This window comes from Anolis sagrei, chromosome 1 (genome assembly GCF_037176765.1).
Source record: "Anolis sagrei isolate rAnoSag1 chromosome 1, rAnoSag1.mat, whole genome shotgun sequence".
In the NCBI taxonomy this organism is placed as follows: domain Eukaryota; kingdom Metazoa; phylum Chordata; class Lepidosauria; order Squamata; family Dactyloidae; genus Anolis; species Anolis sagrei.
In genome coordinates, this window is record NC_090021.1 from 298,607,765 (window position 1) to 298,837,634 (window position 229,870).

Consider the following 229,870-nt stretch of genomic DNA (forward strand, 5'->3'; position numbering starts at 1 on the left):
GTTGCTGACATCACCAAAATACACGGCGATTTGCAGTGATTTAGATCCTAAGTATTCTGTATCGCTCTATGCTGATATACAAAGACAAATTAGATTGTACCACTCCTGATTTATACCTCCATGTAGAAAGTATTGATATCTTGCTAATATTACATTAACATACCTTGTTATATTGTTTGGTATCTGCTTAGAATGAACAGTAAAATAATTATAGAACTATAGAACTTAGAACTCTTCTTGTTGACTTCCTGTCTATGACTATTATATAGTTTGAAAGCAGGCACACTCAGGAAAAACAAATATATACCTTAAGTACCTCTACTTAAATACTGATCAATGGGTGGATCTGGGAGAGATTTCAAATAGCAGCATTAATTGATCCATGTATACAAGATGCCAGGGAGCACTGATATGGAAAGGTAACCCTAAGAGATATTTGCAGGAAGAGCAACCTCATCAAATGGAAGTCTACCTATCTATTCACAACCGGATGTTATTAAACTAAGGGCCCTTCTACACTGACCACAAATGTGGGCCTGATCTGGTTCTGGTACTGTCTGAAAGGCAGCAGAGAGTCTCAACTGCCCTAACATGCTGAACTTGGTTTGGCACCAAATGACAGCTACCCTATGGGTTCCCCACCCCGTGTGTCATGGCTGTCCCCAGTCATGACACTTGCCTACTATGTTCCTGAGCACTCTGGCTGATGTCAACCAAAGTGCCATGTTGCTAAGGAAGCTGGGAGGGGAAAGAAGGGAAAAAAACTCTCTCCTCTGCTCAATCTTCTCACCCTCACTGGTGTCAACCAGAGCACCTAGGAATACTGAAGCTGAGTGTCACAGCCAGAGACAGCCATGTCACTAGGGGTGGGGAGAATGCTTTACCATGGTCCGGGATGCCTGAGAGAAAGATAACATATGAATAACTAAGAGAATACCCTGCTCTGAGGTGTACAATTTAATTAAGATATGACACAAGGGGAAACGGGGATGGCAATGTGGGTAGGGTATTAAAGATGGTGAGCAGTTGAGATGGTGGGAGGGTTTTCATCTCTTTCTAGGCCTAGGCATGATTGAGCTGTTTGTTATCATTCTTCCCTCCTTCCAAAGTGAGGGCAGTGGCAATTGGGAGGGAGGGATAGTCTTTCATCTAGTTATACTTCTGGTGACTCCTTGGTCACTCCACTCACTTCCATGGACATTTACTACCACTGATGCAGTTTTGTAAGCTGTTTGAAAGCATTTATAATGATTGAGTGATGATACAATGTCCTTCTAATTAAACCAATAGAACAGGTTTTAATTTTATTGCATTTTCCTTCAAAAACCAAAACTGCATCACTGAAGATCTTCTGCCATTAAGTTAATTCCTCTTCCTGTTCAAGTTCATAGATGCCAAAAAGAGGATTAATAATTTCGCTTAGCCAGTTGTGATGTTTGAATATAAGTTATAGGTGGGCCATTCATTGATCTCATCTCATGTTTCATTCTTACAAACTGAGGTCTAAAATCCAGATTATTCCTTTTTTTCCCCCACTTACTGCGGCTGCTTTCTGTATTTCCATTATAGGGATGTAACCATAACTTTTCTCTTCCTGCAAACTACATACAAGAGACATTTTGTTAATATGGTTGAAAATGTTCTGCCAACGGTGAACTCATATTTACCCAAGAATAGCACTTTTGTGCTGCTTACACATGCAATTTCAGGTGCCAATTTGTTTTTAAGGGTATTTAAAAAGTGACAACCTACTTCCTCTCAGTTTCTTCAGATTATAATCCCACAGAGGAAATTTTCTTAAAAGTATCAAATTAAGCATTTAATAATTCTTTAAAAGATGGAGATGAATGGATCATAAAGAAATAGTTTTCAAACAAAATCGGAATTGGTTTACTTTTGCAATTAATGTTTTACTAATGTGTCGTCGAAGGCTTTCATGGCCAGAATCACTGGGTTGCTGTGAGTTTTCCAGGCTGTCTGGCCATGTTCCAGAAGCATTCTCTCCTGACGTTTCATCCACATCTATGGCAGGCATCCTCAGAGGTCTGTTGGAAACTAGGCAAGTGCTTTATTACATTGCATGAGATTTTCTAAAGTTTGTATTTTTACCACACTAAAAAAAGTCTCTTGAATAATTAACAAAGCTGAAATTTGTTTCAGCATTATGGATGTACAATATATCTGTCTTTAAGCTACTATATCAACAAATACACTAATAACACATTTTTAAAATGGTGTTTTATAACTGTGGTTGCTGGCTCCCCGAAGACTCATTTTTGTGTGCTCCTTTCAATATATTATATTTGCAGACATTGTTTCATTCATCATAAAACCAATATCATAGAACAAGTAGGGTCAAACACATACACACTCACTGGACTTCCAATGTCATGATATGCTATTTTCATATATATTTTTTTAGCATGGGATTTCAAGGGTAGGATGGGGTATAGCTTACAACAGTCCAAAGGAAAGCAGAAATAGCACACAGTGTACTCAAGGTCTTTCAAAATAGATTCACTGTCTATGGAAAGTCTAATTCAGAGAAATATTCTCCTATTGACATTCTGTTCTACCATTGTTTTTGAGTGGCAGCAGCAAATCTCACAATTTATGTGGGCAAAAGTACAATGAATACATGCATAGAGTCCAGCCCACCACATTCACTGTTGGTTGGGGCACAAGAACCTCACAAAACTGAAAATATATTACTATAATGACCATATTGACTCTATATTGTCATAACAGCCTTCATTATAAATCCAGATTATACTATAGAACAACATTTCTCAACCTGGGGGTCAGGATCCTGGGGAGGGGGTTGCGGGGTGGTGTCAGAGGGATCGCCAGGGACTATAAAAAAACACAGTATTTTCTGTAGGTCATGGGGGTTCTGTGTGGGAAGTTTTGCCCAATTCTATTGTTGGTAAGGTTCAGAATGCTCTTTGACTGTAGGTGAACTACAACTCCCAAATGTCAAGTCTCTTTTCCCCAGGCTCCACCAGTGTTCACATTTGGGCATATTGAGTATTCATGTCAAGTTTGGCCCAGATCTATCATTGTTTGAGTCCAGGGTGATCTCTAATTGGAGGTGAATGACAATTCCAAAACTCAAGGTCAATGCTCTCCAAATCCTTCCAGTATTTTCTGTTGGTCATGGATTGGTTCAATTCCATTGGTGGAGATCAGCATGCTCTTTGATTGTAGGTTAACTATAAATGACAGCAACTGCAACTCCCAAATGACAAAATCAACCCCTCAGAACCCAATCAGTATTCAAATTTGGGCATATTGGGTATTTGTGGCAAATTTGGCCCAGTGCATGAAAACATATCCTGCATATCAGATATTTACATTATGATTAATAACAGTAGCAAAATTACAGTTATGAAGTAGCAATGGAAATAATTTTATGGTTGGAGGTCACCACAACATGAGGAACTATATTAAGGGGTCGTGGAATTAGGAAGGTTGAGAATCATTGCTTTAGAAGAATGATATTTTAAAACCTATAGTCCTTGACTTTACGGGACACTCTTCAATTTGAGTAGGCTAAAGAGAATTATGCAATCAAAATTGTACTTTTTGCAAGTATTCTGTAATTTGTACCTCTACTATTTTGTTATCCTTTACCTCATCTCTTTATTAATCAAGATATCAAGGGATCTCAGTATAGTTTTACAAGCCCTTAGATGGCTGTATTAAAGTTTCCTGTCCTTGCATACACCCACAAACATTCTGTCCCAGACAACTTGAATATATACATTGCAAGAGAAGTAACATGCTTGCCAGATTTCTACTTCAAATATTACAAAAATACTTTGGACCTGTTTAAGTCATATGTGGAGGGAGGAGGAAAAGCCACAAAACAGGATCAGGTTGATTCTTTTCAAAACATCCCCACAAAACCATGATGATGCAATTTGTAGCTAAGGAGCTAAACTGAAAAAATAAAATTCTTTTAAAATAAATCTGACTCCCAATTTAGCTGAGGCATTTAATACAGTTCTGTCCTATGTTTGTCCTTGCATTGTGTTCATCAAGCAATAGGCCATCATTTAGGGGCTTAAACTTAAGATAAAACCAGAATGGGGTGGAGGTGCGGGGTTTTCAATCTACAGGCAGTTCCCAAGTTATGAACAACAAAGGTTCTGTAGGTTTGTTCTTAAGTTGAATTTGTATGAAAGTCGGAAAAGATAAATTTTTAAGCGAAACTCCAGTCAAAAATCTGTATCTTTTGGCTTTGGATAGCACAGGGATGGGTTAACACCCTTGTAGTGCATGTTTTGCTGTCTGTGCCCCTGTTCAGAAGATTTCACTTCACTTTCTGTCCCTGTGATAATTGGACTTTGAAATAATTGGCTTGTTGTGTAAAAAAGGACTGATGGTAAATCTTCAGTTGAGACACCTCTTCCCCATTATTCCTTTAAGGAGTGAATTTCCCTTCCCAGAAGTAGGTTTCTCTCACTTCTTGACATACCCTTGTTTTTAACTACAAGTTGTTGGTAAGTTAGATGTTTGTAACTCGGGGATGCCAATTAAGGCATCACAATCTCAAATTGTCCCAATTTGACAAGGACAGTCCTGATTACTCCTGTCATCCCTCTTAGAATCATAGATTTGGAAGAGGGTCATCCAGTTCAACCCCTGCCAAGAAGCAGGAAAATTGCATTCAAAGCACCTCTGAGAGATGGCCATCCAGCCTCTGTTTAAAAGCCTTCAAAGTAGGAGCCTCCACCACACTCTGGGACAGAGAGTTCCACTACTGAACAGCTCTCACAGTCAGGAAGTTCTTCTTAATGTTCAGATGGAATCTCCTTTCTTGTAGTTTGAAGTCATTACTCTGCGTCCTAGTCTCCAGGGCAACAGAAAACATGCTTGCTCCCTCTTCCCTATAACTTCCTCTCACATATTTATACATGGCTATCATGTCTCCTCTCAGCCTTCTCTTTTTCAGGCTAAACATGCCCAGCTCTTTAAGCCACTCCTCACAGGGCTTGTTCTCCAGACCCTTGCTCATTTTAGTCGCCCTCTTCAGGACGCATTCCAGCTTGTCAACATCTCCCTTCAATTATGGTGTCCAGAATTGGATACAGCATTCCAGGTATGGTCTAACTAAGGCGGAAAAGAGGGGTAGCATGACTTCCCTGGATCTAGACACTATTGATGATACTCCTATTGATGCAGGCCAAAATCCTGTTGGCTTTTTTTGTCACAGCATCACATTGTTGGCTCATGTTTAACTTGTTGTCCACAAGGACTCCAAGATCTTTTTCACACATACTGCTCTCGAACCACGCATCCCCCATTCTGTATCTTTGCATTTCATTTTTCCAGTTGATTTTAAAATATCCCAATGTATAAAACCATCGAATCATAAAGTTGTATATTTTGTTGTGAGCCACCCCGAGTACCTTCAATTAGATTTTTTTGTCGTGTCAGGAGCGACTCTAGAAACTTCAAGTCGCTTCTGGTGTAAGAGAATTGGCCGTCTGCAAGGACGTTGCCCAGGGGATGCCCGGATGTTTTTTGATGTTTTTACCATCATTGTGAGAGGCTTCTCTCATGTTCCCCCATGAGCAGCTGGAGCTGATAGAGGGATCTCATTCGCACTCTCCCCGGATTCAAACCTGCGACCTGTCGGTCTTCAGTCCTGCCGGCACAGGGGTTTAACCCACTGCACCACCAGGAGCTCCTATCAGGGAGATAGGGTGGGCTATAAATGAAGTTTCATTCATTCAATTGGTAGTTCCAACTAGAATAAACCCATTGAATCAATTGGATTTACCTAAGTATTGACTCACCAGTCAACACTTATGTAAATTTCATTAAGTCACTTGCTCTACTTTGACCACTAATAAGATCCAATCCAAAATTTCCTTAACTCAGATACCCATATCTTATTCATTCTGGAATAACCTACTGAGATAGCAGTGATGTTCACTGGGGGAAAAACTCTTTCGCTTAAATGCCTGCTCAGTACTGATACCAAATATGCTTTGTAAGAACAAATGCAATGATTTTAACAGTGCACTCACACCTTAGGAAGGGGAGGGAGTAACACTGGGGGGCACAGATAAAAAAATGGAAATGTCAAAACCACTAAGAAAGTACAAGCTGCACCACACTAAATGAACACTGCGCTGCAAGAATGTGCACTTAAGAGGTGTTGAAAGGCAGGAAACCATCGCTTACATAATGTCGGTCTTAGCTTACTTTTACATGCATAATAATGAGAGAAAAGAATGTGAGCTACTTCATTGGCGCTTACCCTGTTTGAAGAGAACCTTGTGTCTTTTTGCGCTCTAATTCTGGACCTCAGCTGGCATTTCTTGTTAGAAAGTTGCTCTCTCATCTCAGGGAGCATTGATACCAATGTGATATTCTCTTTTTTGAAAATACAACTTCAACACGAACCTTGATCCATACTATAAACACTTCACACTCACTTAAAACAAATCACTTCTATGCAGCATTAACTTCTTCGTCACTGGGAATAGTTTTCTCTTCCCTCTTAAATGTTTGGTATAGTCATGTTTTCATATTAGGAAGCTAAAGATTCTACTGAATTGCTAAAATCTTTTTGGAAATATATATGGCTGGCAGCTAGGCATTTTTTACAACTTTTATGGCTAAATGCTTTATTAAAATGCATGCCCCTGGTATGACCATTATCCTTCTGCTTTGGTTCAGTTATTTCAGCAACAGTATGTTAAACTGGTATAATCTGGTTGGCTATCATCCACTGTAACTTTATTTGGACAGCATATTAATAAATAAGACACATTGCAGAGAGGGAATTGGGACTATGCTTATTGGCCATGCCATCATAACAGCCTAAGTGCATCAAATCGTATATGCAATGTCCACAGATCACACATATGTTCTGGCTACAGATTACCATATGTATTAATGAATAAGCCAACCTCATGTGTAAACTGAGTACAGATTTCAGGGCCAAATTATGTAATTTCTCTGCAGAGAAGCTTATCCTGGAAGCCCATGTTAAAAATGGCTGCCTCTGCTCCACTCCACCTCAAGCATCCAAAATGGCTCCCCCACATGGCTACTGAACTCTGCTCAAGCCAAAATAAGTAGGTAAGGAGTGATGAGTGCCTTTCTTTCTCCAGGTTGGGTAAAGGAGCAATGGGGTGAGAAACTCTCACCTCTGCTTCTTCTTACTGCCATTGAAAGGGTCTTTGAGTGAAATTTGCAAATGCTAAGCAAGGGCCTTGAATGAAATTAACAACAAAAGAGAAATATACCCTTTCTCTGTAGAAAAAGAGCAACACAGAAGAAAATGTTTTTAAGAAACAAGATTTGACATGTAGAAGTCATACAAAGTTCAAGCTTACATAGGAAGTTGAGTTGTGGTTAAGCCAAAGGTTGTGGTTAAGGGCAGAGACTGCAGGTACAAGAAGGTACTTTCCCTCAAAAGGTCAAGACAGTACATTCCATGACAGATTACTTCAGTATAAAAGTCAGCAGAAACAGAGGAGGGGGCTGTGGAAGCTCATACAGAAGTGATGACTGTCCATCTCATGCTGATCAGCTTGAATAAATGGTGTCTTACATGAACAAATTGGACTCTGTGGATTTCTTCGAAAAGGGACCCTGCACCCTAAACCCGTGATCCCTTACACCATCGCACTGGGTCCCTATTCCAGCATCGACCCATATATAAGTTAACCTAGCCTTTGTGAGGCAATTTGTTGTTGAACTTATACACAAGTAAATATAGTAGGTTTTTTCTAGATAGCTATGGTTAATGCATGTGCACACACGAATGCACACACACACACACACATATATATAATCACAGGTGGAAGCAGTGGAGGTAATAATAGTACCCGTGATTTCATGATGTTTGAATAGGAATATGCTGCACTCATCTTCACCAGACTCCTAAATGGGATAACATCTGAGCAGGCATATGAGTCTGTACTAATAACATAGACCACAGCTCTGTATCACCCACATCAGGCAAGTACTACAATGACCCAACTTACATCATGTGTTCACATTCAACACATAAGACTTCAGCAAGAATAAGAAAAAAACTGTACATAGTAACAATCGAAAACAAAACACTGAGTACACAAACTGTCTAAAGGATGTCCACACCTCACAATGAAGAATGTCTCTAAAGGCGAAATAAATATATGAGCCATCCTATTGTACACTTTGTACAGAGCAACTACATAACAGCTGAAGTGGCTTCTATGATTTGTCTAATATTGCTTAAATTGTTGACCTGATACAAAGCTAATGACTATTGCAGATGTTTTAGCAAAGTTATTTTTATATGTCTCGTCTGTTGTTTTTTCTCACAATACAGTGATCTGATCCTGTGCATGAAGTCCAAGTATAGCAAAATTAATATTGTTAATCTTATAAATGAATACTGAATAATAATATACTAGCTTAATTGCATTTAAGATTTTGGCCACTTCATTTCAACAGCTGTTTAAGAATGTAATCACAATTTTTGAGCCAGCTGCAAAACAGAAGATTAGAAGTGTTTTCAGTGCCTGAATTGATGACTCCGTCTTGCCAAGAGAAAGAAAGAAAATGGTTGGGTTTAACATTCCAAAATGATTAATATTAGCAATGACATAATGACATCAATACAGCATGAATATGTTCTAAAAAACTACAAAGGGACCAGTAACATTTTAAAGTACCATTATTGTGTCATAAGATTCTGGAAGTTAGAGACCTTTTGGGTGCTTCCAGACAACACTAAATCATGAGTTTTAAACAGGGGCAAAAAATCCCAGGACTTCAAAAGAAGTCCACATACAGACCGGTTGGACCCGGGATTTCTGCCTCCATTGTTCAGACTTGATGCTTTGCTGCGAGATTTAGAGGCTACCGAGATGGCTGCCATGGGACTTCAACCAGAAACTCTGGCATTTTTAAAAAGCTCTCAAGATGCAGATATGCATGGAATTACTGCAACGAATCACTGCAAAAGTTCCATTCTTTGTCCTGGCCAGATAAACTGTGCCCTCCAAAGTTTACGGGATAGGAGCATTTCTGCCCAAGTTAGCACTGCACAATCAAACAGAAACACACACTTTCAAGCCAGGAACAGAACGTTTTAGAGCCTGGCTGCCTGGCCATCTGTCCAGACAGATTTGGTTTTGTACTTGTGGCACCAAACAATAGGGTGCTGTTCCTGGGTTATACATGGCTGTTCCTGGTTGCTCTTGTGAAAATATGTACAACGTCAACTAGTGGGCCACAACTTCATCCTGACCAGAGAAAATGTGCCCTCCATACGTTTCTTGAAGTTTCTGCCACACAAAGCTTTTGCCTTCTACTCAAGTGTCACCTTCTTTTTAGGAACTGAGCAATCAAGAACAAAAATCTAAAACCTGGGAACGAACTCAGATAAAAAAAATTCCGTGATTTCCAATTGTAGGGACAGACAGACATGCGAAGATCTGCATATTCGGCTCAAAACTGCAATATTCCCACACCTGGAAATCTCTCACTTTTTGCCTTTTGTAGAGATTGTGTCTGCGTTTACAGTGGACGGCATCTGGCCATCCTGCTGTTTGCTTGGGTTAAAGGTACTACCTGGATGGGCCCTTTGTCTGGTGCATTTGGCCAATATGAATATATGGAGGAAGACAAGAGAGAGTGCTGTTACAAAGATATTGCATAAGAATTTGCAATGTAAAATGTATGGATGCCAGATTAGTGGCAACAGCACAAAAGCTGTGAATGTGACATGCTCTAATGAATGAATTGCTGGAGCAAAGTAAATAATGTTTGTAAACATCCAGAGAGGAGGCAATTATTGTTTTCTAACAGGTTAGGCACTTCCATACTCTATTGAGACTAAAATGATAAATGAATTTAAACTTTGAATATTCACGTTCTGACAGCCAAAAGTTCTACAATGGGCAGATATTTGCAGCATCAGGTTAACTGCCTTGAGTCACCGATAGGTTGAGAAAGGCGGTATACAAATACAGTAAATAAACCCCTCCAGTCATTGGAATTGTTCCCCTCCATGGAAAAGAAAAAGGAAAGGAGGGAAGGGTAGATGGATGGAAATTAATGTTTATCTCAGAGGAAACCCCCCACTCCAACTCAGTTCTGAAGAACAGATACTAGATCAGGCATGGGCCAACTTGGGCCCTCCGGGTGTTTTGAATTTCCACTCCCACAATTCCAAACAACCTCAAGTCCTTTCCCTTTTCCCACTTAAGCGGCTGAGGAGGGAAAGGAAAGGACCTTAGGCTGTTAGGAATTGTGGGAGTTGAAGTCCAAAACACCTGGAGGGCTCGTTTGCCCATGCCTGTACTAGATGGATCTCCTAGCAGGATAGGAGGGGAGAAACCCATTGTGTTAGTGGAAGCCTTCTCTTATGCCATATCGGTTTCCACAACTGAATTCAAAATGATATGTGAAATCGTTGGAGAAAAGATGTAAGTACAATTGACACAATGATCCTGGATTGTTTTTAAAAAACTGAAAATATCATGTCAAGGCATAAAAATGCTTGTGTGGGAGAACTCTTACCATTTTCTTCAGGCAACAGCAAATTAGTTTTCTCAGATTTGGAATATTTTCCCTACAAAAAAAAGCTTTTCCAAGATAGAACCATGCTGGATGACAGTAAGAGGTATCTTTTAAGAAACAGATGTACGTAAAACTTCAATTCCAATTTTCCATTCAAAACATCTTTATGGAAAATCCAAGAGAAAAAAAATCTCTTCCTTGATTCACTGTTTTTATTGAGTTTTGCAGCGGTGGTTACCAAAACAGACTGTCATGTCAGAAGAGTAAAAAATTAAACCAACTGAAAACAGAGAAACTGACATTAGTACCAAGAGAAAAATAAAACAGTTCAACTTTATAGTGGGCTCCGTCACACACACAGCCTGTTCCCCTGACACAAGGAAGAAACAGTGTTAAAGGAAGCACCAAGAACGAGAACGAAAAGTTCTGTCGCACCTTAAAGACTGGAGAATGTAAATGGATATATATTTGAGCTATCCATAGAAATGTTCCAGAAGCATTCTCTCCTGATGTTTTACCCACATCTATTACAGGCATCCTCAGAGGTTGAGAAGTCTATTGGAAACTAGGCAAATGAGGTTTATATATCTGTGGAATGTCCAGGGTGGGAGAAAGAACCCTTGTCTGCTTGAGGCAAGTGTGAATGCTGCAATTTATCACCTTGATTAGCATTTAATGGCCTTGCAGCTTCAGAGCCTGGCTGTTTGCTTCCTGGGGGAATCCTTTGTTGGGAGGTGTTAGCTGGCCCTGATGGTTTCTTGTCAGGAATTCCCCTGCTGTTTGAGTGTTGCTCTTTACTATCCTGATTTAAACTCTAAAATCAAGACAGTAAATAAAGAGCAGCACTCAAAAAACAGGGCAATTCCTGATAAGAATCCATCAGGGCCAGCTAAAACCACATAACAAAGGATTACCTCAGGCAGCAACCAGCCAGGCTTTGAAGCTGCAAGACCATTCAATGCTAATCAAGGTAGCTGACTGCAACATTCACACTTGCTTCAAGCAGACAAGAGTTTTTTCTCCCATCCTGGATATTCCACAGATATATAAACCCCACTTGCCTTGTTTCTAACAAACCTCACAACCTGTGAGGATGCCTGCCATAGATGTGGGAGAAACATCAGGAGAGAATGCTTCTGGAACATGGCCATGCAGGCCAGAAAACTCACAGCAACCCAGTGATTCCAGCCATGAAAGCCTTCAACAACACATATTCCACAGAAATGTTACAGACTGTATTTCTCACATTTACTGCCTTTCTGAACCGAATTTTTTCCTTTCTCGGCCAACTAAGGAGACACTTCAAGCATCTGACAAAGTTGGCTCTCTTACAAGAAAACTTTTGCCACAATAAATCTGCTAAGTAGCACACTTTAAACTGCCATAAATTGCATGAGTTCTTGCTTGAGCTCTCTCTGTGTCTCTGAATTTTCCCAGTGGTTAACTTCTGAGGCCATTTTTATAATCTGTTAAATCAGAGCAAGCAGGAGGGAAAGTGCGATGGGCCAACAGAAATAATAACAAAGAGGATGCATTACTGTCATTATAGATCATAAAGTCCTCTCAGGGCAGTGGACCTGACACAATTAAATTAAAATCATATAAACATACTATGAAATACAATATCAGTATAAAGACATAAACTCAAAGCAAGACAAAGAAGAACTTATAAATACAAATCTTTCAACAAATGCCTTTTATCATAAATATTTATAAACCATAGCTTCCTACTAAGGAGTATTTTTAGGATTGTGGAAAGAAAATTTAGCCACTGAATAAAATGAAATAGTAGATGTTGTAAAAATAAACTCAGATTTCATGAGGTATAAAGCTATTTCTCCCAGATAAAATATAAATTGAAACTGTCATATTTTAAAATTTGTGGGAGCTAAAAATATTTTAATGTGAGGCTGAAAGAAGTACAGCCTTGGTGCCTAAACTATCTCCCTTGGGAATGCATTCCAAAGTCAGGGTGCCAACACAAAGAAGGTCCTATATCTAAACTATGTCTGTTCCTCAGAATATTAAGATATCATTACCTTAGGAAGGAACAGCATGTCTAATCAGTTGCAGAATCAGATACAGCAAAAAGGGAAAAAATACACATTTCACGTCCAACACAAGCAAAGAAGTGGAAGCACACTCTGCCAGGATGATCTCTGCTCTGAAGAACAGGCTACTTAAGCAATTTGAAGAAAAAAGCATTCACGCAACTCATCTGGAATATACACCTAACCGAGACTCTGCCGAGTTCTTAAAAACATAGCTGTGGTTTTGTATTTCTAGTTTAGGACAGCTAGTAATCAGACAATGACCAATTAATTTAGGGACAGGGTTCTTTTGTACAAGGAATGCAATTACTTTAATTAAAAGTATTAGTGGACTTATGGATACATAAAATGTATAGGTTGAAATTAACTTACACATTAGGTTAAGGACCTCATCAGACACTGGTGTTTCCTCATTTCCACACACTTGTAATCCATTTCAAGGATGACTTGCCACGGAGCTCATCAAATGACATTTTGTGACTTCCAGGAGTCATCCATTGCCTTCCATCCTTGAAATGGTCTTGAAGTGTATTGGAGGAGGGGAGAAGAAGAGATGGGGATTGTCTTCTGAGTCCCCAAGGCACTAAAAATGGGAGAAAGTGCTCTAAAACATGTGAGATAGGATCTGTCAGATTTTCCAGATGTGTTTTGTTTCAGTAACATGGAGCAGTGGGAGTTCCCATGGGTGGTATTCTTGGGAGTACTGACATGCAGATTCTTTTTTTATGTCACTGAAAGAAATTGCACAATAGAAAGATGTCACTACTCTAATGTAGATATGTTCTGGGATTTTGAAGATTTTCACGTATTAAAAAAAAAGAATACAGGGGGGGGGGGTAGAACTTGCCCGTGTGATGATTCTGAACACAGAGAAGCTCAAGCAAAAGAGTGGGGAATGTACATGTGGAATGGGAGCTGTTGAAATGAAACAACCCACTTCAGGATGAAGTGCTATCATCTGCTGAGCTGCGGAAATGATTCCCCCCACCCACACCATGTGATAAGGTCCTTGTTATACCTAGTTACCTGATACTGTCTAGGTCAGTACCCTACCCAATACTCTCAAAAAGAGCTATCACACCTCCTGTCTTGAGGGTGTGGGGTTTTTTTTTAATTGTTTAGCTTCAGGAAATTTATTAGCAGTTTTCCTACTTTCCTACCTTTTGTAAAACTTTTTAAAAAATTAGCAGCTGTGCCTTTCCCTCTCTTCATCATCTGCATTTCATCTTCAGTATCAAGAATCTTAGCAGCCCTTTCCAGCATTCTAGAGTGCTTAAAATGATTTCTAAATGAGTTATGGCAGTCCTCCTTCCTTCAACAATGAATAATACAGCAATAGCTATGTGTATAAGTTATCAAATTTATTTACAATTTATTATTTATTTACAATATTTCTTTCTGGCCTTTCTCAGCCCAAAGGCAATTCCAGTGTGCCTTCCCAGAATAAGGAAACTCCTAGCAATATGTCCCTAAATGCACTTTCTTAATGATCTAGGATTATCTGAATGCCCCATCCCTCTCCGAAAAGTCTATCCTAGTCACATTTCACCTGCTCATGCTCAGCATTATCTTTAATTTTAATTACTACATTTGGCCCAGCCATAGGTTTTTAAACGTCATTGTGTTACTGTTATGTTTATTGCTTATTTTTGTGATGAGTTTTATTTTATTGTTTGTATTACTGTTGTTATTGTTTTTTATTACTGATGTATTGTGGGCTCGGCCTCATGTAATCCGCACAGAGTCCCTTGGGAGATAGTAGCGGGGTATAAATAAATAATAATAATAATTATTATTATTCAAGGCAGCTTATCACCTATATATAATCTGTCTATCCAGTCATACGCAATACAGTATCTCTTATCCAAAATGCTTAGGTACAGACATTACATATTTCAATTTTTTTAAAGGAATACCTAAATTTGTATATTTGTACATAATGAGATATCTTGCATATGGAACCCAAGTAGAAACATGACATTTATTGTGTTTCATACATACCTTCATATGCATATCCTGGAGGTATTATGGGATTATAACGTTGTACATGAAACACAGTTTGTACACATTCAACCATCAAAAAACAATGGTGCCATTCTCTCAGCCACCCATGAGGAAAATCTTAGATTTGGGAAAAATTTAGATAAGGAATGCTCACTTGTTATCTATTAATATTGCTCTATTTATATAATGCCAGTAGATATACATTTACTATTGCAAAGATCCAAATGATTAGAGATCCATTCAATTCTTAAAATATATATTCAAAGGGGGAAATCTTTCTAAGAAGCATAAACTTATTTGAATGTCACTCAAAGATCTGAGACCTGTGATAATAGCAGATATCATTTCAGCTGAAAACTTAGTAGAAATCTGATGTTAGAATTGTAAGCTTAATATTTGTTATAGATTTAATATGAAAAATTGAGTCCCCCAATTGATGTCCCCTTTATCCAAGAGGATGGAAAATCAAGGAAAGGAAGATTAGCTCATATAACACAATAATGTGAATGAGCATGCTTTTGCAAATATTTATGTCTTGTATGATGTTTTCTTCATCAATATTTTTATTTTACAAGTGGCTATATTTGTGTTTATATATTTAGTAATATATCAAAATATTTCAAGTGCAATCTACCAAAATACTTCAAGTGAAATCTTGTAAACAACTGACTAACTGGCAGCTCTGTATATCATTCAAAACAAGCCAACTGGTGTCAAAAATTGGATCATGGACATGCAAACATTTAGCCAACAAAATGTATGAAAGAGGACAGAAAAGGGAACATCTCTCTGATGTTGTGCTGAGAGTGTTATTGAATGTTCTGTGCTATGAGGAAGGAAATAATCTCATCCTTCATCAGTAAAACAGAGCATTTATTTGTCCATTCATCTCTTCAATTAGGACACTAGTGCAGACCAGCAAGTTCCTTCTATCAATGGCCAGAACTGCAGGCAAAATCTTCCTGTCATTTACATGCCATCTATATTATTCAGGGCTCCTCAGAAGCAGGGGAACAAATCTTTAGTACCATGACATAACATATTCTGGGCGACCCAAAATAGCATATCGCATGCTAACTTTAAATATGTGTTGGGATAAAATGTGGATTGAATGTTAAGAAGAAATGCAGTTCTTATAGGAATATTTGGCATCTCTAGCAAGCAGTATGCAGGACAGCCTGTGCAATATCACCTTCAGGTATAAAACAGGGGAAAATACATAGGATGCTCTTATAAGATTAAAAGAAGAAGAAAAGTTAAATTTGTTGTTTCAGGAAATCTATCCTAGGATATGAAAAGAGAAAGACAAAAGAAGAAAAGAGGTTTTCAGTAGAAGAGCCCCTAAGGCTGGCTCTCTGGTGTTGATTTAAACCAGTGGTTCTCAACCTGTGGTCTGTGGACCACCAGTGGTCCGTAAGAACTAAATTATATCCATGGCCTCACTGTTACTACACCGTTGCAATGAGAGTGACTGGTCTCACGGACCCCTTTTATAGTGCCTAGGCTTATTAAATATGCTTTTCTGTGGGCGAGCAGATGGCGACTACTGGATAACATATGTTCTGTATCAGAAACTAGAGCTGATATGGTCTATCCAATGCAATTTTCTGAATCAACACTCCAAACAACCAAACTGAATCTAAAGTTGACCAAAAACTGATTTGTAACCCTTTTGATACTAATGTTGGAGAGTGGTCCCTGGTCAAGTAGTCCATGGTCAAAAAATGTTGGGAACTACTGATTTAAACTATACTGAAGCAAGAGCTTCATGGATAATCCATCCCAGACAAAGGACTAACTAATCCTTTGGGGTGACATCTGCAGGCAGGAGAGAAGCCAAAAGACTTAAGTATATAGATCAGTGGTTCTCAACCTGGGGTCCCCAGATGTTTTTGGTCTTCAACTCCCAGAAATCCTAACAGCTGGTAAACTGGCTGGGATTTCTGGGAGTTGTAGGCCAAAAACATCTGGGGACCCCAGGTTGAGAACCACTGATATAGATCGAAGAAAGAAATGAATCTCCACAGAAATCCAGTTGGGTGACCTTGGGCACCTTACACTCAACCTCAAAGGTAGACAAAGACACCCCCACCCGAACAAATTTTGACAATAAATCCTCAGGATTGGTTTGCCTTAGGGTGGCAATATGTCAGAAATGACCCCCTCCCCTCAATCTTGGATCTTACTGGGACAAACTTCCCCCAAATCAAGCGTAGTTGATATAAGATGACACGACAAAAAACAAAACAAAACATATGTTTTTGACTATGCACACTTTGGTAATTTCTGGATTACAGAATTACAATGTGTTTTATGAAATCATACAGAAAATTTAAGTAAATTCAAAATTCCCAACCAAACAGGAATCATAGTTTAGCTATCCTGAAATAGCTGCTTTGGCTTCCAGCCCCTTTCTGGAAAATGTTTTGAAATTCATTATGGGATCTCAATGAGTATCTTATTAGTAAATATCACCTATTCATGACATTGATTACTTTGCTAAACTGTAGTTGCTAAATTAAAATGTAGTTTCCTACTCCATCAAATAAAATGGGCCAGTTTTATGTTTTTTCTATTAAGTTGTGCCCAATCCAACCGCACTGTTTCTTTTAGTGATAGCTATTATGATAGTTGGAATTCTGAGATTTTTAGTTTGAGGAGATTTATGCATCTCTGTCAGAGAGGTCTGGTGCCATAATAAACTACAAACTCCATAGGTACGTATCTCCTCCTATAAAACATCTCAGAGATAAAGATCATCTGGGGAGGCCCTGCTCACGGCCCCACCTCTTTCACAGATGCATCTAGTGGGAATGAGAGACAGGGCCTTCTTAGTGGTAGCCCCTTGGCTGTGGAATTCTCTCCCCAGTGATATTAGAGCAGCTCCCTCCCTCCTGGCCTTCAGAAGGAAAGTAAAAACTTGGCTGTGGGATCAAGCCTTTGGAGATTAACACTGCAATAATAGCTATGGAATTACATGCAAAGACATTTGGAACAAGCCCAAATTATGATTGTGGATAGCGTGATTTTAATAGTGATTGCAATGTTTTATATGTTTTAATCTGCATTTAATTTTAATTTTTAAATTTTTATTTTAATGTATTCTAACTGTTGCTGTTCAAAGGCACTGAATAATTGTGATATGTAAAGTTGCCTTGAGTCCCCTTTGGGGTAGAGAAAGGTGGGATACAAATAAGAGCATATAAATAAATAGCTCTCCTGATGCAGCGAGTTAAACTCCTTAACTTGCTGACTGGAAGGTTAGCAGTTTGAACCCGGGAAGCAGGGTGAGCTCTCGCTATTAGGCCCAGCTTCTGCCAACCTAGCAGTTCAAAACCATGCAAATGTGAGTAGGTCAATAGGTACTGTCCCAGCAGGAAGGTAATGGTGCTCCACGCAGTCATGCCGGTCACGTGGCCTTGGAGGCGTCTATGGACAATGCCAGCTCTTTGGCTTCTAAATGGAGATGAGCACCAACCCCAAGAGTCAGACACGACTGGACTTAATGCCAGGGGAAACCTTTACCTTTTAAATAAATAAATATGGACAACCTGGAACCTGTCCAACCAAAATGATCAATTGCATTCAAAGCACCCCTGACAGATGGCCATCCAGCTTCTGTTTAAAAGCTTCTAAAGAAGGAGCCTCCACCACACTATGGGGCAGAGAGTTCCACTGCTGAACAGCTCTCACAGTCAGGAAGTTCTTCCTAATGTTCAGATGGAATCTCCTTTCTTGTAGTTTGAAGCCATTCTTCTGCGCCCTAGTCTCCAGGGCAGAAAACAAGCTTGCTCCCTCCTCCCTATGACTTCTTCTCACATATTTATACATGGCCATCATATCTCCTCTCAGCCTTCTCTTCTTCAGGCTAAACATGCCCAGCTCTTTAAGCTGCTCCTCATAGGGCTTGTTCTCCAGACCCTTGATCATTTTAGTCGCCTTCCTCTGGACACATTCCAACTTGTCAATATCTCGCTTCAATTGTGGTGCCCAGAATTGGACACAGTCTTCCAGGTGTGGCTTTTTTTTTTTTTTTTTTGCCGCATCACATTGTTATCCACGAGGACTTGTTATCCATGAGGACTACAAGATCTTTTTCACACGTACTGCTCTCGAGTCATGTGTCCCCCATTCTGTATCTTTGCATTTCATTTTTTCTGCCTAAGTGGAGTATCTTGCACTTGTCCCTGTTGAACTTCATTTTGTTAGTTTTGGCGAATCATCTCCCTAATCTCTGAAGATCATTTTGAATTCTGCTCCTGTCTTCTGGAGTATTGGCTATCCCTTCCAATTTCATTTTTTCTGCCTAAGTGGAGTATCTTGAATTTGCCACTTCTCTGTTTGAGATAGTCTGTAGTGCCTTTCATGTTCCATGATTCGTGTTTGGAAGGCTGTTGGGAATTGTGGGAGTTGAACTGCAAACCACCTGGAGGGCCCAAATTTGCCCATTGCCTGTTCTGGATGATAGGAGCTGTTGGGCAGTGGATTATGCTGCTTCCTGGGCGTGTGGCGTAGAAGAGGCGGGGGTGGGGGCTTTGAACTGGGTGTCCCTCCATGGCAGAGGGTGGGACTGCCCCCCTCCCCCCCCCCCCCCCCCGCGGTGGCTTGGTCTTCTCCGAGGTGACACTTGCCAAGGGCTCTCCCTCCGCGCCCTCCCCTCCCTCCCTCCCTCCTCGCCGGGTCCAGCGCCTTCCCAGGCCTCCCAGCCCCCACCAGTGCCTCCCCACCGAGTGCTGCTCACGCGCCAGGGCAGGGTTTAAAGCCAGGGTCCCTTCGGCGCGCAGCTCCGGTCCAAGCAGAGAGGCACCTTGGAGAAAGAGGAGGAGGAGGAGGAAGAGGGCGGCGGCGAAGGCTCTCTCTCTCTCCCTCTCTCCCATTCCGCCTCTGCCTCCTCCAGCATCTCCTTTCCTCCCTTCTCACCTGTATCCTTCGCGGCGGCTGAGAGAAGGCGCGCGTCTTCGGGTGTCATTTTTGGTGCCGGCTCCTGTCGCCGCGCGCGCGCGCTTCTCAGCCCAGGATTTGCCTCAGGTGCCCTCCTTCGCCTCAGGTCGGACCCCTCCCCAGCCCTCCGCCAATCAGGAGCCAGAGGGTTCTCCTGATTGCCTTGGCCTCCCTTGTGGGGAGGGGGAGAGAGAGAGAGCAGCCCCCTCGGGTTAACCCTCTCCTCGCCCTGACTTCCCCGTTCTCCTCCCTCTCCCTCTAGGTGCAACCATGGAGCTGGCCCTGCTCTTCGGCGGTGAGTATAGTGTCCCATGGATGGATGGATGGATGGGGTTAGGGCAGGCAGCAGGGGCCAACTTCGGCCTTCCCTCCAGGTGTTTTGGACTTCCACTCCCACAATTCCTCACAGCCTCAGGCTTAAGCGGCTAAAGGGGAAAAGGAAAGGGCCTGAGGCTGTTAGGAATTGTGGGAGTTGAAGCCCAAAACACCCGGAGGACCCAAGTTTGCCCATGCCTGATCGATCTAGTATCTCTTTTTCAGAGCTGGGTTGGTAGGCTGTTAGGAATATTGGGGAGCTGAAGTCCAAAACACCTGGAGGGAAAGGAAAGGGCCTGAGGCTGTTAGGAATGGTGGGAGTTGAAGTCCAAAGCACCTGGAGGGAAAGGAAGTGGCCTGAGGCTGTTGGGAAAGGTGGTAGTTGAAGCCCAAAACACTTGGAGGGCCCAAGTTTGCCCATTCCTGATCGATCTATTATCTCTTCTTCAGAGCTGGGTTGGTAGGCTGTTAGGAATTGTAGGAGCTGAAGTCCAAAGCACCTGGAAGGCCCAAGTTTGCCCTTGCCTGATCTAGTATATCTTCTTTAGAGCTGAGTTGGTAGGCTGTTAGGAATTGTGTGAAGTCCAAAACACTTGGAGGGAAGGCCGAAGTTTGCCCATGCCTTGCTTAGGATCTCTCTTCCACCCCATCCTCCATCATTGATGTATTGAAGTTTCAAGGAGGGGGCCAGATTTAATAATAATAATAATAATAATAATAATACTTTAATTGTACCCCGCTACCATCTCCCGAGGGACTCGGTGTGGCTTACATGAGGCCGAGCCCACAACACAACAATAAACAATAACAGCAATAATACAAAAACAATTCATAACTCATAAGCAAAATAAGCAAATAACAATAACAGTAACACAACGCATTTAAAAACCTATGGCTGGCTTTAGATTTTAGCTTTGGTGCCTTTCAGTTCCTAGAGTTTGGTGACCAGCCTCTCCTTTTTCCCCTTTTGGATACAGGTGTCCTCTTTTTAGTCAGCCCTGCAATGGCCTCAGGTAAGTGCAAAGTAATCTCTTTTCAATGTTTTGTAGAAGGTTTTCATGGCCGGAATCACTGGGTTTGCTGTGAGTTTTCTGGGCTTTATATTCATGTTCCAGAAGCATTCTCTCCTGTTGTTTCACCCACATCTATGGCAGGCATCCTCAGAGATTGTGAGGTTTGTTGGAAACTAGGCAAGTGGGGTTTATATACAGTAGAGTCTCACTTATCCAATCTTTGCTCATACAACGTTCTGGATTATCCAACGCAGTCTACCTTCCACCTGGATCCACAGCTGTTTCATTACAGTGTGATGTTTTGGTTCTAAATTCACAAATACAGTAATTACTACATACAATTACTACATAATGTACATGTTTTTTCTGTTGATTTGTTGCATAACATGTTTTGGTGCTTAATTTGTAAAATCATAATGTAATTTGATGTTTAACAGGCTTTTCCTTAATCCCTCCTTATTATCCAACATTTAAGCTTATTCAATGTTCTGACAGCCCATTTATGTTGGATAAGCGAGACTCTACTGTATCCAGGGTGGAAGAAAGAACTCTTGTGAATGTTGCAATTGATCACCTTGATTAGCATTGAATAGCCTTGCAGCTTCAAAGCTTGGTGCCTGGGGGATCCTTTGTTGGGAGGTGATTAGCTGGCCCTGATTGTTTCTTGTCTGGAATTCCCCTGTTGCTTGGGCATTCCTCTTTATTTACTGTCCTGATTTGGAGTTTTTTTTAAAAACTAATAGACAGATTTTGTTCATTTTCAAGGTTTCTTCCTTTCTGTGGAAATTGTCCTCATTCTTGTGGATTTCAATAGCTTCTCTGTGTAGTCTGACATGGTGGTTGTTAGAGTGGTCCAGCATTTTGGTATTCTCAAGTAATATGCTCAAATAATAAAACCCACTTGCCTAGTTTCCAAGGGAAACCTCTGAGGGAAAGTGGGAAACCTCTGAGGATGCCTGCCATAGATGTGGGTGAAACATCAGGAGAAAATGCTTCTAGAACATAGCCAAACAACCCGGAAAACTCACACAACCCAGTATTCTCTCATGTTTAGCTGAAACTCTTGACTCCCTTTGCTTTGTGTTTATTAAGAACTGGTCAATGTATAATGAGAAAAGTTTGAAAGAATGCACTGCTGCCCTTGGATCTCTCTACCTTTTCCACTGTAAATAGGAGATTTATTCCTACACACACACACAAAGGTTTCTCCAAGAAAGGTTTTGCTTTGGAAGACAGAATAATCATGCTTATTTTTGCACTCGCTTCCAGTGTCTCTCTCTCTCAACACACATCTCTTTGCTATTTCATTCATCACTCCCCTATCAGATGTGGCTCTTCCTTCTGTAAGCTTCATTTTTCTTCTTCCTGAAAATACTTTTGTTTGAAAGCTGAGCCCCCTTCCACAAGCTGAATAAAATCCCATATTATCTGCTTTGAACTGGAATATGTGGCAGTGTGGACTCAGGGCCCTTCCACACAGCCATATAACCCAGAATATCAAGGCAGGAAATCCCACAATATCTGCTTTGAACTGGGTTATCCGAGTCCACACTGCCATATATTCCAGTTCAGAGCAGAAAATGTGGTATTTTACTCAGCTGTGTGGAAAGGGCATCAGCTAATCCAGTTCAAAGCAGATATTATGGGATTTTCTCCCTTGATATTCTGGGTTAGTTGACTTAAGCAGCTGAAAGGGGAAAGGGCTTGAGGCTGTTAGGAATTGTGGGAGTTGCAGTCCAAAACACCTGGAGGACTGAAGTTGGTCCATGCCTGTTCTATCTGCTACTGAGGGTGTGGACTCAGATAACCCAGTTCAAAGCAGATATTGTGGGATTTTCTGCCTTGATAATCTAGGATATAGGGCTGTATGGAAAGGCCCTGAGATTCAGCTACTTACTTCATTACTGTTACATCTGAATGTTTACATGCGTTGTTCATGTTTGTTAAAATAACTTTTTATTGCCATTTAGGAGGGATGACAGTTTAATTCTTTGATTTTTGTCACTTTGTAAACTTGGTAACACGGTTCTCTTATTGAGCTGCAGCTCAGGTGTTGCATTTAAGACTTAAGATATTTTGCTTATAGTGGTAAAGATGGCTACTTGTGGTACTTTAGGTCCACGATTGGGCCTGCTACTGTACAGTTAAGCTAAACTCCAGATTTGTTGGCATCGAGGCCGCAATATCCCTTTTGTCAGTTATTGTCTGGGATTGCCTTAGGCCTCTTCCACACAGCTGAATAAAATCCCACATTTTCTGCTTTGAACTGGAATATATGGCAGTATGGATTCAGATATTCCAGTTCAAAGCAGATATTGTGGGATTTTCTGCCTTGATATTCCAGGTTATATGACACATGACTATGTGGAAGGGCCCTTAGAGAGGCATGTATAAATCTGGTGGAATAGAATCTTCTTTGATGTTTTGACGGCAATAGTTAAATCAATTTATTAAATTATAAAAAACTGTAAAAACAACATTTTTGGAATACTGATCGAAGGTTTAGTGCCACTTAAATGTGCACTAGTATACAACTGTGTCACTGGGAAGAGTCTAGGAAATAGATTAGAGAAAAACATATTGTATGTAGAGCCTTGTAGTGAGCAAGATGGCCTATAAAATAGATTTAAATAATGTACTTGGAGAAAATCAAGTGAATCTTCACAAAAGCTCTATACCTTGAGATAATCAGAAGCAATCAAAGACTTAGAGACATGTAGAGGCCTGAGTGTTGGACTGCAATTCTGGAAACAAGGGTTTGACTCCTCCCTTGCAAAGTCACACTCTAGAAAACTCTGTTTTCTCTCCAGTTTATGGAGACCTTGGAGTCTCCATAAATTGGAAATAACTTGAAGGCATGCAACAACAATCAAGAGCTTGAGATTTTAATACACTCATTATTTGGAACTGAAGAAATGGAAGGAAAAAGGAAGAGAGGCCAACCAAGGGCAAGATGGTTGTTTGGTATCCTTGAAGTCACTGGCTTGACTTTGAAGGAGATGGGGGTGGCCAAGGCTGGCAGGGAGCTCTGGCGTGGGTTGTTCCATGAGGTCACAAAGAGTCGGAAGCGACTGAACTAATAAACAACAACAATTTGGAACTGATGAAAATATTATTGGAGTGAATGCCTAAAAGCACGTGTTACATAATTATGTCACAAAATCTGAAATTCTACAATTTAGAACAACAGATTTGTAAGCTATAGTTTGCTCCTCTGGAAGAACAGGGAAAAAAGCAGACCTTTTCTATTAAAAATAGAGGTGGAAAGAGGTGTTGCATTTCTAAATTCTGTTAGCACCAGAAGGAGCAAACGGAACTCTCTCTAAAATGGTGAGTGAAGACTTTGGTGTGTTTTAAACACAAAATATGTGAATTTGATCTTTGAGGACTGAAAATTCATCAGATATCGGAGGAGTTGGCAAACTCTTAAAGAACCTACGTAACTGTAACAAAGGTTCGTTGTACCAAAGGAATCTGTGGGGAAAATCAGTAATGTAAACTAGTTTTCTTTTTATTCTTGAACAAATACAGTGAAAGCCAACAAAGGAGTAATATCTCTAGGAGAGAAGGATGTTGAAAAAGAAGGACCAAAAGTGTCCTCTAAGTGTAGAGTCATTTTATATAAATCTGGTAGCATCTAAGGATAGCTGGAAATTATATATCAAAAAAATTAATGTATTATGTATGACATGATTTCATTGGATAGTAAAACCAAAAGTTACAAATTTCTGCTCTAATATCTCATGCTATTATGTAGTCATTTACACATTTGTATTCCTATATTGTCTCACTTGGAAGGAAGATATGTATAATATTACATTGCACAAGTAGAAATTATGTTGCACTGTAAACTTTCCAGGAAAAAAATGGCAGTTTGTTCCATATCAAACTTCAGATACCTTAAATTACCAGTTATGCCCATACTTTGGGAAGTCGGACTTGGCCACGATGGTCCACACTCTTGTTACATCCGAAATAGACTCCTGCAATCCACTCTATGTGGGGTTGCCTTTGAAGATTGTTTGGAAGCCAGATTCCTCACTGGAGCAGTGTATAAGGAGCATACAACCCCCTATAACATCAGCTCCACTGGCTGCCAGTCTGCTACCAAGCACAATTCAAAGTGTTGGCTTTAGCCTATAAAGCACTGAACAGTTCCGGCCCAGCTTACCTGTCTGAATATATTTCTCTCTATGAGCCAGCTAGGAGGTTAAGGCAGAAAATCTCACAATACCTGCTTTGAACTGGATTATCTGAATCCACACTCATATGTAGGATTTTCTGCTTTTATATTCTGGGATACAGGGCTGTGTGGAAGAGCCCTGAGTGGTGGCCCTTTACCTATGAAACTCACTCTCCAGCGAAATTAGAGCCTTCAGAAAGCAAGTAAAAATGTGGTTGTGGGACCAAGCCTTTGGTTCACAAGCTTAGCGCAATATGCAAACATGGAATACAGATATGACAATATGGAACGGTCTTGATTTACGATTTTGGACGGTGTGATTTTAATAATTGGTTTTAATATTCATATGTTTTAAGTGTTTTGTTTGTTTATTTGTTTATTTTATTGTTTGTTTGTTAAAGGCTTTGAATTGTTGCCTACCTGTAGGGCCGCCCGGAGTCTCCTTCGGAGTGAGAGGGCGGAATACAAATGTAGTAAATAAATAAATCAATAATAAATAAATTATTCCTTAATTCCATAACAGTTTTAAATACTCAAAGAGAGTTGTAAGTACAATTTTTCGTGGAAATATGTGAGGAACATCCATATAGATAACAGTTCTACAGATTAAGCTTCTGGCAGATTTCTTTTTTACATATCCGGCTCCACCCTTTTCTTCCTTGAAATCTGCTTAGCTGGGAGTTTTCACCAGGAAAGTCATTGTTAGGATGATTAAGGAAATTTGGAAATTGGGTTGCATGTTGACTTGAGTTGGAAAAGAGTAGGATTTTATTCTAACTGATCAAGCTACAGCTGTATGTATTGGGCTACAATAGGCAAGGTAATAAATAGCAGCTGCCAATACAATATTTAATAAAACAGAGAAAAGGAGATAGCAAATAAGTCTGCTTTACCATCTATTCCAGTATAGAAACCACAGATCTTTAAATTTGGCCCTCAAAATAGAAAGTGGAGATTGATGAAAGAGAAGATCATACAAGAAAGCATTTGGAAGAAGCCTTTACTTGCACTCAAGATGGTTGCAATCATTTTTGTTTACTTATTCAAAGTTTATCTGATCTGTCTGTTTCATTTTAGATATGCATGTTGTTAGTTTGAGATCAGACAATCTGCAGGAATGCATTAAACATCATCATCATCATTATTATTATTATTATTATTATTATTATCAAAACAAGATTAGTACAGCAAACAAGATCACTATGCTGGCTGTTGTATTGGATCACACGTTGGACACTTCCCAAGTGTCTAGGACTGTGTGATGTATCAGCGAATAATGTGTGTAGATCCAAGTAAGGTGGCCTTTTGCAGCTGGCAGATTATAATTTTGTATTATTATTATTATTATTATTATTATTATTATTATTTGAGGTGCAAGGACCTATCCATCTTCTTTCTATATTATTTTTGTTTCTGGTGCCAAATTTTCTGTTAAAAAAGTAGAATTGTGGAGCACATCTACTTCACAAACTGGAGCATTCCTGTATCTTTATATTGTTAGGAAGAATTTTGGAGCCTCAGGTGGCGCAATGGGTTAAATGGGGGGGAAAAGAAGAATTTGTACCCAGGTGTTCATTAGCACATTATAAAAAATATAAACAGATATAAAAGCACTATCAACCAATTAGGACTACCTAACCTACATGGAGCCCCCGGTGGCGCAGTGGGTTAAAGTGCTGAGCTGCTGAGCTTGTGGACTGAAAGGTCGCAGGTTCGATTCCGGGGAGTGACATGAGCTTCCATTGTCAGCTCCAGCTTCTGCCAACCTAGCAGTTTGAAAACATGCAAATATGTGTAGATCAATAGGTACCGCTCCGGCAGGAAGGTAACACCGTGCCATGCAGTCATGCTGGCCACATGATCTTGGAGGTGTCTATGGACAACGCCAGCTCTTCAGCTTAGAAATGGAGATGAGCACCACACCCCAGAGTCAGACACGACTGGACTAAATGTCAGGGGAAAACCTTTACCTTTACCCTAACCTACATAATGATTCTGAAAAATATTGATCCATGATAATTTCAAAAATAGTACACTTGCTGTCCTACCTTGAACATCTTATTTGAAAAGCTATGCAGTTAATATTTGGATGGGAGGCCAATAGAGATACTGTATCAGAAATTATTTCAGAATATTGAAAACTCAGTTAAATTTTTAATTGTTTCATTGGGAAAACCTGAAATATAACTAAAACCATCTCCAAACAACCCCCCTCACCGAAATCAAACTTAGCCCCCCCCCCGAATCAAACTCAGCCCCTCCCCCCAATAAAAATCCTGGCTACGGGCCTGCCTCATGCAGTTTGTTTCCCTAGTGCACAAGGCAGTAATACAATTAATAACCCCTAAAGCTAATATGAATTCCAGGGAGTCAGTGGAAATTAACTGATCTGCTGCATTTTGAATGGGCTGCAAACACATGACAGATTTTTGCTAGAGCAAAGACATCCAGCCAAAGGCCTGTCACAAACTTCCAGAATCCTGGCAGCAAATGGTGCCAAGGACCCATGGGTTTTTGAAGATTAAACAAATACAAGATTTCACTAATACGCTGCTATGAGGTTAAAATGACAAATTAGGATCAAAGAGAACACCCTTTTTCTCATTGTAAGGACCAGCCAGTTTCAAAGCCTCTGAAAATATTAAGGTGTATTGTATTTCACTGTGAATATTCTGGATCATAAATTAGCCCTCACAACAGTTTCTTGCAGTAGGCATATTTTTTTTTCTGAATAACTTGCAATTATAGTTTTTAGAAAGGCTTCTAATGGTTATCAAAATGACTTGTAAATATTACTATCAATAATAGATCCCACCTAAACACTAGAAATGACCTTTCTGACTTTAACAGCTATTTGATAGTGGAATATGCTGTGTTGAAGGGCTGCGGAGTCTCATTCTCTGGAGGATTTTTAACAGATGCTAGGTGGCCATCTGTTGGGGGTGCTTTGATTGTGTTTTTTCCTGCATGGCAAAATTGGGTTCTACCAGGTGGTCCTCATGGTCTCTTCCAACTCTATGATACTATAAGGCATTTATCTTTTGGGTTGCTGTGAGTTTTCTGGGCTGTATGGTCATGTTTCAGAAGTATTCTCTCCTGATGTTTCACCCACATCTGTGGTAGGCATCCTCAGAGGTTGTTATTAAAGAGGAGACAACACAGTGACTAGCCATGCAGGAGGGGAAAGGGTAGTTCAGTCTAAACAAAGAGAACCTTTGAAGATGCCAGCCACAGATGCAGGCAAAATGTTTGGAGAGAATGCTACTAGAACATGGCCATACAGCCCAAAAAACTCACAGCATCTCAAAGGGATTATGTTTTACTGTCAGTGTGTGATGGCATTAAGATCATATACCCTACAGCAGATGGTATGCTGATTTTTTTTTATGAGGCACCATATTATATGCCATTTCATTCTTTTCCTCTTCAGTGCCCACTGCCATTACGTGTTTCACAAGAGGGCTTGATCTCAGAAAGGATAGAGCAGATGTCCTTTGTCCAGGCGGCTGTCCTATGTATCAGTTCCAAGTCTATGGAAATATTGTGTATGCCTCCGTTTCCAGTATCTGTGGAGCAGCTTTGCACAGGTAAGTCTGATTATCAATAACGCAATGGAAATGAGGGGTAAATTGCTCATTTGGCTGTGCAGTCCACCTAGTTTTGTTCTGTGACCTAAAAGTACATAACACATTACTGACTCAGAAAAGGCCTTTGCTTTCCATTGATACAATTTTAATTTTTATTGCGGAAAATAGGTGGGATATTTTCAAAAGGACAAACATTTCTCATGCCTGGCTATATTCTGATGTTAGAAACAAACTTCAATAATATGAGTGTTGTATAGGAATGTTTTTAAAGTAATGGGAAATACATTAACTTATTATCCTACAATAAAAATGTGATTCATTGGAAAAGACTGAGGAATGCTGAGAAGCGTGGAAATGAGGAAGACCACACAATAGATTGTCTTAATAAAGACACCTGCATTTGAAAAACTTTTCCCATCAGATGCCATAGGTTGACTTCTCCTGCGGCTCCGTGGGTGAACTGAGGCAGCACCATAGTAGGGCACTGTGCCATGTATTAGGAATAACAGGGCTACTGTGGTCTTAAGCCATGTGGTGACATTTCCCCACATGTGATAGGAAAGCATCAGCTGCCGGTCAGGGCTCTGGGGTTGCCCTGCTACTGCCCCGATTTGCCACTGAGGTTGCCGAATCACAATGCTGCACCTCATCCACAGGAGCTGCGGTGGTACAATGGATTAAACCCTTGTGCTGGCTGAACTGCTTACATTAAGGTTGGCAGTTCAAATCCGTGAGACGGGGTAAGCTCCCATCTATCAGCTCCAGCTTCCCATGCAGGTACATGAGAGAAGCCTCCCACAAGATGGTAACACATCTGGGCGCTTCCTGGGCAACATCCTTGCAGACAGCCAATTCTTTCACACCAGAAGCGACTTGCAGTTTCTTAAGTCACTTCTGACATGATACAAAAAACCCTCATCCATGTGGTGAGGTCCTTGATGGCACATGGTGAAAGGATTTTCAAAGGTACCTCCTGAACCTCTTTCATTAGGACTCAGTAGAAAACTCCATCTTGAATGGTGCCATTTCTATAATATTGCTGCCTGAAAAATACACTTTGGATGAGGCAACAGACTTTTGAAAATGGCACTCTTCAAGATGGAGCTTTGATGAGAAATATAAGGACATGGTTGTGCCTTCCTTTAATCTGTCTCTATGATCCAACTAATATTGTTAGTAAAAGGGAAGTTTTTTGGCACATTCACTGACAATATTAGACATACTCCAGGATTCACTACTCCTGAGAAGCACAGTCTTGATCTCCTTTAATATTGGATTCCATTAATAAATTTGGAGGAAAATTCTCAAGGTCTAAAAAGAATTCGAGATGATTTTGCTTCTGCCCAATCTGTAGAATTCCCAATTTTAAAGAGACTTGAATTTTTGAGATCTAATAGTAGTGTCAGCCATAGTGACATTGACAATCTCAGTTATCATTTAGAATAATAATTCCAAACAATTATAGAGGTGGTTTTAAGCTGTAACATTGAGATTTGAGCACCTTATATTCATTAGGTTTTTTGTCAAGTGGTATCAATATCTTATAAGGGAAGGGTAGTTTGATTTATTGAGCAATGTGCACTCCAGAAACTGAACTCTTTGTTCAGATTTTGATTTCTGTAAGGAACTATGACTCAACTTTTATATTGCCATATGGAAAAGATGAAATAAGGTAGTTTGGTATGAAAAGAGGTCTAAGGGTACCAGTTAAATGTTAATTAGAAGCATCATTTTGGTATTGATACAGTTGGACGAAGTAGTTGCATCTGTCACATATTGTTCTGTTTTGTGTCTGGAAGTGTTTACTAACACTTCTGTGACAGGAGAGAAATTATTTAGATTGAAGCTTTACATAGAAGTTTTTTTTCCTAGCCAAGTTAAAATAGGACTACATTCTGTGGAATAGCTTGCAGTAGTGGATGGATGTCAATAATAAAATATTCCTGGTTTAAAATGTGTATATTAGCATTCTTACATGCGTTTCAAGGTATTTTGCAATCCTTCAATACAACAAACATGTTTGTCAAGGAAAATCTTCCATTAGATCAAGTCTGAGCCAGAACACAATACTGGGATTAGTTTCCATTGATTGAGTACTGCCTTGGCACATGCACAGATTAGCACATTGGTTATAAAAGAAAATACATTCCATGTATTGGCTCCTTTCCAGTTGAAAGTCAACTAAATAGTCAAATCTGCTTCACAAAGGCAAGGAGATAGGATCCGTAAACATTTTCACACTTTCTCTTTCTTAAACCACTTCAGTAGTATGACACAATCCTAGTAATTAATCTATATAAATAAAAATGTAATGTTCATTTGTGGGATTAACATAACTCAAAAACCACTGGGCGAATTGACACCAAACTTGGACATAATACATCTATCAGGCCAACGAGTGACCATCACTCATAAAAACACTGAAAAACACAGCAGAAGAGGTTTAAAAAGAAAAAAAACATTACAATGCATGCGCAAAACCACATTTATATACGCAAACACACACATATACACATATACACAAATATATACACACACAAAACACATATACACAGACTGGGCCACAGCAAGCCGTGGCAGGGGACAGCTAGTTAATTATAAATATATATTTTACTCAGATTATATTCAGAGGTCAGCTGTTATTCAAGCATGCACATAAACTGGATTTGTACAGCATCAGGAAGCAACTTACTAGAAGAATGCAAAAAAAATGAAGTTACTCTTTATATCATTCCATTCATTGTACACATCCCCTTTTTGCCTCCATAAATTGAAGCTGCTAAAATCAGTCCATTTGTTTTGCCACCTGCTATTTACATTTGGCTTTTAAAGTGGGACTATGCTCACTGCTGATTACCTCTTCTGTCTCCAGCCTCCCCAACAAGCCGTTTTCAAAGTGAAAACAATAATAAAGACTGGCCCTGAATTGAAGGAGATATCCAGCATTGAAAAAGCAATATTTTTGTTCCACAGAAGAACTTTCCTCAGATCCTTTCCCTGCAGCTCTACATCCATATCTATTACATTTCTCCTGAAAGATGCAGTTATCTGGAGCAGATTGTAGTGTATATCAGTCACTGTGAATGGAAGAGAAATTGTACGGTGATTTTGGCCTTCTTTGTTCCGGTGATTGAAGCCATTATATCTGCAAATGATCCTGCCTTGGGCATTGAGGAGCAGTTCATAAGTCTCCAGCCACTAGCACTTCTGCTTATTTAGGGCAAGAGATCCTCCAAAGAAGCTGATTGTGTTCCTTGACATTTTCCAGTGGTTCTCCAGCCATTAGTCACTTCCACCTCTTGCATTTGTAATTTGTCAATTCCTCCTTATGGTGGCACTAAACCAAAACTATTCTGGATTTTCTCTGCAAGGTTTCTTCAGAGGAGGTTGACCTTCCTCTGGGGGTGGATCTAGACACCCCCTTTATTGTGGAAACCTCCCCAATAAAAGGGGGGCTGTCCAGACAACGTTCTGGCCAAACCGGAATTAATTTGAAACAAACCAGGAAAACCCTCCCCAAAAGTCCTGAAAAAAAAAACCCTTTCAAAAAGAAAAGTACTTACCTGGCTTCCATTGGAGAGCTGCCACAGCTCTCCAATGGAAGCCAGGTAAGTACTTTTCTTTTTGAAAGGTCTTTTTGGGGCTTTGGGGGAGGGAGGAGGGTTTCCCTGTCTGGGAAGGCCCTGAGACTGAAAGTGTGATTTGCCCAAGGTCAGCAAGTAGCTTGCCATAAGCAAGCAGGAATATGAATACTAGTTTCTCAGAGTCCTGTTCCAACACTCAAACAGCTACATCCCATTGACTCTTCTCCTACGTATACAAATGCTCATGGTTGTAGCAAAGTATGGATTTCCCTTGATAGGTTTCTTGGTTAATCAAGCCTTTTCAAATACATTGCCCTTCACATACACCTGATTTTTCAGGAACTCTCACTTTATAGTGCCTAGAAAAGACAACAGAAATCCAGTTCCTTGAGGCAACTAAGAAGACTTATTAAATTAATGTGATTTGTGTAAACGCTTATTTGCCATTAAACATTTAATTCAATAAATCTACCTTAGCAGTGACTGGCAATTATATTTAGACCTTGGCCCACTCATTTATGGAAGAATATTTACATGCAAATATATACACAACTTTGATGTAGAAAAAACAATCAGTTTCATCGCTAATGCTGCCCTTATGTGGCCTCTAAAACCACACATGGGACAATGCTTAAAGAGCAAGGAATCTAATTCCCTCTTTGCTCAATAGGGGTAAATCATTTCTAACGATGCACACCAGAGCTATAAATTCCACATATTTTAAATGTTCCAAAAAGACTCAAAATGCTAACTACATCATCTTGCATTCTTTTCAAGGAATGCATGATGTTGGACATAAAACTAATAGAAGGTCTGTGGTTTTGTTGCTCTTTAGAGCAACAGTTCAATTTCTTTGTTTCTCTAGGGCAGTGATTCTCAACCTTCCTAATGCTGTGACAACTTAATACAAGTTCCTCATGTTGTGATGACCCCCAACCATAACATTATTTCTGTTGCTACTTCATAACTGTCATTTTGCTACTGTTATGAATCGTAATGTCAATATCTGATATGCAGGATGTATTTTCATTCACTGGACCAAATTTGGCAGAAATATCCGATATGCCTCAATTTGAATACTGGTGGGGTTGGGGGGATTGATTTTGTCATTTGGGAGTTGTAGATGCTGGGATTTATAGTTTGCCTACAATCAAAGAGCATTCTGAACCCCACCGATGATAGAATTGGGCCAAACTTCCCACATAGAACCTTCATGACCAACAGAAAATACTGTGATTTCTGATGGTCTTTGGCAACCGCTCTGACACCCCCCTCACAACCCCTCCAAGGGTCCCAAACCCCATGTGGAGAAACACTGCTCTAGAGGCACAGAAACAATTAATGTAATTTATCACAGTTAACTACTGCTATGCATTTATCTATGAAACATTTTTGTGTTTTCATCAGAGTGATATGGCAATAGATCAGTTACACAACCTCTACAGAAATTCTTAGGTTCTTAGTATCTCCAATTAAAAGGATCCTATCAGTGGGGCTGAGTAAAGATGACACAGGGCAGATCCAGACAGGCCATTATCCCAGGAGAATCTGCATTTAGAAAACATGGATTTTCCTGGGGGCCCGTTCACACACACCCCAGAAAGCACACACTTTCTGGGGTGGATGTCCAGACATTATCCAGGGACTAACCCAGGAGAACGTCTGGAGGCCCTACCCCGCAAGCCCCCACACCATTTAGAAAAGTAAAAAAAAACTTAGCTAGCCTCCAATTTACTCTCCGAGCAGCTCTCCCAGTGAGTAGAAATGACATGCCAGGAGAGTGGGGGGGGGAGCAATTTTCACACACACCCCACTCTCCTGGTATGTAATTTGTACGCACCGGTAGAGGTGCTCGGAGAGTATACTGGAGGCCAGGTAAGGTTTTTTTTTTTAACGTTTCTAAACGCTCTGGGGGTTTGGGAGGAGGAGGGTGGGTATTCCCACAGTTTACCAGGCTTATTTAGCCAGATAAACTGTGGGAATGGTGTCTGGACTGTAGGCCAGACACGAAAAGTAGTGGGTTTATCCCGCGCCTTCCAAGAAGGCACGGAATAAACCTACTATCTAATTAATTCACTACAAACCATGGTTTTCCTGGTTTGTAGTGAATTAATTTGGGATTGTCCAGAACGTTGTCTGGACAGCCCCTCCTTTTTTGTGGTAGATACCGCAATAAATGTACTGTCTGAATGGGCCCACAGTAACAGGAGTATTCTGCGTTGTATAGTTTAATGTTAATTCCTCAACTTCTGTCCCCAGGTAGGGTAGATAGCTTGAGTTTAGATGGATCAGTACTGTTCATATATTCAAACGAATATCCTTAAGGCATGCAGATAACAAAAATAAATTCATTGACTTAGCTCATTGACTTAGCCCACATTACTGTTTGAAGTTAAGAAATTAGACCCTAAATGCAAATATATATTTTAAATACTATCTTAATACTCATTTTGAAAATCCACCCTATCTATTTTATTTACCCTTTCCTTAATACTGAGACATTGTCAAACAAGGAATCACTTGTTGAGATCTTAAACTAAGACAACTAAATTCAGTGTCAGTTTTTCCCTTTCAATTTTACATTTGGTTTCTTTCCAAAAGTCCATAAATACCCTGAGGACAAAACATCTTTCCATTCAGACAATTTTTTTTCTTTTTGCCCTTGGTCTAATTTCCTACCAAGAAACTCTCCTGCATCCATTAGCCATCCAGTTTTTTCTCACCGGAAACTTCCCCATGTGTTCTCCTTTTCTCTAAATTTGGTATTCTTCACTTCCTCTTCAACCATAATCCTGGCACTCTTTCTGGATACTTGCTCCAAAATGAATTCTGAGTTCTCTATTATCTTCCATATTTACCTGGAATGTTTCTCCTGGGGTATATGCCCATTTTCCAAGTCTGGTTCTCTATCTTCATCTTTCTTCAGATGTGCAGTTGATTCCTGCTCCACCTCTAGCTAGCCAAGAGAGCTGACCTTGTGTATAAAGAACAATGTCTGCAATCCAGGCATGCTTTCGTGTCAGGTCCAGGTAGAGGCTAACATTTTTTTCTGGAATCTTTTATTTCAGTCGTTTCTCATGCCAAGTCCAAAAATCAGTTTAGAAATCTTAGGCCAGGAAATAGCAGTAAATATTTGGTTGCATGGGTGTTTTTTCTTGCAGTCACATTGTAATGTCTCTTTTAGCAAGTGTAAAAGTGTGAAAAAAGCCAAATGTAAGTAGCAAGTGGCAAAAACAAATGGGCAGGTTTTAGCAGCTTCAACTTATGGAGGCAAAAAGGGGATTTGTGCTATGAATGAAATGATCTAAAGAGTAACTCTGTTTTGTTTTTTTGTTTTTTTGCATTCTTCAAGGCATTTAAACAGAGAGTGGTCCATCATTTTTAAATGCATGAAAATACTTTGCATGCAATTGTCTTCTTTTTAAGTAGACTCTTTTGTCAGTGTTTTACTTTCCATTTAATGCACATGTGGTTTTTCCATCTGTATCAACAGAGCGCAAAGTAATAGCATCATGTTGTGCCATTTGGATCTTAGACATGACCATCCTTTGTATTTTTGTATTGAGTAATGTGTACTACTTGTAAGGACATTGCTTCAGCTCTTCTCTGTGTTATTTTTATATCTTGAATCACAGTGGAACATTGTCTCTGTAGTTAAAGACGATTAATAATTTTTCTTTACTTTGACATGTTATTTCCTGTCTTTGCATGGCAACATTATTTTTGTTCACTTTTGTGGATATTGTTTTGGCATACTTTTGTGCTCCCTGGATATTATGCTGAGCTGATCATTCTGGTTACTTTGGCAACACTAAATCCATTCAAGAAAACAGCAACTTAGCACCATCATATCCATACATATGGACAGGCTGCTTTGAGAGAGAAAGCAGGGTATAAATAATAATAATAATAATAATAATAATAATAATAATAATAGCAGTACTAATTCTGTATATCTTAAAGTTAACCTGACAGAAGTTACTCATATTGTTTAGCCATTAAATATTGTCTTCTCAAGATCCCTAGATTATGAGATGACAATAATTTGTTTTGTTTTGTTTTTCTTGTATGACTGTGCCAATGGCTATCTCCTAGGATTTGTAGTTGATGGTGTGGTGAAGCTCTCTGGCTGAGAATTTTGAATACTTCTCCCTAATTTTTTTACTTAACATTCCCAGTAGATGTGTGATTCTCGATAAATTGCCTTTGTATTGTCTAGTTTCAAGGGAGTAGTCTTGAGATTTTGCAAACTAAAGCATCGAACTGTTGTGATACAAGTCTACTTTACCATTTCCAACATGAAATTACTTCAGCCATGAACATTTATATCATAAGAAATTTCTTAGCTTTTAAGAGACCACAAGACTCTCTGATATTTTGAAGTTTTGAGAATGGTCAAAGGCTTTAGTCTATGTGTCTGTCATAGCTTTGGTAGAAGCTACGATTCCCTAATCCTGTAGGTTAGCTGTGGTCACTCATTGGCAAAATAAAAATGTACTATACACTGTTGCCTTACATTCTCATTTACATTTACAGGCTCAGGATTTGGGGGTTCTTAAGAACCACACAGTAAGCTTCCATAACTGGAATACACATGTCATAGAAAACTTGAGAATTCTGTCATATGTCTTCTTTTGTGTTTGTGAACCATGGGAATTGTGGTATTTTGAGATTATCAGACACTCAGTTTCAACAACCTGTGGAGCTGGTCCTAGAAAGTCTTAGCACCTTTAAAGTCCTGTCCATTCTCATTAATTGAAAATAATAACACTCTCAAATGATCTAATACAACATACCAATTTGCCTCAAAGCTGAAGCAATTCTGAATTTGGCATACCTGAAGTCAACCATACTCAAAGTTCTCTGGATTAATGAGAAAATTAATCAAAATATTACTTTTCTCCTCTCTAAGGCCCAGAGCCAAATGATATGCCATTAGAAAAGGGATTGAGGTGTACTCAGTTTGATCTAACTAGCAGTTTTGGCAAGAGGATTCCAATCCCTTCCTCTTTCAACAAGTCCTCAGTTTGAAATGTTTCCCATCCCAGATACTATTACAGTTACAACAAAACAATGCAGATTTGTTCAGAGAATTGTTTTGTTTTCTTTATCTCAGTATGTGTAACTCAAAATACTGCACAGTTTTTCACCAACAAGAGACTATTTGCAAAAAGATGACAAAGAGCCATTTAGCTGAAAGACAAGAGTAAGATTTTTAATATTCACACACTTCTCTTAACAGCTCAGAAGAGAATAATATGTGCCACAGTAATCCAGTAGTGCCCTCTTCCTTCCCTCCCCAAAATCTTTATGGCATTCCTCCACTCTATCAATTATCAATCTCAGTATTCTGTAGAATATGATACACTTAATTTTAAGTTTTCTTTACAATGAAAAGGAGCATTTTTAAATGGTCACAACATCCACATTGTTTTTGTCAAAAGAGCAGGGCAGTAATGGGAAATGTAGTACCTATTTGCGACCTGTGAAAGTGAAAGAAATGCTGGGAAATTACCAGGAAAATTCAAATACGTGTTGATGTGGCTGATGACAACAAGCCTAGAGCTCAAGTAGTGGAATGACAAGGTGAAAACAAGACCAATATGTTCATAATGGGAAAGATTTTATTTTATTTGAGGTTAGGGTTGTCAGTTTCTCTGCAGAGTAATAGGGCAGGCCTTTAAAAAGTTTCTTCAAGCATTACAAGGGGATGTTCTCTTATGAGATCTCAACACAAACTGACAATTTCCAAAATCATAGGCATCCCCAAACCCATGAAAATCTTTCTGTAACAGATTAGCCATCGGAAAACTAGAATTTTACTCTGTTACTTGGTATCAGCCTAGATGAATGGACAGGAAAAGCAATGTTCATTATATAAGACTTTAATGCTGGCAGGAATTAATATCAGATTTGGGGTGTCTTGTATCACTTCAGTATAGGACCATATCTTAAGCTTCCAGATATGAGATGTCCTGTACAAAACAGGATGCCTGAGAACCCAGTTTGAGGCAGTTCCAAAATGTGTTCCAATTGAGCCTCTAAGGAGCCGCTTTATAGGAATGCTACAGACATAATGAAAGTAGCAGGGACGAAGGTGGATAAATTGCCTTTTCCAGACCAGTTTGCTCAAGCCAGCTTGTTGGACTTTCAGAAGAGGATAGTTTGGCTTTCCTGATGAATGTATAAGAAGAGTCAAAGTGATAATCCACATTGTTTAGTTCAGAGTTGGGAAGCCATGGTCTCCAGATTTATTTATTTATTTTGGACTGCACCTCCCAGCAGCTCTAACTGACATAGCCAATGGTGAAAAATTACAAGAACTGTTACTAACAACTTCTGGAGGCTGTTGCTACTCATCCTTGATTGTGGCTTCATCTACACCAGCTGGTTAATCTGGGGACAGTTTGAAGCTCTATGCTACATAACTGGATCAACTGTAATGGCAGCCACCTGCATTGGGCTGAATCCTCTGCAGCACCTTAGTGTTGTCCTGCCATTCTGAGACTATACCAAGTCTGCTGGATTGTCCCCTTGTCATCCATGTCACTGCTACTCAACATCCAAGGAGCTTTCTGTGAGTGCCAGGCCGCCACAGGTCATTCTGGAGTACCTTCACTATTGGAAAGGAGGGAGTTCCCCAGTTCGCAAGGTGTAGTGGCATTGATACAGGCAATTCATCCCCATCCCTGCTCTGATCAACAGAGAGAAAGGGTGATGGTGGCAGTGTCTGTGCAGACAGTTGATCAGGACAAAACAGACCTATTCTAGCTATTGAGAGATGGCTGCAAAGCTAGCAGATACTCTGGAGTTTCCTGTAAGCACTGGCTGCAAAGCTTGCAGATACTCTGGAGTTTCTTGCAAGCCCCAGAGTATCTCCCTACTTTGCTTAGTTTGGAGCAAATTTGGATTAAGGGCTAAAAATTCCAGATGCTTATGAGATGTTTCCGTGCATCATGAAGACTGCTAGATTGGGGTGAGTATAATGTTGTTTTTTTTCATGTAGACATGGCCTTAAACAGAGTTGAAACTGCCGCTGGCATAAGCCTATTTACAGCACATCTCCTTGGAAATAAGCCTCATTTTATTGATGCTTTCTTCCAAGTGGGTACGCATAGGATTACAACCTTCATGAATTTATAGCAGACATACGATTTGAGGCAAGGACTTCCTGATTAACACCTTGTTCGCCTAACCTCTAAAATAGCCTTGCTGTTTTATTTTTTTATTATTTCAAAGTGTGTGCATATGCAGTAAAACAGAATTTGACCGGCCAGCTCCAGCGTTAAAGAAAAGTGAATGTAAATATAGCCTTTTTTCTGGAACAGGAAAAGATCAACTTTTCCTTTAAAAAAAAATACTCTTTATACATAATTCTTCTTTTCCTCTGAAATACTAGCATGGCATTATAGGCTGAATTTAGCATGTGCGGTTTTTCATCCCATAATCAAATGTGGCCATGGTTAAATTACTAGAGGTCATGGTTAATCAGCTGGAACAGGTTTTCAGATACTTTAAAGAGACATTTTCACTTCTACATTAGCAGAAATGTGTGGCCTTGAACTGAAACATTATCCTCTGAAATCACCTACAGACTAACAAGATTTGTTCCCAATCTAAAGTAATGGCTTATTTTAAGAATATTTATTTATTTAAAACATTTATATTATATTCATTTATAATACTTGTTCTATCACTCTTACAAAATGAAATACAAACATTTGGTTTTATTTTTCCTTCTGCTACTTTATAATTACTCATTCCAAACTTTTCACCCCTCTAAGTGGAACAGTCCCAGGGGAAATTTAATTCTTTTTTTACCAGTCTAAGGTAACTCACTTATAGTCCCTCAGCACTGACTGGAATTATTAGGAGTTGCATTCCAGTGACATCTGGAAGGCAATACCCATCCCTGACATACATGATTAAGATGATTCCTTTTGATCACACTATGTCTCTTTATTTAACTCTTATAAAACTAACAAGTCAGCTATGTATACCCAGCATCCTAAGAAGTATAAAGGATGAGTACTTAATGATGATTTATTACCCTACCATATCTAGGCGATTTACAAATGTAAGAAGCAGAAGTCCTCCTTTACATAGTTGCTTTTATCATCAGGTTTTGACACATGAAGATTTTTACATTCATATAACAAAGTAGAATAAGTTGTGGAATATGTATCCTGTTTTGCTTCAGTTGCGATACCACTCTACTTAATATTATCTAGCAACTATGTTAGTGATATTATGTGGTTGAGCTATTTTACATAGTTTTTTGATGCATGGTAGTGTGTCCCCTCCAAATCACAGTTTGCAACAAAAGTAATTGCGTTTTCAGCTACCCTTGACCTCCTTCTGATCCTGGGGCATGTCTTATACTGAATGTGAAAAAGCCGAAATTGAATCCAGAAAAGATTGAACTGCTGTTGACTTAGGATTCTTTCAGCTTAAATTAAAGTCTTCAACCTGAACAGAGTAACCAGGATTTTGGTAGGACCAAAGTGGTCAGCTCAAAATTGTCTTAAATTAAATCAGGTTATGGATTCACCTAGTTCAGACTTATTGAAAATGATTCGCACTCTCCAAAAATTCAGGTTCCTAGCCCTAACTGGAGATATCCAGAATTGCATCTAGGCCTTCTACCTGCAAAAATATATATTCTATTATACTGTGTAACTTTGAAAAAAAATCTGTTCCTGGTTTAGAAGTGTTATTTCCTGTTTACTTGTGTGATACTTACTTTGAAAGTACAGTAGAGTCTCGCTTATCCGACCTTCCTTTATCTGACCTTTGCTTATCCGACATTCCATCTTATCTGACATTCTCCTTTTCTTCCAGCATTTCCCCTTCAATTAAAGGAGTTCTTCCCAACTCTCTCTCCATTCCCAATAAGTGAAAAAGGCAAGAAGATGGGACAAAAAAGGAAATAAGTTTTTACTTGAGATTTTTAATTAGGATGGATTGTCTGTAAAATAAGTGTAGAAAGCTACAATGAGTCTTTGATTAAGTATATCAGTAAAGTTTAATGAGATTAATAGTATATTTTGGTAAAATTTATTTTGTAAAAATTAATTAGATGTTTTTAAAATGATTTTTATAATTATAGGAGGATAGTAGCTAATAGATGGGAGAGGTATAAATTTATCATATGTTTAACTACTGAAAAGGAAATGGGAAGTCACTTTTCTCTCTCTCTTTTGCTCTTTCCTTTTTTCTTTTATCATTTTTATCTTCTTCCTTTTTTCTTCCTCTTTGTTATTTTTCTTTGTTTGATGTATATTTTTTAATTTTTTAAAAAATCTGCAATTTTTAAACCAATTTACTCCCAATAAGTGTGTACAGAATGAAATGTTAGGGCATTTAATAAATCCAAGGTCCTAACATAGCTAATTGCAACTTGCATTTAATTTATTTTGTTGCAATGAAACTATTTGGATTTACTTCTTAATACATATATTTAGAGCTGAACTGGATACACATACATAGACTGCATGGCTGAATACACATTCAATTTATAAAATGACCAGGCTTAATGATTTTTTTTTAGTTGGACTTAGGCTATCCTTTCCACAATGCATAATAATTTTAATCACATGTAATTAGACATACTTCAGTTTGAAAATCTTATTTTCCACAGAGGCCACATTACCAGTTCAGGTGGACCTGTAAGAGTACAAATGTTACCTGGGCGAGAGGACTATTCAGCATTATATGCCAATGGAATCCAGTCTCAAGTGCTTTCTAGATGGTCATCATCATTCACAGTATCTAGTAAGAAAATGACAAACTCTCATTATTTCATCAAATTACTTGGCAATCTATATAAAAAGAACTAGATTTGCTTTATATTTTTCTCATGGCTTTATGTTCTTTTTTTCTTAGTAACACCAAGCTCATCCTTTTGTTTGATGTAATGAAGATTTCAGACAAATTTAGAACGGAAAATAAAATTAATCAAATGCTGCTGTGTCAAAGCAAAATGTCTCCCTTTTAAAGCTTTAGTGAGAAATACAGGCAAGAAAATATGCAGCTGTCAAAACACAGGCTGTTGCTTTGTTTTTAGAAAAACAGGTGCCAGAAACAACACATACATTTCTGGGCAGTTAGGTTACAAATAGTGTGAAAAATCACTTGGGAGCCACCAGCATAATAAGCCTTCTACTCCATACTGCATGAATGTATCCATTAAATGTTAGTTTCAGATTCTTATTTCAGGTATTAGGTAGCCCACATTCAGTGCATCTGAAGAAATGGGTTGATATACCCAAAAGCTCATGCTGAAATAAATAAGTTAGTTTTAAAGATGCTGTTAGATTCCTTCCCCTTGGTACTCCTTTTCATTTTTATGCATTCTGAATGACCTTTCTCAACTTCATTGCTTTTGTTTGTGTGATCTTTGATGATAGGATTGTGGGGGAGTGCGGTTTGATGATACATTAGCAAAACAGCTAGTAACAGAGCAAGACTATGGGAAAGAATAGGGAAAGAGCAACTTTTCTGCCCGCAAATAAGGAACATCGCTTATTATACAGGGCATTTGGCAAGCCCATTGCTGGAAGAACTGTCAGTTCCTAGGTTGTACCAGCCATGGCAAAAAATAAAGGGCTTATCCTAATGTCCTTTTCCCCTGCCGGTTTGTGTCTCTCTTCCATTCGTTCCAACAGGATTGTAGGGATCTGTGAGAGCTTATATCTCTCAAGCACAATAATTGAATTAGCAAAGCAGAAGCTGAACAACAATGCACCCACACACCGAGGGGGAGAGAGAGAGACTTTTTGTGTAGCTTATTATCCATGTTCATAATCAAATGCTAGGTCTATGAGAGGAAAGAGATCAAAGGAAAAATCACTGGAATATCCAGGGTTCCACAAAGCAAGAAATAAATTTAGTTTTCTTTGGGTTGCTGTGAGTTTTCCTGGCTGTATGGCCATGTTCCAGAAGCATTCTCTCCTTTCATTTTGCCTAAAACCATGGCAGACATCCTCAGTCTGTTGCCTAGTTTTACTTGACTACTTTCCAACAGACCTCACAACCTCTGAGGATGTCTGCCATAGATGTGGACGGAACGTCAGGAGAGAATGCTTCTGGAACAGGGCCATACAGCCCAAAAAAACTCACAGCAACCCAGTTATTCCGGACATGAAAACCTTTGATAACACATTAGTCTTCTTTGTAAAATATATACATGTAGTTTTACTTATTATCATTGTTTGTAATCACATAGAAGTTTTGTGAGCGGAGTAAAGGAAAATGTCTGCAAGTTAAGGTTATGGTGGAAAATATTGGATGTATAAAAGAAAGTCTCCAAAAAAAAGCAATTACTGAATATCGGCATACAGAGATCGCTAACACAACACAAACACAGCTATGCCAGTTCAAGGACAGACATTGTTTCCCACCATTCCAAGCATGTGTCATCGAACACAAGGAAGGCTTTGAAGCTATCCAAATGCTCCCCTGGTCTATCTGGACATGTCCTGTCACATATCATCTCCCCATCCATGCCCCTTACCACAGCTGGAGAAATGATGTTTAGCAACAAACCACACTAAATTTTTCTATCATCAGTCAGGTGAAGATTCTCCACAGTTCACCTCCTCATCTGAGGTGAAAATTGACTATATCCTATGCTTTGGATTCATAGAATTGCATGCTCGATCCTTCTAGTTCATTTGTAAGTTGTACATCAGCAATCCCACTGTAAAGTAAATTAGATTTTTAAACTTTTTAAAAAGCAGGACTCCATGCAAGATCCTACATTAAGAGGCATAGCTGTAACATAGGAATTCTATTATCATATTAGCAATGCCTTCCAATGTGACCTGTAAAATGCATCTTGAAACAACAGAATAACAGCAGCTGCTTCCTGGTAAAGCAAAAATTGGTGTGTTTGTGCATGTGCTAGTAATGCTACTTAGTTACATATACTATATATTGACTAAGTAGATAAGTGGTTCCCAACCTTTTGTCCTCCGGATGTTTTGGACTTCAACTCCCACAATTCCTAACAGCCAATAAGCTGGCTGAGATTTCTGGAACACCTGGAAGACCAAAGATTGGGAACCACTGGCCTAAACTGACTGACTTTCAGGAGAATTTTATTCTATCTATAGAAGGTTGGGAGCTACTGAAGTAGATGATCTAAGATTTTAGCCATTTAATTTATTTAAGTTCTGCCTTCATCTTGACACCAGGCAACAAAGCACGATGTTCTAAAATAGCTTAGAACACATTAAAGCATAATAAAAGAAAAAGAGTTTAGCATGCTACATTGAAAGACCCTTCTGCTGAAGTCAAGATCTAAACACCTGCCTAAATACAGGTCTTAGCCTGATGACAGAAAGAGAGCGGAGTGGGGTCCAAGTGCCTATCCTATGGAAGGGAGTTCAAGGGAGCAACCCTTGGGAAGGCTCTGTTCAACTGATATGTTTTTATTGTTTATGACTTTCTGCTACTGTATCTTGACAACATGGCCATCGTCTCCAGTGAGGAATAGTTTGTGTCCATGTTGGATCCGGGTATATTTGACTTCAGTGTCTTTTAGGACACATGAAAGAGAAAAGGAAGTGGAGGGGGAAATATTCTAGAAAGACTACTCAAAGTTCAATCCTTGACCCATAGCAAAGTTGGATTTTTTTTTACTTTTGGGAGAAAATAGAGCTCCTAGAATTCCCTAACTGTCACAACTAGTGAGTTCTAGGAGCTGTCATTTGAAAAATGATTTTCTAAACAACCAGAAGCTTTTACAAGTAGATTTTTTTTCTTTTGGCAACAATGCAAGAGGACCATGCTGTTATCAGCACAGAGAGTACTAGAACATTGAGAAAAGGGGTAATCTTAGATCTAACCAGCTCACATTTTAGCCTGTCTGGAATTTGTCTTTCGCTGGGGAAAATGAGGACATACAGTGCATTTTGGCAAAGCATAATTTTACAGCAATGTAATAAATTTGGTTTACTTTTAAATTTGATAACAGGTATCAAAAGTGGAGCACTGGAAGCAGCTGCAAGGCCCATTTCAACAGTACGCCCATCCATGGGTAAGATGCTTATTTCAAAATATATTATTTCTACTTAAGGGTTTCTTATAAATCTTTGAGTAGTTATAAATCTTTGAGTAGTTATGCAGTGGGTGCCCTGTATTTAACTGTGATATTAAAAATGATCAAGAATATATTTTTTAAAATAGGAAAGGAATTTACTTCACCAGCTCACTCTTTTGCTGTGTATATGACATTATAAACTAGTAATGATCCTTAAAAGACACACAATACTTGGGGGGGAGGGGGAGGGGGGAATTAGCATGGATCCATGATGGCTGATAGTCTCTCAGTGAGGCAGTAAATTCACTTTATTCAAGGTGCAAAACCTGTTTTGCGGCTCTATCAGAATTCAGATTTAAGCCAGGAGCTGATAATAAAGAGGAAGATATCATATGGTGCTGAGCCGTTTTCCTTAATTGGGGGCCCTTCCACACAGCCCTATATCCCAGAATATCAAGGCAGAAAATCCCACAATATCTACTTTGAACTGGGTTATCTGAGTCCACACTGCCATATATTCCAGTTCAAAGCAGATCATGTGAGATTTTATTCAGCTTTGTGGAAGGGGCCCTATTATTTTTCAAGTGGGTTGGGGCTTCTAACTCTCATTATGCATATTCTATTGCACATGCTGACTAAAGATGAAAGTTGTAGTCTGACTCCAACACAACTGAATGTTATTATGCTGGGGGGAAAACTTGTGTAGTAGGTTTAGTAGATTAAAACTGTTGGCTATTCACCTACTAAATTGTGAAACTTTCACTCTTGACAAACCCTGTAATTTTAAAGCATGGCATACTTCATATGCTCATTGTGAGACAATACTGAGAATATTCCCTGTATTCTGAAACTCCATAAAAAGAAGACAGGATAAAATTGTTATTCCAAACCAGCTGACAACATGTAGCTTCATTTAGCTTCATTTCAAGACACATTATTTTTGTTCGGTGCAATTTGTTTCTTTACATATGTCTTTGTTTGTTTGCCTGTGTGATGGTAGATTTGTTTATTTGAATAAAAAATAAATTTTAAAAAGATGCATTTTTGTCCAGATTTCTTAATCCTTTGTGTTTCCCATTTTTCAGGTAAAAAACCCAAGAAGACTATTGAGAAAAAGTCTGGCAACAAAGGTAGGCGATTGCAAAGCCTTGCTACATGAAACAGATCTCTTGTGTTAATTTGCCCTTTAATTTAACCTAATTATCTTGGGTATTCACAGACTGTAAAGCGGATATTGCTTTTCTGATTGATGGAAGCTACAATATTGGGCAGCGTAGATTTAATTTGCAGAAGAACTTTGTTGGGAAAGTAGCGATGATGCTGGGAATTGGAACTGAAGGACCACATGTGGGAGTTGTGCAAGCCAGGTACTAGAAACATGTCCTATTTGGTACATTCCTCCTTTTTGGGTGCATTTATGAAATGTTGTTTTGAGAGTAGGCATGATATAACTGAAACCTTACTGTAGTCTTCATATTTGTTGTTCTAGTTTGAATCATGTTCACACTGTCTAATGATATCTGACAGCTCCTTCCCAAACCTGGTAACATGTTAGAATAAAATGAAATGTGAAAAGAAAGCACAACAGCATAAAATGGTGTGTTGAAGTTTGTGTAATGCAGTAATATGATTGCTGATTGTAACCCTGGGAGAATAGTGATAGCCATCTGTTATTAATCCCACAAATTTAGTCACCAACATCATATACTTAACAAAGATGCGTGTCATGCTGTTGTCTATCACATGTCTGTACTTACAAATAATTCTAACCTCCTGGTGGTGTATTATTGGAGAGTAGGTTTTGGGAAAGATCAGCTTAAAGCAGTCTTGGATAGAGCTTGGGGCAGAAGGAATAATATTTTGGACTATAACTTTCTCAAACCATTCAGCTGGCTCAAACCTGCATGTCCAGAAAAGTAATTTTCCCAGTTCTGCTCTTGGGTTGCAAATACATTATTGAGCCAGTAATAATTTAAAATACAAGAGGACTTTTGAAATAGTACTCCTTATCAATGCATACCCTATCTTGTTGCCCTTGGCTTTTCTGTGGCATAATTTTTATATCCCTCAAATCCTGTGCATAAAAAAACCTAACAATAAACCTAACAATAAATAAATAAATAAAAATACCCGAAAATAGAAGGCCAAATCCTGCGAAACAGAGAAACAGGCATTGTTATGTATTTTGCTTGCAAAGAGGATATACTGGGGAGCCTAACCTGGCTATTTTACAGGTCACTTATCTGTCTATATAGGGTGATTTGGAGCTCATAGAAACATAGGATTGGAAGGAGACCACAAGGACCACCCAGTCTAACCCCTTGCCATGCAGCACTCATGATAAACAGTAATCCAGATTCTATTTAAAGCCCTCAAAAAATAAGGAGACACTACCGAACTCTTAGGGAATGTATTCTACTGGGGAACAGATCTTACAAGCAAAATGTTCTTCCTAACATTTAGATCAGTGGTTCCCAACCTTTTTTTGAGCAGGGACCACTTTGACCAGGGACCACTCTCCAACATCAGTACCAAAAGAGTTACGAATCAACTTCAGATATGGTTTAGTTATTTGAGGTGCTGATTCAGAAAATTGCATTGGATAAACCACATTAGCTCTAGTTTCTGATTCAAAACATATGCCATCCAATAGTCGCCATCTGCTTGCCCACAGAAAACCATATTTAATAATATAGAGCTGATGTGGTCTATCCAGTGCAATTTTCTGAATCAGCACTTCAAATAACCCCAGAAACTGGCTTAAAAATGAAGACGCCAAGAAAAAACATTGTTTTTTGGGGCTGTACTATTATCTGTAGTAGTAATGGTGAGGCTGCAGATCATATTTTAGTTCTTGCAGATCACTGGTGGTCCAAGGACCACAGATTGGGAGCCACTGGTTTAGATGGAATTTCATTTCCTGTAGTTTGAATCCATTGCTCTGTCCTAATAATTGGAGCAGCAGAAAAATCAATATGTTCCCTCTTTAATGTGGCATTCTTTAAAATATTTTAAAATTGCTGTCATGTCATTCTCAAATTTTTCCTTCTCCAGGCTAAACATACCCAGGTCCTTAAGTCATTCCTCATGGGTCATGGTTTCTAGACTCTTGTCTAAGTAACCTCATGCTCTATGGGCTCAAGTTACTGGACCTTCTATTCCAATGTGGCCACCAACTTTCACTTGGTGCATGTTTATATATCCAAAGCCTCTAGCAAGAACACAAGCTTAGCTGTTACAGGAGCTTCAACAACTCCCTCATCATCCATATTCTGTAGTCTTAAGGTGGTGGTGAAACAGAACTCTGAGCCCTAAAGTTTCTGGATATAAATGTTTAGGGTACAACTTAATTCAAAAACATTATTAACAATATAATCATTTGAAATTTAAAGTAGCATGGAGGGGAAGCTGTTTTAGTCATAAAGATCCTAGAAAGCTGACTTCTATTAGGTCAAGTAATTTTCACTGAACCTGGTAACTTCTGTACTCAAAGTTATTGGCTCTTCCCCAGTCTGAAAACAATACTTCACTCTACAGTGGAGTTTTCTTCAGACTTCTTCATCTGGCATTATGTGATGGCAGTTTTCCAATGCTGTAACTTCTCTGGTAATTATTTCTAGAATAAATGAAGAAAAAAACATATAAATCTTTTTTAAATTTTCCTCCTCTGAAAGTTGAACCATCTGTGAAATTCAGAAGTGGAAATTCCTTTGCTACTTGCCTCAAAATGTTTTTACTGGAGGATGATTTTCCCCCCTCTGTATTCAGTACATGTCAACAAAACAATGACGGTTACTGTCTGAATGAAACAGAGAAAAGCAGACTTTAAAAATACTTATAAAAGAATAAAACATCTGGAAGAATTTATACTGCTTGTTACTAAGTTGATGATGAGTTACCCCAAATGTTTCAATCACCAAAGGATTATTCCAATTATATTTGTTGACTACACTAACATGGCAAGTGTTTCATCCAAGAGTATTAGTGTCATCTGGACTCTAAAAATGAGTAATTCTTTTGAAAACTTTTGCAGAGCCAATAATAGCTTTTGTGTTAAAGTCCTGACGGTGGAAAAATGCTTAAAAGAGATTACGGCAGGGCAAAACACAAATTGAAAATAATGGTTCTGGAATTAGTTAAGTTGTGTCTCTGACAGATTGCCAATAAATAGAGTCATTCTGTTACTGATAGTACTGATAGGAAAAACAGAGGTAGAGATCTCCACAGGTGTTTGGAAACAGTTTATTACAATAATCCCAATGCATTTTAAGTATGAATAATTGCTTTGGGAAACAGCACGGAAATTGATAGGAGCAAATTCTCACAATCAAAAAATTAAAATACATATATCCGATGCTTGCTCTGAGTCCCTCCTGGGGTGAGAAGGGTGGTATATAACTATGGTAAATAAATAAATATAATATGATAATTTCTGTCAATTTATTTTGTAATCAAATTCATATGAAATAACTACTTATTTAAAAATGGTCTTCAAGACCTGTTATGAATGTGCAGACAGCTTCTCATTTCAATACGCAGTTTTCTACACATTTTCTCATTTTTTTTCTTAGGCCACCATATTTTATCTTCAGCTGGGGGTTCCCATATTAGTGGGGCAGTGAACTAGCTATGGTTTAGTCGTTGCTTCCAAGGAGTTATCCAAAGTGTTCAACCCCATCCTCATTGGATAGCTTTTTTTAAGTTCTGCCTAAAACATGGATTGGATTCAACAGTCCACTGATAAGACAGCCTCTCCTGGGTGACATCCATCAAAATTTCCTCTGTTTTGCTTGTTGAAGAGGCATTTTCTTGGTTGTAGAATAATAGTAACCTGATCATTCACAAGAAGTTAAATCTTCAGTTTTCCATGTTGGTGCCAGATTTCTTGAAAGTTGCCTTGTTTCTTTTTATAGCGCCCTTGATGTTTCCCAAAAGCAGAACCTGGAGGCAGGAAAGGCAGCTGAAATCATACTTTAAAAATACCTTTATGCCTCAAGTTAGTGAGGCACATTTATTCTTATTCAATCATGTAAATGGTTTATGATGTTAGTTTAGAAGCTTGAGGTTATATGTAGCTTCCCCTGTCTCGGAACTATTGTGCCCAGTAATTTTATAATAATAATAATAATAATAATAATCATCATCATCATCATCTTTATACCCCGCCACCATCTCCCCAAAGGGGACTCGGGGCGGCTTACATGAGGCCAAGCCCAACAGTACAATACAACAAAATAAAACCAAAACAACAAAACAAATATTACAATTAAATCAATAAAAAGATAAGAATGCAATAAAACAATACAAGGACCACCCAGTCTTACCCCTTGCCATGCAGCACTCATGATAAATAGTCATCCAGATTCTATTTAAAGCCCTCAAAAAATAAGGAGACACCATCAAACTTTAAGGGAATGTATTCTGCTGGAGAACAGATCTTACAAGCAAAATGTTCTTCCTAACGTTTAGATCAGTGGTTCCCAACCTTTTTTTGACCAGGGACCACTTTGACCAGGGGCCACTCTCCAACATTAGTACCAAAAGTATTATGAATCAGTTTTTGGTCAACTTCAGATACGGTTTGGTTATTTGCAGAACCAGTCCCAAAGGGCGGGCCACATGTTCGAAATAAAATGATAAAATTCAGGATGAGATAGGAATGAAAGAAAATTATTTGTATGGGAGAAGCTCATAGGAGATGGCATAATTTTACATGTTGTGCGGCTGCTGCACAGTCTTTAAAGTTAGTGTAAACTTTAGTCTAACTGTTTGAACCTTTGCTATATTGAAAGCCAGGTATCACTTCTGATGTAGCAAAAGCAGAACTTATCGCTCTCTCACTTCTATAAACATGAAAAAGCTTAAGTATGTGTAAGATTTAAATTGACTGAATATTCTAATTACAGGATAGGGAATAAGTATTTCCCAATATTATGTTGAACTAACTCCCATTATTCCTCCACACCATTGTTATGCTGGCTAGGAATAGTAGATGTTGCAATCCAATAAAATTTGGAGGGCCACAGATTTCCTGATTTGTTGGCATTAATATATTGTATAACAATGTTAATAGTATCTCTCTCATGGAAATAGTAAATATTATTAAGTTTTGATCTCAGGCCACTTGTTCTAAAATAGTTTCCCACAAAGTTCTGGAACTGCACATCCCTTATTAAGAAGGAAATAGTTTGCTTTGGTTTAGGGAAGGTAAGGGAGGGGGCGGTTCTGTATCTATCCAGTTTTTAAAAAGGGATTTAACAAAAATGTTACAAGAAACTAGAATCTTTGCAAATTAACAGCTTAGACAGTATCACTGGAATGGCAAAGCATTAATTATAGTATTCTCTGTTACACCATTACTTTGTTTTGTTGTTGTTTTTTCAAATAGTGAGAATCCCAAAACGGAATTTTACCTGAAAAACTTCACTAGTGCAAAAGATGTCTTATTTGCTATAAAAGAGATTGGCTTCAAAGGAGGCAATTCCAATACAGGTGAGCATACGTAGAAAGATAAAATCATGTTTCTAATTCCCTATCTCAAACCATTTCATTGTGAGGAGGGATTAATACGATACAACTCTGTTCATTTTCTATCTCTTAACTCTTAAATGAAGGCTTCACTTTTTGATTTAATTACACATAGGCATGTTTCTTCTGCCTTCTGAAATATCCAACAAAATATACAACAAACAACAACAACAAAGTAGCTGCACAACAGAAATGAAGTAGCAGATTCGCACTGTAATGTTCTTCACAATAGAATGATACAGGTGTAGGTCCAACCTACATTTGTGTGTCACACTTTTTGGGTCATTGGAGAAATGAGGATTTTGTGCCCCCTAGGCCACTTTTCAAGCTGTTGCAGCTCTTCCCAACATTACCATTTATTGTCTGATGGAGAGCAGAGAGACACTGGAGGGAGGAAATGAAACTGATGGTGTTCCTGGGAATGGCTCCACATACATTCCCTCACTCATTTATGTTGGTGGGAGGAGGGGAAGGAAGTGGAAAGGAAGAAGGTCTCTTGTGAGTACTTGGTCACATGTGAGCAGGGGAATGAGATGGGACAGGAGGACACTAGAACTTGTTTGCTTACTCATACAGGTAGGAAGGAGAAGGGGAAGGGACAGGATGAGTATATTCACCACAGAAACAGGGAAGAGGATGACATTAGGTACATGTATTCACTCACTTGTTTGGGAGAAAGGGTGGGATGGGATGGGATGGGAGGAGGAGGTGCACGAATGTTCACTCACTATATTAAGATGGAATGGGTAACACTCTGCCCCCCCCCCCAATCCACATGGGCAAATGCATGAGTGAGCAAAGGAATGCACATGCAGCTGGGACCAGTCACCTCACCAGTAGAAGTACTTTTATATGTTAAATATGGTTTGTGGGACCTAAGTTATTCAGTATGTATACTTTCTGGAATGAGATCTTGGATTGCACTGATAAGATAAAGCTCCATCAGATGTAATGAAACACCCTGTCCTTTCATTTACCCTTTACGTGCCCTTAATGGTGCTGCCTTCCATGACCATTTGGTAACAAGAGGAATGGTTGACCAAGCAGCTAGCCCCAGGAAAACTATGCCATCCTCCCTTCTGGAATCTGGGAGAATGTTTTTCTTCTCCTGCAGCTGAATAACAGCCAGGCACTGCCTGACCATTTTCAGTTGCTTTCTTGTTGCTGAATGTGTCCAACACCACCAAAATAAAGTTAGAGAGAATGGGGTCAGCACAGATGTTGAAGTTGAACTCAGCCATCCACATTGGCCATAAAATACATAAGCAAGGGTAACACTCACTTGCATATGTCATCAGCAAGATTCTGGCTTTGAGCAGTAGTTAGTTATGCAATCTCTGATTAATTTCTGATATATGCATTTTGGTGCTTTCTGCAGAATAATTACTTTTTCCATTGAGTATTATTAGCTTCTAGTTTGTGTAGTCTTTATCTTAGATAAGAAAGTTGTGTTTTAATAACAACAAAAGCTGATTAACTGAAAGAAATACTTTAAACTTTTCTTCTATATCAGGAAAAGCCTTAAAACAAACAGTACAAAAATTCTTTTCTCCTGAAAATGGAGTACGGAAAGGTATTCCCAGAGTCATCGTAGTTTTCATAGATGGCTGGCCGTCCGATGATATGGAACATGCTGGTATACTGGCCAGAGAATTTGGCATTAATGTATTCATTGTGTCAATTGCAAAACCTGCACCTGAAGAGCTTGGAATGGTTCAAGATCTTGGCTTTATTGAGAAGGTAATTTCTGAAAATTCTCAATTTCATATGCATACTCTATTGCAGTAGAGGGCAGTTCTTTAGATTTATGATAAAAATCTTCATTGAAATATGAGAAACCTTTAAATCCTACTTTCTGACAAGTACTCATGAAAAGGGAAAGCATGTCCATTAAATGCTTTAAGAGACAAAGGCTTAGGGAAAGAAAGGTTACAAGATAGTGATGACATGCAATAGACGTTGTCACTAGTGAATGAATCTCCACTAGGTACCTGTGATAACATTAGATACAGCAATTACAATGGCCACAGATAGGCTGTCCAAGGAAAGGAAAGCATTTTTCCAAGTACTGAATATTGTCATTTTGAGTACTGGGCTTTATACAATGAATATTCAATCACAAGGGAGAATGATGACGGTGATGCATCACAAATGAGTGTTTATTGTATCACTCCCCCAACTGAATTCATAGAAAGGATTAGTTAAAATCATTCATTCATCAGAGGTGCCAAAACCTATTCATTTTTTGTTTTTGTTTTTTTTTAAACAGGCTGTTTGTTTAAATAATGGCTTCTTTTCTTACAACATACCAACTTGGTTTGGTACTACAAAATACGTGAAGCCACTGGTTCAAAAACTTTGTGCTCATGAGCATATGCTGTGCAGCAAAACGTGCTACAATTCGGTCAACGTCGCCTTCCTGATAGATGGTTCCAGCAGTGTTGGCGACAGCAACTTTCGTCTTATGCTTGAATTCATCAGTAATGTCGCTAAATCATTTGAGATCACAGACATTGGTGCCAAAATTGCGGCTATCCAGTTCACGTATGATCAACGCACAGAGTTCAGTTTTACAGACTACATCACAAAAGAAAGTGTTCTTTCTGCTATCCGTGGAATCCGCTACATGAGCGGTGGCACTGCTACTGGAGAAGCCATTAGTCATACTGCCAGAAATGTGTTTGGGCCAGTGAGAGATGGAGCCAACAAAAATTTTCTGGTGATTTTGACTGATGGCCAATCTTATGATGACGTCCGGGGACCTGCAGTAGCTGCTCAGCAAGCAGGTATACAGATGGACACTGTCTCTGACTGTAGAAATAAATAAATGTTGTTTATTATTTCCAGGGCCTAGAATTGTCTAGACTATGTTTCACTTGAACTCTTCCCAATTGGGGGCTGAAGAAACAGCCATAGGCCATATTTCAGTTTAAAAAGCTGCTCTTGGGCCATCACTTGAACAAAAAATATCAAGAAAAGACTTAAATGGTCCCAGAAAGTTAGTAAGAGTAAAATAACGTAACTTTTCATTCTTCATGGGCATAGTGCAGTTGGAAAGCATTCAGACATCTTGGGGGAGCCAAAAATTGCAATCTCTGATTTACACCCCTCTCTCTCTGCCCCAGTTAATCCCAGAGAGCTAATATAAAGATGTAGACTTTAAAACAGGAATAGATAACTGAGGCTCTCAAGATGTTGTCTTAGGTTTCAGTTCCCATGAGACCTAGTGAGGAATTATAGAAATTGCAGTCCAAAAACGTCTGGAAGGTTGAAGTTGTTTACTTCTCCTGTAACACCAGTAAATGTGGTTTAATGTAAGGAGAAGCAAATGCAAGAATTGTTCCATGTCATATTTAGTAGCTGTTGGGAGACATTATTTTCGATCCAGAGCTTTAAAACAATTTCTACTATATTGTATGCCCGCTTGCCTATATGTTTGGGATACCATAATAATTAAGTCTGCTCAGAATTCAACATATTTTCTTTCTCATGCTGTATCATCAGTCTGTGAACTATAAGTGGAACTAGTCGTGTAACATTATCTCACAACAAGTAATAAAAGTTCTGATCACCTCTTTACTCTTGTGCACTATGTAGAGCAGTGGCTCCCAACCTGTGGCCATGAACCACCAGTGGATCGCAGGAACTAAAATACGGTCCACCGCCTCACCATTATTACACGGTTGCAATGAGAGTTACTGGTCTCATGAAACCACCTTGTAGTGCCAAGGCTTATGAAATATTGTTTTTTGTTAGTGAGCAGATGGTGACTATTGGGTGGCATACATTCTGTAAAAGAAACTAGAGATGATGTGGTCTATCCAATGCAATTGGATAGAATCAGCACCCCAAATAAACAAACCAAATCTAAAGTTGACCAAAAACTGATTTGTAACCCTTTTGGTACTAAGGTTTGATTGTGGTCCCTGGTCAAAAAAGTTTGGGAACCACTGATGTAGAGCAATACTTTGGCTACAGAACTTCAAAGTAATGTGTTTCAATTAACCATACTATCTGTAGCATGTTAGTCATGGAGTTGTCAAGGACTGGTTAATGCTACTTAAAATATTTGGTAACCTTTTCAGTGTAAACGATTAACTTTTACTTGCTACTCTTAAAATGTTTTAAACAAATGTTTAATTGTTGCTGTGCAGTCTATGTATTTTAAGTGAGTTTTTTAATGTTCAGAAATTATCATCTTCGGAATCAACAGCTGACACTATTTTTCTAATGCTCATTTTATCACTTAGAACAATCTAGAAAGTTTCTTTTTTTCCTGAATTTTACACAGGCCTTTAAGTGTACCTTCTTGGCAAATTTGTTGTAGGTATCACCATCTTCTCTATTGGGGTTGCTTGGGCTCCACTGGATGATTTAAAAGACATGGCATCTGCACCTAAGGAGACACACACCTTCTTCACAAGAGAATTTACAGGACTGGAGCAGATTGTTCCTGATGTTGTTCGAGCCATTTGCAGGGATTTCCTGGAGTCCAAACAGTGAATGAAAAGTTGAAATACATTACTCTGCAAACATGCTCCAGGAGAAACCAAAGAGGTGTCTTTGAGTGTAAAGCGTTTTGTTAATCTAGCATTATGTTGGAAGTGTATGAGATTACTTAAAAACAACTGATTTTTTAAAGGCAAAATAGCTATTGAAGTCAGCAAAAGTTTTGCAAGAATAAGTAATCATTAAAAATGGCCCCAAATTATCATGGTCCATGTATATTTAATATTCTTCAGTTAAAGTGATTGGGATCCTATAATTAAGATTATCCAATGTGTATTTTATGTATATAGAGATAATATAGAGCTACTCTTAACATTAAATGACATTACTGAGTCTCATCACATATTAAGCAAATAATAATCTTGAATAGTTTGCCAAGTGGGAAAATGCTACAGAATGCTGTCATATGTGGTCACAAGAGAGTTGGGTAAATGCAGACTTATTAAGATATTTTCAGCATTACATTTTATAAAAGTAAAGCTGTTGTATACCACCTGCCAATCAGTTAACTGATGGTTCTTAGTTTCATTCTTTCGAACTATTTTATGGAAAGTAGGTGAAAAGACCATTAATCAATTATGCTCTGCTATTTTACACATGGAGCCCATCAATCAGGCTACAACTGGATCATGGATTTTGGTGCGTATTCATGTCAGGACTGACTCATACTGTTAAATAATTTCTTAATTTAAAAAAATGCTAAAATTTTGCTTCACAATTGCATACACTGAACTCAATCCGATAGTTAGCCTCAAGTAGTGAGTGAGGCTTGTCAAGTTAATTCTCATATTCAGTTGATGGAGTGAATCTTCCCTAGCTGGGACTAATAATTGGATTTAGTACACTGATATATTCAAACTTTTGAAAATATTACATATAAATATTTTGCAGGACTACTTGCTTTTAAATTGTGTTTGTCTAACTAACTTTAATGAAATGAAATTTAAATCTTGATTTACAATATTAAATGACCAGTTGACTAGGCTATAAACCAGGTGTGGGCAAACTTTGGCCCTCCAGGTGTTTTGAACTCCAACTCCCACAGTTCCTAACAGGCCCGGGCCCCTTCCTTTTCCCCCACAACTGCTTAAGCGGCTGAGGAGGAAAAGGAAAGGGCCTTAAGCTGTTAGGAATTGTGAGAGTTGAAGACCAAAACACCTGAAGGGCCCAAGTTTGTCCATGCCAGCTATAAACCAAAGTTAACACCAAAATAAAATAAGAGAAAATGGGCGTCCTCCTGCAGCTTCCAAACAATTATGAAACGTGCAAAAGGAATAAATATTATTTTGGCTTTTAATAGTATTTTTGATAATAATTTATGATTGTTGATATACTAATCTAAATATGTTTTTCTTTGATATTACCGTGCTAATTTTCCAGATTGTTATGTAGCATATGAATCAATGAGGTATTCAAGAAAACTTCATTCAGATTTTACACAGTTTTTTGACATGGAAATGCACATTGATTAACAGCTGTTTTTCTATGATGAGGGTTTTTTAATCAACTCTGAAACTATAATACTGTGTTTAGTCCATAAAGCAATACTTAAAAGGCAATGATTAATACAATTAATTGCTGAATCCTCATGAAAAGCAAGGAAAAATTATGCTACCTTTCTTTGAAAGCTTTATAAAATGTCTAATATCACATGTACTAGTGAAATTTCACTTCACACTCTATCATGTTATCATCTCTACAATTTACAATTTGCACAATTAATTGTAAAATTAATAAATTTATTTACTATTTCATTCACATATTCAGAGTTCTATTCATGAATCTAACTGTCCTAAAGGTTTCTTTCCCATATAGTTCAACTACCGTGGATCTGAAGAAATCAGCTGTATTTTTCTGCTGAGAGCACTTCTTCCCTCTTTCCACTATGTATGCCCTTCAAAATCTGCTCCAAAAGGTTGCGTATTCTGCTTTAAGGTTAAACATATAAACATGGGGAAAGAGCTGTAAAGGCTCCTGGAACTGAAGAGGTTGTTGACATATGACACCGCATAACCTTATGCTATAATAAATGTTAAAGGTACTGTAGAAGCATTTGTCATCAGGTGCTACATGAATACAAAACGTTTTTCCATTTTCTAAATGAAAGTTCTTTTCAAAAATCCACTTTCTACTCATTGGTTTTAGGGAAAATTTATTTTATATATACCGTATATACTCGAGTATAAGCCAACCTGAATATAAGCCAAGGCATCTAATTTTACCACTAAAAACTGGGAAAACGTATTGACTTGAGTATAAGCCGAGGGTGGGAAATGCAGCAGCTACCGGTAAATTTCAAAATAAAAATTGATAGCAATAAAATTACATTACTGAAGGCATCAGGTTAAATATTTTTTAATATTTACATGTAACTGTAATTTAAAATAAGACTGTCCAACTCTGGTTAAACCATTATTCTAATGTTCTTCAATATAAATGTTATTGCGTATCCTTCCAATCATAATAAAGAGAGTAAAATAAAAAATAATAAAAAGAGTAAAATAATGTAATAAAAATAATAGAATAAAATGTAACGATGATAATAATAATAATAGAGTAAAATAATAAATGTAATAATAATAAATAACCTTGACTCGAGTATAAGACGAGGGGAGCTTTTTCAGCCTTAGAAAGGGCTGAAAAACAAGGCTTATGCTCGAGTATATACGGTATGTGCCCTCTGCCCCCAGTCATGATGAAAATGGACTTGGAAGGGAGTGACAGAGAGGGACAGACATTGGGTGAGTTACCTAGAAGTCTAGTAAGCTTGGTGTTATTTTTTAAAAACATTCTTTTTCAAAGGAATGAGATGCTGTGCTCATTGGGTAATCTATGTTGTTTTTTTGAATATTTGTTATTTTACTGAATTTTAATATTTGAGTTTCTCACTGGGGCGCACACACCCCAGGTTCTAAATCTCAATTGGATGTAAGTGGATCAAATGAGTGGAGATGGATCCGGGCACTAAGCCTGACTGGGATGGATGGGTATAAGGGGATTGGATGGATAGAAGGTGGATCGGGCCCTGAGCCTCACTCAGTATATCATTGATGTGATGTAGTTAGATCAGATGGCAGGAGACAGGATGAAAAAGGTTCATCCGTCTATAGTCAGTCAGTTTAGGCCAGTGGTTCTCAATCTTGGTTCTTCCAGGTGTTTTGAATTTCAACTCCCAGAAATCCCAACCAGCTTACCAACTGTTAGGAATTGTGGGAGCCAAAGTCCAAAAACCTTGGAAGACCACTGGAGGAGAGAGGAGGGGGTTAATCAGCCTACTCATCCAATGGGAGTGCAAAGTGTGGGGTAAGACTGAAAGGAAACCAAGAAAGACTGTCAATTGGTAAGTTTATAAATGCCAGGAAGAAGAAAAGGATGCAGCCCCTGTGATTATGTGACCCAAAATAATCTTAACTCATGTATACATGGACATGTTAGAAATGCCCTTTTGTACAAACTGATCTCAGGGACCGGGGGGGGGGGGGGGAGGGATTTGGTTTTCACAGCCAAGTTGCATTTGGTTTTAAATGCGTGAGTGTGACCTAAGCGGGCTCCAACCAGGAGATGGGTAATGCACACAGGAACTGAAATATGTTGCTTCTGTGGATTCAGCATTGGTCTTTCCAGTGTTTTTACATTGTTTGCTAAAGAAGATGAGCCCAACAAGAAGGGCCATGTAATTTGCACAGGTATGTATCCTCAATAATGGTTGTTGTTTTTTAAAATGTCACACATTTTCTGAAAAAGAAACTCAAGTTGATATATAGAAAGAGTTTTAGCAAAGGGTAAAGTGGGTATCATTACTCCTCAGCTATGCTTATTTAGTAAATACAGGGAATCAAAGAGCTGGAAGAGACCACAAGGGTTGTTATTCAGTCCATAATCTCCTGCCATGCAGAAATACAAAATTCAAGCTCTTTTGACACTCTGCCTCTCTTTAAAAACCTACAAGGAAGAAAACATTTGTACATTTATGACCGAAAAGGAATATTTAGGAAGAATATGCTGGTTACCCCTCCTCCTCCATTTAACATCACTGTTAAATTCACTGGAAATAAAGCAGGGCAACAAAATAATAATAATAATAATAATAATAATAATAATAATAATAATAATTTATTTGTATTCCACCCTATCTCCCCGAGGGGACTCTGAGTGGATTCCAGCATACACAAACACAAAGGCAAACATTCAGTGCCTAGAAACAACGAAACACAGATAAAGGCTTCCTCTTTTGGCTTTGGGGGGTGGTGCTCATCTCTGGCTCTGAGGAGTGGTGCTCATCTTCATTTCTAAGCCAAAGAGCCTGCATTGTCCGTAGACACCTCCTATGTTATGTGGCCAGCATGACTGCATGGAGCCTCATTTACCTTCCTACCAAGGCGGTACCTATTGATCTACTCGTTTTCAAACTGCTAGGTTGACAGAAGCCGGCGCTAACAGCAGGAACTCGCCCTGTCCTGTGGATTCAAACCGCCAACCTTATGGTTAGCAAGTTCAGCAGCTCAGCAGTTTAACCCATTGCACCACCGCAGCCCCTCTCAAGAAGAACAAGAATCAGTGCTGTGGGTTTTCTCAAATGGTGAAGTGAAAATGATGGCATTTGATAACGAATTGACATTCTGAATTCCTGCAGTTTCATGCTTCTGAATATTGCTTGGCTGGACTTGATGAGACTGAATCATATAGCAATAAACTCAAATGCTGACACTTGGACTGGAGGCACCTGCAATTTGACCTATGGTGCATCTTTATTTTTAAAAAATTATTGTAAACACAGGTAGAATCATGTAAATTTCAGTAACCATTTCATAGTACAAACAGAATGTTATTCACTTAATTTTCTTACCATTGCCAATTCCGCATTTATTTCACGTTTCTAACAATATTACTCCCCTCGCCCCCCATTCTCATCCCACCCTCCTCACTTTCCTTCGTAGAAATATTATTTTGATTGATCAGTTGTGGAGAGTGTGTGGTTCAGTTCTTTGTACTTTCCTTTTACTTGATCTATCAGTCTTCCCTATTTAAGATCCCACTTCTTGATTTGACCTGATGTATGGTGCATCTGTAAGCCAACCCCGACCGGGACTGCCTTCCACCTGGAAACCAATGCCCTCACTGCGGGAGAAGATGCAGATCAAGAATTGGGCTCCACAGTCACCTATGGACCCACCAACAGAACACCGACCTTGGAGGACCATCATCCTCGGACTACAAGGGATCGCCTCAGTGAAGTGAATGGTGTATTTACATGGCAGAACTAACCCTCCTTTTTATTAACTCTGGAAATATTAGTGTTTATAAATGATATGTAGGTGACATTACTGTCCCTCAAAACTATCTTATAGAAAGATGTTCAACCAACGTATTGCAGGGAGTGTGGCGAATGAGGCACACTAAATTACAAGTGACTGGATTGCTCCCGATATTGTACTGAATGTATTTAAACTTATTGAAGGCATCACAAAAGAAACAAATGTGAAAAGAAGCAAATTGCTTGTTTTTTCCTGGATGAAAAATGCATTGTTATATAACAAATAGTAATTTCACAACTTCTGTTTGTTGCACATAAGTAAATTACGTGAATTTGGAAATATGCAAATAATTGTAACAGTCATGGTTCCAAGACATTTTAGACCTGTCACTGCATGGGTAGTTGACTATTAACATGCACATGTGGCATGTCAAAGTAGTGATAATAAACTTGTGGGAAAATAGTTCAATTGCCTGACTATTTAAACTATTCAGTAAACAAGGACAGGCTTTGTACAATACCATTACACCACAGGAATTTTTGGAAAGACTTACTGACAACGCAATTATACCAAATCTTGTGGCAAAATCTTTAAAGATACTCCTGACCAGCCAGTACATTTATAACATCTACATGTCAATCATTTGTGTTATATGCCCACAAGCTGCCATGCTTGATATTGTGTTTTAAGATGTTTTGCATTTTTTAAAAAGAGATGTCATGCTTCTCAAGATAGACTCAAAAGTATGGAGGACAATGCCTATGAAGTCCTAGATTGCTAAATATAAGTACTTAGTAGTTAAGGGTGCTCATCACCCTCCCCATATATTTAACCACACTAAAATGGTATAGAAAGAAATCACACAGTGTTTTAATCTGAGTTACATCTCGGTATCTCAAAACCTTCAAATTTTATCAATGTAAATTATAGTTAGAACAATATGTCAGCGTGGAGAAGAGCAAACCACAGACCACTTACTACAATGCAGTCTGAGCCCTACCACATGCACAATGGAGGACCTCCTCACAGCGATACCAGAGTCACTCCAAGTGGCCAGCTACTGGTCAAAGGACATTTAGTATAATGCCAAGTTTTAACTTTGTGGTTTTTTATACATTATAACTGTATTCTCAATTTGCTTCTGACACGATAAATAAAATAAACATGTTTAAAAAACCTAGATCTTTACATTTCACCACAAAAATTGAAATCTTACGAAGAATGAAGGCTGTGACAAAAGAAAAAAATCACCCAAGATTTATTTTGGAAAAAAACCCTTTTTAATGATGTGTAAATGTCACAGAATGTTTATTTAATTATGAAAGGCTTACCTGACCTAGTTATTTCCATTTCATATGTAGATATTTGATGTAACTAAACGTTCTTCTTTTTGTGGTGTACGAACCTTATTCTTTGCATGTCATTTCTACCTCTGGAATTGAAGTTTCTGTCAAAGAAGCTATTTTGCTGAGGTATACCTGTACCACGTGGATACACTATTTTGGTCATTCCCTAAACAGCTCAAATCTTCCTGCTGTTAAGACAAAATCATCCATTGCTTAAAATCATCTATTGCTTATTGCCCTTGCTGAATCCATCCGTAACAGAAAAAAATGTCTCAATGTTTCGGTGCACAGCAATATAGGCCTCTGAAGTGAACAAAGGAACTCTACCTATATCTTCTGCAACTGGGCTCTTCAGCATATAATGTTGCAGAGTCAGTAAGAGTTATGTATTTTGAGGGGAGGATTATTGTGAAGGATATTCCAACTTTATCCCTTTAGACCAGTGGTTCTCAACCTGTGGGTCCCTAGATGTTTTGGCCTTCAACTCCCAGAAATCCTAACAGCTGGTAAACTGGCTGGGATTTCTGGGAGTTGTAGGCCAAAACACCTGGGGACCCACAGGTTGAGAACCACTGCTTTAGACCAAGATGGGTATCACCACATTTATCAAAAAGGTGGGGGACACCCCATCTCTCCAGATATTTTTGCCTCCAAATGGCCAACTGTGTCCTCTAAGGAGCTTTATCAACCATTTTGTTCCATTTTTATCCCAAACTATTTAAGGGACATTCGTTTTTTCAAAAAACAGAACTTGTGACTTTAAAACAAGTTCAAGAAGTAGGGAATGGAGAGAAATCGCCGAATAAACCATGTGTTGGTTTTGATCTTTAAAGCGGATCCAGGTTTCCTACAGGATTATCTTCTCCTGCACAATCTGCCCTTTAGGACACTTAAATCCTCTAGGGGACCAGTACTCCAGCCTGCCAGAACCCAACTGGCAACCATCATCAGAGGATCTTTTCATCAACCGCCCCAAGACTGTGGAATGACCTGCTGGCTAAATGAGCTGTCAGAATTTAAAACACAATTGATGACCTATTTCTTCCAGCAGGTCTGCCCAGCCAGCTTTAACAATGAATGTTAAATTATATTGTATGTTTATGATGTTTTAACTTTTGTCTCAGGTATTTTAATATGTGTATGTTTTAATATTTGTGTTTATGGTTGCATTATATGTTTTAATATGTGATTTTATAGGTGTGTTTGACTATCTTGTGCTCCACCTTGAGTCAAAAGGAGAGGCAAGCAATAAATTTAAAAAATGTATTGTTGTTAATATTATTACACTAAAAACACAAATGACCCTTTCAGGGAAAACATTATGGTGAAAGAATTTCAAAAAAATCCTGCACCTATTTTAGGTATTTACATTACATCACACTGCATAGGAAATTGTTGCCTTCAAGCGTTTTATTTTTAGAGTTAGCATCACAGTTTAATCCTCTTCTCCATCAGTTTCCATTCCACTGGTGAACAGAATAAATTATAATCCAAGCATAAAACAGATAGTTAAGGAAATTGTATCTCCCCTCCTCCACACTTTTAACATTATACGGCAGGAGACAATGATGAGGTTATTTTACTGCACACATTTTTTCATCAGAGTTTTAAACAATGGTTCTGCTGCTATTTGTGGAAGAATTTTGACCGAGCAAATGTTTTTACTAACAAGCGATAAGGGGATTTTCATGATTTCGCCGGTTCTCCTTTTCCTCTCCACAACTTTCACAAAGTACTGGAACATCTCCAAGGACCAGACTGATGGTGATGAGAGGGAAACAAGCAAAGAACTGGCAGAAATCACCTATATTTAATGAAATGCTCAATGACATGTTTACATTCAACCTATTAAGTTTTACATATGTAATTCAGGTACCTTCAGGAGAAGGGATACAATGGCTGAAAAAGCTAGAAATAAGACCTTAAAAACAAACATTTAACCACTTTAGTACAATTTAAAAGAAAAACAACATTTATATTTGGCAATCTTTATTAAAGTCACATTTCAATTAAGCATTAGAATGCAGCAGTCTGAAAAAGCTGCCAAAACAGTGTTTGAATTAAGAAAAGGCTATTATGAAATTACTTCCAGTTAATGCCTTTAACAGGGACAAACTCAAGGATCAGCAGAAGCTTTTTTTTTTTTTTTTTTAAAAACCCTACACACTCACACACTTTCTTAAAAGCCTCGCTGTGATCTCAAAAGTCAGGTGTCGAATAATTCCTTTTATTTACAATATGCAGCACACTGTAAGCAATGCTGCTTTTAAAAACATAGGTATGCAATATATGGTTACATTACTTTGTCATGGATACATTACTACCTTTTTGATTTTCTCCCCATTTGTTCTGTGATACATTCCCTTTGCTCATCTAGATTTAAAACATGGTAACAGTTGCCACTCTTTATAAGAACATCTTCCAAGATCCAGTAATGCACTCAGTTAAGTCACTGTGCTATGGTTTCAAGAAACATTTCATCCTTAGTTTGTATTGTGCCGAATTTCTCCGGAAATAATGGGGGTCAGTTCTTGTGAGTTTTTTCGGGCTATATGGCCATGTTCTAGAGGCATTTCTCCTGACGTTTCGCCTGCATCTATGGCAAGACCTCACCCTCTGAGGAAGCTTGCCATAGATGCAGGCAAAACGTCAGGAGAAATGCCTCTAGAACATGGCCATATAGCCCGAAAAAACCCACAAGAACTGAGTGATTCCGGCCATGAAAGCCTTCGACAATAATGGGGGTATTTATAGAAATGACTCAGAGAATAAAAATGCTGACTCACAAAATAAATGATATGCATGGATTCCATAAACTTTGTGCTAAAATCAATTAGGAATCATAATTTCCAATCAATTAGCCTTACACTTCATCCACTTCTTAGTGTAAAGACATAACGATTTCCATTTTCTTATGACTATACAACCAAATAGCATTTAAGGATGCAATCCTATACATACTTACCTGACAGTAGTAGTAGGTTTTCCCTGACATTAAGTCTGGTTCTGTCCAACTCTCTCCATTTCTTAGCTGAAGAGCCGGCGTTGTCCATATTTTATTTATTTATTTATTTACTGCATTTTCATACCGCTCTTCTCAGCCCTCAGGGCGACTCAGAGCGGTTCACAACAACAATACAATACATAAAACATGATAAAAACAGTTGAAAACAGTTTAAGAACAACAATATAACAATCAATAAACATCTCAAATTGTCTCATAGTTAAAATCAAGATCCAATCTCGTCATCCAATTGTTCCATATTTCTATATTAGTTACACTGCCTATTCAAACGCCTGCTTAAACTGCCAGGTCTTCAATTTCCTCTGAAATGCTAACAGGGAGGGGGCCGGTCTAATTTCTGTAGGAAGGGCATTCCACAGCCGAGGGGTCACCACAGAGAAGGCCCTGTCTCTCGTCCCCACCAACCGTACTTGTGATACAGGCGGGATCGAGAGCAGGGCCTCCCCAGACAATCTTAATGTCCTAGCTGGTTCATAGGAGGAGATCTGTTCGGACAGGTAAGTTGGGCCAGAACCATTTAGGGCTTTATAGGCTAAAGCCAGCACTTTGAATTGTGCCCGGTATCAAACTGGCAGCCAGTGGAGCCGGCGCAACAGAGGGGTTGTATGCTCCCCGAGTGCCGCTCCTGTTAATAACCTGGCTGCCGAGCATTGATCCATTTGAAGCTTCCGGACAGTCTTCAAAGGCAACCCCACGTAGAGAGCGTTGCAGTAGTTTATACAGGATGTAACCAGAGCGTGGACTACCGTGGCCAAGTCAGACTTCCCAAGGTACACTTCCAAGGTCATGTGGCCGGCATGACTGAATGGAACGCTGTTACCTTTCCACCAAAGTGGTACCTATTGTTTTTGAACTGCTAGATTAATAGAAGCTAGAGCTAAAAGTGGGAACTCACCCTGCTCCCCAGATTTGAACCACCGACCTTTCGATCAGCAAGTTCAGCAGCTCAGTGGTTTAGCCCGTTGTGCCACCGGGGGCTAGGTTTCATCAAAAACAACTGATGTATAGGATTATGCTATCAAACTTGATTCTAATCTGAAACCACTGGAAAAATATTTATTTTGAAAAACATGAACTGCCTTGCCAATGTTTCCTGCTTCTCTCTCACTCTCTCTCTCTCTCGAAACAAAGGGGGAAATGTGGTGTTTTCTTGAAACAAGTTCTTATAACAAAGTGGCCCTGTTTAATATTTATGAAATCACAGCAATGCAGTTTATTTTAAATGTGTCATATTGTTTTTACCAATTTAGATCTTTATTTCCTAACTGTGTTATTTGTGGAGAAAATGACACTTTTAAAACTTTGCAACACAAAATATATAACCAACAGTATCATACAGGTACACCATTTAGTATTTATTATATGCATTTTATATACATTTTTAACAGCTGTACTTTTGCTATGTTGTACAATCTTAAAAATTTGCTGATTCATAGTTTGTAAAACAGAAAACTTACAAAACTCATCAAAACTCGCAAACTGATCAGAAAGTTTTTGTGGAAGACTAGAAAAAATACTTTATTGTCTTAATCATGCAGTTACACAAACAAAATCTTTTAGTTACACCATAAATTGAAGCACATCTGGAAAAAAAAACTAAATCAAAGCGCAGGGAAAAACTGTTCCAAACGCAGTCAATTTCTGACTCTTGATTCAACTACTTTCTCATTCTATTTGAACCGCAAATAAAACATTTTCACTCCAAAAGTCCTGAAATTACTTTCTGGAACCAAGTTTACTCCTGGAAACAAGTCTGTCTTGTAACTTTAAAAACTATTCCTTGTCCCATTTTTAGTCTATTTTAGACTGTTCAAAGAGTGCCATAATAGATATACAAGGGCCCCTTAACACGCTACATAAAAAGAATATAAAGTCGAACAAAAAGTGAAATAAATAATAGGCCATTAGCCAGATGGGTAATCCTTGATAAATAATCTCGTAAATACAGTAAGATGTACAAAATATCACATAGTGATAGGATGCCAAGATTAATTTTAAAAGTTCATTGGAAAAGCTGGGGGTGCTTAGTTCCTTTGTGTTTACTTTTTTGCACTTCTCTACAGTCCTTTGGGGAGCCAGTAATTCAAATGTTATGAATTATCATCCTGATGAAAGGACTAAGCTGAGCTTTGTTAGGCAACAAAAGGAACTGTGTGGATTACAGGGCAGCGAGATCTCTGTGGTTTAGGGTACTATAATGCAGAAAAAAATGATCATCCATACAATCTTGAAGCACTGCTGTGACAGGCTAAATATATAAAAGACATATAAAAACTAGAATTTTATCCAAATATTTTGTGCAACTAATGCTAAATATTTTTAAGTTAATTCCTTTTTTTCTTTTAAAGCAAAATAAAAGCTTAAAACGGAAATCTGTGGCATTTAACTGATAAGACAGAAGATACTAAGAGATGCAAAGAAAGCTACTCTTGGAGCTCACTTCCCCTTTTCCCCCCCAACAAGAGCACCACATTCCTAACCCTAAGGCAGCACACAGAGTCCAAAATAAAAAGTCTTTAATAAGATCCGACTCCACGTTCGTTGAAAGACACATCTAAAGAACAGACAAACGCTCAGTTCATATCCAGTCAAGGCTACAAATACTGGTTTGCTTTCCCCCCAAAAGATACAGTAATTACAGTTAAATGAATCAGCCCAATGTTTCTCACGAGATCGTGATTTGACCAATTTACACCTGCCCCACACACAGTCCCTGCAGAGGCTGGTCACATGTAGTGTCGCATCAATAACCTTTTCCATAATGGCAGTGACACATTCCCTCTCCTTGTCCTGGCAAACCTGCTGTACAGAGCACAGGTCTGCTTTCTCATGTCACACAAATACTTTGGCAAGGGCATCGGCCCCAGCACTGGCAATATATGCTTTTGATGGATGAAAAGCTACATCATAAATTGATTCGTCCAACTTTTTCCTATGGGCTGTGATTTCTTGCACACACGTTTTGCTGTCCAAATTCCATAATCTAATAGAACAGTCATGACCTGAATGAAGGGGGAAACAGAGTTAGACTTCCAGTCTTCACAGAAGTGTATTGTAATACAATCTGAAGGCAATACAAGTGATTGTTAACTTACTTCCAGACATCAAGTAGATTCCATTAGGATCCACAGCTAAACTTGTGACAGCATCCAAGTGAGCAACCATAGAATGGATCATTTTACCTAATGGCAAATGAAGAAAACGTATCAGCAATGCATACTTTCGCAGATGAAAGAGGTTCAAAGCAATAGGTGACAAGAATGCCATAAAAACCAAAGGAATCTCACATTGTGTCACACTAAGAGTCATCTACTTTCAACATGTTTCCATAAAGCTCACAAGCAGGACTACTCAAAAGTCTTGCTTTTTCCACCGTAAGTATTGTGAAGAGATAGTTCATTATATGGTCTTTAGGTTGTCTTTTCTGTTTTCCATTTCCTTTTGGATGCCTTGTTGAGATACCTACCAAGTGGACAGACCAGACCAGGAGGTCTAAACATAGCATCTGATGAACACAAGTATCAAAAACAAAAACCAGGCCAATAGCCCCTTGAAAACAATTCCCAGAGTAGCCACTGAGGATGAGATATGACAAAGTGATACGGGAAATTAAGGAAAAACAGAGGGGCTAAGAAAGCACATTTTCATTTTCTTACCCGTTTTATTGTCAAAAAACTTGATGTGCCTATCTTCATGAGCTGTTATAGTTACAGGGAGTGTTGGATGACTCACTACCCTGTTAATGTGATTGTTTACCTGTAAACCTGAAAATAAATTAGAGACAATAATCAGCTACAGAAGGCAACTTTTCCTATTGATAACAAACTTGAAACATACATTCTTAACCCCGGAAACAGTGAAAAATGGAAGATTACCAAACTAAGCTAGCATAAGATCAAAAATTTCTCTATTAGTTACATACAAAGGCTGAACTGACTTTTACCCAAAGACAAACCGGTTCATTTCAGGGATAATTGACAAGTGAAGCTCACTGCTATGAGAATGAGATGGTATATTTCATGGCAAGTTCTTATCCTTTCCTTTGTTGGTGCACATGGGAATGAGTCAGAAATCTTCCAATTGTAGCTTTTAGGGGAACATGTAATTCAAAAAGAAATTAAAACTTCCAGTTTCCCTCCTTCATGCACAAAAGAGAAGGATGACCAATGAGCCCAGGAACAGACCATGATTTACCATTATGTTTTCAGTCATTATTATTACTCTAACACTGAGCTTCAAATAAATAATATATTCAAATGATTTCTTTGGCTGGTTTGTTAGGATTATAATATTGTAGTTTCGCGGAATATTTTAGCAAGGAGTTTTGTGGTATGAGCCAATGAAAAACATCGTCATATTTAATAACATAAAGAAATGTATTAAAAAGCAAAAGTCTTCCAGAAGGCAAATGCTGCATGTCCTTACTTTAAGAAAATTGGGATAGGGTACAATGTTGGATTTGTTCTGGAAGAACAGAGGAATTCAAGCAGGGGGCCATCTACCCATCTTACTGCAGCCCACTAGTTGCCCTAAAATCCTCAATCACTGAAAGAGGAGATTGAGGAAGAAAACATTTCACCATGCGGGTGCTACAGCACTAGTGCCACAATGGAATTAACACCACATGAACCTCTCTGCAACACACCAAGGACTTCAAACACTACTCTCTTTCTCTTGATTTGCTTCACTGTAAAATTTTCAAATAGTTTATTTTTATAATCCAGCTTTAACACACGGAATTCCTGCTGAGATACAGATATTTCCAAGACCACCCAGTGAGTTCACAGCTGACCAAAAACCAGGTTTTCCAGAACCGAATTCAATGCTTTCAAATGAAACTGCATAATACTTTGAAGAAAATCTGATCCAGAACAGACCAACATTAAACTAGCTGAGTCAGATAAGGTTTCTGATGAAACACACACACACACACACAATATCTGACATAAAAAGCCATTTGAGTATTTTCTTAAATTTAGATTACAATTTGATATTTATGCAGCCTTGTTGAAAATTTTTGCAAGACCAATATTCAACTCAAAGGCGGGTCAAATACTATAAAGATCCTTTTAATCTTACCAGAATCAGTCTGTGAAGAAAGCATTACCAGTGACTGGGATGTTTCCAAATCATAGATGACAGTGCTGCCAGTGCTAAATGAGGTCACCATATGTGCTGGATCACAACCTATAAAGTCAACGGATGTGGGGATTCCATATTCTGGAGCAGATAGGAAAGAAAGAACATATGTTCTGATCGGAGCATTTATTCGTTATTTCATTAAACCTTTAAACAGTGAATTTACCAGTATTTGCAGATACAAACTGAAACAGCCTGGTAGGATTGACAAACATCCCAGTAACTTTATATCTGGATTAATGTAATACATCCTCTGTAGATGACTTTTGGAGATGGTTTGGAAGTTCAGAATGGCAAGGATATAAATCCAGACATTACATCTATACAGTGTTCCCTCACTTATCGTGGGGTTTCCATTCCAGGGCCATCCGCAATAAGTGAAAATCCGTGTAGGGATGCCATATTAATTTTAATACTTATACATTATTTTATATATTTTATGTATTATTTTCTTACCCCTGCTTCCTTATCCGCCTCCCGGCCCATTCCAAGGACACCAGCCTGCCTCCCTGGCCTCCGCAGAGCCTCTGGAGCCACACAGGCAGCAGCAGGCCAGGGAAGCAAGCCTTTCCCGCTGTGCCTCAGGCCGCCACACTTCCGGGGTCTGTGGAGGTCTGGGAGGCAGGTCTTCCCTGCCATGCCTCAGGCCACCACACTTCCGGGGTCCCTGGCCTCCACTGGACGTAAATATTTAATATTTTTTAAATATTTTCAAAGACCTGCAAAACAGCGGGTCCGCTAAAAGCAAACCATGAAGTAGCGAGGGAACACTGTATAAGTATTTTTATCTGTAATGGCAGTTAATTTGCTTCTGAGTCTTTTTTTAAAAGCCCTAAAAGGATTACTGAACAAGCAGTTCTCAGTGTGTCTATTCCAGTATGTACTAGCCTGCCTCCAGGTCCTCCAAATGGCCAATATTTGGACAGCAGTGACCTGAGCAAGGTCCTTATTAGCTAAATTGTCTGCATTCTAATATGCAGCACATATTTTATGGTGATGTGTTTTAACTGTGCCCTGCCCCGGATAGCTGGGTAAGAAACACAATAATGTTGTTACTATTATTATTGTGGCATATGGGTATATATCAGGCCTTTTTGACCTTTTGATGAAACCATTCTGATATTCTCAGCTGGGAACATCAGAATGTTTTATTTTGCTGAAACAAAATATATTTTAGTAACAGTACTTACTGTTGCTTTAGTAGAGTTTCATTTCATGTTGTTTATTTTTACTTTTTTTGTCGTGTTAGGAGTGACTTGAAAAACTGCAAGTCACTTCTGGTGCGAGAGAATTGGCCGTCTGCAAGGACGTTGTCCAGGGGACGCCGGATGATTTGATGTTTTTATCATCTTTGAGGGAGGCTGCGCCACTGGGGGCTCCTTGTTTATTTTTACTGATTTTAATTAAATAATTACATTCTGTCTTATTTTAAAGTTTTGAAAATGGTTATCCAAGCTTGAGACCCAGATATCTAAAGAACAGCCTCCTTCCATAGAAGTTTGGCCACCTCTTGAGATCTTTATTTGTTACCCGCTTCTCCTAACAGATTGAGTCAGGATACAACAAAGTCAAAACATGTGAACATACAATACAATACACAATTATAAAAACATGCACCAAACACAGAACATGTTCCCTCTTTCTGTGGCTCTGTATAGCCTGCCTGTGAAACATCTTCCCTTCCTTGCACACTTTATAGAACCCTCACTCACTGTTTTTAACACATAGTTGAAATGATTTCATTCTGGCAATCATTAATGATTTACTCCTATTATCTATTTTTATCTATTTTTATTGGGTGATTCCTATCCTTTGAATAAAACTTTCAAAAATAACTATGTTAACATTTGTCTCACCCCTATTTCCGTTGTAAGTGCAAATGCAGGGCACTTTTTCAGGCGGACTCCATAACCTAATGCTGCCATCTGCTGAGCAAGATAATAAGTGATTCTTGATCCCACTGTATGCAAGACCCCAAACAGCATCTGTGTGACCAATTAATGTGCCAGCTAAAACGTTTGGCTCTGCAAAGGAAAAAAAAGGTGAAAAGGTCGGTTAGTCTTAAGTGTATTTATTATTGCTACGAGTTTTCATGATAAAATTAGCAACAAGCCAAAAACGTTCCAATACTTTGAATAAACATGTTTGATGTTATCTGACCATGGTTAACCAAGGAGGTAAAAGTGTGGCACCCACTACATTCCTCCCTCAAATTATTTTCATACCCTTTTTGAATAAAAATTATCCACTTTCTGTGGAAGAGGCTTTGATATACTGTTGACCTCTTGTTAATTCAGGAGAGGCCTTTAAATAAGAAGGAAGAAAACTAGCAGTAGTGTTACAGTTCATTTCCTGAGTAAATGAGTCTTGAGTCCACTTTGGGGAGAGAGGGCAGTCTAGAAATAAATAATAATAATAATAATAATAATAATAATTATTATTATTATTATTATTATTATTATTACAAATAAATAAATAAATAAATAACAATTGCAAATAAAGATCTCTCCTGCATCTAAAAGTCTGTATAAACATAGATGTTTACTTACTCCCCATTCAAGGTTAAACCATCTGAATTGACGTACATTACAACAAGCCTAGATAATGCTTACCATATGTATCATAAGGATCCACATTAGGACTAGGCATGTTCCACCACTGTATAGTTGCATCAATGCCGCCACTAAAACATTGTTCTCCATTACAACTAATTGCCAAGGACAATACAGGTCCACTGTTTCAAAACACAAATGCAACAATGTTATAATGTAAAAACAAAAACAAAAAAAAAAAAACAAGAAATCCCAAATTTATAAAGTCAAGCTAAACTACAAAAAAATACTAAATATCTTATTAATATCAGTATTAAAAAACTCTAAAATTACAACAACAAAACAGCAGAGAGGAAACAACCAGGCACATCTTAACACCTCTCAACAGAACATTTTCCCAGGCTCAGCCAGGCCTTCAAATGCTAATGAAGGTGGTCAGCTGAAACATTCACACCTAGCTTCAGCAGAGAGCTCTTTGCCCCACCCCAGTCATTCCACAGATATATAAACCCATTTTCCTATTTCCAACAGACCTCACTACCTCTGAGGATGCTTGCCATAGATGCAGGCGAAACGTCAGGAGAAATGCCTCTAGAACATGGCCCTATAGCCCTAAAAAACCTACAAGAACCTAGTGATTCCAGCCATGAAAGCCTTCGACAATACACTAAATATCTTACTTTAAAAATAAAAATACATACTTTGACACAAATGAAACTGTTTGTAGTTAGTTTAACATGAAGATGGTACTTATGTAAAATTTAATATTTCTGATATAAACTTAATTTTTTAAAAAGGCCCTACCATGCTTCTCATTACATATAGGTCCAACATTCAGAAAGGCATCAGGTTTGCTGTTTGGCAAATATGACATAGTTGTCACAAAACTGTGTTGAAAAGTTGTAAAAATTTTGACAGATTGAATAGTTGGTACCTATTATGGATATTCTTGGATGGTCCAGAGGAGCCATCTATGTCCTCTGGGTTAGTATTTGCTAAGTGCCAGAAGATAATGCAGGAGTCCCAAATTCTCCTCTGTTTTAATCGTTAGTTCTTTTTCCCTTAATTAACATCAATTTTATTGCAGTCTGACTTAAGACAGTCAATCTATGTGTGGCCCTATTTACAATGCTATGTTATTATTGTAATTTATATATTCCTTTTTTTTAATTAATCTTGCTTTATTTATCTCATTTTATTATGCAGCCACAATCTGAGATTGAGTGGATTGCTCCCCCAGGCCATTTAACAATGAATCTTCACAGTAAGTAAAAACCTCTCATTCTCCAGGTGCCATGAAGGAGCAATTAACATATTATTGGAATAGGCTCAAGACTTGTTTATTGGCAATGCCTGGCTGTCTTCCACTACACTGCTGATTGCAGGACTGTTGCTCAAAGGCTGCTTATGGTGTGAGAGGCTGCATTGAACTGGAAATTAGTAGTTTTGATGTCTTGCCCTCCAAAACACGTTTGAAAGAGACAAGCAACACTTCTGTGTGTCATTTATCTGAGTCATTCTCTTATTAGCTGGATTTCTGCAACAGAAATAAGACATCTATGGTGTCTTAGCCAATATGGTGCTAGTAGCACTATATGTGGCTTTCTCCAAACTTATCTTCATAAGTATTCTTTTATATTATTACTATCAGTGGGAAAAGATGCTTTATACCAGGTCTGTCTGGTTCTGTTTTGTTTTGCATTTTAATTGTTTCAGTGGCTTTGATACAGAGCCCTCTGAATAACTGTTGCTTGTTGAAGTAAATATTGTTTTTAATGTTGCTTCATTACTGCTCCCAAAAACTTGCTATTTTGTGGTCATTTGAGCTGAATAAATTTCCTGAACTGCTACTGTTTCCTTAATCTATAAATTTTCCTTTTTTTCTGTTGGCAAAGACATGTAAGCAGTTCTCGATGCTTCATAGGATCTTTTCCTTTTTTCCAGTATATACTGTATTTTTCATTTTCTAGTTTTCCTTGTTTAATTGAAAAATCTTTGACTGCAGGGAAAACGCATCTTGTTGGCCAGGAACAAAATTGAAAAACTGTGTGAATGGAGAAGAAGCCCATAGTTAAAACAGAAAATAACTCTGGTCTCCTGTATCATCTTCTGGCATGTCAGGAACCAAAAGTATCCTGATGGTTTCTATATGCCATCCAAAAAATGTTTCCCCATAAAGTTAAAAAACAAACAAAAATAAATCAGAAGCAAGCATGGGAACCTAGAGCTGAAAGTATTGAATCAAAATATTCTGCATCATCACTTCCCTTGCATTACCTGAGCAAGAATATGGAAGAATATTAAAATGTATTAATATACTTACATATGGGCTCTAAATGTGTAGATAGGTTCCACATCTAAAGAGGCACTCCTGAAAGAAGGACACCAGAAGCAATGTTTGAGCACAATCTTGCTAAAAATCAAACATCAAAGATTCCAAAATATAAAGTTCTTTAAGAGCATGTAAGCATATACTTGCTTTTTGGCAGGAACTGTTTTCTGCAAGTTCCAAAGTTTTAAAGTATGATCCTCAGAGGCTGTAACCAGCACAGGCTCTACAGGATGAAAAGCTAATGCCCGCACTCCATCAAAATGGCTGCGTAGCGTATACTTAGGATTCCATGTTTTCCGAAAGGCATCTTTATTGGCTGGCAACTGAAATACAGAGTGCATAAAGTTGAAAATAAATAGGAAAAGCACAGAGCTATGTACTCCTCCCTCCCTCCCACATCCTTTGGTCCCTTACTGGCAGGTAACTTCTACAAACCGTATCTACACTACAGTGTTAATTCTTTTCTGTGGAGGAAGACATTTTTACAATTGATAATTACAGTGAACGTTTTGTACCAGTATATCAGGTATGATATTTTATCATAAGCAATTATTCAGAATATTTCCTATACTCAAATAATCTTTTCTGTTCTTAATGATCCTCCATAGCCAATGTTCATTTTCCTGAATTTCCAATAGTCAGGGAGAGACTGAAATGATAGATGTCTGGATCATGTTATTCCAGATGTTGCACTGCAATTCCTTCCAGCCCTTGACAAGATAGTCAAAGATGACAGCTGATGGGAGTTGGGACCCACCACCTGAAGAATAGAACATCTAATTTTGTGCACCACAATACACAAAAACTCTGTCCATATTCTTATGTTTATGTTTTGATTTATGTTAGGTTAATTTATAGTTATATGTAATTGTCTTGCTATTACCTTTTGGTTTTCACATGTATGTACGGCCTTTGTAATATTGGAAACCGCTTTGAGTTTCCTTAGGAGGAGAAAATCATTATATAAATGTAGTAAATAAATAAATAAATCTTCATGTTAAATCATTTTAGTCTTTGAGATTATTTGATTAAAATTTAAATATTCTCTTTAACAACCCCATTTCCAGTAATATTTTATAATTGGAAGTTCTTAAAAAGAAACAGTGAATTGATTTCAAATCCACCTTTCCACAAACAGGAAAAATGTCTACCATTCACAACTTTAAACTGAACAGTGACTCCCATTGGAAAAATGAAGAGAAGGCAACCCCAGTAGTCTTACTGATTATCAGAAATAAAACCCCAAAACACTTGAATAAGGCAATGCCTGCAGTAGCAGGCTTTGTGGTGCTGCAGATCAGGATGCTGGGAAATGTTATCTGCAGAGCTTCCCCAAGTTACAGAGTGCACTGAAACAAGCAACTGTAGGGGATAGCCTACCCCTGGTTCTGGCGACAGAACCAGTCTAATTGAATCATAGCAAAGAACTGGAAAATAATAACAAATCTAACACTGGATGCATGGTATAGGGAAGTTTGGAATGTAGCTTTAAATGACAAACTAACAATGGAAATGAGGGTATTCAGGGGGGAAATTAACAGGTCAGATTTTGAGACATACTGGTCGGTCTTTATTAAATATGTCTTAGAGAGCGAAAATGGAAAACAACAGAATTTGGTTGGTCAGGAATTTTGGAGATGACATTTGATTAATGGCTGATTTATAAATACATGGTGAAGGAAATTATACTTGTTCAGGCCTTGGTGGTGGGGTTATGTGTTTGTAAAATGTTCACTGTTTTGGGTTTTGTCTATTTTGTAAGTTGTTATTGTATTTAAATAAAATCTTAAAATAATAATAATAATAATTGAATCATGGCCATATCTCAAATAATTCAAAACCATAATAGATTTATGGTACAAAGCTGTTGATCCTAACCATGCGGCACATTCTTAAAATGTACTGTTGCTAGATTAAAATAGAAGTTCACTTACATCATAACTATAATCTGCGTCATTAGCTACCGTCAAGTCTGCAAGGTCCCCAAGGCCTAGTACACTTAATAATACGTCATCTGAACCCATGATAAATGACTTGCCCCCTCCAGATGGAAATGTTATTGGCTCAGCTATAAAAGAAAAAAACACAAAAGACAGCTTATTAAGATTTAAAAATGAAAATCAGTAAAAAATCACTAAGAATTAAAGCTGGATGAGGCACAAAATGTTATACATCTAAAAGTAAATGTTTGCATAAATGCTGCCTAACATTCAATATAATAGGAAAGTCTCCTTTATACTTGAGACTGCCAAACAGTGCCTGCAGATCCAGAGAAACTGGGGATGTTGGGAACTGTTGGCCAAAATATTTTGATGGCAACTTTATCCTAAATACCTTGAATTTTTCATTTATCTCCCTAAAATGTATGTTTATTTAGAATATTTAACTTATTATTAGGGATTGAAAGCAAGAAATAAATAGGCAACTAAATAATTTTGATTTTAATTTATATCCACTTACCTTTACCGAAGCATAATTCTATTCTCCCTGATGTGTTTATTTTATGGAACACATTGAAATATGGATGAAATTCGCCTTCATCAGACATTTCCCTTTCTACAAAGGGACCTTGCTCTTGCCCCACTGTCTCTCTTAACCTATTTCAGAGGATCCTGCAAACCCCTAGAATGAATATTAGCAGGACATGGGAGCTGTGGAGAAGGAAATCGCCTTCTCATTATTCTAGTGATTTACTCCTTGAAAAGCTGTGCTAGAGAGGGGAACTAATAATTTATCCTAAAAATCTCTTACTTATAAGTAATACCACAAGGATTAGCATATATTTAACAAGCCCAAGACAGAACTCGAAAATATGTACACTTCATATTTGGACCAAGTAGTGTCCCTCTGGTTAACTATTTTAGTAGAAATACATAGAACATTAGCAAAATCTTTAGGCTCCTAAATCTTCTAAATTTCGTAAGATGCATATTTCCATTTTCACACAAACATAAAATTAGATAAACTTTATGAAATCAAACACACATTCAACAAATGGAGGGAGAAAAAGAAAAGGAAAAAATGACCCTTACATTTAATAGGCTACACATTTAATAATGAGGAAGGAATATATTGTGTTAAACAAAATACTATTTTCACAAAAAAATCAATACACAATGCCTGAAGACTGTCTTTTAGTGAGAGAATGAAATTATAATTCAACTTCCTATATACATCAGATCCATCTAGTGCACTGAAATATTGGAATAATTATTAATATTGGATTTTATATAAATAAAAATCACTATATTCGGCCCGCACAGTAAAATACTTCAGAGTAAAAGGCTCAGAGTAAAAAACACTTTGAAGGTAATTCTGTACATATTCAAGACAATACTGGTAACATCCAACTCCTAGGTTTTGGGGCCTGAATCTGTGTACTGAGGATACTGAATGATCAAGGACAAAGCATAGCGACAGCACATGTGGATTACGATGGAAAAGGTTACATGAATATCTTTACTTGCTAGATTTATTTTGAACTCTATGGATTGCCACTTAAAGAGTATAGAGTAACAGTATGCATTGCAACCAGAAATCTCATGGGCATTCCTCCCCCCCCCCCCCCCGCCAATTTTTAAAATAGATTTCTTTTTAGGAGAGGGTTTTCTTTTGTTTTAAGGAAAATCTGAATATATTCTGGATTGATATTTAACACTGGTAAATTGGTATTTGTTGCTTAGAAAGAGACCATTTTAATATGAATTATATCAGCTGTTAAAATGTGATGTTCTTTCAGATAGCAAGCAGATAACAAAGTAGTTCTGCTCAACAACAGTACAATAAAACATTAGGCAAGAATAGCTTTTCATTTTTTAAAAATGTCTTCTCCATTGCATGATGAGTAGGACATAAAAAGGGGCATAATCACCACCTGGAAATTACATCCTGATCAGCCCCTGTAATTACTCTGCACAGTTACAGTAAGCTCTGTATTATTATACATCTAAACTAAAAACAGAGTATTGACTACTGATTTCTGTCACACATGACAAAAGCTGTAGAATGTAGAGTGGCAGTGTTCTTCAGAGCCAATTTGTAAGCAAAAATGTCATCTTAGTGTTAACCATCTGGTTCAGTGGGATTCAGAAACTGTGGTTTTAAAGTAAAACCTTGCAAAAACAAAATAAGTAGGTGAATGTATTGTACCTTCCTCTGCTCTCGCACCTTCATGATCAGTCATTCTAGAAGAGGGTGACCTAGACTGATTAATGACTCCTGAAGGGATGTGGGGCAGCTCATCATCGCCCAGATCAGCTATCATGTCGTGCAGTTTTGTTCTGTTGACCCCTGTAAATTAACGTCAGCAGCACAGATTCATTTGATTGCTACCGTCTGACTTGATAGCCATTTACACACCTAGTTTGCTAATCAATCTTGATTTCAAGTGGTTTGATTAAGACATATGCTTGAGTAGACTATCTATATATTTCCAAAAAACTGTGTTGGGAAATGAATTAAAAATTATCTGTATGTTTTAAAAGGATTCTGATTAGTGTTTTTCTATATGCAATTGGTTAAGCAGATGTGGAGATACTTAAATGTTTACATTCCCCTGGAAAGACTTCAAGAATAATATACTTGAACAAATGCATAGTTCTAAAAATTCCAATGTTTATAATTAAAAGTGAACATAATTGTGAAGTATTTTTTTTGTTTTATCAAAGAGGAAAAGTATAAAAATGAATGAATTAGTTGGATAGAAGGCAACAAACTCTTTAACTTTCCCCCTTTTTTAAAAGATTAGGTAATAACAATATCTATGCAGATAATTTCTTATCTGGTAGTTGAAATTAGTAGGCAAGATGAACATATACAATGTTTTAAACAAAATATTCTACTCTTTATTTATTAAAAATAAACATAGTGAAAATTATTTAAACTATTAACCTACAATCACAGATCAAAAATTGCAAATTTGAGGAAGAATCCTAATCTATTTTCTATTTTCTGCCAACAGAACCATCAGAAAACATCCTCGTTACTTTGTTGGCCAAATAACCACTACATGAATATTGCAGGATGCATGATGTTTTCTCAAATTAGACTTTCCTAAAAAGAAAGCAAAAGCAAATCCATTTTCTTTTGCAGTGAGATCCCTTAAGACTCTGCCAACACAAAACAAAAAGAGACAACTTGACATTACAAGACGTTAATTTACTCTAAACAAAAAGAAAGCAAAAGCAAATCCATTTTCTTTCTCCTGACATCCTAAGAAAAGTGTTCTACGTAAATATACCTAATAAGCCATGCTCATCAAAAATTCATTACAAAACACACAAAAACTCATGATAGAAAAACTCTGCTTAAAGTAAACAATGAACATGATATTCCAGCAGGGTAATGAATGGAGATTATTGTTATTGTTGATACTGATGACTTGATGAGCAAGATACCTCCAAAAACCTTGGTCATCAACAACCCTGCCTATGTCTTGCAACCTCAAGACTATGGCTTCCATATGTAATGTGGTCTACCTATTTTAAAACTGCTTTTCAGCTTAACAAGCACTATCATCTTTCCTCATGAGTCGCATTACCTTGGTGTAGGTACTAAAAATTAAATCAGAATGACAGTAATTAAGTTTCAAAGTCATATAAATATTGAGAATCTCTTATCCAAAATGATTGGGAACAGAAGTGTTTTGAATTTGGATCTTTTCAGATTTTAGAATATTGGTATTTGCAGGCTAAACACAATTTTTTATGTTTAATATACACTTCTACACATAGCTTGGAGGTAATTTTACACAGTGATTGTGTATTTGTGGACACTAAACTATTAGAAAGTAAATGTCACTATCTCAGCCATACATATGGAACATTTTGGATTTCAGAATTACATAGTAGCTATATGCAACCTGTACTAAGTGAAACTTACTGTATGTAGTCATACATAAGCCAATCACATCAATAAACCAAGTACAAGTTTGGTTCAAAATCAAAGACCAGATGACCCACCTTTTGAGGGGCTAATATTTTGACTAAATTGTCTAGATTTAGACCAGGGTATATAAATCAGATCAAGAAATGTAGAGGCTAGCACATGAAAAAAAAAAGAGCTCAATTCATACCCATATGATATATAATAGCAACTCTGTTATGCCCACTTCTGCTAAACTTAAGACAGATTTAATACAATTTAAAGACTGTGATAACTAGTTCAGTTAGAAGGTTACAGAATAACAAATTCTGGATTTTTTTTGTCTGAATGTTGTAATGTTGCTGCAATGGCTGCACTGCACTGCCCTGTAAGCTGGTATAGCAGGGATGGAAAGGTGTTTCTAGATCAGTGGTTCTCAACCTGTGGGTCCCAGATGTTTTGGACTTCAACTCTCAGAAATCCTAACAGCTAGTAAACTGGCTGGGATTTCTGGGAGTTGGAGGCCAAAACAACTGGGAACACACAGGTTGGGAACCACTGTCCTAGACTCTTTTCTGCCGCTTTCCATGATACAGAAACAGACTAACACAGCTTTTTCACCAAGAACTGTTCTGAGGCAGTACAGTGGCCCTGCTGTATCCATGGGTACAGGACCCAAGGAATTCAAATAAACCGCAGACTGAAACCACATTATACAGTGTAACGGCTTTGGACCTTGAACTCTGGATGGTGTGTTTTAACCTTGAATGTATTTTAATCATATTTTCTATGTTGTAATTTTAATCCAAACCATTTTAGGTGAATTTTGTATGTTTTGAGGCAATGTGTAGGTGCCATTTGTAAGCTGTCTTGAGTCCCCCGCGAGGTAGAGAAAGGTGTGGTATGAATGAATGAATGAATAAATAAATAATATTATACACAACACAAGTAGTGTCCAGGGAGTCCTCTAGACACCTGTGTCTGTCTTGCAAACAAATGAGCCACCCTGAGTCCCTTTGGGTTAAAAATAAACTATTGTTGTTATTGTTGCAGCAGCCGCTGCCTCAAAGGTGAATGTGGGAAGTTGTTGTGTTCCCTGCAGCAAGGGAACTTGAAGAATATACAGCTGGCAGCTGGGGCTTGCGACCACCTCCACTACTGTTCTATGCCATTTTAGTCACATGAAACTTCAGCTTTTGTGTTTTTTGGTATCCATGCAGAGTCATGGAATCAAACCTCCACTGATAACAAGGAGCCACTACAGGACACTACAGGACAAATTTATATACCCAGCTTCAGCACTACTACAGCCTGTGGACCTACAGTTCACACCATAAGCACATTAATGAATAATATACATTTATGGCATGGTTATACTTTTATTTTGAAACTAATTTCCTAGATAAATCAATTAGAACAATGCATTAGAAGCTGAAATAGGGAGAAAAATTACCAAACTCATTAAACTTCATGCAACTCTATTTTTTTTAAATGAAACATTTTTATTAAACTTACTGGGTTGCTTTCTGAAACAAGCAAGTGGCCTCCACACATAAGTACTTAGTATGTCTGGGAAGAGCATAATTCACCTTACCAACATCTTTTAAAAGCTCAATGTCAGTTGCACCATAAAAAATATTTAAAATAATATATAAAAAATCTCCCCAAGGGGACAGAACTGTTTCCAATATACAAGGCAAAACATCCAATTGCCCCAAACGAAAAACCATACAGATAAATTAAAATAAACACCATAACAAATAAAATCCTGCTAAAACATACACAAAAAAATTAAAATCCAATTTCATTGTAACTCCATCAGACGGGTTCAAAATAACAATGACCAGGATTACAAAATGGGCATGGCCAATTATAAAGGGCTGTGCAAGGTATAGTGCAACAGTGTATCATAGGCCCGGAGAGGCGGGTAAAGTAGAGAAAAGAGTACTATCTGATGGACTAGGGAAGGGCCTAGGGACTAATTTTCAGAAACCTGCTGGAATATCCAGGTCTTAAGGTTCCTATGGAAGGACAATGTGGGGACTTGCCTAATCTCTCTGGGGAGGGAGTTCCAAAGTTGGGGGGCCCTTTCCCTCATCCCTACCAACCATGCTTGTGACGGTGGCGGGAGTGAGCGGAGGGACTCCCCAGCAGATCTTGGAGCCCATGTCAGTTCATAGGGGAGATGTGATTACGAAGATAGGCAGGACCCGAACCATTTAGGGCTTTGTAGGTCATAACCTTCACCTTGAATTGGGACTGGCATAATACTACTTTCTAAGATTTAGAAATTGGTTTCATTTTGCACAGTAAATTTATCTGAACATCACTGGATATGATACAACCTATTTAAATTTGGCTGAGATATAGGGATACAGATAAAAGCAGAAATTACTGTGTTGTTAAATAGTGGTTCTACAGCTGCTACAGTTCTCAATTGAGCCTGCAATATGCATGTCATATCTGCATTTTGTTCCAAAGACTATTCAATTTTACAAACATTATTCACTACCCATCAATATTTTTATTTTATGTATTTTAAAATGTTAAGAGTATTTATAAACCTTTAGTGCTTGAATTAAAACATACTATATGTTTAGATTTGGAATAATAAACTACAAATACTATAACCCCAACAACTTTACAGCAGAAGGAGGATTAAGTGTTTTTCCTGGGGAGCAGGGAAAGAACCATTTAAAAGAAGTCAATTAGTACTGTGTTAAATCAATAGCAAAGTGATCATGCAAAACCGTTTTTAAAAATACCATGCATAAATAAACTTACACTAAGAGTTTCCCTATAAAGCCAAACCAGCATTAAATCCTTTACTAAAACAATGCAAAAATATCCTTTTATGAGTGCACTACTTCAAAGACTATATCCTAGACAATAACAATCTTCGATGGGACTTGCTTCTGAGTATTAAGCCATATACTGGGATACAATTATTTTATGGCCTGAGATATTCATTCACACTGACATAAGAAATCAGCATTTTGGATGGAATGGCCCAAAATCTTTACATCATCCTTGTCCTTCTGCAGCTTCCATGACAAAAACTGCTGCCTTGAAGACAACTACTTCTGGATGAAAGTGTTTCTGGCTGATCCTATATAGCATTTTCCTCTGCTTCATCTGAAGCATAAGCAACCCACTCCAGCTTTGCGCTACTTCCCTTATTAAGAGTAATGCCTTTAATATAGAAAATGAAATATGCACTATCCTTATCCTTGACTGTGATGGAAGAATTCGTGTAACATTTTTTTCAGCATGGTTAGCTTTGTGGAAATAAATCTTTTAAGTCAGGTTTCAGCTAAATGTCAGATGTGCTAGGTCACCAATTAATGCAGGTCCTTCCCCAGGGATAATTCGCTTTTCCTTAAGTTCACCAGAAACTCCAAAGAAAGGTTTGGACTCATCATGATGGCTTTACAGAAAGCATACAGAAGACTCCCTGGTTCTGTCAAAATTTCAGACGAGGTGACACTAAGTTGAAGCCTCCCTTTGGTTTCCTTTGACTTGTGTTATTCTCTAAAGTTCAGCACCAAATGAGAGAAAAGATACTAGCTCTTCCACAAGACTCCCTCAAAATCCAGAAGACTTGGGGAAAAAGCTGGATCTTGCTTCACTTCATGCACATTTTGCAGGCAGACAAAGATAGACATGAGAAATGAAACAAGCTCCATGCTCTTTGGCATATGGAAAGGATGAAGGAAATACACTGATGTTGACCAAAATACAATAGTGACCTGGAAAATCAAGCCAAAATGTGTGGAAACTCCTATTATACATCCATTTATGAAAAAATGCTATTTCCATTTACTCCTTAAAAAACAACAAAAAAATTACTAAGGTTTGGGAAAACACTGAAGTCAGACACAATATTATTAATTTATATTTGGATCAGATTTCAAGTCATCATTGCCTTTATACATTATTTTAGGTGATACTGAAGCAGTATAACATTTCTGCCCAAGGACAAGATTCAAATTAAAAATAATTTCACTTTTGCTTATATGTTCACTTGGAGATTTATCAGATGGAAAGTTAAAGTTGGTTGCCCCAAAACAGCCAAGTGTTCAAATGGAGGTGAATAAAGAGAACCCATTTTTTAAAAAACTGTTCTCAACATCTCCACATAATTCAGAGTTGTGTCAAGATTCAGAATCTGCACTTACTCTTTACCCCTTTCTTCCCCTTTCGTTCCTTCTTGTACTGTTCCTTCAGTTTAGTTATTAGTCCCTGGTCTACATCCCAAACCTCAGCAGTTGGGGACAGGTCATCTTTGTCTACATGCAGCATATTATTGAAAGAAAAATAAATCAGCAATTGGCAATGCAAGTGGTTTGCGAATGTTACAAGTTAATCATCAATAAATAGTGTTATTCAATTATATTTCAGTATTTTAAAGGTGCAGTTTGCCACTGTTTTGGAAATGCTTCCATTTTGGTTATATGGCTTTTCACACATATGGCTTTTTGCCACACTGATGAAACAATTTTAATTTCTTTGTGGTCACTGATAAAGAAAGAATTAATGTATTAACAGTAATGCATGTAATTACTGCATCTTTAGTAAGACAATATTAACCAATTATTCAGCCAGTTTTAAATAAGCAAATAAATATACTTCATGCAGTACAACTCCTGAAACGCAAAAGGAATTGTCATCACAGTTTTATTTTTTTAAAAGTACCATGCACTTTTTCTACTTTTATTTTACATGCAATGAGATCTAATAGGTCTAAATTAGATCTTGGTGTAAACACAATAAAGAAGTTTTTAGCCATTATTAACATTATTACAAAGTCAAAATGGTTTGGAAACAACAACATTTACCCAGGCTTTTATTTCTTGAGCTTTCATTTTTGAAAAGTTAAAATAGTGCTCAAAGCCAAAGAAGTCATTTTGAAGCCAAAGCATACAAAGTAAATTGGTAAAAATAAACTCATGGAAGATTGTTTGTAGTCACATACAGATATTATTTTGCTTTCTTAAACATGTAAGGTGAACATTGACTCATGAAGTGTTTTTCCCACTTATGAAGGAAGAAATGTCTCTATAGAGAAGACAAGAGATCTCAGTTCAGCAAGAACCATAGAAAATCACAGAACCCGCAAGTGTGAAAACACAGGCAGGAACTCCTCCTTTGCAGACATAAAGAAAGCAATGGAGGACAGCAGACTAGAGATTCCTCTGCTTGCAAGTTATGGCTAGATCATCAATCAGTAGATTGATATAAAAATAACCACAAAACATATTACATGGAAGTTCCACTGAAAACACAGTCATGAATGAAATACACTTTGATAATCTATAATTTATGTTAAAGTACCAGTGTTAGCAAACTTTGGCTAGAATTCACTATGCCAGTCAGGAATATATAACCACTTTAGTTACCTAGCTATATAATATCTCCCAGCCCTCATTTGCTGGGCAACCATTGTTATGAGCAACAGTTCCTCACTTCTATCTCTTGCATTGAGAGACTGAAGATTTGTACCACTTATAAACTTATAACAACCTAGACTGTCAGATATTTATGATCCCTACATATTTCCTAATTTTAGTAATATTTAGGGATTGTGAGAGTTCCCAAGTATTCATTTAATGGGCTGCAGATACTGCAAAAAACAGGGTTCTATTCCCCTGATAATCGTGAAGCAGCTGACTGATGTTTCCTCCCCCTCCGGTGAACAATCTTCAGTGCAAAAAGTGCAATAATCAGAAGCAGGGTCCCCTGTTACAATTTTCCTTGCACCGGAATTGACAAGAACAGTAGTGATGGAAATATCAGCCAACTGCTTCCCAATCAACAGGAGAACAGACCACTGCTACCCAGTAAATGAAACTGGGAGAGTTTCACAATCCCTATGTATTCCCTAAACTAGTGAATATGTAGAGACCACAATTACAAACTGATCAGAAGTGCAGAAAGACCACAGTTTAAGGCAAGTGGTCATCTGTGAATTCACTCATATGGGTTTACATGCATTGTATGGAACCTTCTAGACTGCTCCCTAGACCATGTGAGCAGTTTGATTCTAACTTGAACTCTTAGTTTGGCAGACAGACAGGTGAAAAAGTTGAATCCAGAATAGCACAATAAACTTCAAAGTCTGGAACAATCCCAGTGAGACTTTTCAAAATTAATGTACAGGTCCAACCAAAGACTGAGACAGATATAATCAAGGGAGCAATCTTGTGAATGAGCAGTAAGAATCCAGTCACTGATTTAAGGAAATCCAACACCTTGCTACCTGAACCAGGTTGTCACCACCATCATGCACTTCATAAACATTTAAAGAGTAGCAGATAGCCAAAAAGAGATAGTACCAAAACTCTATTGAGTAAGCACTCCAAATGATGTCTTGGGTACAGGAGTCTAGAATTTTAGCAAGCCAAACATGATAACCTTAGAGCATGTTGTCAAAAGGAAGTGTGGAGAAAAGGTTCATAGACGTCAAAGATGATGCTAGCCTCCCAAAGCCTCTTTTGTAAGATTGTTGATATTGTATGACCTCTTGAGCTTTCATTTACTGCCTGACAAAATATGTTCTAAGCATTTTCTAGGGCCTCCAATGCAATTCTATGGTATGCTTTCATTAAAAGCAATCTATTCAATAGGATTCAGTATTACCCAAAATTCCATATATCTACAAGGAATCCTGGAATATATTCGCTGTAGATACAAGGGTTGTACTGTGCTTCCTCAATGAAGAGATCTTGTAGGAGAATTTGCTTAACAAGATCTTGCAAACAAGACCACCTAGATGTCATCAGGCTGAAGGGCCTCTTAGGGTCAGAGCATTGCTTGTACCAGCCCGAACAGCATCATGACAATAAATGAACTTGCACCTGAAACCAAACTTGTAGGCAGCGGTGTACATTTTAAGCATGTGCTCCAACTTGACACCCATCTCTATGTTGAATAGGCAATTTTCAACAACAAGTCTTTTAGAGTTGGCTTGGTGATATAAGCTCAACAATTGTAGTCGCACATGTCTGTACAATGCAACAGCTCTTGGCACCACTTCCCCTGTACATTCACTCACATATCTAGCTGAAATCAACTGCTGAACTGCAATGATGTTGGACAGTACTTGAATAGCTCCACTAATCATTTGTCTTCTTCTGGGAGTTTGACCAAAAAAAAAAAAGGGGGGGGGTGGTGGTTACCCACTCTGTTTTTTTCATGTGGATTGATGGCACAACTTACAAACACAGTCTTTTAAATCTGCTATAGAGTGCTGTTCAGCAAACATTATCTGTTAACAGACAAAAAAGCAAACATCAACCGAGGCCACATGATCCTTTATTGCCTTGCCAACTGACTAAATTGTTTTAAAACTACTCAACTTTCTATCACTCTTACTGGCAAAAGAGTAAGCATCTAGACTTTACCACAACAGCCCTGGCACATGCACAGGCTGGATGCTGAAATGCTTTCTTTCAACTTCCTCAACCCATTGTACCTTAATCTTTAAATGGACTAATATAACTGCAAAGGATATGGTTTGCAAATTTAATTGTTCAAAATTTCATCTAAAAAGCTACATTTATGAAACAGTTCTTTGTAACTCAAAAATCTTTCACCTACTTTTCAAGATTTAGATTTCATGAACTGGAAAATTGGTTAAGTTGTATGATATTTGGAAAATTAGAAAAGCCCTACTTTTACAACAAAGAGTCTGCTTTATAGAAATGAATATGGATTTATTAGATTATTATTAAAGCTGATGATGTGAGCATATTATTTTAAATAGGTCCCATTATTTTCAATGAAACTTCCAAGTAAGCATGTTTTTGATGGAACCCAAAATATTATTCTGTACATTATCACATGGTTATACAATTTATTATATATTGGGCAAGAACAATTATTCCAAATTTTCTAGAATAATGCTAGACTAATTCAGAACAATTAGCTGCCAATTCTGGGAACAGAAAATGTTCATCAACTGTTTTTTAAAGTATTCCTTTGTCTCAGAACACCACACCAAAATAGCGATGTAACATTTTAAACTGAAAACAGATTGCTTAAAAAGATGAACATTAGTCAAAGATATGAAGTAACACATCTTTAACAATCCATCATGATCGCTTTCTTAAAAAAAAAAACATTTCTAAGAAATACCAGACAAAGAAAACCAGAATAAACCAGAAAAAGAAAACAACTGAATCCATTTTGGTATGATTAAATAACACAGTCTGTTTTCCCACTGTTTAAAATATCTTAATGTAGTTTTTACTGAATTTGTTCATTTTGTATATATATATGTATGTACAATTTATCTTTACAGTTTATTTTATTTGAACTTCTTACCCCACTCTGTCCCATCTCCAGAACTTCGTGCTTCTCCAGCTCCCTCTCCATCTTCTGCAGTTACCAAGAAATCAAATTCTTTCAAGGCTTCTTCTGTGTCTGGATCATCAGTAAGATCAGCTGCAAGCCCTTCATTTCCTATCTGCAAGTCAAATGTGATAGAATTATCATGAAGGACAATGCAGTTTAAAAGGTTAATTTTATGTGGTCCATCTTCCCCAAGATAGCCACTAGAAAGATCTGTATCACCTTATGCAACTCTTTGAAAATTCCAGGCCAGGATCATGATTTGCACCTTTCTGGATCGTATTACATTCGGTCCCACTTTCACAACTGTATAAATATGATTTATACCTGAGGCCTCAATACCACTAAATACTGCACCCAAAAGAGTGAATATATATCCACAAAAGCTCACTTAAAAATAAAAGTCAGTTATTAAAGCCATTAACACACTTCTATTCTTTTTTGCTCCCACTTTCTTCTTCCTGTTCATACAGGCACAAGTCTGTATTTTATTAATCTAAAATAAAGGGAAGGAAAAACAGTGCGCTAAATGTGCTTAGTCCCATAATATGAGATGTCCTAATTAAGATGTCTGTAGCCCCTCAGGTGATACCAAGAGCAAGAATCTGGGCTAGAAGATCCATCTCTAGAATTAAGAAGCTATCAACAGCATAATTTATGATGGCAAAGCATAATTACCATCATTGGTGTAACAAAAATATCATGAAGCTCACTTAATCTAATAACTGTGATGGTATTTTTTGATGCAACATCTACATTCCAAAATATATAATCTATTTTAAACAATACAATAAATGTGAATACAGGTAGTCCCCGCGCTACAACCATCCAATTTACATATGACTCTTTAACTAATGTGGAGGGTGGAAGCAGTAGATGTGCCTAGGAGCAGGATCCAGCGAGCAGCGTATATTGGACCTTTTGCAGTATTTGAAAATGTTTAGTATTTACATGCACAAGTAAAAATAAATAATATGTTAATGCAAACATCTGTCCAAGTTGCAATGAAGGTACACCTTCATGCAAATTTTGTTTTATTTTTTATTGTTTGTTAGTAAGTTGTGGGATTAGAGACACTGTGAGATTTTTTTTTATTGCTATCTGCATCCTCATTAGAAAGATGCAATCTCACTTCCTGTCCATGAGACAAAAGGAAATGGGAGGAAATCTACTACTAACCAAGGAAAATTCAGTCCTCTGAGAGTTCTCATGGGGGAAAGGTGTCTCCACTAAAGCTTTATCAACAATCCTTGTTTCCACAAAAAGTCAAAATTTTCAAAATCCAGTTCTCACAGGGACAGAAAGTCAAGTGAATTGGATGGAGGTACACTTTAAAAATGTACCTGTTCCGTTACACATTCAATGTAAGAATAAACGTATATAACCTATCTTGTTTGTAAGCAAAGGACTGCCTGTATATCTCAAACAAATTCTATTATTTTCTGTTAGAGCTAAAATAGTTTTACTAAAATTCATGTATCTCACATTGTGAAATAACTAGTGCTTAGAAATTATTTTAGACTAACATCCATAGAAATCAGCAAGTCTCTATTAAAAATTATAGTTATTTTAATGTATATCACCGATATGGGCTGATTCTCTGAAAACAAGAGTATTATCAGACTATTTGCCAAAATATTATTATCTGATATATAAACTTTCAGATCATTCCAGAATGTGACAGGGCATTCTTGAGTGTTCCAGATGGCTGGAGAACTTTGCAGAACATTCTCAAATGTTTTTTTTTTCTGTTTTAAAACACCCCCTCCTTCTCCAATGTACTTGTCTTCCATCCCCATCTTTCCTATTTTCTCCTTGCTGCAATTGCCTTACTCCATCTAAATCTTTGCCACTCACCAACTGTTTTCCTTCATCCCACTGCTGCCCTCCTGCACCTACCTCTCTCACCACCTTTCTGATATCTATCCTTCCTTCTTTCCCGGTTCTGTGAGTTTTTCAGGCTATATGGCCATGTTCCAGTAGCATTCTCTCCTGATGTTTTGCCTGCATTTGTGGCCTTCCTTCTTTCCGGTAACAAGAGATAGCTCTCTATCGAGCCAGGATTTGGGGGTCTTCATTAAGTCTGGCAGAGCTAATGTGAGAAATATTGTCTGCTGGGAATTTAAATTGGCACTTAGTATTTTTTCCCCTCATATTTCTCTCATTTTCATTTTAACAACTGGAAACATATTAATATTTAGTAAATGTACATAAATATATTTAAGAACTGTTAAGGAGAAAATTCTTCAAAGTTCCTGGGATGGAGAATATTCTTAAGATTTTTACAATACCAGTTTAGGAGTAACACTGATAAATTATAGCCTCTATTTCAAAAGTATTTACATTACACAACAGATTTGCAAGGAATAGTTTTAGTGCTAATAAAGAATAAGCATGCTTGTGCATAAAATATTACCTAAACTGACATATGGTTGATTGCAGAACAACTAAGTGAAGCTGAACAATCTTGTTGGTATACAATGCTAGCAACTGTACCTTTTCCAGGATCGACAAAATCTAATAGTTCCAAGTATGGCTTTACTTCTTTCACTGATTTCTGTACTGCCTTACTTTCTTCACAGCCCCTGTGTCGGCTATCTCTCCCCGCCTGCTGCCACAGCCTTTACTGCTTTACTTATACCAGTGTATTGCACGAAAAGGATTCTACCCTAGAAATTTCAGGAATATGTAATAAGCAAAACTATTCTGAGATCTATACACACTTCTTCGGTTAGTAAAATCTCAAATACAACCTACATTACTGTACATTACATTTTGTATCAACCAACTTACACTATCTTTACAACATTACAATCAATCACCAGAACAGGAACTACCACATAGAGACTTGCAAATGGTTTGCACAGAGACCATCTCAACGTGTCTGGTTAAAAGACCAGGTAACAATCTTCAAAGTTTCTGCTTGTGATTCAACAGGGCTTCTGCTAGCTCAAGCAGAAATACTGGGCTTATGTGGATAAGTATTTATTTTATTTACAAGCCACCTTATCTCAAAACACGGTATATGATTTTCCACATCTCCATTTTATTTTCATCACAATTTGAGGTAAGGCAGGCTTCATGACAGAAAATTTTGTAGCTGTGGAAATTTAAACCAAGGTCTTTTGAAGTCATTATCCCTCACTAATCAACAAACCATTCTAGCTCTCAATAATGTGACTTGTTAGGAAAAGCTCTCTAAACTGCACATTTCAATTAATTAAATACTTATTCTGATCATTTGTGGCTTGCTTTACCTTAAATTAGATAAAGCATTCAAATGGTTGTTATTATAAACTCTAAAAATTTAAGCAGAGAATTTTCACCAAATATCTGTACTATTCTTAGCTATATAGTTTGAACAAACAACAACCAGACTGTAGCAATAAAATGACACAATAATGATCTCACCCAACAACATGTATACATTGCTGGCTGTTCAATAAGACTATGAAAAAATAAAATTACTTTGTGTTTTTTATTTATCCGGTGTTTCTCCTTTCCTTCTGCAATATCTTCAATCATGTCACTCTCTTCTTCTTCATCACTATCATCCGCATTTTCCAAGAAATTGAACGTTTCAAGAACATCTCCAGGATTCCTGTAGAAGAAATTATGAAACAATTTTCCCTTACAATATCAGCAAATAGCTCTAGATCCTTCAGAATTAAAAGACTTTGTAGATTTCAAACAAAAGATAAACTCAAAGCTGCGTGGTATTTTGAACAAAGTCTGCACTATAATCACTCACAGATAAAAAAATATATGACTGTGATTCAATGTGAAATTTTATTAAGCAATTCTGTCAGCACACTCAGGAAAAAGCCAACTCTGCCCCATCCCCCATGCTTCTTTAAATTCTGATTTGGAAGGTCAGGAACCCAGATTTTTTTTTATAAGTATGGAAGAATTAGGAGTGTTTACAAGTAAAATTGTTTTGTTTGTTTGTTGTTGTTTTTTTTTAAAAAACTGACAAAAAAGTCATTCTCATAATAAAGATTTCAGGAAAAGAGTTTTTTTTTATTTCAGAGCAACAACTGCAAATTTTTTTCATGCCTCAAGTGCAATGACTATGCACATCTATTTCAGAGTAGGAAATGCATGTAACACACTTAGCTTACTCAATAAGCCCCCGGTGGCGCAATGGGTTAAACCCTTGTGCCAGCAGGACTGAAGACCGACAGGTCAGAGGTTCGAATTTGTAGTGTGCGGATGAGCTCCCTCTGTCAGCTCCAGCTCTCTATGCAGGCACATGAGAGAAGCCTCCCACAAGGATGGTATAACATCAAACATCTGGGCATTCCAAGGACAACGTCCTTGCAGATAGTCAATTTTCTCACACCAGAAGCGACTTGCAGTTTCTCAAATTGCTCCTGACATGAAAAAAAAAGCTTACTCCTGATAGTAATTCGTCTCCAAAACATTATCTGGGTGGTTTTATTTGGCAAATATTTAGGAGTAGAAATATAATGTATTTTTAAGAATGAATAATGTAACTGTAATAACTGTTGGCCTGATAGCTCCTATGCAGTATTGAAGAAACCTCTTTATTGTTGTAATTATATAGCTATGGAAAATGTATTATTATTTCATTACTGTATTGATATACAGCTTTTCTCACCCGTGGAAGGATTCAAAGCGGTTTACAACAAATGACAAAATTCTATGCCTCACATAAATAAAAACCAAATCATAAACAAAATATATAACGATGCATAAATTCAATAAGACAATTAACCCTGAGCTAAAACAACATTTAGTCATGAAAACATAAACATTTAAACTACCTAATAAAAACATTAAAATCACATGACCCAAACTCGTACCCAAATAAACATTTTACTTGTTTATTTTCTTCAACTGACTGTTCCATTTAAGGATTGATAAGAAGACTGACTGGTCACATCAAAGGAATCCACTCATCAACACAATCATTTCTCCATAATAGGAATCATTTTGAGGCCCAATACCAGATCCAGGGAGGGATCTTGAGGATAAAGGGGCAAAGTGAGTGATAGAAGCCCATGATTTGGAACTGAGACCCACTCTGGATGGGCAGCTATCTCACTGTGCAAAATATTCACATTGACCTGCTTACCTTTTCATGTCCTGTCCCTTTTGTTTTGATGCAGGAGATTCTCCTCCATTGAGAATCTGTTCCAAATTTTTTGTCTCTACTGAGCCATTTGGTTCTGAACTGGAAAGTCCAAGTAAAGACCTCACCCTCTGTGACCGTACATCCAATATTGTATCTGTGTAACCTACTTCCTGAAGATACCTAAGAAAAACCAAAATATTACCTTCTTATACAAAACATAACAACCAGACAGATTTCCTTAGGAGGTTGTCTGAACACGTCTTCCCTTTTTTCAAATTGTATGAGACTATAATTATCATGATCACTAGCTAACACACAACTGCATTAAAGATTTTCCAAACATTGCTTGATGCTTTATTTGAAACAGCTTAATTCAAATAATTTTCCAACTGTAAAGAGGGAGGCTTCTACATTACTTCTCCCAATACACTGACATGTATTTTTGGGGGTTCAGGCTTTTCAACCATTTTTCAATTACACCCAGAATTTGTATATCTCATATGTGATTTGCTATTCCATCATATATGCACAACACTATTGTAACCATATGCGGTTTTCTTTTCCCTTTCAACTAATTCAGCACAATTTTTTTTCAGTATAGAAGCTATTTGTGGAACATATCTTAGAAATTGTGTGCAGTGTATCTCGTCTACAGTATTTGTGTTTATCATGTGTGGGTTTCAAATTTCAACTATTTTAACTTTTTGACAGCACCTTGGCCCCCTAGTTCATTGAATAAGCAGAAGATAACTTTTCACAAATTAACACTTACTGTCTTAATAACTGTCGACCTTGTTTCCAGGTTAGCTGACTATTATGAGGTATTGTAGGAACCTCTGTATCTTTGGTTTCTTCTGAAATAGAAATAAATACTTTTATTCCAAGTCTTGCTTAGGCTGCCACACAGAGAAGAACATGTATTTCTTAATAAATTTCCCCCTTTGTTTTAAAAACGGAAATTCAAGGACATTTTTTTGTTCCCATAAACCACTTGGTTCTAAATTGAATAGAACATAATCTTATTTATTTCTATTGAATTAATTGTAGATTACATCCTTTTTCTCTCTCAATAGAGCCATGATACTCATCCTAGATCCCTTAAAATTTCCAGACTCCCATTTTAAAGCAACCATGATTTCCAAGTGTTGCTGCTGCATGCCTTTAAGTCTTGGCAACATCTGTTCAGGGGGGGGGGGGGGGGGGTTTGTCAGTGGTTTTCATGGTTGAGCAGGGATTCAAGCCCTAGTCCAATACACAAACCACTACACCATGCTGGCTCTTTTTTCCAAAGTTACATATAACTAACTAACTAACTCAATTCATGTCGTGCAATCTCTTTTATCATGACTTCAGTTCAGACTATATTCTCACTATGACAAGTCTATATCTGAAAGTTAGTATCTATTGATTAACAATGAGCAATTAATATTTTTTACAAAGAATATCTGGTGGATCATTGCACCATTTTATTAATCATATAAAATTAAGCACTTTCCATAGTGCAAATGCCATGCAATATATAAATTAATTTTCATTTTAGCACCAAAGTATACAGTACAAACTCAGACTGCTGGCAGCCTTTTCTTAATATAAAAATCGATCAATAGAAGAATATAAATTAAATCCAATAGTAGCAAATAGACAGTTACCTGACTCAAAGGTTGGCATTTTCAAGTCACCTTGGTTCAGTTCTGTGCCATATTTTAATTTATGATATTTTGCCCTTAAAAGTAAAAAAAAGTCATCAACAAAAATGTTGTGTATTTTCCCAGCGAGTTACATCTAAAGTAACACTCACACAAATATACTTACACCTGAGGAATCTTATCACAGCTCCCCAACTTCAGGAAAAGCTGTTTGGAACAGAAGGCTGCAGTAGGATGTCTCAATTTGAGAAACAATTCTAGTGAGAACTGCTTGAAATGTATCCCACTAACAAGCCTCTTCGGTAAATATCTGCCAGGACAATTTATGTGCTGAAACAGTGGTCTTATTTCACCAGCTATAAAACTAATTCACATGACAGTGCAAGCATACTTCGAAATTAAATTATATGTAATTAATAAACACAAAAAATAATAGAGCCTCTCTCCTTCTGCAACAAGAAATTTATACAGTATATCTCCTTACATGACCAAGAGAATGTTGTGGCAAAGGAAAATACTTTATTCTTATACACTTAATCTTGAGATATATGCAATGGCACAGGGTGGAATCAATCTCTAATCCATTCAGAAAAAAGTTCAAAATATATTTACTAATATAATTCACTGATATAATTTTTCCACTTGAGCTAGGGCAAATTTTCCATTGTTGTTTCTGTTACATTAGCTTTCAAGAATAAGTAACTGTAAAACAACAAATAACTGTAAAATTAAGTTGAAAACATACGATGTTTAAACTTGAACACTAAATGAAAAGATTTCTGTGTTCATCTTCTTTTACCATTTTTAATGCTTATGCTACAAAGCAAAGTTATATTTAGCAAACTTCATTTTTTCCATTTTTAAAAAAAATCTTACAAAGTACCATTATTGTAACACTGGCAGGAATACATATGATGTATAAATTAGCAACTCCCTACTTCAGGCAGAAATTTATATTGGTCTATTTTCTTTTAACGAATCAGAAGTTTTCCCACCACATTTTTGCTATTGTATATTGAAACTGTCTGTCACTTTATAACAAAAAAATAGATTTGCAGTATTTACTATACTGTTGTTATAGTAAAAGTGAAGCTTTTGCAAATATTTAGAACCAATAAGAATGTAGCACTTTTGCAAATTTAAATACAGCATCCAAGTACTGTCGTAATCCAATATGATTTATCTCATGTTCATGTCAAAGCCTATTCTGCTCTACTTCTAATATTTATTATACCTCTAGCAGTACATTACAGAACACATAATCAGGAAAACAAAGCCAAAATTATGGCTTGTCATGTTAAAACAATTATTTTGAACTTCATCCAAAAGATTAAGAAAACAATACAGATTTTAAAACAAAACTATGTGCCAATTTTATCTACCAGTGGTGCAAAATCTTAGAATGAGATTTGGTAACTGCTAATCAGAATACTTCTTCAGTCCTTGCAAGAAGGAATGCAATCTTTCACCAAAAATAATCAGTTATGACAACACATGTCAGATATTCTATACAGTCATTGTATAGTCTAAAAAAATTAGTAATAAACCAATCCACAAAACCTGGTTTGATGTATCCACATTGGCCAATGTCAGTACTATATCTTGTCCCTTATAGATGGAATAACTGTCTTCTCTGAGTACAATGGCAAAAGGCACTGTACTTTTCAAACCTGAAAACCTAAAAGGAGCAGCAAGTCCCTCTATTCTCTTTGCTGTGGCACTGCTTCTGCCCTTTTTGAACGCCTGGAAGGGGAAAGGGTGGTACCATGAGCGCTTTCTTTTATCCACTGGATGACAATTTATCCATGGTCATAACAAAATCTGTAATTTTGGCCCCCACATTGCCCTCAACTTATAAATGAGATAGACTTATACATAAGTATATAGAGCAAGTAAGATTGATCTACCCAAATAAAAAAGATTGTATTAAGGTTGGTCAGTTGGTTTAATTTAAATCCCTTAAAATTTTGAAACTGTGATTAACTTCTACCTATTTCATTTTTTTTACAAAAGACACTGTATTGCTTTTATGTATTTCTCAGTTGAGATGGTATACATACCTTTCTTGTTTTAATGCATATTCTAACATTTTTATTCTTCTTACTAAATCTTTCTTCAAGTTTTCTTGACCTTTTCTCTCACCTTGCAAAAATGCTATCCGAGCCTGAAAACACAAAATAGTAGAATTGATTTTTCCATGATAAATCTCTAGTTCACATACAGTTTCACTGGCAGTGCAAGCCTATATTTATCTAATCTGAAATAAATCCTACTGAGTACAATGGGGCTTGCTCCCTGATGAATGGATATAGGACAGCAGCAGAGATTCTTAACAGCAAGGCTCTAAATGGATGTTTTGAGCTACCATGTACTGGAGGAAATTCTGTAGATCACGCTGCTCTTTTATAAAATAATGTTACGCAATTTAACAATTATATTAGTCTGACAGATTTTAATCAGCTTGTTCAAAATACTAGAAACAGGCCTGTACACTAAACATAACACCTCATGCACACAAAATGTAACAGAAAATCTGGTTCTTTCATTATTTACCTTATCCATATTTCTAAGCTTCATCCCTCTCTGAAAAGGATTACAAGTAAAAAAGATCCCACATACACAAAAAGTACATCTTATTCAAGATTGATATTCTGCTGGACCTTACAAATTTGCAAATTAACAGACCTTATGAAATATCTTCCAACCATATCTTTTATTGAAAGTGCCGTATATACATAGTAACATGTGCGGTTGTATGTGTGTACAAACGTTACATGCTACTTTCTATGCTGTCTTCTGATACTGGCTTCAAACCTTCATGAACAGCTACTACAAAAGTAGAAAATACTACAACTGAGATGACACAATCAGCAAAGAAGTTATTTGAATATTTGGGAGTGGCAAACTTTAGAGACCAAAATAAAAGAAAACACATCCCAGAAGTAAATGATTAGTGCCAGTTGAATCCACATGAATTCCTCCCACTAGAGTGACAATAATAATTGAGACATGTGGGTTGTGATAAGGAGAAGGGGGAGTCACTGACATTCAGCCTACCTACCTGTCATTGTGCAGAGGAACATCATTCAACTGCAGTCTATTAATCTATTCTATGCAATGCAAGGAAACTTTTAATCTATATTTAAGAAATCAGATTTATTTTCCCCTAGCTTTCATGATATGCTATCATAAAGATGAAAAAATCAAGAACAGATATAACAAATCAGAAACTACACCACTTTTTCTAACAAAGGGTAGGGATTCCCCTTCAGCAAGAAAGATAATGTTTCCTCACCTCATTACTGGAGTAATGGTTACACAGTGAGTAATATCTGATAATATTTGATACTTCTAAAATGTTTTTGGAGGGTCATTTGCAACAATTTTTGAGTCTCTCTTGAGAAAAAAGACAGTACGTAAATGAGGAATATTTTAAGCCCTGAAATCAGCACTGATCCATGAAGGAAATTCATATAGTTAGTTAAGCACGGTCCTTTTCTCATCTATAACCTTAAATAAACTGGGCACTGATTCATTAAACACTAGAGGGCACTCACACTTAACTTTGGAATTAACATTCCTGTAAGTTTATGAAATATAAAAAGTAAAAAGGAAATGAATTCTGCAAGTGATAAAGATACACCTAATGTTTATATTTGTTAGTATGTTTATGGTGGTCAGAAGGCTGCAAACTGCACTCCCCAAAAGGTTTACTCATTGCTAAGATGTTTTACCCAACATAATACTTCAGCATTTCATAACCAGACTCTATTTCACAGCATCTCACATTATATAAATAAGTTAGTCTTTAGGATGATAAGAGCTTTGTGGGGTTAATATGAGTCTTCTGGATATCAAAATATTATTTCAGTCAAAGATGAATTACTGAATAATTAAATAATCCACATCCTATAGAACAGCTTATGTACAGTGGACCCTTAGTATCCATGACCACTCCTAGATACCAAAATCCATGGATGCCCAAGCTCCAATATATACAGTAGTCTGATTAAATGATGTTCCTTATAAAAATGCCTCCTTGGAATTTACTTTGAGGAAAAGGAAGATAAAAATTAAAAAAATAATTAAATATAGTGGCAAAGTTAGTGGCTTTTTAGTTTTAAAAAATATTGTCAAGCCTTAGATGGTTGTGGATATAGAATCCATGAATAGAGAGGGCTGAGAAGGGAATTATTTGATTATTTTTCCGAATGCAGGTTGCTGGGGTGCTCAAAAAAGGTTCATTTGGAGTTGTGCAGGAGGGAAATGATCACTTGTTTAAGAATGTGTGCACTTGTACAGTATTAGACACACCCTATCGAATTTTATTTTTATTGTATATGGAAACAGGTTCAGCTGCTTATGTTTGTCCTTATGCAATAAATACTGCTTTCATATATTAAAATGATATTTATTTTATTATCAAAAGAATGCAAGGTTTTCTATCTCTGAATAACCAGAAGCTGCAGAAATACAATTCCAAAAGTGCATAAGTATATCATCCTAACGAAAACACAGATGAGAACCAAGTTTCACCATGGGCCTAGGCTACATGAAAAAAATTATTCACAAACCAATCCATATACATCTTGTTTAGCTAATAAGATTTCCCAAAAGCAACATACAAAATTTATGATTAAAACAAAATTCAAATCTAAAAAAGTGCAAGATAAGTAATAAATTTAGAATATTTATGGATTCTAAACAGGCATCAGATTAAAACTCAGTCATTTAAAACTGATGCATATATAAATGTATATAACTAGAAAGAATTAAGTGACCAATGCTGAAAATGTCCCCCCTCCCTTTTTCAATGAATGCAGTCACTACTAATACCAGGCTAATGAGTGCAGCCTCTGTTATACATTTTAATGTTCTGACAGATTTACACAGTACAAGTTTTTGACAGGTAACGTGGTCCAAACTAGGCAGGCTTTAAAGTCCAATACCAGTACAGCACACCCACGTATTACACAAGTTTCAGTTATTTCAGTTATACATGAAGATCATCACCCTGCTCGTCACCATGGATCAATGTGAGGGCAGCAGGTAACCAGGCTTGTCTGTGATGAACTCTCAAAATCAGGCCCTTTCCCAGGTGCCAAATCCAGCAAGAGGCTCAACTACATACAGCCATATACATATTTTCAATGAAAAGGAATCTGTTTCCTTCTTGGACATAGAGAAGCAACAGAAGTCCGGCTGTGCTTAAAAAGGAATCTGCTTCCTTTCTCTTCCAAGATATGTAACCAAAGCTTGGCTTCATTTCTCTCCCTAGACAAAGGAGTCCATTTCCTTCTTCTTCTGCTGACCCAAGTACGATTGTATTTTTATCTCCAGAGAAAGTAATATGTTTTTTCTCGACAGACAGAACCTTTGGTAGATTCTCTCCACAGAGAAGAAAACAGACTCCTTTCTCAGTGGAGAGGAACGTAGCCAGACTTCCATTCTTTCTTTCCACAGAGAAAGGAAATTAACTCCTTTCCCAGCAAAGAGATCCACACAGCTGGACTTCTTCCTGGACTTCCCAACACATGACTCTTCCCTTCAGTTACCCTCTACAGGGCAGGTGAGAGTGAGAGGGATATTTTGACTGTGTATTGTATGGTACATTCAGTTTTCAACGGCATGCCATTTGGGGGAAAAGGTTTCCAGATATTACGCAAAAATGTCCTGGAAAGGATCCCTCACATAAGATATCGCCCTATGGTATTTCAGACCATGTTTACAAAATGAATTGGTAGACACTACAGTGACTGCACAGTTATCAGCAGACTATGCAAAGCCACAGAGGTAGTTTAATCTGGATATAACCAGTGTATGAGTAACTGAGGCAAGATCTGCTGTGTTCAGATAAAGTCACATCTGATTTACCAGATTGATACAAGGCATTTCTGGCTGTTGCACTTCATTTGTTGTTGTTAGCTGATGTCATATAAACAGCCACAAACCTCTAGGCAGAAGTGGAATTTCATTCAGCATTGGTACAATATTTCTATCTAGATCTGCCAGCTTTCCAATCCGATTCCACCTACTTCCTTATTGGGACGAACTGTTCTGCTGGTCCATTTAAAGTGATAGTGAAAGTTGAAAGTAGAACGACCCAGGACTGTTTATGGACAACAGCTATGTCTTTGTGTGACATGTGATGTTATTTTACGTGCTGTGTTTAATAATGTTTTATGTTTTATCAGGGGAGGGTTAATTTTGATGCTTTATACTGATTTTTATCAATGGCATTGAATTGTTGACAACACTGTGAACTGCACAGAGTCCCCTTCGGGATTGAGAAGGGCGGTATACCGCAAATAATAAATAAATAAATATCTAAGATATGCCAAATAGTCTCTAAATTGTTCACAAGTTTTTTAAAAAAAAATCAAAACTTGAAATTTAGTAATGGATCACAATATACTCTAGTTATTACATTACAGTAGAACCTCTACTTAAGAGCATCCCAACTTACGAGTGGTTTTTGTTAAGAGTTGTTGCTTGGCCCAAATTTTGCTTTGACATAAGGAGCAGCATTTTAAGAGCTAGCCCGAGAGAGCACCAGCGTGAGAGTACAGGGCTTTGGAGCTTCAAGGGAACAGCGCCCATGCCTCCCTCTGCGCCTCCGCTTTGGGAAATTGCTGTCCGCTTTGCTCTTGCCCTCATTGAGGTTTTTATTTCTGGTATGTTTGGCTTCAGGAAGAGGGGGGGGGGGAGAGCAAGAGATTGAGGGAGGCTGGAATAAGTAGAGTATGAAGAATTATAAGTCCGACTGTATGACAGTATCTAACTGCAGCTACCTGTGTATCCATTAATATTGTGCGTCCATTTTTTCCACTGGGAAAAATACAGCCATGGGGATGAGGTAACAATATATGTTTTTGCACTCAAGAACTTTTAAAAAAATGTATTTAAAAAAATTAAAAAGCAAACAGTCAGTCAATGAAGCATGACGAAACTGTTGTGCCTGACATCAGGAGGCATAGTAAGCTGAGAAAACAGAAAATGCTTCAAATAAATAAATGAAACTAAAGAAAGGAAGAAGGGAATTTTATTATTTGAAAAAAATTATATTGGTATCCCAAATTTCTTCAATGGTCAAGAAAGACCATTCTATCAGTTCTACTGAAACTACATTTCTGCTGGGGCTCTTTTTTCTAGAATTATTTCAGATGGTACAACTGCTATTTAACTAAAAAGTAGTAACTGAGATTCTTCCTTGCCCCACCATCTTTACTTTTATCACTTAAGACTGTAAATCTGAAACGGTACTGCCATTTCGGTCAGACAGCAGATGTACATATCCATCTATTTTTAAAGATCAAAGGAAAAGAAGGAATAAAGAATGCTATATGAAGATTTACAGCAGAACAATTGATGTCAGGTTTTTTAATGAGAAAAAAGACTTTCCTGTATAAAAGTGCAGTACCTTTCATACATGTAATAAAGGTATTCTTCTAGAAATAGGTACATCTGAATGGCATCTGCCAGTACCATTTTTAGTGAAACAAATAAATTATATAAAAGTACCATGTTATGCATGAACAGACAAATCATAACATAAGATCAGATATAAAATCAAGCAGTGTCTCACCTCAAAAGACCCAGAAATGGCTTTAGTGTGAAACCATTTTTTATTATTACAGATTGAATCTCCCTTATCCAAATTACTTGGGACCAGAGGGGTTTTTTAAAAGTTTCTTTTTGATTTTGGAATGCCTATATTTTGAATTTATATAATGAATGAGGGATAAGGGAAAGGGGGTTGTCAGACAAAAATCATTACAAACCTATGATGTAACCCAAAGGTTGAACATGTAGCCCTGCAGGTGTTTTCTGACTGTATCTGCCATTATCCTTCATTAGGTATGCTGGCTTCTCTTGATGGGAATTGCAATTCAACATTATGTGGAAGGCCTCAAACTACCCACACCCGATATAACATTAGATGTATCATTTTGTGAATTAAGCTAACTAAAGAAAGTCAAACAATTAATGGGTTTTTATCCTTGTCAACAGGCATTCTAGACCTATAATTTATACTGCACTTATTTGTTATTATGTGGAGCCTGTTAACTAAAACTGAAACCATATTTGAGATTTGCCTTCAAAGATGATGTTTTGAGTCCCATCCCAGGAGAGGTGAGGTATAAAATCAATCAATCAATCGAGTGAAAAACGTTGAGACCTTTCCTAACAAATTCAAAAGTCTGAGTCATTAACTCCACAGATCTAGCACAACTTCAGATTTAAACTGTCTTGTACTCAACATTATATACCTTGACAGGCTTTGGGAGGGCTATAGTGGGAAGGAGGAACAACAAGAAGTATTCCTCCTTCCCACTACAGCAAGGCTTGTAATGTTGTTGCATTGGATAAAACCTTATCTATATTATTTTTCTTGTATGTAATTGCTGTTTGCCTTTTAGTTGTTTCTGACTTTGTTCTGTCTTAAGACAAACCTTTCATGGGTTTTCTTGGTAACACTTGTGTGTGTGGGGGGGGGGGTTGCCTTTGCCTTCCTCTGAGAGACTACGAATTGCTTAAGGAAACACAGTGGGTTTCCATGAATTTGTGGGGATTTACCCCTGATTTCCCAAAGCCACAATCCAATGCTCAGTCCACTACATTATACTGGTTCCAAATTCCTTTTAGATATAATTATAATAAGCATCTCACTGCAGAACCCACAGAGAAATGGCTTCAGTTTCAGCAATGTGTCAAAGATATTTTTTAAAAGGCAGACAAAAACTGGCTGCATCAAATATTCTTCCAACAAATCTATTGTTTTTGTCACAAATGTATCCTTCCTCCTTCACAACTTCAACACCACGTAGAGGCTGAGTATCCCTACTCGAAGTGCTTGGGACCAGAAGAGTTCCATATTTTGGAATACTTTGTATACATAATGAGATACCTTGGAGATGGAACCCAAGGTTAATCACAAAATTAATGCAGGTTTCCCATACACCTTATACACATTGCCTGGTGGAATCTTTGTACACATTTTAAATATAATTTTATGCGTGAGACAAAGTTAGCGTGCATTGAAACCAATGTGTCACCATCTCAGCCATCCATGTGAACAATTTTGGAGTATTCTGGATTTCTGAATTAAGGATATGGGATACTCAACTTGTAATACACTGAGGAAAAAAATCCTATACCACTTTGAGATCAAAACACAATGCAGCTATTGAAAATGATTTGATAAGAAACAGCCACCAGTATTTCTGAGCTGAAGACATAAAATGATCTAATGCTCCTGATGGTAAATTATGAACAGCATTATGCCTTGGAGGAAATGTGGCTTCTGGTCTCTGGCTGCTACACAAAAATAGCCACCCTGAAGATATTATTTCAACTTAAGAAGCTTCTTTAAAAATCTATATTAAAACTATAAGGACTTGCTATACTTCAAAGCTCAAGTAATCGTTTACACTTCCTGCACTGAAGTTGTTTCTCCTAATATATTTGATACATTATGATGTGATGGATTTGTCAGAATCTCAAATTTCCTATCTATCTTCTATGGAGTTTTAAATTTCCAGCACACCACTTTTTTCATTTATTAATTATACAGCATTTTCTCCTTTTAGAAAACTATTATTTTGAAAATCAGACTCTACTTCAAAGATTCATAAATAACAGTAAATCCTATTGTAGTATGCCGAATTCTAGTTTTTGTTCCATCTGAACTTGTCCCTCAACAAACAAGGGTTTATAAGCTAGTTGCAAAGAAGAAATCACAATTTGGTGCTAACATGCTAACTTTTGCACATTTAAGTTACAATGTAGGAACTCATAATTTCAGCTTAACCCTGGATTGCTTTCCAGCTATCCATGCTAAAACAGAACCTCAAATAAATCAGAAATTGAGAAAATGAATTGTAGTGTGTGAGGTGATGGTGGCGAAAGCACAAATTATGATTACCATTAGTGATGGCTTAGAGCAATGCACATACGTAGTCTTTATCTTCAGCCTATTCATAATATTGTTAGCAAAATCATCAAATAATTTCCTTTTATTCTTTTCTCAAGCCTATAATGTTCAAATTATTTTATATATGACTGTTGAGGGTCACAATTTATACTTCAGAACATCTATTTCTTCCTCACACTTTCCATAAATCTTTTCACAACATCTTGCTTTATCCGATTCTCATACCTTGTTTGTACTATCTTTCTCAGTGTTACCTCTCTGTAGTTAATCTTTTTTTCAGGGTTTGGAAGGTTGCTTCTTGCTCTTTTTCTCTCTCTGCTATAAACATTTAAAAATGTATCCATATAAAAACTATTTTATTTTGACTTCCCACAATGTGGAAAAACCTTCTTCTACTAATTTTTTTCAAATGGTTATCAGTCACATAGAACAGCATTCAACCCCACATGCATGTGTATATACATTCATGTGTGAATTAATCAACTCACTAAACAAAATCTGTTCATTACCAATCTAAGAATTCAGTTCATTCAAGAAATCGCCCAATCCTGTCCAATTCAATAGACAAGCCTACATTTTCCTCCCAGCTGGGTTGGAGAGGCTTGTATTAAGTTCCTCTGAAAGGTGGAGTGTGAGGTTGACAGGATCATCCAGACCTTCTGCATAGCAGTGAAGAAAGATATTGAAATGATGTAAAACTAACAACTCTCCATGCTGACAGGAAACCCTGACAAGTTCTGTCAGGTTCTCAATCACGATAACAGCAACATGTTTAGTGATGTTATTCCACCATAATCCTTTTATAGCAAGACCAGAGTTTGAATTATACTTGATATTTTAGAAACCATAAGCAGCCAAGGCTCATTTTAAGTTAATTCACAATTTCAAGAAATTAAAAGTCCAGTACCCTATATATGTCAGTTTAAGTGCAGGAATAGTATAGGCTTAATTTTGTGGCATACCATCATAAATGAATATTATATCAATGCTATTATGCTATTATCATATTCAGGAATCTTTTGCTATGCTATTGATTCAGTTAGAGGAGCTTTATACATTTTGAATGTGTATGTCCTCTAAGAGATTCTTGATCATCATAGAATCTAAATGAATTCATAGTCCTGGAAGCATTCCTCATATAGTAGTATAGCAGGGAGTCCAAAAATTATCATGACAATTTCAATTCTATATTGAAGTTTTCTGAAATCCTGTATTTATTCAAATTTATGCTTCCTTCAACCAGGCAACTTGCACCTTAAAGGTGTGAAATACTCTTCAAGAGTTTGTGTTTCTATGAATAGCAAAATATGTAACTATCAACAAGAAAATGAGTTATTCTCTGTAACTACAAACAGAATACCAGCAAGCTTTGGAGTGAAAAACATCACCAAAATCAGTTTTCAGCTTCCACTGGTTTCTTTCTGCATGTTGGGTAAAATGGGATCTTTCTTGGTCTTTTTCTGACAATAGGAAAAATTCTAAAGTTTGCTAAAATACTGGAAATTGTATTCGGTCATGTCAAAGAAAAGTTCAATTTATTTCCTAAACAAATGAATTACGATTACCAATTTTAAAAAATAAAACAATAATAATAGGAATATAATCTTATATTTGAAAAGGATACAAGTATGTCAGAAATAATTTAGGCAGGCAAGATTAACTAAATAAGGAAGCTATGACCTATAGCTTCAAAGTATTTGGAATAAAGCCTGGAGTAACCTGTGCCCAATCAAACCCTTGTCAAAGGGAAAGGCGTTTATAGGAGGCGAATCCCTTCACATTACTTGTTGGAGAGGTTAGTATGTCAGAAAGATTCTCCTTTGCTGGCATTAGGGGGCTGTGTTCCTCACAATGTGCCCAGAGATAGCTGCATTGGCATGATATCATAGGTGACAGTATTTCTACCAGTAATAACTATCAAGTCCTCACGGAGGATGTTCTACAAGTTCCTTTGGATCCATCAGATCCAAAAAATCTGAGGATCTCTGCTGGAACTGATTATTGGCTTTAAGTTAATTCTTTTACCAATATAGCCAGAAGAATGAACCTTTAAAAAAAAACCAAGGAGGCAGGCATACACACATACCTACATTCTAGCTGATAGGTGGTGATAAAGTTTCAGATGTGATGGCACATCTGTCATATAGCATTCCACATTTAAAAAGTCATTTGTTTCATGTAATTCTACATTATACACAGTAATCTATTTATATGGCAATACAGTAGAGTCTTGCTTATCCAACCTTCGCTCATCCAACGTTCTGTATTATCCAATGCAGTCTGCCTCCCACCCAGAGCCACAGCTGTTTCAATCATTGCGATGTTTTGGTGCTAAATTAGTAAATAGAGTATTTACTACATAACATTACCATATACTGAATTGATTTTTCTGTCAATTTGTTGGAAAACATGATGTTTTGGTGCTTAATTTGTAAAATCATAACGTAATTTGACGTTTAATAGGTTTTTCCTTATTATTCAACACTTTCGCTTATCCAACGTTCTGCTGACCCATTTAAGTTGGATAAGTGAGACTCTACTGTATTTATAAAGAACTACATCGGCACTCTTTCTACAAGACCCCGTGTAATTCATGTGAAGCAGTAAACCACAGAATCTGGATTGGAATGTGAAGATGAATTTTTCATAAGTTTAGGCTTTATTGATGGCAAGATTTTAACAAATATAGATAATGTATTATTTAAACACATCATTCTGAATGCAAATGTGACTCTGCTAGCATCACAAAGGCATGTGCTCCTCTACCACCTTGGTGTACATTGGGGATGGGAATTATGCACCCTCCAGATGTTGTAGTCTCAGCTCCCAAAAGCACTAGCTCAGCAGTAAACAATTATGCAGTTCAAGGGAACAATATCTGGAAGACCTTTTATTCCCACCTCTGGTGGAAATGAACCCTGCAGTCAGCAAAAAGCATTGTCTTTCTTTTAAATGATACACATGCCCATAACACCATTCAGAAGTTTCCAAAATGTTCCCTTGACATCTGCAATATCACCCTTCATCAATCAGATAGTCTTGTCTTGATTTTTTTAATTATCTCTTTTAAAGGACATTTTTTCCTGCTCAGTTTCACAAATTTCAGAGGACTGTTGTTAAGAGGAACTACTATCTATTCTTCCTCCGCCCACCAATCCGGACATTCAGGGTGAGAGATTGTGCAATCTTGGACAAATCAGTACATGTCCACTACCGGTGGTAGTACTAACTATCTTAAGTATCTTAAAAACCAAATATATTATTCCCAAAATGCACATTTTTTCTTTTAAAATACATCACATTTTATTAGACCTACTCTATACACCAAACACTAAACAAAAACAAATTATGGAATACACCCAGGATATATGTAATTTGTTTTTCATTACTGAACACCTTTCAAAAATCAGCCCAGCTTGATACTTAAAGTCTACTACTTCCAGATTTAGTGATAAAAATGCATGCATATTTACATCTATGCATCCATTTTAATTATCATTTGCATATTAGACAACATGCTTAATTAATGACAACTGTCGAAATGACGCAAGACCTTTAAAAAAGAAAAGTGACAAATCCAGATTTACCACCTAGTTTGTGAACAGCAGAAAACTCTCAGTCTGGGATTAAAGGAATCCACATTTCATCCCATTTATCAACCCACCCTTCACGGATATCTCTGCTGATCACATAAGAAATATACATCTTCCTGAGGACTTGCAATTTTCACTGATATTGGAAGCTAAACAGGGTTTGGCTTGATGAATACTTGAAGAGAACCACAAATAATGCATGGGAACTTTAGGTATACCTAAGAGAGAATACTGTCTGAAAGCATGAAGAGCCCCTTTAAGCAGGAGTTTAGTTGGGGAGAAGGACCAACTATCTGACCCAGTCAGCACATATTGATTAACTTTTATGCTTGGGACCATAAGCGTTTTGGATTTTAGGATACCTATGTTAGCAAACACGTACATAATGAAATATCTCAGACATGGAACCCAAACCTCAACATGAAATCTTATAAAGCACAGCCTGAAGCAAGTTTTATATAATATTATAATATTTTTGTGCATGAAACAAAAGTTTGTGTACACTGAATCATAAGAAAATAAATACCACTATCTCAGTCACTGATGCGGACACTTTGGGAATATTTTGGATTCTGGATATGGGCCACTCAACTTGTTTTCTTCTATTCTGTAGCCATGTCCATTTTCTTGCATGGGGGGGGGGGATAGGACTTTCTCTGAGGTTGTCAATACACTGCAGAATTATAGCAGTTTGACATCACATTATCTGCTGTCACTCAATGCTATAGAATTCTGGGATTTGCAGTTTTATGAGATCTATATCTTTCTCAGTCAGTGCACTCTGATGTCACTGGAAAACTACAACTCCCAAGAATCCTTGGAAAGGCACTATGGCACTTTACAAGACTATAATTCAGCAGTGTAGATAGATCTCTTAGGGTCCATCTACCCTGTAGAATTAATGCAGTTGGGCACCACTATGGAATCGGGGACATGTAGTTTGATGAGATAGCACTCTTTGACAGAGAAGGCTATAGGCCTTTTAAAATCATAACTCCCATGATCCCATGCCATTGAACCCTGGCAGCTGAAATGGGTATCAAACTGCATTGATCCCACAGTGTAGATGCACTTTCAGAAATAATCGTATCCCATTTAATTTGTAATTGATCCACTCCTTTGGACTTCACACAAATCTACCATTTGCCATTATTCAGAAATAATAGCAAGGAGGAAGGAAATATGTGCTCTGAGTGATGATGGATGCACTCTCTCCAACGGTGACACTGGCCCCATCTGCGCTGCAGAGAATGCCGTTTGAAGCTGCATTATATGGTCAGTGTAGGCTCATACAATGCAGACTACACTGACCATAGCATGTCATTTCAAACAATATTATACAATCAGTGTAAAACTGCATTATGCAGTATGAAACTGCATTATATGGTCAGTGTAGGCTGCATTATATGAGCCTACACTGACTATATAATGCAGTTTCAAATGGCATTATATGGTCAGTGTAGGCTGCAATGAATGAACTTATACTGACCATATAATGCAGTTTCAAGTGGCATTATATCAGTCATGGGCAAACTTCGGTCCTCCAGGTGTTTGGACTTTAACTTCCACAAATCTTAACAGCCTACTGGCTGATAGCAATTGTTGGAGTTGAAATCCAAAACACTTGGAGGGTCAACGTTTGTCCATGCCTGCATTAAGTGGTCGGTTTAGGCTGCATGGCATGAGCCTACATTGACCATATCATGCAGCTTCAAATGGCAATATATGGTCAGTGTAGGCTGCATTAAATGAAGTTACACTGACCATACAATGAAGTTTCAAGTGGTATTATATGGTTAGTGTAGGCTGCATTGAATGAACTTACACTGACCATATAATGCAGTTTCAAATGGCATTATATGGTCAGTGTAGATCACATTAAATGAAGTTACACTGACCATACAATGAAGTTTCAAATGGTATTACATGGTAAGTGTAGGCTGCATTGAATGAAGTTAAACTGACCATAGAATGCAGTTTCAAAAGGCATTTATCAGGCATGGGCAAACTTTGGTCCTCCATTTGTTTTGGACTTTAACTACCACAATTCCTAACAGCCAACTGTGGGAGATGTTTGCCCATACCTGCATGGTATGGTCAGTGTATGAGTCTACACTGACCATATAATGCAGTTTCAAATGGCATCATAAGGTCAGCGTAGGCTACATTGAATGAGCTTACACTGACCATATAATGCAGTTTCAAACTGGATTCTGAGCAGTGTACAATGGGGTTAGTCAGTCAGTGTCACCGTTTGAGAATGCGGTTAGAGCACGTATTTCCTTCCTGCTGATTTTTGGAATCAGTGCTGTGGAATCAATGCACTTTGGCACCCATCTGCGCTGTCATTTATGAACAAATTCCTCTTGGGTTGTTGTTGGTTTTTTCGGGCTATATGGCCATGTTCTAGAGGTATTCTCTCCTGACGTTTCGCCTGCATCTATGGCAAGCATCCTCAGAGGTAGTGAAGATGCTTGCCATAGATTCAGGCAAAACGTCAGGAGAGAATGCCTCTAGAACTGTGGTTCTCAACCTGGGGTCCCCAGATGTTTTTGGCCTACAACTCCCAGAAATCCCAGCCAGTTGACTGGCTGTTAGGATTTCTGGGAGTTGAATCATAGAATCAAAGAGTTGGAAGAGACCTCATGGGCCATCCAGTCCAACCCCCTGCCAAGAAGCAGGAATATTGCATTCAAATCACCCCTGACAGATGGCCATCCAGCCTCTGTTTAAAAGCTTCCAAAGAAGGAGCCTCCACCACATTGGCTGTTAGGAATTGTGGGAGTTAAAGTCCAAAACAAATGGAGGACCAAAGTTTGCCCATGCCTGATAAATGCCTTTTAAAGGCCAAAAACATCTGGGGACCCCAGAATGAGAATCACTGCTCTAGAAGATGGCCATATAGCCCGAAAAAACCTACAACGACCCAGTGATTCCGGCCATGAAAGCCTTCACCATACATTAAATTCCTCCTGTCGGGATGACAGGTTTGGAGCGGCATTCGATGGAGCCGCTAGGCCGCGAAAGGCCTCGGAAAGGTTCGTCCATTTCCGGACAACAAATGGTCAGAAAGAGCGGCTCCGGGGAGGGGGGGGGGGGAGGATGTGGTGTGCCTCAGGTTTGGAGGCCGAGGAAGAACCGAGAGGAGAAGCGGGAACGAGAGGCCTTCACTTCTTGGACGGGGGCTCCTTTGACAGGCCCGGGCCCCGGCGGGCGCCATGCGAAGCAACCAAAATGGCTGCCCCGGGAAAGGAAGGCAGGCAGGGGGGACTGTGCCGAGTGACGGCGACGACGCCCCGCCACGCCCCGCCGCAACATACACACACACGTTAGCTGTAGTGCCCCCACGTCACGCCCCGAGAGCATGCCCCCTTCCCCTTTCCTTCCTTCCTTCCTTACCTGGAGCTCGGCCCTCTCCACTTCCCAGTGAGCGCGCTCCATCTCGAAGCGGGCCCACTCGTGCTGGATGTAGTGCAGGATCCCCGGGATGGTGTAGTGTTGAGGCCGGGACAGCTCCGACCCTCCTCCCCCTCCTCCGCCGGGGCCCACCGCTTCCTGAGGCGGCGCCGGGCCTTGAGGTGGCTGCTGCTGTTGCTGCTGAGGCGGCAAGCCCCCTCCAGGCCCCGCGCAGCCAGGGCCGAGCAGCGGAGAGTTGGCATTTCCCGCCGCGGGAGGCAAAGGCTGCTGCTGCTGTTGCTGAGGGGCCCTGGGCATGGTCCCTCCGCCGGCGCCGGGGTGCTCGTCCATTGTCCTCCCTCCCGCTCCTTTCCCCCCTTTCCCTTCCGCCTCGCTTGTTCCTTCAGAGGCGCAGTCTGCCAGGAAAGAGCCGGGGACTGGGTTTGGGTGAGAGCCGCGCGTCAGAGCAGCGCCCAAGGCGAGCCGCTGCTTCTGCCGCCGCCGGCCGCCATTACAGCCTCCGCTCCATCATTCTCAGCTCGCTCACTCACTCACCCACCCACACGGTGGGGAGGGGGGAGGAGGAGAGGAGGCTAGCAAGGCATGCTGGGAAAGAGCACCCGCCTTGCTCCGGAGTCGGCGTGATATGCGCCTGCGCGAGAGAGTGCGTCTGAGGGAAGCCGAGGCGAGGACCGCCGGCGTGCGCATGCGCGAGGGAGTCTGAGGGAAGCCGGGGCGAGGAACGCGGGCGTGCGCGTGCGCGAGGGTGTCCGAGGGAAGCCGAGGCTAGGTGCGCGAGTGTCTGAGGGAAGTGTGCGTGCGCATGCGCGACCGTGTCTGAGGAAAGCTGAGGAGAGAGAAAGGGGGAGAGGTTTGTTCGCTCGCTCGCTCTTCTTGGGCGGGTTTGTTTTCTTTCCAATGTCATTCTTTTCCTCGGCCTCTCACCTGTTCCTCTATGAGGTAAAAAAGGGGCACAGCTAGCCTTTATCGCAGTCATAGTCCAGGTGTTTTGGACTAACAGCTGACCATATAATGTAGGTATGGGCAAACTTCGGCCCAGGTGCGCGAGTGTCTGAGGGAAGCGTGCGTGCGCATGCGCGACCGTGTCTGAGGGAAGCTGAAGAGAGAAAAAGAGGGAGAGGTTGGCTCGCTCACTCTTCTTGGGCGGGTTTGTTTTCTTTTCAATCTCATTTTCCTCGGCCTCTCACCTGTTCCCCTATGAGGTAAAAAAAGGGACAAAGCTAGCCTTTATAGCAGGCATGGGCAAACTTGGCCCTCCAGGTGTTTTGGACTAACAGCTGACCATATAATGCAGAATATAATATAATATATTATAGAATACATAGTATATATTAATTTTATATATATATATATAATACAATATTATATATATATATATATATATATAATAAAAATAAATATATGACCATATAATGCAGAATATCTCTGTCTACGAACCCACGCGCTCTCTTCGTTCATCTGGAGAGGCCCTGCTCATGATCCCACCTGCGTCGCAAGCGCGTTTGGTGGGGACACGAGACAGGGCCTTTTCCGTGGTGGCCCCCCGACTCTGGAACACCCTCCCCAAAGATCTTAGACAGGCCCCTACATTGGCAGTCTTCAGAAAGAACTTGAAGACGGCTGTTCCGATGTGCCTTCCCCGAATAGGAAACCTCCAATACCAAGTCCCATAAGCATTTTATTAAAGCTAAGACCGCCGCACACTGGACTTGCCCATAAGCCTCATATTCCACCTGTCACATCAGCACTTTTAACTCTTGTACCCTTACTCTGGCCCGGCCCAGTTTTATTTTGTCTTAGTGGATTGTTCATTGCTTGTTGTTTAGATTGCTTTAATTGTTTTTAATTTGCCTAGGTTTTGTATTGTTGTATTGTGTGTTGAGGCCTTGGCCTTTGTAAGCCGCATCGAGTCCTTCGGGAGATGCTAGCGGTGTACAAATAAAGTTTAATAATAATAATAATAATATATTTCTACAGTGTAGATAAGGCATGGGCAAACTTCAGCCCTCCAGGTGTTTTGGACTTCAACTCCCACAATTCCTAACAGCTGGTAGAAGAAAGAAATACCAGCTGTTAGGAATTGTGGGAGTTTGAAGTCCAAAACACCTATAAAGACATGGTTTAAAATTGACTGGGTAATATATAAAATGTTTAGGACCAGAAGTATTCTGATTTCATATTTTTAGAACTGCTATATTTATATTTGTGCATATATAATGAGCTCTTTTGGAGATTCAAGACTAAACACAAATGTGTTAATGTTTCATGTGCACCTTGTACATATACTCTGTAGGCAATTAAAAAAAATGATTTTGTGCGAAGTGTACATTGAACCCTCAGAAAGCCAAAAATGTCATTGTCATTTCTGAATTTTGGAAGATTTCAGAATTCTAGATAAGAGTTACTCAACCTGCTAATGTTTTACACTTGTGAAGTGTTTCAAAGTGTTCAAAATGCTCCTTGATAGTTCAGTACACATTAGCCATTATCCTCCACACTGCAGACATCGATATGAAATCTGAACACGATAGTACAGGATTTGCATCTCTGACTCTTTGCCATTTTCTTGCTGCCCTTTTCAAAAAATCAAGTCAACTTGACATGAAACTCTATAGTGTAAAATCACTCACACTCTCACAGCTTCTGGAAGCTGTAAAGAGGACTTTACTTGACAAAGGAACTGCCTGAAACATGAGAAGTAGATGTACATTATCTGGGCATGTGCAGAGTACATTCCCCACATGAAGAAGGCCTATGTCAGATGTTAACCTTTGCAGAAAAGTGGAACATTGCTGGTATTTCAGTTATCAGTGCCTCTTAAATGTTTGAACTGGCATTATACCCAGGAACACACTAAATATGACCTGTTATCATTCAAAAGATAGAGAAATGGAAGAAACGATGGGCTGTTGAAAATAATTTTTGCACTGTTAGTAAGTATTTAAATGACTGCAGACATCTACTTTCCATGCTTCAGTCCAATTCCCTTCTAAAGTCTCTTGCTTATAGTAATTTCACTTGCAGTTCATCATCTTTCAGGGGAAGCTACTGTTTATTGCCCCTTTCGTTCACTTAAAATGGTTTCCCTGATGCTGGGTTATGCCAGTAAAAGATTCTTGGCATTCCAATTGCATTCCTCACATGTCTGTAACTGACTTCTTGGATGGACAAGAAGGCCACTTCTCTCACCACATGTACTGTACACTTATTCTCTCCCCCAGGACATGAAGCAGATTGATTCTACCACTGCTGTTGTTATTATTACACTGTCACCAAAAGCAGCAAGGCAGCAAATAGAAACAAGTACAGGCAGCCAGCTACTGGTATCAAATTACTACTATGAATATGAGATTAAATTAAGCGAGGCTAACCTCTCACTGAATAAGGAGGCAGGGCTTTCTGAGTAATCCCTCGAGGGTAGCTTTGGAAACTCCATCTGTAGAAACTCCATTGTGGAGTTGTTTAAAGCAGAGTTAGAGCTTCAGGGAACATGCCTTCTTTGGCCTTTCACAAATTACTCAGTCCTCTTTACAGGCTGGCTCTGTTTCTTAAAAGGAAAAGCTTGATAAACAAACTATATATATGTTGCACTTTATATTTTCACAGAAAGAGCACTTAAAAGTAGGTTTTCTTTAACAAATGGTTCTTTAACAAATGGACTATGGTAAAGTGTCCTTTCCTGCTTTAAATTATTGAGCATAAGGAAGTCTCAAAAGAAATTTTGCTTAAGGTAATTAGACATTTAAGGCCACAGTCTTGAAATCAATGTATAAACTAGAATTAAATATTGCAATTACTGTATATACTCGAGTATAAGCCTAGCTTTTCAGCCCTTTTTTTAGGCTGAAAAAGCTCCCCTCGGCTTATACTTGAGTCAAGGTTATTTATTATTTTACTCTGCTATTAGCATTATTTTTATTTCATGTATTATTCTACTGTATTATTATTACATTTACAGTATTTTACCCTATTATTATTACTACATTTATTATTTTACTTTATTATTATTGCATTTATTATTTTACTCTATTATTACATTTATTATTCTACTCTATTACTACTGTTATTATTGCATTTCCATTATTTTACTTTATTATTATAATTATTATTATATTTATTATTTCACTCTCTTTATTATTGTTGGAAGGATACGTAAGTACATTTACATTGAAGATATGTAATGATTTAATCAGAATTGGGCAGTCTTATCTCAAATTACAGTTTTATGTAAATATTAAAAAACATTTCACCTTCTGATGCCTCAATTAATGTAATTTTATTGGTATCTGTTTTTACTTTGAAATTTACCTGTAGTGGTTGCATTTCCCACCCTTGGCTTATACCCGAGTCAATATGTTTTCCCAGTTTTTTGTGGTAAAATTAGGTGCCTCGGCTTATATTCGGGTTGGATTATACTCGAGTATATACGGTATATTTATATTTTAGCCTCTTTGAACACTGCCTTAGCTTCCATGGTAGGAAAAAGGTGACCCAAATCTGGTGTTGTTGAATATAAGGTGCTTCAAAATTAAGAAGACCTCAACATTATAATATTGTTTACAATTTATTTTGTGATCTGTGTTTAAGCTATATCTCACCTTTCAGTCACTATTCTGTCTCATCACAGAAGTGTCATAACTAAAGCTGCTAGCAATGACCACAATCCATTTTGTGGGATTTTAAAGGTTCTCTTGTGATTTGGAGTTGGAGCTGTTATAAGGAAAGAGGGCCTCCAATGCGCTGTTAAAAGACCTTAATATCCTCTAAGCAATTTTTGTCTTTATCTATAAATTATAGAAATATTAAGTTATTTTTTCACACTGTTAGTGATTAATGTTCAGTAAGCTCTCTGTAAGGAAACCCAGCACTCATCTATAAATAAAATCAAGCATGAGGCAAATGATAGAGCACAAAAGAATTCAGAGTCAAAGTTGGCAGTGAATTACACTGTGGTGGTCACAGCTACTCATAGTTATGTGTAATCCAAATGCAGCAAGAAATATTATGGTACCATGATAGAGGTATTTGCACTTCGAAGCCAGTAGGCTTTCTTGAGTGAAATTGTCCCATCTGCCGTTTTCTAGCTCCTATTTAGCTGCTTGACAGTGTAGATTAGTATTTAAAATTAAGACTATTATTTTGTATTTATTAATCTGGCTATTTCTGGGTAGATGTGCATAGGATCGTAGTGCTTATGGGCTATTTTTGTCCCAGCACTACCTTGGACTCCTCCAGGCTATCATTTTCTAGCAAAGGGGGAGGGCTTAATTGCTTCTTCTGAAACATCCAGGGGCAGTGATTTACCTTTTGAAAAGATTCTTTAACACTAAAGCAAAGATGCATTTGCCCTGGACAGAAACGTACACACTACAAATTTATATAGAAATTACAACAGTTTCTATGAATTTGCTTCTTCAGAAGGACCTTTGGGATTATTGCTTGGCCAGATCAGAGGCAAGAATACAAAAAAAAAGTTTTCTGCCACTCTCAAATCTGTTTTGTTTTTATTTCCTGTTCCCCTCTTTCCTTCCCCTCTTTTTTATTTTGCAGTCCATATACCTCCAGAGGGACCCGGAAATAAAGAAATGTGGCCCCCTGGACCTACAGTTACCCACTCCAATAATGACCCCATCTTTATGCCAGTATTTTGACTTATCCCTGCACACAGTTCTGGTCAATTCTTCCCCTGTACTGTTACACACATAGGGACACACAAAGTTGCTCTGTGTTCATAGCATCATTGTGACTTGCATGTCTGAAATAACCATCAAGAGATCAAATTCCAAAGGAGAGTTTTCATATTGTCTGTAATTAACTCAGAAGAAATACCATTCTGTTCACTCATGCAGTTGCCACTAATTGAGTAATAAACCACCAAGTATGTGTGACTTGGAACATGTGCCTTCAAGTAACCTGCCAACCCATGGCAATTTCATCAACTTCATAGGTTTTTCTAACGCACCAGAAGTGGTTTTACCAGTTGCTTCCTCTGAAATATAACCCACATTTGGCATTCTTTCATCCAAGCACTCACCAGAGCTGATGCTGCTTAGCTTCCAAAATCAGACAGGTTGGGCTTGCTCTGAACAAAAAAAGACTGCAAAATGTTAAGAGGCATGACTCAACCCTGGATACGGTTTCCCAAAGGAAAGGGGAAGATGGTATTTTCTTAAGAAGAACATATCTGTATTTGTGTAGTTTTACAGGACTGGGTTATTATTTATGTTTCAAAATTGAAACACTGTTGTGGAACATGGAGAAAATGAAATGTATTCTTTTTGTAGTTCATAATTCTAAAGCATTGATTTAAACAGTTTAAATTAAACTTAAAATTGCTGCCAATTTTCTTGAGTCCAGTTTTATAGCTGTATGACTTTCATATATTTAAGTATCAGTTCACAGTGATACTTGAGTTAGTTGCTTTGGATTAATTTTATCATGTTATAGGATTTATAGTATAGTCTAGGAGTAGGTAAAATTACTATGTGTATCTCTTACTAAGAATCCTAATCTGGATGACTTGAATAATTACCAGTCTAGACCTTTTCTATTGCTTGCAAGTAATATAATGAAGCACATGGCACCTGTTCAGCTCTGGGTATTCTTGGGCAATTCGAAGTTCTTGACCTATTTTAGTTGAGATAGAATTTTGGGAGCAGTTTAATTGTCTGAGAATAAGGTGAGAGATGTTTCAATCAGCAATGCTGAAAATTGTTGATTCCTCTAAGATAACTACTAGTGTGAGGACATGGAGATAAAAAAACCCACTGGTTTTGGCCCCATTTGATGGGTTGCTAGTAGAAGATAGTATGGGCAATGTGTACATTATCCTATGGGGATTCCCACAAAATTTCTTGAAAACAACATTTGTTAATCACATCTGTTACTTAAAAACTGGTAAGGTGAATGAAAATTGCAGTCTTGTACTGTGCTGAACATTTATTACAAGGTGTTCCAGGAAATGCCACATCATACTTACAGTCACCATTTTCCTGTTCTGTCTATATAACATAAACATAGAGCTTCTTGAACGATTTGATGAATGCATGCCTAAAGGCTAAATACAATTCCGTTTTTCTCTGAATAAAGCCCTTATAAAACTCAAGACAGTCATAAGGAAATTGTGGCTTTAAATTGTCATACCTGACTAAAGATCAAGTTTTGTGACCATTACTCATCTGAAAAGGATACTTATGTGAGTGTTCCTATTTACCAATTTCCTGTCATAATTGAGTGGACTACTTGTATAACCGGTTCACAAATTGCAGATGGTGACATTATGGTTGCTATTGTGGAGGACTATCTGAAGAGAAATAGTGTAATATCATCTTTGTATCTAGTATACTTGAACTCAGCTAAGGATTGGCTCAATCCACAGCATGTCAATACAGTACTCATAATAAAACAGTAACTAGGTGATAGACAGATTATTACATTTACTCTTTACAATTCACAGATAATGCTTTATTATTTATCTGTTATGAAATTTCCTCAGAAATAGTTCTATGCTTGGCTAACTTCAACCTTGTGGAGGTTCCTCTGAAGATGGCATCTATGGGAGAAGGAAAGGGAAGGGTACACTGCCCTGGGAAATTTTGAAGGAGCACTTTGTTCCAGAAAAACAGGAGGTCCTTCCTGCATGTTTCCAGTCAAAAACAATATGCATGTGCAGCTGAACTTAGAGATCAGTAATAAAAGGATATTGTATAGTTTCTACATATTTTATATTTTAAATATTATATTGTGGCTTTTAAAATATTTTAAAGTAAGAAAAATAGGTGTTAAAAACAAAAAAATGTTCATCGCGGTTGTGCTTAATACAGATTTCTCATATATATGACTTGAATGTATAATATAGTAATTGACTAGATTAATTCAAATGAGCGTGGAGCAGCAATGTAGCCAAGGAATAGACCAATAAAGACAGAAACAGAAGTTACAGTTGCCAGAATGAGCATCTGGCAGGATGAATTGGTGCCCTAACAGGTTGTTTTTATGTAGAGCTGGATATAGTTAGAAAGGTAGAACAGAAATAAAAATGTGAAAATAATAGATTAGAGGACTAATCCATTTTTTTCAGAGGAAGAGAGATTGGGGCAATAGATATCTGTTCTAGATTTATGAGTTTTGCTTTGATTCTGTAGTAGAAAGACCTTGAACATTCCCTTAATATTGACAAGTTTTTAGATTTTTGGGGGGGAAATTTGGATGTTCCAGTAGGCTTAACCAATGACTGGGGAGTCTGAAAGCTGCATTCCAAAACACTTTGTGCACCTAAGCTTGAAAACAGATCTAGAGATAGGAATATGGTGACTGTGTTACTGATGGCATCAAATGCTTAGGGTAGTTAAAAAGTGATAGTGAAAACTCAAATTTCTTGGCAAACGATTTTTTGTTGTGTACCTTCACATTGTTTCTGACATATAGTGATCCTCAGGTGAATTTATCTCAGGGTTTCCTTGACATTATTTACCTTATTTGTCTTTCTCTGAAGCTGGGAAAGTGTAACTTGTCCAAGGTCAATGAGCAGTGATTAAAATGCTCATCTTCAGAGTCATAGTTCAGTGCTGAAACCACTAGTCCATTTTCTCCCTCTAAATAAGAATAGAAGAATTACCTTATATTACATTCATGTCCTGTTAGTGGGCTTACTAAAAATAAATTATTGGCCATTGTGTGGACAGAATTCTGAACTGAATAGGCACTTGATCTGATCCAGCAAGGTTTTTTTTTATTGTTCCTACAACACTTGAAGTAACATACAGCTGCCACAACTAGAAGCAGCAATAGCATAATGGTCCATGAATTTACTTAATTCTCTTTTAAAACCACCCAGGTTATTACTACATCTTTGAGAAGCAAATTATGAAATTTAAATATATATATTTGAAGATAATATTCTCAGTTCTAGTTGTTGGTGAACACAGTAGGAAAGTGTTTTTATGCTTTTATCTTCATTATGGATTATCCAGCTGGGATTATATATATTTTGATGTGATCTGGCACAGTTTGTATGACCTTATTCATGAAGTTTCATTTATGTGTCACATTTGAATTACATTTTTTTCTTTCCAGAAGTTTAGTATGATATACAATGATTTATTTCATTGTATCTTCACAATAATCTGGGCAGTAGAATACACTGATGTAAAATACCTTTCCCAGAATGACCCAGCAAGATATTAGATGTTGTGCAGTGTGTAGAATCTTAAGTGCTTGTGATAGGATATTGCCAGTTTCTTTCTCTTATCTTTCTGGAGTTGTATCATGAATCCATCTAGAATTAATCAGAATAAATGGAAACACATTATATAAATAGCCTGGTATTGTGACACACACACACCTCCTGGTCTTTTTGTAAGCCCAGCTAAATGTCCCTAAAATGTTCCTGACAGGTATTTTCAGTGCAAGCCAACATCTTCACCTTTTTCTGCTTTTCTATCTTTCAGTAGATGTCTCTGTTGGTGGCACATTAATGCAGAGATAAAAAGCTTTCTATTTTCTAGCCTTTCAATTTTTTCTAGAACATCATTCTTCCACAGTAACATTGGCTCTGTGATTTCCTCCCACATGCCTGCTAAACATATCTTCCTTGGTGGAATTTGCATGATGGGGAGGGCTTCTGCATTTGAAAATACCTGCTACAATGATTTGGCTTGTAAATCATTTGGTAGCTAATGTTGTTTGAGAATAGCTCCCATCTATTTGCCAATTAGTTTGAATAGGCTGTGTACCTTCACCCATAAGCATTATTTGACTGCTTTCTACAATCCTGGGCTGAGGAACTTCAACTCTAATCCCAAAGCCAATTCATGAGAACAGTTCAGTTTCTGATACTTTCACATAATTGGAATTTTGATCTCTTTGATCTCTTCCCTTTCAGTTTTGTATGCTTGCAAGGAATAGAGAGTAGACAACAAAACATGATCAAATTTTTTCTGATGGTGAATAAACAAGGCCAAACAAGGCTCTCTCGTTATTATGAATACATGGACCTTCATAAACGGACAATATTGGAAACAGAAGTAATCAAGCAATGCCTTTCCCGTTCAAAGGAACAAGTACGTCTTATTCTTTTGTAGATGTTCTTGAGTTGAGTTATATGTGATTGTGGTAAATCTATGGTGTTAATCTTGGGTTACCATGTAACGTGGAAGTGTGTGTGTGTGTGATTAAAATACAAAATACACATGTTCAGATGTGATACTGAATCTACTAGACAACACCAGCAGCAGCATTTTGTTCCAGACAGGTTTTCTTTCAACATCAAAACCTGGGTAAGGGAAAAGGACATTTTGAAGAATGAACTTGGTGTTGCATGGGATAGGGTGGAGGTTTAAAATATTTTATCTTGTGATATACAGTCAGCCCATTCCCATTCACTGACATTAGGGACACATGGCCCAAGTGAAAGTTTAAAACTTCAAATTAATAAATTGCTATTTTTTACTCTAACAGAACATCTCTCTAGGTATTTCTAGATCTACCAGCACAAGTCTATGATCAACTTCTGCTGCTGACTCTAGATTTGCATTAGAATGCCTAGAGATTTTAAGAGAGTTGTTCTCTATAGATATCTCTAGGTCTTCAAGCCTGAAGGGCGGAAGTTGACCATAGAGTCACAATGGAAGATGTAGAGAATATTAGCAAGAACATTTCAAATCAAATCTGTTAATAATCAAATCTGCAAGTCAAAATCGCAAATGTGGAGGAGTGACTGTAGTAGACTTAAACATTCAGTGAGCAGACATATACCAACAAATGTGTCTGTCATGAATTAATACATATGCATCCCTTTTCCTTTGTGTTTTTCTTTAGTGTTCCTTCATTGAGTACAAAGATTTTAAGCTGGTATACAGGCAATATGCTGCTCTTTTCATAGTGGTTGGAATTAATGAGACTGAGGTATGTATTTGTTTCTTAATTATGTAAAGATTAATACAAACATCATTCCAAGGACATGTTTATGCATGCTTGTTTCTTTACCCTGTTTATTATCCAGTACTATTTTTTTTTGTTCCTTTCTGCACATGGTTTCCTCTACCATCACAGGAGCACAGTATAAAGTAGGGATGCAGAAGCTTTGATCCATGAGGAGAAGACTTCCAATTGACAGTGGATTATGGACCCTGAGATGCTTTCCAAATGGAAGTCCCTCCCTAAGCCAAACTAGAGGTGCCCCACCATACAGAACAATTCGATTTTCTTCGGAATGTTAGAAGCCATTTGTGGCAATAGTAATAGTTCTTCAACATTAAATGATGAGAAAACAATTAGATTTACAAATAACTGGAAACTAAGTCAAAACTAGCACTATCATTAAGCTAAAAGGAATACAGTTGAGTGGTATGAACCATAGCAGGAAAATCAGTTCTTTAGCAAACTAAGGAATCCTGCCACACCTCAAAGAACTAAGGACCCTTTCATACAACACATTTATGATGCTGTATTCCTCATTCACTGCTGTTGAAACATCCTATGGAATACTGGAATGTACCATCTGGGGAGTATATAGAATTGCCAACCAAGGAACCCTAATGTCCCACTGAACTACAGACCTCATTATTTATTTATTTATTTATTAATCAATTTTATATACCGCCACTCCCTGGAGTGGTTTACAATATACATATGAGATACATTTAAAATCAAAGAAAAATTTCAATTAACAAGATTCAAATGCCAGCCTAAATAAATAAGTTTTACAAGCTCTACGAAAAGAGCTCGTGTTTCCGCTGGCAAGGCATTCCACAGGTAAGGAGCTACTACTGTGAATGCTCTATGCCTAGTAGACATCAGGTGAAAGGTCCTAAAATTGGGAACTTCAAAGGAATTCTGATCGTCTGAATGGAGTGATCTCGGGCGTTGGTGAGGCTGAGGTGGTCCCTCAGGTACTCCGGCCCCAGGCCTTAAAAGTAAGAATCAGCACTTTGAAGGTAATCCGGTGCTCAATTGGCAACCAATGCAGTTGCTGCAAGATTGGAGTGATATGGCACCTCGCTGGAACCCCTGCGAGAAGCCGGGGGATTCCGTTTGATGTTGCTATGGCACTTAAAGTGAACTATAAAGTAAAAGTACCCTAAAAAGTTGGCATGAACTCTTGTAAGCAAGAATGTATGAGTAGTGACTTGGAACCTGTATGTCAAGAAGATGAATACTAGCTTGTAAAAATTATGTGTGAGCTAGCTTAAAAATTATGTGTGTGTTAGCTTGAATCCACATACATCTGTTAGCCTGATACTTTCTTGTGAACTGTAGTTGATTAGCTTCTGATTTCAGGATGTGTTTGTTCCATATGTTGACCAAAGCAATTCATCTCCACCAGACACACTTTCTAATGCATCGAATAAAATAGACTTTTGTCTGTGAAAGTTAAATGCTGCAAATTTGCTAAGGATTAATAGTTTGCTATTAGACTTTTTTTTTTTTTTTTGCAAATTGCATCTTGAACCGAAATATTAATATCTACATAGCAGCTTTTGCAGTGTATTTGCTTATGGATCTACCTACAAATCTTGGGGCCCAAGCAAGGGATAGAAGATACCTATTCTTTCCTTAGTAAATAATTGCAGGCAGTGGATGGGTGGAGCTTATGGCAGTGCAGAACTGCAAAACTCCATCTTTCCTTGACCCCTTGTGCATGCACACAAGAAGTGCAATATGAAGAAATTTCCAGAGTAGGAAATTTCCCAAAAGCATCCAGCAATCAGGGTTATAGATGTCTGCCTCCATTTTCAGGAAAACTTTTGCTTGAGTCTACCATTTTTTACTAGATCTGTAATCTATGTAAGAAATGCAAATGTAAAATGTTAGCAGATTATTCACTGGTTTCTTATCCCCCCCCCCCCCCCCAATTTCAGAATGAAATGGCTGTATATGAATTGATTCATAATTTTGTTGAGGTTTTGGACAAGTATTTCAGCAGAGTGGTAAGTATGATTTACAACCAAATACAATCTCTTTTTTCAGAAAGTTTTGGCAAAAATAATTATTCTTCTTTGTAAATGGAGCATCTTTTTGTGGCCAGGGCACAATCCTTTGGAAAGTAATGACTTTGAAGAGTTAGGTGCATATTATGTTGCCTTGTTCTAAACTTACAATTTTGTTCCTCTGCTTTCACCATTCGTTGTAGGCCGGTTTAGCTGAGCATCACTGTGGCCTGATTATTTCTGGTTTGCATGTGGTTTGCACATAGATTGCCATATAAACAAGAATTGCATGTTATTGTTAGGAGAATGCTTCAACATCTGATGCAGCCATGACACAGAAGGGAACAGTGTTTGCATGGATGAATTTATTTATTTATTTATTTATTTACTATTCTTGTATACCGCTGTATCAAATCACCAATCTTATATAATTAAGTCATGAAAAGAAAAAAGAAAAACCAATCCATACCAGGATTGCTAATTCATTATAGCCAACAATGGACTGTGTACATTAAAAATTGTGCTGAATAGATAGTGAGCACTGAAAGTTTTTATGGTACCAATCATCCTTTTGACAGGAGATGGGAACATGCATTCACCCTTCCATAGAGACAGTTGGCCTTGCACATAAAATCTTGACTGAAAAACTAACTGCATGAGCATCAGGTTTTAAATTCAGAGCCCTAGAATGAGTCAGATGGTACTTTTACTCAAGCAGGAAGCCATACTCCTGTTCTGGAAGCGAGACTACTAATACACACACACACACAGAGTTATATTTAATTCTATCCAATATTAGAAATAATTATAAAGCGTCCCATATGAAGTGCTTAAATGACCCAAATACACATCACTGCATGTTTATGAAATGTTAGTTTTGTAGCTGCCTTAAAAATGAAGGACAGTCTAAGCAAAAGTTGAAATCCTAATTTTCAGATGCTTCTGCTGGGGCACTAGGGAAGTACTATAACTGAATATAAGCCCTGTGAATCCCGTTAGAATGATAAATCCAGCACTTTGAAAGAATGCTTGAAACTAAAAGTACTAAGATGACAAATCGTCACCCTAGTAAAAAGCACTTGTTCTCTCCTTTCTCAGAATTTGTTCTTTTTCCCCCATCCATTACTTGGGACACTTCAAGAGTTCTACATTATTAAAGTATTAATTTAGTACAGTGAAAAGAGCTTTCATTTTTTAGGTTTTCACTAGTACTTCAGTCATGTATCGATTCTATTTGTTACATTCTGTTAAAATAGAATAATTCTTACTTTTCATTTCTCCCAGTTTAATAAAGTAGCAGTTCTGACCAGAGACAGTCCTTTGGGGAGGTATAAGTGGCACATTGTTATTGGATGACATCATTTCACCAATAGTCAATGTTTCCAAAATAGATACGTGGCATCTGTTGAAAATGCCAAAGGCAAGTATAGGGAAAAGGTGTCTGAAACAGGTGTACAGATTTTCAGAAATATTTGTGATCCTCCTTACATGGCAATAAATTATACACACACACACACACACATGTATAAAATGTTCCCTGCACACAGCGAGATACACTTGTCATGGCTACTTTTAATATTGCATTGCCATTGCTAAATACCACACCAGCATAAATATATTGAGCATTATTGTCTCAAATTATTCAGATTTGTAGGAATGAAAAAAAAATTGACAGACTAAGGACCAGGGTGCCATTAAAAAGGTAAAATAATTGGAAAGTTCTAACAAAAATCATGCTTGAGAAAACCCAAGAATGTTATTTACTCTGCATTGGTCTTGCAGATTATGGTTTCCTCTTCTTATAAACATGTCAAATAGATTATAGGTGTCAACTATGTCAGAGAACAAAGCAGGTACCAGTATGCCATCCCAAAACATAATTGTTATGGTGAACAGCATGCAGATTAAATGTAGAAGTCTTATGAAGAAGATGGAGTCGGTGACTAATATGAAAATAGCTTCCAGTCTACTCAATGCATTTATTTATTTATTTATTTATTTATTATTTCAAATATTTGTACCCCGCCCTTCTAACCTTCTAAGGATGTTTGTTGAACTGAGGCCTTTTTTTTAGTTTCAGCTAAAGAAACAACAAACAGTCTTTTCTTCTTCTGAACCTATTGTAGTCTCTGAATCTTGAAAAAGACTGAGCAAGGCTGTATCATGAAATTGTTGAGGGTGGGAAAGGGGTCTACAGAAGAAATGAGTTGAATTTTGGGCTCCTCAATCAGTTAACATGAAAGTATAACCCACTATTATGGATTGCACCTTCATGGTAACTACAAGACTTTCATTCTCTGGAGGAAAGAGGTGATTTATTCAAATTCCTCATGCCACTCCCATTAACACTTCACTGGCTACTCGGTAAACAAACCATCTGGAGCAGCTTTTGTAACCAGGTTTGGGATGGAGTGGTGTTGATGAATATCATCTCCTCCACTCTTCTTCCCACAAGAATTTCAACTAGAATTGTGACTTTTCAGCAAACAGAAGGAAATATTCTGTTAACTGAAGAGCATGTCTTGATTCAGCTCTGTATTCTTTGGGTTGATAAAGAGAGAGTCTTGAACATTGAGGAGAAATGCCTGATGATGTCAAACCAAAAGAAAATTGCTCAGTTGGATTTCCTGTCATCAGAGGCTTCAATTCTCTTTGTAGTGTATGCCTCATCCCAGTCATAGCAATCGGCATAGTAAACAAAGAGATCATTATTTTTACAATAAAGAGGAACTGAAAGCAGCTGCAAATGATGTGTGGTTATTTTGATCCCTCAAGCTGAAAATGGTATGCAGAAGAACTGAAATCATGGTTGTGCAGTGATCTAATGCCAGTCTTATGCTGTTTCTGAAACTATTTTTGTTTTTGTTTTTAAACCTTCCAGAGCGAATTAGATGTATCCTTTTGGTTCAGTGATGTTGCCTCAGGTGGGCATGCAATGGATTTAAAGTGGTGCCATACTTTGGTTTAGCCTGTAGGCAGATGAGCTGGAGTATGTAGACCAATAGATGTATCTAAATAACAATATTGGGTAAGTAAATTGTGAAGGTCACAGATGTGTGTAGAAAAATGAAGGCGTTGTGTTTATAGATGCCAGGTTCTTCCTTTTGTAGTTTTATACACAAATTAGTATGAGAGAATGCAAAGAGATGGTTTTAACAAACTTCTTTCATAATATAGATAATCATATTAATTAGAAGAATGACTTATTTCCATAATTAAAGCCCAGTTTTGTGTTCTCTCATGTTTGGACATACATTTGGCAGGGCACACAAACTTTATCAGTAGTTGCATCCAGGAAAAAGAGATGTGACTGGCTCCCTCTCCCTCTCTCTTGGGTTTTGGGAGGGCAGCCAATATTTTGTTTCACCGTTATTTTAATCTCCTTGCTCATCCTGTTGCAGTGATACATTTTAAAATAGAAACAATTATCTTATGCTCATCTTATATATAGTATATTTAATAATTTATTTACAGCTTAATTAATTAGTTTCTTTCGTAGTGGCAGCGGACACCTGCAGTGTGGTGTCCCAGTCAATCAAAATTTTGGCCAATCAAAAAAATGCTTGAGGTTTCTTCTGATGGGATGACAATATCTGTGGTTCAGCTCTATGGCTCTCTAATTCTTAAGTTTATACATCTGTTTCATATATGCCTCACTCTGAGTACCTCTGTAAAAGATTTCCATGCCAAATGCTTTTCTCAAACTTCCGATGCATTTTTTTCCTTATAGCTGCTCCCTCAACCCTTGATATTTTTCTTTTTATACTTTCTTCATCTCTTTTCCTTCCTGAGTTTGAAAAAATCTTTTCTCCTGCTGACTTCATGGAAATGCAAAAGGAGAGAGTTAACTATGTTAGACATGTTGGAGGACTCGACATATCTTTTCTCATCCTGGGGTTGGAAGATTTATTTCTATTTTTCTGTATTCTATAATTATTTTGTATTTGTTTCTTCTGTCCACCCTGCTGAACTCCTTAAATTATGCAAAATTCAAGATGTTAAAAGTGGTGTCTGAAGCTAGATAATTAAAGGATGATAATACTCTCCTAAATGCATGCTAAATATGATCTGTTTGTTTAGGGAAGCAGATTGCGTAATGAGAGGGAGGCTCCCTTATAAGAGCATCTTAATGGAGGTTAGGCTTCATCTAATTAAGAATACAAATGCAATAGGATGCTTCCAATATTGAAACCGTATCAAAACAAAAGCCATGCGCCTTTATAAATGGCTTGAATTAAAACCTTTTCTCCTATAGCTGAAAATCAAAAGTGTTGCTACTTGGAACTTCAGTATATTTGACAAGTCCCAGCTTTGTACATGGCAGAGTGGGTGGAATCATATTAAGCTCTTGAAAACAACTGCAGTAGGCGCTGATTTCTAAGAGAGATGAATCATTTTTTTATAAAGAAGATTACAAAAGTGACAGTTGAAACTTATCACAGCAATTTTGTGGGGCAAAATCATGATCTCGAGTGGGAGTAGTTAAAAATACATTGACTTACCAAAGTTCAGATTGGTTTTCTGCTGTTAACAGGAATCCAGCTTTGTGGGAGGATTAATTCAGGTTAGAGTCAAGAGAACAGTTAGTTAACCTCATGAAAATTAAAACATAAGATGCTGTGATTGAGCAAATACAAATTGCCATCTAGGCTGCAGTCCCATGCACTTACCTGAAAATAAGGTCCATTGAACAGTCTGGGACTGACCTCTATATAAAGACACATAGACTGCAAAGTGGGGAGGGGAAATACTTTTGTACTACAAGTTTTGTAATTCCTTAGTCAGCATGGTAATAGTGTGCTTTCCTGGAAATAAATCTAAAGTAAAATTTCCAAACTCTGAAAGTTGTTGATTTTAGCCTTGAAATATACTTTACAGTTGGATTCACATGGTGATAATGATTATTATTTCTTACCCATAGCTAAACACATAATCTTAAAAACATTCAATTAAAATATAGTTAAAACAAGTAATCATAAAAACAGTCAGGAAAATGCATATATTAAACATATTTCTACAAAATACATTAAAATACATGGAACAAAGATGAAAGTACAGTAGACAAAAACATGAATTTAAAATATTATTATTTATTATTTATTTACAGTATTTATATTCCGTCCTTCTCACCCCGCAGGGGACTCAGGGCGAATTACAATGTACACAAACATTCAAAAACACACAACACACATAGACTGTCAGTCAGAGGCTATTTAACTTTTCTGGCCGCCAGGGGAGCTGTCACTTTCATCGTCCATCTTCGACACTGATGAAGTACTTCCACATTCCCCGCATGCTTTTTGCCGGAGTGCTTTGCTGGAGTCTTTTTTTTATGGCCTCGTAAATTAGTTAAATTAGCCTCCCCACACATAGGTGGTACCTAATTTTCCTACTTGACAGATGCAACTGTCTTTTGGGTTGCAAAGGTCGACAACAAGCTTAGTCAGCATGGTAATAGTGCTTACTTCGACCCTGGCTGGCTTCATACTCATGGCCTTTTGGTCAGAAATGATCTTAATGCAGCTGACACTCAGCCAGCTGCGCCACAGGACTGGTGCAATATTCTGCATCATATCCAGTTTTTGCCATCTAATTTGAGCCTAACTGCATTATTGCATATATGTTAAAACATGTTCAGGTCCAGATACTACAGAGACATATTCTGATTGAAGCAAACAGTTTGAGTGACTGAAATAGCCATGCAACTCACTGGGCAAAAGGCTACTATGCTAGGAGGTGATACATCTGACTATGTGATATCCCCAAAATAGTAAGTGTACAAATCGTGTTTGTGCATGTCTTATGAAATACATGGTGTCCCAAAAGTTTCCATAGATAGGAAACATTAATAAACTCATATATGTGCGCGCACACACACACAAATATATATTTGCAGAAAATTCTGAGAATAATATTTTGAATACAAAATACTTGGTGTGTACAGGCATTCCCTGAGTAATAAACATCTGATTTCCAAACAACTCATAGTTAAGAATGGGAGTGAGACAACAGGAAGTGAGAGAAATCTACCCCTAGCAAAGGAAATTCACTTCTGAAAGAGTCATTAGGGGAAAAAGGTGTCTCACTTAAACTTTATGGCCAATCTTTATTTCCACAACAAGTCAATTATCCAATTATCACAGGGACTGAAAGTGAGGGGAAATCTGAATCTGAACAGAGGCACAGAGAGCAAAACAAACACCACGAGGGTGTTAACGCCTCCTTCAGAGCTTACTTGGTTAGTGTTACACTTAAAATGTACCTGTTCCGAGTTACATACAAATGCAAATTAAGAACAAACCTGAAGAACCTGTCATGTTTGTAACTTGAGGACTGCCTGTAAATTATATATGCATCTTATTTCCTATTACCGTTGGGGTCTAGTGGATAGACCTGAGATCAAATTTCAAATTGGTTGTATTCAGAGTGGGAATTCGGCCCATCAAATTCCAACTCCCAACTGCAAAAAAGGAAGCAATTATTCTACTGGCTCAAAAAACACCGGAAATGTTTATATGAAGTACTGTACTGTATAGCCATTCACAATCTTTTTTGATTGCATCATAATCTTAAAGTCAAGATCTTTCCGGAAGTTACTATGAATTGTCTGCTGCACAACGATAGTTTGGTTTTTAAAAACTATTTGATTTTTGCTTCATTTTTTGAGTACGATAGAGAGAATTTGTGGAGAATTGGCATTAATTAACCAGAAGTCTTTCAAAAGTCAATGCAGCTCCTAAAAGAGTTAAGCAGATCCTTTGACCACTTGCCAAGAGCACGATGGGCAAACAAGGGAGGAATGGGCTGTGTAGAAAGGGACTGTCTGTGAGCTGCAGTCACTTGATTCTCAATAGCAGATGAAGTACTTGCTGGTGGAATGAAGAGCAGCTAGTTGTGGAATGCTGCCCAGCCGGGTGGGGCTCCCTTGTATCTCACTGGGAGCAAGAGGAAACCTCTCTGGGCTTCCTGTCATATCATCAACCACCAGTTATCTCCACATAATCTTTTAAAAACACTAGACTGTAAGATGGAATGTGCCTGACATCAAATGCCAACCCAGGAAAACAAACCGGCTTTTGAAGCGGAGATCTTTCTCTACTCCATTTTGTAAGCTTGTTGAGTCTGGAGAGGTATTTGAGCAATAATAATAAAAATTAATACAGAATTCATGCAAGGTGTGCGAGAGCTGAATTGGCACTGAAATATTCCTTTACAACTTGATTTTTATGACACAGGGCACCTTTCTTTACTTCCACTTAATGTGCCAGATAATCATTTGGTGCACAAAGAAGAAAATGAATGGATACATTCTATGTAAGAAGTCAGCAGGTTATAGTGGTCTGACTCCGAGGGTCCATCCAGGCTTTGAATCTCTTTTCAGCCATGGATACCCACTGTATGCCCTTGAGCATGTCATGTTCTTTCGGACTTAGAGAAAGGCAGTAGTAAATGTCCTCTGAATAAGCCTTGCCAAAAAAGGCTTGAGGGAGCTATAAATCAAATTGCAGAGCTACAGCAACAAGAAGTTTTAAACAATAATAGATTCTCAAGTACTTGGGATATTTTTGACAATAGTTTTTCAAGATATACCAAGAAAGAACATTAGATATGTGCATTTTCTTTGAATATCTTACACTGTTGAGAGAATATTCTCTCAAAACACGGTGCCTCTTCATTTCCACCTGTTATCAGATTGCCTGATAACAGGGGTTCAGAGAAAACGAGGGGCTAGTGAACTTTTTACTTCATTCTATATTGACTTGAGTCTTATTCAGTTGGTCTGTTATCTAGGTTAACTAAATGTACAATTAGACTAGTAGGCCTGACTAGCATCATAAACTATGAGCATTATATAGTATTATCTTTTATGAAATCTGAGTTTCGTTACTGTAATTTTGGCATAGTTACTGAAAAGTTTCAAATTCCAACCATGTAATGTGTTAATCAAATTAAATGTTCTGATGAAGTCATCCTTAACTTGATATTTACACAGATCATGTTCAAATTAGACAGAGTACACATAATTTTGGATGAAATGGTTCTAAACGGTTGCATTGTAGAAACTAACAAAACAAGAATTCTTGCACCTCTACTTGTTCTTGACAAAATGGCTGAAAGTTAGCAAGACTACGGCAGCGAAGCATACCACATTCTTCAGACACAAAGAAGAATTAACTCTTTGGGACTCCAGTAATTTTTGTCCACATTGTGGATTTTTTTCCATGTCAGGAGCGACTTGAGAAACTGCAAGTTGCTTCTGGTGTGAGACAGTTGGCTGTCTGCAAGGACGTTGCCCAGGGGCGCCCGGATATTTTGATGTTTTACTATTCTTGTGGGAGGCTTCTCTCATGGGGAGCTGGAGCGGACAGAGGAAGCTCATCCATGCTCTCCCAAGATTCGAACCTCTGAACTGATGGTCTTCAGTCGTGCCAGCACAAGATTTTAACCCATTGTGCCACCAGAGGATCCTGTGATATGAATTGACTTTATTTAGTTTAAAAGTACCTACCCAGTGCTCTCTCCCTGTGAAAATATGTACTATTTTAAATATAACAAAAGTATAGCATGTATATTTTGTGTTTTCTGTAATTCCGTTAAGGTAAGAAATAAATCTTTATATTTCTAAATGTCTTTTTTTTTGGGGGGGGGGGGGAGGGATCTAGGTTTCACATTTAAAGCCTGTCTGACAACTGTTCCTTAAAAAGCTAGATCTGGCTATGTAATTACCTCCCATTTGGATGAGTGTAACATGCTCTATATAGGGCTACTTTTAAAGAGTGTTGTGAAATGTCAGCTAGTTCAAAGACCTGTGACAAATTGCTAACTGGAGCAGGTCACAAGAACCATGATTTTCCCCTGTTAAAACAGCTCCATTGGCTCCCAGTTTGTTTCCGGGCGCAATTCAAAGTGCCAGTTGTGAGCTATATGGCTCAGGCCTAGGCTGATGGGCAGACTATCTGCCAGTGTGTGTTTGCTTGGGCCCTGAGATCATAAGGAGAGGTTTTTCAGTTCTACCATCTTCATAACCATGGTTGGTGGCTGTGCCCCTAAACTCTGGGACCTTACCAGGGAGGCCAGAATGGCTCACTTTCTGCTGCCTTTCTGTCAGCTGGCAAAATCCTTTTTATTCCAACAGGCTTTTTAATAATAGAATATTTCAAAGGATGTACTGGGGAGTGCTGTATTGTTTACAACTGTACTTTTAAAAAACAATTTTCCATATTTTAAATTGCAGATGTATTATTCTAACTAAAATGTGGAATGTTTTAATATTGTGATTAGTTTAATTCTATTTTAATGTGCTTTTTAAAATTCATTGCTCTTTTAAACTGTAAGCACTTTTAGTCTCAATGCTGGAAGAAAGGAAGCTGGGTTACAAAAAAGTAAGTAAATACAAGTCATGTGACTTTAAATGTCAAAATTGATTATGTGTACTGTTTCTTGCATCTAATAAATTTCAGCTGGCTAAATGAGGCGCCATTTTGCTGCAACAGAACACTGGAGTTACTCCCCCGAAACCTAGCATCAGGTTGTTCTTAGTGGAGAAGCCTACCGTTCCTTGAAGCTCTGCAATTCCTTAATCTCCCCCAGGCTATTTGAAGGACCAAATCTTCCCATTTGAGCCTCCTCAAACTCTAAAGAGTGTTTCCCATACTCTGGTCTTCAAGGTGTTTTGGACTTCAACTTCCAGAATCCCTGGCCATTGGCCAAGGGAGCTGGGGCTTGTGGAAACTTAAGTTCAAAGCACCTGGAGGACTAGAGTTTGGAAGTCACTGCCCAGGATCTGCAGGTGTAGAGGACACACTTCTCTCATTCCTACCACTTTCACCTGCACAGCTGGTTAGGAACACAAGAGAAGGCATTCTCTGGGACAGTTCGCAGAGTTTGGAACTCCCTCCCCAAAGAACTTCAGATGGCTCTTTCATTTCATCTCAGTGACAGGTTATTTTTTTTTTCTTTTTCAGTAGTTGGAAACTGATTTTAACAAAAAAAATGACTGTACTGTTTTTAATCAGTTTCGAAGTAAGATGTTAAGTGTTTCTAGTATTGATTTTGTATGCTTTCAAAAAACTACGTATGTTCTTTTGCATTCTTTTTGTAAGCTGCCTTAACTCCCAGCCTGGAAAAAAGATAGGATATAAATAAAGTGGTGGATGGAATGGATAATATCCCCAAAGTCCAAAGCTTTAGGTAATTATCTTCACTTCCTTAAATGAAGCATCTGGAGTTGGACCCTGGGGCCAAAGTGTAAATCAGAAGGCGACTGTGCTGTTATTTGCTGTAAAGTTAATGTCAACTTATGGCAAAACTATAAATTAGAGAACTCCAGGTTCATCCATCTTCAACAGTCCTCCTCGTGTCTTGTAAACTCAGGACCAGGGCTTGATTATACAGGGTGCAGCAGCCTAACTTCCTTTTTTCAAAACTTAATAAAACCCATTGTATGAACCAGAATTTTTTTTTATAATGTGGCACATACCTAAAGTTTTGTTTTACGTAGTTTTGAGATCAAATTAGGTAGGTGACGTACCCCATTCTCCATACACTGAGTAAACCGATTTCTGGCGTTTGTCATGACTCTTGCCAGCACAGCAGGCGTTATGTTGGCAATTTCTTCCTGGATGTTGGTCTCTAAATCTTGTAGGGTCCTTGGACAGTTCACATAAACACGGGATTTCAAAAAAACCCATAGAAAAAAATCACAAGGACCAAATCTGGAGAGCAGGCTGGCCACTCCAAATCCCCCCTAATTGAGATGAGGCGCTCTGGGAAGTGTTCCCTCAAAACAGCCATAGATGCTCTTGAAGTGTGTGCAGTTGTACTGTCTTGTTGGAACCAAATGTCCCCTAAGTCCAACCAATCTAAACTGTGGGAAAAAATTCCTGTAACATGTTTGCATACTGGTCCGAATCACTTTCACTGCGACTTCATTTTCCTCAAAGAACCAGGGACCAATAATTCCAGCTGAGGAAATTGCACAGCACACTGTGATTTTAGGTGAATGCAAAGGCCTTTGAAGCAATTCTCAAGGAATGTTGTCAGCCCAGTAGTGCATGTTTTGTTTGTTGACGGATGCACACAAATGAAAATGGGCTTCATCACTAAAAAAAAACAATAGCGCCCTCAGGAACAACTTCAAGAAGAACCTCACACGCGTTCCTCCGAGAATTGAAGTCATGTTCATAAAGTTCCTGCGCAATCGCCATCTTGTAAGGATGGAAAGTCCAAGGGCAGACACATATTTGGGCGTAGAATGCCGTGGTGAATGCAACATTGAAGCTCTCACTGCCTCAATGTTCTCAGGTGATCTAATGGGCGGAGGGACACCAGTTCTTCATCTTGTCGCACTTGCAGTTTGAATGTAGTGACCCACGTCACAATTGATTTCCGGTTCGGGACAGGGGCGAATGGAATAAATTAAAGCGATTCCAAAAGGCGTGCTGGGTTGCGATCACAGAACATCCACTCGAAAAGTAGGCCTCAATGGCAAAAGCATGCTCCTCACTGTTCCAATGCATGATGGCGACTGAACTGTCAGTACAAAACTTTATAGTCCCGCCTCTAGAACGAGACCACTAGCGCTCCGCTACGTCTTCAACCGACTGAATGGTGCGCATTTTAAAAAAGGAAGTTATGCTGCCGCACCCTGTATTACTCCAACTGAGTGGTCTCCCTTTTTCCTACTGCCTCCCACTTTAGCAAGCATTATTGTCTTTTCAAGTCATATTGCCTCATGATATGTCCAAAATAAACGAGCCTTAGTTTCTAGAAAGTAAAGGCATAATTTGCTTTAAAATCTTCCAGTATTCATTTGTCTTTTTAGGACTTTATTAGATGGAGCAGGGAGAAATGGGAGAAAGCCGAGGGAAACAATCTTACCCCATTCTCTCCCGTATTTCCTGTATTGAAGGATGGCTAATCATCCCACATCCTGAACTGTCTTTCCCCCCACTTCCTCCCATCTTGAGGAGGTTTGGAGTTAGATAACACCCGACTCCTGAAAATGGGTGCAGAGCTCCATTTCCATGTGTTTAGGAAATTTAGCTAAACAGTCCCACCAGAAATGCCCTTACGTCACGTAATGACCTCCGTGGGACTCCTGTGGGGCTCAGTTTCTGCAGCACATGGAAAAGGAGTCCTACAGCTGTCTGATGAGGTCCTTAGTATCATTTCATATGGCCCATTTCAGAAAACCTTTTTTTCTATCAGCTTTATCCAGCTTTATATACATACATAGAAAACAGAAATACAGTGGGCCAGCAGGTGATAGCAACATACCAGAGGCAGCATCAAAAAGCTAACCACACAGTTCCTCTGGCAATTGCAACAGAACCGTCCTACTTTTCCAGTTCGCCAAATCTGGTTTTCAGGTTGCAGTGGGAAAAGGGTGGGAGTTGCTCTCTACTATATGATGCAGACTAGCTTCTCTGGACACTGCATTATCACCAAGAAAATATGTTTTACACCATAGCAACAGATGCAAAATGAAAAACTTTCATTTTTTTTTAAAGATCAGCCTTGAAAATAGTTATTTTTTTCTTTTTGGTTTAAGCTTTTCAGCAATATAAAAACAATTGTAAACCATTAACATCTGAATGCTGGAGAATTGTCCCACTTCACCTACCACAGATAAAACAGTTGTATCCAAATGATCAGAGTTCCCTGATGTGGCCTTCTTGAAGAGTGAGACTTGTGATTCAAACCGCAGCAGTAGAACGATATTTAAGAGTAAAAGAATGAGCAAAAAAAAAAAAGATGTTAGAGATGTCTTGTCAGATATGCAGTCCTCACGAGTCCTTCTTCGATGGATAAATGAGTAAGGAGGTAAGAAGACTGGTATATAAAGTTATACATGTTCTTAGAGAAATTGGTATTTGAGGGGTTCTCTTCCCCCAAACCATAATATTAGAACTCTGCCTTCCCAGAAGGATTTATCCAGTCACTGTGGGAACTTGCAAAGGATGGGTCTCCGATTTAAATATGTCTCTGGCTCTGGAAGGTCTTGACATTCCTGCAGTGGTGCAGAACAACCCATAAGTGTGAGTCACAGAGACAGTGAAAAACAAAGATGTATTACGTTATGTTTAAGTGAAGCTTTCTTATATAGTAATTTAAGACAGAAAGCCAGGCTGCATTAAAGTTTAAACACACACAAGGTATACAAACTTAAGAATGCCATCGTGATTCACCATGGCTAGTCTACATTCCATGGTTGTTCCAAGGCACATCAGATAAAAAGTCAGATCATACATTTAGAAGTATTTGAAGCACTCAGTAGATCTGGCTGCTACTCCTCACCTCTGTCCAATGGGTGGAGAAGAAATAAAACACCCTTTCCTTGGGCTGAATTTAGCTTCTTTTTTTTACCAGTGGGAATATTCCCAGAGTGCAGTTCTGTTCAAAATGCTCCCACTAATGGAAGGGATGGAGGACTGAGTGTCCTCTCCTGCAGCACCACCTTTACCTCCTAACCGCTAAGGGACTGCTTCTAGGTGACACCAGATTGTACATAGAGGATGCATTAGCACAGATTGCTCGTGTTTCCTGCTTAGCTGGCAGAATAACTGATGCATCATAAGCCTCCTGTTACAGGACTGCGTGATTCAATCCATTGTTTTTAAAGGTACAAGCTCAGTCTATTGATTGACTCGTGACCACTCTATAAATCCCCCCCTCACCATATAAAATGTAAGGATAATTCCAATACACAAAAGTACTGCTTACATTTCCCAACTAAAATCTCACCTACAATAGAAGAATGGCAAAACATCCCCCACTCCCACCCCAGTGTTCCTAAGAGACTATAATTTGGAGCAATTATGACTGACCCAATAGGATAACACAGAATCGATCTCAACTTGACTAATGACCATGAGAAAGTCTATAAGTATGGAAACCAAGACTCAGCACTTCGTTATGTTTTTTTAAATTTTTTATTGCTTTTATGTATGTTAACTTTTGTATGTTTTAAATGTTTTATAGTTTGATATGGCTTGTTTTCTGGTTGATTTATGATGCGGCATTGAATTGTTGCCAGAGTTTGTAAGGCCCCTTGAGTTCCCTGCAGGGTGAGAAAGGTGGGTTATAAATGAAGTGAATAAATAATAAGAGTACATTTCTACATTGAATTAATAGCTGCTTTGTCTGCTAGCAAGTAGTATTGATTACTGGATTCACACTTTGAGTCTTAACTTATAATAGTGGTGGGAACAAGTATTAAAATGGAAAGTTGAATACTACTATCCCATGAAATAAAAGCATCTAGTAGTTATTAAGTCAGCTATATGTTCAACAATGATCTCTTACAAAATGTCGTCAATGGGTTCTCAAGAAATGCATATGGTTTCTTCATCACTAGGATAAAAGATCTCCTTTACAAACATCTAAACCAGTGGTTCTCAACGTGTGGATCCCCAGGTGTTTTGGCCTTCAACTCCCAGAAATCCTAACAGTTGGTAAACCAAAAGCTACTACTCTGAAATATGAACTGGCTCATGATATACCTCTGATACACAACACAAACTAGTGTAAACAAACTCTTGTACAAGACTTTTTAAATTCAAGTTAGTAACAAAGGCATTATTCTGCAAAACCATATAAGAATAATTAGTCAATTATCAACCAGAGGCTGCTTGGTACGCTGCAAACTTTTTAATGATTATTGTTGAGCATACACATTGGAACTCTTTTTTTTAAACTTCAAACTGCAACAAGTTAAATAAATGTTTTTTTTAATATACAAAGAAAGTACAACAAAAGTAAAACTTGCTTTAAAGTGTGCCTTGCACCAGGAACCAGTGTCTCTTAAAAGCGTTATTGTAGAGCTGCACACGCACACATACACACACAGTAAGGATTTGATCTTTATAGCAGGGCATTTAGAAATCAAAATGTATTCCCACTTGAAATAAGTTTGTGCATGATTATATGCAAACATTCCCTCCCTTCCCCAAATAACACTAGCATACTCCCAACAGTGCAGGCACCATTATAGAAAGAAAAGAAAGCTTGGGATGCCCAGTGACTAAGTTAAAGAAGCAGGTTTCTGACCAGTCAGCTTAACAGCCAGCAAAACAGGGATCGGTGATGGCAACTGTAGTGTGTACAGGGTATTAAACGCTAAACTTAACACAAGTACATTGTTATAAATCTTGTATCAGTGAACACTGAAAATTTGCAGATCTGCTCTTTGGAACAGTCAAACGTTTGCTTCAGCTTCTGGTTGCGCAAGCCCTTGGACGCAACCACACAGTGTTCTTGCCTATTCCTTGCTGGCTGTGTAATTCATTGGGGTTGGTTTTGTTGTTAGCAGCTAAGAGAATTATTCCATGTGTTTCCAAAGCCTCATGGATAGGGGGGGAAAGGCAAGTCTCATTACAGCACAGTGTGGAGATTGTATTTTCTGCACATACAACACAAGAGGCTTCACTAGTTATGAACGCAAAACCAGGCTGCAATGTCCCAGGTCACACAGTCCCAGGTCATGCGCATCAGTTGAGATGGAAACCCTTCTCCATTGTAGCAGCTAGCAGGCGCTCTCGCATGATCTCTTCGGAAGAATACTCAGGCAACTTAAGGTAATGCACGCAGGTATTCACAGATGGGTAGCTTGCATCTGTAGCATCAACCTGGGAACAAAAATCCATAAAGCTCTGAAGAAAACAGTGGGCATGGGACATTTTTCCATGTCACTTGCAGCTAGTTTGGTGCCTTTTAGAAAACAACCAACCAATTCAAAAACCCGATGGAAAACAAAAAATAAAAATAATTCTTGAAAAGGATTTCAGACTGGAGATAGTTCTACCACTATCCTACATCATAGGTATCACAAAATCACTTTATATTATTACTATTAATATTACCTTGATAGTATTACCCAAGCTTTGGGTCTCAGGTGTTTTGGACTTCAACTCCCAGAAATCCCAGCCAGGTTACCAGCCGTTAGGAACTGTGGGAACTGAAGTCCAAAACACCTGGAGGGCCAAAGGTTGGGAACCACTGCAAGAGACTCTAAGCGGCTTACAGTAAAATCAAAACATTACAATTTAAAACTTAAAACATACAAACATTAAAATTAAATTAAATATTAATGGTATTAAAATAGTTAGTTAATAATATTTTAAAACTATTTTAGCATAATGATTGCTTTTATCTGTATGTTGTTTTAATCCATGTGAGTTGCTTTGTGTCCCAAATTGGAGAAAGTTGACTTTGGCCCAAGAAAGGAGAAATAATATAATAAATACATTGTGTGGCAACATTCATGTGGGACATCTTTTGTTAAATTAATCTTTCTTGCTGTGGAGAGGTGGGTAATAAATCTAGAATAGCAGTAGTAGTAATAGTAGCATGTGATTGTCATGCATGTGGCTCCAACCATTAAGAAAAATGTCTATGAACATTTCTGGAAAAGGTCTGACAATTACCTTTCAAATAAAAGCAGTTTTCTGGATCAATCCACAAGTGAAAGTAATTAAAAAGGTTAAAGGTGAAGGTAAAGGTTTTCCCCTGACATTAAGTCCAGTTATGTCTGACTCTGGGGTGCGGTGCTCATCTCCATTTCTAAGCCGAAGAGCTGTCCATAGACAACTCCAAGGTCATGTGGCTGGCATGGCATGGAGCGTCGTTACCTTCCCGCCGGAGTGGTACCTATTGAACTATTCACATTTGCATGTTTTTGAACTGCTAGGTTGGCAGAAGCTAGGGCTGACAGCAGAAGCTCACGCTGCTCCCCGGAATCAAACCTGCGACCTTTCAGTCAACAAGCTCAGCAGCTCAGCGCTTTAACCCACTGTGCAACTCTATATAGCAAATTTTGAAATATATTGAGATATATCCATACCTTGCGTACAACAGTGAGGCGTGGATGAAGGTTAGCCAGGCCTCCTGGGGGAAGCGTTGAACAGCCAGTTGTGAACTGCAGGAATGCTTTCCTTTCATCCGAAGACATGCCACACAAAACACGTACAAATCTCAGAAAACCAGGGCTAAAATATAAAAGAGACAGACATTAAATATATTAATTGTGCAGGCTGAGCACCTTTTACATGGAATTCCAAAACTGTCCAATGGGAGTGGTTCAGACAATGACGCCTTTACTTTCTGATAGTTTTGTTTACACAAACTTTATTTCATGCATAAATAATAAAAAATATTGTAAAAAATTACCTTCAGGCTTTGTGTATTATATCTTGATTCATATTCAGACTTGGGTCCCATCTCCAAGATATCTCATTATGTACGTACGTACGTACGTATGTATGCAAATACAGATATTCCAAAATCCAAAACACTTCCAGTTCCAAACATTTTGGAAAAGGGATAATCAAACTGTATATAATGTATATGACTCAGTAGTTCATAAGCACACACATTTGCCTTTTTCAGAAGCTAACAGGAAAAGATTTGACATAGTGAAATAGCCATATTTTAACTTCATAATGATGTACAATCTAACAGTGGGAATTTGGCCTGCATCAATAGGAGTATAGTGTCTAGATCCAGGGAAGTCATGCTACCCCTCTATTCTGCCTTGGTCAGACCAAACCTGGAATACTGTGTCCAATTCTGGACACTGCAATTGAAGGGAGATGTTGACAAGCTGGCATGTGTCCAGAGGAGGGCGACTGACATGATCAAGGGTCTGAAGAACAAGCCCTATGAGGGGCAACTCAAAGAGCTGGGCATGTGTAGCCTTCAGAAGTGCAGGCTGAGGGGAGACATGATAGCCATGTATAAATATGTGAGGGAAAGTCATAGGGAGGAGGGAGCAGGCTTGTTTTCTGCTGCCCTGAAGACTAGGACACGGAATAATGGCTTCAAACTACAGGAAAGGAGAACTTCCTAACTGTGAGAGCTGTTCACCACTCTGCCCTGGAATGTGGTGGAGACTCCTCTGAAGGCTTTTGAACAGAGGCTGGATGACCATCTGTCAGAGGTGCTTTGAATGCGATTTTCCTGCTTCTTAGAAGGGGGGTTGACTGGAGGGCCCACTAGGTCTCTTCCATCTCTTATTATTCCAATTTTAGAATTATTTATTTTTATTATTACTTACTTATTTTTATCCCACTTTTCTCCCACGGGTGGGACTCAAAGTGGCAAATTGGAAGGAGGACTTATGGCAAAGTACACTCATCGAAGTTTTCATAATGATCTTGACATCAAATATTTGCAGAAGCCAATATGTTTCAATCTTTACTTTTTATTATTTTCACATAAACAACCTTGTTGATAGGTAATATTCAAGTCTTTTAAAATGGTCTTTAGTTTTACTTTGTTTTCATTGAGAGTGGAAATTATTTAAAATGTCTGCCAGCTATAACAGCAGAATTGGTATGTAAACACATTTCCCCCGCTGCCTCAACTGCGTTGTAGTGAAATAAGTTTATTTACTTCTTGACTGTATACTCCTAAACAATCTGTTTCCTTCCTTTTACCAAAATAGGCTTTGAATGCAGGGACTGAATTCTAGTTTGACCTAACAGAGAATTGTGTTATAATGAATTTTGTTAGAAAGGCAAACATCTTTCTGGCAGTCCGACTCAGGTTCCAATCTGATGTGTACTTCAAAAGATACTATGTGAAATTTCTCAATGTTTTGTTCTCTTGAACTATTCTATTTAGAAATATATGTCTGACTTTTTTCAAAGCGATTCTTGCCCTCCAAGTGGAACAAATATATCCAATAATCTCAGAATTTAGTATAAACAAAGTCCTAAATCCAACCACTAGGCCCAATGACAATAAGAACTGGTAAGCCAACATTAATGTAGATTGGTTCAATGCATCTTCTTTTGTTAGGGCTAGTAATTGCACTCAGGACATACTGCCATATTTTTGTGACATACCTGTCTCGAGTGTAGCCAAGTTTAGGTTCAGTGTAATTAATTATATCTTCAGCTGCCCAGGATGGTGACTGATTTCCACAAAGTATCATCTGAACTTCTTCATGGCTGAAGGAACTAAGCTTTTCCATTGGAAAGACTCGGTTGAAACCATCTTGATAAAAAATTAAAATAATCAGAAATATGAGAATTTGGACTCTAACTGCATTTGAAAACGGTTAACAGAGAAACAAACTTGGGTTTTCATTGGTCACTTCCCCGATTTTAGTTATTACATGCTTGAAAGTAGTTTCTGATTGGTGATGATCCTCAGATCAATCTATTGCAAAGAACAGATTCATTTACAAAGTCTGAAATAGGGTTCTTTGGAGGAAGGAGGGAAGAGCTGAGCTCCAGAGACCTCCATTTCAAAGTTTTTAAACTGCCTTGCCTTTGGAGAAAGAAGGTGGAATCAGCCCCCAACAGCTCTGTGACTATTACGCGAGGAGCACAAAAATACAAATTTGCAACCCAAACATGGATTGCAACAATTTCACAGTGACGATTATTATGCGATGAAATACAGTAACTAGTTTTGTTTTTGTAAGCCTTTGGAAATTTCAGCCCGCTTCATCAACTGCATTAGAATGCAACTTCCATCTCATCCTGTCCCAAAATTACAGTACAAACTGTTTGCCAAAACCAAAGATACTACTAGAAGAAAGTGTTCTATAAGTGAGACTCTTTTACTGAAAATGCCCTCTCTCTGACTACCACATTAGTGGCTGTGTGCCTCTGTCAGTATCCCTCCTTCTCGGTATCCCTAGAAATTAGTCTTGAAAACCATGAAGACATAAAGTTCTAATTATTAAATGAATTAATCAGCATTTCCATTAAATCTTTAATTCACCCGAATAATCCATTACAAACCTCTAAAAGCATCCATCTGTTTCTGTATTCCAGTGTGCATGCAGAAGTCAAACATCAAATCCACATATTCTTCTGCATTATCCATAGTTACCAACTGCAATAAACATGTTTGTAAAGAGTTAGAGAATACCCACATTATACCACAGACAAATATGAAAATTAAATACTGAATCCTCTATTGGGAAAATTATTCTACCTCATCTTCACCTCCAGGCTTGAGATCTACTGCTGTGAAACCATATACTCTGGATGAAGGGCAAAATTGGAAATTAAGGCTGTAAGACAAGAAAAGGCATTAGTTGCTTCTTTTTCTTTCTTTTTTAACAGAAAACTGGTATAAGATGGCTAAACTGTTTAGAAATTTGCATGCATCCATTATGGCAGTGACTAGTAACTACTGAGATACATAATTTAGCTAATCCTTTTTTTATGGCTAGTCTCATCTTGTGCCAACTAATTTCAGAAATCAGTTATTCACCCTAAAAATATTTTTCCTGATCTGTTTTCCTGCCCACCAGTATCATTAGATGACTTGGTACTATATTATAAATGTTGTATAGATGTTATCTAGAGTATTACAGAGGACAATAACCATCTCTTAATTCACTTTCTTCATCCTTAACCATCTTAACCAGAGATCAAACTGCAGCAAAATAAGCAGGGGGGGTGTCTCCTCTAAGGTAATAGTCAAAAGATCATTAGCAATGTGATTTTATCCTGAAATTCTTAATTTAATGCAAGAATTTTCAAATAAATTGTTGAATACAATGAAGAAACACAGGTAAAAGAGTACATACAGAGAAGAACTTATGCAATCTATTGTGAAAATAGTTTTGCTGGTCACACGGACTTTATTTTTGTCAAGTTACTTCCATATCTAATGTCTAAATGTGGCATTCAGTGTTTATTCTACGTACGCTGCTTCTATTATATTTCTCATGGAATTATTAAATAAACATGGCTAAACATTTCGTTTGAATAGGTAGCAAGAAAAAGTAGTAATTGTTGCTTCTACCCATATGAACTAGAATTTAGTTTTCTTGTGTGTTTATATTACACAACTTAAAGGCACAAAGCTTTTAACACAAATAAATAAAAGTTTACTCTTGGTATTAGTCCTACCTTTTTGGGTATGCTAAACTATTACTATGAATTATCAACTGTCATACCTCCTTCTTTGTATACTTTTTAAAACCCTCTAATTCTCAGTCACTGCAATTGTTCTAAATGCAATGTACTTTATTATAGCTATTTCCAAGTATTCCCAGATATTTTCTATCTATGATCAATGCTATCTACCACCACCCAGTAGGTATCCTTTATTTTCTACTAGTTTTCCTCAACAAAAATATCTAACAAATGAGAAACCAATTAGGACAGTTGAAAAAGACACCTAATTTGGGGTTGAGGTGCAGGGTCAGTGCTATGATGCCTTAGGGATTCTTCCACCTTATTGGCATTTGTACTTGATGCATGTGCGATCCCAAGTTGTATGATTCAGTTTTACAGAGTAAATAAGCATGGGGATTGGACTGGATGGCGCTTGTGATCTCTTCCAACTCTATGATTCTATGATCAGAAAACTGGTCTCCTTATAGGTGAAAACAGTAACATATTTCTTACTATCTGTTCAAAGAATGCATGCCCTTTGCATGTATGAAGCCCCTGTGGTCAACTGTTCTCCAGATACAGCTGGAGAAGCTTACTTCCTGAAACTCAGTTGTCAGCCAATACTGTAGACAATGTAGACAATACTGAACCTATAGAGCTTGAATGAGTATAAAGCCACTATGCTCCTGAGGAAAAGGTCCCACCAAAGAATCATTTAAAACAGTGGTTCTCAACCTTCCTAATGCCATGACCTCTTAATGAAGTTCCTCATATTGAGCTGACCCCTAACCATAAAATTATTTTCATTGCTACTTCATAATTGTAATTTTGCTGCTGTTATGAATCGTAATGTAAATATCTGATATGTGGGATGCATTTATAGTTCATCTACAATCAAAGAGCATTCTGAACCCCATCAATGATGGAATTGGGCCAAACTTCCACACAGAACCCCCATGACCAACAGAAAATACTGTGTTTTCTGATGTTCCCTCGCGACCCCTCCCAGGTTGAGAAACGCTGATTTAGAAGCTGTGCCAGAAAGCTGCTGGCAACAGATACAGTTCACATTTAGCATTGAAGGAGAACACAGAATTAAGTAATATACATCTAATAAGTGAAGCTCCCAAAAATATAATCATGGTTTCAATTAGTTGGTCTGAGGACAAAAAAATCCAGAAATATCATCATATATCTAGACTGTAATTCTGTTCATCAATAATCAGTACTTTATTATACTGAAGCATCATCATCATCTATCGTGTCATTCGCAACCAGATGACTTAAGGTGACAGTAGATAAGCAATCAACTTAACTGGTAAAAACTGAAGGTTCAAAATAGAAAAATGCTAATGTCATCAATTCTAATACTGCGCTTTTCATATTCTACTAATAAACAGATCTCTTTGATTTCTAAGTGTTTTTTCCCCCTAAGGTCTCACTCCAGTCACAGTCACATATAAGCAATGGCAAGAAGAGAAGCCTTACCCTAAGTCTTCTATGCTAAGTGCCGGACCAGATCCTGATGGGTTCTTCATCATTAGTTCTTGCAATTTGGTATTTTTTTCATCTTCTGAAAGGCCTTTGTTGCTTAGTATCTGACGTCTTTTAATTGCAAGGTCTTTAATTTCTTTTAAAAATCTTGCTCTATGAGGATTTACAAGTTCAAAATCCTCCCATGTCAAGATCCCATTAAACCAGGCTGGTGGCTTGGGTTTTGGTGGATCAAGAATAAATTCAGATTTGGAATCCTCTTCAAAACTTCCTACTGAGAGTGAGTCATGTCCCTCTTCGGTGGAGGCCTCTGATTGACTTTCCGTGCAGTGCAAGTCTCTGTCTCCCCGTGACTCATAAATCAATTTGCTCATATTGCTTTTAATATCTCCCATGCACATCAGTTTAAAGAAAGGCTTAGAAATGGGCAAGTCCACCAGTCTGTTGTCTTGGATGCATTTGGCTAAGAAAATCCCCAAAAAGTGGAAGAGTTTGGTTATTCTTTCAAGTTCATCACTGTCCTGTGGAAACGGTGCTGTGAAGAGCCCACAAGATCTCTGTACATAGTATCCTGGAGGTTTTAAACCGCCTCCTATATCAACCTATTTTTAAAAACATAATGGAGAAAAAATGTTAAGACATTTCGAGAGATATACATTACTATGCATCTCTTCAGTTCTATTGACTGCAAAGGTGAAATATACCTGACGTGATTCATCATCAGGAAAATCGTCATCACAAAGCCATGCTCCTAATTCCGTCCTCTGGAATTCTGCTGCCACCAGTGCATAAAACTCTAAGGTGGGTCCCAATCCTGTTCCTTCTTCCCCTAAAAACTCCACCTGAAAACCAGAGACCACAGCGATAGGATAAGCAGCTTCATGTTGTTGATAGTAAGCTATTTTTTCCCACGCCCACCAGATCTTAGCACACTGTTTCATTGCTATATAGCAGTGGTTCCCAACCTTTTTTTTGACCAGGGACCACTCTCCAACATTACTACCAAAAGGGTTACAAATCAGTTTTTGGTCAACTTTAGATTTGGTTTGACTATTTGGGGTGCCGATTTAGAAAATTGCATTGGATAGACCACATCAGCTCTAGTTTCTGATACAGAACATATGCTACCCTGTAGTTATCATCTGCTTGCACACAGAAAACCATATTTAATAATCTAGAGCTGATGTGGTCTATCCAATGCAATTTTCTGAATCAGCACCCCAAATAACCCCAGGAACAGACCTAAAAACAAAGACACCAAGAAAAACTTTTTTTTTTTGGCTGGGCTGTGTTATTATCCATAGCAGTAATGGTGAGGACATGGACCATAGTTTAGTTCTTGTGGACCACTGGTGGTCCATGGAGCACAGGTTGGGAACCATTGCTATATAATCAAGTGGTAGAGGATGTACGTGTGCACTGTTTCTAATACTTCCTTTAGTTTTAAAAGGCCACCTCTCATGTAATCCTCCCCATTCTCTGCCCTTGTTCTGTGGAATAACTTTCTCAACAACAGTGAATGCAGGAAAAAATTTCCTTCCTCTACTACAAGACTCTTATGGACACACTCCATACACAAAACATCTGAAATTAATCCCCTATTATAACTGTTCTTAATCAGGAGATCTTTTACCTCTAGGACCGACTTTCTATCTGCATGAATTTGCATAACGTTTTCTGCCCATTCCATCAGAGATTCACCACGTGGGACTTTCACTCTTTCATGTTTAAGGCGCCCGACTCTGAACTCTCCCGGGTCATCTCTCCGCACAGTGCTAGTCGTTCGTGTTCGCTCCACAGTGGCCTCTCGCCGGTTTTGGAGCCACACTATTGCTCTGGTGACAGGAATAAGGAGATTTATTGAAGAAGAAAAATCACAATATATATTTTGCTTCTCAATGTTAACATTAACTTCAAATCATAAATTTAAGTTCTTAGTGCTTCAGTTTCATACAGACGGTTCCAATTAAGTATCTGGATGTGAAATGTCTTACCTTGATGCCCCAAATGCTGTACATGTGAAATACAGCTGTCTAGTTTCAAATGGAATCAAGAAAGGACACTTGCTAGTTATTTGTTCACACCAGTCTGGCAAAGCTCCACTTGCTAGTGCCAATGGCTCCTGCAATTTAACATACAAGTAATTTAAAGGATGAAACCTGAAGAGACAAATGATGAATAAATAGCTACTGGTACACTCTAACTTGCACTGTCCCACCACTCAAGTTTATACTATTGTAGGCTGCTTTTTGAAATTTTAATAAACTTTGTAAGGAGGATTTCTTTGCCTAAAAGGAAATGCTAAATAAAACATACTTTCTTTGATGTTTACTGTCCTTTTTCTATCAATGTATATATACGAGACACCTAATTATACCACAAAAACTGGGAAAACGTATTGACTCGAGTATAAGCCGAGGGTGGGAAATGCGGCAGCTACTGGTAAATTTCAAAATAAAAATAAATACCAATACAATTACATTAATTGAGGCATCAGTAGGTTAAATGTTTTTGAATATTTACATAAAACTAATTTAAGATAAGACGGTCCAACTCTGATGAAACCGTTATTCTAATCTTCTTCAATATAAATGTGCTTGCATATCCTTCCAATAATAGAGTAAAATAATAAATGCAATAAAAAGAGTAAAATAATGGAAATGTAATAATAACAGTAATAATAGAGTAAAATAATAAATATAATAATAATAATAATCAGAGTAAAATAAATGTAATAACAATAGAGTAAAATAATAAATGTAATAATGGAGCAAAATAATGTGAATGTAATAATAATGATAATAATAACAACAAAAAACAACAGAGCAAAATAATAAATAACCTTACACTTGAGTATAAGCTGAGGGGGGCTTTTTCAGCCTAAAAAAAGGGCTGAAAAATTCAATTTATATTCTAGTATATATGGTATCTTGCATGTCATATTTATTCACATTTCATGTTAAAAGTAAACGTGAGATTGGTTAGGTTGAGGCAAGGAGTGTGCAAGAGCAATGGTTTTTATAGCTAACATGGGATTTATACCTGACCATTCCAGGGCTTGGCCTCCACTCTAATTATATTCAGCATACTGACGTGAATGCTTTCATAAGCTAAGTTTTTTAAAGCTAAATAAATAAATATATAAGCTAGTAATTAAAAAAACCAGCTCTAGTCTTCTGAACTTTTACATTTGTATCTTGGTCATATCCTTCCAAATACATCTAATGTTTTGAAGATTATGGCTCCAATGATTGAACTTAGTGATTATTTGCACTCAGCTCTGATCATTGCACTTATCCAGGAACGGAGCCAATCATCACCATATAATAACATTATAAAAATAGTTTGTTAAGTGGTATGGTACAATCCACTCACTTTCACACATACATAACTTCAAAATCTTATTTAAACATGATTTCAGGTTTTTAGACTAGGAAGAAACCTCTAAAATACATTTCTCAAAAATTTTAAGTGCATTACCTCAATCTGCTGAAGAATTTTTGTAGTGATTTTTTTGCTTGTGAATTCATCAGGTGGAAAATTGAATTGAAGCTGTTCATCTCCTTCTGAAAGGATTGACATGTTATTTTAATTTTATATAATAGTAATAATAATAATAATCCAACGTGTGATCAAATACAAAAGCCAGTATAGTGATCTTGTTTGTTGTATACTAATCTTGTTATGTATTAATAATAAAATAATAATAATAATAATAATAATAATATAAAGATAGAACTCCAAAGACTCTGGCACAAGCCAGTAAAGGAGGTCCCAGTGGTGATCGGCACACTGGGTACACTGCCTAAAGACCTTGGCCTGCACTTAAGAAAACTGGTACTGACAAAATTACTATCGGTCAGCTGCAAGAGACTTGGATCTGCATGCATTATTAACCAATACATCACACAGTCCTAGATACTTGGGAAGTGTCTAAAGTGTGATCAAATACAAAAGCCAGCATAGTGATCTTGTTTACTGTGTACTAATCATTTTATGAATCAATAATAATACTAATACAAATTATTATTATTATTATTATTATTATTATTATTATTATTATTAATTACTATCTTGCTTTTCTCCCTAATGGGACCCAAAAGTTGTGAAATACTTTTGGGTGGAAAGGATATAGTATTTTTCCTACCTTCTTGAGACGTTCGAATTGAATAAGGGTCACTTGCAACAATATACAAAATACGAAGCAATTGTAGAACGTCTTCTACCCCACAGGAATTTTGTCCACTACCAGCTTTGGCTTGAGGCTGTTCTTTTATTGAACTGAGAATGTCAGCATTTTGAAGTGTGGAAATAGTTCCCTGGCTTAAGCTAGACTTTGACCCATGTTCACAAAAATCCTGTATAAATGAAAAGGAAGAAAATAAGTAGCAATAAGTTTTTGCTAGAACTGTAAATTGTTTTTTTTTTGTAATTTTAGGCAGAGGAAAAAAAAATACAAGCATGGCTTTGTGTAATGCACAATGCAACATAATTACTTGGAATATTGTTAGGCACTATATTAATAACACTATGTTATGCCAACTATCCAAAAGATTTGAGTTGCTAAAAGCTAAACATGAGAGTAGCACATGAACACATGTACTCAAAGAGCATTTCCATTAGTCACATATCATATCCCTCTATCAGAACTTCTAACTCAATGCGCAAATGAAAAAAGCACATACATTTCCCAAACCAATACTTTTAGATGCGGACGTATACCTTGTATGCAGCTATTAGCTGGGAACAATTTCTGTTTTTCCTAATGCTTTTATTAGTGCCGGTTAATTTCCAGTGGCGCAGAAAGGCTGAATCCGCATTCTTCTGCAGGTAGGTTATCAAGTCATTCTTTGGTAACTCATCAGTGCCAAGGTACTGTTCCACATGCTCTATTGACCAGCAACCCTACAACAGGAACCACCAAATGTTGGTCTTTCCTGATTGTAAAGTCTGACAGATTTCACATGCACTACACACATTTCTTTAAGGAACATGCATTCACAAACATTCACTGTACAATCTGCCAAATAACAGAACTAAGTTAGTGTAGGTTTTTTAAGCTGCATTTTTTAAAGTATACAAACTGCACAAAACCTGCTGCAGTTATTTGATTTTTAAGTGTTAAAATTGATCTTACCATTTTTCCATTCTCTTTCTCTTTATCTGAATCCTTCATTTCTCTGTATACAATTCTAAAAGTTAAAAAAAAAGATTAGTGTTACAGTAAGAAAAGTTACACTTTCCAGATGAAGAAGACTGTTTCTAATTATCCAGTATAAAGCGTCAGTCTTGGGGGATATTTAAATTATCTTCTGCTAACACTCTTTATGTTAAATATGTTATTGCTTGTCATACATAATAAATATATATTGGTGGAACATCAGATATAACTAATTCTAAGATTTTAGTTGCCAATTCTAATGTTTTAAGGCCCCCTGGTGGCACAGCAGGATAAACCGCTGAGCTGCTGAACTTGCTGACTGAAAGGTTGGCAGTTCAAATCTGGGAAGTGGATGAGCTCCCGCTGTTAGGTACAACTTCTTCCAACCTAGCAGTTCAAAAAACACTGAAAATGTGAGTAGATCAATAGGTACCACTTCTGCAGGAAGGTAACGGCGCTCCATGTAGTCATGCTGGCCACATGATCTTGGAGTTGTCTATGGACAACACTGGCTCTTCGGCTTAGAAATAGAGATGAGCACCACCCCCCAGAGTCAGAGATGTCTAGACTTAGTGTCAGGGGAAACTTTACCTGTACTATAACTTTTAAAAGAAATAATGAACCATAGTACAGAAGCGGCCAGGCAAGGAAAAAAGCAGTGATAACTTTAGAGATTGGGGGAGGCCATGTCAGCAGTCAAACACTGTTGACGCACCACTATTGTTCACAAGATCCAGTGGCAGTAACACTCTGAAGACTGTTTACAAGACATCAACAATTCTTTATAAAAATTTAAGTATTTTGCCTGACATTATCATCTCATGTACATTTCCATGTAAATGCACATAGAATTAAAACCTCAACTGCTTTAGATTCACAATGCAATTTCAGAATTCTTACGTATAGGTTGGTTCCCAAATTCGTCTAAGTTTGTCAGACTTCACACTGCCATTGCAGGAAAGTTGTAACAGTTTCTGTACATAATAAAAGATGGTTGATCGGAAATTTGTTAGCGGCAGCTCAACTTCACGAGAGGTACCAAGGCCTGTCACTTTCAAGGTGAGTGCTAAACGTGGTGAGGGTGTACACTCCACTTCTTCCAGAAGTTCTGAATGAGGTGTTCCTGTAAAAGAAGGTAAATTAATGAGATGAGTGATAAATGTCTAGTCTCTCCAGCACCTCTCATTTGCCTATTTACTGTTAACTTTTTGTAAGAGATTGAGAAATTGTACTTACCATGAAGGTTCATTCTGGGATGACAGGAGAAGCAATCCATGACAATTGGGTTTTACCCCCATGCTCCAACTAAAGTGGATTGCTCCTGGCATTCCCAGAAAAGTCTTTTTTTTTTTAGGCCCGAAGATAAAACTTATATATGAAAAAGAACTTTGCAATTTTATGCAATTCACTTTCTAGCTTTTCATCCCTTACATTATTACCTTTCTAGTCTTTCATTGTTGTTGTTGTTCCGCTTTTTCTCTAAAAAGGAGAGTCAAAGCGACTCACAATCAAATTAACACAATACAATAAAAACCTAAAAATATATAAACATGAAACCGTAATTAAACATGCCACCTTAAGGATAGAAGGGAGGGGGCCATTCTAGCTTCCCTGGGAAGAAGGGAGTCCCACAGCCTTCCTTATTTTCCTTATACTCCAGCTTAAATCCCTCCTTCAATGTGTTCCTCTTAGAACTAAACTCCATCTATGAAAGGATGGTTCAATTCTTATCTTTGATTCCTGACTCAGCTATGAAAGTATGGAGGGAAGACCAGCATTCTGTTACTGATGTACAATGGCTTATGCCAAACTTAGTCACTTTAAGTCACATTTTTTATCATTGTGAAGGTTGGGATTTTATACCAACCTTCTGCAATGACTACAATTTATCCCCAAATGCACCTTTTAGCTGCTAGGTGGAGAACATGGGGAACTGGAAAAGTATATGGTCTGTTTCTTTAGTGAGTTGCAAAATGGTGACATCATCCAACAATATGATGTCATGGTACTCTGAGGCTTCTCAGTGGATGATGTCATTGTCCTAAGCCTGACTACTGGAACAAAGCCAGATACTTCTTTGATGCCACATGCTTGTTCCAGACTCTAAATTGCCATGTTTTGGTTTTTTTGTTGTTGGGGGGGGGGGGGGGGGGGAGTCGTATAGCAAAATGTTGGATCTTGTGGGAAATATACGTATTTCCAAATAGGAAAAATGTATATTATTTTCTCATAGATTATTCTTATAAATTACTTTGATAATATTAAAGTTCAATATGCTAATGTAGTAACTTAAGAAGCTACCTTACGCAGGAAGTAACTGCAATCAACAATGAAGAAATATTGATACTCTCTCATATTGCTCTTCTTCCCCCTTCCCTATTTTGTGATTCCTATTTTATACTTCTCTGGCATGATAATATATTTACAGTTGTGTGTGTAATTCTGTACATGTTTGTCAACCAACCTGGTGGAGGAATTTCAAGATCAGTTGTCTGCTGAACATTAGTACGACCAGGTCTAGGATCAAAAGCAGGAACTAAAGCAGAAAACTGACGCTTGAGAACATAATCATCATCCCACGTTCTCCTACGACCTCCTTTCGTTTCATACTCTTCCTCCTCCTATTAAAAAAGCAAACATACAGAAAAAATGGCTTTTAAATAAATTTAAAATATTCATTTTACATAGATAAATATGTCATCAGCACATTGTGTTTATAATGAAGTTCACATATAAATTAAGAAGTCTTTAGTTCAGCAGTTACAGTTTTCTCAAGGAAAAAAGGTTGGTAGCATATGGAAGAAGTGTCTTACAAAACCATTACTATTTCCTGTCAGTCCCAATATAGAATGTTCATTATATTTTAATGCAAAATTGTAGCATTCATATTTTCTAATTTATGCATTTGCCAAATGGAACCATTTTATATTCTAAATTATAAGACATTTTGTGTGTTGCAAAAAGAGTAAAACAAGCAGTAGAAATATTGGGTCTAGAAGAAAATAAGTTCTGAAGTGACCATTAGAATGATGCTGAGAAAGCAACTTTTGCTACAATTTTAATTCTCTCAAGTCCATGGGATAGAAAACACACATACACACGGTTTAAAAAAGTGTAAATATGTACTGTACCATAACTTCCTCATACTCTTGATCTTCTTGATTGTCATCTTCATTTTCGTCATCTTCCTCATCTGGCTCAGGTAGGTCTTCATCATCATCTAACTCTGCCAACAGAGTACTTGCACGACAACTATCAAGAAAATCTACACAGAAAACAAAGAAACACTTAAATCCTTTAAAAAAGAAAAGCAAACAAGATGGAAAGATGATGCAATCTAGAACTTCAGAGCAGGAAAAGAAAAAAATCCCTCGAGACTAAAGTTCTATGTAGGCCAGAAACCTATGCAAAATGTTGGACATAGACAGATGTAAAGGAGAGAAAGCACTAAAACCTGAAAAAGAATTGAATTTATTTATTTTATTTATTTATGACATTTGTATGCCGTCGTTCTCACCTCGAAGGGGACTCAGAGCGGCTTACAAGGTATATATTACATACAATATATTATATATATTACATACAATATATACACTATAGAAAGCTATTTATATTAAAGAAAGAGATTGAGACAAACAACACATTTTTAAACATATCAAATTTGTGCAAATGGACAGAAAATGTGCTATTTACCACTAATTATATTTATAAGGTACTTCTCTTAGAACCCATTTCCTCAATCCATTTTCAAATAAATTACAGGTATCTTTAATACTAGCTTAACTCACTGAGGAAACTGTAAACCACTTTTCATTACTGTAGTGCTGTAAATTCCATCTGTAATCAAATCCAAGTTAAAAGTTTTCTCTCCACTGCAAGAAAACCATAGAACTTCACAAATGGAATACCAATCTAGGACCTCATGGATGAAATCTTAAGAGGAAAATAACAATATACACAAGCCTATTTTGTAGGCATTTTAAGTAAGTTGTAATACTACAGCTAAAATGCCATGTAGAGGCAGTCCCCTGATTACAGCAAGAAAAGTTCTGTAGGTTTGTTATTAAGTTGAATTTGTATGCAAGTTAGAACAGGTACATTTCTTAATTGTAACTCCAGGCAATCTTTTTTAGTTTTTGATAGCACAGGGAAGGGTTACCGCCTCAGTGGTGTTTGTTTTGCTATTTGTGCTTTCTGTCCCTGTGACAATTGGATTTAGAAAAATTTGGCTTGTTGGGGAAACAAGGATTTGTGATAAAGCTTCAGTGGACACTCCTTTTCCCCATGATAACTCTTAGTGGAATGAATTTCTCTTCCTCGGGATACATTTCCTCTCACTTCCTGTTATTGCAGCGACATGAAGTGAAATTAATTTTTTTAAATGAGGATACAGACAGCAGTAATAATCTCAGTGTTTCTAACCCCACACCATACTAACCAAAACTAAAAAAAAATGTGCATGGAGTTCTGCAACCTGGAGGGATGTTTTTCTTGACATATTATTGACCTTTACCTGTGCAAGTTTTTCATGAGAAACAGAATGGCTTAAATGTGAAAAATATCCCATATTTTAATGTTTAAAATTGTAGGTGTTATGTGTGTGATGTGACAAGTGCAGCAGATATGTTGTATTGTGCCCACATGAAAGAAGCTCCAACTGGTGGCAGGTTTTTCCACATGGAGGTTCATTTTTAGTTTTCTTGCTCTAACAGTATACATTCATGTTTTCTGCACAGAAGTGGTGTTCATGAAGGTTATAAAATCCAGGTCCTTGTTTCTGTAATATTTTTGCATTTTGTGGTTTTCAAAAGACAATGCTATAATCACACAAAGATTAATGGTTCATGCAACAACTAAGTGTACAAAAGATCTGCCCATTAAGGCATCTCATACCTGTTATTGACATGACTCACATAATATTTTAATAAAGCAAAGCCAAAGGTAGCTTAACGTACAGTACATTTTTAGGTGTCCTACCACTAACTCCTCTGTGGGCATTTTTCAACATGTTCACATTACAAAACAAACACCACCCACAAAATTAAAAAAAAAAAAAAACAGGGAGAGAAAGAATTTAAAAACCATCTTAAAATTTAAAAACCTATCACTTCTGGCAGGTCAACCTAGACAGTTTTAATCACAAATTGTAAACTTGCGTCTTATGATTAATCTCTGTTCGGTATATTTTAATAGTATTTTATAAAATGTTTTCATATGTGTATTTTGTAGAATGCTTTTAGATGACTGTGTGTGTTTTGTCATTGTAACCTGCCTCAAGCCATGAGGAGTGCCAGGAAAGAAATAAAATAATAACAATAACAATAACTATTATTGTTAAGCAAAGTAGATCTCAGTGATTTTACCAAATGAAAAAATATGCAAACCTGCTCTAAGGGCACTCAGATGTTTTATTATATATCACTTGCTAAAAAGTAGATTCTTTTACAACACAAGTCTGCAAATATCTTTTGTTTATGAGGACATTAGAGAGATGGTTGTAAAAGATTCTGCTACCTTCTTGGTGATTTGGAGTCAATACCTTGTTCTCATTCACCAAAGTTCTTATGATACTTTTGTTCTCGGAACTCAACAGGTCACATGTAGAGATCTTCCATGAAAATCATGGAATCTTCACAGTATTCTCAAACAATACTTTCTGCCCACTACATGTAATAATTTGAAACATTTCAAATGGGCTTCAGAAATGCCTATTTTAAAGAACAAACACTTTCACCACTCAGAATTCAACAACAGATATAATTCCTAATCCTAATATGCTCTTCTAAGCACACTCAAACTACTTTACAAGAGCAGCAAAACATGATATGCAAGAATTCATCCATGAATTCTGCAGAAATGTCTCTGGATCTAAGGTAGTGGTTCTCAACCAGTGGATATCCAGATGTTTTAGCCTACAACTCCCAGAAATCCCAGATAGTTTACCAGCTGTTAGGATTTCTGGGAATTGAAGGCCAAAACATCTGGGGCCCACAGGTTGAGAACCACTGATCTAAGGTATTATCATGAATACATCTCCACAAATGCCACTTACTATATTGAACAAACGAGCCACATATTTTAGAATATCCACATAGAGATATCTGCTTTTTAGAATAAAAATATCATAAATGAAAAGAATGAAAACCCAGTGTGAGGAGCTGAAATATAAGGGAACACTAGTTTTTAGGGGTGAGCACTAGTGTAACTAGTAACAGAGTAAACAACTCAACTGCTTGATATGCTTTAGTAAATGAAATTACTATGTGAGAAACCTAGTAAAAAAGGCAAAGGAAAATCATTAATGGGACATCTGCTTATGGTCATTTAAAAATGAAACTTACCATATAAAGAATATTCTGCCTCCTGACCTGTATCGCTCTCACTAGATGTTGATGTTAGGCTAGTAGTTAGAGTGTTACTAAGTGACTGACAAACAGATAAAACTGTAGTTGCTGTGGCTACATTGCTGCTGCTAGTAACACTGGATGTAGACATGGTCACAGTTGATGTGGTACCAGTTGTAGTCAGATTAGGAAAACTTTGGGCACCCATGAGAGGAGAAGCTACAGATAAAGATATGGTAAGATAAAATAAATGATCCAAAGTAGTACAACTTACATTCATGAGTGTTGTATTTTAAATTAACATACACAAATAAATATATATAATAAATTCATCAAGCCTTATTGTATTTAACAATGCTGAATTACATGTCAATGAAAGTGGGGCCCTGAAATAAAAAAGGACAAGTAAGTATGGGTATGGGACTGAGAGTGGTTGTTTTGAAGGATACCCCATGTCCAGTTTTGAACAAGTGAAATTATTTGAAGAGTACATTACCTTATATGAAATTCACAATAGTATTGTAGATATACAAACAGTGATTGATCTCTTTCTGTCTTCCTTGAGAATCCCTAACTAACCCAAACAATGTATTCTATACTCAACACAGTTTGTTCAAGTATAACTAGGAAATCACATTGTGGTAAGCTAATGCCCACGACTTGCTAAACAGTTTTTAGCTCAAAATAAACTTGCTCATAAATATCTTTTACTACTACTAATGCATTTCATTTCATCAGTTTTTTTCTTAATGGTGGGAAAAATTAAATATAGTAGTCATACATTTACTAAATGAATTACAGAGGTTTGAAACCTATAATTTTTTTTTATTCTTAAAGGATGAAATTGTTACATCAAGTCTTATCTGTGAAACACATAGATAAGTTCCCACAATGTTCTTTCTGGTACATCTCTAAAATAAAACTTAATGGACTTTAAATTCTCCAATATGCTGGCTGTCACAACTCATAATAACAACAACAAAACAGCCATCTTAAAAAAATCAAGTAGCAAAGCCTGCAATTTAGAATCCAATGCAATCAAATGTTTGTTTGCACTCAATAACTGAAACAATTTTTAACACCGTTCCTAGCAGATTCTGCTTCTTTCACTGACCAAATTAAGATAAAGTAGCTCAACATGCGTTACTTTATCTTCTACCATATACAGACCACAAGTGGCGTAAGAAAAACAGTAAAATAACTCAACATTGTCTTATTTCACAGTACAAATCAGAAATACAAAAGTCCATAAACCCTAGGGGTAAATTCCCATTTTAGAACTAAGCATTTCCCCCTAGAGAACTCGGTGTGTGTGTTACGGAATGTCTGCTTTTAGAATGACAATTAAATGTTTATATAAGTGTTCATATGTGTTTATTATTGCACAATTTTATCTAATATATTATGTACAGCAATAGTTTCTAACCATTTTTTTTAACCAGGGCCACTTTGACCAGGGGCCACTCTCCAACATTAGTATTAAATGGGTTATGAATCAGTTTTTGGTTAACTTTAGATTCGGTTTCGTTATTTAGGGTGCTGATTCAGAAAATTGCATTGGATATACCACATCAGCTCTAGTTTCTGATACAGAATATACGCCATCCAGTAGTCACCATCTGTTTGCCCACAGAAAGTTCTATTTAATAAGCCTCGGCACGGTAAGGTTTGGTGAGATCAATTGCTCTTGTTGCAATGGTGTAGTAACAATGAGGCTATGGGCCATATTTTAGTTCTTGTGGACCACTGGTGGTCCACAGATCACAGGTTGGGGACCACTGATGTACAGTATCAGATCACTGCAGCGCCCTGATATTGGTTTCCTATTCTGCATCCTTTTTATGATAATGGGGCCTTTATTTCTATTTGACACAACGCAGAACAAAAGAAGCGAAAATAATTTCCTCTCTTTTACTAATGTTGAATGGGTCTTGTTTCTTTCTGCTGTTAGCCAAAAACGTTTCTTACAGTCAGTGTTCCCTACAGTTCAAGAACTTGTGCAAATCCACAAATTAAAAAGGACTTGTAATCTTTAACTATTTTAAGTACTGTTTGTATAAACCGTACGTTAAGTATACGAAACAGAATATGACACTAAACAAAATTATACCTAATACATTTTATGTTCCTAAAGTACCAAGATGGCTCTGTTAACACCCCCCCCCCCCAAAAAACACTCTAGGGAAAACGGTTTTTCCTACAATGGCTTCCAAATTTTTGATATATGTTTAGTATACCAAATTACCACTTTTGCTTATATTCCTGTCGTTTTAGTCTTGTATGCAGAAACTACAGGGGAAAACGTCCAAAAATTAAATAAACGCTACCTCACAACTTCACCCTACAGTAGTGCTGTTCATTTGTTTTTTTTTTTAAAAAGCACAAACAATAGAACAATTTTGAGATAAATATATATATTTTTAAACTATGCACATATTGTGAATGTTCAGTCAAACTATGTGAAAAAAAACACTACTGCTTTCAGGAGGAGTACAAATATAAGTATTATATAGTTTCCAAATGAAATTATATTCACACATACATAGCATACCATTCCAAGCAGATGTCAATGAGACATGCATGTATTTTGGGGTACGCAAGTGGTTGGCTAGAATTAAAGGCTTAGTTAATATGCCCAGTTAAGCAAAAGGGATTGTTGCTGCACACTTTCATTTCTGATTTATGGCAACCCTATCAAGGGGTTGTCTTGGCAAGATTTGTTCAGAGGAAGCTTACTTTATACACATATATAATAACTAAAGTACACCTGACTGCTAAAGTAGTTTGATATCTCAGAAAGCTATATTACCCTGCAAAATTAAGTGCTGGGTAAACGGAGCAAGTGCATTCTGTCTCCACAATCTTCTTATCATTTGTATTTAGGAATTAAGCAGTAATAATACGCAAAGAAAGTCCATACATAAGTATAGGCAATATAGCTGTTCAAAGCTATCACATTTCAGTATGGCCAAGTCAATGATATTCTTTCTCTCACACAAAAGGACTGCACATGTTAACCAAAAATTACTTTTACTTACTTGCAGTGCTCATGACATTTCTTCCCAATGTATTAGTGTTGTTATCACTGCTACTTCGGCTTAAATTCATGTTGTTAGTAGCATTGGTGCGAGCTATGTTCGCCACTCTTCGGACAAAGGACTCCAAACTAGAGGTTTCCCGTGACGATAAGTTAGGAACACTTGCGCTAGAACTCATTGGAGCTCCAGCAGCCAGAAGCGAACTCACTGATAGTCTGTTACTTGCTGAAGAACTAAGGGGTCTTTGGGAAGTGGCTTCTTTATTAGTTAGTTCAGATACCGAACTAACATCTGGAGAGCTCACACTAACAATTCCCATGGATATAGCATTGGACTCTCCAGTTGCACGTATTGAGTTGTCAGGTCCTAGCTTTCTTTCAACGTTTTCGTTTCCCACATCTGCGGTTAAGGTGCTGGTACTTGCACTGGATGCTGACCCTACTTCAGTCTGAGGCATACTATCAGCAGAGGAAAGTACAACAATTGGCTCATGGACGTCTGTGCCTGAAACTATATTTTGCTCCATTACATTTTCAGATCTCCGCTCCATTTTGGTCGAACCCAAGCTGATGTCGCTGCTACTGGCCACGCTACACACAGAACTGCTACTTCCTTTTCTACTTGAAGAGCCTGCAGCAGCAGTCATCTTGTCTGGACAGTTGTTTTTCACCAAGCTGCTCCATGACTGCGTTGTGCCTGAAACAGTGGATGAAACAGGTTTGGGTGATGCCGCTGAATCAGGGTCGTACCCTGGGGCAAGCTTGAGGTCAAATTTTCCTTCTGCGCCCATACGGTAAGAGTTTGAGCCACCAGCATCCCAGGTGACATCAATCCAGCCTAGAAAGGGACAGGAGTTTGTGAGACCCAGCAGAAAGCAGACAGGAGCGTGTCAGACAGTAGCTCCACAATACGGGATCAGCTTCTCATTGGGCCACTAATCTAAATTTTTGGACATACTTAATGGTTTTAAAATCAAACCAAATAAAAACCAAAGTTTTAAAACAAATAAGTACAATCACTATGGGATGTGCTAAATTCACCTGATAGGTTTTACATAGTTTGCTCTAAATTCCAAACATCTAAAAACTGAGCTAATTTTTCCCAGACTACAGCTGATGGACAATAAAGAGTCTTATGACATCTTAAAGCATAAACAAATTATAATTGAGCATATGCTTTTGTGGATAGCACTTCACCATCTGATGCAAAGATTGTTGTTACACTTGTCTGGTTATTAAAGACTTGTTTGGATGGGGAGACTATAATTAAAGTGGTAAGAGGGAAAGGCAGTCAGTACAAATACTACCCAATCATAATTGAATGGTAATCCAGCCATGTTGATAAAGAAAAGCTGATTAACACATATGATATAAAGAAAAGCTTTTCTCTATTTATGGTTCAACAGGTAAGAGCTGAAACTTTCAATTAAGGGAGCGCAAGATGGGCAGCAAATCCCACCAGCCCTAATTAGTCCTAAGCAAAAACAATGGTAAAGGATGCTAGAAACCACAACCCAACATTGGAGGGCAACTTTTTTCATGATGATTATTATTTGTGGGTGGGGAATTGTGACTATTAGGCTAAGAGGAGAGAAGGACAAATGCACATCTCACTACATATGTTACTTAGCTCATCAGTCCTAAGCTATATGTATTACTAAGTAAATACTCTTTGACAATGGATACCAAAATATCACTGTGTATATATTTTGTATAACCATTCCCACTGAGCCCACTAACTTCAAACCTACATACACAATGCTTCTGATGGACAGAGGTGCAGTGTACTGAAACCTAAGCAAAATAAAAATGGTTAGTTTAAAATGTCTTGAGATTCTTTGCTAAAGTTCAAAATGTATAGTAAATAATTCCGTATTACGAGTAATGAATAACTTTAAAATTTATTTCCCTTAATTAAATCTCTGAAAGTGTTTCTGAGTTAAATACAAATAAGTGAACATTTAAAAGGCTTTACCATTATCAAAACAGTTGGCAAATATTGTGTTTTACACAATATGTTTTTGTGTGTGTGTCAGGAGCAACTTTAGAAACTGCGTTGTTTCAGGTGTGAAAGAATTGACCATCTGCAAGGATGCTGCCAGGGAACATCCGGATGCTTGATGTTTTATCATCCTAGTGGGAGACTTCTGTCATATCCCCACATGGGGAGATGGAGCTGACAGAGGGAGTTCAACCTGCTCTCCCCGGATTCGAACCGCTGACCTCTTGGTCAGCAGTCCTGCCAGCACAATGGGGCTCCACACAATATGGTACTAAGACACTTAAAATCTTGGCATCATGGTTTCTGCATCAGCTGTAGTAATACTCATCTCTATAGCTGACCAGTCAGGGAAGCTTTTTCTTTAAGTACCTTAGTACACAACATGGCATTAAGGTACTTAAAAGAAAAAGCTGGTCTGACTGGTCAGCTATAGAGGTGATTATGACTACAGCTGATGCTGCTGATTTCAATGCCTGCATTTCAGTATATTTTGATGTGTGGGGAAAAGAAATTCTAGTGTTAATATGCCAAGAAGTGGTAATAAAGATGAGGAATTTTTAAGTACAGAGGTTTTGAAAGAAAGATAGGGGAAAATCCGAAATCAAACCTTTTCTATCAGCAGTATTAAGAAGGGTATAAGCCTAAACCTTAGAAAACCTCAGCAACTGACTTAGAACTGGGGAGCCCCTCCGCTCCAGAGCAAATGTCGAGAGAGCTGTGCAGCAAAGGAAGGAGGAAGTCCCAGTGCAATGGTAACTCCCACTGGTGAAACACTACATTCTACCCATGGATTTGAGTAGTAGAAGCAGAAAATCACTTCTGGTTTAACTATGGTGATATAAATGTAAAAGTTTATGACTTTAGGAATTTGAGCTTAACCTCCTAGCATTATCCAATTTGGTTCTTTAAGAAAACAACAACTGGATCCCAGTGAAGCTAATGAAAAAGAAAAAGGTGTAGAAAACTTAAAGACCAAAGGGGAAAAAAGCAAGTTGCAAGTGCCAAGCCAGAAGAAATAAAACAAGGTATTACGCAGATATGAAGCATTTATCCTGTGATAATGGACCAACATAGTATTCCAATGTTATGGTTAATCTATGATTAGCAACGTTTACATATAATCTTATATATGATCTTCATTATACGCAATAATGTATAATATGCTACATTTGGTAGATATGTATGTCAAGGATGATTCTTTGTTTATCCATAATGTACAGAACATTGCCCCCCAAGGAATGTTGTGCCACAGGAATACGATGGACACTTGTTCCGGGTTTATAACAATGTTGTAGTCCCAGCCAGAGGCTTCCTTGAGATACATGTTTCTGGAAATTCAAGGCAGTCTCTTCTCGATTCATAATCTACCTGGATTGGTATGAAATTAATCAGTCTGACTTTCTCTCCTATCTTCCTTCACAACTAATTGTTGTAGTCATAAAAAAACTGACAGCTTTAAGTACTCCTCTTCCAATTACTGTAATATAGCAGATTTTTTAATTGTGTCGGAAGTGACTTGACAAACAGCAAGTTGTTTCTGGTGTGAGAGAATTGGCCGTCTGCAGAGACATTGTTCAGGGGACGCCTGGATGTGTTGGAGGGAGGCTGTGGGAGGCTTCTCTCATGTCCCTGCCCGGGAAGCTGGAGCTGACAGACAGGAGCTCACCCCATCTTGCAGATTTGAACCGCCAACATTCAGTAGTAGAATGTCTCCCCCCTTATTTTACTTCTATCCTTTGTAAATGCTATATGCCATAATTGAACCATGGCTTCTTTCTTTTGTAATAATAGTAAAGATACTTATTTGTTAACACATTCCATCACAATCAAAGTAATAAACATGTTTAGGATGCAGGGCTAATTAAGGAGATGCTTGGCTTTGTATGGTTTTTATATTATATGCTAAATATTTTAATTGTATTTTACAAGTGTTTTAATTGTACTTTATAATTGTGGAGGCATCGAATTGCTGCTGACTGTGAACCGCCTTGAGTCGCCTCTGGGCTGAGAAAGGTGGTATACAAATGTGGTACATAATAAATAAATAAATAATGCCCGAAGAAACTTAAAAGAAATGGTATTTTTTTGCTATGAGAAAGAAATCACGTATTCCTGACTGAACATAGAACAAGTCTCTGCAGAGTACAAAACCATACTGCTCTGTTTGAGCTATTTTTCAAGGAAATCCACTCATTCCTTCCTCATTTTTTAAAAATCTTAGATTTTCTCAATCACAAAATGAAGCTAAGTAATACTATTCTGAATAATTTGCTAAGTTAAAGAGAAGAGGGTTGTTTAAACATTTGCTCACCATTATGTAATTCTCCTGTAACAGTGCCTTCTCCCTGTGGACTACCATCCTGATCTCTCCATTTCCAATCAATTCCTCTGATGACACGGGCTCCGGGAACCATGTACTTCAAAACCTGTGAACGAACCAGTCTTCTTTGCCTTCGTAGGTTAGCCTCTGCTTCTTTAGCTGCTTTTCCTATATACAATTGAAATGCTGGTTTAGTACTGCTTTTAAGAGATTTATATGAATTACAACTTTTTCAAGTATCACCAATCCAATCCAACTGATAGGTGTGGCACTCTTAAATACAATAGTCTATTGCTTACCTAACTGATCTTCACATACGCCATTCACAGTGCCATAAAGTTCAAATCCGGACAGGGAGAGGTAGTGTGTTTGCCCACTGGCATTCTTTCCCATCTGTTTAATTCGAACATGCCTCCAGCCTTGCTTCTCATCCTTTGGTGGATCTAGTGGCCATGTTGCTGTTGACCTTTTGTATTGGTTTGGGAAAATTGCATGAGAAACATTTGGCATTTTTGATATTATAAAGCATGACATCTGACCCGAATGACAAAATACTTATATAAGGGTAGTATTATTTAAAATAAAAATCTACCAACTGCAAAATTACTCAGTATTAATGTATTTTACTTAGCATTGTTAACACTGTGTTAGCCCACTTTTTCTTAAAACTAGTTTCATGAAATGTTCCCTTTAAAAATTAATTTTAGCTTAAATAAAGCATATTTCCATAGTTTTAAGAACAGGGTGGGCGGGTCCTACAATTCCAGCCCTAGAGGAAGATAATGACATATCCTCTCTGAACAATTGCCAAGAAAATCCTATGATAGGCTCTTCTTAAGGTCATCAGAAATGCCTAGGTGGCACACAACAATTACACAGCCCAATTTTTAAAAATGTGGGTGTCCTGGTTTTTAAGTTTGTTCCTAGGGTTATCTGGGCCACTGATTCAGAAAATTGCATTAGAGAGATCGCATCAGCTCTGGTTTCTTAGATATGGTTATCATGATTTTTCACGGGCGAGCAGATGGCAACTGGTAGATGGCATATGTTGGAAATAGCAACCTTCCAAGCCTTCACTATTTGTTTGTTAATGTATAGATTTGTTAACCTGTGTTGATTTGCCAGTTTGACTGAACTCTTTGGTGTGAGAAGGGCTTCAGACGTGTGACTGTACTGAGCATGTTCAGGCCAAGGACTCCACTTTGTTATCAATATGCTTTTGGACTTAAATGAAAGCAGGTATGCTTTTGGACTTCAATGGAAGCAGTTTGCACTTGGACTTATGCAGGAACAGTTTACTGTATGTTTGCTTTTTAAAATTTTATATATTCTTTATTGAGTTTTCTGTGAATTTTTTAAAATTAAGAAAAAGAAAAAAGGAAAAGAAAGAAAAAAAGAGGTGGTGAAGGACAGAAAAAAAGAAAGAAAAAAATTAAAGTGTGAAGATCTTCATGACTTCCTGAGTATCGTGTTGGAGGTGTTCTCTTTTTCTTTCTTCTGCTCTTCTTTATTTGAAACCTTCTCTCCTTCTATCCTATGGGGTTTATTCCAATTTATTTAAATTATTGTCTTATAGTTTTTCCCTTTTAAATATTCTGTGACTTTCGACCAATTTGTCTCTTTTATCTAGTCTCTTAGTATCTAGATAGTAAATATGTAAGTCTGTCCATATTTCTAATGTTGAGCACTTTTTGTAACCAGTCTTCTATATCTGGTATTTCCTCTATCTTCCATAATTTTGCATAACAAATTCTGGCCGCTGTTGTTAGCAAAAACAGTAATTTATCTGTGTTTTTTCCCCATGTTTTGTTTCGTCATTCCCAGAAAAAAATAATTCATCTTTTAGATGGATATCTATGTCTAACATTTTCTGTATTGTCTCTTGTATTCTCTTCCAGTAAGTCTTCACTTTTTCGCATGTCCACCACATGTGGAAAAAAGTGCCCTTTTTCTTTCTACATTTCCAACATTCTGTGTTAACATTTTTATAACATTTTCCTAATTTATGTGGTGTTATATACCATCTGTGTAATATTTTTATCCAATTTTCTTTTAGGTCAGTTGTGTATGTGTATTTCAGTTTCTTTGTCCAAATTTCTTCCCATTCCTCTATTTTTATGTTTCTTCCAATGTTTTCTTTCCATCTTTTCATATATTCATTTTCCTCCTTTGTTTCTTTATTCCAATCTCGTAATTTTTTATATATCTTCGTTATTATCTTTTTATCTGTCTGTATTATCGTGTCCCAAAAAGTCTTTTGTTCTTCGAAGCCTAACTTTTCCTCCTTTATAAAGCATTCCCTTAGCTGCCAATATTGGAACCATGAAATTTTCCCGTTTATTTCCTTCATCTCTTGCTGTGATTTTAGTGTTATTTTTCCATTTTCTTTTTTCAATAATTCTTTGTATTTTGGCCAGTCATTCCAACCTAACTCTCTTCTTTGTAGCGCTTCTAACGGAGATACCCATAGTGGAGTTTTTTCACAAAGTTTACTGTATGTTTGCTTTGAGAAACAGCGAGTATGGTTATACAGTTTTGACTTTCATAAGATGTATACTTAAAGACTTTGGACTATTAAGAATGACGCTTTGTGTTCTCAGCACAGAGAAACTACATCCTACCTATAAATGCGCCTGTATGCTGAATTAATACAAGATGTTTATCAGTAAACAAGATATGTTACTTTTTAAAGAAGACTTTGTTTTTGTCTCTGAGTGTATACTTTAACCTAAGAGGTTTCAAGGGAGGGTATATGTTTTGGGCAACTGCAAATTCAACTTCAAAGAAACATTTTAAAACTGCTAGCGATATATATATATATATATATATATATATATATATATATATATATTTGTGCAGTGGCATGTCTTTGGTCCTGGAAGTTCAAAGACATGGTTTATCAGTTTAACAGCTGAGTTACCTATGTAACATTCCATGAATGCTTGTGAACATCACTTTTTCATAAGATTGACTTGTAATAAGGTCATGCCTTTTCTTGACTAGAGGCTTTCAAAGGGTGGTCTCCAAATGTTTATGGAGATTCAAATTTGCCTAAAGGGTATAACATCATTTTTCCTTTTCAAAAAAGTTATAAATGTAATTTTTCCAAAAGCATATTTTTGTATGTCAAAAACTAGAGCCAATAGGGGGAAACTGGTGCCATTTTTGTAATCTGCGTGTCAAATATACCCAGGTCTAACATTTGAGGTACCAAAATGTGTGTTGGCCAGTGTTATCTATTGTTGACTTTATTGTAGGCTGCTCTGGGATCTTCAGATAATAGATGGGATATAAATATTTAAATAATTTTTAAAAATATTGCATACCCTGGTTCATTAAGACTGCAGTCATCCACATGAGTATACAGAGTGGTCCAGTTTTGTCCATCCTTGGATACCTGAAAAACCCAATTTCTCAAAGCAGACCGTCCATAGCCACGAGCATGGCGCAATGTGTAAGCTGAAGGTATTACCCAAAGGCCAAGGTCTATGGCAAACCATGCATTTTTATCATCATTAGTATGACAATTCAGAGCAGAGCTGTCACGGCTTAAGATGTCTTCCAAACGACCATATGGCAGATTTCTTCCTTCTGAAGAGGTAACTACTACTAGCCCATAGGCAGCCGGATTTACCCACTCATATGCTGTTCTGTAACATAAAACATAATGTCACTACCATTCAAGAATATGAAAAGCAGTGCAACTTATTTATACTGTGCCTGTAAACTATATATTATTAAATGTAATTCAAAATCGTAAAATGCACATATACTTTATTTTGTAGTCCATTAAGAATCTATAGTTAACTGAACACTGTTTTTAAAAATCAAAAATCAACAGCCTAAATAGATGCCAACATACTTCAAAATCCATGTGTCAAAATTAAAAATCAACATTCCATGAATAATGGAAAATATGTTGTAATTATTTTGATAAAAAAACTATTTCTGAATAAATTATTTTACATATTGTATTGTATATTGTAAAATATACCAAATACTACTTTAAAACAGCCATGCTTCACGCAAGAAAGTTACAGCAGTATGTCAGCCTGGATTTACTAAACTCTTACTTTGCATTTGTTCCAATCCAATAAATAATTCCATTTTCATCAAAATCATGTTGGTGTCTGAAAATAAACGTCTGGCCTTCACGTAGTTTTCGTACAAAAACAAAGGATGCTCTGTCAAAATCATACCACTGCTTTGCCACCTAAAGGAAAAGGTAACAAAAATGTATCACAGAAGAATAGGAATTTCCATATATAAGGTGTAAAGAAATATTTTCTCACCATTTTAAGCAGGTATTGCTCTAAAGATTCTACAGTTGCCAAAGGCTCCATTTTTAACATTCGACTGGTTCTGTCTATCAAGGCTGTCTCCCCAGAAGCACGCTCCAAGCGGAACCGCAGCCGTCTTGTTAGTATCTAAAATGAATTCAGTAAGGTTTTATTGATAAATTTATTTTGTTTACATATTTTTTACCCATATTAACTAAATATTAAAAGTTGTGATTACAAATAAAAACTTATTGATACATTGGACAAATTCACACAGCCATTTTGTTTCAATATTTCATAAACATGCAAGACAATGTGTCCTTTCAGGATAGAAACCTCATTCAATTTAATGAAAGACCATTTCCAAGTCAGCAGAAAAAAGGTCTAACATTAGTAATTCTGACCAAAGAACTTCTGTGTAGGCATGTTTTTATGTAGACATTGCTGGAGCTCTTTTCAATAACGTTTTATGGGTTGCCATTTGATTCTATGCTACAGTTTCTTTCTTATTTAGTTTTCCAACAATCTCAATCTCTCATCACCTTCTGAAATCGATTACGGAGCTGCACTAAAACATTTTCTGCAAACTTCTATTCATAATACATTAAACTGAAGCTGATTTTTAATTATCCAGTTTTTATTTAGCTAAATCATTAGATTTCAAGGCAGATGACACCTAAATACAAAAATTAAAGCTGAGAAGCTATTGATCTTCAGCCACATGGCCCATTAAGGCAACTAAAGAAGTGAGCAGACCCAAACCCACCTAGAAATGGTTTTTGGTAATTAATCTCGCAAAAACTAAAAAAAAAAAAAAAAACTACCTGAAGTTGACATGAAAGTGAATTCTCCAAAACTGTGTCCAAGAATGAAAAGTTAGAGAAGCTACCCAATACAATACAACTGAAGAGGGTTTTTTTTTAAAATGCTTTTATCAGATATTTTATCATTATTCATATATAATTGTTTTCCAGTCATTAAACTGGCATTCAGCAGCAACATTTATTATTATTATCAATAATAATAATAATAATAATAATAATACCCCGGTTTATCTCCCCAAAGGGGATTCAAAGTGGCTCAACTCAAAAGTTATAGTATACAATTTAAAAATATACAAAAATAAAAACATTAAAATAGAATTAAACACAAAACAGCACTAAAAATCATAGTTAAAATCCATCAAAAATCCATCAAAATTTCATTTACCATAAAAACAGGTAAATGAAAAGGAATTTCATCAAAATAATCAAGCGCTCTGCATTGGTAATCAGTTTTGGAGCATTCAAAGGGGATTCTTATTTCCACTATATCAGGAAAGACTAATTCTTCCTCACTGTCAAAATTGGAGGTACAATTTTTCCTATCAAGGACCAACAGAGACCCCAAGCCTTAAGGTATGCTATTAGTCACATTTTGAGGCATCTGCCCTTAGTCCATAAAGGTTTTCCTTTGGCCTATATAAGTCTTTCTTCAAAACAGGAAGCAACCAAGGAAAGGCTAATCTCTTCCTTGTTTGGGGAGGAAATTGTACAATTGAAACAAGTAAGAAGAGGCAAGAAGCACTTAAAACATGATGAACTGGACAACAGCATGCATCGCTAGGCTGGAAGTGCTACTAGATATTTTTATCCCCACTAATATGGTGGATAGGTGACAAGAAGATGTGTGGAGTAATGTGGCCCCTTATCGCTTGACAACTGTCCACTCCTATCCTTCAGTGATCCTGCTACTATCCTCCCTGTTATAGTGACTTGTAAATGCTTTCCTCTACTTCATTCCATTTTTAAAACACAACTACACCATCAGCAATGTTAAAGTTAATTCCCAATAGGGTAAGCTGCAGCAGCACCGAAAATTTACCTGTAGATTATATGTTGATCCTGGTGTATCATACAAATGTAGAGGTAGACGTTCAATAGATTCTAATACTGCTATCAATTTCCGAATTAATGCAATTGCTGGACGACTGCAGACATAAGAAAGATAGGTGTCACAATCTTTAGAAAATTAGAAACGGATTTTGTAGAAAACAGATCTAACTCCAAAAAAAGCCACAGTAAGGACCCACTATGGATGAAATGACACAATAGTCTACTGCTGTTTTACAGACTGATGCTGCATTCAAATACTCATCTTTAGGTGCTAAAAACAATTAATTAGCTGTGTGGATACATTATACTTCATGTTCAATCACCACAAAATAGTTACCTTTCATCATCTTCATTTTCACTGAAAGCGGTTTTGAAAACATTTATTCTTTCCACTAGCTGACTGCAATCGTGTTTCAGATCAAAATCCACATTCTAAAAGAAAAGGGGAGGAAGAACTATTAAATGGTGATGATTAAATAGGCTCTGAGCTTCATTTAATTAAGAAACTGATAAGCAGTCATATTAACATTAAAACACAAGAAATACAGCTGACCCCATGGAAGTCCACTAAATAACTTTCCTCTCCCTTCAAGCAATGAAAGGTATATGGTCAATATAAAAGAAACAACAAAATGGGGTTCTCAGAACACACCACGCGGTTCAAGTACTAACACACACACACACGTATTTGGATAAACATCCCTATCAGAAGTAATGCAGCAGATGTCTTCCCCATCTTATTAGAAGTAGTTTCCCGCCGGTTCCCTTGGATAGCAGGACACAGTGTACATATCCCCTCAATCTTTGTGCTCTGCTGTGGCTAAATAATAATCTATTATAGAAAGTAAAAGCAAGAACATCTACCACTTTTTGACCCTCTTGATGCTCCAATGTAAATGAGAGAAGGCATCACTCCTAGTTTATGTCCACTGCACTGTGTGTTTGTGTATTAAAATAGGTCTAAGTGCATACACACACCTTCCTGTATGGCATAAAGTTAATTTGTGGTTTATGGAGACTCTAAGGTGAACCTATAATGGAGTTTCCTATGAAGTTGGGAGATGGCAGTTTTCCCAAGGCCACCAAGTGCATTTCCATGGCTGAGTAGGGATTCAAATCCTGGGTTGTTCTAGGTTTTTCGGGCTGTATGGCCATGTTTTAGAAGCATTCTCTCCTGACGTTTCACCTGCATCTATGGCAGGCATCCTCAGAGGTTGTGCATACTCAACCTCTGAGGATGCCTGCCATAGATGCAGGCGAAACACCAGGAGAGAATGCTTCTAGAACATGGCCATATAGCCTGAAAAACCTACAACCCAGTGATTCTGGCCATGAAGGCCTTGGACAATACACTGATTCAAATCCTGTTTTCCAGTCATATTCCAACAATCAAACCACTGCACCACAATGGCTTTCCACTCATCTCTTACTGCTATTACATTAAGAAGATATCTCTAGGAAAATTCAAAATGTTGTTTCTATGCTTTTGTACCCAATTCTTCCTCCAAACTATACAGTTTTTCCTTCTGTTATGACAACCATCCTGCAGTCATTTAAAATGAGAAATAATAACTGGCCCAAGGCACGTTCATGACCTTAATTCCTGGGCAGGAATTCAGACCATCATTTCCCTAACCTGTGCCGTACATGTGCTGCAGTATACTTACATTATTCAGTACAGTAAGAAGTGCCTGTACCAAGCCGCTACTACACATTTCATAAGGCGAAATTGTATTTTCATCCTTCAGTAGCACAATTAAATTTTCCAGAGCAGTCTTCATTAGATCTCGCCAAGTGTTTTCTCCTTCAATGAACTATAAAGGAACAAAAAATGCGGCTTCCATTAATGTCACTGTATTTGTAGAAAAACTACAGGAACCGCATTTTAGGCTTTTTTGGGAAGGGGTGTAAACTAGGTATTTACAAATCAGAAAAAGGCTGCAGAACTCCCCCCGCCCCCATACTGTTTCTTTTCTCATAAACAAGTACTTATAGGCCAATGGTTCTCAACCTGTGGGTCCCCAGGTGTTTTGACCTACAACTCCCAGAAATCCCAGCAGTTTACTAGCTGTTAGGATTTCTGGGAGTTGAAGGCCAAAACATCTGGGGACCCACCGGTTGAGAACCACTGTTATAGGCCATTTCTATGTAGGTTATATTAGTGTGGAGTGCAGCTGCCAGTAACATAGGTTAAAGTTAGCACAGACAGATATCTAAATTCATCTGGAGAATAAGTAAATACCAAACTGCTAATATTGAGAAAAAAATATGGTATAACAAAAACTACACCAAGTACAGCCAACACAGTCACAATCAAATCTATATAAATAAAAATGTAATGTTCGTTTGTGGGATTAACATGACTCAAAAACCACTGGGCGAAATGACACCAAATTTTGACACAATACACCTATCAGGCCAATGAGTGACCGTCACGCATAAAAACACTGAACAACACAGCCGAAGAGACTTAAAAAGACAACAAATCAAAAATATATGACAAGGCATGCACAAAACCACATATATACACAAACACATACATATATACATATACACAAATATATACAGACATATATGCATATATATACACTCACAAAACACATATATACAGAAAAGTGGAAGGAAGGGAGGGAGGAGAGAAGGAAAGAAAGAAAGGTAGAGAAGGAAGGAAGAAGGAAATAAAAAAGTGAAAGAATAAAGGAAAGAGAGAGGGAAGGAAGGAAACAAGGGACGAAAGACAGAAAGAGGGAGGGAAGGAAGGAAGGAAGAAAAGAGAGAAGGAAGGATGGAACCCAAGAGCAAAGGAAGGGAGGAAAGAAAAAGGTAGAGAAGGAAGAAAGAGGAAGGGAAAGAAAAAGAGGGAAGGAAGGAGAGAAAGTGGGAGGGAAGGTTGGCCACAGCAATGCTTGGCGGGTACAGCTAGTTAATCATAAATGGTTAGATGATGATACTTGCCTGTCTATTCGTATGGAGTTCCCATGCAGATTCTAACTGTGTTGCAATGTTCCTTAGTGTTACTACCACACCTCTAGGCATACTTTCAACAGCTTTAAAGTGGTCATCATACAAGTCTCTTGCCATGGTACGCACCTGAAGAAAGTTGAGAATTTAGAATTAAGTTACATTTATTCATACCAATTCATCTTAAACCTAATGAAATTGTTTTTCTAAGATTTATAGTTGTTACTGAATAACCTTCATTTATTTAAGAATCACAATACATAAAACATTTATAAACTTAATTTGCATGTAATGGTAACACATACTTTTCTAAAAAGATGCTGTGTTCCTCCTGTTTGTCCTCTGCTTCCAGCAGAAGCAGCACAAGACCCAGAATAGAAATTGTGCAGAAAGTAAGCATTTAGTAGTTCACATCGTGATCTTTGGAGCCCAAGCTGCTCCAGTAATTGGTTAAAAAAAAATACATAATTTTGCCCCAAAAAGTTCCCTGGGAGATTTGGGGAGAAATTTTTGTATGCATTTGACCACATGAGCATTTTAGACCTATGAGAGGCTCATTTCCCTAACTTCTCTTGAAAAAAAGATTGCTATTTTATATCTCCAAACTGACTCCAACTGTTGGCTTTCACCAAAACACCAAACAACAGTACAATGGGAAATGAATCATGATGATCATGTAGAGAACTGCAGCAATTCAGATTCGGAGACTAAAGTGGCACAACCCATGTTTGACAGTAAATAAAAGATTTGTATTTATCATGACCGTTCATCCTCTGAAGTGTGCAATTCATAAAGTACCAGATATATCCTCATATGCCAGTTTCCAAGGAAGCAGTATCACATTTTCAGTGATTTCCATAGATTTAGTGGGGCTGCTCTATGTTTCATCCAGAAAATGCAAAAGATTTTTGTCTGTTTCATAACTAAAGCTATTCATCTTCCCTCTTAAAGAAAATACAGGTGCCCAAGATATTAACTGAATCACTTTAAACCAGTAACAGCTTAGGATGCTATAAATACATCACATGATACGCTAAGAAACGTCATCTTGTCTATGTGAAGCTTCCCACCAGAGTGGAAATCATCTATGATAAGCTATTTAACTGACAAAAAAACAGACTGAAAACCAAAACCAAGGTCATAACATCTGTTACAGGACTCCAATATGCTGATGATAATGTAGTCCGTGCACATTCAGAAGAAGACCTGTAAGCCACTCTAAATACCTTTAAAGAAGCATGTGAGAAGCTCGGACTCTCACTGAACATCAAGAAAACCAAAATGCTCTTCCAGCAGTCACCAGGAAATCCCTCTCCAATGCCAGAAAACAGCTTAATGTTGTAGCAATAGAAAATGTTGACCATTTCTGCTACCTCGACAGCCACCTCTCATCGACACTGAAATACAACACCGCCTGATCTCTGCGAGTGAAGCATTTTTCCGAATGAAGCAGAGTGTTTGAGGACCAGGACATCCATAGGGATACCAAGGTGCTTGTATATAAAGCTATTGTTCTCCTAACCCTGTGATATGCCTGGAAAACGTGGATTATCTACAGACGTCACACTCAACTCCTGGAATGATTCCATCAGCGTTGCCTCAGGAAAATCCTGCAAATCTCTCAGGAAGACAGGCGGATAAATGTCAGCGTGCTAGAAGAAGCGAAGACCACCAGCACTAAGTGATGCTCCTATGCCATCAACTCCACTGGACTACACATTATCTGAATGCCCAATCACCGTCTCCCAAAGCAGTTACTATACTTCCAACTCAAGAATAGAAAATGGAATATTGGTAGACAGGAAAAGAGATTTAAAGATGGGCTTAAAGCTAAGCTTAAAAACTCTGGCAAAGACACTGAGAACCCTTGAGAACTCTTAACTAGATGTTAAATGTGATCAGCAGTGCTGCGGAATTAGAAGAGGCATAAATGGAGGGCGAAAGGGAGAAACGTGCCAAGAGGAAGGCGTGTAAAGCCAACCCTGACCGGAACCACCTTCCACCTGGAAACCAATGTCCTCACGGTGGAAGAACATCCGGATCAAGAATAGGGCTCCACAGTCACCTAGGGACCCACTGCCAAGACACTACACTTGAAAAGCCTTCATACTCGGAGAATGAGGAATTGCCTAAGTAAATAAGAAGTACACAAGAAGCAGCAAAACAGAAAATTCTCCCACTAAAATGTTTTTAAAGCCAACAATACCAACCTTCTGTTTTGTTTTTTCCAATTTGGATTTTAGCTTTCTGCCTCTTTTGCCAGTCCAACCAGTCACAAATTCCGATCCTACAATATATATAGAGAGAAGTTAGGCTATCAAATGACTCCAAAAATGATACACACTGAAGCTTTCACAATACCAGTACAAGTCATGATTTAGTACATCAAGAATTTGGAATATACTCAGCCACTTCTTCTGTTCTTCTACATGTACCCAGTTTAACAGAATCGTTTATTTGTTACACCAAAAACCATTATTTTCGTAGTTGTTAAAAACCAAGTTAATTCCTCAACCACCAAATCATGGATTGTTGAAACATGACTGTAACATATGAACCAGAGCAGTGTAAATACACATCTGCTTTTATTTAGTCATTATGCTTCATTACACACTTACCTAAAGAGGTTTCAGCAGTAAATGAATGTTTGGTTCCTCTATTAGACTCAAAAACAAAACCTGGCAGATCTTCTTTTAATATTGTAGCTTGCTGGCCATCTGAATTGTGAATAGCAATTTCTCCCTCTTTTAGACATGTCAGAGACCAATTCCCCACTGTGAGTTTAGTAGCCCCTGGTGCTGATAAAATTGGTTGACTGGTTGTGGATGGTTTCACCTGGCTTCGAGCTCTCTGTAACTTCTCTAAAAATTCACTTCGACTTTCTATATAAAAAGAAAGAAAAGAATTTACTAGCATTTTACTTAAGATAAAAGAAAAATCCACAAAGCAACATTATTTGTGCACTTAATACAAATTGAAAATGTAGATTCAAGTTCTCAGGACAGATGAAACATTAGCTACTGTATCACAGTATAAGACCATGGAAAAATTATTATTACTTGATGGTAAAGTAGATATTTCTGAAACAATTACACAACGATTAATTTCATTTAAATTATAAATGACCTTTATAAACTAAACTGCATGGTTACAATTTCATTTCTACTAACCAGAACCTATCTATAGAAAGTCTTAGCGTTTGAGAAGCATCTAAATGTTAGAGCCGAAGAGAGCAGACTAAACAGGAAAAGGAAACACTGAATGGACTCCTAGAAACATTACAGGGTTGTCAGCCAGCCATAAGGAACATTTGGAGTTGATGTTATCTGCTGTAATACCATACAGTGAAAATATGATGTATATATGTGTTGCATGAAAAGCATTTTTATTTATGTATCTCACTTGCATTTTTTGTATTGTTGAAGGCTTGCATTTTTTGATGATGTCTCCAAACTGAAGCAAAAACGTTTAAAACATACAAATGGTAAAATATATATTTCTAGAAGTCTGCTCTATTCAGTTTAATTGGACAGCCTTCATAACAGTTAATTGAAGTGTGCTATACAGACATTCCTAACTGGTCAAACAGGGGTCGGATTGCATGGCCCTTGTGGTCTCTTCCAACTTTTGAGTATTTAGGACGGACATTATGCTCATATAGCATAATGTAAACAATGAGGTGGACCTGAATGGAAGTTTTATTTGCCATGTGAACAGTTGTCATCACAATGACACAATGACACCATGAAGAAATACAAGCATTGCCTTCAGAGACAAAAGTTTGCAGCAAGACATTCCACACAAGAAGCTTCAGAGCTTGACTGAAATTTAATAACTTCCATAACTAATCTTGGGGAAACCATCACTGTGTATGAATTAAGACACATGATCTAGTCCATGCCCTCATAATCTTCTTCCTTCCAACTCATATATTGAACAACATTGGCCCCCTGCTCCTTTATAGTCAGTGGAATGATTAAATCAATCCAGTAGAATTGAATTAATTTGCAAAATTACAAATATGCTAAGTTTAAAGAGGACTAAAAGGGAGTCATTTGATATATTTACCATACACTGTGAGAAATAGTTAAAACTGAATAAACTATTATTATTATTATTATTATTATTATTATTATTATTATTAATTTCTAGACCTTCGTCTCTCCCTGAAGGGACTCAGGGCAGTTAATACACTGCAATTATATACTGTCCCATTCAGTCTTTCTCATTCCTTCTCTCAGAAATGCCTGACTATAGAACAGTAAGGTGGTTTGTTAACCTCATCATATTCATCTGAGTTACCCTAGTCTCAACTACTCCAAAATACTTCTTTCCAATAGTAACATCAGAGTACTCTGATTGAGTACCTGAATGCCCTTTATTTTTCCTTGCAAAAAACCCTGGGATTTAATTATTTGCCCAACTTCTAGTTCCTTTACATTTACACCATCTGAACTCACTCTCGGATGGAGGCGACAGCCTTCCATATAAAACAGAGAACTGTTGTGGAGCTATTAATGCCACAGGTATGTGCATCATTCCTTTCATCCTCATAAAAGCAGGGGGTGGGGAAGGAGAGGGAAGAAAGAGAACACAACGTTTCTTGCTTTAGCATTCAATGAATACCCAGAATCGGATGACATAATTTGACCAAAGGGTCCTTATTACAATGAACTGCAGATTTTAGTTCACTTCTGTAAAACTTCATCCATGGGTACATATCAAGCTGCTGCGAGTTTTAGGATGTATTTTCTATGTTTTGAGGCCTATGCAGGCAGCAAATTGGGTTTCCTGAGCCAGTAGGGCACCAGAAATTCGCAAGTATAAACATTAATCTGTTTTATTCCTCCTCTTATGTCTGTTTTCAATCTTGGTTCTCCTGTCGACCATTCTATCAGTTCTCTAGATCATGCACTCAGCATCACAATCATTTTATAATATAAATTGAAATATTCACTATAACAGCTGAGACGCCAAAAGTTGAGAATAAAACATAAATAGCTATGGTTTAATAGCTCAAAACTGTTATCACAGTAACCAAAATATAACCTGCACATTCCCTCGTAATCTCAATGCAAATAAGGAAATTGATGACAAGGAAATTATAGCATTTCCTAGTAACAAAAAGCAGTTTAGTGTTAATAAAAAAAACTTCTCAGATTTAACCTGTATAACCAGCCTGCAGTATATAATCACTAGAAAAAGTAATTTCCTGAGAAATTGAATCATAATATGTATTACAGCCATTGTTCAACAGAATATAGCAATTCTACATTTCATTGCACACTTTCTTTACTATTATTTATTAGTTTTTGCACTGATGAAAATATAAACAACAAAGGAAGCAGCAAGCAGTAACCACTGTATTTAAGAAGTATGACAGCTTAAGTAAACCAAAAAATGAAACTCTTCTAGCTCACTGTCTGTCATAGTTTCTCAGCTCCAAGAAAGCTACACAATTTTCCACACACATGCAATTTCATTCTGCTAGCTAGATGCAAGCCACATCATCATTCCAACTTGCTTTACCTGGAATGCAGTTTGTAATCACTACACATTGCCTTTAATGACTTTTTTTGACTAATATTAGTATGCATGGAAAGGAATGAAGATAAAATGAAGCTAAGATGTTCACTGAACACAGTTACTAGGTTGTAAGTTACTGCCACATGCTAGTTGACAAAGGCATCACAAGAAACTGACCACCTTCCACCTGTTTACATCCTTTACTATTTAGTGAGGCAATTCCTGTAAAATAAAACATCTCAAAATCAAATATGTAAAATGCAATATTCCGATCTCTTTAAAATGTGAGTTGAGAACAAAACTATACCTGAACTATCAGATCCTCCTTCAGGACTCCCACTGGAATACATTGTAGCCAACTTCCCATCCAAGATAAATCTGAACCATCCATTGCTACCATTTGAAAGTTCCAAAGCAGCAGCATCGCTCCAAATATACAAGCAGTCTCTTCCCCTAATGATTGACCAATCTCTCCAATGATACGGTTTTCCTTGTTGCAATTCTTTGGCATCTTCTTGAGGCTCATCTTCCTGCATACCAAGATAATTTAAAATATGTATATACGGAATTTCCTTTTTTGACTTATCATTAATGGATTTTGAGGCAATTAGCATAATGCTGTCAAGAGCTATGGCTGCCATAGACACTGTCATTATTTATATTATTGTATCTGAACCCAGAAGAACCATTACTAGAACCTATCACAGTTTCTGCTGATATTGATTAGCTCATGAATTCACACATAACAAACACTGAAGTGATTTGTCCTTACTTTTTCTGGTTTAGATTCTTCTTCATTCTCATCATCAGAAGATGGTCCTGCTAAAGTTGACACTTTACTTATTACTCCAAGCCTAGCAAGTTGGTCCAAGAAAAGGTCACCACCTTTATCTACCAAATCTCTTATGATCTGTAAGGCTAGTAAGTGGCCATCATCATCATCCTGAAGAAATAAAAATAAAGACATGCAGAAGTTTACTCTGTATTTGTAACACCATTAAATTACATTAAATGTAACCATCACCCACTTTGAATAGAAAGTTCCCTATCCACTGTAAAGGAAATAGTAAGTCATAGCCAATCACAGCAATCACAAGAATTGTTACTACACATGGTTACCAAATTACCTTCAATTAATCATTTGGCCTTAGGGACAAAAATCTCCAAAACTACGTCATTCAAAAGATCCTAATAACTGAAATTCTACTGAAGTTCTAGGTTACCAGCTTGAATTCTTCACTATATTTATGCAATAAGTACATTATACAGATGGAAAATTATAACCATGGGGGTGGGCGAGGAAAATCCAACCACTTACCTCTTGATCAAGAACAGTTGCAGTAATCTCTACTAGCACTGTGGGCAAATTATGCCCAGCATCAGAATCACAAACTTCTTTCAAAAGTGCTTCTGAACAAAAGTGAATCATTTTTCTGATGAGAGCAAGACTTGCTTTCCTTTTTTAAAAGAAAGACAAACATTATTTTAACGATTAAAAGCTGAACTATATATTAGCTAACAATGTAAATGTTTACTGAACTTATTACTATTTTTTACTACTATCACCTAGAATCAGATTATGACCAAAGTATAGGCCACTTTCTACTCCTTCTCTTGTGCATTTCACATCTCTCAAAAGAGAATCAATAATCAGAATTAGCCTCTAGTCATTCATTCTGTATTATTCTCAGACTTAGTATTAAAAACAGCAATACTCTATAATAATAATAATAATAATAATAATAATAATAATAATAATGTTATTATTTATTTTTAACCCGCCCTCTCTCCCCAAAGGGATTCAGGGCAGCTTCCAAACATAAAGCATAAAATTGGCAAACATTCAATGCCATCAAATCAATACATAATACATTTATACATACAAATTAAAACAAGATAAAAGACATTGGCTGGTAATATGACTCAATAAAGTCAGGCATCATGGAACATACAGTCAGGCAATTAAAACTGTGTGAGGTATAAAAATACAGCTCTTCAGTAAATTACAATAAAATAGTCAGCTTCACAGGCTCTCACAGTCAGGAAGCCACAGGGAGGAGGGAGCAAGCTTATTTTCTGCTTCCCTGGAGACTAGGACACGGAACAATGGCTTCAAACTACAAGAAAGGAGATTCCATCTCAACATTAGGAAGAACTTCCAGACTGTGAGAGCCATTCAGTAGTGGAACTCTCTGCCCCGGAGTGTAGTGGAAGCTCCTTGGAAGCTTTTAAACAGAGGCTGGATGGCCATCTGTCAGGAGTGCTTTGAATGCAATATTCCTGCTTCTAGGCAGGGGGTTGGACTGGATGGCCCATGAGGTCTCTTCCAACTCTAGGATTCTATGATTCAGTCCATTTAAAGAGTCTATGATGTTACTCATCCTACTCTCCATAAGCAAGTGAGCAAAGGTATGTTTTTAGCTCTTTCTTAAAGGAAAGGAGTGTAGGGGCTGTTCTAATTTCTTTTGGGAGGGAGTTACAGAGGGAAGGGGCAACCACAGAGAAGCCCCCCCCCCTCTTGTTCCCACCAGCTGTGCTTGAGATGGGGGTGGGACCGAGAAGAGGGCCCCCTTCAATGATCGCAAGATCTGAACAGGTTTATAAACAGGGATGAGGGATATCAAATAGTCTGGGCCCAAACCGTTTAGGGCTTTATAGATAATAACCAGCACCTAGAAAGCCAATGCATATTCATACATGTACATTTCACAGTTTTATTTTCCCCCACGTTATTGTGTAGGAGAGTCATCCATATCGGGTTCTCCTTTTTTTTTAGCTTTCCTTGTGCAGCAGCTCTTTTTAACATTAAAACTTTTTAAAAGTAACAAAAATACTCCTGCAGTGAATTATGGCACACAGATCTACAGGGATCTTCCATCTTCTTACCTTATTGAAGGCAGCATAGTTTGTTGAAATGTTTGTGCAAACACAGGCAACAGTCTTTTCAAGTATATTGGTGCCATTTCTGGATCACCTTTGGGCTCATTTGATTCTTCTTCATCTTTGTTTGCATCTTTCTTCTTCTTTTCATCCCCCTTGTTAACTGGACACATCCAATCGCCTGAAATTTAACATAGCATTTTTTTCTTGTAACAATGCAATTTATCTTTGAGATAAAATCCAAAGTATTTTCACTGAACTGGAAAGATCATTCATTTTGTGAGTTTTATCTGTTTGAGTAGAGGAAATAATTGCTACCCGAAAGAAGAGGTTAAGTTCTACATTCTTGTTTAACTTAAATCACTGCTTTATTCTTAGACTGGCAACACTTTTACACTAACCAGGAGACTGGAGAATGGCCACTACTTCACTGTGCCCCCTTTCACGAGCTTTGTCCAAAGGAGTCTTTCCATCCTCGTCTCTCAAATCTGGATTGGCACCATGACGCAAGAGAGTCTAAAACAAATAAAAATGTTATTATGAAAATTAATTAATATTCAATCCAACAACGTTATGGTTTGATATTCTAAAGTTACCTCTAAAATTGGAGCAACAAAAATTCCAAAATGCATGTATCCTTTGATATGGGGAAAGAATCTGCTCTGGTGCAGAAATTTCCCCTTTCCAGAAATTTTCAGCTGTAATGCTCTCAGGAGAGCAAGGGGCGTCTGCATACATACATACACACTTCTCAGAATACAGAGGGGATCAAATCTTCTCTCCCAGTTTCCAGAAATCCAGCACTCATGCACACACTCATAGGAAAATTAGTAATCTACCAAGCCAGGGAACAACAGTATTCGCCTTCTGCAGGCCATCTTATATTGTGAGTTGGCAAATGGGGCCCTGCCAGTTTCAGGTGATACTCAAGGAGAGCCCAAAAGTCACATGTTGTAAAGATTTGGGATACCGTGAACAAGATCTGTCACAAAAAAAACTCCTCTTTCCTTTTCTTTTTAAGGGACATAATTATTTGGACACCATAGTAAACTGATTTGATTCAATCAGAAAATTCTGTTCTGAGTGATTGCTGCAAACCAGGCCCAGTCCAAACCATAGTTTGTGTTTTCAAATAACATAGTACAACACAATGGTTTCATTCAACCAGGAACTTTAGAATTATACTTTCAACTTTGTGCCAGGAGAATGTGCATATATACACATTCCTACCATGTCGCTTTAATTGTACATCTAAATAATAAAATAATAATTCCCTAATACTGTATAAACATAGAATCACAGAATCATTAGGTTGGGAGAAAGACCACAAGGGCCATTCAGCCCAATTCCCTGCCATGCAGGAACACACATCAAAGCATTCCCAACAGATGGCCATCCACCCTCCATTCAAATGCCACCAAAGAATACTCCCAGGCAGCATATTCCACTGCCAAACAGCTCTTATCATCAGGAAGTTATTCTACTTTGATGCAGGACATAGGTTTTCTTAATTATACATTGCAACCAAATATTTGATAGCACTCACGCTAAACTCAAATATGGGTCATTAAAAGCAGTATTTGAAAGTCTTCTTTGCTCTTACTGTCTATGTACCCTTTTCATTTTTTTAAATTCAGTTAACTGTCTAGGAGGGGTTTATTGAGGCAGGGAAGGTCTTTTTAAAACACATACTTCAGGTAACCAAGATGAAAACTAGAGTAATATAGTTCCATTTTTAATTAATAATACGAAATAGACAGTTACTATTAAAATTACCTTTGCTACTTGAGGTCTTCCAAAACATGCTGCATAGTGTAAGGATGATGACCTCTGACCCCTATTAACATCAGCACCTCGTTCACAGAGAAATTCAACCTGTTCACAAAAGAGGAATGGCTTAACTTTATTTATATATTTTCCTTAATTCAAAAATAAAAATAAAATACTGAATCATTATTCTTTCTCTTGTTTACCATTTCCTGAGTTCCAAAGGCTGAGGCCCAATTTAAGAGAGTCTGTCCTACATCATCCATAAAATTTACTTCAAAAGCTGGAAAAAAGAAAGAAACATATTCTTCCAAAATTGCAATGCAGTTGCCACAATGATATAATGAGGATAAAGTGTAAGGCTCCATATTCCACCCAAACAAGCCTCTGAACATCCATTTCAGCTTAAGACATGCAATGATTTTTCATATGCTTTTATCTTTTGGGAGAATAAATACACAGAAAACAATATTCACAAACAACTCGAAAATTATTACTGCCAGAATTCTGTTGGTACATTATGCTAGCATTTTTTTTTCACTTAGTTGTAATGAATAGGAAAACAAATTAAGAGTCGGTTCCAAACAGCATACTTCTCCAGTATCCTTCATCATAACTGTACCCATGGCCTTTTTCATCTGACTGTCACCACCTAGTTAGCAAGCATAGTGCACCATAAGATTCTGGTGGATGTCAAACAAATTTATTTCACCTACCTCCTGTGTCTATAGCATCTATTAGAGCATCAGTATCTTTGCTGCGGATGCAGTCTATCAGCTGCCGATGGGAACGCTCCCCAGTACTATCCAGTCTACGCAATCCGGGGATTCTGCCTGTGGATCCAGCACTAGACTTTGGCAAAGCTTTCCGTCCTTCAAACAGTAGCACCAATAGAAGATCTACCAAACGCATGGTATCAAGTACACATCTTTCATCACCCTGCAATGCACTCTCTATAGAATCTGGAAGCTCAGATCTTAGAAGATCCTGGAAATAATTAAAAGTCTGAACAATAAAAATATACAGGACTTTAGAAAATCCAATGAGAAAGGATTATATCTCCATTTGAATTTAAACAAATATTACTGAACTACAGGTAAAACAGCAATAGCTATTAATTTAAATATTTTAAAATATCAATATATAAAATGTATAGCAATAAAGCTCGTATTTACTTAATGATTCATCATTATAACTTAGAAGACAGAAAATAATAATAATACAATATGTGACCATGTAATTCATACCACAAAATACAGAATGTTAAAACATCAATACTGAACAATGTTCAAAAGAATTCTTACATGTGTGACAACTGGAGAACCTCTGCAGAGTGTTGATAACAGGCTTACAATAGTTGACACCTGGTTACTCAGTTTAGAGTCTGCAGTCGCAGATGGTGCCCCCGTGCTGCTTCGGCCAGGTTTGCAGGCTGAAGATGGACCTGAAACTGTGCCACCCGCTGCAGCCATGCGGGATAATAGCTCCTCAGTCAGTCCATGTTTAGCTAATGGTGCTGGATCAACCCCACGGCGTGTAAATCGATCTGCAAGGGAGGCAAAACACCGCAGTGCACCATCCGAAACCTGTGGCAAAAAAAATACACTTAGGATGAACTGGCCACACTAAGACCCCATATATTTTTCCATGTCAGGAGTGACTTGAGAAACTACAAGTCCCGTATGGTGTGAGAGAATTGGCTGTCTGCAAGAACAAGGCCCAGGGGACACCTGGATGTTTGATGTTTTACCATCCTGTGGGAGGCTTCTCTCATGTCCCCGCAGAAGGTGGAGCTAAGAGATAGAAGCTCACCCCACATCTCCAGATTCAAACCACTGACCTTTCTGTCAGCAGTTCAGCCAGCACAAGGGTTTAACTCATTGCGCCACCAGGGGCTCAAGACCTCATATGAAATATTTTAAAAATATGTATTTTCCCATGCATAGATATCCTAAGTAACTGCATAATTTCTTTTTAAAATATTTCAAAAGCTCATATGAAATATTTTATAAAGAAATATATGCAGTTTCTTAAAATATCTATACATTGGAAAAGTAATATAATTTATATTGAGTCATACATGGAAACATTTTAAAATATCTACCTTTCAGTACTTTCTTATCTATGCATGACATTCTCTTTCCTAGACTGCAAACTATTTCTATTGCAAGTCTGAGGTATGCAAATAAGAAAATGAGAACCAACTCTGAATTTAAAATGTTGGATAAATCACTAGGATCAAACAACAAATTTTGAAAAGATCTTCTGGATCTATTATTTAATATAATAGACTCCAAATATGCTAGACAGTGCACACACATTGTTAAAAGCAAACATTTGTAAAGAATTTATGATATCTTGTTTTCGGGGGGGGGGGGGGGGGTTGAAGCCAAGGTTTGACAGTATGTCTGAACTTCGAATAGATATCTTCATATTATAATCCATGTTAGCCACATGATAAGAAATGATCAGTGCTACCATGTACAGCGAGAATAACACAATGTAAAGAAATTAAGGAAACTATGACGCCTGGCAAGTATCGCAACATGACACATCATATTACTGTATTTCACTACACAGTTGTTGCACACCCCCCCCCCCCCCCCATGTGCATGCTCCTGGGAGCTATAGGGATTCCCTCCAAGAGACAGGCATATGGGTGCATGAGGGCTCACCCGCCTGCGCATCTGCCGGCGATGCTCCTCTCTTTATTTCTAGACCACCCTCTTTCCCCAAAGGGACTCAGGGCGGTTTACACACAAAAAAAGGCAAGCATTCAATGCCTCAAGTGATTACAAACATATCAAAAATAACACACAATAAAGCAATAGTAGTAACAGTGAGCTTATGATGAAAAATCAAGCATTGTGATGAAAAAATTAAACAAAATAATCGAGTAAGACATAGTTAACTAAAACATAAGTAAACATTATAAAAATACCCTAAAAGCAATTTCAAATACAGTTATATTAAAATGGCTGGTGCCGGTGTTGATGCGAAATATAATGTGGCAGCCATATAGTACAAGTGGGACTAGCCAGCATTCCAAGTAAAGTATCTTAGTCCTCCTTCTCTCCATATGGTAAGGTGCATAGGTGCGTTTTTAGAAGTCCCTTAAAGGAGAGGAGGGTGGGGGCTGTTTTTACAGTTAGCGATCACGGAGAAGACACCCTCTCTCGTTCCCACCAAATGAGCTTGTGATAGAGGTGGGACTGAGAAGAGGGCCTCCTTTATTGACCGCAGTGCATGGGATGGTCTGTATAGGGCAGTGGTTCTCAACCTGTGGTCTACAACTCCCAGAAATCCCAGCCAGTTTACTAGCTGTTCAGATTTCTGGGAGTTGAAGGCCAAAACATCTCGGGATCCACAGGTTGAGAGCCACTATTATAGGAAGATATGATCAGACAAATAGCCTGGAACCAAACCGTTTAGGGCTTTATAGGTAACAGCCAGCACTTTGTATTTAGCCCCGAAGCACACCGGCAGCCAAAGGAACTGCCGCAGCATGGGAGTTGTCCTCTCACAATACAGTGCTCCAGTCAGCAATCCAGCCACTGATCTCTGCACTGATTGCAGCTTCCGAACTATCCTGAAAGGCAGCCCTATGTAGACAGTGTTGCAGCAGCCCAAATGGGATGTGACTAAGGCGTGAACTACCATGGCCAAATCTGGTGTTTCAAGATACGGGCGCAGCTGGCACTAGCACTATTCCAAAAAACTTGCCCAAAACTTGCTCAAAAAACAAAACATATTGGATAGGTCTATAAGTCTTATGTGAAATGAAGGAAATTTTTGTATATAGCCCACTACACCAAGGTTTTTTTTCTTCCAAATGTCATTGAAATAGCTAGCATGGTAATAATTTATATGAAGTAAATTACACTGAAACTAATAATATGATACATCTTACACTAGCCCAATACTGAATTAAGTTATTTGAATATAATTGCATTCTTCACAATGTTTAAGATGTATTAAATTTGTGCCAAGCTACATACAGTTCTGGAAATCTTAGCATTAAATTAGTTCTGAATAGTTTACCTGATGATCTTCATGTTTCAGTAGACTTGAGAGGGATTCAACACAGATCTCTAAAGAAGAATCCTGAGGTTCCATTTTCCCACAGAGTCTGGATACCACGGCCATAGCAGAATGCAAAGTATCCTTATGAACAAGATGTCCACTGTCACGAATAAAGGTTAACACACAGTTCAACCCACCAGCTTCAAACACAGCACCAGATTCACGGGTACAGATGAGTTCCAATACCTGGAGTGAAAACAGAAACATAATGAAAAAATGTAAACAAAATTGATGATTTTTTTCTCACTATTCCAATACGTATTCATTCTTATTTTAAAATATTGCTAATGGCATTTTACATCTACCACCATGCACAGGAAATGTTACTGTGCTGTCTAACAGGATAGCAGGACACAAAGATAACATGCATGAATACAAAAAGAGATAACGATACTGGAGAATAAAACTCTCAACATAAACTTTTGGAATGATAAAGAAAATAATTAAATATAAAAGAATATCTAACAATGCACCAAGACAAAATGTTAGATAGAAATAAATAAGAGAAATGATACCACATGTCAGTATCTGACTGAAGCATGTCCAATTTGGGAACAGGTTTTTGAACTACAGTCAGCACTCCACATTTGCAGTATCAACATTAACAGATTTGATTATTTGTGTGTCTGCCACTCTCCTAAAGACTACCAGTGTGTCTACTTTGTGGGGTGGCTGGCAAGCTCTTTGCTGAATTCTGAAGTCTACGAACCAGCAGACTTTGGTGAGGAGTGCATAGTGACTAAAATCATCATTACTTTGCCTCCTGAAGCCGCAGGGAGCAGATTAGCAGCGATTTCAGTCACTATCCACTCACCAAAGTCTGCTAGCTTGTAGATTTTGGAGAAGGTGCGTGATGACTGAAATCACCACTACTCTACTCTTTGAGTTTTCAGGAAACAGAGTACTGACAATCTTAATCACCAACCACGCCCACCCAAAACCTACAAAGTAGCAGACCAGGAGGGAGGCTGATGGTGAGAGGTAAGAAGGAGTACTGCTGTGTCACCCTTGAAGCCAGAGAAGCAGCGAAGTACCAATTTCAGTCACTGCCTAGTTCCCAACAATGTCTGCTGGTTGGTTACTACTCTGCTCCTCATCATTTTGGAAATGCACAACAGTAACCCACAACCTGCTGGCTACACAAGGAAGCCTTGCCCTGGTCCCTGGAGTTTTTTTTTACATTCGCAAGGGTTCGCCACTGCTAAACCCCAGAAACATGAAAGACAGACTATAGTGTGAACAACCAAATTAATTTAAGCATTTTGTTTTTAGAACTCAATTTACTCATGTCAGCATAACTGGAGAAAGGCATATGAGTTAAAACATAAGGGTAAGTCCAACGTCCCACTCTGCAGAAACCTACTGAAATAAATTATACGCATTAAAATCTGATGATTCCATGGGTCTACCCTAAGAAGGACTAACAATATACAGGGTTAGTCAAAATGCATAGGCCAATAAGCCATTCAATTGAATGGCTTATTGGCCTATGCATTTTGACTAACCCTGTATTTAGTTCATTGTTAATTATATTTCTTTAATACAGTACATATTTCAAAACAATTGCTAATTTGAACCATGCCAAGTTCTGGCATATATGGTTTTACAGCAGTCTAAAATTCCAAGACATGAAAGTGTGTGCAGCTTCTCATTTTTTCAGGCTATATGGCCATGTTCAATCTAGAGGCATTCTCTCCTGACATTTCGCCTGCATGCTCAGAGGTAGTGAGCTCTATTTTATTTTCAAATACCATCCTTCTGACTTTTCAGTATTTTGTCGCCACAGCCTAAAAATAATATGGATTTTATTCACATTGTTACCACTTCCTAAGGCACTCAACACACACATGTGTAAAGTATTTTTATTGTGCTACAAATTTATTTTAGCAAAAAAAAAAACCCAAAAAAACAAATGGTACTTGTTGACTGATTCACACACTTGTAATTTTCCTAAAGAAGCTCTGGTGCAATCCATTGCCTCCAATACCAAATCCAGATAAATCCAACCCCAGGGCCACAAGATCTCAGATGAAAGGCACATGTTTCTTGAGGACCCAGAGTTTGTTGAAAAGCTTATTTATACAAACTACTTCGTAAAGACTAAGAAGCTTAGAAAACACATTGGAACAAAACTGTGCAAGAAGCATCAACCAGACTGGGCTATTAAAAACATCCCAAACTATGAACATCCCCTAGAAATTCAATTCAATTATTAAAGCAGCATCAGCCCTCAAAGTTCTTTGATACCGCTTTCTCAAAATAAAAAGTTGGTTTTTATAGTGACTACTTTGAAAAAAGCTATTTGTCTCTACAGTACAGATGAAATATACCCAAAACTAACCTTTTCCCCGTAAACTATATTCCACTGCTTTTGTGAATTGTTTATAATAGATTATGCAGTAATGTAGTCAAAATAATAGCAAACATATGTACTGAAGGTAAAGTAGATTTGATAGTTCTATTTGGTAGTGTAAATAGGGGCACAGGAACCCCACAAAACTGGGAAAATTATGGAAAACTATGGGAGCAGGGCAATCACCTCCCAAAGTCCCCATACAAAAGAAGCTAGAGCAACAGTTTGCAAGAGAGAAAGTGGCTGTTTTGCCTCACCGGGCCACTTAGGAGGAGGCAGAGCAGGGGCACCTAGCAAACCATTTCCAAAACTTGGAGCAGTGATATTCAGGAAGCAGTTTTGAAGAGAGGCAATGGCTGCTTCGCTTCCCCCGAAGTCGCTGAGTGACGCAGAGCAGCCACAATGTCCCAAATTTGTAGCAGCAAGAGTCAGGACATGTTTTGCCAGGAAGATTGCTGCTTCTCCAACTCCATGGAAAAATCAGGGAGGGCAATAGAGTAACAATAATCTGCCAACTACCACCCGAAGCCTATGCAGCAGCTGGTTTTTGGGAATGGCTGGCAAGAGAAAGCAGTGGTGATCACACAGCTGCATCCCCCAAATCCACAAGTAATTAAAACCACAAATGCCAAACATGCAAATGTGGAGGCCTGACTGTAGAATACTGAGGTTTGCATTCTGTCAATGAAAATATTGTTTATGTTTATTTGTCATGGCAAATGAAATAATACAACACATCCATCTGCTCTTATTCTCTCCTTGAGCCACCTACATATTCATTGATAAGGGAACATGAGAGACTCAATGTTAAAAATTTTCTAATTAACCTGTCTTCTGAAAAGGGAGAGGAACGACTCACCTAGCTGGCCAGGCAAGATAAAAAAAACTGTTAGGGAAAGGGAAGGAATCTAAATGAAGTAACTGAAAAAGGCAAACTTTTATCTATTTAGTTGAAACACAGGGATTACCCAATAAGTAAGGTGGATTGCTCCTTCTTGTCATACCGAGAATGGAATTTTCTTAGACTTCTCAAGGTTCTGAAGAGATTCAAGAGGGCAAAATCTGTCCTCTTCCTAAGGACAGCTAGCTTCTTGGTAGCCCCTTATCCTCTCCTGGCCACTGAATGGCTATGAGGAGAGATGCCCAGACACAAAACATGTGGTGCAAGTGTGTACAAAATGGGACAAAATATAACTATGTTTGCTGGAACTTTACAAAAATGCCTGTATGATGCAAAGAAGCCTCCTCTGCTAACAAAAAAAGTATTAAGATAAATCCAAGTTTCTTATCTGTCTTTAAAAGTGTCCATGACCTCTCTGCAGTGTTCAGATTTATTTGGACATGTGACAAATGTGACTCTCCCTACATTATAAGTGTTCAATTTTGGCAATTATTAGCACCAGACTAGTCAGCCCCAACTACATAGACAAATTCAATCGATTGTTGAATGGTGAGTCAATACAGAGAGACTTCTAATGGATTCCGTGGGTATATTTTAGTCAGGGCTGAAATACGATTTAGGCAACTATGTTTTAAGTATGGGGCTTTTAATAGATTTTTGAGAGCCTAGCTGGAATGTTTTTCTTTAAGCTATGAGAAATTGTGAAAGAAACCTCAGTGTTTTCTTCAGAAACCTTGAGACTTTTGTGAAATAACTGTAGATACACCACATTAAATAAGTTGAAATCCTTGAAGTTTCCCGAATCAGGTGAAAATGAGTCATTACTTCATACAGCAGTGCCTTTTGTTAACAAGTTTGCTATCTGAAATTCCAACTTTGGTTGAATGTGAAGACCTGCATATATTTCTGCCATGCAAATAAATCATGCACAAGAAACACTTGCTATAGAGCCAGCTTGGAATCAAGGGAAAAAACCTCTACATTACCATGTGTTTTCTTATATATATTTATACTTATATATTTAAATCAAAATTAAAACACTGGTACTGCACATTACAACTGACAATACATGTGATTTGTCCTATGCTAATTATTATTTCAATAAGGAAAAACATCACATGTAATAATGCCTGATATGCCATTCCTAGTTCATCCTGTTTTGCAGGAGTCTTTTCTCAAGGCATGTACGTCAGGCTGTTTAGGGACAAATTTATGCTTTTCTGTAGAAGTTTTATTGCTTTTGATGTAATAAGAAGCTACCGCCCCACAAAAACACAACAAAAAGCACCCAATCCCAGTCTTTCAACTTTAGTACTATTATAAACATAAATGTACCTTTATGATGCTTTTTTGAAAGGAGAAGGTTTAACAAAGGAAAAGTATGACAACATACCTTTACACACTGCTCAGCCAGGTCCCTGCTAGTTCTGTTGTTAAGTTCAACAACTACTAAACGATTACAAAGTGCTTTGATAGCACCATCTACTCCCACAATTCTTCGGGTGCATTCTGCTGATACATCCAAATAATATGTTATGGCACGGGCTGTTACCTCCAATACATTGTCAGGAGCACTTTCATCAAGAAAAATTTTGCACAGTGCTGGCAAAAAAGTGCGAGGGGGGCATCTGAAAAGAAGATAAAAACTATCAGTCAATTGGATAATCATTCTCTATAGTATATTACTTCTTATCTACAAGTCATTAGATTAGCATCTACACTAAACAAATGAATTAAAAACCATGTTCTAATAATCACAGATAATTTGAATTGTCATTTCCATAATGGGAACAGAATGCTTCTTCACTCCTCTCTGAGCTTCTACTATCACCCTGCCTTCCACAACTGAGCATAAGAGATAAGCAACCATTTGAAATGCAATGATATGTAGTGCAGGCTTCATACACAAAAAATAGTGTTTGATCCAGGAGAATAACCATAATTGTAAACAGAAATTTCTAGTTATGAGCATATAACTATATCTACAGGTATAACAGAAAAGGAAATTTACACTATTGTGTTCAGAACACTACTATGCATTTTAAATGAACTCAGCAGAGGAACTATGTCTTATTTCAGTTGTACAATCTCATGCTCAAAATTAGACTAAATAAGAAACCAAGCAATTCAAAGTAAATAAATCTCTACAGTAATTAGATATTACTCTAGTCTGCAAACTGAAATTACTATGATAGAAATCAGCTTTTGATTTGGATACCTTCAAATTAACATATTAATTACACATTTAAGCATTTCATTTGATACGTTTTTAGATAAACAGTGTGGGAGCTTGCCATAATGATGACATAGGTGAGTTCTCTGTCTTGTGTGATAGATAAAACGTACAGAGGTCTCAAAGATGGGCAATGCTATGCACAAGATTAAGGCTGAATCCTGTGATACATCTATCTACATCTATTTTTGAATTCCTGGATTCTCTAAAATACCAGACACCATAAAGTCAGGGATGGAGTAAACTGAGGATAAAATATGGCAATTTGCAGGTTTAGCAACTGCATTAAAACATGATATGGGGATGACAATGTTTCTGACTGCCAAAAAGCCCCCAGTCTAAAAGTGGATTATAAAATAAAACTTTTGTTTTGAGGCTGATACCCTGCAGTGGATCACTGAGCCTGAAACCTGGCTCTAAGAGCTTCAGAGCTTTCTAATTCCTGCGCTACTGTTGAAAGACCACATTAAAGAAAGAACACACATTTTTCAAGCAAAAATCCTGGAATCAATCTTCAGCATCTTCAGGTAAGGCTGGAAAAGATCAATTTCCAACTTGTGGCCAATCAATGTAAATAATACTTTTAAACATATACAATGGACAGTATGTAAATCAGCTAGACTGCAAAAAGAATGTTTAAACATTAGAAAACATGGAGTTCTTCCAGTGTATTTCATTAATCCAGTGGTTCTCAGTCTTTTGTTTTGTACTTTATCACCCAGAATTCAAGACAACATTGATAATCGGCGGTGATTCTGAGAGGCAAATCCACAAACATCTGGAGAACCAAAGGCGAAAAACTAATGCTGTAATCCAATGGTGAACTCCACTGTTAATGCTATGATAATCGGCTACTTTTCTTCTTACAACATCTGTTGAGTGCATCTCTTTGAAGACAGTTACAACAAGAACTTGAAAATCAAACTATTTAAAGATGTATCTGCATTATATTTTGAATTAGTGATTTTTAATTTGTTATTTGTTTAATGTGTTGTATGAATTTGGGCACAGCTGCAACTCTGGTTTATTTCTCTCCTAACAAAACAGAGGCACAAACCACAATCACACCTAATACGCATCATGGATTTTGCCTTTCTTGGGAGAGAACTAAAGCTCAATAGCATCTACATCCTGATTAACACAACATGATAAACAAACCATTATTTGTTCAGCTACTCCCACTACAAGTGAGAGCGATGGGACAGCATACATCAGCACGTTGCTTGTTCACAGCAAGCCATAATTTACACTGATTCTATCTTGCCATATCAGGCAACTGCATCCCATACAACCAGTATTAATCATATATTACTGCAGGAATTGAATAACAGTGTTTTAACATAATCTCAATTATAATTGAAGCAATTCAGTTCAATGTGGTGTATATTGAATGACATCAAATCACTGCTGTATTTTAGCCACTCTGAGTCCCTCAATGGCCAATACACATTAAATGTAATCCATACTAGTGTAGGTCATTCGGCTCATCAAAGTTTATGGCTCCAGAACTGAAATGGCTTTATTTTTTACTAAAATGATGTTTAGTGGCAGAAAACTGACTTGAAACAAACAAGGAAATAGCCGAACAAGCAAGACAGAAATTACTAAATAGTCAGTCGGTCAGTCAGTCTGACTGATTGACTGACTGACTGACTAAATAGTGGGTAATGGGTAAACCTAAGTGAGTCGGAAGAAGTACAGGTACAAGCAACATGTGACTGTCAAGATGCTTCTAGACTACAACTTCAATCAGCCTAACAAACATAGCCAATTGTGAAGATATTGGGAAATATAGTCCAACATATGGGAGGACCACAAATCCTACAACTTACATTCTACACAAAAAATGCACACAAAAAAGTAAGGGAAGAGTGCCAATCTGTGATTCTCAATCTCTCTCGAGCCTCATGGTTCACTCATTCACTTATGTATACAATGCAAGGCTGGATCTGGGATTGTAGAATACAAGCGTATTACTTGGCGCTAATTTACGCCTCCCCAGCCTCTCTCTCATTCTCTCTCCACCCCTTCAAAAACAGTACATATATTACATGTATTCCACCCAAAATGGAAAACATTTCTGATTCCAAGCAAGTTAGATAATATACATCTACAATAATAATTTTATTTCTTACCCACCTTTCTTCGAGGTGGGTAACAACACAGCTAAAAACGCATAATCATTATAGAATATATTCATAATGGCTGAAATCAACTACAGATGCACAGAGTATATGGTCTGTTTAGTATTAGCTGCTTTAAATCTCTTTTTAGAGAGAAAAAGCAGAATAGAAATAAATAATAATAACAGCAAGCACCTCTCAAATATTATTATGAAAAATATAAATTACTTATAAGCAGTCCACATGACTCATTGTTGACCAAAAAGTAAAGAGAATGACTGAAGTGATGTAATGTATTGCTTGTATCATGTTTTTAGAATAATAGTTTTACAGAGTGATCTAGAAAGCACGCTATGTGGTTTTAAACTAATTTAATTCCATCATAGTCCAAAGTTCATAATATGTATTATTCATTTTTCTGCTTTTCCCTTAACAGTTGTGGCTTGTTAGGGTCTCATTTATGGTACCATGCCTTTTGATCACAAAGATATTCTTCTTTCTTAAACTTTATGTAAATTATAGAGGTGGAAGTAATATTGGCACAGAGTCTCCACACCACAAAGTACAGGTAAGGCATTCATACTGCAATTTCCCCCTAAAATTTGTGGTTTCTAGAGCTGGCTAGTCACAACAAAGAGTTTATTTACTCTTGGCAGATGTATCTCATTAAATCTGGGAAGCTTTGCTAACTTACAAAAAAAGAGCAGTTTACTACTCAGAAGAAAAACTTTTGAAGCTATTAATTCTCTGATAGAAACAACTCCTAAAAGAAAAATCCCATTAGTCTCACGGAGGCACTTATTAAAACTTTGCAATTGATTCTGAATGTTTCCAACAATTAAATACATCTGATTTATTAAATGTCCCAAGTTTTCCATTAGAATGACACAATTTAGATTTTGAAAATTAAATATTTTCAACTTTGTTTCCCGGAAGAGAATGATTTAAAATATTTCAAAATGTTTTCTGTGTTTTTAGAACACAGAAGTTGTGTTCAACAGAAATGTATTGATTATGGCCTATCATTTTCAAAATTAGCAATGCCTGAGCGCGGATCTGAATTGCATAATTTGGCCATTCCCGTTTAGTTCTGACACAATGTTCTCAGCATGCAAGGCTCTGTTAATTCAGCAATGTGAGTTAACAGCAGTTAAATTAAAATCACAATCTTAAATGGAAACAATGCTTTTAAATATAGAGGGACTCAACTAAAAGTGGAATTTTAAAGTACTCCTCCTTTCACACACTCCAAAGTCATTCCAACCATTTCCAAGAAAATCAGTTGTTACCTGACGCCTTTGCAAGGCTACCTTTCAACCAATATGAATGCAGGCTGCATTTACAGCTGTTATTTGTCACCACTGTAAGCACCAATCTCAATGTATATGTAACTTTGGCTATACGAGTATGGCACGAACATGTGCTGATTATGGAATCATAACAAAAATGTCCCAGCATGATGGCGATCAAACTGACCATTAGATGTCAATTGCATATAACTATCAAAGGGAAACACTTACGTTTCAAAGCATCGATCCACATTGTCTGACATCAAAAGCAACATACATAACTGCTCCAGTGCTATCAGTTGCATATCTCTTTCATCTCCTTGGCCCATCTGAAGCCATTCCAGCAACGTGTCTGGATCCACATCTGCCATGATTTTGGAAAGCTGTTTTTTCTTAATTTAAAAAAATAACCAATTTTTTAAAGAAAACAGTCAGAATAACTCCAACACTCGAGATCTTCCACAGAGAATGTTTGAGGTTTTTGCAGTCCTCACCTAAAAAGAAACAGAAACCCATCAATGGTGTGCAACAAGCTTTTTTCTGTGAAAGTGTGCAGCTTCCTCACAACGCATTTTAGATACATAATAGCAGGGCTGTACATATTTCTACACTTCAGAAGCAATAGCTGGGTACAAAATTAATATGTATTAATTATGTAAATAGTAATTAGTAGTATTGCAACAGCTTTAAGCAATTCACCACTGTCACGGTTTAAGTGATGGATCTTCAGTGATTCCAATTTGACCCCACAGTAATCCTTGCCATTTCATATATTGTTCAAAAGGGTTTGCCAGCATTGCAGAACGAACATGGGAGGGCAAACATTTCCATAATGTTGTCTATGCTGTCTTCTTCTACTGGAGAAACACCAAATTAAAATTACCCTACAGATTTGTGGATTTAGCATACTTTAATTTGCTTCCTGAAAGCTAGGGTGGTATAATACTTTTAGTACTGGACTAGGATTCAAAAAGACAAGGGTTCAAATCCTGATCAGCCAAAGAAACTCAGTGGGCTTCTTTGGATGGAGTAACCTGGGACAAGTCACACTCCCTCAGCCCCAGAGAATGTCTGAACAAATCTCACCAAGAAAAATATCTAATAATTTGTATTAATGTCACTATAAGTCAGAAAAGACTTGAAAACAGACACGAAAAAATTGTTTCTGCTAGAAACAGAAAAAAAATAGCTAGAGGGAACATTTAAGCACCATCTATAACAACAACATCCTAAGCTGATCTCCATTCTTGTTTTGGAAATTTCATAGAATATTCATGGCATGCTTTCAAACCAATATTTCCAGTTTTGACAATTAAAACCTACCTGGACATATCCTTCATACTTTTGACTTATGGCAACCCTATGAATAAGAGGGTCCCAAGAGCCCTGTCATTAATTGGTCAGCTCAGGTCTTGCAAACTCAGGATTGTGAGTTCTTTGACTGAGTCAGTCCACCCATAATGCAGTTTTCCTCTTTTCTTACTTCCTTCCACTTTACAAAGCATTATCACCTTTTCCAAATATTTTTTCACAAAAAACAATTGGGATAATGTAATCAGAAACTTCTCTCAAATATGTAAAATAGTGACTCAAACAACTCTGCTTCTGTTGTTACTGCTACAGTTGTTGTTACGTGCCTTCACATCATTTCCAACTTATGGCAACCCAAATCAACTATCATGAGGCTTTCTTGGCAAGGTTTGATTAATTTACCTTTGCTTTACTCTAAGGCTGACAGAGCATGACTCGCTCAAAATCACCCAGTGGTTTTCTATGCCTGAACAGGGATTCAAATTGGTCTCCAAATGCATAATCTGACACTCAAATCCCTACTCCTGTAGTAAAAGCCAATTCAAGATTCTGCAACTCCTTCTGTATTCAGAAAAGTTTAATCATAGTAAGTGTGTTTAGGATTGCAATCAAATCATCTGATGTCACTTTTCTGCAATTCAGATCACCATTCGGTCCTTGCATTAATATCTCCTATTAGGCTTGCTGTCATCAGACGCATAAGTCAGCTTATCTTGAGCCCCCGGTGGTGCAGTGGGTTAAACCCTTGTACCGACAGGACTGAAGACCAACAGGTCGCAGGTTTGAATCCAGGGAGAGGGCAGATGAGCTCCCTCTAGCAGCTCCAGCTCCTCATGAGGGGACATGAGAGAAGCCTCCCACAAGGATGGTAAAACATCAAAAACATCCGGGCATCCCCTGGGCAACGTCCTTGCAGATGGCCAATTCTCTCATACCAGAAGCGACTTGCAGTTTCTCAAGTCGCTCCTGACACAACAAAAAAAGTTTATCTTAATAAATAAGTACATATCAACTTAGGCTGGATCTACACCGCAGTTTGGAACCAAATTGTATTGTCAATGTAGATCCAACCTCAGACCTGGGTGAAATATGGCATGCAGTCCCCATGCACTCTAAACCCTTTTCTGCACCCTTAAATCCCTAAGATGTCCATAAATACCTTCTACGGAAATCTGAACAAGTAATCATCCAGAAATTTCTACATGTTCTGCCAAAACCAAGTAAATCAAAATCACTCTGGATTGCTGAAAACATATTACTGCAGTATAGGAGTGGAGGGGCGGGTGAGAAACCACCCCCCTCTTCATCCGCTCTATTTTAAGCCTTTTAAAACTTTTGCATACACTTCTGAAGTGAATGAAAATTTAGCAGGCAATTTACATAAAGCTTGTTTGGATTGTATGTATATTGTATTTGCATTTCATGTTGGATTTTACAACTTCTTGTGCTAGGGACTTCACTAATTTATCAATATAATATTAAATTTCTTGTTCTCTTGTCCTTTAATAATTAACTGGTTTATAAGATAAAATAGTACTTGTGTTGTTGTTGTTCATTCGTTCAGTCGTCTCCGACTCTTCGTGACCTCATGAACCAGCCCACGCCAGAGCTCCCTGTCGGCCGTCACCACCCCCAGCTCCTTCAAGGTCAGTCCAGTCACTTCAAGGATGCCATCCATCCATCTTGCCCTTGGTCGGCCCCTCTTCCTTTTGCCTTCCACTTTCCCCAGCATAATTGTCTTCTCTAGGCTTTGCTGTCTCCTCATGATGTGGCCAAAGTACTTCAACTTTGTCTCTAGTATCCTTCTTTCCAATGAGCAGTCGGGCTTTATTTCCTGGAGGATGGACTGGTTGGATCTTCTCGCAGTCCAAGGCATTCTCAGAACTTTCCTCCAACACCACAGCTCAAAAGCATCTATCTTCCTTCGCTCAGCCTTCCCTAAGGTCCAGCTCTCACATCCGTAGGTGACTACAGGGAATACCATGGCTTTTACTAGGCGGATCTTTGTTGCCAGTCTGATGTCTCTACTCTTTACTATTTTATCGAGACTGGACATTGCTCTCCTCCATTGCTCTCCACCAAGAAGGAAGCGTCTTCTGATTTCCTGGCCACAGTCTGCATCTGCAGTAATCTTTGCGCCTAGAAATACAAAGTCTGTCACGGCCTCCACGGTTTCTCCCTCTATTTTCCAGTTGTCAATCATTCTTGTTGCCATAATCTTGGTTTTTTTGATGTTTGGCTGCAACCCAGCTTTTGCGCTTTCTTCTTTCACCTTGATTAGAAGGCTCCTCAGCTCCTCCTCGCTTTCGGCCATCAGAGTGGTGTCATCTGCATATCTGAGGTTGTTAATGTTTCTTCCAGCAATTTTCACCCCAGCTTTGCATTCATCAAGCCCCGCACATCGCATGATGTGTTCTGCATACAAGTTAAAAAGGTTGGGTGAGAGTATGCAGCCTTGCCGTACGCCTTCCCCAATCTTGAACCAGTCTGTTGTTCCGTGGTCAGTTCTTACTGTTGCTACTTGGTCCTTGTACAGATTCCTCAGGAGAGAGACAAGGTGGCTTGGGATGCCCATCCCCCCAAGAACTTGCCACAATTTATTATGATCCACCCAGTCAAAGGCTTTAGAATAGTCAATGAAGCAGAAATAGATGTTTTTCTGAAACTCCCTGCCTTTCTCCATTATCCAGCGGATATTGGCAATATGGTCTCTGGTTCCTCTGCCTTTTCTAAACCCAGCTTGAACATCTGGCAACTCTCGCTCCATGTATTGCTGGAGTCTTCCTTGCAGGATCTTGAGCATTATCTTATTGGCATGAGAAATAAGGGCCACTGTACAGAAGTTTGAGCAGTCTTTTGCATTTCCCTTTTTTGGTATGGGGATATAAGTTGATTTTTTCCAGTCTGATGGCCATTCTTGTGTTTTCCATATTTGCTGGCATATGGCATGCATCACCTTGACAGTACTTGTGTAAAGGATCTTAAAATGTTAAGCTGTACAGGGTGAGGCAGCATAGCTTCCTTTTTTCAAAACTTAATAAAACCCATTGTATGAATCAGATTTTTTAATATAATGTAGGCGCATACCTAAAGTTTTGTTTTACGTAGTTTTGAAGATCAAATTAGGTAGGTGACGTACCCCATTCTCCATACACTGAGTAAACCGATTTCTGGCGTTTGTCATGACTCTTGCCAGCATAGCAGGCATTATATTGGCAATTTCTTCCTGGATGTTGGTCTTCAAATCTTATAGGGTTTTTGGACGGTTCACAAAAACATGGGATTTCAAAAAAATCTCAAGGGGCCAAATCTGGAGAGCGGGCCGGCCACTCCAAATCTGCTCGAAAGGTAAGTCTCAATGGCAAAAGCACGTTCCTCACTGTTCCAACGCATGATGACGACTGAACTGTGTCAGGATAAAACTTAATACTCTCATCTCTCGAACGAGACCACTAGCGCTCCGCTACGTCTTCAGCTGACTGAATGGCGCGCATTTTAAAAAAAGGAAGTTATGCTGCCTCACCCTGTACTTTACTAACACTACAGAGTCAGTGCAATATAGCTGTTTCATGGTTGGACTACAATTTTAAAGAGCAAGATTTCATTCTCCACTCAGTCATGGAAACCTGCGAGTCACACATTATCAGCCTCAGGAAACCTTGTCACAGGTTTGCCTTATGGTTGTTATAAATCAGAAACCATAGCATCATAGTTAGAAGAGACCTCGTGGGACATCCAGTCCAACCCCCTGTCAAGAAACAGGAAAATTGCATTCAAAGCACCCCCAGCAGATGGTCATCCAGCCTTTGTTTAAAAGCCTCCAAAGAAGGAACCTCCACCACTTGAAGACACCCGACAACAATACTTTGACTAACGTAATGAGAGTTACATTATATCTCAGTTTTTCTAAATGCATTTTTAAAGTTTTCATTATTTCTTATCAATAGGCTGCTGGTATAATACATTATGGAAAGACAGCATACAGATGACAAACTGAAAAATATATTTGAGAATGTCTCCATTTACAGTTTCCTCAATTGGTTTGTTTTGTTAGCAACCAAAACATTTCTACTTAATTTTTATAAACTTAAAACCATTTCTAGAACAGTAAAATTATCAGCCTTACTTTGCTATGGAGTCAAGTACAGAATTAATATCTATATTTCTTTTATCATATCAGAAACTGAATTATAATATAAAGACAACCGGATACAGATTTCTCAATTTCTAAAACACCGAGAAGATGAAAACTTCACAACTGTAAGTTTAAGCAAGAAGTAGACAGATTTCGGGCTTGTAGAATCTACTTTGTTTTCTTCAAAAACCCCGATATCCACCAACTGAAGCCAAGGGAAAAATAGGCTTTCAGGAGAAAATACTCCCTTATAATTATAGAACAACTGTTTAAGTATTAGGGACTCCAAGACACTCTTCTCATTTTTTGTCAAGCTATCTAATCTTCAACAGTCTATGTTTCATTAAATATTAGATGATATTGTTAACCCATAGAGAGCCAGAAACTGTGAGCCCTTCCACACAGTCGCATATTCCAGAATATAAAGGCAGAAAATTCCACAATATCTGCTTTGAACTGGGTTATCTGAATCCAGTCAGATAATGTGGGATTTACTGCCGTGAAATCCTGGGATATAGGGCTGTGTGGAAGGGCCCCCAGTTGAATCCTCTACAAGCCACCAAAAAGCCCTGGTCTTATTTTTTGCTGGCCTCTGCTTTAAACTACTACACACTGGGCAAAGTCTCCGTGTTTGTCATCGGTTAGTGATTTTAAAAGATGACATCTTTAACTGCACAGAACAAACAAGTCTGGTGTGTGTGTAAAATGTTGTGTCCGTATATGCCCTCAAGCTGCTTGTTAACTTATGACGACCTAATGAATTTCATATGATTTTCCTAGGCAAAGAATACTCAAGAAGTGGTTTTGCCAGTTACTTCATCTGAAATATAACCCACAGCACCTGGTATTAATTGATGCCCCCCCCAAACTAGCTACGATACAAACTAGGGCTGGTCCTGTTCAGTTTCCAGGATCAGATGAGATCTGGTGGCTTTAGGGTATTTGTTGTTGTGTGCCTTCAAGTCACTTCTGACTTGTGGTGGACATATCACAGGGTTTTGTGGGCAGATTTTTGTTCAGGGGGAGTTTGCCTTTCGCTTAAGCTAAGACTGAGAGAATGTGACTTGACCAAGGCCTAGTAGTTTGAATACCTAAGCCAGGATTTGAATCCTGGTCTTCAATTGTTCTAATCCAACAATCAAACTATATTACATTGGGCTAGCCCTTTACCTAGGCCTAAAAAAACAATCTCGTGGATTTCAATCAAATCTACTTATAATTAAACGTGGTTATGACCACAATATATCCACAGGGTTCCCTGCTTGTTTAAAACTTTCCAGGCAACAAAATAATGTGGCCTCTATAAAGTACATTTAGCACAAAAGTAAAATCATCAGTGGCATTGGTATGTATTTCAAGGACCACTACCATGCCTACAGCATATTCTACAGTGAACATCACTCCAAACTAGATGTAAAAGTAAATCATCCAGCAAAAAAGATATGTTCAACGTACATTCTCTCAAATAGTAATAAGAGAGGATGAAAAACTCAGAGGAGCGTGGTAGGCCAGTCCACATACTTTTCATGAAGGAGGTCCCTAAGTTTGCTTGCAATTAGAAGGATCTTAAAAGACGACTTGGAAAAGTACTCAAGGTCCCTGGTTAGACTATTATAGTACTGTGCGTAGCTGCATAGACCAATGACCTGGCATAAGGTAATTTCATATTCAGGTTAAGTTTCCCTTATCTGGAAATCCAAAGCACATGGGTGGCTGACTTAGCAACACCATTGCTTTCTAATAGTTCAATAAACATTACTGCATACATAAAATTGTTTTAAAAACTACTACAGGCTATGTGTGTGAGGTGTACATGAAACAGAAATCTTATGCAGCAGATCTAGAAAAGTACACAAGATCCCCAGTCAGAATACTGTAGTACTTCCCTGATTATACCAATGACCTAGCATACGGTAATTTCATACGCAGGTTGAGTATCCCTTATCCGGAAACCCCAAATACAGGCAGTCCCCAAGTTACAAACAAGATAGCATCTGTAGGTTTGTTCTTAAGTTGAATTTGTTTGTAAGTCAGAACAGGTACATTGCTTAAGTGTTACTCTTGCCAAAACTGGATTTTTTTAAGCTTTGGATAGCATAGGGAAGTGTTAACACCCCTGTGGTGTTTGTTTTGCTGTCTGTGCCCCTGTTCAGAAGATTTCACTTCACTTTCTGTCCCTGTAATAACTGGATTTTGAAAAAAAAAGCTTGTTGTGGGAAACGGGAATTGGTGATAAAACTTCAGTGGAGACACCTCTTCCTCATGAGAACTCTTACAGGAGTGAATTTCCTTTCCAATGGGTGTATTTCTCTCTCTTCCTGCTGTCTTAAGTGAGGGGACTGTCTATATTCCAAAATTATCCACACAGGTGGCTGAGTCTGGTTCTACACTGTAGAATTAAAGCAGTTTGACACCACTCTAACTTCCAGGGCTCAATGTTATGGAATCCAGGAGATCCGTAGTTTGTTAAAGCGCCTGTACCAACTGGCAGAGAAGGCTAAGGATCTTATAATACTAAAACTCCTATAATCCATAATATTAAGACATGTCAGTTAAAGCTCTCTAAAACTGCATTAATTCTATAGTGTAGAATAGTGATACCTTTGCTTTGTGAAAGTTCAATATACACAAAACTTTGTTTCCTACACCCAATTATTAAAAACACTGAATATGAAATTACCTTCAGGTTATGTGGATGAGGTGTATAGAAAACATACATGAATTCTCTGTCTCAACTTGGGTCTAAGCTCCAAGATATCTCATTATGGACCTCATCACACTAGAGCAGGCATGGGAAAACTTCAGCCCTCCAGGTGTTGCGGACTTCAACTCCCACAATTCCTAACAGCCTCAGGCTCCTTCCTTTCCCCCCTCAGCTGCTTAAGCAACACTGGGATGGTTGAAGTTTGCCCATGCCTGCACTAGAGCATGGGCTTGTAGTTTTGGGAGGGGCCTTTAAACCGCTCAGGCAGGCAGGTCTTGCTGGACTATCTCATTAAGGACCTCATCACACTAGAGCAGGCATGAGCAAACTTCAGCCCTCCAGGTGTTCTGAACATCAACTCCCATAATTTCTAACAGCCTACTGCATTTGGAATATGTGTGTGTGTGTGTGAGAGAGAGAGAGAGAGTGAGAGAGAGAGTGTGTATCTTCACAGTTGATAACTCTGAATATATATACTCCCTAAATATATAGATATAATCCTTCAGTTTATAATTCGGAATATATATATATTCCCTAAATATATTTAGTTGATAACTTTGAGTATCTATCTATCTAATCCTTCAGTTGATAACTTTGTATAATATATCCCCTAAATATATTTACAGAATTCTTCACAGTTGATAACTGTGTGTGTATATGTATATATAATATATATCCCTCAATGGTTCTCAACCTGGGGTCCCCAGATGTTTTTGGGAGTTGGCCTTCAACTCCCAGAAATCCTAACAGCTGGTAAACTGGCTGGGATTTCTGGGAGTTGTAGGCCAAAAACATCTAGGGACCCCAGGTTGAGAACCACGGCATAGATATAATTCTTCAGTTTATAACTCCCTCTGTGTGTGTATATATATATATAAAACAAACTCTTCACAGTTAATAACTCAGAATATATATATAATTATTGAGTCCCTCCCTCTGGGGTGAGAAAAGTGATGTATATCTATATTATATAAACTCATCACAGTTGATAACTCTGAATATATATATATATTGTTTTGATATTTTACTGTTATTGCTTTAATGTTTATTGGTTTGCTTTATGTGTTTTATTGTTGTATTTGTTATACTGTTGTTTTATTGAGGGCCTTGGCCTTTGTAAGCCGCACCGAGTCCTTCGGGAGATGTTAGCGGGGTACAAATAAAGTTAATAATAATAATAACCCCCAAATATATCTATATCTATGTAATTCTTGAATCCCTCCTGCTGGGGTGAGAAAAATGATGTATGTATGTATGCGTGTGTGATATATATATATATATATATATATATATATAATAAACTCATCACAGTTGATAACTCTGAATATATATATATATATATATATATTGTTTTGATGTTTTACTGTTATTGCTTTAATGTTTATTGGTTTGCTTTATGTGTTTTATTGTTGTATTTGTTATACTGTTGTTTTATTGAGGGCCTTGGCCTTTGTAAGCCACACCGAGTCCCTTCGGGAGATGTTAGCGGGGTACAAATAAAGTTAATAATAATAATAATAATAATAATCCCCAAATATATCTATATCTATATAATTCTTGAATCCCTCCTGCTGGGGTGAGAAAAGCGATATACAGGTGAAGTAAATAATAAATAATAATATATTTAATCCTAGGCTGTTAGGAATTGTGGGAGTTGAGGTCCAAAACACCTGGTGGGCCAAAGTTTGCCCAGGCCTGCTCTATCTAGTGTGATGAGGCTGAAAGCATATATAAGCAATGAACAGGTATTCCACAGTCTGAAAATCTCCCAAATCCAAAACACATCTGGGTCCCAACTCCAAGGTATCTCAAAGTCCAAAGACAGAAATCCAAAACACTTCTTCTGGCCCGGGAAGGGATTCTCAACCCGTATTGCCTACCAGGAGATTAAATGAAGCCAACTCGGGCAAGACATCCGTGTTTGGCGGACTTTTGAGTGCCTTCCTCGGAGAGGGAAAGAGAGAATGAGAGAAGGCCAAAACTCGAGGCAGTGAAGGGCGAAGGCCCCACAGTCAGCGGCTTGTCCTTCCTCCCTTGAGGCCGAGAAGGCCTTGGCAGGCTCAAGCGGGCGCAGAGGGAAGTATCACAGAGAAGCGGCCTCCTTCCTCCCTTCCTTCCCTCCCTTTGGGCCTACTCTTCTCCGCCAAGCCGGGGCCTGGCGTGAGCCCTCCTTCCCTCCCAGTCTCCGTCCTCTCGGAATCCCCTCACAGGCCCCCAACGCTTCCTACCCGGGTTGCGCCGCGGCCCTCGCGTCGTAGCCCAGCCGCAGGCCTGGCAGGGTGACCCGGCTGGGCGGCTCAGGAAAGGCCGGCGCGCTTCCTGGCCTTCTTCGCGCTCCCCACGCGGGGCTCCCTTCCTTCGCCCTCGGCTTCTCCTGCTTCTCCTCCTCCTCCTCTTCCTGCTTCTCCCCCACCCGGCCCCTGGAGCCGGCCTCCAGGCAGCGTCAGACCCCGTCCATCTTGGCTCCCCCGGCAGGAGAGACGCGCACCGGGAAGGGAGGGAGGGAGGGAGGACGGAAGGAAGGAAGGAAGGACGGAAAGCGCCACAGGCACGACGGACAGGAGGAGGAGGAGGAGCCCGCCGCGCAGCCACACAGCCAGAGCCAGAGCCGCAGCGCAGGAGGCGGAAGGCCGGAGGAGGCGCTGCTGCGGAAGGAGAGAGAGAGAGAGAGGGAGAGAGAGGGGGGCCCAAGCCCGGCATGAACAGCGGCGCCCCTGCCTCCCTTCGCTTCCCCTCCGTCGCCTCGGCGGGCTGTTCAGGCCTGGCTCGCCCCCAATTCCCACTGCGATGGACAGAGAGTCGCCCCCAAGTGTAAACGCAGCCTTCAGAGCTGATCTTTCTATCTATCCATCTATCTATCATGTATACACATATACAGATATATTTTTTGTGTAACTATATTCAGAATTTCAAACTAAACACCCACCCAGCCACACACACATATATATATATATTCCAAGTTATCAACTGAAGGATTATATCTATAGGGATACATTCAGACTTAACAAGAATTATATATTTAGGGGAAGATATATATATCCCCCTAAATATTATAGATAGATAGATCCAGAGTTATCAACTGAAGGATTATATCTATTTAGGTATATATATATATATATATATATATACATACATACATACATATACATACACACACACACACAGAGCTATCAACTGATATTTAGGGATATATATATATATTCCAAGTTATCAACTGAAGGATTATATCTATTTAGGGATATATATATATATATATATATATCCCTAAATATATACACAGAGAGAGCGATCAACTGATATTTAGGGATATATATATATATTCCAAGTTATCAACTGAAGGATTATATCTATTTAGGGATATATATATATATATATATCCCTAAATATATACACAGAGAGAGCGATCAACTGATATTTAGGGATATATACATATATATATTCCAAGTTAACTGAAAGATTATATCTATAAGGATATATTCAGAGTTAACAAGAATTAAATATTTAGGGGGATATATATATCCCCCTAAATAATATATATATATATATATATATATATATATATAGATCCAGAGTTATCAACTGAAGGATTATATCTATTTAGGTATACACACACACACACACAGAGAGAGAGAGAGAGTTATCAAGTGATATTTAGGGCTCTCTCTCTCTATATATATATATATTCCAAGTTATCAACTGAAGGATTATATTTATAGGGATATATTCAGAATTAACAGGAATTAAATATTTAGGGGGATATATATATATATATATTTCAGAGTTATCAACTGAAGGATTATATCTGTTTAGGGATATATGTGTGTGTGTGTGTGTATGTATTCAGAGCTATCAACTGATATTTAGGGATATATATATTCCAAGTTATCAACTGAAGTATTATATCTATATTTTTAGGGGGCATTCCGCTCTCTGCCTCTACATATAGTTTTGTGTGTGTATATATTCAGAATTTTAAACTGAAAATTATATATATATATATATATATATATGATAGAGATAGAGATATTCAGAGTTATAAACCAAATAATTATATCTATATTTAGGGGGATATGTATACATTCAGAATTATAAACAGAAGAATTATATCTATATATTTAGGGGGATATATACATATTCAGAGTTATAAATTATAAACTATGAAGGACTATATATATATATATATACACACACACACACACACACATATACATACATATATTCAGAATTATAAATTGTGAAGACTCATTATTTATTTATTTATTTAAAACTTTTGTATCCTGATCTCAATCTCCACAGAGGGACTCAGACCAGCTATATACAGCCAGTCCCCAAGTTAAAAACAAGATAGGTTCTGTAGGTTTCTTCTTCAGTTGAATTTGTATGTAAGTTGAAACAGGTACATTTTTAAAGTATAACTCCAGCCAAGTATATATATATTAGTTTTGGCTAGAATAGGGAAGGATTAACACCCCTATGGTGTTTGTTTTGCTATCTGTGCCCCTGTGAGATTTCACCTCACCTTCTGCCCCTGTGAAAACTGGAGTTTTTAAAAAAATGGCCTTTTGTAGAAACAAGGACTGGTGATAAAGCTTCAGTGGAGACACCTTTTCCACCATGATAACTTCCAGGAGTGAATTTCTCTTCATAGGTATAGATTTTCCTAACTTCCTGTTGTCTCAGCCTGTTTGTAACTATGAGTCATTTTGTAAGTCACTTGTTTGTATGTCAGAGACTGCCTGTATTTGGGGGGGGTACCCACATACATATATTCAGAAGTACACATTAAGGATTATATACACTTTGGGATACACAAACACATAATCTTGATAATTATTAAGGATTATATAATTATTAAGGATTATATAATTTTTGAGAGTGTGTATGTATGTATATATGTGTTTGTATGTATATACATGTGCCGTATGAGCTGTTCAACAGTCGAACTCTGCCTCGGAGTGTAGTGGAAGTTCCTTCCTTTGAAACTTTAACAGAGGCTGGATAGCCATCTGTCACAAATACTTTGATTGTGCTTTCCTGCATGGCAGGGGGTTGGACTAAATGGGACATGTGGTTTCTTCCATCTCTATTATTCTATGATTCTAAGTTTGTGTATTTTCAGAATTATGAGTGTCTATGTATATTTGTGTGTGTATATACACATACACACAAAATATACACAGACTCTCATAATTCTGAAAATACACACACTTAGAATCATAGAATAATAGAGTTGGAAGAAATATATACACACAAACATACACACAAACACACATTCATTCATTTTGAGGGGATATGTGTTGAGGATTACATACATTTTGGATATATTTGTGTATGTTTATAAGTGGGGGTGGAGGCCAACCATACAACTCAGCGCAAGTGCCTGGACAGCCTTGTCTAGACAGACAATTTTGCAGTTTTCCAGGATTTCTCATAGCCTGGTGAATTGTCTTCTTTCTGCTTTGATTTTGGTTTACTATCCACCCACACCAATGTTAACTCATTAACTTCTGCAGAGGCTAACAAATTTTGCAAAGAGTTTATGTCAGGGGTAAGGAACATGTTTTTTTCCTTCCAAGGGCCATTTGGATATATTTAACATCATTTGTGAGGCATACGTTTCTTTATAAATAAATAATTAGTCACATGTCTTAATAGAATTAGACATCATCAGAGGAAAACCTTGAGTTACTCAGACTGACATGTGGTGCAGGAATATAATGTGTGTATAAACTAATTGTTCTTTTTATTTGTAACAAAATGTGATTACATTTCAATAATACCCAATAGGAATTGTGGAGTCAATGGCATATCTATTATAAATATTTTAGACTTTAAAAAAAACCACAACCTGAACACATTCCAGACCTTTCAAAGAACTTAAATATGGTCATTGCCACCTCTACCACATTTTCACTATTATGCACAGTACTTTTGGTAGACCATGGAGATGCCAAAGCACAGGCTGCTACTTTATGCATTGGAATATTAACGAGGATATTAACTGCATAAGTGAGACCTGTAGCAAAATGTTTGAGTGTGGATTTTAGTGTTCAGGTCAGATAGCTGTGTTGTTTTCCAGAATATTTCATTCTTTTCACTGCCCTCCCAGTCGCACCTGCGAAGAAGAAGGCGGGATCAAGAGCAGGGCCTCCCCAGACAATCTTAACCTCCGAGGTGGATCATAAAGGGAGATCACATTCCGACAGGTAAGTTGGGTCAGAACTGTTATACTCACAGCCAGCACTTTCAATTGTGCTCGGTAGCAGACTGGCAGCCAGTGGAGCTGATGTAACAGGGGAGTTGTATGCTCCCTGTACGCCACTCCAGTTAGAAACCTGGCTGCCGCTTTCCTTCTTGTAATTGAGTATAGCCAGATAAATGCATTTGGAGAAAATTCTGAGATTAATATTCTGGATACAGAATACTTCTTGTGTACAGGCTGTCCCCAAATATCCCACTTACAAATGGTTCATAATTAAGAGCGGGGGTGAGACATCAGGAAGTGAGAGAAATCTACCCCTAGGAAGTGAAATTCACTCCTGGAAGAGTTATCATGGGGAAAAGGTGTCTCAACTGAAGCTTTATCACAAATCCCTGTTTCCACAACAAATCAGCGTGTTCAAAATCCAATTATTCTTCGTGTCCTCCGTGAAATGCACACTTATGGGTTATCCTTCGCGCATGCGCAGCAATCCGGAACTTCTAGAAATTTTAAATGATTTTTAAATGATTATTTAAGTACAACACAAGCCCCGCCCATCCCCCGCCCCCCCGGTATATAGGCCCTGCCGCGCGCCTGAGAGGTAGTTCCTTTTTCCGCACCAAACAGGCAGCATCGTCAGGACTCTCTAGCTTCTTCGGACTTTGGCTTCCCTTGACTCAGGACCGTCTCTCGACCTCCCAAACTCTCCTTACCTACCTCGGACCGGCTGACTACTCTTATTCAGGCTAGAATGTCTTCCCTTTGTTTTAAAAATTGTTCTGCCTGCGGGGCTAATCTCCCCGAGGCAGACAGGCACTCAAAATGTCTCCTTTGCTTAGGAGAAACCCATAATCTCCAATCGTGTGAGATTTGCCAGAGTTTTACCTCCAGAGCGCGCAAAGGCAGAGATGCCAGGCTGAAAGCGCTGCTTTATGAGCGGGCCCTGGCCCCGCAAATGGCTCCTACCCCCTCCCAATCTTCCCCTGTACAGGAGACTTCCCAGCCTTCCTCCCCACAAGTTGGGGATAGGCGGGACAAAAATCAGGCAGACACTCCCATTGGGGAGCCGCCAAAAAAGAAATCTAAGGCACCAAAACAGACCACGAGGTCTTCAAAATCAAAAGAAAAATCTAATAAGCAAAAAAAGGGACGGCAACTCACTGGCACACAGCCCTTGAGTCCCCCTGTGTTACAAACTGTGCCTTTCCTTCCCGGTTCCGTGCTCCATCTACAGGAACCGCTCCCAAACATCCTCCAAATGGAAGACCCCTCCCACCTCCCTCCCTTGGAGCTCTTAGCTCCGCACCTCGAGCTGGAAACGCAGCCTCCAGCTGACCTCTCTCTCTCTCCTCCTCCTCTCCCTCCGTCTCAAACCTCGCCTCCTCCCTCCCCCAGCCCTCCACAATCCCCGGAACCGGGCGAATCCCCGTCACCCGCGCTGCCCAGCACCTCGGCGCAAGCCGCCGGGCGCCGCCGCCGCTCTCCTTCCCCGGTTCCGCGCCAATCTGGAGCTCCCTCCATTCCCCCTTCCAAGAAGATGCGCTTTCTTCCCGCAGGGCAGCAGCATCCTTATGGATACCACGACTACCCTTACCACCTCTATCCTCCTCCCCCTCCTCCCTTCCCCTTCTATCCTTATTACTACCCCCACCCCCCTGATAACTTCAGGGAACCACAGCCTCCACACCTCCTGGATCCAAACCTCCCTCAGCCTCCACGTGACCCTCCTTCAGCCACACTCTCTCGCCCTCCAGATCCCCAAACAGAAATGGACCCGCAAACTTTCTCCATTGATCCAAACATGCCCCCCCAATTAGACTCAGAGACCATTGATTTAGAGTGTACAGATGACACACCAGTTATCCAAGACCCCCAACCAGACCCTGACCCTTCTCCTCAACACCTAGAAGATTTCAAAAAATTTTCAGCACTATTGATAAGACTCGCCAGAGCTCTAAACCTTGCCACACCTGAACCCACAGATACTGTGACAGATCCATGCTTCACCTCCTCTGAACAACAAACGCCTACATCCACTGTGTTGCCCACTCTCCCATATCTGTTGAAAATCCTAAAAAATACAGGAGTTGCACCAGCCTTGGTTCCAGCAACTCCTAAAAGAGCAGAAAACTTATACCGTATTGATCTATCAACAGCCTCCTGGCTCTCTAAGATGCCTAAAGCAAATTCTGTGGTGACCGATGCTCAACCAAAACCTATTCAAAGAAACCAAGCATCCCCCTCTGACAAAGAAGGGAGAAAGCTAGACTCTATGGCCAAAAAATTCTATTCCTCAGCATGCCTTTTCGCACGCATGGCTCATTATGGGGTTTATATGAGTGTCTACCAAACTCACCTTTGGAACAAAATATCCCCATACTTAGATCTATTACCACCAGCTGATCAACCGTTGGCTAAAGCCTTCCATCAGGAAGCCCTCCTTTTGGCCAAACTACAAAAAGACCTAGCAAAAAACACAGCTGACACCTCTGGAAAGCTTATTGCAGGCTCTGTAGCCCTTCGCCGCCATGCATGGCTTAGGGCAGCAATTCTTTCCCAATCTCAACGTTCTCTCATTGAGGACCTCCCTATGGATGAGGCAGGCCTGTTCAACTCAGAGACTGACTCACAATTGGAGCACTCTCATAAAATGAAACAAACAGTGTACAAATATGACCAACAACCGTACACTTACCAAAGACAACGTTGGGGCTCCTATTACTATCGCCCCCAGTTTTATAACAGACCTTATAACAACTCTTTCTACAGAGGACGACAAAGACCATATACGCCTGCGGCATCTACAAGACGCCCTTCGCTCCCGTCTAGAGGTCAGTACCGTGGTACCAGGCCCTCAAACAACAACAAACATCGTTTTTAGCATAACCTCCTCCCTCCCCTCCCCCTCCCCCACACAACAAATCACCTACCTTGACAGATTACACTCTTTTCTCCCGCAATGGCAGTCCATTACCTCTGACACTTGGGTTTTAGACATAGTTGACAGAGGATATGCGATTGAATTCAACAAATACCCACCAGTGGGAAAAGTCATCATCACACAACCTTCCCAGACCATATGGGAGGAGATTCACTCACTACTCCTCAAAGGAGCCATCTCTCCTATACCTCCACACACATCCAACACCTGTTTCTACTCTCGCTATTTTCTCATAGACAAGAAGGATGGGGGATTACGGCCCATCCTTGATCTTCGCAAACTCAACACCTTCATTACTCCACGCAAATTTCGGATGGTCACTCTTTCCAACATCCTCCCCTTCATTCCTGAAGGGTCATGGCTAGCAACAATAGACCTACGAGAAGCATACTTCCACATTTCAATTCGACATTCACACCGAAGGTTTCTCACCTTCACAGTCCAACACTACCACTTCTCGTTCAATTCTTTCCCGTTCGGTTTATCCGCCGCCCCCAGAGTGTTCACAAAGTGCATGGCGGTCATCGCCGCACACCTCCGCCAACAAGGTATAACAGTTTTTCCTTACCTGGACGACTGGATGTTGGCCTCAGCTTCTAAATCTCAATTATGCACAGATATTCATTACACCTTATCTCTTTTACAGGATCTCGGCCTAGTTGTGAACCACGAAAAATCACAACTCCAACCAACTCAGCGTATCCAGTTTATAGGAGCCATTATAGACTCTACGCTTCAAAAAGCCTTCCTTCCAGAGGACCGTTTCTTAAAACTTCAACAGGCTATTTTCTCCCTCCTCCACTCCCAACAAGCCTCGGCTTGGGCCATTCAGTCTATACTTGGCCACATGTCTTCCACCACAGCAGTAACCCCCTTCGCTCGGCTTCGGATGAGGCCCCTGCAGAACTGGTTCATCAGGGTTTTCGACCCCCTCCGCGATCCACAGTCTCGAATCCTGCACCCACCACACAAGATACTCCAGTCCCTCAAATGGTGGACAAAGGCACACAATGTTCGCCTAGGCATGCCTTTCATACAGCCACACCCATCCATGTCCCTGACAACAGATGCCTCCAACTCAGGCTGGGGAGCACATCTCAAGGGATTCAGAATCAGTGGCCACTGGCTCCCTCAAGAAACACACTTCCACATAAATGCCCTGGAAATGATGGCGGTAGAGAAAGCCCTTCGGGCCTTCACCCGCATCGTCTCCAATCGCATAATCCAAATAGTGACAGACAACACTGCAGTAAAATTCTATATCAACAAACAAGGGGGAACGCGGTCTCAAACACTGACGTCAATCTCAACACGCATCTGGGAATGGTGCATTCAGAGGAACATCCTCCTCACGGCCATTCATTTACCGGGCCAAGACAACACTCTAGCAGACTCACTGAGCAGAACAGCGAAAAACAACCACGAATGGCATCTCCACATATCTCAGTTCCAAGCCATTACACGCAAATGGGGGACACCCACAATAGACCTGTTCGCATCCCCAGCGAACACTCACTGCCCAATATACTGCGCAAGGCTCCGCCCTCACGTATCCCCAGGCTGTCTAGGAGACGCCTTTCTTTTCCGCTGGACATCAGACCTCATCTACCTTTTTCCCCCCCTCCCCCTCCTGTCACCTGTCATAGCCAAGATAATCCAGGACAACTCCAACTGCGTCCTGATCACCCCTTGGTGGCCACGCCAACACTGGTTCGCCACCCTTCTCCAAATCTCCAACGGGGACTATTTCCATCTTACCCCCATTCCAGACCTCCTCACAGTGGAGAACGGGCTCGTTCTCCACCCAGACCTCCACTCCCTCCGCCTGACGGCGTGGAGGATCAGACCACATTAAACTTCTCAGACGAAGTATCGCGTATACTCCTTGCTGCTCATAAACCATCCACTACAAGGTCATATACCTACAAGTGGTCAATATTCTCAACGTTCACAAAATCAGTGGGTCACAATCCCCTCACTGCACCCACTCAGGTGGTGCTGGATTTTCTGGTCCACCTCTCCAAGAAAGGCTTCTCCCTCTCCTCTGTTAAATGTTACTTAGCAGCTATCTCTTCCTTTAGGAAAAAACGTGGCTTGCCGTCCCTTTTTCAAGACAATTTGGTTCAATTGTTTCTAAAGGGGTATAAAAATGTTCATCCTCCTGTCTCCCTTCCCCCACCACAATGGAGCCTGGAGCTAGTACTATCTCAACTATCAAAACCTCCCTTTGAGCCTATGGCCTCTAATGATATTTCTCACCTCTCCTGGAAAGTTGCATTCCTAGTGGCCATCACCTCGGCCAGAAGGACCAGTGAACTTGCGGCCCTTCGATCAGACCCACCATATATAAGATTTCATGATGACAAGGTTGTACTGCGAACCAATGTCACTTTTCTACCAAAGGTAGTCTCCCACTTCCACATGTCTCAAGACATCATACTACCAGCCTTCTTCCCAAACCCATCCTCTCCCCTCGAGGTGGCCCTCCACTCACTAGATGTTAAAAGGGCCCTTTCATTCTATCTCCATAGAACATCCCCACACAGAAAATCTCCCAGACTGTTTTTAAAATACAGGAAAGACATGATGGGGCACCCTGTATCTTCTCAGGGGTTGGCCTCATGGATCGTCTCTACGATCCGCCTAGCCTACCAATTGGCAGGGAAACAGCCACCATCTCAACTCGTGGCCCATTCAACCAGATCGGTCTCCACCTCTCAAGCCTTTTTGCGTGGAGTTCCACTGGATCAAATCTGTAGAGCTGCTACGTGGTCCACACCGTCCACGTTTGCATCCCATTACAAACTGGATGTACTAGCCAAGAAGGATGCAGCCTTCGGCAGAGCTGTACTGTTTTCCTGCGTGGCATGACCCACCTCCAGGTCAGTAGCTTGCTATTCACCCATAAGTGTGCATTTCACGGAGGACACGAAGAATAAATAAAGGTTGCTCACCTGTAACCGTATTTCTTCGAGTGTCCATCCGTGAAATTCACACGACCCGCCCGTCCTCCCCTCTGTCATGCCTATTTGTGTTACGCCGCTATTTGGCGCTTGGGAACTACCTCTCAGGCGCGCGGCAGGGCCTATATACCGGGGGGGCGGGGGATGGGCGGGGCTTGTGTTGTACTTAAATAATCATTTAAAAATCATTTAAAATTTCTAGAAGTTCCGGATTGCTGCGCATGCGCGAAGGATAACCCATAAGTGTGAATTTCACGGATGGACACTCGAAGAAATACGGTTACAGGTGAGCAACCTTTATTTCTACAGGGACGCAGACAGCAAAACAAATGCCACAGAGGTGTTAACCCTTCCCTACTTACATACAGATTCAACTTAAGAAGTTATCTTGTTTGTAACTTGGGGACGGCCTGTAATTGTTCTGAATTAGTCAGGATGCCATACTTAAAACACTTTCTTTTTTCACATTGAGATGGTTTCAGATTTCATATAAATATTTAATTAACTTGACTCTAACATTGAGAAGATCCCAGCACTTGTAAGCATATAAAACTTCTAATGATACTCAAAGCGGAATATACCGTAATACGAATGTTCAGACACCTGAAATCTCATCCATTTGATTTGCAATATGTCAACTGAACACAAGTATTATCCTAGGGTTTGATACTTGGCAAGCTTCTTTGTTGTAACTCTGTTTCATGCCCATCCAACTATTCTCTGTACAAATATTAAAAATGTGATGATACAAATATGAATGTTTTAATTTCTTACAGCTTTTTTGCTACAGTTATTCCCTTTTTCAGATTATTGTCCATTTATACCACAAGGGACAGTCAAAATTAAATACTTACGTCTTTGATTTATCCACTGAGAGGGTTAAGCAGGAAAATGTCACATTCAGCTTGTCCTTTTTTCCCGACATCATCTTGAAAAATACTTTCATCTGGCAAGATAATAGTCCAGCTTGAAATGTTGGAAATTAGAAAAAATATTCTGGCAATAAACATTATCTCAATGTTGTCTTTATATAGTCCTTGGAAATCTAAACTTAGGATCAGTGTTGGACTTTCCCATCATGTCTTGAATCCTGGTCACAAGTGCGGCTGTGTGTCAGCTGTAAAAGGCAGTGTTTACCACTCACTGGCTTGTGTAATGTGCTGCGACAAGGAGTGTTTTAAAGATTACTTATTACATGCTTTACATTTTTGTTATTAGTCACGTCAGCGTGATTTGTGCCTCAAGGTTTTCTGTCTTGCCGGTTTTACATTGCACTGTAGGAGAAAACAATTTTTAACATCTAAATCTTTCTTAAAAGTATTACAAATTGTTTTAAGTTGAACTTGATAAATTTAGTGACTTAGGTTCCAGGATTTATGTCCATAGTACGTCTTTTGATTAGTCCCGTTCCTTTAAAAGTAGGTTCTACTTCTACTCTTAGACACAGCAAACAGGATCTATTTTAATTCCTCTTTCAAAACATGTAAACTGAGCAAAGAGAGCATTCTGTAGATGCAGTCAATTCAAATGTACAAATCCGGCAGACAGGAAGTGAATTCCCTGCTTAAATATCTTGCTTGTGTTGTATGACACAGAGCTGAAGTAATGAGGAAGCCTTCAGCTGTTCATTCCAGCCAATCAGGATTTACAGAAGGATGTCATACAATGGTGTTGTTGTTCAACTGAGATATTTGTCCTCCTTTGTGAGACCAAACCTATTCTAGGATGACTAACGCACTTGCTGCTGTTTTGCTTTAGTAATCCTAACCACAATTACTGCATGCTCAGTGTGTACACATGTATGTTTGCCTATATATGCTCATACCTTCGTGGTTTTATTCACTGAGACTGATTTAACTTCATTAGGAATCTGCTGTTCACCTTGAGAAAGTGTATTATTGTTCTTGAAAAAAAGCTGTAACTTTTGAGTAGCATTTAAGCACATCTAAAAAGCAAGATTGCAGCATACACAATCACATATGCATAGAAAACATCGTAAAGCTCCTTTGTGTCCTGATAGTTTTCTTGTTACAATTTTGGGAGATATATACCCTGTGGGAGTTGAATATTTTGATTTTGACTTTCCATGACAAGACCTTGGTTTTGTTGTATTTTGTTGCATGGCCAACAAGCAGTCCTTGAATATATGTCCTGGATTTGAATGTTGCCACAACAGGCAAAATTTCAAGAAGAGGGAGCTATTGGTATGGGATTTGAGGTTTTTTCCTCCAGCAAAGGTAAAACCCTTTAATTTGGACTGAGTTTTGACGGACAAAACAGCACAGAAAATCCATGAGAAATTCAGTGTTTGTTGTCTGAGGGGGAAGTTATCCTTCATCAGGTCAGAGTTTGCCTGCAGCTCAATGGAAATTACTTTAATGCTGCTCAAGGGATTTACATTTTATTGCCAGTGTTTTACTGCCCATTGTCCTGTTACTCAGATGGGAAATAAGGAGAGTGTCCTGTGCCTGCATCGATGTCCTTCAAGACCATCTTGACTGACAATGGAAGTAACATTTGAGACAAAATACATGTCTGTGACTCAAATGTTGTCATTTTTTTTTCTTTTCCCGTAAGATTTTAATATCTGCTTGATAAAAAAAGGCAGTGAATCTTTGAAAGCTTGTATGGTACATGTTTTGCAATTTGATGGCCCAATAAAGGCATCACTGGTTTCTGGACGTTGGATTTTAATTGCATAGTCAATAGGCTACCCCTATATAGAAACTGAGTGCTTCTTTTTGATATGTAAATCACTAGATCATGAAAGGGCGAGAGGTAAAATGTAATTTTCTCTCCATCTCATAAGAAAAAACTCTCTAAAGTTGATACTTGCTTATCAAGAGAGGTTTGTATTGGCAATAATAAAGGTTTTCCATTAAAGGCAGGTAGTTTGCCTCTCCCCTTTGCTTTCTTTCTTCCAGTAGGAAAAGACCTTTTCTTTTGACAGACTTTGGGCTATTTTCTGGTTGTGGAAAATGATGATTTGATAGGGAGTGCTATATGTTTCTTTCATTTGCTAGGTTTTAAATACATTCAATCTTTTAAATTCAGTGTTGTTTTAATATGATAGTTAACTAATTCTTCTTTGATTCTATGACCAATTTTAGCTATATCCTTTTTTTATTCTGAATGGCAAGCCTCCTTGAGTTCTCTATCAGAAAAAGTTGGAATATACATAAATAAATCCAGTACATTAGGAAGGTTAATTGCATTTACACAATTAACTAGGCTGGTCCTAAGTACATGCCCCTCAGCCTGATTTTATTTATGACCTGTTTCTTTCCCCAAATGCAGCCTAAGGACTTCAACCCATGGGCAAGGGGGGGGGGGGGGGAGAAGAGTATAATCTTAACCCATCCCCTCCCATTTCCCCCACATCCTTACCGTGATGGTGCCTGGCTTTATCTTGCTTTCTTTAATATAACTTCTGTTTGTGGACTTCATTTTTATCACTTTTGACAAAAAGCAAATTTAAATAAAGTTTTAAAAGGAATTATTTGGGTATTCAAATTATCTCCTCACATCTGTCACCCTGCAATGAATAAAATATAACTCGTTTTCATTGTCCCTTCCATATCTCTGGAACTACCCACTTAAGAAAGCTGGAGTCTCATCATAGTGACTTCTCACTGGCAGGCAAAGACTTTTTTAATTTAGGCAGGCCTCTTACTTGTTTCAGATGGGACTTTTAGCTTAATGACTTTTCAATTGTATTATAAATCTTTTATTAATTAATTTTATTAATCAATACAATTAGTTCTATTAATTTTAGGCCTCACTTGTGTTTGGTTTATTTGTACATAATCTAAGTTTCATTCTTGGGAGAAAGGGGAAATATAAATCAAATTCAAGAAAGAAACACAAAGAGAAGGTGAGGGCAATATTTTGAGTTGAATGAGCCAATTTTTATTACAGTATTTAAATGACGTATGTGACACAAGTGGGGTCAAATTAAACTGAATGCATGGTGAAGGGATCAAGAAATGTCAGCATCACATGCTTAATTTCCAATGTAATGCACGGCCAGTGTATTATTGCCAACCCTTTTTCAGGAGCTCTTTAGTAGTGCAGAGGTTAAGCTAAGTATATGGAGGACCAGCTGTATAATCCTGATCCTTTTTGCTCTGCTCAGGCTAGATGCATCCAAATCCCCATAATTCTCATACCGCATGAATTTAATTCACACTGACTAGCAGCTGGTGTTTAAAATGTATTTTATATGTACTGTATCTTACAGTTAGGAACTGGATGGATTGGTCTTGTATTGGTCCACCACTATACTCAGCTTGGAGATGATTGTAACCTAATTAGGAATGTATAAAGTAGACATATCATTTTGTGGTGCATGTAACTGATATCTCAGTTTCATTAAGCCAAAACCGCCGTATGAAGTGATGCTGTGTTGTCCAGTGTAAAAATCTGAAGTCACGTTAAATTCATACTGAAAGCAAAGATCTCCACAGTTCTTTTTATAGAGCAACATTTAATACTTCACTTTGTCCCTGTACCTTACGAAATGATAACTTTCATGGTTGTACTTGGCTATTTGGGAGCTTGCTTGTTCTTAACCAGTCATATCTGGTTTACTTAATGCATCAACATAAGTATGTTGCATTAAATATTTGTATGCTAAGATATTAAGGGCCATAATTCAACATATAGCTTTGCTCAGCCTTAATAGGTAATGTTTCTTTTCCTGATATAAAGTCTTTCATAGTCATCAATTGCCACCTGCTCAGCTGGGCAGTAAATCAAGTTTCTGCTTTTAGTTCGGCATGATTCTGCTTTTTCAATAAGCTTGGATCACAGATGCAAGTTTTTAGAAAAACGAAGAAATTTGTATCAAGTGGATTCCTAGCAGCAGGAATTATTTAAGTCAACTAGTATAGAAAATACACTGAATTGTTACAAAATTATACTAAAATTAGGCACATCATTTGCATACTCTTACCCAAACGATATAGTTACATAGATACGCATTTTTAATTGGAGTATCCATAAAAAATAAAAGCAAGCAATGACTGTTTATTATAAGTAGCATTACAAAAGACCTGACCTGAGCATCGCCAGGTACCTAAGCTAGTTACTAATAAAATATTAATTTCTTACCTGCCTCCCTATAAGTCAATGCAGAGAATGACAATATAATTGTCCTTCTTTAGGGGTCCCTTTCAAATTTATACTATATCTATTATATACATATATGTGTGTGTATGTGGATCATCTATGGCTGGTGGCTCTATGGCTGGTGGCTCTTTGTCAGGAGGGCTTTGATTATGTTTTCGTACCCTGGTGAAGGGAGTTGGACAGGATGGCCTTAAGGCAGAATTTCTCAACCTGGGGGTCAGGACCCTCGGGGGGGGGGTTGCGAGGGGGTGTCAGAAGGGTCACCAAAGACCACCAGAACATAGCATTTTCTGTTCCTCATGGGGGTTCTGTGTGGGAAGTTTGGCCCAATTCTATTGGTGGGGTTCAGAATGCTCTTTGATTGTAGGTGAACTATAAATCCCAGCAACTACAACTCCCAAATGACAAAATCAATTCTTTTTAGTGATGGTTACTCCTTGAGTTAGTAGGTGTCTTGCTGCGAAATTTGGTGGCAATTCGTCCAGCGGATTTTGAGTTAGATCACTCAAAACTAATGTCAAGATCCCTTACCTTGCCAGCCGGGGGTGGCAGGGCCTAGGAAGAGACAGGCTAGGTAGTTTCAGCTTAGTAGGCCTGGCAGAGAGCTGCAGGAGCCATCTTGGTTTAGGGAAGACTCCAGTTCAGAGAGGGGGAGTGGCCTAGGCCTGAGCCAGCCCAGCAACAGCCAGGATTGGTTTGGAAAAGGGGGGTGGAGTTAGACAGATGGAGGGAAAGAGAGAAGCCTATTTTGACAAGTCAGTTCAGTTCTGGGTGATGTTAGAGTAGGATTAGAGTTTTAGGAGTCTCTGTTAGGAAATAGGCAGCTTGCCTGAAGTTTGCACAGCAAAGCAGGCTGTGGCAGACTGGTTACAGCTATTTTTAGAAAAGAAATAGCTGGGTTTTGTTTAAAAATTGTAACAAAGAATAGAACCATTCTCTCAAGCAACCGTTACGCCTTTTAAGAACAAGAACACTTTAATTGTAACAGACAAGCTTATGAACCTGCATTAACTTTTATTCTGTAACTTCTACTCAATAAACCTTTCTTGTTATTTTTAAAATTTAAGCCTGAGTCAAGTGGCATTTGTGGTTTGAGTCACTTTCCTTTTTGAACCAACCTCTCCTGTTTTCCCTCAAAGAAGCCCTTGGTAATATACAGTACTTGGTGGAATAAACAGTTTTTTTTTAACATTCTAAATAGCTAGAGGGTTCCTGATTCTTTAGTTTATGGTGGCAGCGAAGGTTTTACTAAAGAGACATCCCCTCAAACGCTATAAGGGCCAAAGTGGTGTGAATTCCTTATTAAAGGAGGGACAGTGTTGGGATCTGTTTGCCCCTGTCCAGTGATATTGTTTGGCCATAAAGACTGCCTTTATGATTAGGGGTAGATGGTGGGATTGATCATATAGCCATCTGCCCAGTTATTATAATTGGTGTGGCAGTGGTGGGTTTGCTTTACCCCCTGCCCAAAGAGCATAAAGGAGCCTTTATAACTAACAGACCATTTTAATATATATAGATATTGCACCCTGGAGTGCCTTTGTAAGCTTCCCTGAGTCCCTTCGGGGAGATAGTGGTGGGACACAAATGAAGTTTATTATTATAAAAAACACTTTGTACCTTCCTGGGACACTAACTGGCAACCAATGGATTGATTATAATATTAGCGTAATATGATCTTTTCTAGATCTCCCAGTGATGAGTCAGGCTGCCAAGCTTTGGTAAAAGTCCAGCCTTGTGGTTACCAGTGTGTACATGACCATTTTTAGATCCTCCAGCTGTAGGATGGGTTGCAACTGGTGCAACAGCTGAAGCCGACAACAGGCACTTACGAGAAATCTTTCTGCGGTTAGAGGAGCTGACTACCCATCTAACTTGTAATAGAGCTCAGAACTAATGAGCAAACTCATGACAAAACAAACTAGAGATGGCTGGCCTTAGCCAACGACTTTGTTTAGAATATTGCTATTCTATTGCAAATGTGACAAGATCTGAACAGTAAGTATATGGATCTATATGGAAATACATTTCCATAAATACTCCCAAGCATCTTAGCCTGAAATTTACATGGTAATTAGTTCCAAACTTGGCTGGGTCCCACCCCTCCAGATTTCTAGCCAATTAAAAACTATTTTTCAACGAGCTCTTCTTTTGGATGGATCTCTGTCATGCTCCATTTCAACATTACCTTGAACAATTTTATCACTTTAGTATGTCTCCAATGCAAAGTTACTTTTATAACCTGGTACTGTCAAACACAAATTAAGATGAATTTGTGTTTGACACACATTTAAAAAAGAATAAAACAACTTCATGATAGATATCACTGATACATCTAAGTCTAGCAGAGAGCAGGGGCAGAACATCAGGAACTTGCATCTTCTAGAATGGCTTTCTTCACCCCATATACTTGATTCATGTTGAGAAATAACAGAGGAATGCCAAGATACCAGATTTCTGTTCCTATGTTCATGCTTTTAAAACAGTTCTTTAGTGTATTCATTCCTGTATAAATCCATTGCCGCTTTTGTTGTCAGCTGCTTTTAAGAGTTCCTTGCTGAAAATGGGATTCAAATCTATAAATAAATGAAACTTTCATCTTGATAGCATTCTGCCTCTTAACAATACATGATGGCTTCATAAGGGCCACCCCTACCATTAGGCAGAGAAAAGTGGCTGCCTTAGGAAGAAAATGATTGCAGTGGGAACCGTGGAGAACAGCTGGGTGTCATGTCATCTACCTACTGCCTCTAGGTTTTGTTAAGGACAGTGTCACAGTGACATTGTTAGAGTAAGATTTAGCATCAAGTCTGATTGTCTTTTGTACATGGAATAGAAAAAATTGCACTTCGTATTCCTTTTACTTTTAGCACCATCACTGTTAGACTCAGTGCTGAAATGCATGGGCATTTTAAATCTGGTACAGCAGAGTTCCTAAGGGATACATAACAGAGTACGTGTTCTAGCAGTCTTCTTCACTGAAATATTACCTATTTTATCCAGGGCAGAAATCATACATTTTATTACCTAACTCTGGTTCTGATATTACCCCAAAATAATATATTATTGGGATGTTATATAAGGCAAACCTGAAGACTTATACAAGCTACTAAATACAAGTGTACTATAGATGTAGGAAGATGGAAAAATAATATTTAAAAACTCTTTTGTGAAACAACGTACATAAGGCAGAGACTGCAGTTTAAAAAACAAACAAACCTAAAATTCAAATTTAATAAACTAGCAATCACACAGATTGAAGTGAGGAAAATTATCTTTATGCAGATTAGAAAAAATGACTTGTTAGAATTTTACTCAAATGGTTAAGTCTGTACAATTTACAGTTTTATATACAAAATTTATAATAAAATACAGTACCCATTTCCTGAGTATAAGTTCTATGCATGATATCCCCCCCACTAAATTACTAGATGGAAATACCATAATTGTCCTAGCATTTGTCTGACTTCAAGTGATATTGACGTTTAAAAAACACAAGTTACCAATATTATTCTTAAAGTAATAACTAAAGCAATTAATAGCTAGACGTCTATATTAAAAAATGACCCATTGTTAAAATGTACCATTTTGTTGTTTCTTCTCATGATTCAGTTGCAGCTGAACATAATTCAAGCCAATCTTAATAAGATTACTTATTACCATGAATCTGATGCATAACTGATGCATCATTTTACCCATGGAAATATTATGAAATGAAGAACATGGTAAATAACCATGTGCCTTATGCAAAAGGCACTCTGGATCCAGACAGATTTCATATACTGAACAAGGTATATAAGCTTCAGTTGTCTACCTACAACAAGATATGTTTGAAATTCACAGAATAGGTAGAGCTTTGCGGATAGAATAAGGCCTCAGTGACAAATATATGTGCTTTAATTTGTAAATAAAGTCTCCAAATAGCTGTAAAATGTGCATCATTATAAAGCTGCTAATATAAGAATTCATGAGAACTTAAAGAAAATAGTAAGATCTTAAATACAGGTCTAGAATATTCGTAATTTCAGGGACTCCAAGAACATTTATTGTTTTTTACATAATGATATCATTTCTTAAATTAGCAATTAAAACATGTGACAGAACTGAAAGGAATTGAGAGATTAAAATTATAATTGCTGTGAGTTTTCCGGGCTGTATGGCCATGTTCCAGAAGTATTCTCTCCTGATATTTCACAGGCATCCTCAGAGATTGTGA

The 229,870-nt window shown here is 38.0% G+C and overlaps 4 protein-coding genes across 18 annotated transcripts; 2 read left to right on the forward strand and 2 right to left on the reverse strand.

Annotated features, from left to right (window-relative positions):
• The first annotated feature begins 19,314 nt into the window (after positions 1–19,314).
• Positions 19,315–57,372, forward strand: COCH (cochlin). 3 transcript variants are annotated; one of them, XM_067462868.1, is made up of 12 exons: positions 19,315–19,619; positions 19,795–19,827; positions 20,825–20,860; positions 28,474–28,630; positions 41,855–41,988; positions 45,194–45,256; positions 46,345–46,389; positions 46,479–46,626; positions 51,648–51,751; positions 53,301–53,527; positions 54,057–54,573; positions 56,115–57,372. In XM_067462868.1, exons 2-12 carry the CDS (start codon positions 19,803–19,805, stop codon positions 56,288–56,290), a joined length of 1,632 nt encoding a protein of 543 aa, XP_067318969.1. In that variant the 5' UTR covers positions 19,315–19,619; positions 19,795–19,802; the 3' UTR covers positions 56,291–57,372. The 3 variants fall into 3 exon arrangements, with proteins under 3 accessions (XP_067318969.1, XP_067318968.1, XP_060615681.2); XM_067462867.1 differs by having other exon boundaries at positions 19,315–19,638; positions 56,115–57,371; XM_060759698.2 differs by having other exon boundaries at positions 19,315–19,827; positions 56,115–57,371.
• A 9,884-nt stretch (positions 57,373–67,256) lies between these two features.
• STRN3 (striatin 3) lies at positions 67,257–114,413 on the reverse strand. 5 transcript variants are annotated; one of them, XM_060759625.2, is made up of 18 exons: positions 113,830–114,413; positions 98,964–99,067; positions 96,907–96,980; positions 96,030–96,108; positions 95,258–95,437; positions 93,628–93,760; positions 90,133–90,274; positions 85,986–86,096; positions 80,095–80,235; positions 77,880–78,013; positions 76,093–76,268; positions 75,937–75,984; positions 73,674–73,795; positions 72,918–73,085; positions 71,002–71,142; positions 69,579–69,686; positions 69,018–69,104; positions 67,257–68,924 (listed from the first exon to the last, which is right to left on the reverse strand). In XM_060759625.2, exons 1-18 carry the CDS (start codon positions 114,175–114,177, stop codon positions 68,755–68,757), a joined length of 2,466 nt encoding a protein of 821 aa, XP_060615608.2. In that variant the 5' UTR covers positions 114,178–114,413; the 3' UTR covers positions 67,257–68,754. The 5 variants fall into 5 exon arrangements, with proteins under 5 accessions (XP_060615608.2, XP_060615600.2, XP_060615615.2 ...); XM_060759617.2 differs by having other exon boundaries at positions 96,030–96,111; XM_060759632.2 differs by lacking the exon at positions 85,986–86,096 and having other exon boundaries at positions 96,030–96,111; positions 113,830–114,412.
• A 156-nt stretch (positions 114,414–114,569) lies between these two features.
• AP4S1 (adaptor related protein complex 4 subunit sigma 1) lies at positions 114,570–135,403 on the forward strand. 4 transcript variants are annotated; one of them, XM_060759667.2, is made up of 6 exons: positions 114,570–114,697; positions 123,731–123,908; positions 124,666–124,752; positions 126,708–126,776; positions 129,658–129,669; positions 134,770–135,403. In XM_060759667.2, exons 2-6 carry the CDS (start codon positions 123,771–123,773, stop codon positions 134,896–134,898), a joined length of 435 nt encoding a protein of 144 aa, XP_060615650.1. In that variant the 5' UTR covers positions 114,570–114,697; positions 123,731–123,770; the 3' UTR covers positions 134,899–135,403. The 4 variants fall into 4 exon arrangements, with proteins under 4 accessions (XP_060615650.1, XP_060615639.1, XP_067318970.1 ...); XM_060759656.2 differs by lacking the exon at positions 114,570–114,697 and adding an exon at positions 114,703–114,786; XM_067462869.1 differs by lacking the exon at positions 114,570–114,697 and adding an exon at positions 114,804–114,994.
• Positions 135,404–141,413: 6,010 nt separating this feature from the next.
• HECTD1 (HECT domain E3 ubiquitin protein ligase 1) lies at positions 141,414–222,051 on the reverse strand. Of its 6 annotated transcripts, none has more exons than XM_067462870.1 (42): positions 221,379–222,051; positions 200,500–200,762; positions 196,017–196,251; positions 191,328–191,555; positions 188,591–188,872; positions 188,003–188,291; positions 187,493–187,569; positions 187,296–187,394; positions 185,921–186,035; positions 185,526–185,700; positions 183,958–184,096; positions 183,412–183,582; positions 182,947–183,169; positions 179,732–179,995; positions 179,324–179,400; positions 177,108–177,242; positions 175,820–175,966; positions 174,490–174,584; positions 174,142–174,247; positions 172,291–172,425; positions 172,072–172,211; positions 171,325–171,648; positions 168,298–168,464; positions 167,990–168,166; positions 163,678–164,514; positions 160,637–160,858; positions 157,427–157,560; positions 156,760–156,916; positions 155,196–155,418; positions 154,272–154,326; positions 153,857–154,039; positions 153,282–153,492; positions 152,615–152,700; positions 151,129–151,256; positions 150,768–150,969; positions 149,839–149,976; positions 149,129–149,736; positions 146,727–146,805; positions 146,531–146,624; positions 145,625–145,775; positions 143,620–143,764; positions 141,414–142,405 (listed from the first exon to the last, which is right to left on the reverse strand). In XM_067462870.1, the coding sequence occupies exons 2-42, from the start codon at positions 200,637–200,639 to the stop codon at positions 142,268–142,270; spliced, it is 7,731 nt and encodes a 2,576-aa protein (XP_067318971.1). In that variant the 5' UTR covers positions 200,640–200,762; positions 221,379–222,051; the 3' UTR covers positions 141,414–142,267. The 6 variants fall into 6 exon arrangements, with proteins under 6 accessions (XP_067318971.1, XP_060615579.2, XP_060615564.2 ...); XM_060759596.2 differs by lacking the exon at positions 221,379–222,051 and adding an exon at positions 210,647–211,031 and having other exon boundaries at positions 163,678–164,373; positions 188,003–188,273; XM_060759581.2 differs by lacking the exon at positions 221,379–222,051 and adding an exon at positions 210,647–211,031 and having other exon boundaries at positions 188,003–188,273.
• Between the last annotated feature and the right edge of the window lie 7,819 nt (positions 222,052–229,870).

Bases quoted from the DNA above. Each gene is read 5' to 3' on its own strand.
- AP4S1 (XM_060759656.2), top strand. The intron at 123,909-124,665 runs GTACGTCTTATT...GTTTTTCTTTAG, and splicing joins TTTCCCGTTCAAAGGAACAA to TGTTCCTTCATTGAGTACAA. The intron at 124,753-126,707 runs GTATGTATTTGT...CCCCAATTTCAG, and splicing joins TTGGAATTAATGAGACTGAG to AATGAAATGGCTGTATATGA.
- STRN3 (XM_060759617.2), bottom strand. From the start codon at position 114,177: ATGGACGAGCACCCCGGCGCCGGCGGAGGGACCATGCCCAGGGCCCCT. The intron at 90,275-93,627 runs GTAATTTTATTT...TTTGACTTGCAG, and splicing joins GGATAAATAAAAAACACAAA to ATAGGAAATGAAGGGCTTGC. The intron at 80,236-85,985 runs GTAAGTGCAGAT...GTTAATTTACAG, and splicing joins GGGGAAGAAAGGGGTAAAGA to GGGTCAACAGAACAAAACTG.
- COCH (XM_067462868.1), top strand. From the start codon at position 19,803: ATGGAGCTGGCCCTGCTCTTCGGCG. The intron at 45,257-46,344 runs GTAAGATGCTTA...CCCATTTTTCAG, and splicing joins AACAGTACGCCCATCCATGG to GTAAAAAACCCAAGAAGACT. The intron at 46,627-51,647 runs GTACTAGAAACA...TTTTTCAAATAG, and splicing joins GTGGGAGTTGTGCAAGCCAG to TGAGAATCCCAAAACGGAAT.
- HECTD1 (XM_067462870.1), bottom strand. From the start codon at position 200,639: ATGGCAGATGTGGATCCAGACACGTTGCTGGAATGGCTTCAGATGGGC. The intron at 179,996-182,946 runs GTATAGTTTTGT...CTTTTTATATAG, and splicing joins AGGAGGATCTGATAGTTCAG to AAAGTCGAAGTGAATTTTTA. The intron at 146,625-146,726 runs GTAGAATAATTT...TGTTTATTGCAG, and splicing joins AGCCTGGAGGTGAAGATGAG to TTGGTAACTATGGATAATGC.